The 288,358-nt window shown below is 42.2% G+C and overlaps 1 protein-coding gene across 2 annotated transcripts; it reads left to right on the top strand.

Annotated features, from left to right (window-relative positions):
- Positions 1-47,821: 47,821 nt before the first annotated feature.
- Positions 47,822-221,207, top strand: OLFM3 (olfactomedin 3). Of its 2 annotated transcripts, none has more exons than XM_083156923.1 (6): positions 47,822-48,420; positions 181,715-181,861; positions 187,844-187,999; positions 189,064-189,283; positions 196,489-196,595; positions 207,469-221,207. In XM_083156923.1, the coding sequence occupies exons 1-6, from the start codon at positions 48,361-48,363 to the stop codon at positions 208,144-208,146; spliced, it is 1,368 nt and encodes a 455-aa protein (XP_083013049.1). In that variant the 5' UTR covers positions 47,822-48,360; the 3' UTR covers positions 208,147-221,207. The 2 variants fall into 2 exon arrangements, with proteins under 2 accessions (XP_083013049.1, XP_083013048.1); XM_083156922.1 differs by lacking the exon at positions 47,822-48,420 and adding an exon at positions 146,061-146,223.
- Positions 221,208-288,358: the final 67,151 nt, after the last annotated feature.

The following is a 288,358-nucleotide window of genomic DNA, read 5'->3' on the forward strand; positions in this document are numbered from 1 at the left end:
GAATGCAGGCATGGCATCACATTACGTCAGCACCCGCTCCATTCTCTCCCATTTCCTGCAGCCCTCCAGCTGTGACACTAAACATTGCAACATGCCTCACCATAATTTTAGCATTCCTTAATAGCAAAACTTTGGCAAGGCATGCTGGGATGTGTAGTTTCACAACAGCTGGAGGGCCGCAGGTTGGACATGCCTGGTCTAGACTGACTTTTATTTGCGAACGGGGAAAAAATAATTTGCATGGATATATGGGCATTCATGCGGCAGCCAGGGGGTCGGGTGTTCGCTCGCCAGCCAGGCAGCGTTGAACCACTTGCAAAGCAACTAAAGAATGCTGCTTAGTGAATGAGTATGATTCAGGCTCATAGTAACAAAAGGGAAAAGGATGCACACCCTAACTTAGCAGTAAGCCACTCACAACAGCGGGACCCCCACTGCACAATACCACCAGTAACTTTTGGTACTGCAAATCATTAAGATGGCCCATAGGCTTCAGGATTATAAGATTATTGGATTGCAAAGGGATTTGCCTATACCTTGGTAAGGACTTCCCTTTTGGTGGCAGTGCACGGACTTCAAAAGATGAAGATGATGATACATACCGACTATATTCATGATTTTTACCCCATGCCCTTGTCCTGATAGAATAAATATAACCGATCTACAGTATCAAGACATCATGTTGTCAGTATCTGATGCTCTTTGAACACATTAGATAGTAAAGCTTAATTAACATAAAAAGACAGATAGGCATCCATAAGTGCAGCACTCTAATGCCCAACATTTTTGCTACTGCTACAGTAGGTCTGTGTTAGAAATATTTATTTTGGATACCGAGCAAAGATTTGGAGGCTATTTATAAATCAAAAGTTAAGATCATTACTGACTGTAGCTTTTAATTTCTCCTCAAACCATATTTCATGACAGATGTAAATATTGAGCAAAGAGTAGACATTAATGATTCTATCCTACTTTGTTACCACCTTTTTTTCTACCCATGTACAGTAAGTTTTTAGCTAAATTCAAACAGTATACTGTAGACCAGTTTAGCTACACTCATGTCTAGTTTCTTATACTATTACGTAACATTGGTTCTTACTTTCTGAGGGTCACTTCCATACTTCAAAAACATAGCTGCAAGCCTCATACCTCAAATGTACTCATTTTTATTAGGGGTGTGTGAGTTCGGATTGGGGGAATCCAGACACCCACAATCTGAACTTGCGCATCATGCTCGTTCAGAAATTCTCCAGACCTCGCATGATACCGCAGTCGGATCTCACAAGATCCGGACCCTTTAAAGGGGCAGGCGGTTGGATGCCATCTTCACTCCAGTCTAGGAGAGTGAAGAGGCAGCAGGTCCTGGCCGCCTGCTTGACTGCCTGCTCACCCGCCCGCCGTCCAGTGACAGTGCTGTCTTGTACAGTGTCTCCAGTAGTGCTGTCTTGTTCAGTCCAATGATAGTGCTGTCTGCTGTACTAGTCCAGTCCAGTGAAAGTGTTGTATAGTCCAGTCTAGTGCCAGTGATACTGCTGTATAGTCCAGTCGAGCAGTGGCGTAGCTACGTTTTGGGCGCCCCCCCCCGCCACTTCCTTATAGGGCTGAAGCTGCTGCCACTATTTATGACATAGAACATGAAATGTCAGCAACGTCGACTGCCAATGCCCAATGTCATCATAGAGGGCATGGAAAATCCAAAATGGCAAAGTTCAGTAACTTGAAAAAAATGTAAATCGTTTGAGGAGAAACGTAAGCTTGCCAATATGCCATTTATGACACGGAATGGCAAGGAACTTCGGGCTCGGTGGCTCGCTGCGCTCGCCACACTTTATATTCTCAACTCCATGCCGACGTGGATAGTAGGGGTATGAAAAGGTCGGAGGACGCACACCGCCGCCTCTCGCGGGCTCGCTACGCTCGCCACGATTCGGGTTGGCGTCAATCGTGGGGTGGCATTGAGGGTGTAAAATTGGGGGTCTGCGGAATATTTTACATTGAATCCAATGAATATTCACATTGGATTCAATGTAAAAATCGGGTCGATCGCGTCGGTCGCATCGCATGCGATTTGGTCGTATCGCATGTGACCGACGCGATTTTTCCGACACGACCACCTCCATGCAAATCGGTGTGGCCGTGCTAGGAAACAAGTACCCTTTTTTTATACTTTACATTAACGGAGTTAAAAAGACGGTACTTGTTTCCTAGCACGGCCACAACGATTTAGATCGTTGTGGTCGGAAGATAAAAAATCGGATCGGTCGCATCGCATGCGATTTGGTCGCATGCGATGCGACCGATCCGATCGGCCGATTTTTCACCCGATTTTTTTATTTTTTCACCAGATTTTTTTTAATTGCCCCCCCAAATGTTACTAAGTGTGCTAGACCCCACGATAGACGTGAACCCGAAGCGTGGCGAGCGCAGCGAGCCCGCGAGGGGCGGCGGTACGTGTCCTCCGACCTTTTCATTCCCCTACTATCCACTAGGGCGTGGAGTGAGAATATAATAGTGTGGCGAGCGCAGCGAGCCACCGAGCCCGAAGCGTGGCGAGCGCAGCGAGCCCCGCGAGGGGACGCGTATAACTTCACAGGTATACGCGTCCCCTCGCGGGGCTCGCTGCGCTCGCCACGCTTCGGGCTCGGTGGCTCGCTGCGCTCGCCACACTATTCTATTCTCACTCCACGCCCTAGTGGATAGTAGGGGAATGAAAAGGTCGGAGGACGCGTACCGCCGCCCCTCGCGGGCTCGCTGCGCTCGCCACGCTTCGGGTTCACGTCTATCGTGGGGTCATGGCGGGCACATAAAAAATGTGAAATGGGTCATATTGACCCATTTCACCTTTTTTATCAATTTTCCCTATGTGAGATGGACTTCATCAAGTCCATCTCATCTTGTGCCATTATAATGGCACAAGACCGACACGATCCTCCCGATTTCAATGTTAAAAGATTTTTTAACATTGAAGTCTATGGAAAAATCGGGTCAATCGGTCGGTCGCATCGCGGCCGATTTTAATTGGTCGCGACCGACCGATTGACCCGATTTCTGTCAATCAAAGGCAAAAAAATGTAAAAAATCGGCCACATCGTGAGGATCGTGTCCCTTAATTAAGAGCCACGATCACTCACGATTGTGGCCGTTCTAGGAAACAAGTACCAAAAAAATATATATTTTTTTTAAATACCCAACCAAGGAGGTTATTCTGATCGGAGCGGCCAAACGTGCGTACGTTCGCCATTAACGTACGCTAGCCGTACGCGGCCGTTAGGGTTAGGTCCACCCACAAATCAGCCGCTTACGTACGGGCAGAAATACCGTAGAAGGGGAGTGGCGTACAAATGAGCGTACGGCACCGTACGTGGACGGGCCAGTCCTTGCACTCCGACAACAGGCGTACAACTGAGCGTACGCCGCCGTTTATGGACGTCTTTCGTCCGTCTTCCCACCGACTTCTTGCGGAGATCTGAGCGTACGCCAGCTTGCACGGACGGGTCCCTATTGTTTTCAATGGAAAACACAGGTTATGTCACCGCTTGTGAGAGTGAGCGTACGTCCGTGTACGCTGCCATACCCTTCACATATATGGACCTGCAAATCTTGCCTCTCAACTACTAATCTGACAATTGATTAATTAATCTATTTGTTATTCAATTATTGTTTTCTATTAACTCAATTGTCTACCTTAATAAAGACCTAATAAAACTACATTTGAACCCTCATTACATGTATATTTGTTATGTTCTAATGTGGCATTTTAATCACTATCTATGTGTCCCCATATTGCTGTTACTTTTACATCAAGTTATGTTGGTGTTTCTGTATATGTACTAAATTATGTCCATAATTACTTTGTCCACAATGTGTAACATGTATACCTACCCTGATGTTATGTGTGATGTTTTAATCTAACAACATTAAACATGCATGCATTTTCACTATGTGTTATTTTACTCAAAAACACACACATTCACACATCAATCATTACCCCTCACCTCAAATGACAAGTATAACGTACAGTACACATCTGTATGTACCTACCCTTACAAGCCCTCTAACATATTTATTAGTAAAAACACAGGCAATTTCGAACTGTACATAAACGTTTATTTTGGGCAAAAATAATAAGGGGGGGGGGGGGATAAAACAAAATTAAATCCGGGCCTCCAACAGTCCAAATAGTATCTGGAGGTACAGGAGGGTAAGTAGTATCTCCCTCATTAGGGCTGCCACCTCCTCCTGCTGCTGTTCAATGTCTGTAGTGAAGGGATAAAAAAAAAAAAAAATTAATATATAACATACACAAAAGTTTGTTGTATTTGTACATAATAAAAAGTTCAGAGTTATGTGTGAAGGCCACATACATTTGTAAACTACATTGAAGATGGGTCTGCTGTAAACACAGTACTAAAAAATAATATGTTAACACACACATACTGTACATAGTAAATAACATTAATTCAATTACTCCTTCATCAATGAATGTATGCTGTATCCCAATTGGTACTTTGGTTTTGGGGGACTGTCCTCTAACCTCACAATTAGCCTGTGCTATTTAAGGGTTATGACATTGTTGTGGCTTAAGCACTCCTTACTATTTTAAATTTAGGACATTGCTGTACAAATTATAGGCCTACAGCTATGTTTGTAAAGCATGCATCCGCATGGCCTCACACACTATTACCAAAACAATCTCTACATTTAAGTTGCACCAGTGGCAGATTAAGCCTTTGGGGGGCCCGGGGTACTTTAGAGCGGGGGGCCCCCTTGCACTTGTCATTACTGGCCGCACACTGCATGGGCGAATATTATACTGTCAAAACACAGAGTAAAGGCAGAATAAACTTGGTCAATGGTTACCTGCAGGGGATATATATATATATATATATATATATATATATATATATATATATACACACACACACACAACATGAAAAGCCTGTGTTTGTCCCACTGCCCCTTACTCTGGAGGAGACCTCACAGTCCTAGTGCTGCCTCTGATTAAAAACCCTCCTATGACTAAGCTGCTGCTGCTGTTCTCCATGGACCTGAGAAGCATGTAATGAGCTCCACCAATCAGAGCTCAGCACAAACTTCTCAGCCTCTGTCCTCTGGTGCAAAGTGTCATGGGACTTAGTCAACTCCCAGAAATGCACTGCACACTTGTGCAATCAGTGTGCCTTGGCTCCCGATGCTCAGCACCATAAATCATTGTCACATTGGCAGATAGGTGAAGCTGCAGCACTACCCCACCCATGCACAAAACATTTAGCTAAAAAAAAAAAAACATAACTTAAACATTTTATTTTTAAAAAATACATGACAACCACAGGGGGCCCCTAGCTAGAGGGGGGCCCAGGGGCACTGACCCCTTGCGCCTCCATTATAATCCGGCCCTGTGTTGCACATCATGGAGCCACATAACTACCACACCACTAATGTCGGATATCTCATTGGATGTACTGTTATGTCAATTATTCAAGGGGTGAGGCATGGCCACACTCAAAAAAACCACCAAGGGGAGCCTTGTTCCTGGAGAAGGACAGGACACACCTCATGGTCGCCCTGCAGTGATATGTTGCAACTAATGTTGATGTTGGATACACATATGTGGTTGTTGTGATTGTTTATGTGTAGAAATGTGTAGGTCAACATTAGACACATTATTTACTTACGGCTACTTGAGCCATCCTGGTCGCCGCTGGTTGGCTGTGCAGTGGTTGGGGGGGTCAGGAGCAAGGGGGATGGTCCTGGAGTTTGGACCGAGGTATTGGGTGTGAGTGGGGAGTGGAGAGGTTTGGGGGTGGGTGGTGGAGAGGTGTAGGGGGGTTGGAAATGGGGTGGGGAGGGGGGGGGTGGGGGTTGTGGAGGTGGTGGGGGTTGTGGAGGTGGTGGGGGTTGTGGAGGGGGAAGGGGATGGGGAAATTGTGTGGGTCCAAGCTGCACCCAGTGTCTCCAGTGTTGGGGAGGGGGAGGGGGTGGGGGTTGGGGAGGGGGTGGGGGTTGGGGAGGGGGTGGGGCTTGGGGAGGGGGTGGGGGTTGTGGAGGGGAAAGGGGATGGGGAAATTGTGTGGGTCCCAGTTGCACCCAGTGTCTCCTCTTCTTCCTCCTCCTCTTTCTTCTCCTCCTCCTCTTCCTCCTCCTCCTCTTCCTCCTCCTCTTCCTCCTCCGTCTCTTCCGGCTGCTCCTGGGCTGCCTGGTCCCGGCGTGCCTGCTCCCGGGCTTCTCTGGCGGCTCTTGCCCGTGCTGAAATGTTCATGTTGATGGCATAGAAATCGAAGATTGGGTTTCATAAAAAAGGGGGAAAGAAAAATTCACATTAGTCATGCTCATAACCTTCAAAATTATCATTGCTGTGATATTTCAGACATTTATCATGCAAACTATTTGATATCCTACACCCAAAAACTGATCAACTACTTAAACCCCCCCCTATACACCCCCTATACACCCATATACACCCATATACCCCCCATATACACCCATATACACCCCCATATACACCCATATACACCCCCATATACACCCATATACCCCCCATATACACCCATATACCCCCCATATACACCCATATACACCCCCATATACACCCATATACACCCCCATATACACCCATATACCCCCCATATACACCCATATACCCCCCATATACACCCATATACACCCCCATATACACCCATATACCCCCCATATACACCCATATACACCCCCATATACACCCATATACCCCCCATATACACCCATATACCCCCCATATACACCCATATACACCCCCATATACACCCATATACCCCCCATATACACCCCCATATACACCCCCATATACACCCCCATACTCAGCAACATATTTATAAAAAGTACACAAAACATTGCTAAAAAACGCTGACATACTAGTAATCAAAACTTACATCGGGCAATATGGCAGTGAAGGGTGCTCAGCAAAACTGGCTGCCGCCGGCGCAGGTCTGACCAGCGCCGCTCAACCTGCCCCAGGCTTCTGCGGATGCCGGTCGTCGAGAAGATCAGGCGGCGGGCAGCAGTATACGCCCGCCGCTTGTCCGCATTACTAACATATGGGCCCCTGGGCCCCAGGTGACGGTCCATGACGTCGACCAGGGCCAACAGCTCAGGGGTGGAAAATGGCCTAGCTCTGTTAGAAGTCATATTGGCAATGGCGCAGTTATTAATTGCAGGTACATATATCACTTTTGGTGCTTGCTGATTGGTCGAAAAAATTGTTTGTTTGGTATTAACTTTATTAATCTCTCTTACATTAACAAACTGGATGCGAATAGAAACTTACGCGGACCGTTCCGATATACACACACCACAACCAACAGCATGCATTCAATGAAGAGAGTACTGTATTTACAGTGTGCGGAAAATAATACACGCAACCCTCTACTTATAACTACGCTGCTTAAAGGGGGCTCAATACACTGATTTCCATGAAGAGAGAAGTACTGTATATACAGTAGGCGGAAAATAATACACGCAACCCTCTACTTATAACTACGCTGCTTAAAGGGGGCTCAATACACCGATTTCCATGAAGAGAGAAGTACTGTATATACAGTAGGCGGAAAATAATACACGCAACCCTCTACTTATAACTACGCTGCCTAAAGGGCCACAATGCAACATGTTGCTATATGACAATTTCATACACATTACATATGTAAGGAAAGCATTATAACGTGATGTTTTGAAATGTGACTCACAAAGCATACACGAACTCCAACAGATACCAGCTGACAACACTCGTCATTGGAATGACAGGTGCCCACATTTCACGATGTAGCACAATGCTCCACAACCTGTGTATGTGCATATACAGGTGTTTGATCAGGTGCGTTGAGACCTGCGTAATTTAAGCGGGAATTATCGGCTGGAAATATCGGTGTAAATTTGCATCTACATTGCGTGGAAAAATATACGCCCCCTTGTTCATGGCGGGAAATTAACATATAAATATTCAGTCAGATGCAGCCCACAATTGCTGCAAACATGTCTGACTCAGACGATTCCGCAGCTGAGGACGCTCTGCAGAGAGCTACAGCACAATCCCTGCTTGATGCACTGAACAAGAGGGAACAGGAGCGGAGAAGGAGGGCCCAAGAGAGGAGTAGCCTGCAAGACCAAGCAGGCCCCTCAGTAACAGGCCCTGTTGAACCTCCACCAGCTCCACAAGGGCCAAGCAACCAGCCAGAACAAGAGGTTGCATCTCTCCAAACAGGTGTGACCCAGCAGGTGCATGGTGAGAGAACTGGGGCCACCAGAAAACGAGCTGCAACATCGAGGGTGAGGACTGAGCAGGATACCACCACCAAAAAGAGAAACCCTGCATTTGTAGAGGCCGAAATGCGAATTCTAGTGCCCAGGGCACGCGAATGGATTGAATTGGCAACCAGGAAGCCTAGTGCCAGTGCAAGGAGAAACCTTTGGGAGAAGATCACAGAGGAAGTGAACCAGGTGGCACCAGTGGTCAGAAAATGGGACGCGGTGAAGAAAAGGTTAGTGTGTTTGTCAGGGCTATTTTTCAGCAGTCTCCAGCAGGAACTGAGGCCCTTATTCTAGTTCACTCTTTCTGGCCAAATATTTCTTAGATGGACAAAACCATGTGCACTGCAGGTGAGGCAGGTGTTACTTGTGCAGAGATAATCAGATTTGGGTGGGGTTTTACACCTGCCTCACCTGCAGTGCACATGGTTTTGTCCATCAAATAAATATTTGGGCAGAAACAGTGAACTAGAATAAGGGCCTCAGTTCCTGCTGGAGACTGCTGAAAAATTGCCCTGGTCTTTGTCCCCCTGATGTCATATGTGTGTACATATGTTACATGTATGTTTTGAGACTAATAGAAAGGTGTGTTTGTAGATAGTGCTACACTTCAATGTCACATGTGAACACAACCATGTCTAATAACCCACATTGATATATGAAACATGCACCATTGGTGTGATGTGAGGTTATGGGCACAGTTCTGCTCATGTGAAGTATGTGATGGGACAAGAGAAAGTGTGTTTTTGAAAGAGTTGTTGTAACATGTTCCATATGATGCTACTGAAACAACAATGACCAAACTGTGCACATGTAGCTGCTGAGAAACTACACATCCCAGTATGCCATTCCATAGTTAAATTACTCCATAATAACCACATTGTCAAGCTATGGTGGAATGTGTAGTTTCACACCAGGTGGAGGTGCATAATTTGGCCATGGATGATGTCATTTCTGCATAGTGATGTATGTATGTGCAGTTAGTGGCCTAATGAATGAGATGAGACACTGAAATGCCTCCTAATTAAGACATGAATGTGTGTGTGGGACACATATGGCCAAAAAACATTAGATCACCCACACTAGGAAATGTCACGTAGCTAGGGGTACCACATAGTCCCTTTAATTCCGGACACATATTAATTACACAGGTTCTGTGGCTGGCTGACTTCAAGACTCCACTTCACCTAATTTTAAACTGCCACAGAACCTGTGTAATTAACATGTGTCCGGAATTTAAGGGACTAGGTGGTAACCCTACACGTAGCACAGTGGTGCACATATCTCATGGTGATATTTGTATTTTTAAACTTGTAGGTGGACTGACTTCAAAACGGCAATGAAGAGGAAGATGACTGACCGGTACAACCACAGCATGTCCACCGGGAGAGGTCCTATGCCTGACCATTTGGAGTATACCCCCCTGGAGCAGGACTCCTTGGACGTGATTGATGTGGGGGAGGTCAGGGGGATCTCCAATATGGACAGTGAGCTCCCGGCGGAGGTCTTTGCTGCTGCTTTTGATGGTAAGTCACAGTAATGCATTGTATTTAGAAAGATATTTTTTATTGCGTATGTGATGGTGACATTGTTTTCAATTCTTATCCTAGAAGAAGCAGAAACCCTGGATGTACCGGCAGCATCTTCCTCTGCAGAGCCACAGGTGGAGCAAGTGGTCCAGCCTCCACCAAGAAGACACCCCCAGCCCCAGCCACAGGAGACATGGCAAGAGAGCATGATGGTGACGCTGGAGAGGATCGAGCAGCAAGGGGTGGATGCTGCGATCCGTCAGCAGCAGGTGGCGGAATTTCTGGCGGAGTGGAAGGCCACAAACAGGCTGCAGTGTGAGGCCTTGACCCGCATTAACGACACTCTGGCGGCTGGCATAGTAAGCATTGGCCAACACCTCAGCCGCCAGAATGAACTTCTTGCGGAACAGCTGTCCACCGCCAGGTCCCTAAGGGACAATCCCCCATCTGCTGCCCCACCCCAAGCTGCTCCCCAACCTTCCACCTCTGCTGACCCTCCTGTGTCGACTAGGGGAAGATGCCGCAAGGCAGCTGACCCAAAGGCCCCTGTCCCCAAGGCCCCATCTAAAAGGGGGAAAAAAGGGCCCAAATAATGAGACCTGGTTCACTTCCTCTGTGGTTGGACCCCAAATGTTTAAATTGCACTGGACATCCGCTTCCTGAGTTGGCCATCTATCCATTTGCGTGCCATGGGCATGAAAGTTCGTATTTTGACCTCTACAAATGCAGGATCAATTTGTGGTGGTGTGTATCTTGCTTAGTATTCACCCTGGTTGTTGCAGTACGTATTCTGGTGTCCCCATTTCTTTCACCATTGCATTTGCAGGGTAACACATGTTTGGAGATATGCAACCTCTTGTTCTGGCTGTTTTATTATTTGTGTGTCTATTTTATTTGTTTATTTGATTTCTCACATTAAAGTGTGAAATAAGCTGTGATGCTGAACAGCAAATAAATTTATTTTACAAATTAAATCAAAATTGTGGTATGTGTAATTTCTTGTGTGAAACAAATACTAGATTTATGTGTACTTACTGACCAGGGTATTTTTGAACATTTGTTGAAGTGTGGTCGAAGTTTCCCATGTGTAACCCTCTCCATGGCCATTCCCATGTTCCTATCCAACTTTTCCCTGCTAATTAGTTTGTGTCAGCACATGTGCAGAGCAACTTAATAGGTGAGAAAGCAGTTGAGGTAGCTCCTACAGTAGTAGGTAAAAGCAGGTCCAGAACAATGCTTTCCTCATGGAGTGGGTGAGGCAGACAAACAAGGGTGAAAAGGTACATTTGTGTAGGAATGCATATGGGTCCTCCCTAAAAAAAGATGTGTGAATGGGCCAAACATGATAAAATAGCTTGTGAACAAACATGCATAACTTTTTAAATATATATGATCTTACAGTGTCATAAGCAGATGTAGGAATCCTTTGTTAGAGAGATGAGTGCAATAATGTGATTGGTGGCATCTTACATCCAGAGTGTAGTCAAATCCAAATCATAGCAGATGAGATAGTGGTACAGGTCATTATTTTGGGTACTATACAAAGATTGTGTGCAAAATAGTGGACATGGGCTTAAAACATTGCTGAAACATCCTTTGTAGGTGTTAGATGTGGTTTATGTTATTGTATCCTAAATACAAAACCTATTAGTATTAGTATTAGAGTGAACACGTTGACACATGTCGACTTGTGTAGATTGAGTGTGCTACTGTGTAAAGTCTATGAAAGCACGTAGTGAATGTGTCTAACTGTTTAGCAAATACCTACCTTAGCGTATATAAGCAGGTCTTAAAAAGATTCTTACCTTAAATTAAACAAACCTTTAAATGTGGAGAAGTATAGAAAATAAGCTTCCAATGTGTTTGAGTGCTGTGTGTGGCTTGCAGGTAGTGAAATAATGGTTTGGACTTAATAGACTGCAGCATTGGTTATTACATTCAGGTGTATGTGTTTGAGTAGTAATCAGCGTTAATTAGCAAACTCAGGCGCACGCCGGCATGCGGTATCTGTAGGGGTGGTCTGAGCTGGCGGTTGGCGGGCGCTTGTCTGGTGTCCGAAATGAACGGTGCTTTAGTAGATCGTGCGGTAGTAGCACCGCTCATTTTTGGTGCACACCCCCTTGTACGCCCATATTTACGCCCATTTTCCCTCATTATTTCGGCCGCTCCCCTCAACACGCCCCTATGCCGCCCACACTACCGTACACTCGCGTACAGGTTTTTTCGCACGTTGAGACCCCGTCCGAAAGCGTTGGTCAGTGGTCGCGCCTGCGCATTAGCGAATCTGCACATGCGCAGATCAAGAAAAATCCCGGAACGTACGCGTACGGCCCGGCCGCACCAACCAGAATAAGGCCCTATGTGTACTGTATAATAATAATATATATGTGCTCTGGGAGTTTGCCTGGACAATCTTCTAAAGTTGTGACTTTCCAGTCAAAAGTAGGCACTCTGAACACATTTGCATGGCTACATAGTTCACAGTATAATGATGGGTATTAAGTAATGCCATTTATTATAGTGTCTGATTTTGTACAGCTTTTATATTAGGGAGAACAAATGTCTGTTTCATGAAAAAACATGAAAAAATATGATATGCCATAGCCAAAGAGTTTTTAGTAAGACAGGGTTCTGTTTAATCTTCATTATGACTCCTTAGAGCAGGGTATGATTTTCTGATCATAATCCAAAGCTTAACTGAAAGGTCTTACTGAAACAACAGACAGATCCAGGTATATTTGTAATCCAGGTTCCCTAAAGACAACCGGTACATAAATCTCTTATTCAGGAGGATTGACTTCTTTGCAATTCCATTTGGTTTAAATGACATTAGTCAGAAAGCTATTATCCTAAATAGGAAAGGCATACATTCATATTGTCTCTAGGGAGTGGAGCTTAACAAATGACCACTAGCATAACCTTTATTCCAATATAGCTGTCTGCAAATACTAAAGTGTACCCTAATCCAGTAACTCATGTGCAGGTACAGTATACTGTAATGTAATGTAATATGTATTATTCTCTTGCTCCCTGACTGTTTGACATGTGAGACACGCAGTGGACTTGACATGTTTAATAAGAAAATAATAGGTTTAATAAGAAAAAAGACATTTACCAAATATTAGTTAGATTTTAATTATATTAAATTGGATTAATCCTATGCTTTCAGTTGTCCCAGGCTGAAGAGAACTGAATTGAAATTAATCAAGTAGCTACATCACATTGCCTTGAAAGAAATGTGGACTTGGGAATGTGTCGGTGATTCATGTTGACCCCATTCTGATGGTGAGGGGTGTCGGCATGCGCATGAAAACACTGGGCGTTTCCCTTAGAAAGCAGGCGTGGCATTCCCGGCTCGGGGCGGGCGATTGGCGTTACATGACATCAGCATCCGAGCCATCAGTTTTCACTCAAGTCAGTTTTCATAGTTGAACACCATGGAAAGATTCCTCTCCCCTTCGGCCGCATCTGAGGGGATGTTTTTGCCTACATGTTGCCGAGGGAATTTAGAGGTTGGCGGGTGGTGTTAAGCTGCTCGCTAAGCAGCAAACAACCATTGCTTAAAGAGCGTTACTAAATCAGGCCCTATATATGGTAAAGAAGGATAGCCTCACCTAGTTGAAGGATTGACTAAAGTTATAAGGTGTGAGTTGGTATTTGAATTCACTTGGGAGGATTATGTCCAAAGAATTGGTGTAACTTGATGATGTGCACGTCAAAAACTGGATTTTTATCACATCTTTCCACAGAGTGTGTTTTCTCCCTATATACGGTACGTATGGAATAAATGCTTTTTGGTGTACATACTTATTTCTATACTGTACTTGAAAACTCCTTGCTTTTGGAAAAGTGGATTGGTGGTATTCAGATGTACTGTACATTCAGTACAGAAATAGTGTCCAATCATGCCCCTAAGGCAGGCATGTCTAAAGTCTGGCCCGGTGGCCATTTGCAGCCCGTGCTGTCATTTCAAGCGGCCCACAGCCTCCAGCCAGAAGCAGGTGGAGCATCAGATGGCTGATACACTGGGCCTTATTCTAGTTCACTCTTAGAGGCAAATTCCTTCTGAAATGGACAAAACCATGTGCACTGCAGGTGGGGCAGATATAACATGTGCACAGAGTGTTAGATTTGGGTGGGGTTTTTCTTCAAATATATATTCTATATTGCAGTGTAAAAATGAAGTAGTCAGTATTTTCACTGCACAGAAAAAAAATAACTCACCCAAATCTAATTCTATCTGCACCTGTTACATCTGCCCCCCTGCAGTGCACATGGTTTTGTCCATCTGAGAAGGAATTTGCCTCTAAGAGTGAACTAGAATAAGGCCCACAGTACTAAAGGTGGGGTCCCAGCGTGCGTGCCTTTACCTTGCTGTCTGCAGCAGTGAGGAGGTACCGGCCACCACATTGAGATGTGTCTTTCAGGTGAGTATGCATCCAACCCCTGCAGCAGCAATTGTATATCACCCTCCTCCGCAATCACAGTGATAGCAGTGTGTGGGGAGGGGGTGCAGCAAGAAGGAAGCTTGCTCCCATAACATGCAGAGTGGAGGAGGGCGGCAGCGGGAAACCAAGCATCTCCTGTCCTTGCAGTTCCTGCTTTGCTTCTCCATCCTCTGGCTCACACAAGGGGCTGGGAAACATACAGAGAAGGGAGGGGGCAGGCAGGGGGGACATACAGTGAAGGAGGAGCAGGCTGGGGGACATACAGTGAATGGAGGCAGTGATGGACATTCAGAGAAGGGGGCAGGGTGTGGGACATAGAGTGAATGGGGGCAGAGTAGGGGACATAGTGAATGGGAGTCATACAGTCACTAGAGGGCGGTACTGAGCAGCAGCAGGAAAGCTACAGTCACAGGCAACTATTTGGTGAGTGATCCCCCCCCCCCCCCCCCCCGCTGTAGCAATATATATATATATATATATTAGGGCGGAGTGAAAAAACTGAAATTGAGAAATTCAAAATCGGCTAGTGTGGAAAAGTTGTGACTTGACTTGAATAAGAAACGTGCAAAAGCATTTTGATCTGAGTCAACATCTTCTGTTCTGGCATGAGGCCAGAAGTTTCACTTTTTTGGTGAAAATGACGAAAACTATGAAGATGCTCCACTCTAGTTATAATTATGTCAGGATGTCTTAGAGTGGTTCATTAATATACTTTAGCATAGTAAAAGAGAGTACGAGCTTGTCCTAGTGCAAAGTGACTGACTTTGGTGGGAGAAAAAATCCTTAATAATTGACCCATTTTCATGGCCACAATTGTGAATATTGTGTGTTTTCTCCTGAACGTGTTTATAATAGAAGAAGCAAAAATACTCTAAATGTAATTCAGTGACACTGTGTGAAATATAACACTGCATAATAGCCCTTAATCAGACCTGATCCCAGTACAAATTTGTTCTCAAAATGGGCAAAACAAATGCTGCATTGCAGGTGGGGCAGATGTAACGTGCTGAGAGAGTTACATTTGGGTGGGGTGTGTTGAAACTGAAATCTAAATTACAGTGTAAAAATAATGCAGCCGGTATTTACCTTGCACAGAAACAAAATAACTCACACAAATCTAAAGGTGGCCATACATCTACAGATCGATTGTCAGATTGGATCGGTTGGAACAAACAGCTGGTAATATCTGAATGACAGTTTTTCAGCATTTCAAAGCAAATGGTCAACTGTCATTTGCTCTCATCTTTTACCAGGATTTTGTTCCAACCAGACAGATCGGACAATAAATCTGTAGATGTATGGCCACCTTAAATCTCTCTGCACATGTTACATCTGCCCCACCTGCAGTACAGCATTATTTTGCCCATTTTGAGAACAAATTTGAACTGCGATCAGGTCTGATTAACCCCTTCCTGACAGAGCCAGTTTTTGCGTTCCTGACAGAGCCCTTTTTTTCAAATCTGACATGTCTCACTTAAGTGGGGATAACTTTTTTTTGCTTTTACTTATCCCAGTGATTTTGAGATTGTTTTTTCGTGACACATTGTACTTCAAATTAGTGGTAAATTTGGGTCGATACAGTCTGTGTTTTTTTGTGAAAAATACCAAAATATCGTGAAAAAATGGAAAATTTAGCGATTTGCAAAATGTAAAATTTTCTGCTTGTGAGACAAATAATCTTACCACTCAAAATAGTGAATAACTAACATAGACCATATGTCTACTTTATGTTGACATCATTATTTCAACTTCTTTTTAATTTTTTGGGACACTAGGAGGCTTACAATATGAATAGCAAATTCTCAAATTTTCAAGAAAATTTCAAACACTGATTTTTTTAGGGACCAGTTTAGTTCTGATGTGACTTTGAGGGACTTGTATGTGAGACACCCCCATAAATGATACCATTTCAAAAACTGCACCCCTCACAGTATTCAAAACAGCATTTTGGAAGTTTGTTAACCCTTTAGGTGTTTCACAGGAATTAAAACAAAGTGTAGGTGAAATTTCAAAATTTCTTTTTTTTTGCAGATTTGCAATTTTAATACATTTTTCTAAGGAACACAGTACATTTTACTAGAGAAATGTGACTGAAAATTGATTCCCCCAATTCTTTTGTTTTCATAAATATCCTACATGTGGCCCTAGTGTGCACGGTGACCAAACCACAGGCTTCATAATAGAAGGAGCACCTACTTGATTTTGGAGCCTCCTTTTTATGAGATTATTTTTTAGGCACCATGTAGGTTTCTAGGCACCATAAGATGCTAAAAGTTAGGAACCCCCCCACAAGTGACCCCATTTTGCAAACTACACCCCTCAGGGAATTCATCTAGGGGTATAGTGTACATTTCAAACCCCCAGGGGTTTCACCAATTGTGGTACAACTGGGCAGTGAAAATGAAAAATTATTTTTTTTACACAAAAATACAGTTCTGGCTCCAAATTTGTCATTTAAAGAAGGTATGAAGGAGACAAAGCACCCCAAAATCTGTGCCCCAATTTCTCCCGAGTACGGCAATGCCTCACATGTGACCAAAAAATACCAGTTGGGTGCATGGCAGGACTCAGAAGGGAAGGAGTGATTTTTGGATTTTGCAGCTCAGATTCTGGTGGAATTTTGGTGGGTGCTATGTCGCATTAGCAAGACCCCCCAAGCACCAATACAGTGGAACCCCCCCACAAGTGACCCCATTTTGCAAAGTACACCCCTCAGGGAATTCATCTAGGGGTATAGTGTACATTTCAAACCCCCAGGGGTTTCACCAATTTTGATACAAGTGGGCAGTGAAAATGAAAAATTACATTTTTTTACACAAAAATGCAGTTCTGGCTCAAAATTTTTCATTTTCAGAAGGTATGAAGGAGAAAAAGCACCCCAAAATCTGTGCCCCAATTTCTCCCGAGTACGGCAATGCCTCACATGTGACCAAAAAATACCAGTTGGGTGCATGGCAGGACTCAGAAGGGAAGGAGTGATTTTTGGATTTTGCAGCACAGATTCTGGTGGAATGAATGGTGGGTGCTATGTTGCACCAATACAGTGGAACCCCCCCACAAGTCACCCCATTTTGCAAAGTACACCCCTCAGGGAATTCATCTAGGGGTATAGTGTACATTTCAAACCCCCAGGGGTTTCACCAATTTTGATACAAGTGGGCAGTGAAAATGAAAAATTACATTTTTTTACACAAAAATGCAGTTCTGGCTCAAAATTTTTCATTTTCAGAAGGTATGAAGGAGAAAAAGCACCCCAAAATATGTGCCCCAATTTCTCCCGAGTACGGAAATGCCTCACATGTGACCAAAAAATACCAGTTGGGTGCATGGCAGGACTCAGAACGGAAGGAGTGATTTTTGGATTTTGCGGCTCAGATTCTGGTGGAATTTTGGTGGGTGCTATGTCGCATTAGCAAGACCCCCCAAGCACCAATACAGTGGAACCCCCCCACAAGTCACCCCATTTTGAAAACTACACCCCTCAGGGAATTCATCTAGGGGTATAGTGTACATTTCAAACCCCCAGGGGTTTCACCAATTTTGATACAAGTGGGCAGTGAAAATTAAAAATTACATTTTTTACACAAAAATGCAGTTCTGGCTCGAAATTTTTCATTTTCAGAAGGTATGTAGGAGAAAAAGCACCCCAAAATCTGTGCCCCAATTTCTCCCGAGTACGGCAATGCCTCACATGTGACCAAAAAATACCAGTTGGGTGCATGGCAGGACTCAGAACGGAAGGAGTGATTTTTGGATTTTGCAGCTCAGATTCTGGTGGAATTTTGGTGGGTGCTATGTCGCATTAGCAAGACCCCCCAAGCACCAATACAGTGGAACCCCCCCACAAGTCACCCCATTTTGAAAACTACACCCCTCAGGGAATTCATCTAGGGGTATAGTGTACATTTCAAACCCCCAGGGGTTTCACCAATTTTGATACAAGTGGGCAGTGAAAATGAAAAATTACATTTTTTTACACAAAAATGCAGTTCTGGCTCAAAATTTTTCATTTTCAGAAGGTATGAAGGAGAAAAAGCACCCCAAAATCTGTGCCCCAATTTCTCCCGAGTACGGAAATGCCTCACATGTGACCAAAAAATACCAGTTGGGTGCATGGCAGGACTCAGAACGGAAGGAGTGATTTTTGGATTTTGCAGCACAGATTTTGGTGGAATGAATGGTGGGTGCTATGTTGCACCAATACAGTGGAACCCCCCCACAAGTCACCCCATTTTGCAAAGTACACCCCTCAGGGAATTCATCTAGGGGTATAGTGTACATTTCAAACCCCCAGGGGTTTCACCAATTTTGATACAAGTGGGCAGTGAAAATGAAAAATTACATTTTTTTACACAAAAATGCAGTTCTGGCTCAAAATTTTTCATTTTCAGAAGGTATGAAGGAGACAAGGCACCCCAAAATCTGTGCCCCAATTTCTCCCGAGTACGGCAATGCCTCACATGTGACCAAAAAATACCATTTGGGTGCATGGCAGGACTCAGAAGGGAAGGAGTGATTTTTGGATTTTGCAGCTCAGATTCTGGTGGAATTTTGGTGGGTGCTATGTCGCATTAGCAAGACCCCCCAAGCACCAATACAGTGGAACCCCCCCACAAGTGACCCCATTTTGCAAACTACACCCCTCAGGGAATTCATCTAGGGGTATAGTGTACATTTCAAACCCCCAGGGGTTTCACCAATTTTGATACAAGTGGGCAGTGAACATGAAAAAATACATTTTTTACACAAAAATGCAGTTCTGGCTCAAAATTTTTCATTTTCAGAAGGTATGAAGGAGAAAAAGCACCCCAAAATCTGTGCCCCAATTTCTCCCGAGTACGGCAATGCCTCACATGTGACCAAAAAATACCATTTGGGCGCATGGCAGGACTCAGAAGGGAAGGAGTGATTTTTGGATTTTGCAGCTCAGATTCTGGTGGAATTTTGGTGGGTGCTATGTCGCATTAGCAAGACCCCCCAAGCACCAATACAGTGGAACCCCCCCACAAGTGACCCCATTTTGCAAACTACACCCCTCAGGGAATTCATCTAGGGGTATAGTGTACATTTAAAACCCCCAGGGGTTTCACCAATTTTGATACAAGTGGGCAGTGAAAATGAAAAATTACATTTTTTACACAAAAATGCAGTTCTGGCTCAAAATTTTTCATTTTCAGAAGGTATGAAGGAGAAAAAGCACCCCAAAATCTGTGCCCCAATTTCTCCCGAGTACGGCAATGCCTCACATGTGACCAAAAAATACCAGTTGGGTGCATGGCAGGACTCAGAAGGGAAGGAGTGATTTTTGGATTTTGCAGCACAGATTCTGGTGGAATGAATGGTGGGTGCTATGTTGCACCAATACAGTGGAACCCCCCCACAAGTCACCCCATTTTGCAAACTACACCCCTCAGGGAATTCATCTTGGGGTATAGTGTACATTTCAAACCCCCAGGGGTTTCACCAATTTTGATACAAGTGGGCAGTGAAAATGAAAAATTACATTTTTTTACACAAAAATGCAGTTCTGGCTCAAAATTTTTCATTTTCAGAAGGAATGAAGGAGACAAAGCACCCCAAAATCTGTGCCCCAATTTCTCCCGAGTACGGCAATGCCTCATGTGTGACCAAAAAGTGGCAGGACTCAGAAGGGAAGGAGTGATATTTGGATTTTGCAGCAGAAATTCTGGTGGAATGATGGTGGGTGCTATGTCGCATTAGCAAGACCCCCAAAGCACCAATACAGTGGAACCCCCCCACAAGTGACCACATTTTGCAAACTACACCCCTCAGGGAATTCATCTAGGGGTATAGTGTACATTTCAAACCCCCAGGGGTTTCACCAATTTTGATAAAACTGGGCAGTGAACATGAAAAATTACATTTTTTTACACAAAAATGCAGTTCTGGCTCAAAATTTTTCATTTTCACAAGGAATGAAGGAGACAAAGCACCCCAAAATCTGTGCCCCAATTTCTCCCGAGTACGGCAATGCCTCACATGTGACCAAAAAATACCAGTTGGGTGCATGGCAGGACTCAGAAGGGAAGGAGTGATTTTTGGATTTTGCGGCTCAGATTCTGGTGGAATGAATGGTGGGTGCTATGTGGCATTAGCAAGACCCCCGAAGCACGGTGAAATTATGAACCTAATATTCCATAGATGTGTGGTATATTTTAAAACACTCCTTTATACATAGGCCGGGTTTGTCGGGGCAAGTGTCACACTGGAAAATAGTTTGCTTTCTTATTCCCTTTTTATAGCAAACTTTGCACCTTTTTTGTGTCCTGCCCTTTTTTCCAGTGGAGGGGATTTCATCAGGAAAATGCTGCCCTGGTACAATACGGGGGCCAGTACTAGAAGTACTGGGGCCCTCTGCCTGCTGGTTCCCAAATATTAGGCCCTTTATGACTTCCTCTTGAAAGTGCATAAATGTCCCCCTCTGGCCGGTAGAACGGAATAGCACGTAAGCGTTATACAGTGCCATCTGGATGATATACACGGCCACCTTCTTGTACCATATTTTTGTTTTCCGCAGGGCACTGTACGGCTTCAGTACCTGATCTGAAAGATCCACTCCGCCCATGTACCTATTGTAATCCAGGATACAATTAGGTTTTGAGGTGTGGGTACTGGTACCTCGTACAGGGACGGAGGTGGTACTGTCTCCGTGAATTGTTGTCAGTATAAGGACATCCCTCTTGTCCTTATATTTGACCAACAACATATTTTCGTTGCATATTCCCCTGCTTTCACCCCTTCTCATTACTTGGGCAATGTGCGTTTTTGGGAGGCCTCTTTGGTTCTTGCGCACAGTACCGCAAGCTGCTGTACCTCTTGAACCAAGGGCCTTAAACAGGGGGATGCTAGTGTAAAAGTTATCCACATAGAGGTGATAACCTTTATCCAGGAAGGGGTGCACTAAATCCCAGACAATTTTCCCACTAACACCTACGAGGGAGGGGGGGCATTCTGGCGGTTGAATTCTTGAATCCTTCCCTTCATAAACCCTAAACCTGTGGGTGTACCCTGAGGTGCTTTCACACAGTTTATACATTTTTATGCCATACCTTGCCCTCTTACTGGGAAGGTACTGGCGGAATTTAACCCTTCCTTTAAAATGTATAAGGGACTCGTCGATACAAATAAATTTTTCAGGGATGTACACCTCTTCAAATTTGGCACTGAAATGATCAATGACCGGCCTGACTTTGAATAGCCGGTCAAAGGTGGGATCATCTCTGGGTGGGCACTGTGCATTATCGGTGTAATGTATAAATTTAAGAATTGTCTCAAATCGAGTCCGGGGCATGGCCATACGGTAAAATGGAGTACTGTACAGAACATCTGTACTCCAATATTGCCTAATTTCTGGCTTTTTTACTATGCCCATATGAAACACCAGACCCCAAAACGTCATCATCTCTACTGCATCTACAGGGGTCCACCTAGCAAATGATGACGTGGGGTTTTGAGCAATAAACTGCTGGGCATATAAATTAGTTTGGTCCACCATTAAATTTATAAAATCATCAGAGAAAAATAATTTGAAAAAGTCAATTTCTCTGAGACCTGTGGAATCAAATTGGATTCCTGGCATGGCCAAAAACTCAGGAACCTGGGGCTCAAAATTGTCTGGTGGTGGGGTCCATACTAGATCAATTATTGGGGGGGGAATCTCAGCTGATCTACGGGGGCGTCTTTGAGGGGGTCCCTCATCACCAGAGGAGGAAGAGGAGCTTAAGACGAATCCTTCAAATTCCCCGCTTGCATCACTGCCTGTGTCAGAGTCAGAGGCAAGCATGGCATATGCCTCCTCCACTGAATACATTCTCCTGGATGACTGGGAGGACATTTGGGAGGACATTTGGGAGGACATTTGGGAGGACATTTGGGATGCCATTTTTATTTTTGTGTTACTGGTAGTGAAATGTTTCAACACGTGTATAGTGTAGGGGGGGGTACAAACTTTATTTCAACCCGGGGGATATGTAGTGTGTATGTAGTGCAGAAAAAAAAAAATACTTTATACCAATAAAAAAAAAAAAAAAATGAAGGGGTTAAAAATAAAAAATTGAAGGGGTTAAAAAAAAAAAGGTCCTGCGCCAAAAATTGAGCACAGATGTTGGTCAGTAACGTCTGTCACTGAACAGCGCTCAAAGGCAACAGGAATCTGATCAAAAAAAAAAAAAAAATAGATCAACCCTGTGCCGAAAAAGCTGATCAGTGATGTACGTCACTGATCGGCGCACAGTGGCCACAGGACACCCACAAAATCAGTGTGTGTAAAAAAAAAATTAAAAAAAGACCCCACAGCACTCACAAAAAAAAAAAAAGGTGATCAGTGATGCGACACTGATTACCAGTGAGGGACAGCAGGTGCACAACCTTTGGTGCAACTGACAGTGCAACTGGCAGCAACTGACAGGTATATATATAAAAAAAAAACCTCTGCGCCCCCAAAAAGTTGCTGATCAGCACAGATATACTGATCAGCACAAAAGGGGGGGTAGCAGACACAAAATATACACTCTCTATCACTCTCTGTCACTATCTCTCTCTATCTCTCTATCTCTCACTATCTCTCACTATCTATCACTCTAGGACACTGCAGCAGCAGCACTGACAGTTATATGTATAAAAAAAAACCTGCACCCCCAAAAAGGGGGGGTAGCAGACACAAAATATACACTCTCTATCACTCTCTGTCACTATCTCTCTCTATCTCTCTATCTCTCACTATCTCTCACTATCTATCACTCTAGGACACTGCAGCAGCAGCACTGACAGTTATATATATATAAAATAAAACCCCTGCACCCCCAAAAAGGGGGGGTAGCAGACACAAATCTCTCTATCTCTCTACCTCTCACTATCTATCACTATCTATCACTGTATGACACTGCAGCAGCAGCACTGACAGTTATTTATATATAGAAAACCCCTGCACCCCCAAAAAGGGGGGGTAGCAGACACAAAATATAGCTCTCTCTGTCACTATCTCTCTCTATCTCTCTCTATCTCTCTCTATCTCTATCTCTCTATCTCTCTATCACACTGCAGCAGCAGCAGGAAGTCTCAGGAAGTCAGATCCAGGAAGCGTCCAGCACGCTACAAGCAGTGATAAGGTGATCAGGTAAGGTATTTGCAAGGATCAGGTAAGTATTAGCAAGGATCAGGTCGGTATTCACGGCAGGCAGGCACGGTGACCGTTCTGCACGCTATTCCAGACCGGAATGGCGTCTGCAGCGCAGTCACCGTCAGTTTAAATGTCGCGCCTTGGCTGTGATTGGTCCGTGGGTCCCACGGACCAATCACAGCCTTGGGGGCAGGTGGGGTGAGGGTGGGGTGAGGTGTCATCGTCACCGATGACCCCCTCATGCCCCCTGACGCCCGGCGGTGATTGACACCTGTGTTACCGAGCGTCCGATTCGCTGGTAACACAGGAAAACGCTGTGAATGGCTGTTCACACTGAACAGCCAATCACAGCGATCGCCGACGGGGGGGCGGCATCGCAGCCCCCCCTGGGCATGCAGGGACATGTCTGCTGTCAGGGACAGCAGACATCGTCCCTCTGTCACTGCGTCTCGAGACGCAGTGACAGTTTAAACTCATGACGTACATTTATGCCATGTGTCGGGAAGTACCTCCCGGCCATGACGTAAATGTACGTCAAATGTCGGGAAGGGGTTAAGGGCCATTATGCAGTGTTATATTTTACACAGTGTCACTGAAATACATGAAATTGGATTTATGCTGCTCTCTTTGCAGTGCATATACAAAGATAGACAATCCTGTGTACACAAATACTGTAAGAAATAAGTGTTGCAGTCTGTTATTGAAGAACATTAACTGTTACAATAAGTATAACAAGTAACAGTGTAAACTGTCTAATGTATCATTTTACATATCACTTCTGTTTATTGACAGAAGAACAGTGTTGCATCCCCTATACTGGGAACATGATTGGGCTGCATTACAGCATATAATTATGCCAAAGATAAGCCAATATATTAACTGTTAAATACGTTGAAGTGTATTATGATGTAATAAATTGTAAGCTTGCAGCAGGGCCCTCTAACCCCCAAGTCTGTCTGACATTACCCAGTTTGTTTTATCACTGTCTACTATTGTAAAGCGCAAAGGAATCTGCTGCGCTATATAAGAAACTGTAACGGAATCTGCTGCGCTATATAAGAAACTGTAAATAAATAAATAAACAAATACATCTAATGTTTAGGGGGAAAAAAACAAGAACATTGATTTAAAAAATAACATTCTATGAGTGGTGTCCAGCAGTACATATATGCCAATCACTGTGTTCATTTCTAGGTAGCAGGGCCGTCTTAACAGCAGTGTGGGCACCTGGGCAAAGCAATGCACTGGGGCCCTTACCCATTCTTCCCTCCTAGGACAGGGGGGTGCTATCAGCAGCAGCTTTGATGTCCCACGGGAGGCAGGGGGTGCTCTATCTTCCATTCAACATGTAGGACCTGGAGCAGTAACTTCTGCTAATTACTCCTTTACTGCACAGGTGGTGGGAGGGTGAACACTAACGTGTGGAAGGGGGCACTGAGCTGTATGAAGGGTCCCTTGTAAATGACTTCCAGGGAGGTAGGGGGTGTTTATACACAGGGGACGGTTGGATCATGGAGTGGGCTTAATATTCGTAATTTTCCGGTGGAAGGGCAGCTTGTTTGACTGCAGATATCGCCATTATCTGGAAATAGATTTCTTAGCCTAGTATAAAAACCTAAAGTCCCAACTTTCAGGAGGTGCTGGGAACTTGGGTATCAGAGATCAGGAGCCAGAGCAATCCATTGAAAAAAATATAAAACTACACCAGACGTTTGGAGCTGGAGCAGGGACCAGCTGCTTGAAGGCTGATATCTCTGGTTCTGGGCATGATAGAGACAAGCTGCTAGTGTCAGAGAGAACCTGAGAAATATGACTGGAAATTGTAATTAACAGGTCGGATGTGGACTGCTGCTTTGAAGTTGGATATCTGCAGTTCCCCAGGGCCGATTTTCAAAATGCCGGTATCCCTGGAAAAAGGGGATCCCCTGGGCAAGTGCCCATTAAGCCCATACAAAAAGACGGCCCTGCTAGGCAGGATTGATCAGCAATACTTATTACAGCATAATGCACTTTAATGTATTTAACTGTTAATATATTGTCTTATTTTTTGGCATAATTATATGCTGTAATGCAGCTGCAGGTGGGGCAGATGTAACATGTGCAGAGGGAGTTAATGTGGCCATACATCTACAGATTTATTGTCCGATCTGTCTGTTTGGAAAAAAATACTGGTAATGGATGAGAGCACTTTGCTTTGAAATGCTGGAAAACTGCCAAAAACTGTCATTCAGATATTACCAGGTATTTGTTCCAACCAGCCAGATCTGACAATCAATCTGTAGATGTATGGCCACCTTTAGATTTGTGTGAGTTATTTTGTTTCTGTGCAGGGTAAATATTGGCTGCATTATTTTTACACTGCAATTTAGATTTCAGTTTCAACACACCCCACCCAAATTTAACTCTCTCAGCACGTTACATCTGCCCCACCTGCAATGCAGCATTTGTTTTGCCCATTTTGAGAACAAATTTGTACTGGGATCAGCTCTGATTAAGGGCAGTGTTATATTTCACACAGTGTCACTGAATTACATTTAGAGTATTTGTGCTTCTTCTATTATGAACACGTTCAGGAGAAAACACACAATATTCAGAATTGTGACCATGAAAATGGGTCAATTATTAGGTATTTTTTCTCCCACCAAAGTCAGTCACTTTGCACTAGGACAAGCTCGTACTGTTTATTACTAAGCTAAAGTATATTAATGAACCACTCTAAGACATCCTGACATAATTATAACTAGATCGGAGCATCTTCATAGGTTTCATTATTTTCACCTAAAAAGTGAAACTTTAGGCCTCTTGCCAGAACAGAAGATGTTGATTCAGATCAAAATGCTTTTGCGCGTTTCTTATTCAGGTCAAGTCACAACTTTCCCACACTAGCCGATTTTGAATTTCTCAATTTCAGTTTTTTCATTCCGCCCTAATATATATATATATATATATATTAGTAAGCTCGCTTGAAGCAAATGCTTCAAAAGCTAGTATGCTACCTTGTGATTGTATCTGTGTTTGTGTATATGGGGGTTATTTTAGTTCACTCTTTCTGACAAATTCCTTCTTAGACGGACAAAACAATGTGCACTGCAAAATGTAATGATGTAAAATGTGCAGAGAGAATTAGATTTGGGTGAGTTATTACTGACTGCTTTATTTTTACACTGCAATATAGATCTCCCTTTGAAGTAAAACCCCATCCAAATCTAACTCTCTTTGCACAAGTAACATCTGCCCCCCCTGCAGTGCACATGGTTTTGTCCATCTAAGAAGGAATTTGTCAGAAAGAGTGAACCAAAATAACCCCCATGTGAAATGAGAGAAAGAGATGTAGTTTTATTCGCTGCCAACAGATGACAGTGTTACAAAGACACACAAATGGACACTAGACATATATATATATATATATATAGATGATATGCTAGAGCTAAAGTTTCTTAGATCATAGCTAATCAAACGTCAGCCACAGAAATGTAGGTATACAGACACAAAAGTCCCATTTGTATATTCACTATAGTCACTATTTCTAAATATACTCTTATACGGTAAGTAAACTGAATTGATTTGTTTATCCAATATATAAAACATTTCCTACATGAAATGCTCATTGAACTTATTTTTCCTGAACCCAGCCATTTTCTCTCTCTACAGTGATACTGGCGTGAATGGAAGCTAGCAAAGGTTTTTGTCAGCACTGCTTATCTGTTTTTTAATCTTTAGTTGTTCCTTTTTTTTGTTTTTAGGCTTTGCTAACTTTTCTTTATTGGTTAAATATTAATAAAACTCCATTGCTAAACTAAAAGACAAATCAGGAACATTGTTTTGTACTTTGTACATACCTGTCCATCATCACTGTACCATTATCATGATGATTTTAAAAGACATTCAATTTACTGGCTCTAAAAGGATAACATTTTCGGCCAGTAATCTGCAATCTCACCTGCTGAGGTATTTCTTTCAGTGAAAGAAGTTGAGGAATCTGGACGAGTTTTGGGACAAATGTACATTTCCAAAAATAACAAAGTATGCACAAACTCTGTGTTAATTGACAAATCTGTGCAGTGTTCAGATTAACAGAGGATGAGGATGTTGATATACCAGTGAGATCGCTCAAACTTTCAAAAGTAATAGGTACAGAAATGAGTTTTTTTTTCAATTACCAAAAAGCGCTCATAACATGAAAATCAGTCCATAAACTTCATGTGCCTTAAAGACAGAGTTCTATTTATTTTCATTCTTTTATCTTCCACGTACAGTAGTTGTGAAGAGTCCATAAAAAAAGAAATACACAATGGTGTAGTATGTCTTCATAAAGATTGTATTATTGTAACTGATGAATTCTTTAAAGAGATGGTAAGCTCCTTTATACAATGTGGCATACCATACTCACACAATAGTGGAGTTAATTCTACACATAAAGGTATCTTTAAGGTGTCATTTTGTGGCTTTAATAACTTCAGACACGTACCATACTCACACAGCTACATAATAGTCTCCTCACATAAAGGTTTCTTTTTCACAAGGATACCCGTGTTAGACAATATACACCCAATGGTGATCGCAATTTTCAAAAAGATGGACGTACCCAACTTACATCTCCGCAAACTGTGAAACTCCTATAACAATTTATTGGTGGGTATTCTGTGCCTTGTTTCACCCTACCTACAGTATGTTTTTATATAAAAAAATGTTTATACATACTCTATTTAATGTGTTGAATTATCATTCAGTGAAACTCAGGACTGTTTCACTACCACTTGATTTCTAAAAACGAATTGTGTTTATTTTGTTTCATGCCAACATGCAGTATTTTATCAACCACCTTTGTATGGGATAAATATAGGTTGTAATACTGATCATCCTGTTTCATTTGCCGGTTAATTACACAATTGTTGGCACCATTATACAGTCAAGCTTTAAAATAAAAAGATTATTAAACAAAAAAAAATATTTAACTATTATTGTAAATTACAATAAAACATAAGGACAACACTAAACTTTAGCTGTCATGTCAGTGAAAAAAGAGAAATGAAAATAAATTGAGAAGCAAATGTTCGGTTAAAAAAACAGTGTTGAGACTTTATAAATGTATTAATAAACAATGTTTTAATGACTGCACTATTACTGACACATGTGCAAGTAACAGGTTTGCAATGATTCCATAAGTAGTATTCTTGCCAGGTGGCAGCTCCATTCAAACCAGAGCCGCAAAGCTCATCAACTTCTGACATATTAGAATACTGTAACATACCACAAAGCACATCTACGCAATCATGCTGGTAACAGCAATCAGAGCTTTGAAGCAAAACCTGATTACAACGATTCCCAAATACAATGGGACAAAAAAGTATTTGGACAGCCAAGTGATGGTGCAAGTTGACCCACTTAAAAAGATGAAAGTGGTCTGTAATTTCCATCATAGGTACACTTCAACTGTGAGAGACAGAATGTGGAGGGGAAAAAAAGAGGAAATCACGTATGATTTTTAAACAATTTATTTGTATATTCTTGCGGAAAATAAATATTTGGACAATCAAAAAGTAAAACTCAATCCTTTTAATATAACCTTGGTAGGCAATTACAGAGGTCAAATGTTTCCTGTAGTTTTTGACCAGGTTGGGACACACTGTAGCAGTTATTTTGGCCCACTCTTCCATGCAGATCTTCTCTAGATCTGTCATGTTTTGGGGCTGTCGCAGGGCAACACAGACTTTCAACCATTGTTCCCTCTAATTTTACGAAGGCTGTGTGCGGCAAAAGATTTTGCCTGTGCAACTTTCGAAGGAAATTAAAATTTTTGTGCGTCACTTATATATAACTGGAAAATGACGTTCAGCATTTGTGTTAACTTTACTGCAAAATGATATTAAACATTTAAACATTCAAAACACAGCACACAATGTAGTTAATGGGTGAAACACACATTAATTGAGTCCACAACTGAAAAAAAGGACCACTGCTGCTTTGTGCGCTCTGTTGTAATGTCTGTGCGCATGCTCGTCGAGTTGTGTGCGCGCGCACGCGCGCACAGCTTAGAGGGAACACTGCTTTCAACTCCATCCACAGATTTTCGATTGGGTTGAGGTTTAGAGACTAGCTAGGCCACTCCAGGACCTTGAAATGCTCACTCCATAGTTGCCCAGGCGGTGTGTTTGGGGTCATTGTCATGCTGGAAGACCCAGCCATGTTCCATCTTCAATGCTCTTACTAAGGGAAGGAGGTTTTTGGCCCAAATCTCAATATGCATGGCCCCATTTATCCTCTCCTTAATATGGGTCAGTTGTCCTGTCCCCTTTGCAGAAAAGCAGCCCCATGCTTCACATTGCTTCATAGTGGGTATGGTGTTTTTGCGATGCCACTCATCATTCTACTCTCTCCAAACACGGCTAGTGGCGTGTACACCAAAATGTCCTATTTTGCTCTCATCTGGCCACATCTCATCTTCTCCCAATTCTCCTCTGGATCATCAAACTTTAGACGGGCCTGCACATGTGCTGGCTTAAGCAGGGGGACCTTTAGGCCGCTGCAGGATTTGAATCTATGACAATGTAGTCTGTTACTAATGGTACGAAAGATACAGATAGGGTGCACTGTGCTCAAGTTTTTGTCAGTTGTGTTTAGGCGCTGCTTTGTCTTAAGGGTATCCCAAACCCTTTTTGTTCATATATAATGTTTGGAGAATGGACAAAAGCGCTGCCTGTATTCAAATGAAAATGTATTTTGTGTGTGTGCTGGTAAAATGATGAAACTGAGGGTAAGTATCACTTTAAATTTCACTTTACTAATTTGGACAAAAAATGAAAATAAAAAGTAAAAGGTCCCTAGTTCTGGGCTGATTCCTCACCATTCTTAATATCATTGATACCCTACAAGGTGAGATCTTGCATGGAGCCCCAGGTCAAGGGAGATTGTCAGTGATCTTGTACTTCTTCCAGTTTATCTCTGTCATGCGCCGCTGTGGTTTAGCATGTCGGGTACAGTACTCACCCGTCCGTGCCTGCCGACGGCTGGCGTGTGTCCGCTGGGGTCCTGGTCGCGTAGGCAGTGGTGGTCTTGTGCAGCTGTGAGCAGCAAGCATGTATTGTAACAGAGGTGTGGCAGTCTGGTTGTCAGGAGGCTGGCACTGGAGTTCGGTGCCGCCATCTTGCTTGAGGGCAAAAGCAGTGTTGGCCAGGTCAGGGCTTCTCCTCCCATTCTGTCCAGTTGGCCTATGGCAGTCCTTTCCATGGTATAAAGGGGAGCTGCCTATGTCCATCTGTGACAGTACAACTTGTTTCCATAGCATGCAAGCAAGGGGAAGTTCCTGCCCATCCTGGTGCCTATGCACTGCACTCTCCAGCTGGTTGTCCCTGCTGGCCTCTGATTCCATTGCTGCAGTCTCAGGTGAGCCACACACATCAATCATCTTCCTACCTGGAGATCCCTTGGCTCATCTTCAGATGCTGCTGTCCAATATCCAATCATCCAATCCTCAATCATCCAATCATCCAATCCTCAATCTTCCAATCTCCAATCGTCTCGTTTTAACCCATCCTCTGCTGGTCCTGCCTCGCTTCCTGAGAACCGCACGACACCATCAGAACTCGCATCGTTACAATCTCTTCTCACCAAACTGCTTGCATATTGTCAAGTAGCTCATCCCAGCCTTGTGTAGCTCTACAATTGTGTCCCTGGTATCCTTAGACAGCTATCTGGTCTTAGTCATGGTGGAGAGGTTGCAGTCTGACTGAGGGTGTGGACAGGTGTCTTTTATACAGGTAACCAGTTCAAACAGGTGTCATAGATACAGGTAATGAGTGGAGGATAGAAGAGCTTCTTTAAAAAAGTATGAGGTCTGTGAGAACCAGAAATCTTGCTGGTTGGTAGGTGTCCAAATATTTATTTTCAGCAAGAATATACAAATAAATTGTTTAAAAATCATACAATGTGATTTCCAGGTTTATTTCCCATATTCTGTCTGTCACCATTGAAGTGTACCTATGATGGACATTACAGACCTCTCTCATATTTTTAAGTGGGTCAACTTGCACAATTGTTGGCTGTCTAAATACTTTTTTGCCCCCACTGTATATATTCATCAGTGTCAGACAGTTTTGCAGGAGCATACAGTAGTTTGCATAACACTGTTGGCCATGTTTAGAGACTATTAATCATTATCATAACAAGGGTAGAGCGGTACACCGTGCATATGCTCCACGGGTGGAGAACCAGCCAGCAGCACTCACAGGGCCGTACTATTGTCTTTTAAAGCAGCCCCACTGCCACTAGCTGTAGCCCTGCCCGCCTAAATGCTCCAACCACACTTGGCTCCCCTGTCCACAGCATCTTTTGGGAGAGACATAATAACTTCACTCCAAGCCCCAGCCCACATTGTCCTGCACTGCGAGAAGCCATGGCATTAGGGGGATATGGTTGTATTGTCACTGTTGGGTCGACAGGCAACAAGATCGACAGTGTTCTAGGTCGACATGGATGAAGGTCTACAGGTGTCTAGGTCGAAATGGGACAAAGTCAACATGGTTTTAGGTCGACAAATACATTAGGTCGACATGGGTTAGGTCGACAGGTCGCAAGGTCGACATGGGTTTTTCCACTGTTTTTTGAGCCGACATGTGCCGCCAAGAGGTATTTCATGCCCCACCATCCACTAGGATGTGGTGGGAGAATAAAATAGTGTGCTGAGCACAGCGAGACACCGTGCCCGAAGCATCACGAGCTTCGAGATACAGGTAGCAACAATCCCACCACTCAGCTTTGGGAGACAAGAATGGTACTGTACGCCCCTAATAGGGTGTAAGTGTCTCCCCTTCTCCAGTTTATTAGAAATAATTTCATCCTTGCCCCAGTGGAGCTTACAATCTATATTCCCTACCACATGTACACACAGACAATCTAGGGTTAATTTTTTTTTTAGGATCCAAATAACCTACCAGTATATTTTTGGATTGTGGGAGAAAACTGGAGTACCTGGAGGAAACCCATGCAAGTATGGGGAGAATATACAAACTCCACACAGTTAAAGCCTTGGTGGGAATCGAACCCATGACCTCAGCACTGTGAGGCAGTAATGCTAACCATTACACCATCCGTATATAGAGAATTCCATTTTTAATACACACAAATAATCCACAAGTAAAAGCATACAATCAGTAAAAAAAGTGGGTGGGTCACAATGAAAAAGGGTGGGGTTTACTGGAAATGTTGGAGAGAAAAAACCCCAGTAGGGTTTGAAATGCGTCAGTCCTACTTTCACTATACAGAAGGTGGGACCACCCCAGGACTTCTAACATCCATATGTTCATTCATGCCTTTCTGAGAGCCCTGTTTGTCATTTCGCCAACATTTTTGTAAAACACCCATTATTCATTGTGACTCACCCACTTTTTATACTTTTATTTGTGGATTACTTGTGTTTATTAAAAACATTATTACCCTATATACATGATATTCTCCCTATTTTGGGGGCAGTCACATCGAAATACCTGGTTAAATAGCCAACCTGTCACAGATCCTCCCCTTATTACTACTATAGGCCTATGAACATTTTTATTCCAAGCTCATGTGACTGTCAATCCAGATTTGCATCAATCTAAACCTGTCCTACATAGTAGTATACTAATAATACATTACAAATATGGCAGTAAGGAGTGTTAGTGGTACAATATCCGTAGTCTGCCATATATGATTAGTAATACTGTACATAATCTTATCGCTTGTGTTAGATCCTCATTTGATACAAGCTACAGAAAACAGTAGCTGCAATTAAAAGTAACCATTTTTGGCAACAATTGTTGCAACAAGAATTACAGCTGTACATTTCCAGCATTACAATAGTAGAGAGAAGGAACTACCCTTACTATGCATTTATTATCCTGTAATACACAGCAGAAGCGGAGAAACATAAGGAAATAATTAATGCACAGGCACAGAAGACAGTGAGTAGTTTTTCAATATTATTACATTTTTCTTACTTTTCACACTTTCTATGTTTTAATATTTAATGGAATATTATCTTATAAGCAGAACAAATAAGAACTCCATATTTTCCTTGTGTGTTAGACTTACTGTACTGAGTCCTTGTGATACCGCCCCGCCGCGCTCGTGAATACACTCCCACTTTGCACCATTTCCCCTCGCAACCATGCAAAGATTATGTGTTACATGCTGTGGGCATGTGCACACAGCAGGAAAAATCATTCGAGGGTCACCGGCCCCCGAATGATTTTCCCTGCATTCTCAAATATGTCAGTGGAGACTGTGAAGTCTGCTGCCCGCCCCGGCAAACTCCCCCCCCCCCCCGCGCTTTTACATGGGAACGCCCAGCATTTGCATGATGTGTGCATGGGGACATGTGAGTGAGCCAGAATTGTCCTCATGTATACTTTGTACCAAAGTAGCATAGTAGAACAAATGTTGATTCATGTCACTTCTAAGGTGGTTCAAATCTCCAGTGTTTATATGGATAAAAATCACTGCTGCTCTCAGTAAAAATGATGCCTTCAAATATCCACAAGATCCGGACCATAGGTAGGCATGTGGTGCAGCTGGCCAGGCCCCAGGGTGTTGGTCCCTGCCCCTTGTGTGATGCCACATGGGGCAGAGCAGACACCCAGTCAGCAGTAAGACCTGTAGCAGGAGCACTGAGCAGGATATTACATACTAGTAAGCATGCTTGAAGGAAATGCTTCGAAAGCTAGTCTGCTACCTTGTGATTGCCTCTGTGTTTGTGCATGTGTGAGAAAGAGATGTAGTTTCACTCGCTGCCAACAGATGCTATTGTTTCAGAGACACACAAACAGCCACTAGACATATACAGAATATATATATATACGTCTTCAAAAGACACCGACATATGGCAGCGATAATCCAGCTTTCTTGAAAATCTGGAACTCAATTCTGGATGACTGTTCGGCGAAACTAATGACGGCCTTGGTTAATGAGAGAAAAGCGGAATTGACTACATTGGAAACAGAAATGAGTAAAATTGAAGGTCTTTTGGCGAAATTCGACTCAAGTGAAGAATTTAAAAGAGACATAGCAGATTTGCAGTCTAAATTGGATACATTGGAGAAAGAAATCATCCAGCGGAAGCAAAAGAAATTTATTAGAGACAAGAGGGACTACATTAATGGCCATATACATATTTGGCCAAACGAAAATCGTAACCCTGATATTGCTTCTAGAAGATTTCGTTCTACAAACAATAATCCAAATTGGGAAAAATCGAGACGTGGCCCCTTTCGTGATCGGGATGAAATACTGTATAGACCTTTTAACCACCAGTATACCAACAATTACGGTTATAGACAAACGGAGAAACCTTATGATAGACCCAGAAGGTATGACCACAGAGAACAGAGGGATGACTATCATCAAAGAAGAAGATTCAGGGATAGGATACCATCCTATCAAGAAAATTATCCACAACATCGGAATGATAGATACAGATCACCTTCCCCATACCGTAATCAAACACATTTTTTAGATGTGGAACAGGATTCAGGTCCTCCTCACCGTAAGGGAAGAACTTCATACCCGTCTCGATTCCCCAAATGGCCTCAAGCGCAGATTAAACGGAGATCTAGAGGGTGCAGAGGGGGTAAGCGGTTCTCCAAAGAAGAAAAAAGGCCCATTGTTACCACCTCTTCAGGGACCGCAATCATCAACAACTCAGCGAAAGAACTATCTGCTGAAGAGAGCACGTTACTAGATAAAGGCCTTAAATTTGCGCCAGATAGCCATGTTAATAACTTCAATTTGTTTATAGACCTGAATAAGTATATCAGGAATCTCACAGTCCAACGCCATTTTTTAAAAAACCAGACCAGTGAAATTAAGGCCATCAAGGAGAAGCCCTTGGTAGCCCCAGTTTCCCATTTCTACCCGGTAGAGTCAAGAGGTAGTCACCTGAACATTTTTTATGAAACGGTTCGTGAAGAATTTAGGACTATCAAACCTAAGCAACGTCAGGTTAGAAATTTAAACCCGCAGGAGTGTAGGGCTCTAAAAACACTGAAGAAAGATGAAAGTACGATCATAAAGTGTGCGGATAAAGGTGGGGCCGTCGTGCTTCAGGATAAAGCGTATTACCTTACAGAGGCAAATAAAATCTTGAGCGATGAGTCCACCTATATGAAAATTTCCGAAGACCCAACGTTGGTGTTTCAGGGTGAGTTGGAGCTATTATTGCTCTCTGGCCTAAGGGATGGTGTTTTATGCAAGGAGGAATATGATTACAGTATGTTATGTTTTACATCCTTGCTGGCGGGTCGCCAGAACGTACGCGCTGGCGACCCGCCAGCAGCCTCGCCAGCGAGGAGACTGAGACGCACGTGCGTCTCACGCGCACGCGCGTCTCAGTCTCCGTCGCTAGCGCGACGGAAACCCTGTCCGTCTCCGCCTCAGGGAGACGGACAGGGTTAGGGGGGGTTAGGGGGGGTGCGGGCAGGCGGCGGGGACCCCGGGTTACCGCCGGCAAGCCGGCGGGGACCCCGGGGAACAGATGGAAGCGCCGTCGGAAGGGGACGCGCGCGCCGCTCGTGCGCGCGCGTCCCCTTCTCACCATCGCCATGGCGCTGGCGGGGGATGGCGGATGGCGACGCCAGCGCCATCCCCTGCAAAGATGGGACCTGACCCATCTGTACATCAATGTGAAGTTTCCAGTCCTCCCCATTTTTTATCACATCCCAAAGGTCCATAAGGACAAGGACCAACCACCAGGGCGCCCCATAATTGCGGGGGTAAATTCATTAACCGCTAATCTTTCCCATTTCCTCGACCTGAAGTTGCAACCATATGTAATAAAAAATGTCTCCCATTTGAAGGACAGTTCCTCGGTGTTGCAGTTACTCAAAGGAAAAATCTGGTCTATGGATTACTGCTGGCTAACCATAGACGTGCAAGGCCTCTATTCCTCAATTCCTCATAACAAGGGGGTGGAGTCGGTTGAGAAAATCCTCCGGAGTGATCCAGAGAAGTCTGATTCAGAAATTGCTTTTCTCGTCAATAGCATGAAATTTATCCTGTCCCATAACCTGTTTGAATTTAATGATGAATTCTACATTCAACAACAAGGCACGGCTATGGGGACAAAGTTCGCCCCAGCATATGCGAACCTTCATATGCGGGCTTGGGAGAAGCAGTTCGTCTATGGGTCTCGGTTTGAAACCAATATAATTCTATATAGGAGATACATAGACGATCTGCTCTTGATCTGGCATGGTGACGAGTCCAGCATTGCTGACTTCATGTCACATATCCATAACAACGACCTCAACCTTAAATTTACGTTCAAGTCCAACCCCACTAAGATTGAATTCTTGGATTTGGAATTGGAGGGAACACCGGGTAATGAAATAACCACCCGTACGCATTTTAAGTCTGTGGATGCCAAAAGCTTTATCCCAGCGACGAGCTGCCATTTTCCAGCATGGAAGAACAGTGTTCCATACGCGCAGTTTTTGAGAATAAGACGTAATTGTAGTGTTGATAGTGAGCTCCAGGCCCAATCACAGCTCCTATTCGATCGTTTTGTAGAAAGGGGCTATAAGGTAGAGTTTATAGAAGAAGCCAGATTGAAAGCCTTTTCACATGGAAGAGACGAGTTACTCTCTAAATCCGAGAAGACACCAAATGAATTTAAGAGCAGACCATTCGTAACCAAATCGTAAAGATGCTAGAGAAGCACTGGTCTATCCTTTTACGTGATCCTATTCTCGGTCAACATCTACCTCCCAGGCCAAACCTAGTCTTCCGCCGGGCCAGGAATCTAAAATCGATTCTGGCACCGAGCAGAATGAAATCTCAATCTCTACCCACCCCAAAAGGAGTTCATTTTTTAACCAAAAAACCTGGAACCCTACCATGCAACAAGTGCATTTGTTGCCCCTTTTTGGAAAAAGCTCCCTTTCATCACGTGATGGAGAATGGCAGGGAGTATAGAATTAAAGATGCAGTGACCTGCAATTCAGATCATGTGATCTACAAGATTACCTGTAGTTGTAACTTAATCTATGTCGGGAAGACTATTAGACAGATTAAACTGAGGATACAAGAACATATGCGTAACATCAGGAACAAGGTCAAGGTACACAGCCTCCCTAGGCACTATTTGGAGAAACACAATTCCTCAGTCACCAAAGAGAATTTTAAATTCACTATTTTGGAGCGTGTACCAGCGAATCCTAGAGGAGGGAATAGGGGCCAAGAATTAATTAAGAAGGAAAGCTTCTGGATCTACTCCTTAAATTCCCTTACACCGAACGGATTAAATGAAGGCGTGGACATAGTGGCATTCCTGTAGCTCTTTCCCCTCCTCATTCTATTCAGTTTTCATTCTCATCTTTTTGTATTTATTATTTCAAGATATATTGATCACTATTGTATTGAATTGTTAGATTAATATTTTTTTTTTCATTTTTTTGATCCTAGACATTATCTCGATGGAAATGGGTAAGTGATGTACCAGCAGGAGCATTTATCTATAAATTTTTTAAGCCCATATCCGGGATTTTTGTGAAATCACTGTCTGTGTCCGGATTAAAATAGATTTTTTCCATCTGTTTTGACCTCCACGAGGTTTACCATAGGTATATTACTGTATTAAGATGCACTTCCACATTATTGGGGTAAATTAGATTAAGTATATTTAATACACCACATTGGATGGTATTTGGAAGGGTCAATAATAAATAATAATAAATAAAAGAAAAAATAAATATATAAAAATAGTTAAAATTAATTCATTAATTACACTTATGTATGGGGTTATACTAAACTGTAAAATATTCTAATTAATAATTTTACATACACTCTTTAATGGATCCTAGTTAAAATGTAGGTTCCACTTCAAATTAACACATGTGGTGCACATTGACACTTAATATATAAATTACTGAGCCTTAAGATTTATTCCCATTATGTAACACTAAGTATTTGTAAATAAAAAGGTCGGTCCCAGTTTTGGGAGCCAATGATCATATATATTAGCACTCCTTAATTCAAAATAACATTAGGTTGAGAACGCACTAATTTAGGACCCATAGGGGTAATAAATTAAGATAAGGATATTGAAAACACACTTAGTGGTAGCTGTGGGTGGTGTGTCACATAGATGTCACCATTAGTTGATATTTGGTAATGGTAAGGTAATGATTGACAGTCCGTATATCAGCTTGCGTTCCATACATAAAAAATGGCGTCCATTTGGAACGCATGAAAAACCCCGCAGAGCGGAAGTGTGATGCGCTTCGTACGTATCATCAAAACAAAAAGGGCATCACTCTAAATACCATCATCAATTGATATTAATGGTGGGATAGTTAACTATCCCTTGGTCCCAGTATATTTTATGACGATAGGGGAAGCGAGTCAGGAGGCACCTGCTTGCGCCTCATCAGGAAAAAATGGCGTCCATTTGGAACGCAGGAGACTCCGCCGAGCGGAAGTATGACGCGTCTTGTGCGTTCCAAAGAATCCTAAATGGCGGCGATTTGGAACGCACAGCGTGTATGCCGTTTGACTTCTTTAAGTCAGCGGCAGCTTATCTCTGTGCACCATAAACCTCCCTCAATATTAGCGGAGGTATTGTGCGTTGCCCTATATAATGGGAGTAATATATATTTATGGCAAAGCTCCATTAAGCCATAGGGCAATAATCATGTATTAAGATTGAAACAGGAAGTGACGTTTTAGTACTAGACCTATATATAGCCTTCCCTAGGTATAGGCTGTCATTCTGCTTTTGGATACACTAGAGGTTACTTCCTGGTCACACAGCCTTATGTAAGTACTTTTAGGGGGTTTTTTTTGTTTTTTTTTGGGCTAATAATGCTCCTGCTTGTAATCATTGTCCTATATAGTTTTACTTGCTATGTACATTGACTGACTAGGTCTTTATGTTTATATTTAAAGCTGACCTGGATGTTGACATCTGCCACTGAGCGGGTGTACTCAGTGCTATTGGGACATAATACTGTTTGTTTGTATGGGCCAGTTTTAACAAGAGCGCTGTTAACTGGTGAAACGTAAGTCCCGTTGTACCTCTTTTCAGTAGCCCACTTATAATGGGTGTTGGTGACGGTGCAATATACTAAAAGGGGAATAAAATCCTAACCCCCGGGCATTGTTAATTTCTCCATCTAGATATATTCCTGCAAAAAAACATTCTCTGTACCCTTTTCATTTTTGAGATACTACATAAAGGTACCTTTTTGTCAATTTATTTTCTTGTTTGGTCAGTATATACATATGCTATTAATTGTTGTAAAAGTATGTCATATGTATGTAAAAATGGTTCACAATGTATTAGTTCTTTAAAAAGAACTTGTTTAAGAACTTTGTTTTCTCCAAAGAATGAAGGATTTAAGACATTGTTTTCTCTAAATTTAGTTTAGTTTTTCTAATAATGTTGAGCTGGTAACTCGCTATAATGTAGTTTTTAATTAAGAATATTCATATTCATTTGCGCATCTTTTATCTCAATGTTTTTTAAAATGATTATTGGATTTTGTCTCTCTCCATTGTCCTCCCCAACCTCTTCTTACTTTTTGTCATTTTTAAAAATGCGATACATATTTTTCTTGACATATTTTTACTATTTACAGTGCAACTGTATCTGTGTCAACTAAGTCATCGAATGCCCCTGATGAAGTCACATAGCTGACGAAACGCGTTGGGCCTGCTGTTGTATTGGAAAATTGTACATTGTGTCAATGGTTAAAATGACTACATGTATTGTGTATGCTATACAAGCCGAAGTATAGGCTTTTTATTGAATAAATTTTATAACTGAGAAAAAAAGTTGTGTACCTTCACCTCTAAGCGCACTCTGTTCCCTTTTTTTGTATATATATATATATATATATATATATGAATGATCCTATGGTATGCTGCAAATATATTCCTAATTTTGCTTATCTAGAACACAGCACAGTGCATCTTACATCTTCAGCATCTATTAAGGAATGTCTCTCGTACTGTAGATCCAGTTCCAGCAATCATTACACACAATATGTGCTCACAATGAAAGCTCAGTATCTGCTCATTCTGCTTGTACAGAAATACCTGCACAGTTGTATAGAAAAGTATATGTAAATAGGTGCCCATGCTACATTTGTAATTATGTGATATCATTATGTCATTTTTCAGTGGATGGTTCATATATTATATGATATGTGATTACCCAGTATTCACCTGTGTTCATTCAGAATGATTGACTGATATAATAAATAATAGAAATGCACTTTATATAATTAACTTTATTACTAGCGGACATATTTAACATAACTAAAAAATTCTTCATTTTCATAACTTAATTAAATATAAACACATTCAGTATGTGTGTACACAACAATATTCTTCATTTACGGATTTAGAAAATGTACAGAAAGATAGAATTTGGTAAAACCTTCTAATTTGGAAAGTACATTGAGGCCCTTATTCAGATGGGCTTGGAAAGCTGTGAACATTGCAGCTTACAGAGTGCCTGAGACGCTGCTCCACCGCATTCCTGCCCCCCCCCCCCCCCCCCCCCTGCTGAATACCCTTAGTACCATGCAAGGGGATGTGCACGAGAACACATCCCCTCGAATACCTCTGAATATGATCACGAATAAATCATTTGATGTCACCGACCATCGAATGATTTCTATTTCCTTCACAAATAGAAGTCAGTGAAAACTGACTTTTATTTGTAAGCGCTACGACAAAGACAGGGTGATATAAAAAGCTAAATAATAAAATAAATCTTACTCTATATGTTGCTGTCTATACATCTCTATTATGCAGTGGCGGATCCACCAAGGGGCGACTAAGGGCAGTCGACCCAGGGCCCCCAAGCATCAGGGGCCCCACATTCTAGGTGGGTGGGTGGCAGGCAGCAGGGTCCGAGCAACACGTCCCTGGGGTCCAGGCAGCGTGGGGCAGGCAGGTGGTCCTTGCAGTGACTGGACAGTCAGTGATGTGGTTCCGGCAGCGGATGGGAACTAGTCACTACCCTGCCACTGCCCATCCGCCACAGCGTGGGAAGCATTGCAGCAGTGCTGAGGGATAGATGCCGTGTTCTCCCACTCACCTGCCAGACCCGCATCTCCCCGCTGCCCTGTTCTCTTGTCACAATGTCTGCGGGGGGACCTACCTATGGTAAAATTGCCCCATTGCGTAACTGTCCTTGCATTGTTGCTGCGCCAATGGCTACAAGTGACTCCCATAGGTGATTGGTGAAATCGCTTCCCTATGTATCTGCATCTAATTTGCAACTTTGGCTCATAGAAATGCATTGATCGGTGGCTACATCTGTAGCTTTAATCAAGCATATTACAGAAAGCTACTTGTCTAATGACCCACTCACACTTGGTGCAAAATATACTAAGAATCATTTTTGCGTGAATTAGCATACTCTGGCACATTAAGCCTTTCTTTCAAAATCAGAGGCAAGAACAGGAGTGAAATAAAATTGGAATTGCAAAATACAGGCAAATCTTCCAAGTCAATACTCCATCAAACCAAATGACAAGTACTGTACTTTTAATAGAATGGAATACAACATGGAAATTTACTAAGAATATTGTTTAAGAACATCGAGCAAACTCAGGATAAATACACTACTTAAATATACATTCCTCTGAGTAGAATGTTCAGGCAAAGCCTGTATGGATCAGTGTGATCTGCGCAGTGCTTCTGTGTGTAAAACTAAAGAAATATTAAACGATCAGAAAGAAGAAAATGTGTGGGGCTCTTCTACAAGCATAACTTGCCCTGGGCTCTTTGACCTGGCCCTGGTTCAAAAAATAGAGGGAACAAAATGTGTAGGGGTCCCACACATAGGCATGCGCAAATGGGCCCCTATTGTTCTCAAAATGGGCAAAACCAGGTGCACTGCAGGTGGAGCAGATGTAACATGTATAGAGAGAGTTAGATTTGTGTGTTATTTTGTTTCTGTGCATGGTAAATACTGGCTGAATTATTTTTTACACAGCAATTTAGATTTCAGTTTTAACACTCCCCAACCAAATTTAACTCTCTCTCTCTGCATGCTACATCTGCCCCACCTACAGTGCACATGGTTTTGCCCATTTTGAGAACAAGTTTGTACTGCAATCAGATCTAAATAAGGGCCATTGGCCCTTATCCAGATCTGATCGCAGTACAAATTTGTTCTCAAAATGGGCAAAACCATGTGCACTGCAGGTGGGGCAGATGTAACTGTATTCCAATAAAAGAAGCACCCAATCAATTATGTGTATTTTGCATTGTTAATTGTACTTGACCATTGTCATATCACTACACACCTGTGTCATCTATCCAGAGACATATTACAATATATTGTAGCGAGTGCCAATAGATGATGGTAGACACTCCTGATAAGGGGTGCTAGGCACACCCTTTTGACGGTGCACCCCCTTATGTGCTGCGCAAGCTTATGGTCCCACATATTTAATAAACCAGCATTGGTTTCAATGTACTGATACACCCCACTCCCCATACCTGTAAGAAGCACCAGTAACTTTGTTCCCCATCTGTGGTGGTGCAGGAAGGCTGTTACAGCAGTCTCCTATGTCTGTGTGAGGGAAAGTGTTCACACTGATCGTGTCCTACTATAGTTTTGTGTCTTGTTAGGGGGCACAGTAATACAACCCCGATATGCCCATAATAGCCTCCTATGATTAGGTCCTGCCCCAAAAAAATTGCCTGGGCCCGTCATGGCTTTTCACACCCATGGCTTCAGCAGAAAAAATCTGGCGAAACTCAAATTTCTGAATTAGTCTTCATAGAATTACTAATATCCATATACAAGGTCCTTGGAAACATATAATCATAGAATTTGACGGCAGATAAGAACCACTTGGCCCATCTAGTCTGCCCCTTTTTTAAACATGTTATATTTATATAACATATATTTATATGCCCCTCAAACCATATTCGATCCTTATTTTTTTGTAAGGAAATCAATATGCCTATCCCAAGCATGTTTAAATTGTACAACTGTATTTGCCTCTACCACCTCTGATGGGAGGCTATTCCACTTATCTAATACTCTAGTAATTCTTCCTGAAATTTCCCCTGCATCTTCCTCCCTCTAGTTTCAGTGCATGTCCTCATGTTCTGTTGATCCTCTTCCTGTGAAGAATGTCTCCCACCTGAACCTTGATATATTTGAAAGTTTCTATCATGTCCCCCTTTCCCTTCTCTGCTCTAAATTATACATATTAAGATATTTTAGTCTTTCCTAGTATGTTTTGTGATGTAGGCCATGCGCCATTTTAGTTGCCCTTCTTTGTACAGTCTCTAATGTATTTATATCCTTCTGGAGATATGGCCTCCAGAACTGAACACAGTACTCTAGATGAGGCTGTACCAATGACCTATACAGTGGCATTATTACTTCTTTCTTTCTACTGCTGATACCTCTCCCTATGCAACCAAGCATCTGACTTGCCTTCTTCATTGCTTTGTTACATTGCCTACCTGCCTTTAAGTCCCCTGAAATAGTGACACCTAGATCCCTCTCTAGCTCAGTAGTTTCCATTATAGTGCCATTTATACTATATTTAGTCTTTGGATTTTTGAAACCCAAGTGCATGATTTTGCATTTTTCGGCATTAAACTGTAGTTGCCATGCTCTTGACCATTCCTCTAATCTACCAAGATCATCAATCATTTGTTTTACCCCTCCTGGTGTGTCTACCCTGTTGCATACCTTTGTGTCATCTGCAAATTCCATTTGCAATATCACCAATAAAGATATTAAAAAGCACTGGTCCAAGTACAGATCCCTGGGGTACTCCACTTGTAACCTTTCCCTCCTTTCACTGTACTCTGTTTACTACAACGCTCTGTTTTCTGTCCTGCAACCAAGATCTTATCCATTTAACTATCTTAGACTCCAATCCCAAGCTTTCAAGTTTATTTAACAGTCGTCGATGTGGAACAGTGTCAAAAGCCTCACTCAAGTCTAGATAAGCTACATCAACAGCCCCAACTTTAGTCACCCAGTCAAAAAAGTCAATAAGATTTGTTTGACATGATCTTCCCCCGGTAAACCAATGCTGTTTCGGATCCTGTAGATTGCTGGTTTTGAGATATTCTACAAATCTTTGTTTTAAGAGTGTTTCCATCAATTTCCCTACTACTGATGTAAGGCTCACTGGTCGATAGTTGCTTACCTCTTCCTTGCTTCCACTTTTGTGCAGTGGGACTACACTCACTGTTTTCCAGTCCTCTGGGATTACTCCAGTAGCTAGTGACTGGTTAAATAATTCTGTTAGTGGTTTTACCAGCTCCCCTTATGCTCTTTTAGTACCCTTGGATGTATCCCATCTGGCCCCATTGATTTATCCACTTTCAGTTTTGAGAGTTTTGTGAGGACTTTCTCCTCTGTAAATGTACTTGTTTCTCCCTTAGTTTTCTGACTATACTTGCGACTTAACTGTGGCCCCTTCCCCTCTCTTTCAGCAGTGAATACTGAGCAGAAATAATTATTAATATGATCTGCTATTACATTGTCCACCTCAAGAAGACTTCCACTCTCTGTCTTTAGTCTTATTATTCCACTTTTTGTTTTTGTCCTTTCACTTATATACCTAAAACAGTTTTCCCCCTTTACCTACTGACTGGGCCATTTCCTCCTCAGCCTGTGCTTTTGCACATCTGATTACCTTTTAACCTCCTTCTGTCTAACAAGATACACCTCTTTGTCCTCATTATTCTGCGTCTGCTTAAATTTCTTAAAGGCCAACTGTTTTGATTTCACAATACTTGCTACTTCTTTCGCAAACCACACTGGCTTCCTTTTCCTAATTCTTTTGACACAAAGTTCTGTTGCTTTTAGTTTTGCACTTTTTAATTTTTACCACTTCTCCTGCACTCCTTCCAAGTTCCACCACTCTGCCAAAGAATCCCTTACAGAGTTTCCCATCTCTACAAAATCAGCCTTTGTTTTTGTGAAAGGACATAAACATATTACTTAACATATTTTTATTTATTATAAAAATACAGTATATTAGTAATATTATCCGGTTTTCTCTGATGCTACAGTATGGACAATATTGTTTTTTAAACTGTATACTGGTGATCATATCATTGTATTGTGTCACATAAGTGTTTTGGGATACATGTGGGGTATTTAATGTTGATTCCCACTGTTGGGCCGTTTCCAACAGTTGAAATATCAGACATTTACAACATCAATTTGACAGTTGAAATTCAATCTTCCGACTTTTGGAAATGTTCCAACAGTCAGAAAAGCTGGGGATTGTCGAAAATGGATGCAGATTGTCGAAAACAGTTGTGGATTTGACAATCTAGAGGATATTTTCAGCAATGCAGATTCGACTTTTTTAAAAAGTGGAATCTGTATGCCACCAATGTGGTCAGAAATGACAGCATTGAATAGATAAGTGACAATATTTCCAACTGTCGGAAATATCGACACATTCAATTTTCCATAGAAGTTTTTTTTGGGGGGGAAAAAAGTATTCAAAAACACCAAATTAGTGCAGTTTGTCTTCTTTATATTGTAGTTACAGTATTCTGCACATTTGTCAGGGCTTTCTATCAAAAAGCAGTAGACAACTGATCTTCAAACCCTTCAAAATGGAGGAAGGGAGTTCATAATTGTGAATCTGCTATTTTTTTTTCTAAGCATAACATACTGTACCTATTTCACATACTAATGAGAATTTTCCCAGCTTTTTCTCATAGATATCTGTGAAATAAAAATGCAAATACATATTAACATTTACATGCATGCATGTTTTACATACTTTTAATTGTTTGCATTATTATTATTAATATTATTATTATTATTATTATCATCAAGCATAAAACCACATTATACTGTATGCAACATAAACTCATGATGGCCCTGACCAACTGAAGTACCAATCTAAAAGACACAGGTGACATTTCATATGTAGAATAAGGAATTAACAGTTGTGGCTGATGGACACTCATTTACCAGAAGTTGAGATGACAACCACTGCTGCAAGGAAAGCTGGGGACACAATCAAAGGAAACACAAAGATGGCAAAAGTTGAACTTCAGCAGTGGAACTCAGATGGTTTTCCAGTAAATCTTCAATACAGCCGTGTTTATTTTTGTGAGACAATAATTATGGGGAAAGTAGGGCTCAGAGTTGATCTAAGCTACAGTATAGCCATCTCAATCTGCTTTCTGCATTGGAAATATGGTCTTAGAAATAATCAAATTGCCAAGAAGTATAATATTTCTAGCATTCACAAAAATGTTGGGGGTTTGTGCTTTAACATTACTCATTTTAAAAAGTGACTACTTCTGATTGACTAACACTTGTCCTGTTCAGAGTTTTCTTTTGGGGTCTAATGTTTTTTTTTTTTTTTTTTATATAAAGGTGTACAATACTGTAGATACAAAAAAAAATAAAGGTGCTGTAGGTTTTTTTTTTTTTATTTTATTATTCCTCTAGTGTTCACTTATCATTTTAGAATGAAAGTGCTGCTAACCACACAGTGATTGTGAAAATGACCATCATAAATCACATTGCTTGGAAGGTACACAACAGCTGAGGAGCCACAGACCACCAATTAAGTGATAAATCATTTTGAATCATTCACTGTATTGTTAACAGTTAATCATTAATTAGATGGTTCCTTAGCAAAAATCAGAAAGATTACCTAGACATTCAAATTAGGCTGATTAAAATAACTCTTTTAAAAATGATAATGGTTTTGTGGTTAATGTAACCTGTCACCTGGTTACCCTAAAAATTAATTGGATGATAGTGGTCTCAGTATAGAACCAATGATAACAATTGCTTTCTAGAGAACCTAATTGAGCAGGGTTATAGCTTTGAAGGCCAGAATTGTCTTCATATTGCATCAAATATTAGACCACCCATGTATTTTAACAGCTACTAAGATATTTAAGTGCATGTGTGTGTGAGACGTTGGGGTGAGGTTGTATGCGTCTGTTATAATTAGCTTCTTAAATTACCATCTTCCTGTGCTTTGGACAGAAATATCTCAGGTGTTTTCAACTAAATGAATGAAACATCTGTGCATCTCCTTTCTGACATTTACAGCAGCAGTTGGAAATAAGGTAACAGGTTGTACTGTATGTCTGTTAAATTATTCCCTCTCCTCGGGGTGTCTCCTCTTAGCCAGGTCTTTCATTGTGTGATGATTCTCTGTCCCACCTCCCTTTGACTGCACAGGCACCAAAAGAAACTGAGTAATCACCCACCCATTTTATTTTAACCCATTTCTGCTCGTCAGATTAGGGATGTGCTTTTGACAAATGCGATTTAACCCTTTCAGTACTACAACAAAATAAAATGACCAACCGATGGTTTGCTGCCCCCTCTGGCAATAGAAATGTTATTTGTACACCAGTGACACCCAAGAGACATCTTCCCTCCCCAAAGTGAGGTGAGGTCTGCTAAGTGCCTTAGAGCACTATAGAGGCGTGAGATCTCCCTGCACAAGGCACAGAGCCATAGCGAATGCCTCTCTGCAGGCTGTCCCTGGCTTCCATAGAGCATTATTGCATGGAAAGGAGTGAGGCGCTGGAAATCGTGTAGTGGAGTTTTGCTCAGGGTGTGATAGAACTAGGGGCTCAAGGACAAGTAGCCCAGAGAGTGTAAAATCAATGGATCATTCTGTCACAGCTATTTCTTAAGAAAACATGATTATTTTTATTGCACCTACTTTTCTTCATCCTAAAAATACACCCCAAAAATCAATGTAAGCAGCAGAGACCCCCAGAGCTGGTGTGATGTCACATCCGTTGCCCAGGTCTAAGCACCTCTCCTAGAAGCTCTCCTCCTCCTTTTCTCCATCCCCTTACCCGATTCTCGCCTTCTTCTGGGCTCCAAACTTTGGCTGCAGGATCAGCACCAGGACAGCGCAAGATCAGCACCAGGGACAGCGCAGGATGTACAGCAGGGATCAGTGCTGATGTGCTGGCCAGACAGGGGAGCAGCAGCATCATGCAGACTCCTCACAGGCTTCTCATCGTCACCATCCTGGCTCTGCTGGAGCCTTGCAAGGTACAGTAAACTCCCTGCTAGCTGAGTGCTCATCCTTTTTGGCAGGTTCCCTTATGTGTCATTGTGCATGCTATGTGTTTAATGTCATGCTTCATCCATTCTCCGTTCTGGGAAGACGTCCATGTTATACAGAACGGTGCATGTGCTGGTGTGACAGTCACAGGGCTCAGTCTGAATCTCTGGCTTCAGTTTGGGGCAGAGGTGCCTCTGTGCTTCTGTTTGCATAGTATGCACTGGGGAGAAGAATGGTCTGTGATCAGTCATTGTGTATCTGTGTAAGTGGTCAGTGCTGACTGCAGAGAAAGCCGGGGAGGGACTCGTCCAAGGAGCTATAAGAACTTTATTTATGATGCTTTTCATTGTAGGGAAGCCAGACTGTACAACCAGAATAACTTCCCACAGAAAGCAATAGATAGCAGAGGAAAACTGCTCCTGACAGCAGCATTACCATTCTCTAATCTGTTTACAGCTCCAGGCTGGAGACTGGCCAGATCTAGCTGACATTTCACACCAAAGCAGAATGCCAACTAATCCTTGCTCTCAGCTTGTTCAGACTTTAGACAAACCCTATATTAGTGTTTTTGGAGCTATAGCAGACAGGCTATTTGTTTGGAAGAGGCAGAGAACAGACCTCTGGGGGGATGCTGAAAGGTACAAATATGCGCAGTTCTTCCTTGTGATGTGCAAGTATAATTAGACCTTAATGAAGTATAATAGGCTTGGCATTTGAAGTCAAGGATTCTCTCCTTAATGTCTAAGTAAACGCACAGTGGTCATGGGAATGTAATCAGCAATAGGTGGCAGTTTATTTTACTGAAATTACTTTGAAAGCAAAGTGATGCAGCATTTGGGTAAACAGCTAGTTCCTGCCCTTAGTGCATGCGAAACCCAATTAGACTCTAGCGCATCATTTTTTACACGAATACATGAATTCCCTGTCCTTGCAGAGATAGTACTTAGTGCATTATGTTCTAGACAGCTTGGTATATGTATATGGGTGTTTAATGTTACTGTGAGTCTATGTTTCCAAGCTAACTCATGCAGTACCTGGAAATGTCTGTGCATTTAGATATTATATGTACATTTTGAGATATATATATATATATATATATATATATATATATATATTCATATTATGCTAACAAATACACACAGCTAGACTGGCAAACATGCTACTTAGCTGGTGATGACCACAACAACAGGGTTTCATTATATCTTGTCTGCCTCTTGTTATTTTTAAATTAATATTACATTTCGGGTTATTATGATTTTCATATGCAGCATAGTAACCACCTTTGTGATGTCTGTCAAACCTTATACAATGCTTGTTATGATGAGTACTTGTGTTACTGCCCCACTGGTTGCATGGTAATCATATATGTCTGCCCATAGAGCTTATTAGTTAATAGGAATCATTTGCCATCGGAGTGCCCCTGTCATTCTTATGTTTCCAAAATCATTTGGCAGGCAGAGATATTTAAGATAATGGTACCACCAGTAATTTACTTAGGATTTAAACCAATAAAATACATTTTACCTGTGTTTGTTTTGTTTTGTATATTTTTTTACATAATCTTCTATGTTACGGGGCTAATACATTTACATTCTAATTCACTGCTGAGTAGAGAACTTACCTGGGTTCCACATTTGTATTGCACAAACAAAGAAAATGAAATAACTGACTAAAGTTCAGTAATCTATAATATACAGTATACAGGTAATAAGGGTGAGTAGATGATTGGCCAGTCCGATGATTGGCCAGTCCCATGATATAACCTGTTCATTACCTTAGTTCATGCTGTTAACTTCTAAGGAAAGGCCATTTGCATTGCCATCCTGCACATAAAGGATAACTGGTGACAACCCACATCGCAGGGCCATTGGTGGAGAATGAATAACTTGATGAGCTGTGTGCATTGTGTAGGCTTCATCAGAGCTTACAGGTAGCCCAATTAATAAATACAAACTCCATATTTTAATAAACTTGTTTTCAGAAAAGTCAGATAAGACAACACAACATCCTTGAAACGTATTTTGTTACACAAGATAAAAATGCCTAGTGACTCCTCCAGCTATGAGTCTTATTATGAGTCTTATTACAACAATACTATGTTAATAGCAATATTTACAACATGCTTTTAGTTCACCTTTAATTCACCTTGACATTTGTACAATGCCTACATTTATTTCAAATATCCATTGTAAAGCTTGTTCTCCATCATTCACACTCTTTAACTCTTTTTAGTTTTTAGTTTTTCTTCTTTTGGTCCAGATATACTTCTAAAACTCAGAAATAAAAACATGGTCATACAATATTTGCTATATAGGGCAACAAGTCTGAATTTGTAAACCAGAACTGTTTAGGAATATAGCATACAATTCATTTTATATCAACTTATAATGCAGTTGGTGCTTTCTCCCCAAAAGCTGTTTGCAGTTGATCAAAACTCTTTTGATGTAGCAGACCACTCTTGTCGCAGAAGATCAGGGTTCTACCATGGCTTCTGTTGAGCACTATAACCGTTTTGTAAAGGAAGTGAACATGCTGACTTCTTTGCTGTGCAGCGTTGCTTAAAATGCAATAAATATGGGAGGTCAGCAGTCAGGATGCCGGCAGTCAGAAAACACACAGCAGCATCCCAATGCTGAGAATCCTACTGAATATACTGTACTTACATTCTCCTTGTCCCCTCTAATGCTCCCTACCAAAAGCCTACCCACCGCAGCCTAGCCCTAGCCCCCCCCCCCCCCCCCCACACACACACACTTGGGCCCTTATTCTAGTTGATTCGGACAGATGCGTATTCAGGACAGGAACCAAGTGTTCTTAGCCCCGCCTACCATACGGATCGCTCACTTCGTCTGAATGCGGTAAGATGCCGAGCTTACGAACCGCAAGTGGATGTTTCATGTGAACACCTCGAGCGGTCAGGCAGCACCGAGTGCTCCAGACCACATTACCATACGTACGCCCAGTGTTTTCATGGGAACACCCATGAAATGCAGAGTGTACGCATATGGTAATGAGCCCAAACAGCCCTTTCACGCACCTCTCTACCGCCTGCTCGGATGGTATGCAATGCCATTGGCAGGGACATCTGCGGCTTGCTTGGTGCAGAATCTGGCACAGGCCTTTACTGATGTGTAGGCCGCAAGTCCATGCGTGGAATTTAGTCGCATGGGTGCCACCATATTGGTTTCTGACACATGAGTCTCTGGAACCAATCCCCATCAACCACTTCTGACATCATTCTACAACAGCCAATCAGCTACATGCTCTGCCTATATACACACGTGGAAGTCAGTCCAGTCAGTACAATGATGTTCTTTTAGTAGCAGCTCCCAATGCTCTCTTAGTGCATCTGCTATCCCAGCATCTCCATCAGTGTACCTGTGTTACCTGATCATCTTCAGTACTTGCTATTCAGTGTACCTGCTATTGGTTCCTGTATTGCCTCATTCTCACTACTGCTGTCAAGTCACCATTCTGAAAGACAAACATCGATATCTACACTAAATTCAGATATTTGCTGTTGCCATTATCATCATCGGTGAACCTCTCCAGAGACGACCATAGTGACACCCCAGTGCATACTTACCTTCAGTGACTTTTTCTAGCAAGTCCTTATTATTGTTTAGTCCCATTCTGAGTCTATCCGACCTTACCTGTTACCTTTTTGGCTCATCCTCCTCTTCAGAGACTTCATCGTTCCCCTGTGTGGGATTCCTCCATAGACTCTAATTATCCCATATGCAGTAAGATTATTAAAGAACCCAGTTTCCGTTATACTCCAGCTCCGGACCAGAGTCACAGTTCAGACATGACACCTTCCTCTGTAGCCTAACTATAACCTCCCTCTGTAGCCTTAAATTAATCCCCCTTCTTAGTGCCTAGCCATAACCTTCTCTCATGACAGCCCACCTCTAAAGGTGGCCATTCACTAGTGCAATATGGCCACTTTTTATGCAATTCCTACACATTGCTGCGACAGATCACATGAAAAGTGACACATTGCATGTCATTTCCCTGTGATTGCACATTCCTGTGCGCATCGCAACACAGTCACAGATCCTACAGGCTGCCATGATCAGGCTGCTAGGATCGCATAAGATACAGTACATTGTATGCAAAAGGGCCATATACAATGTATCATATGCGATCCTGCTGCCCGGAAGCTGCCAGGTGAGTTGGCGGGATATTGCAGGCGAGGTACCGCATGCGATACCGCGCTCTAGTGGATGAGGGCCTTAAGCCTCCCTACTGCAGTTTAACTGTAACCCACCCTCTAGTGCCCAAACCTACCTCTCCACAGCCTAACCCTCCAACTCCCCTGCAGCATAACCCTAACCCTCCCAGCATACTTATGATTGGGATGCTGGCAGTCAGTATTCCAGCATCTGTGACTTGAGATTTCATAAGAACTTTAGTCAGAGAGTACAAGAGAGTCAGATTGTGCCAACTGTTCCTATCCACTGCACATCTGGAAACATATTACACAACTCTTGTGTTTGAAGAAATACGTGATACTAGACACACTGCGCATGTGCATAATTTGTGGTAATTTCTCAGCTGCTTTTTTATGACATATGCTATCCATTGATCTGGGAGCAGATTAGCGCTACTCACAGGCAAGTGGAGAGCAGTAATAGTCTACAGATAAAATCTTATACAGTAACAGAGCAAGTGCATATGCTAATGATCATCTTGTACAACCAACTGTAAACAATCTCATCTATGTGTGTGTGTGTGTGTGTGTGTGTGTGTGTATAAAGGTGTGTGTATGTGTGTGTATAAAAGTCTAACTCCTTACCTCTATGAGGTGAAGTACCTCCTGTGGCCGCTAGTGAAAACTATTTTGCTGGATATGAAGAGAGGGAGCTGTGAAGACAGAGATTGGAGGTAGGAGCAGATAGGGACTGGGGTGGGGTGGAGCATTTGAGAAGCCATCATTTTGATGAGCTTTAACTAGTAGGTAGATAGATACATACATACATACATACATACATACATACATACCTACATACATACTATATGTGTGTGTATGTATGTATGTACTTTGATAAAGGCATTAAAGTTGCTGAAACGTCAGATCACATGCAGTTGTCGGTCTGCAGTTTATTCAACATTGTCAAACTCGTTCGAGTGCCGCCCCCATTATATCTCTTGATACTTGCTGGCTTCTATGTCTCGTATTGGAGGGCACCGCGGTAGATGAGGATTGCTGTCGGAGTGCCGGACCCCAGATCTTTGATTTACATATATATATATATATATATATATATATATATATATATATATATATATATATATATATATATATATATATATATATACAGTTGGAGCCCCTCTCGATGACTATCGTATTGTTCTCAGCAGCAATACAATACATAGAACAATACAGTAGGGGATTAGCAGAGTAATCCTATTACTTAATCCTATTAAAGGGCTAAATGAGGAGGGCTTCCTCTGTATACACATACACACACACACACAAACAGTACATATTGGTTAACGTTGCCCAATATATGGTGTAATAGTAGCATTTTGTGCTATACAACCACTAAGGGATGGAATAGGGCTGTCCGACACCCCTGGTATTGTATTGTGCAAAAAAGTGGGTGTGGACACAGCTCATGGGGGAGTGCCGCAAGTCATATGGGCCTGCCTCATGATACACTTCATGGGTCTGTATGCTGAGCAGGGAGGTACAGCTGCCTGGCCTGCCCATGTCTGTGTAATCCTGGCAGCCGAGCAGAGTGCTTGGCCTGCCATGGTCTCTGTGACCAGACCAGCCCATCAGGAATATGGGCATTCTGGCCCTGGCGCCACTTCTACAGCATAATACTATACATTTCCATTCAATCATACTTTCCTTACTGCCAGGAAGTGGTGGTTCTGAAGTGGTGGTGCAACTCATTTCGCATGTCACTGGCCTCCTCCCCTACACCGGAGCCCAGGCCACTTCCAGGGTCTTCAGCACCCCTTGAAAACTACAACATTTGTGCCCTATCTCCCATACTTTATAAAGGGACAGCGGTCTCACAACAGTCCACCCAATTCAAATTACACTATCCAGTAGCACATTCATATTCACATTACACCACTTGTAAATTACAGTGCAAAGTAGTGCCCCTTATTCACGTTATGACACACAGTAGTGTCCCTTATACATGTATGCCACACAGTAGTATTACTTGTACACATTATGTCCACAGCAGTAGTACCCCTTTACACAATATGTCCACAGTAAGTACCCTTTATACACATACCTGTCTCTCTTCCTGCAGCAGCTTCCTATCCTCTCTTCTTCACTTCAGCAGCGGCATGACATCACATATGCCGTACCAGAAAAGGAAGCTATTGGGACAGGCTTTTTCTGTTGGAATCACTGTTCAGGGCTGTGGTGGGGGTGGAACTGCACCATTGCAGGTAGTGGAACTCAATTCCACCATGTCACCCCTCACTTTAACCTCTGCTTATTGTCATTTCTTTATTTACTGGATATCTCTGTAGAAGTACTACAGTATATTGTGTTTTAGCTGCATATGTGAATGTTATCAATGTATGTAAGATATACAGTATGGCAGGACCCCTCTGGTACCAAAATGTGCAGGACAATGTATTTCAATAGTTTGTCACGTAAAACCTATCAACATTTCCCAGATATGTAGAAGTTGCAGCTAATTTTGCCATCAGCTACAGTAAACGTTTTATTCAGAAATCAGCACAGAGAACTCCCTGGGTGGAAAGAAACTGAATCTAGTATCTAAATGATTATAAATTGTGTTTCTTCTGCTGCTACAGAACCCCCATCTGCAGATGAAAAGCTCCTAATTAGGTTTAATGAAGCCTGTACACAAGATATGTATATATTGAAAGCGGCTGCAGGTGAGAATATACTGTATGCTGCTATGCTAGTGAGCTGTGCGATAAACCTAGAAAAGGGTATGGCCTAAATACATAATATAAATATGTTGTTATTATAATAATAATTCTGTTCAAACTATTGTAATGGAAATACATTGCTGAATATTGAGTTTGGTTTTCTTTGTTCACGGGGCTGTGGAGCAGGCAGCTATTAGAGGTGTGGGAATGTGAATTTTTCGGCATGTCTCTACCTGCATGAGCAGGTCTGTGTTTTTCTCATCAGCAGCAAGCCTCAGATTCTATTTGATCTTGAGATTTCACTCATATAGTTTACAGTCCAAACAATTTGAATCCACTTACTCCATTATCCTGTATTATGTCTGCTGTGAATTTACAGCACTTTCTGTAAATAAGGTCTAATGTGACATTTTACCACATACCCTTCAGCATTTACTAGCAACTCCCTTACATTACAAGGAAGTGCTTGTTTTGGCTCAGGAAAATGCAAGACCGCTCGACTTTGCATTCAGCTTGGCAAAGTCATGGAGCAGATTCCCAGTTCTGCTAGTACAGAATTTAAAATGAATATGTATTAAACAGGGTTATATTGATTCAATTTCCAAAGGCTGATGGCTGGTTGGGTAATCTGCAGTAAGTCAGTTAGAAGATCTAAGCCACAGGTTGATTTGCTTTTTCTGATGTTGGAATAACCAAAAATAGCCACCAAATTGTCTATATTTATATATATACTGTAGATATGTATGTATGTATATATATATATATATATATATATATATATATATATATATAGATAGATAGATAGATAGATAGATAGATAGCTTTTGTTGTTTGCATATTTTTAATTAAATATAACAACTTTGTAGAAGGCAGGAAGGCAAATAGTGCCCACTGTCAGGCACTGTTTGATCTAAGTGGTGTGCTCCAATAAAAAGTTGCTTCTGCAAGTAAAACCAGTGAGTGCCCCCATCAATTTACTTCTGCAAATTTGGAAGTAGCTGGACATTCTGGACACAGTCAGCATAAATGTATGTCTCTAGTCTCTAGAAATCAAGTGGAGTAATTAGTTCTCCCAGTCTCCATCATAGTCACAGTCCCTCATTTCCAGGGTGGCTGCTCGTCTCCAATGGGTTTTTGTTCAAGGAAACCTTGAAATGTAATCTCTAAAAATTGGTGAGACCTCTTTGTGTAGTATGCACGTTATGCCAATAGTTAAACCCTTCACCGGGCGCTTTACAATTGTAGACATTAATAGAACAAACTGGGTAACAACAGACAAACGTGGAGGTAAGAGGGCCCTGCTGCAAGCTTACAACACACACACACACGCAGACAAATACACATATATATATATATATATATATATATATATATATATATATATATATATATATATATATATATAGTGAGAGATAGAGAGTAAATGAAAGGCAGGCACTCTGGGGACTTGAAAAAAAAAGTGCTATATTCACAGCAAAAACGACCAACGTTTCGGGGGTGGTCCCCCTTTGTAAAGGTGCATCACCTATGATGCACCTTGGTCATTTTTGCTGTGAATATAGCACTTTTTTTTCAAGTCCCCAGAGTGCCTGCCTTTCATTTACTCTCTACAACATTCCCCTTGGAGGGGCACCAGGGCAGCTGGATCAAGCGGTGAGTGCCGGGCCGCACCTACCCCTATATATATATAAAAATGCATTAAAGAGCCAGCAGCATAAAAGTGAAAAACGTTTATTTAGGCATATAAAGTGCAATCGGATCATTAAAAAAGAGGGAGCGTCTACTTAACATAATGGTGGAATAGGCATCACAGACATCCTCAGAATGCAATCCCTCTGACAACCAGTCATGCCGCTCAAAATATATATATACACCAAACAGGAGCAGGCAGCACTCCTATGCCACACAATACTAGAGGGTGCCCTCCTTAGGTGCTCACTCTGAAGACCAACATAATTGTCGCTTAGAGGTGAAAATCTCCACAAGGACACACTTAGGTAAGTAAACATTTTGAGGTTTAATATACAGTACCCTCTAAGGTAAGTAAGTGCCACCTCTAGACTACAAATATATTATAATTGGCAACTGCCTAGTGAGGAAGATGGCAATCCACCATTACAAATGGGGTAAAAAAAATACATTCCAGACCCATACTTGCCTACTTTCGAAAACTAGTTTCAGGGAGATTATAGTTGGTAATACAATTTTGCACAGCGTCCTATCAAAGAGGCATGTCATGCTCCACCCAAAGGGCGTGACTAGTTCCATATATGGAGATATTGTGAAAGAGATTGTGAATGTGGCACCTAGAAGCGTGAGTGTGTACTGCTACATCTAAGAGGAATCTAGTAAAATGACTTATATCCAAAGGTAGATGAGCCCCAAAGCAGTAAGTAAGAGCTACTATACTTTGTAATGTGCTGGGAAATGCGGGGGTGCGGCCTTCAATGGGGTGACACCATGTCCGCACCCCCAAAGCCCCAAAGCAGTAAGTAAGAGCTACTATACTTTGTAATGTGCTGGGAAATGCGGGGGTGCGGCCTTCAATGGGGTGACACCATGTCCGCACCCCCTGCGGTCATGTCTAAATTGGAAAAAGTTACCCAGACCGCATACCAAGATTGCATCTGCCAGCGGCTGCTCGTGCGCGGCTCCCGCAGCTCCACCCTGGACCTTTGTGGAACGTGTGAGACAGATCACAGCTCCAGTACTCCGCCAATCTCTAATACGTCTGCAGGCCAGGCAGCAGTGTGTGCGGGGACTCGTGTAGGAATAACATGTGCAGCTTGTCATCAGTAAGTGCAGGTCCCAGCATCTTCTGGCACCACCAGCCACAGGCTGCATGAGAGGGATCCCGGGAACCAGTGGACCGCGCTGGAGGTATCTGCAGTCAGAGTGACAGGTTAGAAGCCAGTAGCCACTACACCCCCGCACAGCCTGACTCTATCAACTCCCCCCCCACACACACACACCTACTACAGCATTTACTCAAACCAAACCAACCAGCCTGTGGTGTCCTGTGATTATACAGGGGGAGCAGCCTGTGGGGAACCGTTACTTATACAGGGGGAACAGCCTGGGGCGTACTGTTATTATTATACAGGGGGAGCAACCTGTTGTGTGCTGTTATTATACAGGGGATCAGCCTGTGGGGTCCAGTTATTATTATAATACAGGGGGAGCAGCCTGTGGGGTCCAGATTGTGTCATATTCTGTAATGGGCTTTACGGTGTGTTCCATAACGTGTAATGCCTCTTTTTTCTGACGCCATGCCTCCTTTCCATGAGACCACACCCCCTTTTCGCCACGCGGCTTCGCCGCGCAAGGGTCCCGCATACTACGGGTGTGCCTGTGTGCTCAAAATGCCAGGGCCGATTTCTGGTCCCAGTCTGGCCCTGCCAGCAGATGAGCGGCTTTCAGGACAGCTTAGCATAGAACTGTGCTATGCAAAGCAGTCCTCCCCCCTCCATCGGCGCCTTTCCCCCCAGCGATGTAAGTGATCATCGCTGTCCATACATCGCTGGGCATAGTCGCCCAGTGTGTATGGACCTTAACAGTGTAATGTGGGTAAGGTGAAATGAGGGAGATTGGTAGACTAATGAAGGGGAGAGGGAGATTGCTGCCATTTCAGGGAATGCAGGAGGGTAGGCAACTATATCCAGACCCAATATATGTTGACTTGATTCATTTCCTGGCTCAATTAACCCCAATTTAGTAGTTAGAAACATGTTAACATTATCTGCCACTAGTGCATTTTTCTTTGGTGAACAATTCTACAGGTTTATGTAAATACTGTACAGTAACCACTTTTGCTAATGGTGGAACCACCTTTTGTAGTATTAAGGTATAAAGGGAGCAGTATCTTTTAAATTTCCAACCTTATATTAATTCCATACAACTTCATTGCTGCCTGGTTTCTTTATTGTTTCTTTGTGGTGTCAGTTTATGTTTATAATGCTTATGCGTCGCTGTAACTGAAACAAGACTAGCCCCATTTTGTATTCATAAGAAAAACACGAGTGTAAAAAAAAAAAAGATCTCATTATAATATAGCTTCTGAGATACCCATCTTATGGATATTTATGCATCAGCTTTTGGAGTTTTAAGTGTCTTCACTTCATATAACTGCTCATTCCACCTGCGTTCAGAGCTCTGCCTGTCAGTATCACAGTAATATTAGTCTCACGCCTCCTGATTACGCGTCTTCTTTGCATTTGGTAGCAGTAATAAATCCAAAATATGATCACAATAAAATCCCCATTTTTTCTTGTTAGTACACAGGTCTGGAATATTGATTCAGGTTTTTTTTTCCCTGCGATGCAGACTCTAATAATTACAATATACTTCAAAGTTCTGTATTGCTGTCTGACTTTTTATTCATATAATTTTTCAGCAAATCAGTAGGCTGATAAGAATAGCTGGAGATTTATGTCTCTGGCAGCAGTGGCAATGAACAGAATATTTTAGAAACAGTGCATGCCAAGTGTTTATGTAAAACTGTCTGGTAAAGCGCAGGTTAACTCTTCCACTTATATTACAACCTGTTTCACTACAGCTAAGGGGGTGATTGTATTTCTAGATGACGGTTGCCTGATTAGCCATTTGATATTGCTAGCATACAGTATGCAGAGATCATGCTTCCTGCATTACACTTATACTAGTAGTTCAGATGTCTGCAGTGTTGAATGCTGTTTTCTGTTCCAGAGCAGCTATGGGTAACTCATATTTCATACAGGGGTACTAAGATCACTGACCTCACAATCCTTTCTAGAAAAATCTTTTTTTTGTCATGAAAAAATGAATGCCTGTTTTATAGATTTGTTATTTTTAAATTCTGTTTTAATTGAATACATGAATTAAAGCGATCTATTTATCTGATGTGTTTATCTGGGTGTGGATCGTATTGTCGACCCAACTTAGGTCGACAGTCATTAGGTCAACACCGTTGGGTCGACAGGCAGCAAGGTCGGCAGGGTTCTAGGTCGACATGGGTGAAGGTCGACAGGTGTCTAGGTTGACATGGGACAAGGTCGACATGGGTTTAGGTCGACAAATGTGTTAGGTCGACATGGGTTAGGTAGACAGGTCGCGAGGTTGACATGGGTTTTTTCACTGTTTTATCGGGTCATTCGGATAAAAAAAAGTGAGAAAATCCGTCGACCTCGTGACCTGTTGACCTAACCCATGTCGACCTAATGCATTTGTCGACCTAAAACCATGTCAACCTAAAACCTTGTCGACCTAGACACCTGTCGACATTCATCCATGTCCATCTAGAACCCTGTCGACCTTGTTGCCTGTCGACCCAACGGTGTCAACTGAATGACTGTTGACCTAAGTCAGGTCGACAATACGACCGTATCCCATTTATCTAATTGATTGATAGATAACTACTATTTACTTAAATTAAAACATATAAATAGCAAATATGGTTAATTTATATTTATTGTAAAGGCCATCAACATAATTATGAAAATTCCATGCAACAGCCATACAGTTGATACAGCCATACAGTGTAGTGTGCATATAATAAATTATACTTACACAAATGTTCCCAATGCTGCATATGCATCACAGTTCTTATATCTATATACTGTAGACTTTTTGGTTTCCTACAGTATGTCCCTGACAAATCCGCAGTTCCTCTGTATGAGTAAGCATTCAACAGTACACTGGCAGGTGGCAGTAGTCAGCTATGCAACATTCTGTTCTGACCAGCAGCTGACTTACTAAAAGGTATAAAGTGTAAATGCTGTGACTTTTATACAACAGTGTAGTGATAACAATGTAATTATCAAGCACATACATAGATGTGCACTTATTGCAAGTGCCGTGATTATAACAGTTTATGGGCCTGGTTCAAGCCCAATTGCTCAGCTGCGAATTCACAGCCCGAGTGATTATCGAATGATTGTGTATGTGCGCAATGCGTATGTGCGATCCATCCATGCAATCACAGCCAGCAATACACTAGCCATCACCGGCCGTTCGCAAGTTGAGTGACAGGTGCACAGTGTTAGGGGGGGCGGCATGCTGGCATTTCCTGGGAGTGCCCTGGAAAACACAGGTGTTGCCCAGCAGCAACCTTCTTCTCCTCATCGCAGCGCAGAGTAAGTCTGGCCTTACTTGTTGGCTGCAACAGGGGAAAACCATTTGATGATGAGTGATTGCGAATGTTTTTCCCCCTGTGTACTGCTGTGAATGTATTTGCAGTGATGCACAGGGGCGGATTGTTATCGCAGCCATACTAGTGATTGTTATTCAATGAAGAGATCACCTTAATAGTCAATAATCAATACACAATACAGAGATAGTACTAGTGGTCAGTGTAAAACACATGTAGCATTTTAGCTGACAGGCGATACAGAAACTGTGCTTGTGGCTAATATACAGTACAGAGTGCACTCTAATTATTGCTATACATACTGTGCTAGTCACCATGATACAATATATACATTAATCTGGAGGCTACTGTCTAAGAGTGACAAGATGGAGGTGGGTGTTCACAGTACCTGGGTTCTAGCCACTCCAGGGGCCTGGAAGTGAAGGCAAGGCGTAATATAACACCCCAAAGTGCTCTAACCACATCCACTCACACCGTACACAATATGGCATACTCAAAAATGCTGTCAAGTTTCCCCAGCTGTCATGTCAGCTTTAAGGGGTGTACACATTGAGCAATTCTTTTAAGCGATTTTAACTAAATAGTCAAAATTGCTTAGAAGGTTAGTAAAGATCTCGGTCAAGGTTAGATTTATCTCCCTATAATATCGCTTAGTAAAAAAGAGTTGCCAGGCAAGAATATTTTGACTAGATCGCCGGCTGTCTAGTCAAAATTGCTGATATTCACTGCTGAGGGAGATATTCACTAGGCGATCTGCAATGAATCCCAAAGCAAATGTGTGTGTAAGGATAGACAACGTGCGCAAATTAGCAGCCAGGAAAATCCGTAGAACTCAGAAATAAGGTTCTCCTTTAAAACCTTCACCAAAATCACCAAAGTACAAGATAGAGTTAACAGACTTATCCAGCGCTTAGTAGCGTGATTTTTCTGCTGAAATTCCTTCAGCCAATATTCCACATGTAGGGATAAAACACAGAAACCTCTTATGGTGTAGTACCACATGCAACACAATTTATTACATAAGAGACAGTTTCCTCAACAAGGAATAGTAAAAACATGGATAGTAACAAAAATGTATCCAAAACAAACATTCATCCAAAATCTTCCGTTTGTCAGCATATAAGGGGGTTAATTACCAGATCACTAGGAACTGTAGACGTACAGTTCAAAAGGGCATGATGTATTGATTCCCTGGGGTCAGGATACCGGCTCTCCTTCTCCCTCTGTAGCGCCGTCTGGTTCACAAAGTGTTCTGGATATTTCCTGCTGTATTGCTGTACAAAGCTGGGTATGCGGTGCGGGCTGTCACCACCGACGCGTTTCCTCCCCGCCTGGGGACTTTATCAAGGTGTACATATCGCCCGCAGCACCTGACTTTTAAAAGGCTTGTCAGCCAATCCTATTGAAGATCCGGCAGCGCGTTAGGATTCCTATACAGTTGTCAACTACATGTCCCACAATCCTCTCCGCTACTGCCGGCTTCCTGTAGCTGGCATTGTAATTCAGAGTCCAGCGTCCAGGGTTACCATGGCGCCGCAGACGTCTGTATACAATCTAGACGCTGCGCGCTGCTAATTCCTATCAAACATCCATGGCTTTTCATCCCGCATCTGGATCATAAAATATACGATAAAAAAGATAAAAACGTTGTGTCAGTTCTTTGCCAGATAAAACAATATAAAACGATGAAAAACAGTATGGCAATTATACTATTATCATAGAAAGTGCTTTTTATGAAGAGAAGTCCTGAGAGAGATAAAGTGCAGGAGTGCCAAAAATATAATCATGCACATATATCATTAAAATCTTTCAAATTCATTTTACAGCATAACAGTGAATAAAAGGGGGTTTATTTAGCAGCTTGGTGATGTTAATTGTATTTTAAAAAATTATTTAAAATTATTTAAAATTCTAAAGGAACCATTTAATTTCGAAATCTGAGTTGAGGCCCCCAGGTATAAGGGTCCCCAACTCATAAATAGTTTTCATTTCGGCCCTTGCCAATGCTGATTTTAGGTCCCTTTGTCTGATATTTTTCTTTATATGTTTGATTCCACAAAAAGATTTGATACCAGTAGTACAGCTATTGTGATGGACCCTGAAATGTTCAGAAAGGGCGTGAGTTTTTACACCCTTTTTGATATTCCGAAGGTGTTCGCCCAGTCTGATTTTGAATGGTCTGGATGTTCTTCCGATGTACCATAAACTACATGTACATTCAATAGCATATACAATACTGCTGCTATTACAAGTAATAAAATCGTGAATTTTAAATTGAGTGGTATTAATTTTAACTTCACTTATTTTATTAATGCTGCCTTTCACATGTCTGCAGGCTATGCATAGCCCACAGCGAAAAAAACCTTTTGATTTAACTGTTGTCATCTGTTTTTTAGTTACAGGAAGGGCACTTTTAACTAATGTGTTTTTGATGGTGGGCGCTCTGCGGTAAATACATTTTGGGATCTCTGGTAGTAGACTGCCAATAACTGGGTCTTTTCTCAGGATCCCCCAATGTTTTTTAAGACTTTGTTCAAGATTCCTATATTGACTACTAAATGTAGTAACAAAGGCCCATTTGAATGCCTCTGAGTCATCCTTTCGGTTTTGTTGATGTTTTTCCTTTGGTTTTAAAAGGACTTCTCTATTAAGCTCTGCAACTCTATTATTAGTGGAGGCTAAAATATCTTTTTTATAACCTGAGGCTTTAAATTTTTGTTCCATCTCCTTTGACTGGGAATTGTATATTGTAAATTTCTTCTCAGCCTTCTAAATTGGCCTTCAGGGATGGACTTGAGCCAGTTAGGATGATGGCAACTGTTGGCATTGATGTATGCGCCAGAATCCGTTGGTTTACTAAAATTTTTTTTTTTTTTTTTTGTTAATTCTAGTATAGTTAAAATCGCCCATAGACAAAATTGCTTAGTCAAAATCGCTGTTGTATCTAGTCAAATCGCTTAGTCAAAATCGCTGTTGTATCTAGTCAAATCGCTTAGTCAAAATCGCTGTTGTATCTAGTCAAATCGCTTAGTCAAAATCGCTTAGTTAAAGTCGCTCATTAGCAAAAATCGCTCCATGTGTACACGCCTTTAGCTTCTATATACTATCTTTGGTGATTTTATGATGCAAACTTACCAGATATCTGCTGGATTTATACCGCAATTTCCACAGTTCTCTAAGCAGAGACAAAGGAAGAATGTGCTAAGAAGGTTTTTATTATAAAAGGCTATAACTAGGGGTGTCCAATCACTGCCACTCCACAGAGTCCATGCATTTGGTTAGCAGGGAGCTTAGAATGGCACCCTGCAGCCAGGATCTCTGCTGCAGTGTCAATTGGAGCATCAAGGAATGCAGCCTGCAGTCTTTGCAGCCCACTAAGGTGTCCTAAGAACACTCTGGGCAATGTTGCTCATACTAGCGGTGACGGATCCTCCGCTTCATGACATCAATGGTGCCCGCAGCCCTGCCTTCTATGTGCTGTGATTGGTCAGCGGGCTCGGTCATAGGCATGGTTGACACAGTGCACCATGCAGTTCAATTATGGCACTTTCTCTTATTCTCCCTCGATATACAGTATATACACAGTCCACAATTCAGAAACCTGGCAGGTCCTTCCCCACACACACAAACACCTACAATGCTCAGGAATCAGGCAGCAATTAGTGGCGTTTTCAAATTTAAAAAAGTGTATCCGGCCAAACAAAGGCATAGTATAAAACTGATGTTTCAACGTCACACAGTCCGTTTTTCTTTTCAAGGTGCTATGCAGTGAATAAGAACAATGATACTGTCTTACCTTATAAAAAGGTTCACAGTAATGTGTGACCCCATTAGAACTGGTTAGGTAATGAACAATACGATACTTAACGAAAATTGGTAAACAAGTTATAAGTTATGCTTTTGTTGCTACTGCCAATTGGCCACAATGCTTGACTGGCTCTAGGGATGACTGAACTAGCCATAGTATACTCAGTGATGAGTGGGATACGATTGATGTTTTGTCCCAGAGATGGTTTAGCCCCAGGATCTGTAATACTTTTGCTGTAACCTCTCTGTAGAAATGTGTTGATCCAATGCCACCTCTAGATTTTGTGTGTCACTAGCTATTCTTGCCACTCTGAGCATAACACAAACACATTTACCTTTTTATTGTTGCAGAGCAGGAGAACAGGTTGCTGATGACAGTAGTGATGGGCACTTTGCATCATTAGGCCCTTCCCTTGGTGGTGTAAAGCCCCACCCTTTGCTATGTATATAATGCTGTGGTTTATTTTTCAGGGTTCCAGGATTTGAGAATGGAGGGGGGTGGGGACTATGGACAAGAGGGTGGACAGACCATTACTGGTTGATTCATTTTACTACTTCCCTCCCTTTTTAGAGGCCTAGCCACTGGCATATTTGTGGTAGGGGGCCCTCACCACAAACCCCCCAAAAAAAATATTTACATCACAGAAGCAACGCTGCAGAAATCACTGGGAAAATGGTATTGCTGTAGTTTTCCTGGTGTTTCGCACATGCACAGTTGGAAAGTCACTGCGAAAATATCAGTCACACCATTTTCATCAGAGATCTGTGCATGTACACTTGCTGTGTGACAGCGCTAGGGTCTCAGTCTAGGGACTGAGTAATCAGCACTGCTGACTAAGGAAGAGCAGGTCAAGGAGAAGACTTTGGCCTCCTCCTCCCTTAAGTCACCCCTGGGCCTTGCAGCCTATTACTGCAGTTTCCAGGCCCTGACTCCTGCCTACTGGACTCTTAAGGGGCCCATACACTGAGGCGATTTGGTCCGATTTTGCCCGATTGCGACCAATCGGCCCGTTAAATCAGACCGAATCGCCTCTCCCTGACATGCCGTCGGGTCCGAAGCGCGGTCCCATGTGCATCGGACCCGACCGGGTGGTCAGACCTGCTGCCCGTCCAATCACCTGTCCTGGGACCTCCCTCCTGGAGGCGAGGGAGGCAGACCGCAGGGAGGCATGCAATCCAATGGATCACATGCATCCCTGCCACCGGGAAGGTCCTGGCAGCTTGCCAGGGTATAGGGTGTCCAAACACTGCTGCGAGACGTCGCAGCAGTGTATGGGCACCTTTACAGTATGTTCATGTTGCCAGGGAACTGCAGGTCCTGTTAGCACAGAAGAGAACATGAGCTCAGCAACAGGTAAATGGATCTAGAAAAGGGAGTGAGGATATGTTTATAGCTGTGGGAGGATAACAAGTATAAGTGGGTAAGTTTTAAATGTTTTTTTATTATGAGGGAGAAGGGGTTAATGCTTTAGTGAGTTCATGAAGATGAAGGAGGTCATGCATTTATTGCAGTTAATTAAGGTGAAGGTTTTTGTTTTTACTGGACTGAGTAAGGTAATGATGAAGGTGGTAATATTTATTAACGGAATTGATTATGGTGAGGGAATTATTGATTGGCATACAGGAGTTAATGATTTAAGGTTGAATAGGGTTTTTATGTGATGTAGACAAAGCTAATTATTTTTGAGGAGGGTTAATGAGTGCTGTGTACTGTATGCTGATCACTGAGTTCTGGCTGTCAGTTTACTGTGTGTGTGTGAGGGGTGTTAATATAATGGCATGGGTTTTTATTGATTGATTCAAATAATGTTTTTAGATGCTATAATTGAATTTTGAAACACTTGGACCTGGTGCGCCATTATTTGAGTACAGATATAGAAACGTTTACATAAAGAAGCCTGGGAGCGATACTCAATCCTGGATTCATCTGTCCGACTGTCCCAACAGACGGAATCCCTGGCTGTCAAGTGTTCCGGCTGTCAAGTGTTCACAAATGGGTGTGTCATTGTAAACAGCTGCGAATTGTCGAAAAACGTCCATGAATTCAACAAATTGCAGCTGTTTCTGGCAAAAAAGATCCAACTTGATTTAAAGTCAGATCTGTTTTGTCTGAATCTGCCTTCAATGCTGTTGGAAACGTCAGCTTTAAATAGGCAGCAACCTCTATTTGCCCTGGTGAAAAGAGCGGCCAAGATTGAATACCTACCTTAACTTTTCTATGAAAAAAATCAACAGTATTTGTGGTTTTTTTAAGTACCTAGACCCCCCCACACACACACACACACACACACACAATCAAAGCCCCTTCTCTTTGCATCGCATTTGCCATGCTTCCCGGGTTGTCGGAAACATCTCCCCTGAAAATCCTGAATAGTGTAGTATATTGATAGAATCAATGCCTATTATGGTTCACTGGAACTGACCTGGTTTCTGTCTGTGCGGGTGATTGTTCTTGACAATGGCCACAAATTTGTACTACAAAGTGCAAAGTAACATTTCTGTAGAACTTTACAGTATGCTGGATGCCAACGTCCATATATATTAGTTTCTTGCATATGTTACATAGCAAAGCACAATAAAAACATTTGAATCTTTAATGTGCAGGGTAGAATACATAAAGGTTTAAAAAAATTGAGGAAAAAGAATATCAAAAGGCAGATTGGATGCAAGAATTGAGAAAGATTAAACTGTGGTAGGTTCTAGCCCTGACCACCATTTAGATGAAGGGACATGAAGGGCAGTGAATGGATTTGTGATAGTATTTGAAGTAAAAGGTAGAGGCTAACATTGAGATTTGACTAGAAGATTTGCAGAAACAGAATGAAAGGAATATTGACGCTCATTGCGATAGTCAAAACTGTAACATGCTGAGAGAGTAAATTGACATTAACGTTGCTTCATGTGGAACATATTTTACAGTTGCTTTGCAGGTAGAAGCAACAAAACCTAGCTAACGATGGAAAATAATGAAGGCTTCAGCTGCCTTGCTCCGCACCGCAGGGTTTTGCATCCCCTCACCTTTAATAAGTGTTCTGAAATGTCTATGAAGAAAATATTCCAACAAGTTCAACTGAAGCTTTTATGTATTGTTTAATCAGCCAGACAATGAATAGGGAGAAGTCAAACTTAATTTCCCATGTGCACTACGGAGTCTCTGTATGCAGAAATGGCTGCAAGACCAGCAGTTTCTACTGTAATCTAAGCTTCCTAGATCAGAGGCGTAACTATGGGAGGCAATGGAGTAATCTGCCGCCGGGCTCCTGCTTCCAAGGGGGCACCTCTCCTCCGCTGCATGTTTGAATAAGTTCATTGAAAACTGTTGATATAGCTTCTGTGGCTGACTTCCCCTCCTAACACAATTTTGTATTAGAACCGATGACCTGTCTTACTGGAGACAGACACCTTACTGATGGAGTTATTTGGGGGGGCACCAATATTTATCTGGCCTCCGGGAAACTAGGACAAACTTACGCCACTGTTCTAGACACTAGCATAGATTTTACAATTGAACATACACCCAGTAAAATAGTTAATTTTGTGCCTTTGCACTGTGCATGCTCAGAAAATGGGTACACGCAAGTAAAGGAGATGCACTTTTACCTAAGAGTTGGAACAAAAGGCATGATTCAGACCTGATCGCTAGGCTGTGTATAATCTCTGCCTAGCGACCAGGTAAACACTGCCCTACCAAATGCACTCCCCCCCCCCCCCCCCCCACGCACCAAGACATGATGTGAGCGGATGTGGGCACTTACACATTTACTTGAATGCGGCAGCACAGAGGAAATATCATTCAATGGTCGCTTACCGTCAAATGATTTTTCCTCTCTTTGCAGGGGTGCGCCTAGTGTTTCTATAGGTGTGCCAACCGTTTTTCACCCATGATACACCAGGTGTCCACCCTGGAAAGCCCCCAACCTGTCACTCAGGCAGTGAGCGCCCTGGCGATTGAAAATATCACCAAAAGCACTCGCTGCAGGGGTCTGCGCAAGCACATGTGTAGTGGACCCACACCATCAACAGGGGGCAGTATTTGTTGCTTTACAAACAGGTCTGAATTGGCCACAAAGTTCAGCGGGGACGTGATAAGACAAATTAATGCTATGCAGACCTACATGTAAGTGCAAATATGCCTCTTTGGAAGCATATCTTTTGCACCTTGTTAAGGGCAAGTGCATGTGCACACTGATGATGATGATGATGAGGATGATGAAGAAGATGAGAAGCCAACAGACACAGATGATGTATCTTAGGATATTCTGCATATGGGCCAACATATGCATATATTTCATGCATTCTTGATTTGAGCAATCTACGTCCAACTCTGCACCAGGTCCTATTACTCTTATTATTACATCTTTATTCCAGTGGCATATTTCCCACCGGCTCAGGTAAGGCTGCATCAGAGAAGTTGCTGTTCCTTTGATCCTTTAATATTGCAGTACCAGCAAAAAAGTTGGTGTGGTCGAGGAAGGGGGCATCGTGTTTGTGGCGGGGGCCTTGGGGTTGCCTTTTTCTGTATCATCTCTGCATCAATGTTTCATCCAGAAGAGGCATGTAGCTGGAGATACAGAGGGGAACTAAAGAGACATAACAGGCTTAGAGGGGTCTTCAATCTCTGGTCACGACTGTCGATCCGGCAGGACAGCCGTGACCCTGGCCCATTTTTGTTTTGTTTGACTGCAGATCGCCAGGCTGCGATTCAATGTCCCTCCTGCCGATCGGTGAAAAGAGGGGGGGGGGTGCCCGCATAACCGGCCATGAATTCTCGAGATTTGGCCGCGATCGTGACAATTCACGGTCGAAATCTACAAAATGGGGCACTGCTTATAAAGTCAGGACCGTTCTGTCGATCTGCCTCTTCAATGCTGTTGGGAAAGACAGCATTGAATAGGCGGTTGCCGCTAATTCCCCTGTCGCAAATAGTGGCTGGGATTGTATACCCCCCTTAAGCAGATGAGAAAGAAGGTGATGGAGAGACAAAAGGGTTAACCTGCGTGGACTGTGGTGTGAACCCATTCACACTAAAAGGACCAGACAGTTGGATCACTGGTGCTTGGAGATGATGGCATCTCCAAGCACAGGCAGATCAGGCAGACTGAGCAAGGGTTCATCCGCATCAATAAACACGTGGCTGCGGCTAAGTACATATGGGAAAAGTAGTAAAAAAAAACAAAACCTTCCCATCGTGATCCCATATGCAGCATACAGTATCTGTACTGGGCACATCTGTATTCTATCAATCTATAAAGAACAGAATGGGTTCCATTAAATACATCTAAGTATTTCTATGACATTCATTGCTTTCTTTTGTAGCAAATTAGTTAGATCTTTGATTAACACTAATGGGTCTTTGAAATCTTGCAAATATTCTTATTACCTGAACAAGAAGTCCCATGGGCATGAGTTACTATTCATTGCTGTCTTTCTCTCCATCGATTTTTGTTACTAAACATTTGTGCCAGCTGTCACATGAGTGACAACAAACATGTGTGTGAGAGCATTGCGGGGGAGGTAAACCGTTTAATTGTTGTGGGATTGTGGGAAGGCGTGCGGTGCAGGGTTTGGCTGCGCTGTTACCATCACTCATTTTCACCCCATGTGGATTATAAACAGCTGCTGGCTATTCCCACCTGTACATTGCTAATACTGCCTCCTTTTAATTAGCAAATAATTTACCATAGGCTGTAATGACAGAGGCTCTGAGAACACGGACATCACAAGCTTCTTCCCTGCAGAGATCTAGTCGTTGACAAACTGCAACTAGCAGCAGAGACATATTTTGGATACTCATCTATCAAACCTCTAAAGTTTGACACAGATTGTTAAATGGAGGAAGAATGGCATGAGACTGACAGTTTAATCAATCACTTTATAATTTCCAACACATCTTGCTTCCTATACTGGAACTCACCTCTGTAACCCTTTGTCTTACTATGATCCTGATTGTAAAAAAATTAAGTTGGTTTAGATATACCACTACATTCACCAACTATGGAATGCCAACTGCAAGCCTTTTGGCCAGTATAAAACATGAAAGTGGATCTGTCCCTATGAACTACAGTTTTCCTATAATAAATGTTAGTGTGCAGATACTGTAATTCCACATCCAATTTGGGTGGAATATCCTACAGTAAATACAATTTACTTATGATAAAGTGGTCAGGCTTTCCATTGGGTCCTCAGTATGCAAATACATAGGGCAATAACAAACCTAACAAGCCAGATGCACCAAACTTCAAAAAATGATAAAGTGGAGAGTGATAAACAACCATGCAAACTGACCCTAAATGTCATTTTTCAAACCCAGCCTGTAACATGTCAGGAGCTGATCATGCCCCCAGTGTGCTACTTTGGCCTGTACAACAGGAGGAGCATGGTCACACCCCTGGTCATGCCCTCAGTACCCATGCCTTACCAATATCTTTGTGGAATGGACATGGCCAGTGCAATAAGGGTAGGAGGGGAATGAAGGCAAATTGGGACCACAGACTACTAGAAGGAACAGGATTTCACAATAGCACAGAATAGTGATACAGAACAGAAACAATAGCACAGAAAAATTGTTGCTGAGCTGGGAACTGTGCAATAGAGTAGCCCATCTTTGTTCAGCACCATTTGCCAATGCCTCTTATTAACAAGCAACTGAGTCAGGGAAACAAGCTGCATCTGTAAGTAAAATTATATTTAATATTAAGGTTTATGTAAAAACAATTTGCCCCCTTCAGCAATTAGTGATCACTGTGCACCAGGTGTGTGATACAAATTTAACCTGTGTAAAGTGATTAGTATGTAACATCTATGTGATATCAGTGTAACCTATAGTGTATATAGTGAAAAGTGTGTATAAGGCGTCTGATAGCAGAGTAACCGGTATCCACAGATGTGTCCTGCGACACCTTTGCTGTGTGTAGCAACTTGCTGCTTTGGGATTGCAGTGTAATTGCACCATGACATGTATCGCAACTGGTTCCCATATGTTTTCTATGGGCAGCGGGCACATGCAACCTCTCTCTCACATCTGTGTATAGCGACCATGTTCTCACAGCGTAAGCCCTGCTATACTGCAATCAGAACCTTACTATGGTTGAGACACAAAGCTGCAGAAGTCACAGCATTTCATGTCATTTAAGCACCGCCCACAAAAACGGCTGCCCCCCCCCAGCCTACCCCCCCCCCTCCCCCCCCCCCCACACACACACACACACACACACATATGCAAGTGGCTGTTTAGCAAAAATATCCATTGTGACCCTTGCGTGCAGGGACAAAATTATTTGATGGTCGCAGATCATCAAATGATTTTGCAAGGGCTCGCAGATCTAAGACACCTCTATGGTGTCTTAAATCTGCAGGCTCCATGTACGGGAAGCAGGTGTCAGCTGCCATCCCCCGACACCTGCGTCACCGGCGCTTTTACATGGGAATGCCCAGCAATTTCATGGGGACACCCATAAAACCCTGCATGTTCCCATGGGCGTAGACCCACACCACCCGCCCACACTGCTAGGTGCGAATGGGACAGCAAACAAGCTATTCGCCATGCCTGCTCCCACCAAGTGGCTGCACATGTGCATACATGCGAATACGCAGTCGCAAGCCAACGTACAACTTATGTACAACGTATGTGTACAGTATGTGAGTCAGGTGTGCTATGTGTATAGTGATTAGTCTACACTAGGTGTGTGATATCAGTTATGTGCATGTGCAGGGCCCTCATCAACCTGCACTGTCAGCATGGTGCTCACACAGGGGGAAGGCAGGACAGGCACGTGACGGGGATGGGGCATGGGAATGCCCAGCATTCCATGGGTGTTCCCATGCAAATGGCGGCATGACGCGAGGTGCCAGGGACAGGTGACTGATGTTACATGTCATCAGGCGCCCACCCTGTCAGTCTCCAATGAAATATTTGCTAATCCTGGTAAGCGACCATCAAATGATTGACCTGGTTGCTAATCCTGGTCAGCGACCATCAAATGATTTCTCCAGCAGCGTGACATGCAAGGAGGTGTGTCTTCATGACACATTCCCTCGCATGGTTGAGAGGGAATATGGTGGCAGTGGGGGAGGGGTGGGTGGGCGCGGGAACTCCGCGTGGCGGGCAATCTGGGACTCGGAAAGCTGCGTGCTTCACAGCTTACTGAGTCAACCAGAATGAGGGCCAAAATGTGCTTTGTAAATGAACCTGAATAAGGCCCTTGGTTTGTAATCAAACAATGGAGACTTTCATCTTTAATTCAAGAACAAAAATATTGTGTGAAATGTTTAGGAATTGCAACCAGTGGTGCCTGCTATCCACAGTCAGGGGCATAGAGAGGGTTGCTCAAGTGTAGCACTAGCCCCAGGAACCGAGGAGAAGAGAGGGCACATCACATCACACCACCAGCCTCCTCTCATCCCTCCTCTGCTGCGCCTGACTGAGGAAAGGAGCCAGGACAAGTGGGCAGGGGTAGGAGTAGAGTGTGGAGGGTGCTCAGAGTCTCTGTCATACAAAGACCTGCACCGCTTCAAAGATGGCCACTGCCTTGTTGGGGACAGACGTTATCGGTCCCCCTGCACCTTTAGAGTCTGTTAGGGGAGCACAGAGCATCCAGCGCTACCTGGAAGTGCGGCTGCTTGGAGCACTGGCGTGCTGTGCACCTGCAGCCCCAATTGCAACAAGCATGTAACCTTCCAGGAATGAGCATGTACTCTTCCCCAGCAATGAGCATGTAATCCCCCTGGCAATGAGCATGTAACCTCTATGGTACTCAGCATGTAACCTCCCTGTCACTGAGCATGTATCTCCCCCTGACCACAAGCATGTAATCCCCATGGCAACAAGCATGTAACCCCTGGCAATGAGCATGACACACCTGACAAAGAGAATGTAACCCCTGGCAACAAGCAGTTAACCCTCTGGCAATGAGCAAGAAACCCCTGGTTATGAGCATGTAACTCGTGGTAGGGAGCATGTAGGTAAGCAGCATTTTGGGGGGCATTATGTGTAAGCGGCACTAGTAGGGTCATTATTTGTGAAAGCAGCACTAGTGGAGGCAATATCGTGTCAGCAATAAGCCTTATTTGTGTGTGTGTGTGTGTGTGTGTGTGGTATAATCTGTAATAGACAGAACAGTGTGTGGTATAATGTTTAATGGGTATTATGTTTTGTGTGGCATAATGTGTAAGATACATTACTATAAAATGACTGGGTGGGGGTGTCAAAACATACTCTTGCTTTGGGAACCATGGAGCTTCAAAAAGTGTTAAAGGGGAGAGTGATAAACCACCAGCCAATCAGCTGCTACCTATTATTTTTCAAACGCAGCCTGTAGCATGACAGGTAGGAGCTGATTGGCTAGTTGTTTATCACTCTCCATTTTATCACTTTCTGAAGCTTAGTACATCGGGCCCCATGTCACCTAGCTATACATCTGCCTACAGTATGCTGTATAGTAGGGTTGCCACTGCCATGCTTCCTGGTCCGCTGGAGTAGTAGAGACACTGCTACTGCAGCTGCTGGCCATATCCCGGCACCTGCATAATGAGGCTGAGACTAGCGCATGTGCACAAGCAGTGGTTTGACTGTGCATGTGCAAACGTCGGTTTCTATGGACTGCATCAGATACAGCCTATAGAAACCGATTTGGATTGACGTTGAGACAGGGAGTTTCTTCCTATAGAACACTACCTCTCTGCTAATCACAGTCTGACCTTTCTGTTCCGGAGAAAGGAAACACCTCCCTATGGGACTGCCTGTAGAATGGGAAGGTAAGCAACAATCTGGCAGCCCATAGATAAAATCTGCCACTGATTGTAACTATTTTCATACACAGTCCCCTGCTTTCAGGGACTCAATGTAATTGGACATACTGTACTAACATCATCATAAATAAAATATTCATTTTTAATACTTTGTTGAGAATCATTTGCATGCAATGATTGCCTTATGTCTAGAAACCATGGGCATTACCAAATGCTGGACTTCCTCCTTTTTCTGCCATACCAATCCTTTACTGTAGCTGTCTCCAGTTGTTGTATGTGGGGGGTTTTGTCTATCATTTTGTCTTAAGGTAGTGAACTGCGTGTGTGTTTGATCATTATGAGATCAGGTTATTATCTTGGTCATTGCACAATATTCCACTTCTTCCACTCATTCCACTTCTTTGCAGTATATTTTAGAGCATTGTCCATCTGTACTGTTAAGCGCTGTCCAATCAACTTTGCTGAATTCAATTAACTCCAAGCAGACAATATATGCCTATACACTTCAGACAAATAATTTGTCTGTTTCTGTCTTCTGTCACATCATCAATAAACACTAGCAAATAGTGCTAATTGAAGCCATGCAGGAAGATGCCATCACACTGCCTAAACAGTGTTTTATAGATGATGTGGTTTACTTTGGATCATGAGCCAGTCCAAGCCTATATACTATTTTCTTCCCATCATTATGGTACAGGTTGAGCTTATTTTCAACTCTCCAAAGAATTCTGTTCCAGAACTGGACTGGCTTTTTGAATGTTTTTTGACATATTCTGATCTGGTTTTTCTATTTTTGAGACTTATAAATGGTTTGCACTCTGTGTTTAACCCTCTGTATTTGCTATTTTATTTCTTAGAGTAGACTTTAATATGGTAGAGGTGCCAGGGATCAGAAGACTGACAGCTTCATCTAATAGTAAAAATCCCAACAGGGGCTGACTAACCCTAACCCTCCCAATTTAATGCTTAACCTTACCCCTCCCCACTCAACCTAATCCTAACACCCCCCTGTTAGTGCCTGTTCCTAACCCACCCAGTTAGTGCCTAGCTCTAACTCTTTAGTCCACAGCCTAACCCTTCCCCTTAGTACCTAAACATAAAACCCTCTGCTCTCGTGGCATACTTACAGCATCGGCATCTCCAGAAACCTCGCCGGTAGGGATTATGGTGTCAATGTTGTGGAATCTTGATCACCAGCATCATGGTGACTGCATTCCCCACAAGTGTGAACTTTATTTAGCTGGATGCTGTTAAGTGTTTTTTTTTTCTTTACAATGGAAATGATTTAGCAATCATCCACTACTGTTGCCTCATGTGGATGTCCAAGCCATTTTGTGTTGCCAAGAATACCAATGCATTCTTAGTTTTTCTTGGGTGTGATATAGCTCACAGACAATATATAGGTGTGTAATATTTTTGAGACTCAGTATGCATGAGATATATAAAGTGTGGTTAAGGGGCATCAAACCATGGGTTTTCTCTTGCCCCTGCCCCATAAGGCAAGCACCTTATTTATTACCAGTTATTTATATAGTGCACACATATTCCGCAACGCATTACGGAGAATATATGAACATTCACATCAGTCTCTGCCCAGTGAAGCTTACAGTCTATATTCTATACCACATGCACATGGAAACCCACCCAAGCATGGGGAGAATATACAAATTCTGCACAGTTAGGGCCATGGTGGGAATCTAACCCATGACCTCAGTCCTGTGAGACATTAATGCTAACCATTACATCGTCCATGCTGCCTCTTACATCCCTATTGTAAAAAATGGGGATGGGGGGAGCTATTCTCCTTCTAGAGCAGGACATCAAAAAGTGTATTTACGGCTCAGCCAGTGGGTGATAAAGTGTCTTAATCATGTCCAAAACATGATTCAACACGGTAGAAATGGGAGTGTGCGATAGTACCGTGTGCACTGTTTGTTATGAAGAGCAGTTGGTTACTTTTTCTGATTAATCTGAAGTAAAATGTACTTATACATTATTACATTGCAACCTTTATTTTGTATATGAATTAAGTGCTACAATAACATCTATTTGTACTTCTCCCACTCTTTCCATTTTCCCTGAATTAATATGCTTCTATTGATAATATCAGTAAGACGGTTCTATAGTTCTAGAAATAAGACAGCCCCTCAATCTCCCTGAATTCAAGTAACCAAATTGTGTTTTTTTGCTTCATACACTATACAGTATACAGTACCACAGGAAAATAATTTCAGCAGAGGAATGCCACAAACTAAGTAATAAGTCCTTTCTCACTCAGCCACCCCAACCGGTGACTTAGTATTCAGCCTGTACATTTATCTGATTCAATTACATTCTGTTACAAAAGTTAATTACGTTTTCAGATATCATTTTGTAATTAAGTGCTGTGGGACTCTTCATACAAGCTGGTAACATCACATTAACCCTATGGGGTGAAAGTCACCACAGGTGCTAATTTATTGTATAGATAATGTCTGACTTTTTCCCTTTGCTATAAAACCTAGAAATCTATAGTGAGTTTTTTATATTATCCAACTCTTGTCACTGTCCACATTATCCTCATTTATTTAGAGCGAAACATTGCAAGAATTGTCAGTATTATCTTCTTAAATTGTTCAACAGTATCTCAACACACATATGTTCATAAATAAGTAAATAAAGTAAATAAGGCACTTACCAAAATATTCCATATGAAATGCCAGGGTCGGACTGGTCCACAAGGGCACAGAGGAAACCTCCCTGACTGCCAAACACCCCCCCTTCTAGGAGTCAGGTTCCAGACTATAACAACTAAGTAACCAAGGTTACAGAATTGAGCGCTTAAGGAAACCACATAAACATAAAAAGCAGCGCTAAAACAAATTATAGTAAAAATAACCAATTTGTAATATAAATTCATAGTCATAAAATACACAAATGAATAAAAAGTCAATGTTTAAAATGGCACAGAAAAATAAAAAAGCCTGAGGTGCTAGATGGCCACATCAATATGTAGTTGGCCTAGGGGCATATGTTGTAGCCATAACTTGCCAATTTGAATGGAGGTACAAGGGGTATCTCCGGAGGTAGTTTGTAATTACCAAGCTGGTCGCCACAAGTGGAGTGGATAATTATCCTTGAATGGAATGCAGTCCAATGTACTCTTGTGTAAATTCAGCAATCAGCTTACTTGGTATATTGCAGAGAAAGTCCACCTTAAGTAACAAAAGCGTCCTCCTTGGGTAGAATGGATCCTAGGCTTGTCCCCAAAAAAAGCAATCCTCAGGCCAATGGTAAACACCTATCTCTCTCTCTCTCTCTCTCTCTCTGTGTATGTATATATATATATATATATATATATATATATATATATATATATATATATCATTCCAATGTGTCCGGCACTCCTGCCCAGAAGTGTGTTGCAATTTTACCCGGTGCCTTCTCCAGTAAATCAAGTAGTTAGGCAGTCATGAGCGGCACTCCAAGGTAGCATAGATCCAATAATAATATTTTGGTGTATTGTTGAATCTATGCTACCTTGGAGTGCCACCCATGTCTGCCTAACATATATATATATATATATATATATATATATATATATATATATATATATATATATATATATATATATATATATATATACATAAATACACCATGGGTTGATGGATGGTCAAGGATCAAATTGTTCATTGTCAACGTGATAGGCAAAACCAGTGCACCAGGTGCTAATCACAAAATATATGCACAAGCAGAGACACAACCCTGTCCTCACCCCATAACTGACCCTAAGAATGACAGGTGAGCACAATTTCTTTAATTGAATCTCTTCTGCTGGATTCCTCATGAGAAACTTTGGGCCTAGTGAGTGCAGTGAAAACAATGCTTACACTATAGGGTGCTCTCATTGAAGAAAGTTTGGGCACCACTGCTCTATGCCATCTGCAACTTATTCTTGCCCTTATTTATCGATTTATTTCTATTTAAAGTATTCAATAACAAAAATTTACTTGAAAAAGAAGCAAGGGTCATGACACATGGGCATCGTAGAATGATGCTATTTATTTCTAGCCGTTTTTAAGGTGCAAGGAAAGGAATGGGGATCCCTGATGCTGCACATCGGGGTAAATTGACTAAGATGGGAGTACTATTGAAGATGAGATGTTGCCCATAGCAACCAATCATATTCTATTATTTTCTAGAAGCTGCTAATAAATATGAAGTACAATCTAATTTGTTGCTATGGGCAACATCCCATCTTTAACCCCTTCCCGACATTTGACGTATATATACGTCATGGCCGGGATGTACTTCCCGACACATGACGTTTATATACGTCATGACTTTAAACTGTCACCGCGTCTAGGGACGCGGTGACAGAGGGACGATGTCTGCTGTCCCTGACAGCAGACATGTCCCAGCATGCCCAGGGGGGGCGGCGATGCCTCCCCCCGTCGGCGATTGCTGCGATTGGCTGTTCAATGTGAACAACCAATCGCAGCGTTTTCCTGTGTTACCGGCGAATCAGACGCGAATCAGACGCTCGGTAACACAGGGATCAATCACCGCCGGGTGTGAGGGGGTCACCGGTGATGACCACACCTCACCCCACCTGCCCCCAAGGCTGTGATTGGTCCGTCGGACCGACGGACTAATCACAGCCATGGCGCGTGATTTAAACTAACGGTGACTGCGCTGCAGACGCCATTCCGGTCTGGAATTGCGTGCAGAGCGGTCACCGGCCACTCTGTCGTGCTATACATACCTGAACCTTGCCTGATACTTACCTGATCACCGCTGATCACCGCTGGTAGCGTGCTGCCAGCAGCTGGATGCTTCCTGGATCTTGTGACTTCCTGTGTCCTGCTGCTGCAGTGTCATAGAGTCACAGATCGTGAGAGATAGTGACAGATAGTGACAGCAGTGACAGAGAGTGATAGAGAGTGATAGAGAGTGATAGAGAGTGCTATATTTTGTGTCTGCTGCACCCCTTTTGTGCTGATCAGTATATCTGTGCTGATCAGCAACTTTTTTTTTTTTTTTTTTTTTATATATATATACCTGTCAGTTGCACCAAAGGTTGTGCTGCCTGTGCAACTGACTGCTGCCCCCCCCCCCCCCCCCTGCTGCCCCCCCTTTTGTGCTGATCAGTATAAATTAACTGATCAGCAACTTTTTGGGGGTGCAGGTTTTTTTTTTTTTATATATACCCTGGGGTCTTGCTAATGCCACATAGCACCCACCATTCATTCCACCAGAATCTGAGCTGCAAAATCCAAAAATCACTCCTTTCCTTCTGAGTCCTGCCATGCACCCAACTGGTATTTTTTGGTCACATATGAGGCATTGCCATACTCGGGAGAAATTGGGGCACAGATTTTGGGGTGCTTTTTCTCCTTCATACCTTATGAAAATGAAACATTTTGAGCCAGAACTGCATTTTTGTGTAAAAAATTTAATTTTTCATTTGCACAGCCCAGTTGTATCAAAATTGGTGAAACCCCTGGGGGTTTGAAATGTACACTATACCCCTAGTTGAATTCCCTGAGGGGTGTAGTTTGCAAAATGGGGTCACTTGTGGGGGGGTTCCACTGTATTGGTGCTTCGGGGGTCTTGCTAATGCGACATAGCACCCACCAACATTCCACCAGAATCTGTGCTGCAAAATCCAAATATCACTCCTTCCCTTCTGAGTCCTGCCATTTTTTGGTCACACATGAGGCATTGCCGTACTCGGGAGAAATTGGGGCACAGATTTTGGGGTGCTTTGTCTCCTTCATTCCTTGTGAAAATGAAAAATTTTGAGCCAGAACTGCATTTTTGTGTAAAAAAATTAATTTTTCATTTTCACTGCCCAGTTGTACCACAATTGGTGAAACCCCTGGGGGTTTGAAATGTACACTATACCCCTAGTTGAATTCCCTGAAGGGTGTAGTTTGCAAAATGGGGTCACTTGTGGGGAGGTTCCACTGTATTGGTGCTTCGGGGGTCTTGCTAATGTGACATACTGTAGCACCCACCAACATTCCACCAGAATCTGTGCTGCAAAATCCAAATATCACTCCTTCCCTTCTGAGTCCTGCCATTTTTTGGTCACACATGAGGCATTGCCGTACTCGGGAGAAATTGGGGCACAGATTTTGGGGTGCTTTGTCTCCTTCATTCCTTGTGAAAATGACAAATTTGGAGCCAGAACTGCATTTTTGTGTAAAAAATGTAATTTTTCATTTGCACAGCCCAGTTGTATCAAAATTGTTGAAACCCCTGGGGGTTTCAAATGTACACTATACCCCTAGATGAATTCCCTGAGGGGTGTAGTTTGCAAAATGGGGTCACTTGTGGGGGGGTTCCTAACTTTTAGCATCTTATAATGCCTAGAAACCTACATGGTGCCTAAAAAATAATCTCATAAAAAGGAGGCTCCAAAATCAAGTAGGGGCTCCTTCTATTATGAAGCCTGTGGTTTGGTCAACGTGCACACTAGGGCCACATATAGGATATTTATGAAAACAAAAGAATTGGGGGAATCAATTTTTAGTCACATTTCTCTAGTAAAATCTACTGTGTTCCTTAGAAAAATGTATTAAAATTGCAAATCTGCAAAAAAAATGAAATTTTGAAATTTCACCTACACTTTGTTTTAATTCCTGTGAAACACCTAAAGGGTTAACAAACTTCCAAAATGCTGTTTTGAATACTGTGAGGGGTGCAGTTTTTGAAATGGCATCATTTATGGGGGTGTCTCACATACAAGTCCCTCAAAGTCACATCAGAACTGAACTGGTCCCTAAAAAAATCAGTGTTTGAAATTTTCTTGAAAATTTGAGAATTTGCTATTCATATTTTAAGCCTCCTAGTGTCCAAAAAAATTAAAAGGATGTTGAAATAATGATGGAAACATAAAGTAGACATATGGTCTATGTTAGTTATTAACTATTTTGAGTGGTATGATTATTTGTCTCACAAGCAGAAAATTTAACATTTTGAAAATTGCTAAATTTTCCATTTTTTTACGACATTTTGGTATTTTTCACAAAAAAACACAGACTGTATCGACCCAAATTTACCACTAACTTGAAGTACAATGTGTCACGAGAAAACAATCTCAAAATCACTGTGATAAGTAAAAGCAAAAAAAAGTTATCCCCACTTAAGTGATACATGTCAGATTTGAAAAAAAGGGCTCTGTCAGGAAGGCAAAAACATGCTGCGTCAGGAAGGGGTTAATAGAACTCCCATCTTAGTAAATTTACCCAATTATGTCATTTTCAACATCAGATTTATAGACAGCTTAAAAAATATAAAATAAATAACAAAAAGCTATAGAGAATGCAGTCACAATGTTGATTGGCAGGTGTAAGGAAGAAATGAGGGTTGTGATGTGCAATGCATTGTAATCAGAATTTTCAATATCTGGGAATTTACATCAAATCTATAAATATGAAACACAAGTTTTTTTGAGCAACAAAATATTAGTCCATTGTGTACAAATGTTTCTTGTATGATTCATCTGATTACTTCATTTGTCTAGCGAAACTTAAACTTACAAACCATCTACAGAATGGAATCCATTAAAAGGAAAACAAAATAAAAACATGTAAATAAATGAGCTGAATGGATCTGAATAAGTGCACAGGGCAGAGGTGATTCGTTCACAGTAATTATTTATTGCACTCGAAGTCATGTTCAAGGCTGGCTAACAACTTACACTTTATATTGTGTAGTTATTAGAAAAAAAATAAAAGAAACACGTGTCCTCATACAGTGACTTTGAAAGTTTTGTTGATCAGCAAAGTTATCCAAATAATTTGAAATGATATATTAAATTAAGTTTCATTTGTTGAAAACTTCATTATTTTAAAATATAGAATTAAAATGAGATGTGGTATATACAAGTCCTATTCCTTTACAATAACTCCACATCCAAGAAATACCTTCTCATTAATAGAGTACAGACACCGGCAAAACACAGATGCCAGCATCCCGACGAGCGAGCAGAAGACCGGCCTCAGAATGCAGACTTTGAGGATGTTGATGCCAGAATGATGACTGCTGACATTCTGTTGGTATGGGGGACTGGTTAGTGTTAGGCCAGTGGGGGGAGAGTTTAGGCCCCCAGATACTTGTACAACTTCTTGGAGAGAGAAGTCACATAACATTTTCCCTTGAACCGCCCGGTTGAAGGCATATATTGCATGCAGTCCTTTGACATGTGATATATCACATATGATACCATTCACCACTGTTGGACGCTGTCCGATCCGATATATTGTTCGTGCAGCAGATCCGATCTCCATCTCTGATACGATTTGCATGTGTTTGGATTTTAAATACATGCGATTTGGCTACTTTTCAACCGATATCTCTGCCTGATCTGTCGGAAGCAGGGAAAAAGTGGCCACTACTGTAAGGCCAGCTTTAGGTTTAGACAAAAGGAGCCGAGTTAGGGGTTAAATATTAGGCTACTGGACAGACAGGGACGGTTAGGTTTAGGCAGTTGCAAGGGAGGATTAGGGGTATGCATTAGCGGGGTAGGTTGGGCTGCAGGGCAGGAGGGCTAGAGTTAGGAAGGAGGCAGGGGGAACTTAAGAATAGTTACGGGACCTCGGTTGAGATTCCCTCTATTGGGGTGCCAGTGTTACATTGGACGTGATGGTGGAAGTCTGCATGCACCTCAATGATTGATTTATGCTAAAGTGAGTATCCAACCGTCTATGCCAGTATCTTTAAACATATAGCTGCAATGCCCACTGTGTCTCCACAAGCAACAGGACTCATTAGTATTGATACTTGCACTTACCACATGCTGGGGGCCAAAGGTCCATCTGTACTAGGCTTCCAAATGTCCCAAACAAGCATAAAAGTCAATATACATGAAACTTCAATACACTGCCATGAGACTGCCATCCACACTGTAGCTGCCTATCTGCCACCCAGAAACCCTAATTTCAAGTACAGAGAGTTCCAGCCATGTAGAAAGCCAACTGTCCACTCTCTGGGATCAGTAGGTATACTCTGTTTAGGCAGGTCGACACGCATTGCGTTGGCCACTGAAGATCATCAGGGCTTAGGTAGAAACATGAAATAGATTGACGTGGCTAAGGTCGGAACATAAGGTTGGAACATTAGGTCGACAATGGGAAGGTCAGCAGTCAAAAGGTCAATGTGAGAATTTCATGTTTTTTTTAACCAACATGTCCCGACATTCTGTTTTTCATACCCTACCATCCACTACGGCATGGTGGGAGGATTAAATAGTGTGCCTAGCAAAGTGAGGCACCAATGCCCGAAGCATGGCGAGCACAGGGAGCCATGCGAGGGGACGCTGTACATGGCGACTATGTCGACATTCGGGACAAAAAAAAAACGTGAAAAAATCCCATCAGCCTTTTGACTGTCCCCCTCTTACGTTTCCACCAACACGGTGCTTTTACATGGTGCAGGGTTTAGTAATTGCTTTCTTCAGCACATGTGCAGTCTGCTGATAATTGCGGTGTGCATTTTCAGTATTGCTTCGCATTAAAAGAAGGCGTCCTAGCATAGAGTTCTCTCTTCATCTGTACGCTAGTCAGCCGTGATCTGAAAGCCACAGCAATGTTCATTTGGTGTCTGTACAAAAAAATAAAAAAAATTGGCAGCTCTTACAGTAATTCATGTAAATATGCAGGCAAAGAATGTTCTCTGCAGAAGAGCCGATATTCATAAGCGTCGCTGAAATCTTCTGGGAGAATAAAATGAAAATAAACCATACTACTAAATAATGAATAGTTTTCCTTTAGCTACAGTAAAAACAATTTCAAATATTTAGAAATATTTACATTATATATATATATATATATATATATATATATATATATTCAGCATTTCCAAATATTTCAATGATAACTTTTAATATTGTATTAACTTTCATTTTAGTGCATCCTATAAGTGCAGCAAGATGTTCGAGCAGCTATGGCAAAGATTTTTTTCTTTTGCCTTCTGTTCTCACCATTCTCTGCATTAAGAACCTTATTCTGGTCTGTTCGCATTGGCCCTTTCTGTGCATGTGCGGATGCTGGGTGCATGCACCCATGGCGAACAAAATGTTTGCAGGGCCCACGCACCCAACCTTATGGCCCGGGGGGGGGGAGGCCGGCAGGGGTACTCGCTCATGGGAACACCCAGCATTTCATAGGTGTTCCCTTGAGAAAGTTGGGCGTTCCCATGGTAATTACCTGTTGATGTGGGCGCTGGGGGCGTGCAGCTGACATCCACCGAGAACCTACACACATATAAAAGTGACCTGAGAATCACTTTATATATGCGTGTGCGCACCACATCTTTCGATAGCTGGTGACCATCAAAAGATGTGGGAGGTTCCCACTCATATGCGGATGGATGTATATGTAAATCATCCATTCGCATGCCATGCAAACATACGCACCTTGCGAATGGTGGGCCGGCGTACCACCATTCGCATTGCGGGTTCTGGTTGACTCGCAAGGATGAGAATTTGCATCCAAATGAATCAACCAGAATGAACGCCTAAATGTAAGCAGTCTATCGAGGGGGTGTGGCCAGCCACCACATTAGTTTGGCTAAGCATTAGAGAGTGCGTGGGCTGGGTCCCTTAATACATTCATATAGTAAATACTACTAGTGCATTTATGATAATGTTCCATATTAATAGTGCTTTCAGTGGAAAGTCACTGCTACTGTACAGTCTCTGCAAGTGGCAGATATTACTAAAGGAGGAGGTGTCTGAAGTTCTTTAGTACTTAGGTTAAATCTGCCACTAAATCAGTTTATTTACCTCATTTATTCTGCGTTTGAATTTGTTATTTAGTTGAATTCTACTTTCTATAAAGTTTAGTATTTACCTTCTTCGAACCAACTTCCACATTTTCTTCCAAATACATCCAGAGAATAATCTATCAACAGCAGTATAAAATTGAAAATTAATTGCCTCTTTAAAGCATTTCCAGATTTGTTTCAAGCTTGGCTGACAGTATGTTAATGGCACTTTTTAATTCACCTGGCACTTTGTACCTATTAGGCTAAGTAATGCATTGTTCTTTTTCTAGTAATGTGTAATTTTATTATTCTTGTCATTAGACATAAAAGAAGTAAAAATAAATAAATAACAATATGAATAAATTAGTAATAAAGTAAGGCATGTTCCAAGTAATTTGCAGACAATCCAGTTGCGGTTTCAGATAGAAAAATAAACAGGAAGCCTGTTTCCTGTTTCCATTTATATTGATAATATGCTCTGCACTACACTGCTTTGGTGGAAAAGTGTTGAAAAGATGCGGAACATTGCATAATCTGAATTTATTTAGCTCCATCTCTATACAAAATAGTCTGAGGGACTCAACATTGCAGGATTGAATGCAAGTCTACCATAAATGATCACTCACTTCATGCAGAGAACTAAAAGGCTGATTTATGACCATCCGCATCTGACCTTACCCCAATGTGATAATTGATTTCATTGCATGGATGTATCAATTATTGCATGCAGGGTTAAAGCTTGTGAGAAAGCTCTGTAACTACAAATACACTACACAGCTTTATCTGGGTATTTTTCAACAAAAATACCACAAGTACGTGCTGAGCATGCGCCACCACTGCCATTACTGCCGCTATCACAACTGCCATCCCCCGCATCACAACTACCCCCTACCATTGCTTGCTGCAAGCCACCGATGCTGCTCATACTCTTCTGCTGTGTTAACTCTGGTGCTGTAAAGGGAGCTGGTGCTTCGCAGGATTACTTTACTGCACTGGGGGTCAAGCAGAAGAGAGAGGGATCTGTTAACCAGCAGCCTTCACCAGATAGACAATCACCTGGGAGTAAACCTGGCCATCCTTTATATGATTTGGGCCATTTTCACCCAATTCTGTGGAGTCAGTTGAGAAATCGGGTGAAAAGTGCCTAATCATATGTGCCAAACCTCCAATTCCGATTTGTTGCACCGGCCCACACATATCAGAAAGGATCCAGAGATCATAAGTGCTGCTTATAAGATTTGTCGGATCCAGAAGCACTTGCTGGGGGTCACATATGATACATTGTATGCTAAATTATATAATGCTATGATATAAAGTATGTGGTCTCGACCGGTAGTTGCCGGATTAGTGTATGGGGGGCGTTTAGAGAGTATTTTTTTTCCTGACATAGCAGATCACACTGACCAGGTCCCTGCACAGCTTTTTGTGCATATGGCCAGTAAAAGCTGTGGGAGGCAGGATTCGCAGTAATACATGTAGACAATACTAAAATAATATGAAAAGGGTGTGATAACACCATTTTTTACATTATTTTAATAAAAAATTGTCGTGATCCCGACAGTCGTTTACCCAACGTCGGGATCCCAACAGTCAAAACCCAGACACCCGGGGGCCTGACGGCCACCAGCTGCTCTCCCTCGTGGGGGTCCACGACCCCCATAGAGGGAGAATAAAATAGGTGGAGAGCGTAGCGAGCCACCGTGCCCGCAGTGTGGCAAGCGCAGCAAGCCCGCAAGGGGCTTTGTTGCGTTCACCATGCTGTCTGGGTCTGGCCAGTCGGGATCCCGACGTCGGGATAATGACTGTCAGGATCCCGACTGTTGGAACCCTATACCACACCCGTTTTGTTTGTATGAGTTTGTATGAGTTGCTAACCACAGGGGTGTTTGGGCAGCTTTTAAAACTTGGAAATGTACAAAATAACACAGAGTGATTGTTCAAATCTTTCGGAGGAAGCCACTGAGAACACGCGCAAGAGGCGAAATGCGTTAAAGGACCATTCTGCCAGAACTTCTGCACATCTTTTTGAATTTAATATCACCTGAGCCACTGAACTTTGCCTCTGTTGGAGGACAGTCTCTGGATAAAGCTTCACTCGCATTAGATTAGCCCCAGCAGCTGGGGCATGGACACAACAACGGAGCCTTAACTGCTCAGCAAACATGAGATATCAAAAGTTTTTTGCCTACTCTTGCCAGACATTGGCACTAACATGGAAATTGTTCCCTATGTATATAAAGAAAACATCACTAATCACATCACAATCCATAACATCATGATAAGTGACTAACACATTGCTACAGTGTATGGTTTCTGCAAACCCAACAGAATTGTACTAATAGGAGTCGTTTTACATTGCATATTAAAATTATTATTTATTCAGTATTTTAATAATTATTACTGGCCAGAGTACTAACCTTATAAGTTTATTAAAATTGTAATATTTACCTACTCAATTGTGCAGAATTTGGTACTTGTGGAGTATTACGGCTCCCACGACCTTGATCGTATGCTGATCGTATGATAAATGCGATCGCACCCGATTTTGCACTGAAATGCATCAAAATGCATTGAAATGTGTAGTAAACATGTGAAATGCCTCCAAATGCCATTTTTCATAGTGTACCACCCCCACTATCAACGTCAACCCGAAGCGTGGCGAGTGCAGCGACCTTTTCATACCCCCACTATCCACGTCGGAGTGGAGTTGAGAATAGAAAGTGTGGCGAGCGCAGCGAGCCCGAAGCGTGGCGAGCGCAGTGAGCCCCATGAGGGGACGCGGATACATACAAAGCTATACGCGTCCCCTCGTTGGCTTCACAGGTATCCGCGTCCCCTCGCGGGGCTCGCTGCGCTCGCCACACTTCGGGTTGGCGTTGATATTGGGGGTGGTACACAGTGAAAAATGACAGTTGGGGGCCAATTAACATGTTTCATACTATTTTTAATGCATTTGGATGCATTTAAGATCAAAAACGTATGCCATCGTATCGCATCGTATGCCATCGTATGGCATCCGATGCGGTCGCATACGATTTTTTACCAAAAATGCTGAAAAATCGGTAAAAATCACATCGCATCGTATACCATCGTATGCCATCGTATGCCACTACATATGGCATACGATGCCATACGATGGGAGCCGTGATACTCCACAAGTACCCAGAATTTTTCTTTTTTGTTCAAAAAAGTAAAAAACATAGGTGTATATGTACCCAACACACCATTGGCCAAACTCCAATGTAATTTCCATAGACAGCACTGAAATGCTTGAATTGTTTCTACAAGCACACCCATCAAATGTTAAAACTCTGACATGCACTTTTTTAATATCTGTCCTGTTCTGCAGCACGTTGAGAGAATCCTGCACAGAGCCATGAGATCCATGAGGGTATTTTTCTGTTTAAATGTATTTACTTATTATTATTTAAAAGAAAGGAAACCACTAGGCGCCTTATGTACACTCAAGAAATGTTAATAACAATTTAATAATTCACAATGAATCACAATAAAAACAATTAATTGCATGCATGCAAATTTAACCTAAAATAGGGGATACATATATCAGTTATTTCTTTTCTGCTATGATTTCATAGTTACCGATCCTAATCCCAGGAATGCAACAAATAACGAGTAGGTTGGTTTTGCAAAAGACACAGCAACTTGCTGTCAATCCCTAATATAGGGAAGATGTCCCATCAATGAGCAATATGATGGTATAGCGTCACGCTGGGATGGTTTATATTCCACTTTTGAACCCCTGGTGGGGTAACTGAAGTGCTCAGCTAATTTGTAGCGTCCCGAATCTAGGGGAATAATGACAGTCACAGAAGCGGTACTTACTGCTACCCGCAGTTGATTTTGGTCCGTAGCTGTGCAGCAGTGTTCAGCGGGGCGCCTCCTGTGTGTTGTGCGGGGTCCAATGACACCTCGCGGTGCCCGCTCAGTGCACGCCAGATTGCTGTGTTGTAGGAGGGAAGCAGACTGTAGATTACGCTGGTTACAGCGGCTGCGTCCTCTCCGGTATCCGGGATAGTGGCCGTGCTGTGTAGCCGCTCTGCCAAAGTGGCCAAGGTTGGGAATGGGACGTTAGCAATTGCTAGATGTTGATACGTCTCTCCAGTCCTCAGTCCTCAGTATCCTTATTATTATTATTTATTTACAGTTTGGGTACTCACTTATCTGGGTCTTTATAGTCAACCCCCCCCCATTAAAGGAGCAATCTGTACTAAGTGCTTAATTGCAAGGTAAATGGAGGTCAATGAGAAACATTTTATTTGTATATGCGCTATTCACAGGCCCAACATTGAGTTATGATTTCTACTGTACCTCTTATTTATACCAAACAACTGTATTTTGAGTCTCTACTCCAGGGGTGAACAATTTGAAAGTGCTTTAGGTAAGTATGACCAGCACATAAGCATTCTTTGATTCTTGTGTTTTATATTTATTGTGTTGTTTTGACTGCCTAATCAGTAAATCTATTCAATGTATTTATTAATTAAATGGTAGAAATATTCAGAGCAGATGGATAATTCCATTTACAGTATCCGCACAAGCAGTCCTGACTGCACATAAGCAATGCAAACATTCTAGTCATCTACCATTTCCATTAACATCTGGAAAACAGATAATCTCAGCTCAGTTCGACAGATACATCTCACATCTGTGATTCTCACACTGATAAACAGAAAGAACTAAATGGGTCTCTTCGAGATCCTTAAGAAAAGCTTTGAATGCGATAAGAGGCTCAGCATCAAAAGGATATTGCAGTCTTTCAAAAAAATGAAAATGTGTATCAAATGTTATTGAAAAGCAAATATATTATTTTGCAGTGAGTAAAAAAATACACTTATGACTTATGCAAATAACATTTACAATGCAATCATTCTAGCATTCATTCTTTCATTTACATTCATAAAATTCATGAATTCTGCATATACCTAACAGCAGTGCTTCTGAAATCCATTCCTCAATATAAACAAGCAGTGCATGTTTTCCAGGTCTCCCCACAGAATCACAAGTGAAACAACTGGAACCACCTGTGGAACATTTAAATAGTATCAGATTGAAGATTGAAAGCTCCTCAGAGCAGGGCCCTCTTCCCTCCTGTCATCTAAGCCCTCTTCTCTTCACATTTCACTCACAGCTCTCCCATACTCCAACACTCAGTGTCCATCTTTGATCACCAGCCCCTAGTAGTACATATCTAGTCCTCACTACTTACTTCTAAGCTGTAATGTGTATTGAACTGTGGCATTCATTTTACCTGTAATCTATTTCTGTTATTTATTTGCTGTAAGTTTTGTCTCCCTGTACTGTTCCTTTGTATGGTGCTGCGAAACACTTGTGGCACCTTATAAATAAATTAATAATAATAATAATAATAATAATAATAATAATCAGTCAGTAAACGTTTCGGCTCACATCCGAGCCTTTTTCAAGACTTGTAGACAGCATAATACATGAAAATTTAAGTGCCAACACACCTCATGACATCCAATATGAAGTGCGCGCCATCATGTATTATGCTGTCTACAAGTCCGGAAAAAGGCTCGGATGTGAGCCGAAACGTTGACCTAATGTGGCAGCGGGATTAAGAAATAAAATGCAATTTTAAAAATTATCTTCAGTCTGGAGAGTGGCCTCTTTATGTACCCACGTTTATATATATATATATATATATATATATATATATATATATATATATATATATATATATATAAACAACAGAAAGGTCCAGCACAGCCACACATCCAATTAGTTGCTCCGTGGGTGCCCGCAGCATGCAATCACATCATATAGATGCCAAATAAGAAGCAGCACTCCAACGTTTTTGTTAGTGGTTTCTTAATTCAAACAAGCAAATTATCGCAACGTTTCAACACAACGTGTCAGCCTGATGACGACACGTTGTGTTGAAACGTTGCGATAATTTGCTTGTTTGAATTAAGAAACCACTAACAAAAACGTTGGAGTGCTGCTTCCTATTTGGCTTATATATATATATATATATATATATATATATATATATATATATATATATATATATATATATGGGTTGTGGGGGACGGCGGCACTCGAGTGGAAAACCACAGGAGACACTTCTTTTCACTAACGTTTCGGAGCAGTGCTGCCCCTTTATCAAAGTGCAAAGCACTGGTTTGCACTTATAAAGGGGCAGCACTGCTCCGAAACGTTAGTGAGAAGAAGTGTCTCCTGTGGTTTTTCATGTGAGTGCCGCCATCCCCCACAACCCCTACATTAGTGACAGAACACTCTGTCACTCACCGGAGGGCACCGCTTCATTGTTGCAGCTTTACACCATCCATCTCTAAGTTTGGAGTGCCGCCCCTACACCATTATATATATATACTCCAAACTCCAAACGTGGCTCCGGCACTGCTGGATCCCCCTTGGGGAATAAGTCGCACTGGTGCCTTCCTGAAGGAGCCGGACTCTCATAACATAACCCACAAAGAAGAGGCGGCACTCAGCATCTGGTGAAAAAATCTCATGAAGTGTATTTCAACACATATCAGATCTACGTTTCAGAGATAGCCTCACCGTCATCAGGTCATCCTGATGACGGGGAGGCTATCCCCGAAACGTAGATCTGATATGTGTTGAAATACACTTCACAAGATTTTTTCACCAGATGCTGAGTGCCCCCTCTTCTTTGTGGGTTATATATATATATATATATATATATATATATATATATATATATATAGGATAGTGGTGCGGATTGGCACTCCAACGTTCATAGGTATGCACCTGGGTGCCCTCCGGATCAGTGTAGTAGAGAAAAACGTCAGGCAAGCGGCGGCACTCCAAGGATTTTTAATCATGCAAAAAGAATCTCCAACGTTTCGGGGACTAGCCCCTTTGTCAAGGTGATATCACCTTGACAAAGGGGCTAGTCCCCGAAACGTTGGAGATTCTTTTTGCACGATTAAAAATCCTTGGAGTGCCGCCGCTTGCCTGCCGTTTTTCTATATATATATATATATATATATATATATATATATATATATATATACTTATCATCGGCACTCACCTTTCCTAGTTTTGGGGTGCCCTATGGCTTGTGACCACATTGTTTAAACACACTAAATTAACTGATAATAAATAGTGGAGATTTGGTTAATGAATTGATCAATGCATTTAAGCCTGCAGCCCCCTTCACGGGACCCCACTTTTCTGCAGGTCCTAACACTATCGCTGAAAATGGCTACAATACACATAGCTATCACATCAATGTTTGATTCCAGGCATGCTATCTGGTCTGAAGCTCACAGCACACTTTGCTTTTATAGGTGAGCAGCTACCAACACACCTGTCACTAATCATCTAGGGAAATGGTTAACATAAGCTATGGAATCTTAGTTAAAAACAGGGTGCATGAGAGAATGTGACCACAATAAGACTAATTAAAATAATTAATCTAACAAAATATACACTTATCATCGGCACTCACCTTTCCTAGTTTTGGGGTGCACTATGGCTTGTGACCACATTGTTTAAACAGACATTGTAGGGGCTCTGCACACACTAAATTAACTGATAATAAATAGTGGAGATTTGGTTCATGAATTGATCAATGCATTTAAGCCTGCAGCCCCCTTCACGGGACCCCACTTTTCTGCAGGTCCTAACACTATCGCTGAAAATGGCTACAATACACATAGCTATCACATCAATGTTTGATTCCAGGCATGCTATCTGGTCTGAAGCTCACAGCACACTTTGCTTTTATAGGTGAGCAGCTACCAACACACCTGTCACTAATCATCTAGGGAAATGGTTAACATAAGCTATGGAATCTTAGTTAAAAACAGGGTGCATGATAGAATGTGACCACAATAAGACTAATTAAAATAATTAATCTAACAATATATACACTTATCATCGGCACTCACCTTTCCTAGTTTTGGGGTGCCCTATGGCTTGTGACCACATTGTTTAAACAGACATTGCAGGGCACCCCAAAACTAGGAAAGGTGAGTGCCGATGATAAGTGTATATATTGTTAGATTAATTATTTTAATTAGTCTTATTGTGGTCGCATTCTCTCACTACATACACCCAACACAAGGCATACATGACATACACACAAACACACACAGCATACATACATACATACATACATACATACATACTTACATAAATACCCAATACACACACTACATACATAAATACATACATACACTACATACATACATATTATATATATATATATATATATATATATATACATACAACACATACACTGCATGCATGCATACATACACACACACACTGCATGTATACATACATCACACACTAAATAAATAAATACATAAATACACAACACACACTGCATACATACATACATACATACATACAAATATACATATATACACAACACATACACTGCTTGCATGCATACATACATACATACATACACACACACTGCATGTATACATACATCACACACTAAATAAATAAATACATACATTACATACACAACACACACTGCATACATACATACATACATACATACATACATACATACAAAACACATTACATAAATACATACACCCAAACTATGCAAACATGCCATGCACACAAACACAGCATACATACTGTACATACATACATACATACATACATACATAAATACCCAATACACACACTACATACATATATACATATCCACATAACACACTCACTGCATACATTCATTAGGCATGTGCAACGGATACTTATCTGGTTTTGTGTTTTGGTTTTGGATCTGGATTGGTTTTGCCACTTTCGGGTTTTGGTTTTGGATCTGTATTTTGGGGGGGGGGGGAATCATAAAAACTGGAAAAAATTACAGAAGTTCATGTTTTTATTTGTTCCCACAGTATTATTTACCTCAATAACATTAATTTCCACTCATTTCCAGTCTATCCTGAACAACTCACAGCTCACAATTTTTAGGCCAAAAAGTTGCACTGAGGTAGCTGGATGACTAAGCTAAGCGACACAATTGGGCACTATAAACAAATGGCCCATCTAGGAGTAGCACTGAATGGCAGGCAGAATGGCAGTTTCAAAATCTAGGCCCGAAAGAGCACATAATGCAAAGAAATTAGGTCCTAGATGTTTTGTCCTTGGGACCTCCCTCTTATGCAGGACATGCACACTTTAAGACTAAAAAGTAATGCTCATAGCCTAGCTGACAAAGACATCTTGGAGTATGATATGGGTACTGTAGGTGTGAGATAATGTCACTGCGTCTTTATAGGAGCTGGCAAAGACGAGGAGGAGGAGCTGAGGAAGAAACATTGCTCATAGAAGGCTGAGCTGATGATGCGAGTTCCATAGAGCCACATGACTAAAAGCGGCTCCATGGTCCATAGATGAATCAATTTGCATTAGTGCATATACCGAATCCAGCGCATGCATAGTCTTCAGTATCTTTCTTTGGCACATAAGAAGTCTGGTGAAATCCACAAACCCTTCAGTGTATAAACTGGACCCAGTCTCTATGTAAGAACATTCTGTATTACTACAAATCACCAGAGCTCAGTCATAGATAAACTGTAATAAACAAACTAATAACCCAGTACTTTAAGATTCTATTAATACAAAGGTGTGCTAGCCATTGTTTTAGACATTGCTCTAGTTGTATAAATTGTAATAACAGGATTATAAATTGCAGTGGCGGATTAAGCACGGGGCGACATGGGCGGTCGCCCTGGGGCCTCCACACATTTGGGGGCCCCCACACCAGCACTGCTGCCAGTGTAGGGCTCCTGTCGCCCCGTGCTTGTGTAGCGCAGTTCAGGCGGGCAAGGGGTCCTTGCAGCTGTCCGGGCAGTCAGTGCCGGCCGGGGTCCCTGCCGCGAATGGGAAGTCAGCGGCGGGGGACCATGCGGTGGATGGAAACTAGTAGCCAATACCTCTACTAGTTCCCATCTGCTGCAGGTACCTGGAAGCTGACTTCCCATTCGCGACAGGGACCCCAGCCCGGCACTGACTGCCCAGACAGCTGCAAGGACCCCCTGCCAGCCTGACCAGGTACCAGCCGCGCTGTGTCAGCTGCGGTTGGCACTGTGTCATCTGCGGGGGGGGGGGCGCTGTGTCATCTTGGGGGGGGGTGTATGTGGGGGCCCCCACAATTTTGTTGTCCAGGGCCCCCACAGACCTTAATCCGGCACTGATAAATTGTATTTAATATATTGTTGCTGCACATGAGAAAAGTGTGGGTTAATTTGTTAGTTCTTTCTAATAATTCAATTATATTGACAAGCTCAGTGGATTGCTGAACAGGTGGCTCGATGCTCAATTTATGGAGCCTTTCATGCACACACAATAGCGGATGGTCAGCCAGCGCATCTGACAAAGAGCCCTACAGGACTGGAGATGTGAGATGGAGCTGGCCCAGCTCCAGACCAACATGGATCTTGCCAGGGTTTTGAATCTGTTAAGAAATTAGGAAGCCATGCGTAAAGTGCAGAGATACCATAGTGACCATATGGGATGCACAAAAATGGTCTATAATACAGAATCGCACATTTAAGGATTGATTGAGAGCAGCACATATTGGTGTAATGCCACAGCAGCCATCTTATTTATGCAAAAGAGAGGATCCGCCGTGTCTGCAATTGGTCTGTGTGTCTGCATATGTAAGCCTGTCCCGCCCACTGTTGTACTATATGTCTCCCCATGCAGGCATCCATCTTCCATCCATAGGCTGCAATCATGCTTGGAAGACAGTTTACATGCTGACAACACACCCACAAGATGGAATTATACAGTAACTGTATCAAAAGTAGCAAAAACCTCGATAATGGAAATTCTGTAGATGTGATTTTCCTAGATTTCGCTAAAGCATTTGATACTGTCCCACACAAGAGATTTATTAATAAAATGGAGAACCTAGGATTGGGTGAAAATATCTGCAGATGGGTAGGGAATTGGCTATGTAATAGAGAACAAAGAGTGGTTGTGAATGGTGCCGTATCAGATATGATACAGGTACTAAGTGGAGTGCCCCAGGGTTCGGTTTTGGGGCCCATTTTGTTTAACATTTTTATTAATGATATTGGGATAGGGTTACTCAGCAATGTATCCATCTTTGCGGACGATACAGAACTTAGCAAAGTCATCAAATCATCAGAAGATGTCACCATGCTTCAAAATGATCTTGCAATTCTAGATGAGTGGTCAAAAAAATGGAAGATGAGGTTCAATGTAGATAAATGTAAGGTTATGCACCTTGGGAGACACAACCAGTGTGCAAGTTACAACCTTAACGGAGAGGAACTGGGTAATTCCATACTTGAAAAGGATCTAGGAGTCCAAATAGACAGCAAACTAGGATGTAGTGCCCATTGTAATGTAGCTACAAAAAAGCCCAACAAAATTCTGGCATGTATTAAGAGGGGAATGGAAACTAGGGACTCAAGGGTAATTATGCCACTATATAAAGCATTGGTGAGACCTCACCTAGAGTACAGAGTACAGTTCTGGGCCCCACACTATAAAAAGGACATCATAGAATTAGAAAAAGTCCAAAGGCGAGCAACTAAGCTTATTAGGGGAATGGAGAATTTAAGCTACGGGGAGAGATTAAGCAATTTGGGACTATTTACATTAGAAAAGAGACGTTTAAGGGGGGACATGCTCAACATGTACAAGTATATCAAGGGCCAATATAAGGAACTGTCACACACCCTCTTTTCTACTAGAAAGGAATCTAGGACACGAGGGCATGAGTATAGATTAGAAGAAAAAAGATTTCATTCAGCTAGTAGAAAGAATTTCTTTAGGGTCAGAACAGTCAAACTCTGGAACTCTCTTCCCAGAGAGGTGGTAACGGCTGGCTCATTAAATGCGTTCAAGGCAAAGTTGGACAAACATTTACTGGAGAAAAACATCCATGGGTACAAATAAGAAATATAATCTGTCTGTAAAATACCAGAACCTACCAAATCAGCAATGGATATCTATACCAGGTTGAACTGGATGGACGCAAGTCTTTTTTCAGCCTTACCTACTATGTAACTATGTAACTATGTAACTTGCATTTGCATGGCCACTGCCCAATTACAAGAAATGCCAAATTCCTGGAAAGTGTGGTGTATTGATGGATAGATCAATACACTATATATGAAAATGTATAGCTATGTATGCCTGATCTTTATCCAGTGCTTTTATTGAGAGAAAGAAAAAAGGATTGTCATATGGTGGTGCACCATTTATAGAAAATTGAGTCATAAAATATACCTTTTATTAATTTTTTTTTAAAACAAAATTAATAAAAGGTATATTTTATTACTCAATTTTCTATAAATGGTGCACCACCATATGACAATCCTTTTTTCTTTCTCTCAATAAAAGCATTGCATTATAATTGTCGGTGGTAGCACACCCCTAGATTTACCACAATCTGTGTTTATCCCTACAAGAGGGGGCCAATTCCTAATAAACTTCACATCCATCTCCCTTCCTGTGCAACTGATCAAAAAAGCCTTGACGTACCTGATCTTTATCCAGCACAGTCAACAATTTTTTTTCTTTTGGCGCATGCGCAGTGTGATGAAATGCATTTCCATGTCCACCTGATTCAGAATCAGGACCTGTGTGGCATAAAGTCAGTTTTCCATGGGAAATGTTGCATCCAGATATATTTTAATGTAGAAAATAGCAAACCGTTTTTTAGTATCTATTTCTGAACTATCCATAGGCGCTGGAACAGTGAGGGCGGTTCACCCTCTACCCGAAAAAAAAAAATTTGAGAGGCGCTAGTCAAAGTACTGCTTCTGTATTAACTAGAGATGGCAGCATCAGACAGTTCCACCTCCACCCACCCTCCAGCCCTTCTCCACCTGCCTCCAGAGCCCTATTACATCATGGATTTATTTCCAACCCCTACAGCATGTGAGTAGTTACTGTACGTGGTTGCCACCCTGGGAACAGCCATGTGACCTTCTCATCTCCAATGTCATATGTTCCCCCATCTTCCCCCTCAGCTCCCCTTTGTCCTCCCAACCCTCAAGTCTCTTCCTATTTGAATGGATCCTGTTTAATTGTTTTCTACATAAAGTCACTCTCTCTCTCACATGTTACAGTTATGTTTTGGGGGCTTATTTATCGTACATGTTTTGTGGGACATTACCTTAAAAATTGGGATACCCTTAAAATGCAACTATTCCTGGAACGTATTGCCGGGGTTCCACAGCAGACATCAAAGATGTCTGCAGCACTTTTTTTCTATTTCCAACTTGTTTATGTTTTAATCCAGTATAACCATATTAAAAACTATAGTGTTGATTTATCATCCAGTAAAAAGAGCGGCGAAGCAGACCGGGAGAGAAATTTTCCATATGAACCCAACACCTTTGAAGTTTATCAAGTACATTCTATAAAATGATAGCTTGAAGCTGATAAATAGATGTCACTAGGTTGACCCCATTTAATGGACATGCATTGGGTCGACCACTGAAGGTCTACAGGTCTTATCTTGACACCTGAAATAAGTCGACAAGGTTGGAAGGATGACACAAGCATTAGGTCAACAATGGAAAAGGTGCATACATATCGACCTAAACTTGGTAGACACAATGACCCATACCTAGATAGATAGATAGATAGATAGATAGATAGATAGTTTAGAACCAATCTATCTATGCTCAGGCCTCAGGCCTCACTAAGTGAAGCCTCCCCCCGATATTTGTATACGCCAACTTCAAAATTCCCATTCTGACCACTATTGACTTGTAGTCAATGGAATATCTTCAGTGCAATGTCACTGAATTTAATACAGTGCTAGTGTTTCACCAACGTATTGTAATTTTTTCCCCCCAATAAATATAACAAAAGCCACAAGTACAGTAGATATGATATATATGGATGCAGAACCACAAGTCTATCATGGAACGATGTAAATTAATTTGCTAGAACACATTATAAATAGAGATGTGCATGGACCCCCATTTTTTATTTTGGTGAAACCAACCTTAAAAATGTTGGCTATGTTTTAAGTTTTAGCAAAACCCCATCAGGCAGTTTGGTTCAGTTTTTGTTTTATATTTCTTTTAATATAGATAAAACAGGTGAAGTCATGTATCTGTTTTTGTTTCTATAGAATTATTATCAATTTACACCATCTAGCCATGCAACCTCCTGTGTGAAATAGCGCCAGTAATTAGAGATTGCGTCAGTGACCCTTTGAGAGCCAATGGAGTTTGGCAAAATAGGTGTGCAATTTGCCAAACAACCCTTTTTATTAACCCCTTGAGTGACAACTTTGCTGTGAGAGATCCTCAAATATCCGTTAAAAATGCCTGCACCGCTCACAGTGACTGTATAGTCTGTGCTATTTTTAGTGGATAATTTGAAGATCGCTCACAGAAACGTTGGAACTAAAAGGGTTAAAAAAAGGTGTGTGTGTGTGTGTGCGTGTGTGTGTGTGTTGTTCAGGCACTGTAAAAAATAATTTTCAGTAGGTACCACCATTACTTACATTATTAATAATGCTGTGAATTGCAGTGTGCGCTGGACTATGCAAGTCTCCGAGGGTGCCCGCAGTGAAGACCTGCACATTCGCATAAGTAATTATGTGCATGCGCAGACAGTAAACATCAGTCGCCATTCTGAATTTGCAACATAGCAACCAGACCAGAATCACCCCCACAGGGACAGATAACCCTGTGTACATACCAGTTTTCATATTTCTAAATGCAACTGTATGTCTCTGTTCTCAACAGTGTTCTTATACAATGATATACTTATTACATGTGTAGGCAATGTTAAAAAATAACACTCGTAGGTGCCATTGTTACTTATTAATTTTGCTGTGAATCGCAGTGTTAAAGAAAAAACCTAGGGCCTGATTCAGACTTGTTTGCAGTTTTAGGCATGTGCATGCTTGCTACAACTTGTGCGCATGAACAGATCACCAAAAATTGCTATTGAATGAAGCTGAAATGACAATTTTTGGATATTGCATTAAATGCAGTTTTAAAGGAATAATGACTATACTGCAGGTTTATATTAAAGGTAAGAACAAACTTATGGGTTTCTAACATTTTGGGAGCTTAAAATCACTGAGGGAGGTTTATATTCTGAATTGATTTGAAGATTTTAATATTTGTACATCCCTTGAATGCACTTAGAAAGGTTAAAAATAAGTAAAATGTAATGATGAATTCAAAGACAGTCTAAACATGTATTTAAAAATAACTGTTTATTTTGAGACATTTTGATATATTAACTGCAGCAGTGATGTTAGTAAAAAATTATAGTACTATAGGACATATTAATGTACATATTTTTGCCATCTTAATTACCATCTGCATTTGCCGCATTTCACAGCTACAATATGACTGTCTTTACCCTTTGAGTGCCAATTGAAATTTCCAACAGATCCGGCCTTAGGCATAGGCAAACTAGGCAATTGCCTAGGGCATTTGGAATGCCTAGGGGCATCAGCAGCTTCTGCTGATTAAAATGATATGCAGCATGCCTATATTCTGTGAGTGAGTGAGGCTGTATCTGCATATGAAATAGTGTATTCATGGAAATCACTGTAACATAGCATTCCGTATTCAGGTACAGCCACAGTCGCACACAGAATATAGGCATGCCCCATATCATTTTAATCATCGGAACCTCTTTGTGTGTGCTGGTCATAACAATGCAAATAAGACATATTTTCAGCAAAAAAGGCACCCAACGTTAGAAGAACTGGCCAGGAGCTGCATGGCCTATTGAGGCAAGATGTATGAGGAAACATCTATATCCAAGCCGAGGCAGAGGTCACAGTGTTAGCGGCTGTGCAAGTGCTGTCTGTGGGTGGGTTGGTTGTGCAATAGTGTTCGGCATATGTGTAAGGGGCATTATGTGTCTCATGTATAAATGCATTTATAATGTGCGCCATATGTGTAACAGGCATTATGTGTGTCATGTGTATAAGGGCATTAATAATGTGCAACATATGTGTAATGGGCATTATGTGTGTCATGTGTATACGGGCATTAATAATGTGCAACATATGTTTAAGGGGCATTATGTGTGTCATTATGTGTATGAAGGGCATTAATAAAGGTTGACATAATGTGTAAGGGGCATTATGGTTATAAGGACATTAATAATGTGTGTCATATGTAAGGGGCATTACTGTGTGGTATTATCAGGGGTGCCGAGAGAAAGGGGTAGGGGGTACAAATTACCCAGGCCAAAGTCTGATGGAAGGGCCCAGTAGGGGCCACGGGCCCCCTCCCCTTAAGTGTCAGCAGCAGCTGCAGCTCTTCTCCTCTGCCCAGCACACACTGCTTTGTGCTGGGTTGCAGTGTGGCCATGGAGGTGCTTAAAATACAATATTTTCTCAGGATTTTTTTCTAAGGGTATAATGTGAATAATGTGAGGAGTAATGTATATTAGGTAAAGTGGTACTACTGTGTGATGTAATGTGAATAAGGGACACCATCGCATGATATAATGTGAATAAAGTGGCACTACTGTGAGGCATATTTTGAATTGGGGGTACTATTGGGTGGACATGCCCCTTCCCAGCAAGAACCTGTTTGGGCCCCTGTTTGGGCTGCGCACCAAATGTGTGCACTGTTTCTATTTAAAATATTGCGGGTAGGAGCACCAAAATGATGACTGCTATGATGAGGGTTGATGGTGCTGGGAAAGGGGAGCAGGGTCAGAGGCGGAACTAGTGGCGGTGCTAGGGGCACCAGTCAAAATCTTGCCTAGGGCGTCATTTAGGCTAGGGCCGGCTCTGTTTGGCAAAATACTGTAGGAGTAAAAATTGGCAAGCAAACATTTTTATTCATCATAATGACCTATAATGTTTACCTTATATAGAAAATATAATCTTTTTTTAACACAACATTTGTTATTTGAATCTATATAACAAATATGAGTGACGCTGACATTTTTAGTGGAAATATAGCACATCTCTCACAGAGATGTTGGTACGCAAAGGGTTAACATAATGATCGTTGAATTCATACTAGGACAGTATGAACTGGGAACTGTCCCATCTGTGACTTTTCTTTTTAATACCCCATTAATACCTCATCAGTGCTTGCTGATAAAGACCGTGAAGGAAGGCTCTGAAAATAGGCAAAGATCCCTTGTCCGCCCCCAAAAATGTGGAAATGTCCATATGAAGAGGGGGTATCATAAGATTGACATGGTCAACAGGTCAGCATGGTCACAGTGTCAACAAGAGTTTTTCAATTATTTAAATTTATTAATACTTTACAATCCACGTGGACTATGATTGAGAACACAATGGTAATCTGTGCCAGAATAACAAGGTACCTAGAGGGTATTTAATCCAGGATACTGACTTTCCGAACGTCCAGACATTCGGAATCCTGTCCATTTTTCATCTGATCCGACAGTACATCGACAGTCCGTATTCAATGTACTGACTGTTGAGCGTCGAAAGTCCTCAAATTGTTGGAAACAGTTGCGGATTGTCGGAAAAACGTCCGTGATATCGACAATCTGCATCAGTTTCCACAAAACAGATACAACTTTAAAAAACGGCAGCATTGAATAGGTGAGTGCCGATATATCCCCTATTGGGAGATTTCGGCACAGATTGAATATCCCCTAGTCTGAAGCTAGTGAGTATACGTGGTACGTTGGAGATCCATGTGCGACAAAATATAAACTGACACTTCAAAAACTAAAACACATGCCGACCTTTCCTTGTGCCAACCATTTCCATGTCGACGTTCCACATCTATCAACCTTTTTACCCTGTTTGCCTTGTGCCTATCAACCTAGTATCATCAGAGCAAATGGACCATTGGGACAAAATGGTGGCTTTTTGGGGGGGATTGGATCTTCTGATTGGATGAGAGGAATGCATTGGTGCATTAATAGTTAGGGGTAAATTTACTAAGATGGGTGTTCTAATGAAGATGGGATGTTGCCCATAGCAACCAATTAGATTCTACTTATGATTTTTTTAGTACTGTACCTTCTAGAAGGTAATATATGGAATCTGATTGGTTCCTATGGGCAACATCCCATCTTCAATAGAACTCCCATCTTAGTAACTTTACCCTGCCTGGCTAGCAAAATTTGCGAGAGTAATGTAGCTCTTGCTTCTCTGCCCACTTCCCCTTGAGTCAGGGCTTCCCTGTAAATGAACCACATACCCGTATGATCAAAAGAGACCCCAGCTGTATTGAGAGTGTAATCCTAGGTCCTAACCTTGCATTGTTAGTCACTGTCACTTCCAGGACCCCTATCAGCCACAACAATTGCAGTTGTGGCATTTCTTTTTCTAGTCCATTTACGACATGCTTATTACTAGAGCATTGGATGCGGGCAACAGTGCTTGATACCCCATCAAAGGTCCTCTATATTATCTGTGCTGCACCATTTAGCTGACAGTTACTACCCTTGTGCCAGTAATCACAAGTTATTCTTTAGATCAGAGTTCTCAAACTCATTCCTCAGGACCCCACACAGTTCACGTTTTCCAGGTCACCCAGCTGTTGCACAGGTGCACTCATTACTCACTGACACATTTTATAAGAGCCACAAGTGGAGCTAATTATTGGAGTATTGGCAATGTATTCCTTATCTACTACGAAGAGTAGATCATGCCCTGACAGCTGCTCCAATGAGAATTCGCTAGCACTGGTTATTATTAAAGCAGCTGTCCATGCTAAAAAAAGAAGTGCTCTACTGCATGGACTCCAGTATTCCTGTTCTCCAGTGAGGCTTAATGCCCTACAGTGGATTGCTGAAGCTGTTGCAGGGCATGCTGGGACCTGTAGTTCCACAACAGCTGGAGGGCCATGAGTTTGACACAGCTTGTCAATTATGCTGGCTGTGACATTCTCTGTGTCAGATTGTCAGCACATGATGAAAGTGGTAGAAAGCAATGGAACGAATGAACGTACGTGTTCTCTGCACAGCTAGCACAGATGTAAAAAAGAAAATCACTTCTGTTTACGTTCTGTAATCACTCCCCTTTGTTTTGGTATGCCCTTAACCCAGCCAATTATGATAATTATGTTTATATATATCGTGTCAAAAGCCCAAATCCCACGCCCCCATACACTAGCCGATTTTGGTCAGATTTAGGCCAGATCAGTCGGATCTGGCCTAAATCGGACCAAAATCAGCTAGTTTTGATGTCCCCTCAGATCCGATGCGCGGTCCCGTGCGTATCGGATCTGCGTCGGGTGGTCGGACCTGCTGCACGTCCGACCACCCGACTTGGGACCTAGTGGGGCGGTGCGGCGGTGGAGGGAGCAGGGGGGGCTGGGGACGCTGCGGGGGACACAGGCCGCATAGAGCCGGGCAGGGGGAGCCGGGAGCTGTCAGCACTGAATAAAAAAAAAAAAGCCCATACAATGAATGGGCGGCCTGTGATTGGCTGAGCGCTCTCTCAGCCAGTCAGCAATTGGCTGAGAGAGCGCTCAGCCAATCACAGACTGCCCATTCATTGTATAGGCTTTTTTTTCTAGCACTGACAGCTCCCGGCTCCCTCTGCCCGGCTCTATGCCTGTGTCCCCCGCAGCGTCTGTGTCCCCCGCAGCGTCTGTGTCCCCGCAGCGTCCCCAGCCCCCCTGCTCCCACCAGTAGCCCCCCCCCCCCCCCCCTGCTCCCCGGGTTTTGTACATGTGATAAATCGAGACGATTTATCACATGTAAAAAATGGCACATCAAGTGCCAATCTAATCAAGCTCCCCCGAGAAGCAGCCGGGGAAGCTCAGGGGGCGACTTGTCCTAAGGACAAGTCGCCCTAGTGTATGGGGGCCTTAGAGAGGTAAAGACTAGGCTTGCAAGGGATAATAAAGTTCCTGTACAGTAGTTCCTGCACCTCATGAACGCGCTGCAGCACAAATTTTACGCATGCGCAAATGAGGTTTTCAAAAGTGACATCTGGTGGTTAATCTGTGGTATTGCACGCCACGGCGAATCGCCAAGCTTGTAAAAGATATTGCGAATGCTGGTGGAAAAATCGCCATAGGCTGCAAAGATGAGACCTGATACATCTGTATGTCAAGATGACCACTGAGATCGCTCCTTAGCATGTTCTGGGGCAAATGTATATTTTCAGTGTAGTGTGACATGGTGGGAGACAAGAATCTCCTGCTTAGATCCTATGAGAGACTTCGGTAATACCGGCTATAAAGCTGTTCCAGCATCCCAGCTTCTGTTTGCAACATAAATTCACTGGCTGGTGAAGCTCCTCTATACTCAAGCTCCACACCATCACCACGGTACATGTAACAGTGAGTACAGCTGCACCTGCTATCTGTTAATAATAAACCAGCACTACTGACTAAGAAACTGGAGTGTGCCTATATAACTCTGCAATATCAACACCTGAACACATATAATTCCCAACAGTGTAGAAACTGTATGAATACATTGATAAACAGCCCTGAAAACAATCCATTCTGATACTTACAAATAGTAGAAACAGGGAAGAAAAAAGTATTGTATAGATCCACTGTGAATGTGTCACAAAAGCGTGACAACATTGGAAAAGGTAAAATTAAAATAAAATAATTCCAGATCATGAATCCTCAAAACCATGTTCATATCCACACAAAGATATTAGAACACTTCCCAATTAAGGGGTCATTGGAAGATATGGTAGGAACTAGAATCTACTAAATTACTTAGGAGTATATACAGTACAGTATATGGTTTAAGGGTTTTCTTTTATAAAATATGTAAAGCTTTTAGCTAGACAATACTAGAACATTTTATAATGGGAAATCAGAGTTTGATCCATAACAGACGTCTGTGTGCCATTAGAAAATGGCATTATACTATGAATAGGTTATGAACTTTATACATAGGCTGTGCACTATACTAACATTTGTATGTACAGCATGTAGGCCAAAGCAAGGTCCTTGATTCCTGGAGGGCACAGACTCATGCTGGTTTATCGATTGAATCAGAATCTTCATTTTGGGACCTAAAGCCGCTAATCCCTGTCCTCATGGGGAGATTAGGATCTCTCTATTCCTCACTTCTCAGTGGGTGACAGATATCCATTTGCAGATTGAGTTTATTGGAGTCACTTGTTTGAAGTTTAATTCTTGTTTTTCTCAAGGACAAATTGAATGATATTTTCAGGGTTTGGCTACTTATTCTCACAGTGTTCCTAATGTTGTCAAAGAATTGTATAAGTAAGTGGGTGGCTGATGATACTTCTGAATATGGTCTATACAGCATACAGTACTATACTGCTTATTCTCTTCTTATATGAAATAATACATTGGTTTTACATGCTTTGTCATTTTGTTTTGTAATTAAATCGTACATCAATGTCCCTTTCAGACTGCACAAATTAAATGGTATATTGCCGTTTCTTTACCGTTTCAAAACAGTAATATGTGCGGTCTGAAAGGTCCAGAGTGAATTTACCGTTTTAAAATAACCGTTATTTATAAACGTAAAAAAGCAGGGTCCTACACGTTTCAGACCCGTTTTTTTTTTTTGCGGTCTGAACGGGTCTGAAATGGTACCCACTCAGCAGTGAGCAATATTGGTCCCCAGTGCCTGCATATTTAATGAGCCGGCCACTAATTACATATGCGCATATGTAATTAGCTGCTAATTACATATGTGCATATGTAATTCACCGCTCATTACATATGCGCATATGTAATGAGTGGTCGGCTCATTAAATATGCACTGCGCTGGCTCAGAGGGACCAGTGCAGAGGAGACCTGGCTCAGAGGGGACTTCATGCCTTACGATCCCGGCTGTCGGCTCCTGCTTATAAAAAAAAGTGACTTACGGAAAATGGCTGCCCCATAGGAAAGACTGTTTGAAAAAACTGTCTTTGGTATGGGGGCAGCCATTTTCCGAAAGTCACTTTTTTTTATAAGCAGCAGGAGTCTGCACAGCCGGGATCCGCAAGGCATGAGGTACCGGCTGCACGGGGGGCTTCTTAAACACATTGGGTGGGGTGTTAACTGTAACACGCTGCCACACAGCGTGTTACGGGGGGGGGGGGGGGTGGTTTCTGAAGACCGCACAGGCTTTGATCCTGTATTTGGAAAGTTTCCAAAAACGGGTCTGCCAGTGTCAAAAAACGGCACTTAAACGGTAATATCCCGTTTAAGAGATGCGGTATGAAGGGGGTTTTACCTGGCAGTCCCGTTTTTAGAAACGTTTCAAAATACCTGGTCACAGCCAGTTTTGCGGTCTGAAAGCAGCATAAGCTTATTTATATTTTTAGCTATTTCCAGTGCATTATTCAGATACCATCTTCCATACTTTAAAGGAACATGACTTGGATTAACAAATGTCACTATCAGCATTTTGCAAGACAGAGACCCAGAGTACAAATGGTCACAAGGGGGGGGGGGGGGGGGGGGGATTTATCATGCTATGATTATAACAAATTATCTCCACACATCACTGGTGGTCTGAGTTTATTGCTGGTGTTGCTACACAGTATGGGCCATTTTCAATCCTACCGGGAAAACTGAACAGTGTATATTTACCCGCACACCTGAGCTTGGGGGACAGTAGACAAACTACAGTACTGTACTTAGGACCTTATTCTGATTGACTGGCAATTTGCAGCCTTGCAAGTCCATCAAGCGCTGACCGCAGTGCCGGCCTCCCCCTTGCACGCACAACCCCCCCGTGCGGCTAGGAATGGATGATTTACATAATAGACGGGGAGATATGACCATCGAATGATTTCTCCAGTGCTCGCAGTTCAGAGACACCTACAGTATATAGTGACTCTAAACTGTGGGCGCCCTGTGCAAGGGCAGGGCGGGCAGCTGACATCCAGTGATTTTAGCTGCCCTTCCCACCCGCATAACCGTCACAGCCTCATTAGCCTGAGAACGCCCAGCATTCTCATGGGAGCGCCCATGAACCGCTGGGTGTTCCCATATGCTAATGGGGCTGCCCTTCTCCTCCTCCCGCTCGCCGTGAAGGAAGCGTTCACCCGGTGACCTGAATTTTCGCCGTGGGTGCATGCACCCTGTGTCTGCACATGCACAGAAATGCGCATGCGGATCTGAACAAGGCCCTTAGCCTAATTGATGATATAACTGGTGAGGTATTTTCTTGCTACATTACAGGTGTACCTGGACCAGTTCCTAGTTACAGGGTCCATGTCTGAATGCCATTCTCAGTATCAGGCTCTAGTGGATATCAACCTTTCATTTGACACAGGACAGGCATTGCTATGAGAAACCAGTTTAATAAATCTGAAAAGTCATATTTGCCTTCCTATCATTTATAGAAAACAACTGTAGGAATTTTTACTGTATGGACAGAAATAAAATAGTAAAACATAGACCCATTTTCAGGCATTTGTATCCCAATGGTGCCAAGCTTGTGACCACTATAAACAGAATACCTCATAAATCTGGCTCTACAGAAATGGAGAAACTGTGGGACAAGTAAGTGCTAGACGCTATACTATTAGAGATTTGGGGGAAAATGTATCAAATTTTTTAAAGAAATAAAATGGTGAATTTCCCATAACAACATTCAGTTTCTGTCATTTCAATGACTGTTATATGATGCCCCTTTCACATAGAGCTTTTGACACAGATTTTTATTATGGTTCAGTGTGAGAAATAACCCCAGCATTTCAACGTGGGTGGTTAGCAGGGTTGAACATTGGATTGACGTGGGTCCTGTTCAAACCACAAGGAGAGCCAGCTCATCGATGCTTGGAGATGATGTCATCTCAAAGAATCGGCAGAATAATTCCACTGTACCTGTGTGCATCATGAACTACGCTGACCTGGGAATAACCAGGGTTAGCACTTCAAGGTGAAGGAGGTCACCTTTGTCAGATCCAGGAAAGGGGTAAAAATGAGTTACAAGCTGATTGGTTGCTTTGGGACACTTCTCTGCTTTATCTCTCTCCTAGGCTTGATACCATTTCCCCTTATTTTATTATTGCAGCAAGCACAGATTGTTGGGCGTGGATAGTGGGATCCGATATGTAATGCCGGCGGTCGGAATCCTGGCGGTCGGAATCCCGACACTGGAATCCCGACCGCCGAAATCCCGACATGGGGGGGACGTGGAGTGCCCCCCCTTGCGGGCTATTTTATTCTCCCTCTATGGGTGTCGTGGACACCCACGGAGGGAGAAAGTTTTCGGGATTTCGGCGGTCGGGATTCCAGTGTCGGGATTCCGACCGCCGGGATCCCAACCGCCGGCAAATTGACTGCATCCCGGATAGTGTGCCCGCTGATGCACACATGCATTGGATTGGGCGCCCCACAAAATAGATCATAACCATTTGTGAAAAGTCACAAATGTGGCACTCATACCTGGGTAAGATGAGAAGAAGAAACTCTTTTAAATGAAAAGTAGTGTTACCCATGGCACCCAATTAGAGTTCAGCTATTATTTCATCGTTTCTACATTGCAAGCAATGAAATGATATAATCTGATAGGTTACCATGGGCAACAACAGCACATTTCATTTTATGATGCTTTATTAAATCAACTTCCAGATGTTAAGAATCAAACAGATGCAAAAAACTACAGGCCAAGAGATAGTATAAGTAGCAGGGTCATCCGGCAGCACAGAGGACAACAGCACACAGCAGTGGTTTAAGGCTCCTGTCATATGCATGCAACTTGCTTTACTTTATCTGCATTGAAGTCGCTTTCATATATTTGAAGTTGCCGAAACTGGGACTGGCCTGGGGATACCTGAGCACATGGGGAGACCTTGGTATGCAGCAGCCTTTGTCCTACAGTGCTTAATGTGATATTATAAGTTATTCTTCCCAGCAGCATAATGTACAATGAAATGTCAGCAAGAATAATATATATATATATATATATATATATATATATATATATACACTAAACATCGGCACTCACCTTTCCTAGTTTTGGGGTGCCCTATGGCTTGTGACCACATTGTTTAAACAGACATTGTAGGGGCTCTGCACACACTAAATTAACTGATAATAAATAGTGGAGATTTGGTTCATGAATTGATCAATGCATTTAAGCCTGCAGCCCCTACAATGTCTGTTTAAACAATGTGGTCACAAGCCATAGGGCACCCCAAAACTAGGAAAGGTGAGTGCCGATGTTTAGTGTATATATTGTTTATTAGATTAATTTTTTAAATTAGTCTTATTGTGGTCACATTCTCTCATGCACCATGTTTTAACTAAGATTCCATAGCTTATGTTAACCATTTACCTAGATGATTAGTGACAGGTGTGTTGGTAACTGCTCACATATAAAAGCATAGTGTGCTGTGAGCCTTATGCTGTGTACACACGGGGGCGATATGGGCTATAATCGCTGGGAATATGGTCGCAGGCGACCATATTGCCAGTGATGGAAGTGTGCCCCAGCGATAAATCGCCGGGTGCGCGCTCCCGTTTTCTGCCCCATTGTAATCGCTGGTCGCAGGAGCTTGCTCCTGCGACCAGCTAATTACCTCTGCTGCTCCCCCAGCAGAGGTTCCTTTTCATCAGCGACCATCTCTGGTCGCTGATGAAAAGGAGACACTGAGCAATATATTGCTCAGCCATATATTGTAAGCAATATACGGCTGAGCAATATATCTCCCCCCGTGTGTATGCAGTTTTAGACCAGATAGCATGCATGGAATCAAACATTGATGTGATAGCTATGTGTATTGTAGCCATTTTCAGCGATAGTGTCAGGACCTGCAGAAAAGTGGGGTCCCGTGAAGGGGGCTGCAGGCTTAAATGCATTGATCAATTCATGAACCAAATCTCGACTATTTATTATCAGTTAATTTAGTGTGTGCAGAGCCCCTACAATGTCTATATATATATATATACTGTATATGACAATAGTCAGTTTCTTACTATTATAATTTTAGCTCTGCTGTTTTGTCCGGCGGTGAAGAGGTAAAGTCTGCATAGTGTATTTGACACATGGTGCAGTCAGTTTGTCATTGTGTTGTGGTGGGACTTATTCCTATTCATTGCCTGCCACATCTCCAGCCAGGGGTGCCAGGGCATTGTCAATTGATGCCCAGGGCCACCTGAGATTGTGAAAGAACATAATGCAGTGATAATGGATTATTCCACACTCAGGAATGATGAACGTCATGCTGGAGAAAGCTGTTTAGAAGGAGGTGAATTCCTGGCAGCTAGGAAATGATTCAGCTGTATGACCTGAAGGTCCTTTTCGTGGGTCCTTCATCAAGCAGTCCACTTATAATGTCATTACTGATGCACCGATGAATACCTGTTACAGTGCAATTCAGTGTTTTATTACAGCTGATTGAGTTACTCTAGGCCAGATCTGTAGTTCTCAGGGCCAGGTGTGAAAGTTAAAGGTTTTTCTCAGAATGTGTCTTTTAAATACCCTTAGCAGTACAGTGTGTGATTTATTTATTGGGTTTATACAAAGACTTTAGTCAGATGAAATTAATGCAAAATGTCCAGTTATGTCTCGAAAACTGTGAAAAATAAATACGAGACCTGTAGTATTTATGGGCCAGATTCTCTAAGCTTCAAAAGTGATAAAATGGAGAGTGATAAACAGCCAGCCAATCAGCTCCTGTCTGACATTTTTCAAGCACAGTCTGTAATATGGCAGTTAGGAGCTGATTGGCTGGCTGTTTATCACTCTCCATTTTATCACTTTTGAAGCTTAGAGAATTTGGCCCACTATCTTTCCATATAAGATGTTTACTGGAATGCATCTTATTGAGAAAAAAAATGTCCACAAAATTTACTTTCTATGTGTAATACCTCTTTCACACGGCACCTCGGACCAGGGTAATTGCCAGGTTGGTGATGTGTTGACCCGGGTTGAGGTGCAGTGTGAAAACACCAAAACTTATAACCCAGCAATATAATCTTAATTATAAGAAGGCATAAACCCTCTGTATATTGGAAGTCTCTCTCTATAAGGGCTATCCATCCCAATCGCATCGTGATGATCCCCATTAATTACAAATGGAGCCTTAACTTGCCCTGTAGCCACAGCACCATTTAATGTGAAAGCACCACACTTGGGTCGGTGCCGGGTCGGACCCGGGATCAAGATCCAGAATCCGACCCGGCATTGCAATGTGAAAGGGGTGTAACTCATTTCCATGTGAAAGGCACAAATATTGCGCACTGTGACAGGTACAGAAGAGTCAGTTATACCGCTTTCACATAGCAACTCCCACGTCCAAGCTGGAATTTTAAACTCAGGTCCAATCTAGGTCAGATCATTCCACACTGCATTTTTGACCCAGGTTATTCCTGGGTTGGCCCCTTTCACACTAAACCCGAGTCACCCATGTAAACAACACTATGGGATAAATTTACTAAGATGGGAGTTCTATTGCACATAGCAACCAATCAGATTCTATCAATTATCTTGTAGAAGGTGCTACAAAAATAAGTAGAATCGCAATGGTTGCTACAGGCAACATTTCATCTTCAAAATAATTACCATCTTAGTAAATTCACCTCTATGGATGTCACTTAAAAAGGAGAAGGACGGAGAGGGACTGCACACATTTCACATTTTTTTTTGTTTCATTTTACTGCATCTGCAGTCACCACCCAGAGATAGCAATAGCATAGGAGTACAGTGGGCAATACTGGTAACACTACTGCCCTTCATGAATACACAGTAGAAAAGATTCCTCATATTTGACAAGTTGTCACAGGAGACCATCTGCAATGGTCCTCACAGGTGATACCAGGCATTGGGGCCGATTTATACCCAATCGCTGCTGCGCAAATCAGCAGCGGCCAAAGAATAGGTAGATGCTGCCCCGATACAGTAAAATCCTGTGTTGGGAATTAATGCTGTGTGATTAGATGTGTACGTCTAGTGAAGACTGCTAAGTGAATATGTCAAAATCCTTTTATTATACGCTCACCATCGGATGATTTTTCCACTGGTCACCACTTAACACAGGTTCAGAGTAGCCAGGGCAGCTGCAAAGAAATAAGCCTGTTCGAGGCTGACAAATCCTCTCCTAAAATGCTTGGGCATGCCTGCATTATCCTAAACATGCCTACAGTTGTTTCTGTCATGCCTGCTTTTCTTGGCACTCACAAAAGAATGTTGTTACCACCTTCAGATGCCGGCTTTTACCTCCAGATGCCGGCTTTCTCTCAATCAACTTGCAAACGGCTAGTGATGATGGACATGTAGCCTGATTGCTTCACTAGTAGGCATTGCACATATGCTTTGTGGCCCAGATGCATGGGCAATGTATCTATAAACGGTTGCTGTGTGAATTCGCAAAGCAGCGATCAGGTTTGAAATGGGCCCATTGGCTGTTGCATCCTCCGAGGAGTGGCAAATAGGACTTATTCTCAGATTTAGGAAGATTCTCCCTTTGCTAAACATCAACCATAATCATGATTTGAATCATAATTTATTCTTTCTGCATTTTGAATATATATTAGTTTGATGTTTTACATACATCTCCATATACCTTTGTCTTTTTTTAAATACAGCCTCAGTTTCCTCTATCAATGGAACCATTTTTGAACTCATAATTATACTAATTCACTACCAGGAGAGAGATAAATGGTAAGATGCAATACAGAATGGCAGAACCTTTTATTTTGAGCCTGATTCTTACCCTACGGTTATCTGATTCTTACTATTGCAGCATATGTCATCTGATTTAAAAGATACTTTATCTGATACAGCCGCAGGCAGTTAAGTGTATTCTTGATTAGAGCACAACTGCAAATACCTTTGCCAATAGCCTGAACTGTTTTTTTTTTCTTTAAATCTGCAGCCCTACAGATCATATGGAATTGTTAAATTGTTCCTCTATGTGTCATTTTTTGTGTATCTGCAGGAAGTAAGTGACATGCTATTAGCAAACTCACAAATCTTAGCTCTTCAGACTGCCCCACCGAGAATATCTCCACTGTACACTTCATTTGTGTGGCATACTATCCATGACATAAGGCACCACTCTGTAAATTCACAGCCCCTGGAGTACTCCCCATGCTCTCATATGGGCTTGAAGAAATTCTTCACATAAATTAATCCTGTTTCTTCATTCTATTTAACAGTGTTCTAATCTCAGTTAGCTGTTGCCAGAAAGAGGTGTTATATTTGAAAAATAACTAGTTTAGTGTTAAAAGATAAATCAGTTATAACATAAATATCAAAAAATCAGTGTTCAAGTAATGTTGAAGTAGGGCCGTAACTGGGGGGGGGGGGGGGGAGGGCAAAGAGGTCAGGCGCCCTGGGCACTGGATAGGGGGGGCGTGCCTTAGGAACCTTGCAGTGGAGGTCCCACTGTTCTCCTCAAGAACCCGAAGCTAGCATCGATCACCTCATTGCGCCCTTGCTCTGTGCTTTCCGGACTCGCTGCAAAGTGTAGGCAGAAAGATCACAAGCAGAGCGCTTGGTGCCCGACACTAGCAGGGGCTTGCAGAAGGTGCCCCTTCCTATCCACCTGCCCTGGCTGCAGCAACATGGAACCGGCGGGAGAGCTGCAATGCACATCACAGCACACAGCTCCCATGCCTGATAGCAGTCAGAGCAGGGTTCATATGTCACAGCTCATGCTGTCAGCACTCAGCACCAGTCATTTTCCCTCTCCACCCGTTTGTGGGAAATACATGGCGACAATGGGGAATGGCCTATGCTTGCGACCCTCCCATGAGGCCATGCCCCCATTTTCACCACTGTGGGGGCATGGCTAGCGGCTCTGCGAGCTGCTGACCATGCCATGAGACCCTCTGGCTACAGGACTAGATGCTGTGCGAATGCTGGTGACAGTGGGGGACTCCCAACTACCCTCCCCCACCGCAGTACACTGCCCCGGGTGGGAAGTGGGAATGTCCCAAAAAAGCGGGACAGTCCTGCGAAAAGCAGGACAGTTGGGAGGTAAGCATAAAGACTAAACCTTCCACCCCCACTTCCACAATCCCCTACCAACACCATTTGATTTACATATTCCCCCCACACACACACATCACTCGTTCATTTTGATATGTTACAGTACCTTCCTTAATGTTCCCTTACCTACCTCCAACATCACCTTCCTTTAGTATTCCTTTCCATATCCACCCGATCCTTCACCCATCAGTATCCTCCTATCAGACATACTCAGCCAAACTCATTTTTTCCCACTTCTCCCACATGCATGCTACTTTTGAACCACAAAATTAATACATCAGTACCATATCCATCTTTCTTTCACCATATACATTCCTTCTCCCATCACTTCCACCGTTTCATCCCACCTTCCATTCCCTTCACCACCTTAACAATAACACTACACTCTTTCTTTCATCACTCTTTCCAGCAAGATGCTTATTCCCCCTGTCATTATTTTTACAATATCATAACTTTCTATGACAGCAAATAATCCCAACATTGATGAGGAGAAGTCTAATCTACCACCCCCTAAGGGGGCATCAGATGGTACCACAATTGACTATAGCTGACAGCATCTAACTCCCCTCTTCCATATCCATCATTAGCTTCACCTCATCTAGAATTAATTCTACCCCTTCTCTATAGGGAATGATTTTTCCGCTTGATAAAATATGACAAAAGACGGGATGTACCAAGCAGCGGCGGTACATCCCACTGCTCATCGTGCCGATGCTCATCACATATGTACTAACATATGTGATGAGCAATGCAAAGGGCAGCTCTCCCAATAAGAGCTGCCATTTGAGATCCCTGCCACTGCCTACACTGCGCATACACAGAGAAGCTGGTGGTCACAGGGCATGCTGGGAGGGATCAATAATGAATCCCTTTCACAGCAGTACTGACCTTTTCATAACCCCACTATCCAAGTCGGCATGGAGTTGATTTTATATAGTGTGGCGAGCGCAGTGAGCCACTGAGCCCAAAGCATGGCGAGCGCAGCGTGCCCCGCGAGGGGACGCGTATTACTTTACATGTATTCCGCGTCCCCTTGCAGGGCTCGCTGCGCTCGCCACGCTTCGGGCTCAGTGGCTCGCTGCACTCGCCACACTATATGAAATCAACTTCACGCCGACGTGGATAGTGGGGGTATGAAAAGGTCGTAGGACGCGTACCGCCGCCCCTCGCGGCCTCGTTGCGCTCGCCACGCTTTGGGTTCATGTTCATAGTGGGGATGGCGTGGGGGTGCATTTAACATTGTAAGCCCCCATTAGGGTTCTTATACAATTTAAAATTGCATCGCATCGCATTGTATGGCATTGTATGCCATATACAATGCTATACAATTTTAACATTGTATGACATCTGGGGACATCTCGTCACAGCGCATCGCATACCATCGCATGCCTTATGGTCTGCGATGTGATGGGCGCCATGATAGTACACAAGTACCGAGATTTCGCATAATTGAAAATTCCCACACCCTTTGAAGACAGGAAATACCAAGAGCTCTTTTATAAATGCTTACTTTAAAGGGACACTTACACAAGAAATGATCCATGGTCTTCTCCTTCCCTTGACACTCCTCATGTGGACAATCATGATTATTGGCACTTCTAGATTTAAGATTCCCTCTAACATAAAGTCTTCCTTGAAAAGAGAACCAGGCAATGGTGTAACTTTATAAATATGGTAGTTCTATTGAATATGGGGTGGTGCCCATAATACCAATCAGATACTATCTATTATCTTCTAGAAGCTGCAAGTAAAGTAAGAAGTAGAATCTGATTGGTTGCTATGAGCAACATCTTCAATAGAATGCCCATCTTCACCTTATCTGTAGTAAATTTGCCCTTATGTTCCTGAACTTCAGTTAGATCCTCTGCGAATTTGATAGTTTCAACCCTTGTGAACAGACATCACCTGGGTAGTCTTTCAGGGCCAAAGGAACATGTAAGTAGAACTGTCATAATCTCTTCCCCAGCTCCTTTATTAAGAGATCTCAGTACTTGTTAGGTATATGTTAGTTGGGCGCCTACTATAGTTAGTACACTCATATCCCCACTATCCATATCGGCATGGAGTTGATTTTATATAGTGTGGCGAGCGCCACCAAGCCCCGCTAGGGTTCAGCGTTTACAATGGCAAATGGTTAGTGGTGAAGGGGGAGGGCTAACACACCTATGGAGTTGCAAAAGAAAAAAGAGGGTATGGATCCGCACAGACTAATACATGGTTTTTATATATTCATGTAAAAAACATCGAAATGACCAATATACTGGACTGCTCATATGAAATTGAGGTAGTCTTGGATTGGTGGTGCGCCCAACACATTCAGTATTTGTAACTGAGTAGAGGGGGGTGTTTGCAAGAAGCAAACCAAAAGACAAATGTGCCTTTTTGGGCGCACTCTTTATTGTATGAATTTGATATGATTACTGCATTAAAACGTAACTTTTAATAGGCTTCTTACACTAAAATATTGAGAGCATTCGTCAATTTATGATCAGTCGTTTAATACATGTTCAGTTGACTGTCAATCAAAAAATCACATATAACATGAAGATACAACATGGACAAACAAACATTTAGGAGACATAATGTACTAATGGCTTGTCTTATTGTACACCATAGTATTACTCTGATATTTTTAATTGTCTTGGTATGATACCAATTAATCCATACACCTATGGAGTCCCTGACAGGATTCTACAAATCATATGCCAAGGCTGGTCTTTTGACCATTGGCATCCCCACAGCCAAGATGATAAGGACTTGGGTAAATCATTTATTATTTCTATACTTTGGGGTGTATTCAATGCTGCTGGCAAGCTGTGACAGCGAGCAGTGCTGCCTGCTCGCTGTCAAAGCTCTCAGGGTCAGTATTCAACTGACCCCCCTGCATACGCTGTTTCCCCCTCGCTCTATTTTTTGGGGAAATGGCATATGAGGCCGCTGAAACAGCGAGACTCGCGACTAAATGCAGCAGGCTCCCTGCATTAGCTGTGAGCCTCTCTGTTTGGAGGAATCCTCGCTGTCAGAGGACAGAGAGGATTCCCCGCTGCGTTGAATAGGGTGAGCGGCTGGCGCGGGGGTTAAACAGCAAGGATCGCTTGTTTTCTGCGATCCCCGCCATTTTACCCGCTTGCCAGTCGCAATGAGTTGCCTTTGTGTCAAGTTTGTTTTTATTATTGTACTAGGACCATTCATTAAGCTACATATAAGCTTCACTAATTAAATTAATACATCATTCAAGTTCCAATTGTATTTATGGGGGAATTCCAGTATTGCTAAATTCCACATACCCTGGTACTGTATGTGACTTAAATGGATTAGGGGGAGTGTGATGAATGTTTTACCAAGTTTTTCTTTGGCATGCTGGGAGCTATGCTTTCAGCTGAACAATACAGTATTTTGATGTGGGAAGAGCCTTATTATTATGTAAGTGTTCAGCATTCATGCACAGGGATCTCTATTGAATGGTTTAGCATAGTAATTATCAGCAATGTGCAATATTACATTATTTTTTTCTTTTAAGGCATAAGAAAATTAGATTGACATAATCTAGTAGACTGAATTACTTTTAAACAAGATTTAACACTCTTTAACATGTTGGTGGTAGAATTGCAAATTGGTTTGAAAAAATGAAATTCACACTCAGCCACTTCATTATCATACAGATCTATGGAGAGATAGATGGAGACAGCACATTCAGTATCAGCAATGTTATCTAAACTGATAAAAGAATAACAAGAAAACTACATGTTATGTGTTGTATAAGACAAATAATTTCAGGGCTACCACTAGTAATTTTGGGGCCCGGGACTGACCTTCTCCTAGAAGAGGACAGGAGTTTTAAAGAAATAGTTTTGACATTTCCTAGATGAGGGCTGAATATGTTAGTTTTCACTACCTATTCTACGTTTAACAAGAAGAAAGGCTTGTGCTTGTATATTGCTGCTGCTACAGTGACAACAATGCAAGGTATCAGGAAAAAAATAAGTAACAATTGTCACTGCTGGACCAAGAGTTGGCTGCAGAGTCAAGGCTCTTTTCCCAAAGGCCATTGGTACAGGGGATGCATGAGAACAACCCTGATGACTTCAGAGATTTCTTGAATATGGATGATGCATCCTTTCATGAGCTTATCTGGCTGGTCAACCTGCTCATAGAAAAGGAGGACACCGATATTAGGAGACCCATTTTTGCTGAGCAGACATGCATGGCTACATTATGTTGTCTAGCTACAGGATGGGCACTGGCAGATTTGTGGTACATCTCAGCTAAGGGTGCTGGGGTGGGGGTTAAACATAAAGGCTGATATATAAAGGGGGATGCTAAAGATCTAGCGCTACCTCTGATGCAGGTCACTGTTGCACCAATGTGGTGCTACACTGGCTATAACAATAACTAATATACAAAAAATAGGTGCCGCTAGAGGATTTCGTGGAGATGTTGAAGCAGGTGGACCTTCACATATGAGCCAAGGTCCTCTCTGGTGGTGCCGTGCCCCCAGTTACCACTGGAGGAGCAGAGGTTGGGCAAAGCAATGCAATAATGATGGGGTCCTCTTCTAAGGTGAAATTAGGTAGATGTAGTCACCTGAGGTTGTCCCAATTGTTGGGGGTCCTGTGGTCAGCCACAATATGTCCTGCTGGAGGTTCACCAACATGAAAGGGGGAAACAGGCTGGAGTAATGACAGCTGAAAGTAGATAGTCAATCAAAAGGCTGTAAACACCTGAAGCGTTTCGCTACTGGCTGTAGCTTTTTCTGAAAAATCTTCACCATTCTGCATTAGTAAGTTCCCAGTTTAGAAAGTAGTTTCGGATCATACATTATTAAGTTCTAAATTTTTATTCAAACCTGCTGGATATAAGGTACCCAATGCAAAAATCCAGTATGCTTCCTGTCAGCACAATAACTTGTATCTATCACCTCCCCTCTCTGTAATTCTAATGGTTTCTACTTGCTGTATTTATTAGCATAAATTTTTCCTATAAGTCACTCTTTCACATGAGAGGTTATGACTGAACTCCTTTCAAAATGTTTCTTCTGTGCTCTAAGAATCTACCATTAAGTGTTCTAGTAGTTCTAGTAGTTCTCCCACATACTGAGCTCCAGTCACAGGTGATCAAATACAGTAGATCACATAGGAAGTGAAACATGTTATGAATCCAGAGATTCTAAAGATCAAACCCATGGAGGATGAAGAAAGAATATATTATTATTATGATGTGTGTGTGCCCTAGGCATGCAAAGCAAAATCCTTGATAAGTGCTGGCTTTTCAAAAGTAATTGGATAGCCCTTTGAAGATCCATTAACCATGGTAATTTACAATGGCTAATTAGATGTCCCCATAAAGGGATCATCTGGAGGAATCAGAATGATTCTTCGAAATGATCCCTTTATGGGGAAATCTTATTAGCCATTGTAAATTACCATGGTTAATGGATCCCCAAGGGGCTATCCAATTATCTGTGGTAAATTTTGATTTGATAAGTGCATCCTGCACTTATCAAATCAAAATCTACCACGGATAATCATCATTATCATCATCATCATCATATACATATGTATTTATTAAATATGTGCATATACAATATAAAAAAGACCTGTTTGCACACACATTTTGTGTACCTGCCAGTGACTTGCTCTTTCTCCATTTAAGTAGGGCATCTACCTTTCATGTTGGATTTACAGAAAGCTGGCCATACATCTACAGATTGATTGTCAGATCTGGCTGGTTGGAACAAAAACCAGGCACTTTATCACTTCTCTTCCTTATCATTGTTTCATACATCTACTCTTCAGATACTGTTCTACCAGGTTTTTGTTCCAACCAGCCAGATCTGACAATCAATCTGTAGTTGGATGGCCAGCTTTCTGTAAATCCAACATGAAAGGTAGATGCCCTACTTACATGGAGAAAGAACAAGTCACTGGCAGGTACACAAAATGTGTGTGCAAACAGGTCTTTTTTATATTGTATATGCACATAATTAATAAATACATATGTATATGATGATGATGATGATAATGATGATTATCCATGGTAGATTTTGATTTGATAAGTGCAGGATGCACTTATCAAATCAAAATTTACCACAGATAATTGGATAGCTATGACAGTTTTTGGCAGTTTTCCAGCATTTAAAAGCAAATGGTCAACTGTCATGTGATCTCATCCATTACCAGGTTTTTGTTCCAACCACCCAGATAGGACAATAAATCTGTAGCTGTATGGCAAGCTTACAGGGGAGTTAAAAACACAACATCATGTTCCATATTACATTATGGGTTAGATTTATTAAGCTTGGTGAAGTGATAAAGTGTCTAGTTTTTATCACCGGCCAATCAGCTCCTATCTGTAATTCTTTCAAACCAAGCCTGTAACTTCACAGGTAGGAGCTGATTGGCCAGTGATAAAAAAACAGACACTTTATCACTTCACCGAGCTTAATAAATGTTCCCCATGTATCAAGTATTGTCTAAAATTTTAATGTATGTATGTACATGGGCAGACTAAATGGGACAAGTGGTTCTTGTATGCCATCACATTCTATGTTTATATGTTGCTGTGTATAGTCACAAGATATATGTGTGGGTCTGATTTCTACAATGATTACCTTAACAATGAGAATAGTTAAGATTCCAGATGATAGAATTTTCAGAAAATATTTAAAACTATGCTGTGCTGGTAGCTAAACGGGCTGTCTGTTGATCAGTATTTACTGTCAGCACAAGCTGTAATGCTCTCATGAGCCCAGTTGGTGGAGCAATGACACACACAGTCAACATGTTAATGGAATAAATCTAGAAGTAGTGTCTCCTCTTTGTCAGGCTTACCAGCAGCCTTGTATGATAGCATTAATTATATAGCTACATATGTGTAAAAGAGATAACTTTTGGTTGTTTTTAAAATACATTTGAAATTAGATCACATGAGATTACTGGATAAGATGTGAAGCTTGGTGAAATGTAGTTTGACTCAATGGGTTATTGGGGTTCTTCTGCAAAATATAATGTACAAGTATCAGTTAGGAATTGATGTTTAACCCCTGCTGATTATATTTTTTGTAAGTGGGAATAAGGGAATAATCTGTGTATTTGTATTAAGCACAAAAGGTGGCTGCATGGGCTAAGTGTTTTTTTAAACCCTTAGGTATGTCATATAGGTTCAATAATTGTGGGTTTTTGTTACTCTAGCAATCATTAGCTGAGGAAAGTGGTCATGAATGCAGTTATGACTTTTATAATTTCTGGTTTTATTTTGAAGACGTTTCCTGCATATCTCCCTACTGTGTCTTTTTAGTTGTTTGATTTTGGTGGAACAACTAACGGTTGCCAAGTGGCCACCTTTCTGCAGCTTGGGGTGCTATCCTCTTATATACATTGGGTAGTGTGTGTGTGTGTGGTTATTGAGTAACTGGCTACCCTTTCATCTACCATCATAAGTTTTATAAATAAAGATTATTGTATTTCGATGCCACTTCTAAGCTTTAGGGCAATATTCAATCCTGGCAGCTATTTCCGCAGGAGAAAATAGCGACCTTTGCCTTTTCAATGCTGCCCATACCGACAGCAGTAAAGGCAGATTCTGACAAAACAGATCCAACAAGTCAGATGTCAGAAATGGCTATGAATTGTCAAATTCGTGGCCATTTTTCAAAAATCCGCAGACGTTTTCGGCAAATTGGGGACTTTCCGACACTTGACAGTTGGTACATTGAATACTGACGTTTGAGTTCCTGTCAGAAGGAACAAATTACAGCCTGAATTCCAACTGTCTGGATGTCCCAACAGTCAGAATACGGGATTGAATACTCACCTCCCTAAGGGGGATATTCAATCTCCTGCAGCCATCTCCGATGGGGGAGATGGCTGCGGGGCCCTATTCAATACTGTCTTCCTCGACAGCATTGAACAGGGGATCTCGACAGAACAAGTCTTACTTCACAAGCAGTCCGGCTCGTTCTGTCGAGAACAGCCAGGAATTGACGAGCTCCCGGCCTGAGCTCACTGATTCCCAGCTGCTTCTCCCGGTCACACCCCCCCTCTCATCCCACGGCAGCCAGGACATCGAATCCCGCCTGCAAATTCTCGGTCGAGCAGACCGAGAATGGGACAGTGTCACGGCTGTCGGGCCGTCCCGACAGCCGTGACCCAACATTGAATACCCCCTTTGACTTTTTAAGACAAGTTGATTCATTGTTTTTTTCAGGATGTTACTTAAGTTTACATCTAATATTTGTCAATAGGATGTTTATGATATATTATATAGTTTATAATCCCTAAGGAAGGTGACTGTAAATTAAAGTTGAGGACACTGTGACTAAGAACTTTTCCAGCATTAATTTTTTTTTGTTTAGATTTTTTGGGCACTAGCATAATTTCTTTAACGGACCCAAGTGCTTCAGGGCCTATAATAAACATAGTGATTTGTACATTGTAAACAAGGTTCCTTGAAAATAGGAAAAAACTAGACTAACATCTGAAAAATTATTTTCCAAATCTTCATGATTACGGCAAATAAAAAGTGTAGAAAAAAAGTCCTTTATAGTGTTTATAGAATCATCACAGCTCAATTTATTTTATTGAATTTACCCTAGTGGAAAATTTGTCAGGTCCTTGGCATGATTTTTCCCTTTTAAATCACAAATGAAAGTATAGCATGAAAAGATAATTTGTGTCAATTGTAATTTTCAAGTCCATCAGTATAAAAAGTGAGAGGGCTTTCTCTTATTATTCACCCTGAGCGGGATACATACAATGCTGTGCAATTTATTCCTCTTGCTCCAGGCCCTCTAGCAATAGTCAGAGCCAATAAGACTCTTAGATTTATAACTTTCTGTGTTTCTTTTGCTAAATCAATAAGCTGGCTGTGTAACTTGCTGAGAATCTCATATCTTCCTCCTGCAGCGGGGGCTTCGTGGAAGGTAATTTCACAGCTATCACCTGCCGGGCAAAGCCGGCGGTTCTGCTTATACCTGTAAAGTTGATTAGTGCCCTAAATAGCAAACTAACTAGTTTAACGGCGTGCTATGAGTACGAACACCTCAGGGAACTGCAGAAAGTTTTACCAACTTGTGAGGTTGCTGGAAACCGCAGACACAAAATAGATATTTGTTATATAAGTTAGAAGGCAGAGATATAAAATGTATTTATTTATAGACGGTGGCCTTTTACGTATTACGTCCTATGGACAGTTTTGTACTTTATGCTAAAAAATTCTGGTTATTCCAAAATAAAACCACTTGGGTACAAGGAGAGACTGTGGTAGAGTCCATCTGCCCTAGTGAAAATGGTATACTGTTATTAAGTCAACACATAATGTCGACATGCATTGGGTCGACCACTGGTGGTCGACATGGGTTAGGTCAACACATGAACTAGGTTAACATGGCTAAGCTCGCCATGGTCAGAAGGTCGACTCAAGCATTAGGTTGACAATGGCTAGGTCGGCAGTCAAAAGGTGGACATGGGGTTTTCACTTTTCATTGAGCCGTCAGGTGGTATTTCATGCCCTACCATCCAGTAGGGCTTGGAGGGTGACTGCAGCGAGCCATTTGAGAGAATACGGTACACGGTGTCCATGTCGACCATGTCGACTTTCAGGACAAAAAAAGTGAAAACCCCTTGTCAACCTTTTGCCTGTCGACCTAGCCATTGTCTGTCTAATGCTTGTGTTGATCTTCCAACTATGTCGACCTTAGCCTTGTCGATCTATTTCATGTGTCGACCTAATGCATCTAATATTGGTCAACCCAATAAGCCATACCCATGAAAATGAAGTATGCAAATACAGTAGGGCTGATGCAAACCGTGCACCAGGTTAGGTGTATATACTGTAGTCACATTGTTGACATCCAGAAGAATGCCAACATCAACATACTGTAATGCTAACATGGACATAATGTCAACCATGTGAATGTCAACAGGTACAATGTTAACAATTCATCTAAGATTAGGGTTAGGATGTGGTTAGTGTAATAGTAGGAATAGGGCTACATAATGCTATGTCAACCTTCTGTCACTATTATATGAATATCAATATTTGGGATTTCATTGTCTACATTTTGAAAATCGACATTCATACCAGTGGCAACACTAGCTGGGTGCAGGGTTGCGACCTGCACCTAGGAGTAACCCTCAAAAGGGGTAACACCAAAGTACCAGCTCTTCTGCAGTGAGAGGAGCAAGGTGCTGCAGCATTATACCCTCCTGCAGCACTTGACTCTGATCACAGATAATGAGCTGCAGACAGCCCTGACTCCTGGGGCATTCAGTATCTCTGTGGATACTAGACACCCCCTGGAGTGTCAAAAATGGTGACCTGTGAGGCCAATCCCCCTTTGTATTAGTTCATAGCTGCCTACCCCCCTGCATTCTGCAGGAGACTCCCTGAAATAGCAGCAATCTCCCTATCTCCCTCATTAGTCTAGCAATCTCCCTCATGTCACCTAGCCCACATTACACTGTTACATTTTTGGGGGAAAAAGGAATGAGAGACAGATACATTTACATTATATCACCTGCACCATTTCCCAGCACTTTACCAAGTATAGTATCTCTTACTAACTGCTCTGGGCTTCTCTCACCGCCTGCCGCAACCCGCCGCAGATGCCGACCCCCCTCCCCCTGGCTTACCTTCCTCCAGGTCCTCCTGGATATGGAAGGTAAACTCCTCTGGCTTGCTTAGGCTTCCCAGCTTGAGGGGAGGACGAAGCACCCAGGGATGTGATGGAGACCCCTGCACACTACATTACAGGTATCGCGGGGGTATCCGTCACCACACTGTGATGCTAGGCACATATGTTAATACATATGCGCTAGCATCTCTGCGGTCAGGCGGCGGGGGGGCGGCAATGTTTTTTAATACATCCCGCCCCATGTCAGAATGCTGGTGTTAGCATACAAAATGTCAGCATTTTTATCACACCCATGTGGTTCAAATGAAAGTAGAAATGTAATAAAAACCTAAAATAAAACAACATCAGATATGAGTGAAATAGAAAGGAGAGTATAGAGGGAAAATCATGTGGAAAGGCCGGCAGTAAGTCATGGTAAGCTCTTGATAGCAACAAGGCTGAACTCCCTATAACCCAATAAAGGAGATCAGAAGCCAGATATGGGTGTAGCTGGGGATGGATGGTGGACATATAAATTAATGAACATGGGAGGCTTTATAATCCTTCCCCTAAAATTGGAAAATTTAACAGCTGTGACCTTGACTGTCGACCTTGCCCATGTCGAGAATGTGCCTAGTTACTGTCTACCATTAGTGGTGCCTAGTGACTGCCAACCTACACATTGTCTATCCACTGACTGCATAACAAATAACAAACCCTAAGGTATTAGAAGGAAATCTGTCATTGTTATTTAGGGAAGGGCTAGTGCTACCATCTGACCATTATCCTTGTTATAGGTTAGAGGTCACCTACAACATGTAATGAGTACCATCATGTCTCTTGCCTAATGTTCTAATGTCCCCACAACATTCTGACTCAGAGTGCCGTACACACTATGAAGCTTTCAGTGACTGTTCCTAAGGACTCCATTTAACATTGTGACTAGTTTCTGGCTGTAGAGTATATTCTGTAAATAATCACTACATCTTACAGCAATACTTTCTGTTCTTCACCTGGTATATAATGTCACTTACCTGTCCAGAGAGGTCCAGTTGTGCCTCACTCTTTTGCATCATTTTCTGTCTGTGTTATTGACAGCTTGTTACTAATGACAACAAGTGCCTAGAACCTCCCCCACAAGCAGTCAGCTGGTTTCCTTGCTCTGCCAGCAAAATAATTGCACGAGTTACAGTTGGTACAAAACACAGCTGCCAGGCTGTTAACCAACCAGCATCATTCTAGTCACATAGCTCCCATTTTCTACTCCGTTCATTGGCTGCCAATAAAAAGGCAAGTAATTTTCAAGATTTACTTTCTGTGGTGTAGATGTATGAAGCAGTGATAACGGGAGGTGAAGTGATAAAGTACATGGTGCCTGGTACTTTATCACCATCCAATCAGCTCCTGACTGTTAAGATACAGGCTGGGTTTAAAAAGGGACTATCAGGTTCTGATTGGCCGGTGATAAACTCTATCACTTCTCCTCTCTTATCAAGACTCAAGACTTTACTGTTTACTCAAGCATTTTCGTGATTTCTTTAAGTATAGTTTATAAAAAGCTTTTCTGTACTTCATTGTTCCTGCACTGTATTACATTCATTCCATCTGTTAAGCACCTTGAGTCCATTTGGAGAAAAAGCACTCTATTAATACAATTATTATTGTTGTTATTATTATTATTATTATTTCTCCAAGAGGGCCAAAATTAATGGTAGGCAAGGATCATGGTCTCATGTCCCTGTAACTAGAAAGACAATGGCTAATAAGTGTTGCTGTGCTGTGCTACAATGTCACTGCCAAACATCACTCTCATAGATTGAAGGGAGTACAACATGATGTACGTAGTACTGTATAGCTCTAAGGTGCTCGCTCCCTTTAGAATACTCCCACCCAAATAAAAAAAATGAATACAGATACATTTTAAAAAAATGCATAAAAATATATCCTGAACACCCCAAGGAGCAGTTCCCTCACTCCTTCCTTTATGCTGATAAAAGAAGCAGTGGTGGTGCTAAGTCCGAAGGGGCTATGACATGAGGTATGTGGAAACTTTTACTTCTGCTGATCTGTGGCAGGGGGCTATTTGATTCTTGATAAATCAGCCAGACTTTAGCAAAAGCGCCAAGGCCCAAAATCCAGGACCAACTTAGTAGCAAAGAGCTGATTGAAACGTAAGGCTGTAGTTCTCTCCCTGTCCTATTATTTAAGTATCTATTGGGTTATAGAAACAATTCCAGGGTATAATTTCTGATCAAAGAATTCTCTATATTCTCTATATTAATTTAGTTATTTTATTTATTTTTACCAGAGTAGAATTTATGTTCATCCAAAGGTTATTCTTAAAACGCTGTATCATTTCATTGACAGTTTTGAGCATTACTGTTGACATAGATTTCACACAGCTATAAAGGACAGGGTTATTTAGATCTTGAGTGTAATCTCATTGTTGGCATGACTTGGCTACCCTAAATAATACCATTTAATCACAACCCAAAGCTCATTCAGTGTCTCTTGGCTCACTCTAGTCTTGCTCGTAAATTAACACAACGGGTGGAGGGGCTAAGGCTAAGATAAAATCACAGATATATTTCATGGCCTAAATAATTCTGGGTAAAGGTGGACCCAGGAGCTGAGAAGCTGATATAATAACTATGGGCCAAAGTATCACTGGACTTTAACGGTAGTGTTACTGAACTTATGCAGTAGTACCAATGGATTTTTACGTCAGTGCCACTGGACTGGACTTATGCAGCAATATTACTGGACTGGACTTGTGTAGCAGTATCACTGGATTTTAATGGCAATATTACTGTATTACTGGACTTATGTAGCAGTATCACTGGATTTTAATGGCAGTATTACTGGAGATATGCAGCAGTACCAATGTACTTTAATGGCAGTGCTACTGGACTGGACTTTTGCACCAGTATCACTGGAGTGGACTTATGTAGAAGTATCACTGGACTTTAACGGCAGTACTACTGGACTTATGCAACAGTACCAATGGACTTTAACATCATTGCTACTAGACTGGACTTAATGCAGCAATATTACTGAACTGGACTATACGCACAGTATCACTGGACTGGACTATACATCACTTTCACCGGACTGGACTATACATCACTTTCACTGGACTGGACTATACACACAGTATCCCTGGACTACACAGTACTTCCACTGGACTTGACAATACACACAGTATCACTGGACTGGACTATACAGCACTTTCACTGGACTGGACTAGTTCAGCAGACAGAACTATCTCTGGACTGGACAAGACAGCACTACTGGAGTCACTAGACAAGTCAGCAATAACACTGAACTGGACGGCGGGCCGGCGAGCAGGCATGCAGTTAGGCAAGTGGCCAGGATGTGCTGCATCTTCACTCACCTAGACTGGAATAAGGATGGGGCCGTCCGCCCCTTTAAAGGGTCCGGATCTCACAAGATCTCACAAGATCTCATGGTAGGATCTCGCGAGGTCCAGAGACCCACGCTCCAAGTCTAGGCGGGAATTCTGAAATGGAGCATGAGAGGGAGGTGTCGGAATTCCCCAATCCGAACTCGCACATACCTAATAACATAGGAGTACACGAGCCACCTCAGATAAAGAAAAGGTGTGATGTTTTTTAACATAACTACATATATATATATATATATATATATTTCTATCTATCTATCTATCTATCTGATATATATATATACATATATTTATATATATATATATATATATATATATATATGTAGAGACTTTGTTGCGGCCCGGCACTCCAACTTTACATATCCAGCCACCTCGGTGCCATCTGGATCCCAAATGATAGTTGATAAACTACAAGCAGTGGCACTCGGTAGGATTTTTTTCAAAAAGCTGTATTAAATAGTGACCAAACCAAAGTTTCGGGGACTTGCCCCTTTGTCAAGGTGTAGGTAAAACAGTGCATAAACAATACAAACAAACTTATATAGGTGAATATCTTAATCATACCATGTCACGTTTGTCCCGAGACGCCGGGAGCCCGTTACCGGAAGTGTTCCGACCGGAAATGACGTATCGGTCTTGTGTGCAATTTTCTGCTATCGCAGCTTAACTGGAACGCAAGCTGCTGGGTGTTGTTATGGCAACCCTTGATACAATCCACTCTCCAGGCGGCCCCGGGACCTCCGCTACACGGAAATACAATATGCAATACATATATTATGTGCTAACATTACAACATAACATTACAACATAAAACTCAAGTGACCATCAATGTGTATTTGCTAAAGGGCTTGTGTTTCAATGTAAGGTCACGGCGCATTCTGCTGTGACTACTGCCAGTGATGAGTGAACGTGTGTGATGTTGCCGTGTTAACATCTAAGTGTACGAAAGTGCATGAAAGGGTATCAGAAAAAACTTTGAGAAAGGCGCCGAGGAGCCGAAATGGCCCTTCAGGGTTGTCTATGACCCCACGGTTTGAAAATGCTGCTATAAGATCTGTGGAATATACCCTGTTGATCAGTTGCTGCCCGTGGATAAGTATCATGGCCTTTTGTCTTACTGTCTCACAATAAATGTGCTAATATTTACATTTGCTGGAGGTGCCGGTCTAATCATTTGCTGAAGGGCTTATGATATAGGACTATACAATTTTGTTTGACCTGGCACTCACTTTCATATAATATTGGTGTGCGTTTCCCATAAAGCAATATATATATATATATATATATATATATATATATATATATATAGATATATATCCACGGTATGCCGGCACTCGGCAAAAAATAAATCAATAACAGGTGCACATCCCAAAATATAGCATAGTGAATCCAGAGATAGGTAGGCACTCAAAATAAAAGGCTCACAGTTCTTAGCAGAAAAACATGTATATTAAGCGCCTAGCACTTTCGGGGTTACTCCCGCCCTCAGGGCACATACACAGGATGTTCCCTGAAGACCGGGGTAACCCCGAAAGCGCCAAACGCTTAATACACATGTTTTTCTGCTAAGAACTGTGAGCCTTTTATTTTGAGTGCCTCTCTACTTCCGGATTCTCTCTCTCTCATTATATTATATATATGTATGTGTGTATGTGTACATGTGTGTGTTTATATATATATATATATATATATATATATGCAGAAAAAAGGGGTATACCCGGCGAAATGTCCTCAGTGTAGGTATAAGTCAACAATATTTCAACGATGTGTGCGGCTTTCATCAGAGATCCTCACCAAGGATCAGATAGAGATTTGCAAAAGAAGATAGAAAAAGGCGCACCTATTTTCACCAGGCACCAGGCTTGATCCCTGCTGCACTGATGTTCTGGTCCACCTATCTCTATGCGTACTACATCCGACTCCTTGGTGCGGCGGTGATATATATCTATGGCATCATGTCGCACAGGCTGTGGTCTTTATTAAGAAAAGTGAACATTACAATTTTATTAATAACATAATATTACTTATCCTTTATAAGAAGCAAAAGCTAAACACAGGAACACTAAAAAAAAAAAAAAAAAAAACAATAATTTTGAAGTGTAACTTTTAGTACACGTACATAAAAACCTGGGATTTGCAGCATGGGTATAATCCAAAGACAACCAGCTTGTTAGATTTTTATAGAACTATCATAAAAATACTGATATATATCCCTAGGAATTATGACCGTGTCTGGATATAGCTTCCACTTCCTTACTCAGCTATTTCGTCTGGTTGTCAGAAATGTTACCGACATCTGATTTAAGTCTATGCTACAGTTCTACCATTTTGTCATACACAGTGATCTCCAGTTTTTTCTAGAACAATAGCATACACAGTGCTATGACCATTTGGTAAAGTACTGTAACAAAACTAAATGCATACAGAGGCGTAGCCTAGAGCCATGGCACCCAGATGAAACTCATGTCACAGCACACCTATATATATATACCTACAAGCGTCCACCTGTTGCAGCTTGAACTCTGATGAGCACACTTACACATATCAACCAGGAGCTGTCAATTGTTTGTCCTGATTTAAAACTAGCATAAGGACAGGACTACTTTCACACACTGTAGGAACGACAGAAAGTGCTACTTTCTATAGTGTTTAATCTTCTTTGGAACCCACTTTCTGGGGAGTATCTCTGGCCTAATAGGGACATAACAACCCGAATTGGGAATGGTACATATTGGGTGCCAGCAGTGAGATGGAATAACAAGGGAGACACAATATCGATCTTGATATCAGGGTTCCACCTGATAGATGGTAGAGCCATTATTGAACTGACTAACCATCAAGTCCTAAAATAAACCAAGAGAGCCTACTCAACAGTACCAGTTGAACCCTTCTTAAGCTTATTAAAGATTTGTTTAAATGTATAAACATGTATACCCCTGATGAAGTCTCACAACGAGACGAAACACGTTGGGTAAATGTTTCATCTATGATCTAAAGAAATCTACATCAATGACAAGAAATTAACACGATAAATCCTTTTTAAATATTAGGTTTTAATAAATGTTTTATGTAAAAAACTGATTTTTGTGTATGGATTTATAAAGTAAGTAAAGACAGGAATTACCTTTGACCACTTTAGGGTGCACTATAACACTATTGTGGGTATATATATATATATATATATATATATATATATATATATATAGCATTGAATCGGGGCACTCAGGAATTCATACAATAATGCAGAATACAGCCAGTAGTAGGTTGACGTTTAAGCCTTTATTAAGGCTTTTTCAAAAACAGCTTACATAAAAAATGCATGTACACTCACCTCTATATGAAGTGCAGGATCATGCTGATGTGCGGGGACAGCGGGGAACTTCCAGGCGTCCACATTTGGCACCAGTCAGTGAGGTCACTGATTGTTGGATGGTTGCCACGGCAACACAATGTCATGTGCTCTGTTAGTGGAATAATAAAATTATATTGAAAAACATATTCTCAATAAAATGAGAACAAAACAAGATAGTGCATATTCACTCATGCGCATGCACAAACTCCAAACATCAGGGGTGGGGCTGAATTCAGACCCTAACAAATGGTTCTAAATTGGCCCTATTGTTCCCAAAAGGGAAAAAAAGTTGACCCATCAGGTAAAAAAAAAAAAAATAGTCCCCTCTGGGAAAAAAATACACACATTGTCCCCCACGGGAAAAAACACAACCACTATCTCCCAAGAGGAATACAAATATCACAAATTTGGCCCCCACTTGGAAAAAACACACATATTGGCCTACGCAAAAAAATGAAACACCTATATTTAGTGGCTGCTACCACAGGAAAAAATAACACATTGATTCCCCCCACAGCGAAAAAAAATAAATAAAACTGATACCTATATTGCTATTGCAGTGTAAAAATAAAGCAGCCAGTATTTACTCTGCACAGAAACAAAATAACACCCAAAGCTAACTCTCTGCACATGTTACATCTGCCCTGACTTGCAGTGCACATGGTTTTGTTTATAAGAGAATTGCTTTTGCGAGTAAACCAAAATCAGGCCCTAAATCTGTTGGGAGTAAATAGGGTGTATACAAATCACAATTATCATTATTAGTATACACTCTTGTACTAGCTCCATCCTAGGTGTAAAGCAGCCCATACACGCTGCATTGTGGGTGTGCTTTCCGTGCTGTACTAGCACGGATCACATTGCATTGCATTGCCTGTGCATGCATTGTGCATGCAATGCGATGCAATGTGATGAAACCTAAGTACAAAAAGTATGTGCAAGCACATACTTTTTGTACTGTGCGACGAGGTGCGCGGGAGCGCGCACCTCAAAGCACACATTGGCTCAGCATGCTTAGCAGCATGTATGGGCAGCTATACACGCTGCTTTGTAGGCGTGCTGTACTAGCACGGATCGTTGTGCATGCAATGCGATGCAATGTGATGAAACCTAAGTACTAAAAGTATGTGCAAGTACATACTTTTTGTACTGTGCGATGAGGTGCCGCGGGAGCACACATCGGGTCAGCACTCATAGCAGCGTGTATGGGCTGCTTAAGAGATGAGTACACTCCCGCAGTATAGGATTGTTACATTTGCTGCTGGCATTGTTGTTATCCAGTTGCCATACCAACCGTCCTCAATTTCATGGAAAGACAGATCCAGCCAAGTTTTCATGACTCTCAGGATACGTATATGCACAATTGTGTAAATTTGCATTGGTGCATGTGCTATACAGAAGAACTCACCGTTTGACACCATGAGCAGAGATCCTTCTGATCTCAGAACATGCCCCTCTTGTGCACAAGAAAGATTGCCCACATTCTTATATCAAATAGATTTACATGTATCATAAATATTGTATTTGTAACTTATATAAGTATTATGGTACTTGTGTATTTTGGCGGCGCCCCCGATGTCCGTCGTACGATGAACGTATCGCATCGCATGCCATGTACCCGATGGCATGCAATGCGATGCAACGCGATTTTGACCCCCTATACGATTAAAAATCGTATAAGCACCCTAATGGGTGCATACAATGTTAAATGCACCCCCACGCCACCCCCCCACTATAAACGTGAACCCGAAGCGTGGCGAGCGCAGCGAGCCCGCGAGGGGCGGCGGTACGCGTCCCACGACCTTTTCATACCCCCACTATCCACGTCGGCGTGGAGTTGAGAATAGAATAGTGTGGCGAGCGCAGCAAGCCACCGAGCCCGAAGCGTGGCGAGCGCAGCGAGCCCTGCGAGGGGACGCGGATACCTTCACAGGTAAACGCGTCCCTTCGCGGGCTTCACAGGTATCCACGTCCCCTCGCGGGGCTCGCTGCGCTTGCCACGCTTCGGGCTCGGTGGCTCGCTGCGCTCACCACACTATTCTATTCTCAACTCCACACCGACGTGGATAGTGGGGGTATGAAAAGGTCGTAGGACGCGTACCGCCGCACCTCGCGGGCTCGCTGCGCTCGCCACGCTTCGGGTTCACGTTTATAGTGGGGGGGGTGTCGTGGGGCTGCATTTAACATTGTAAGCACCCATTAGTGTGCTTAACATTGTATAAGCACCCATTAGGGTGCTTATACAATGTTTAATCGCATCGCATCGCATCGTATGGCATTGTATGCCATGTACAATGGCATACAATTTCAAAATTGTATGCCATCGTGCACTATCGTACGATATCGCGTCGCATCGCATACCATCGTATGCGTTATGGTATGCGATGGGCGCCGCCAAAATACACAAGTACCAGTATTATATTAAAAGACAGTTAGGTTTAGCTGTCTCTTACATCTTTTGTGGACTTCTACTAACACAGCATTTTTGCATTTTCTGTTATTCACCCAATTTGTCTACTATACAATGATTCTCATTTTCACTTAGTATATTTGACATAAATTGACAATTTCTAAAAAAAAAAGCAAAAGATCCTGTTATTATTCTGACAGTTAAAAAGAAACACAGCACTTAGGAGAGGACCCAGAATGGTCTTAAAATGTATGTTCTAGAACTACTAGATTTTACATCATATTCTATTAAAAAATAACTTGTGATCCAATAAAGTAGTTTTGAAACATTACATTAAAAGGAATTTATTTTACCGTGCTATAGGGAATCAGACATATAAATAATTGTTCTATTTATTACAGGTTAATTTATTATTTTTGATATTTCTAGAAACTGATTCAATAATTATGCTCAGAGGGGAACCACCTTCTTACGTATGTACACTCTTTGATCAGTTGGTAGTGTGGTGCACAGCGGAATTACAGACAGCTGGGGGAGGCAGCCTGCAGGTCTGGCAAAGTAAGTGAGAAATATGGGAGCCTCTTGAAAATAATTCAGTATTTTACAGATGGGAAATTAAGGTAGATCAGGATTCGCAGCAGAATGCAGACTTGTACACCTGAAAATGCACCAACTAGAAATCAGTGGGTCACTTGCTTTGCACTCTGTGTAAACTTTATATGGAACACACATAAGTAGTTTCTACATATCTAGCAATATAATAAATACATAACAATAAGGAGCAGTGGGCAGCTATATTAAGCTTGAAGAAGTGATAAAGTAGGAGGCGGTAACGCAGCAGCCAATGAGCTACTGATTATCACACTGGGTTGAGTTTAAAAATTGACCGTTAAGAGCAGACTGGATGCTGCATTATTTCCATCCACTTTATAGCTTCACCAGGCTTAACTCTTTGAGTGCCAACATTGCTGTGAGAGATCCACAAAATATCCGATAAAAATGCCAGCGTCGCTCACAGCTACTGGTAATAGATGCCTTCTGCTGCATTACTATACAGGAGTTACTGTATTGCTGCTGCTTCCAAAGAAGAAGTGTTTGAGTGCCTCCTTGCAGTTGCATGTCTATTGAAATAGTATGAGGACATCAGCCTGCTTATATTTCTTTTTGTTTCAAGTGGCAGCAATCATGGACGTGTGTATATATATAATATAGATATATATATACTTACCATGTCTCCTGGCGTCCACGGCGGGCTTCAGGATCCTCTTCAGGGGCATCTCTTGTCCCAGGGGTGCATTGAGCGAGTGCGCCAGTGACATCATTAATGCACCTGCAAACTTGTGCAATGCACCCCTGGGACAGCTGGAGAGGATCCTAAAGGCTACCATGGACGCCGGGGGACAATGTGGACACCGGGACACCATCAGGGGACCAGGTAAGTATGTTAAAAAAAATATTCCAAAACCAGAAAAATCCCTTATCCAAAATGCTCGTAGTCCCGAGCATTTCGCATAAGGGATACTCAACCTGTACATATACTAATAAGCCCGTTTGTAGCAAATGCTTTGATAGCTGGTAAGGCAGCTAATTGTACATAAACAAACAGAAATTGTGTGGTGCAAAGTTATCAGTGGCTGGCAGGGAGTGGTTGGTCCCCAAAAGACACTTTATAAGTGTCCGGCTTCCTCAGGACACTCAGGAAGCCGGAGGTTATAAAGTATCCGTGGAAACGCGTTGAGCTTTTTAATACATTGCCATACTGGGACTCTATCATCTGCCATTGAACTATACTACATTTATCTTCATTGGACACCTGAAAAACTAGAGCGCCATCGGAGACACTGGTAAAGTGGTCTGACAGACATTTGGGATACCTAGCCCGATCCCTAAGGACCCATGCCAGAGGACAAGTGGCTGCCATCAGGATATTCCTATATACAGAGATATCGAGTAAGATCTAATCATCTTTTCTCATCCAACAAAGGAAATTGCATCGTTTTCTTCAGAACTCCTAAAAAACAAATGGAGATCATATCAATGGTGGTACGCAAAAACTCTCACCCAGTTTTTTATTAATGAGTGACTCATTTCAAGAATACTTTTATTGATTATACCACCCTTGAGATCACTGATGTGATCAATCGATAGTTTTTAAAAAAAAAATTATATATTGTGTCTGCATTGTCTTAGTTATATTATATTGCTTTTTCCATTTTATATTATTAGAGTTAAAAAAAAAATATTTTTATCTATGAGAACCGTCTAAAATGTACTATTTACAGCCAGCGCTGGCACACCATATCTAGCTAATTGTAAAGGATTGCCTCTGTGAGAGAGAGAAAGAGATGTAGTTTCACTTGCTGCCAACAGATAGCTGTGTTTCAGGGACACACAGACAATAGAAATAGATAGATAGATAGATAGATAGATAGATAGATAGATAGATAGATAGATAGATAGATAGATAGATTTCTTAAGGGGCACAGACAATAATGGTTGGGCAAACCAATGTGCCTGCTGGATACGCCCCCTCTGAAAACAGGCCACACCCTAAACATGGGCCCATTCCACTGTGTCCCTCAGTGGGCCTTTCATGCCCCAGACTGGCACTGAGCAACTCCAACCACCTCTAAATCAGCCCTTATGTACAGTATTTATAACTCTGTCTAGCATCTTATATAAAATGTCAACCTAATAATAAGTATTTATTTATAAAAACAGTAGATTGGTAGGGGAATCCACTAAGAAATGATGATAATTATTTTTGTTAGCAAAAGGAATACCGCTTTAACAACTGTATTTAAATCTTTCTAAGTTTAGGTGTCTGGCAAATGGTGATAATGTTGCTTCCCACCTTTTATGCTTATTTGAGAAAATGTTCACAAGGATTTGACAAATTATCTGAAGGTCCATGAAAAGCAAACTAATGCCAGGATGCCAGTGCCTACTGGGCATACGTGGGGAGCTAGAAGTGATGGATGTTTGAAAATTATACACTTGTCAAATTGCCTTGATGAATTAATAGCAGATCTAGAAGAGGAATGTGTCTGGCATAGATACATGGCAAATATTCTATAATGCCATAGCACATATTGACTAGTTGTATTGGAAAAAAGGGGGAAACTGTTTAAATAGTATTTGTTCTGTTATGGATTTTTCCACATTTTTATAAATATAAATTATTATAAAAATACAAACAAAAATGTTTTTATTATAGGAATGAGTAATAATCACAAACTATAATTTACAAAAATAGAAATAAGAATGAAAAGCCAAAACAACTGAGACATTCTGGTTCCAAATGAAACAACCTTAATGGTCTTGGAGATAAGAGTTTTGTAGAAAGAGAAATAGGCATGTTTTGTAATTAAAACCATATTCCCAGACCCTGAGTATTGAAGTGTTGGGAGATGGTCGGTCCTATGGGTTGTGCTTTTATGGACTGTGTGCTTTATGGGCCTAATTCGGACCTGATCACTAGACAATATTCTTGTCAAGATGGGCAAGACCATGTGTATTGCAGGTGGGGCAGATGTAAAATGTGCACAGAGAGTTAGATTTCGGTGAGTTATTTTGTTTCTGTGTTGTGTAAATTAGGGATGTGCACCAGACACTTTTGGGTTTTGGGTTTTGGGTTCTGATTACCTTCAGGTTTTGGGTTCTACTGTGTTTTGCCAAAACACCCCCTCAACGTTTTGGTTTTTGGGTTCTGATTTTTTTTTTAAAGCATAAAAAACTAAAATCACAGAATTTATGCGTGTTTTTTTCTCCTACGCTATTATTAACCTCAAGAGCATTGATCTCCACTCATTTCCAGTCTATTCTGAACACCTCACACCTCACAATATTGTTTTTAGGCCAAAAGGTTGCACAGAAGTAGTTGGATAACTATGATAAGCGACACAAGTGGGCGGCACAAACACAAGACTGATACGGCACACTTAGCATCACCCCTGGACTGATATGGCACACTTAGCATCACCCCTGGACTGATATGGCACACTTAGCATCACCTCTGGACTAATACAGCACACTTGGCAGCACCCCATGAGTTATACGGCAGACTTGGCTCACCCCAGGAATTATTTGGCAGACTTTGGCTCACCCCATGACTGATATGGCACACTTAGCATCACCCCTGGACTGATACGGCACACTTAGCATCACCCCTGGACTAATACAGCACACTTGGCAGCACCCCATGAATTATACGGCAGACTTGGCTCACCCCCGGAATTATTTGGAAGACTTGGCTCACCCCTGGACTGATATGGCACACTTAGCATCACCCCTGGACTGATACGGCACACTTAGCATCAACCCTGGACTAATACAGCACACTTGGCAGCTCCCCATGAATTATACGGCAGACTTGGCTTACCCCAGGAATTATATGGCACAGATGGTGGCACCCCTGACCTGATACAGCACACATGACAGCACACATGGTATTATACGGCACAGATGGCGGAACCCCTGGACTGACACAGCACACATGGAATTATATGGCACACATAGTGACACTCTTGCAGTAAAAAGAGTTATTATTTTAATAAAAAATGGCAGCACCCCTGGATTGATACAGCAGACTTAGCAGCACCCCATAAATTATACAGCACACTTGGCTAACCCCTGGACTGATACTGCACACTTAGCATCTTCCCTGGACTGTGACGGCACACTTAGCAGCACCCCATGAATTATACAGCAGACTTTGCAGCAACCCATGAATTATATGAAACACTTGGCTCACCCCAGGAATTATGCGTCACACATGTGGGCATCCCTGACCAGATACAGCACACAAGGAATTATACGGTACAGATGGCGGCACCCCTGGACTGATACGGCACACATGGCAGCAGGCATAGAATTATACGGCAGACAAATTCCTGCAGTAAAAATAAAAATTTGTATTGTTTTAATTATAAAAAAGAGCAGCACACCTGGAATTATACGGCAGACTTAGCAACACCCCATGAATTATACAGCACTCTTGGCTCACCCCTGAACTACAGCGCATTTAACAGCCCTTGCAGTAAAAAAAAAACACCTTATTTTTATTTTCATTAAAAAAAGGCTAGCTCCCCTGGTCTGATACGGGACACATGGGGGCACGCCTGAAATTATACGGCACACATGCGGGCACCCCAGGCCTGATACAGGACACATGGGGGCACCCATGGAATTATATGGCACACATGCGGGCACCCCTGGACTGATACGGAACACATGGGGGCACCCATAGAATTATACGGCACACATGCGGGCACCCCTGGACTGATACAGGATACATGGGGGCACCCATGGAATTATATTGGCACACATGCGGGCACCCCTGGACTTATACGGGACACATGGGGGCACCCACAGAATTATACGGCACACATGCGGGCACCCCTGGACTGATACAGCACACATGTGGGCACCCCTGGACAAATACAGCACACAAAAGGGCACCCCTGGATGGATACAGTACACAGTTGTAGTAAATGGAGTGCATTCTTTGGAGGGACATGTTACCAGTGGAGTACCCCAGGGATCTGTACTTGGACCAGTGCTCTTTAATATCTTTGTTAGTGACATTGCAACTGGTATTGAAGGAAAAATATGCCTTTTTGTAGATGACACAAAGATATGCAACAGAGTAGACACACCAGGATGGGTAAATCAAATTACTGATGATCTAGGCAAACTTGAGAATTGATCAAGAGCATGGCAACTACAGTTTAATGCTAAAAAATGCTAAATTATGCACTTGGGACTCAAAAATCCAAAGGTTTAATATAGTATCAAGGGTACTATAATGGAAACTACTGAGGAGGAAAGAGATCTAGGAGTCACTATTTCAAGTGACTTAAAGGCAGGAAAGCAATGTAACAAAGCAATGAGGAAGGCTAGTCAGATGCTTGGTTGCATAGGGAGAGGACTCTGTAGCAGAAAAAAAGATGTAATAATGCCACTTTATAGGTCATTGGTACGGCCTCATCTGGAATACTGTGTCCAGTTCTGGAGACCATATCTTCAGAAGGATATAAATACATTGGAGAGTGTACAAAGAAGGGCAAATAAAATGGTGCATGGCCTACTGACTTACCTGGAAAGACTAGAAGATCTTAACATGTATAGTTTGGAGCAGAGAAGGGAAAGGGGGGACATGATAGAAATCTTCAACTACAGTATATCAAGGGTTTTAACATAGTACAGGAGGGAAATTTTCTTCAAAGGAAAAGAAGTAATAGAACACGAGGACATGCACTGAAACTGGAGGGAGGTAGGTTCAGGGGAAATGTTAGAAAGAATTACTTCCCAGAAAGGGTAGTGGATAAGTGGAATAGCCTCCCATCAGAGGTGGTAGAGGCTAAGACAGTAGAACAATTTAAACATGCTTGGGATAGGCATATGAATATCCTTACAAAGAAATAAGGATTAAAAATAGTTGAGATTACCTGAAGAATAAATAAGGGGCAGACTAGATGGGCCAAATGGTTCTTATCTGCCATCAAATTCTATTTTTCTATGTTTCACATGCGATCACCCCTGGACTGATACAGCACACATGTGGGCACCCCTAGATGGATACAGTACACATGCGGGCACCCCTGGACTGATACAGCACAAATGTTGGCACCCCTGGACAAATACAGCACACATGTGGGCACCCCTGGATGGATACAGTACACATGTTGGCACCCCTGGACTGATGCAGCACACATGCGGGCACCCTGGGCACTAGCAGCAGTAATAAATAAGTTGCTTTGATTTTTTTTTTAATGAAAATAATGCAGCCCCCTCTGTAGCACTACCAGCCCCCTATATGCATTAATCACCCCCCCCCCCCCCAAGCAGGTTTCCCCCTCACACCACTCAGCAGACAGCACGGACACATCCGTGCTGTCTGAAATCACCAGCCTGATTGAAAATGGCTCAGACTGCTGGGAACTTTATATCCCCAGGTCTCGCGAGAATCCGACACGGGATGATGACGTTTTAGCCTCGATTTGGACTCGGAAAGATGGCGGGATCCGGCGAACTCCTCGGATCTGGCCTCGGATCAGTTACGTTCGTGGGGGTTCCGTTCTCTAGGATCCAATCTCATTGGATCCAACCGCTCATCTCTAGTGTAAATACTGTCTGCTTTGTTTTTCAATGCAATTTAGATTTCAGTTTCAACTCACCCCACTAAAATCTAACTCTCTGCACAAGTTACATCTGCACCACCTGCAGTGCACATGGTTTTGCCCATTTCAGAACAAATTTGCCCTGCAATCAAGTCTGAATTAGGCCTGTCAATAACAGGCATTCAGGCAGATCTTTTGCAGGTCACTAATTAAACTTGTACACAAATATGAGATCTCATCATCCTCTGCTTTTTGTTAATTTTTCACCTGCTACTTGTTGTCTATATGGAGCCTTCATAACATGTGAGGACTAGGATTACCCAATGTCCCTTACAGGTTACCTTCCTTGTGCCTTTCTGGCTGAGTGTTCATACACAAGATCTTGCAAACAAGCAAGCAGATCATGCAGTGTGTTCTCTTACTCATGCTATGTATACTGTTTTCCAATTTATTGACTTGAGTCAAGTAAATCTTTAACTTGACAAGGTTCTAAAAAATACACTATCAAGCAATTGAACAATATCAACAAATCATACAAAGGATGTATTTAGATATTATAGACCAGCAAAATTAAAATGATTGCCTCTTTTTTTTGTGGCATCTTTTTTTTGATATTTGAATGTGTCCAATACGTAGCCTCTTATTAATGTCTGTAAGATACTGCAATAAAAAAAAAAATATATATATATTTTCTGTCTTACTTCTCTGGGTTACTTCTACATTAGGTAAACAGTATCAAGGAAATGATCTTAAGATGTATTTTCCTAGCTTTTCTGAGCATACAGATACTGAGTATACGCATTGTCCAATTTTAAGTACAAAATATTTGCAAGTTAAGAAACAAGCTCTTTTTTATCTTTTGTTAACCAAGAATAGACTTTAGTAGTGCTCCTCTATTTTTATTACAACAGACTCAATTTACAGTAAATTGGATCTAAAACAGTTATGCCTTAGTCTTGTAAGAAATACCTCCTTCAGATATTCTAAGCATAGCCTTGGGCCTAATGACCTGAAGCTAATTCCTTGAAATGCAGCGACAATATTCTGTATTATTTTAAAAAAATGTATTTCAATAGCGACTCGCCGGTCTATTTTTTGAAGCGGGTTTGCAGTTAGCTTTAAGGTGGTTTTCTAAACCACCACTTCATAGATCTAGGATTTCTATTTTATATTTTTTATGGTTGAAAACGTCAATGGTGCTTTGATATTCATTTCTGTTATCTCTATATAGTTTTGCTGTGGATTTGACCTTAATGATTGCACAATCACAACAAAATTGCCAGGCATTACAATACTGTATGTTGCCTAGTAAATTTAGCCACATGTGGAAGTTTAGTCTGAGGTATATACAAGGGATGATATTTGATAGAATAGCTTAAGAGCCAATAATGGTCTTATGGGTGCTTCTGGAATCTGATAAGGTTGCCCAAAATGGCTAGATTTCAGGGAACACTAGAAAGTTTGGAGGCTACAATACAGTCTTTATATGCAATGGAAGACATTCCACAGAGTGGGTGCAGCACTCTCAATTCATGTAACCATGAACGGGAGGAGGTAGTGAGTGCTGAGACGCAGATCTTGTTCAGAATTGATGCATAATATTTTGAGACATGTAAAAAGATGTACATTGGTGGAGTTATGTTGATATATGTAATCAGAAGTATTTTGTATTGAATTCTTTAAAATACAGACAACCAGTGTTAGACAATCTACTGTATGTAGGGCCTTCAGAACAGAGCACCATTACAATATATGCAAGGAACAACAGTCCAGCCACTGCATTAAATAGATTGTTGGCGTGAAAGTTTGTTTAGGTGTAGGCGAGAAAGGAGATTAAGGCAATAGTCAATGTGGACATAAGTGCATACTGTACGTTTACGTTATAGCATTAAACTGTACGACTTGTCTAAATAATATTGCAAAATTAATAAGGATATATACTGTTGCCTTTCTGATCCTGCTCTTCTCTATGCCCCCATGCCAGTGCATTGTGTCCTTTCCCATAACGTGCAGACATTCCTTCTTCTTCTGGTACCAGTCAGTGTCTAGGTGTAGATGTCATTTTTAGCTCTGAGTGCTTCTCCACTCCCGGAATTAATGTCCCAATATTATTAACTATCACTTTAATGTATTGGTCTATGAACCTTATTGCTTTGCTCAAAGCTCCCCACTGATGTCCATAACAATCAAACATCCATCCTCACCAGTCCATGTAAAAGACAAAGTCAAATACCCCATGATGACTCATGTACTTGCTAAGAACTTAATGAATACTTTGGCATCTCCATTTTAAGCGTGCAGGTCTAGCAACAGTTTTGTGCAGATTCCTATTCTTTGAATTCTGTACACGATTGCTTATTTTCGCTTATGATTGCTCACAATGGGGCAGATCAGATGTATTAAGCTTGGTGAAGAGGTAAAGTGAAGATAAAGTGGAAGGTGATAACACACCAGCCAATCAACTCCTAACTGTCATTTTTCAAAATAGCTAATTGGCTGGTTGGTTATCACCTTCTACTTTATCTCCACTTTATCGCTTCACCAGGCTTAATACAGCTGATCTGCCCCATTGTGAGCGATCACAAGGGAAAATAAGCAATCGTGGTTGGACCTGCACACTTAAAATCTCTTCACCCGGCTTAATAAATCTGCCTCAATATATCTTGAGATATCTCTTATGCCACAGATCACATAAAATATATCTACAGAATACACATTATACTCACGATTTATCTTAAAATTCCTTCTAATAAATAATAAAATAAATAATTGGCTGGACTGAAAAGATACATCCCATGTTAGTAAAACACTCACGATGTGCACTGTTTCGACCACAATTATGATAAATCCTTATTGCACCAGTGACTGTATCTGTAGATATGACTTTTGTCACATGATGTATCAGCCTGATGCGTCAAAATCGGGTAATGAAGGCCCAGATTGCACTTTTAAGGGCACCTTGTAGTAAGCCTTAGAGAGTGATAAAGTAGACACAAATAAATGATCAGCTATGTTGCTCCTAAGTGCCATTTTTCAAACCCAGCCTCTAACATGCCAATTAGGAGCTAATTGGCAGACACTATCAGTCTCCAAAGCTTGGTACATAGAGTTCATGATCACTTACTATTGGTCACACACTTTCATAATCCAGTAAATTGACAAAAATAGACTACAATACATGAAGAAAAAGTCTACCAACAATGTATAGATGATAAAAAGTATGATTATTCTATCCTCTACAATTTCATGGCATACTCCCTGTTCAATATCATTAAACGTAAAACAGTACTAATACACAATTATGTAGAAGTAATAATCATTTGGACATTTGGATCACAAAAGAGGACTATGTGACTTATAGTGGTGATATATAATATATGTTTAACAATTTTCCAAGAGGTGCTGTTGGCTTTAAAAGGAAGTAATTTATATTGTTTACTGACAGTGTGAGAGAGCGTTGCTTACAAGGAGAGTGAAAAATCACAAGCAGACTCTCCTGTTGGATGCTGTTTGTTCCTCTCTGCTCCTCCCTCTGCTTTCCATCTCTGGTGCTGATCAGTCACTATGAAAACTCATTAGCTTTACCAGGATGGACTCTCCGCTCCTCACACTGGGTGCTCTCCTCAGCACTATGGCAATGATCTCTAACTGGATGTCCCAGACCCTCCCCTCCCTGGCTGGGCTAAACACAACGCGTATTCCCACAAGCAACTCTCTGGTAAGTGCACGCACAGCATGACTGTCCCATCACACCCCTTGTAATATCTTTGGTTATATAATTATTAACCATTTCACTGCTTGACAATTTGCTAATCCTTCTGGCAGAAGAGCCAACAGAAATATAATGACCAACATTAATAGTATTATTTCAGATGCTAAATACTTTACAGCAGATAACACTAGATGTGCTATAAAATGTTTATTTGCATTATGAGTTAAAAACAGTTCAGCAATATCACAGACTAAGTTAATAGTGTACGCTTGGTGATAAGAACACAATTTTTGGGGATAAAGTGTTTAGCATATACAAATATTCACAGGGAGATTTAATGTCTGGGATCGCCCACCCCTCTCAGCGGTAATCTTTCTTAATTTACTTTGTGCAGATGATCACAGTCATTTCTGGTCTATTGTACATTGTGCTGATCACAAAAGACAATTTATTAAACTCCTTGCATAGTTTTTCTGGTGCTAGGCAGGGATGGGGTTAATTCACGCATACGATTGCCAAATTAAAGATGGAGCAACGACTCCAATTTCTCAATGTGAGATTTTAAAGTAGCTTCATTAAGTATTTAACGATGGATGTTTCAGCGGCGGATATGTTTCAGCTGTTGGGAGAGCAGTTAGAATATTTTCAAATCTCTGTAGAATAGGCAGAGGAATGTACAGTATATTGCTATTTCTCGCAAGCTGGCTTACTCCCGGAACATATCACACAGGTAACCCTTACTGATGCATGTTGGGGCACCGCAAACTAATTATAAATCTATTATTACCACTATCAAACGTAATTTGTCAGCATTTAATGTCTTTAATAATTAATACAGCTGGACTGAATTCGACACTAAAATCTGAAGTTTAGAAGTTGAATAGACATTTACTTTTACTTTAGAGAAGTCAGTCAGAGCCCACTTGTATCCTGTTTGACGAAGGTTAATTAAGTTTTGTACTTTGTATTGGTTTTACAAAAAAAATCAAGATGATAGTTCTATTGAAGATGGGATGTTGCAGATAGCAACCAATCAGATTCTACTTCTTATTTATTTAGCCACTTCTAGAAATAAATTGATATAATCTGATATCCCTTCTTCAATAGAACACCCATCTTAGTAAATGTACCCAAATGTATCTAACTACTAACTACTCACTTTCAACTGTTTTGCGCAGTATCAAAGGGCAGCAATTCTAACCAGATAAAAACCTGGAGCCATATTACTGTAAACCGCAAAGTAAATTCTTAACTGTAGCCCTTCACTGGACATTACTATAACTTTCAGGTCATGTGTTGGATACTGTAATGGCCTCTACTGTATACAGTTTATATATTCTTCCTGTACTTGAGTGGGTTTGCTCTGGGCACTCTAGTCTTCTCCCACACTCCAAACATAAACTTGTAAGTTAATGAGGTTTTGACAAAAAGTAACCATAGTGTGTAATGTGAAGACTAGGTGGGCCTAATAGTTCTTATATGCCATCAAATTCTAGATTTCTGTATATTGTCTACATACATAAGTATAATTGAATAATGTGTGTGTGTGTGTGTGTGTGTGTGTGTGAGAGAGAGAGAGAGGATAATTCATGATAACTCTCAAACTCTTTAACTAATCATCTTCAAACATTGCACACTTAATTATCTTATCTTAAGGGACAATCTAAGTTTGAAGATGGGTTTAATCGGACAAGCTCTTTAGGGTGCTGTCATAAGGGTCCGTGCTATTTCTGTTGTTTTCACGCTTGACTTTCTGAATACAACACAAAAAACAGACTCCCTTAAATTGACCCTTAAAGGCCTATGAGCGTCTGTTAAATTAAAAACATTTTCACTTTACAAAAACTTTTGACAAACTGAAATTAATAAGCGACTCATCGACAGAGTGAATCAAACACTGTAGATATCGTTGTGAAATTCATTATCTTCATTGTTTGCTTATTCATTTAGAGTGTTTGGGATCTTCTATATCTCTAACTTTTGGTGAAAGGTTCAGTTTTTGCTGTCACTAGAGCTGTACTCCACAGGTGGCGCTACAAGGGAGTTTAAAATTCTTTGCATTTTATCTTCTATACCTGCTGCAGCAACTCCTGCCCTACTGTGGTTGGGAAGGGAAGGTGGATAGTTGGAGACTTGCTCTGGCTGCTGCAGCAACTCCTGCACTACTGTGGTTGGGAAGGGAAGGTGGATAGTTGGAGACTTGCTCTAGCTGCTGCAGCAACTCCTGCCCTACTGTGGTTGGGAAGGGAAATTAGATAGTTTGAGACTTGCTCTGGCTTCTGCAGCAGCTTCTGCCCAGTTGTGGTTAGGAAGGGAAGGTGGATAGTTAGAGATTTGCTCTGGCTGCTGCAGCAGCTTCTGTCCAGCTTTGGTTGGGTAGGTAAGGTGGATAGTTAGAGACCTGCTCTGGCTGCTGCAGGAGCTTCTGCCCTGCTGTGGTTGGGAAGGGAACGTGTATATTTGGAGACCCTCTCTGGCTGCTGCAGCAGCTTTTGTCCTGCTGTGATGTGCTGTGGAAAGTGTAGGTGGAACAAAAATTGCATAAGCATAAACTTTCGCCCGTCCATCAGATGAGCCTTGAGACTAATCATATTATACTAACTACCATCAGTGACCACTAGATGCCACCCGACGGGCCAAATTACTCCCTAACAGAAAGTGAAAGCAAAATGATCTGTTTCAAACTTGCTGGATATGGAGAGAGTTGTGAAGACAGAGATTGGAGGTTGGAACAGATAGGGACTAAGCCTTTATTTTGACTGGCTTTTACCTAGTTTTTCTATTACATTGATGAACTAAAAAGTTAGCCTAAAAAACGGACTTTCCTGTTCTATTGTGCACATTTTTGGGCATTTTTTAGACATGTTTCGCCAAAGAAATTTCACTTTTTTAAAAAGATGAAACTGCATCGATGAAACATGACAAAAAAATAGGGCACACGTTCAAAACAAGTTCAATCGCAAATTCACTTGTCTTCCAACTGTCAAAAAAGTGTTACTTTAATTAAATAGGTAGAATGTAAATTTGTCTAAAAAAAGTGCAGATTTTTTAACTGTCGAAAAATCCGGCACATAATGGAATACCTCCCAAAGCCTGGACAGAATTTTCTGGAGAACCCGATTCACAACAACCAATATATCTTTGATGGGTACTAACAGTATATGTTAGTTGGGCGCCCAGTAAGCTATTTGCTTAGGTTTATGCATCCCCTCACAGGGCTCGCTGCGCTCGCCACATTATATAAAGTCAACTCCGTGCCAACATGGATAGTGGGGGTATGAGCGTACTTACTATAGTGGGTGCCCAACTAACATATAAGTACCCTTTGATGATTGATGATATAGAGAAATTCTAAAATCAGGTCTACTTTGAAGGCATTGTCTAATTTTGGACAATCCATTCTCAAAGAATTATCCCTTTGAAATGGTTGAAGGCTGGGATCTCAACAAGAATATTATTTTTCAAATATATTTTTTAATGTGTACAGCCAGGGGTTAAAGTGAGGTGCCTCCACTTTGGCCGTGCACAGTAATTCTAACAGAAAAGAATTATAGATTGCATGGAGGTGGCAAAAACCTTAGCACTGGCCCTGGCTATGCCTAAAGGGGGTAGCAGAGGGGGTAATTAGGTGGCAGAGGGAAATTCGGTTCTACAACCTCTCAATGACCACTTGAAGCCCTGTGTACTGCCCTTTTAAGACATTAGTGGGGAGCAGAGTGTATACTCAGCATAAATAGTAGTTTGCAATAAATAAAATTTGTTTAAATTATAGAGCCTATCCACATTTTGATATGAGGTCTTCGTAAGACACAAAGAACCACAGACAGCACCTCTATTGGAGTTTCTCCAATCTAGTACTAGGATATCGAAAAGATACAGAGGGCCGAGACAGAATAAATATCACTTTTTTAAATTAATGTGACCAATCCTAAAGCAGTATGGTAAACTGTTTCTGCAGAACTGAAATGTTTAGAAATGTAAACCTCACTTTTGTAGTACGGGCCCTGTTGCATGTCATCGCCAACTCCGTCCGTACGCGGTAAGAAGCTGTCCGAACGGACCGCACGTGTATTTCTCATGAATACACCTCCTCCATCTCAGGGAACCTCCCCCATCATTCGATGGTCGCAGAACATAGAATGCAGGGCCAAGTGGTCCGCCAGCTCCCGCAACCTCAGACCACACGGGCATTTCTCCGTGCAAAAGCAGGGATCTGGGCGGGCAGCTGACATCCGGCAATGTCATATGTCCGCCCCCTACACGTGCGTCACGGCCGCATTACCATACGTACGCCCAGCTTTTGCATGGGAACGCCCATGAAACGCGGGGTGTAAACATATGGTAATGAGCCCAAACAGCCCTTCACACCCCTCTCCACCCCCTGTTCGTAGTGTACACATTTCATGCGGAATGTGGCCGTGCGTCCGGCTCGCACATGCACAGAGACGCCTCTGCACATGCGCAGACACAAAACATCGGCGGCACGAACGCACGCGGATATTACCGCACCAACCAGAATAAGGGCCATGGTTATCTGTACAGTACCTGCTTTGCTTTTACAGTTCCAAATTATTTTTTGTGGTAAAGAGATAAATGTACATAGATGTGTTTAGCAAAGGATATGCTCTAGAAGGTTTTATAGAAATGCTCTTTTAACATCAGTCTCCAGGGTAAAAGGTCTCTTGAGAAGGTTCTTGGAAGTTGCTGGAGTCAGATATAGATATTTCCATGAAATTCTAATTGATGCAACTGCTTCAGATACAAACAACATTCGAATCACTTTAAAAGAAACAACTCACATGAGACGCTCTTTTCAGTTTTGTCAGAAACCCTATAAAGAGCTCTGTATCTCCCATTGATGTAATGTAGGGGATGCATGTCTGAACTCAGAATACTTTCTGATTCACTGTAGGATCTCTCTGATTTTATTACTGGTGGCCGGAGACTGGAGCTGTCAAAGTAATGGATTCTTCCAGACGGATTAGTTAGCTGAGACAATGCACACCCTGAGTGTGCATTAAGCCACTCGCTGGAGCTGCACGCTGTAGGGAAATGGTTTACAATAAATTATGTAAAATGGGATGAGTTATAAAGGCTAGTAAGTTCAACTGCAAATATTAATTGAATATCTCCACTATACATTTAGTGTTTATCTGCATGTTGAAAAAAACTTTTGTTATCAATGTATATTTTATTATAAAAGCTAATAAGAGCTAATTAATTAATGGCATTACTTATGATCAGTCATCAAAGCTATAAAACATATAAAAGTTCATGATTCAGTTTTAAGGATACAAATAAACGTAACCAATGCTGATTTGCATGTTTACACTGCACAATGATTTTGTAGATTAATTTATTTCATTGCATCTTATTTTCAATAAATACAATTGACATTTAATAAACTGTAAACAGCATTCTGACATACCTGGTGGTGTTTTGTGGTCATCTCCTGGAAGTTCATTGACATAGAAATAAGAGATCCTGGCAGTATACTGCCTAGGATGCATAACACTAGTCTCCGGCATGCAGTGGTGTAACAATAGCCCTGCAGGCGCTGAGTAAGTGTGGCTCCTGTTAATGAAAAATAGCCCACACAAACTGTCTGCCCCCTTACAGCAGGGGTGCCAGACGCGGTCCGGACAGATGGGATCCCGACAGTAATTTACCCCACGTCGGGATCGCAACTGTCAAAACTCCGACAGACGAGTGTCCAACGGCCACCCGCTATTCTCCCTCGTGGGGCTCCATGATCCCCCATAGAGGGAGAATAGAATAGGTGGCGATCGTAGCCACCTCGCGGGGCTCACTGCGCTCGCCACGCTTCGGGCTCAGTGAATACATGTCAAGTAATCTGTGTCCCCTCGTGGGGTTTGCTGCACTCGCCACGCTTCGGGCTCGCTGCACTCGCCACGCTATATATAATCAACTCCATGCCGTAGTGGATGGTATGAACAGGTACTAAATCGCATCGCATTGCATCGCATGCAAATTGCATAAAATCGCATAAAATCGCATGCAATATTGGGTGGCGCCGTGAAACTACACAAATACCGAATTGTGATATGCTCAATTCTTTTTATCTAGTAAAGATCTGGGGACTGTTGGTGGTTACTCCCATTCTCTGGAAGGCTGACAGGAATCAGGACCTTCACACATTTCCTCTCTTTTAATTACTCCAAGGGTGTGGACACTCATTTTAATGTATATGCAGATAACGTTGTGTTCATTTTTGTTATTACCTTTGCATGTGTTGAAATGTGATTCATATGAGGATAAAAGTCATCAAGAAAAGTGCATCTTTAAATATAAATACTTCTTAATTTTAAAGATACTGCATTTGGCAATGAAGAAGTGTGGCAGGGCAGGAAGTAGGTGGGCCACTGCTAAGGTAGGGATTATACCCTGATGGGAGCAAGGGGATTCAGTTTGCCCATGCACAAAAATATTGGCATATCAGATTGAGGAAAATGATATCAATATGCTCTTACCATAAGAAAAGTCTATTGGCAAATAGGTATTCCAGCACAAGTCAGTTCCAGTTAGATAAAATGAATACCAATCTTATATTTGAATAGGAATTGTATTATAGATTATAGATGTATCCTGCGGTGCAACCAGAAAATCCTAAATAAAATGACATAGTGCGTCCTGTATGTAATGGAACTGATTTGTAAATAAAGGCATAGTAGTTAGGGAAGGCTTGTCCAAACTATGGCCCTCCAGCTGTTGTGAAACTACAAGTCCTACAACTGTGCCTTGCCACAGTTTTGCTGTTAGGGAAAGCTAAAACTATGGCAAGGCATGATGGGACTTGCAGATTCACAACAGCTGGAGGGCCACAGTTAGGACATGCCTGACTTAGGGCTTTATTCAGATTGCTTTGCTCATATGTGAATTCGGGCAGCGTAACAGTGTTGTGCGCATACACATGCACAGATCTATTTCTGCGCATATCTGAGCATGTGCACTCGGTGAGAAGTCCGGTCGCCGGGGGCTCACTCCTGGCCTTCAGAGCAGGGGGTGTAGAGGGGCGTTGTGGCCAGCGTGATTACCATATGCGTATGCCATGCATGTGTGTTACAGTGAAAATGCAGGACATGTGTATGGAAAAGTGGTCGTGATGTGCATGCGTCCGAGCGAAGCAATCAGAATAAGGCCCTTACTTTACGTTTCCTAAAATTATTATATTGATGTCCACAACAAAGCTGCCTATGACAGAATTATTTTTTTCTTGTTTGATGCATGGTTGTGTTATTCCTAAACACTGTACGCTTTAAGATCATGGATTTCTCAAGTCAAAATGCAAAACAATGTACATTGGGGAATGGGGATATTGTATACTATCCTGAAATAGAGCAAATGCGCTCACTTTATTTATAAACCATCCCAACTTTGGGCAATCATTATAAAAAATTCAGATGGGATTTCCAGACAGTGATGATGTAGGTTTAATAATACTTACTGAAATCTAAAAATGGGGCTGAAGGGATTGCAGCACCTGGCCCGTGTATACATCAGGTAGGCCACACTCTGCGTGTTTATTAGGGTAGAGCAGTTTTAGGTGTCATTGTGCACTGCAGACATATAAGCACCTTGATCACACTCGCACTTCTGTGCTGCAGTCTGTGACGGTCAGGAAACCTGCTTTGGAGATTGCAAATTGAAAAAAACAGAGAGTATTAGTATAACAGCTAAACTTCATGGCTTCTAGGCAGCCTATTTTACTTTCTGAGGAGTCTTTGTGTTTTATAGATTTTTTTAACAACTGAGGTCCTTGATAATTAAGAGCTTCAGGCCCATGTGGCCCTTAATCTGGCCCTAGGTGAAATGATTAATTAGAAGGATCAAAGGATTTTCCTAAGGTAAAATTGTATTGGTTTATTTAAAACAAATAAATATATATATATATATATATATATATATATATATATATATATATATATATATATAGATATAGATATAGCTGCAAGTCTCACAAAACAAGCTGACTTTTTAATAGAAAAGGCTGCCGCTCTAGTCCAGAGAGCTACCACAATAAATTGTTTCTAAAGAGCCTACCAGGATTTCAGCACTTTATTTTATCTGACTTTTGACGGTAAGAACATTACTTCTGCTCATTTGCTCGTTTGTTATTTGGTATTACCTATGTAAATATAGGGCGGTATTTAATCTGGGTTTCGGACTGTCGGAACATCCTGAAAGTCGGAATCCTGGGCCGTTTTTTGCTTTGCTCGACAGATACTCGACAAGCGGAATTTAATGTTCCACTTATCAAGTGGTGGCGTTTCGCCGTAAACGGACTTGGATTGTCGAGAAAAGTCTGTGAATTCAACAATCAACAGCGGTTTCCGACAAAACAGATATGACTTGTTTTAAAGTCGGATCTGTTTTGTCGAAATCTGCCTTCAATGCTGTTTAAAATGTCAGAATTGTATAGGTGGAGTACGCTATTTCCCCTGTAGAAAATAAAGTACTCCACCTATAGCGACACTGAATACCCCCATAGTTTTTTTTTCGTGGGATGTCCCTGACAATTGTTCATTTATTCTTTTGCAAGAATACATTTCCACACTGTTATTGCATAGACACTTTCCTTGTTTCTGTTACATTCTTTCTAGCCATTTTACCAGATAGACCCCCTTCTTATTAGTAACAGGCATCATATAAGTAGTCCCCAACTTACAAGTAACAGTCCTGTAGGTAAGTCACATAAAATTTGACTAAACATGCCAAATCGCTTGTCCCCATCACAAATATGAGCTGTGACAAGTCAATAAAATAGGGTCAGGCGTTGTGTCTCTACTTATTCATGGGGCACTAAGGCACTCAGTGGAACAGAAAACAAAAACAGGAAGCACAAGAGGCATATAGCTTGTGTTGTGTTCAATATTATGCCCACACAAAATTGAGACAATAAAAGTAAAGGGACTCTTCAAGTGCATTAGCTGAACAGTGTAATAATAAATAAAAGTAAAGAACAAATTAAGAAGAGTGTACATGCTGGGAAAAGGAAGGGTGGTGTATTTTTATATAGCAGAGCCTCACAGGAGGACTTGATGACTTTATAAGGGGATATGAATAAATCATACCATGTACACAGTATATACATCTGCAATAATGTCAAGTCTATAGACAGGTCCATCAGTTGAGGATTCCTACTTCCCACAAAATCTTTAGAAAAGGGATGAAAAAAAAAAAAGGGAACACTTAGAAATGAGAGCGGGCAACCTGTGAAGTTATGTAGTGATGGAACTAATGGAAATATTGAGCCAGATTCTGTCACATTGTCCCAGCTAACAGCCAATGGAAGTTTATTTTCCACTTTAAACAGGTCTGAATTGTAAAAACTTAAATGACATGGGCAGTTCTATAGGGATGTGTGTCACGATTGTGTCCCCAACCCTCATGCATTACAATTAAACCATACTCCCAGGAGTGTCATAGGTTTTATATAATTGATATGATATGCACTTTGTTTGATGATGGTCTATTATAACATTTACATCTGATAATGTAATCTCATTTACATCTAAAAAGATGGCATAATTGGTTACTCTGGTTCACTCGCAAAGGAAAATTCACTTTCATATGGACAAAACCATGTGCACTGCAGGTGGGGCAGATGTAACATGTGCAGAAAGAGAGTTAGATCTGGGTGAGGTTTGTACTTCAAATTGATATCTATATTGCAGTGTAAAAATAAAGCAGACAGCATTTGCCCTGCACAGAAACAAAATAACTCACCGAAATCTAACTCTCTCTGCACATGTTACATCTGAAAAGAAAACCAAGATTTGCAGCGCTGGTGGAATAAAAAACTGATATGCTAGTTGGATTGACTTCACAATTTTATGATAAAATTATATATTTTAAAAAGAGTAACACAATTTAATAGGCCAAAAGGCCACACATATAATACATAAACTGATTAAAATGCATTGGTGCAGAAAGCAGAACTCGGATATGGCTTAGTACACTGTCCGTTCCTATAATGCCTGGAAATTTTGTGATGGGACCGCCTATGTAAACAGAGTGGGTTATAGTTACCATCCACCTTGCTCGATTAAGGGGAAGAATGGATCCTGATGGAATGCGAATTTCCCTTTAGAATGGAGAGTCCTTTATGCAAGTAGTGGGGCTTGCCACTTGGTGCTGGTAGAACAGGTAAAAGATTGTATCCGGTCCTAGGTGGACACCAACCCTAGAAGCAGAAGCAGACTACTGGCTCCAGCAAAACATTTGCCATTTCCATCTGCCCGAACCAGCCTGAAAGGACCGGATACAATCTTTTACCTGTTCTACCAGCACCAAGTGGCAAGCCCCACTCCTTGCATAAAGGACTCTCCATTCTAAAGGGATTTTGGACGCTAAAAGGGAAATTCGCATTCCATCAGGATCCATTCTTCCCCTTAATCGAGCAAGGTGGACGGTAACTATAACCCACTCTGTTTACAGAGTCGGTCCCATCACAAAATTTCCAGGCATTATAGGAACGGACAGTGTACTAAGCCATATCCGAGTTCTGCTTTCTGCACCAATGCATTTTAATCAGTTTATGTATTATATGTGTGGCCATGTGGCCTATTAAATTGTGTTACTCTTTTTAAAATATATAATTTTATCATAAAATTGTGAAGTCAATCCAACTAGCATATCAGTTTTTTATTCCACCAGCGCTGCAAATCTTGGTTTTCTTTTCTGTGTATATATCTTCAGGTTTGACATACCTGATATCACTGCAGCTGCTATAGAGCAAAGCAGGTCACACCTTGCGCCCCGAGGGACCTCCTCCCTTGTTCATTCAGCAAGTAGAGGGACCCCATTTTTTCTTACATGTTACATCTGCCCCACCTGCAGTGCATATGATTTTGTCCATCAGAGAGTGAATTTGCCTTTGCGAGTGAACTAGAATAACCCCCTATGTCATGGCTGATGAAATGGTTGGCTGTAAACCAGTGGTTCACAAACTCGATCCTCAGGACCCCACACAGTTCACGTTTTCCAGGTCACCCGACAGGTGCATTCTTTACTGACTGACACATTTTAAAAGATCCACAGGTGGAGCTAATAATTTCACTTGATTCTGTGAGGAGACCTGCAAAACATGCACCCTGTGGGGTCCTGAGGACCAACTCTGAGAAACTGTGCTATAAACCAACATACAGTTACATGAAAGGTTAGCATGTCCATTCCATGATTTAAACTAAAATATCTGTATACAGTATAATGGTCAACCCTTTGGCCTTCCAAACACACATAAAGAATAAATAAATCTGCAACACATGAATGGTCATTTTGATAAATAAATGTTACAATAATAGTGCTTAATAAAAATCCTTAATCTGCGTTACTGCTGTTCATGCAATTGAAAACCTTTAAGTACAGTTAGATCAATTTAACTACATTACATTACAGTGAACATCTAAAAAAAGATTAACTTCACATAGTTAAATATGAATGTCCTTTGCATGTAAGCATTCCTAATGGAATGCTTAATGTCAAACAAATAATTTACCCATCTGTAAGTCGATACAGTTGAGTGATTGATGGATAAGGTCCAATAAAACACAAAGATCATTTTGGAACACCATTATCCAAATGTATTGATTAATCAAGCAAAATCCTTGTAATAGCACCCTTTTATTGGTACAGGGCCAATAATGGTTGTACAGTAAACATTAAAAAACTGTTACACGTCCATGGTATGGTGTACAGTACATTTCTTTGTGGTGTATCATAAGCTAAAAACGAGCAGTACTAGTGGTTGCGGGATGCAGTGTAAATCCCGGCGGTCGGGATCCCGGCGTTCAACATCCAGACGCCGGAATCCCGATCGCCGAAATCCAGACACTTTCTCCCTGGGGGTGTCCACGACACCCCTGGAGGGAGAATAAATTAGTGTGCCGAGCGTAGCGAGGCACCGGGCCCGCTGCGTGGCGATCCACGTAACCCCCTTGTCGGGATTTCGACGGTCGGGATTCCGCCGTCGGGATTTTGAACGCCGGGATCCCGACCGCCGAGATTTAATACTGAATCCGTGGTTGCATGTACTAGTCCAAGGCAATTTGTCCTCTTAATCAATAACATTATGTAAGAGCAAGTGATTTGTCAATCTATTCTGTTATAAGTCAGATTGTGCTATCCTTTTAAACGAGGGCCAGGTAAGACTGATTATAGCAGCTGCACATAAAGAAGTAGTACTGTACATGTAATGCTGACCAACTTTCCTCCAACCATCCAACTACAGTAATTGCTTGGATGGAATAAAAATATTTTACTGAATGGGAGCAAAGGACAATCAGAAATGTGCTCACAAACCCAGGAAAATGGACAAAACCATTCAGTCAAATTGTTTAAATCAAACAGGTTCAACAACAGTACCGTGTCTGAGCTACCGTTTTTGTCCTTTTCCAGATTATGGGAGCAAATTTCTGAAGTAAATGTTACATTTTCTCTCATCCAGTACCATATTTTTATTCCATCCAAGCAACTAGTTTATCCCATCCAAGCAATCCTAAGGACAAACTGGATGGCTCTGCTGTGCATAGTTGGCATGACTTGTGAAAGGCTGAGTACCTATAGTATCCTAAAACTTCCATGTGGTGGCTTTTTATCAGTGCTGTAACTAGTCACTTTGGTACTGTGTACCAGAAGGGGAATTGGTGTCGTTGTCCCCCTCATACTTAATATATGGACACATGCTTTTTAGGATGAAATGTAATGTTGCAGGCATCCTTCATGACAAATACAGGTAGCATAGGTAAGTGATGGAGTCAGAAGTTGTAGCCTTGAAATTAAAATGAGCATACTGTAATTCTCTTATTGCCTGCATATGACACCACAGATTAATAACTTTACTATATAGTCCTATCTTTACTATATAAACATTATACCTTAACTGCTTAGTGGAAGCCAGGGAGCAGCATTCTTTATATGTAATAATATTTAAGCAGGAATTAGGAATCTCTGTAGATATCCTTTATGTTGTTATAAATAAAAGTCCAATGTGAATATGGAAATTATTTTTATATGTAAGTTATAAATACTAAATGTTTGAATAGATTGGAATTGTGATTTGCATACCGTGAACGGTACTTATGTATTATCTGGGCTCCCATGTTAAATGCACCCCATTTTTTCATACCCCTACTATCCAACTATGCATGGAGTTGATATTATATAGTGTGGCGAGCGCAGCGAGCCACCGTGCCCGAAGCGTGGCGAGGGGACGTGGTCTCATAAGAAAAACGGGAGCCCAGATATTACATAAGTACCCAGTGAACAAATATAATGTACATGATGACTTGACTAGGTGACTGTCTCATCCAGGTTTGTCTGCATGGTCTTACAATGTGCTAGATCCCTGAATAGCCAGTTCAGGTCATACGGTATTTGGTTTAACCCAAAACGTTTTCTAGCTCCAGAAAAATAGAACAGATTATTTTACCATAAGGATAGCATCTAAAAACTATGGATGCCACTCATGCTGATCTAGGCTCTCTTGGTTAAGAAAAGAAGGGGTGAGCTGGAGGTCTACTGTACCTGTTGTCATAATACAGAACTGTATATTATGGTAAACCTTTTAGTAGATATTTCACATGCTCCCAGCATTACCGTGTGTCTATCTTTGCTGTTATTTTGGCCATAGAGACGGAATATCCATGAGCTGAAGTACACTTATGCACATTTTGTGGTCTACAATTTGAAATATCCCTTGGTCTTGAGCTGGGCAATTAAGTCTTTTTTGTGTGAATTACATGCATGAAAATTATGTCTAGTCATCGTGACTTCTGGTGATCAAGGTCTGCAATTTGTACTAAGTTGTGGCTAACAGTTAACCACACTCTGAGGGGAAGATGTATGAAGCAGTGATATGGGAGGAGAAGTCAGACAGAGAAGAAGTGGCCCAGGGCAACCAATCAGCTGCTCTGTATAATTTTATGTTATGCTAATGATAGATGTTACTTCATTGCTGATTGGTTGCCATAGGCCATTTCTCCTTTGTCTCACTTCTCCTCCCTTATCACTGCTTCATACATCTACCCCTCATAGTTCTACATATTATGATTTCTTAATTTGAATGACCTTCAAATGACCAAATTACTATTATCTGGTCACCTGCATTTGTGTCAGAACTGCATGGAAATGTAATCTTTAGTTCTATGGCCACAAGTTTAGATCTGTTTGTACATGATATCTACAAACGAAGATAACGGAGGGCATTTTATTGTATTCAGAACAAAAAGGTAGAATAATTTATAGAGGTATACTGCTTACACATACAAACTAAAGCAGAAATACTGTAGCTCATAACTTTTGCAATGACCCAATAGGGAAACATAAGGTATGTTATAAAAAGTTCATAGGTGCTCCTCTTCAGACTTTCCATAAGAAATCACATGAAATACAAGTTTTCTAGTTAGATTTACTGTTAGAAAAGCTACAGAGCAATGATCCTACAAATATTATCCACATAGATGTTCCATCAATACAATAAAGAACCAACTTCAAGATATTGAATTGATCATTCCTTGTAAAAGCTTCCAAAAGTGAAGTTCTATTTATCTTGTAATTATTTCACAGCTTAAAATTGTTTACTTCAAGACAATGGAAGCCATTAATGTCTAAAAGAAAGTCAGTCATAAATAAATAAAAAGGAAAGCTGCTAACCTGCCCCAGCTATCAGAGCACCAGTGCTCCATCTCTTGTGTCAAGACAATTTACTGGAGAACTGACCTCCTGTTGTTGAGATAATACAATGAGGTTTTAAAAGCACAACATTTCCATTTCCTCCCATTGCATCAGGGTATATGAGTGAGAGATTGAGTGAGTAGCAAATAAAGTATCCTTACGTTTTCATATGTTGATGATAATGTGCCAGAATTTCTGTACATAATAGCGAATGTGCTAAAACAATAAATATTTCAGTTGCTTAACAGTGGTTGGATGGAGTAGAGATTGAGTGGAGCAGGGTCTCATACAGCTGGATGGTGAGTGTATGTACGGTACTGTAGCTTGCAGGTAGCCGGGCAAAATGTAACAGAGACATGATGACAAGATGGCTCTATGCATGCCAAGGACTTACTGCGGGTACGAAGCCATCTTGGTAGAGGAAATGACACCCACCTGAAGGAACAATATAGTCTGCATAATTGTAAATGATTCTCTCAACCCTCAATAACCCTTATAATGAAGGCCTCCCCAAAGCTTTGCACTAGGAGCCTCAAGTATCTTGTACCTCTGCAACACATCTTCGGTTATGTCAGAATGGTGAGAACACATTAATATAATGTATAAAAGGTTTTACTCTTTTAATATATAAAGTATTATATATATTTTTTCTCAATCCAGTTTATCTAGTTTTAAACTTTTATTAAGTTCAGCAGAACTGAAACTTTTCACACGTTCAGATGCAGGCACACATCAGCAGAGACTAGCTTGACAAAGCAATGAATAAACCATTACCATTTCAGAACAGTGAGCGGTGATAAAATATCAGACGTATGCGCACAACTGAGGATTATGGGGGTATTCAATCATTGCCAATATTTCTGAAAGCCAGAAATATCATCACTTTTTTTTGACGATATGTTGCCGGAAATTTTCCAGTGGTCGGACAGGCCATGGATCAACAAAAGCGGCTGAAAATTAGACAATTTAGCATCTTTTTTGCATTGGTGAAAACGTCAGCTAAATTGTCAATTTTTAACCAAGCCAGTGGGTGTATCTTCTAGACCTTGTATTCTTCTGCTAGTGATAGGTTAAAAGCAGTGATAGCAAAAGTATTTAAGAATACACAGCATAGCTTATTTATCACAGCCTGCTGAGAGCTTACAACAGACCCTTAAATAGGACTTGATAAATGGGTTAGAAAACAGGCAGATGTTGCATAATAAAAGATTGATAAATCACAGCACCAAACTGTTGAGTGGCACAGCAAAATGCCTAGAGATATATTTAAACTCAGCTGCCACTTTATTAGGTAAGAGCTTCTTCTTCAGGAAAGGACCTAGTTTTGTCCTCAGATCGGCTAGACTTCCAAAGTGTTGAAAACGTTACTTAAACATTTTACTCCGTGTTGACAGGACAGATCCACACTGTTGCTTTAGCTGCAAATGTGTTTTCTGTTTGACAGCATTCAAAAGGTTCTCTAGTGGATTGATATCTGGTGACTGTCAAGGCCACTAAATTGCACTCATTGCTATATTTGTGGAGCCAATTTCATAGCACACTATTCTGTTGAACGTAGCCAATTGAAGAATGTATATTTTAGCCAAAATGTACCCTTGGTGAGCCAATGAAACCTCAGTCTTAGCTGATAGTAGTGGAACCCAGTGAATTATGTTTTGTAGCCCATCCCTTCAAGGTTTGACATCCGTGGATTCATAGATATTCTTCTGCATACCACTGTTGTAACATATAGTTATATGAGTTACTATTTCCTTATTATGAGCTTGAGACAGTCTTGTCGTTCTCTAATCTCATTTTGGTACTCAATACTTTTTATTTTGTGGACCATTATCTGTAAATTATAGACAATGGGGGTTATTTTGGTTGATTCGCAAGGCTGCGAATTTGCAGCCTTCCAAATCCACCAAACCCGCCCGGCGAATTAACGCCAGACCCCCCCTCCCCCCTCGCAGTGTGGGTTCGCCCGCACAGGCTGTAAATGGATGTTTAGCATAAAACGGGCAGCTGGCAACTGGTGTTGTCATCTGGCTGCCCCCCGCTCCTGCGTCACGGCCTCATTACCATGAGAACACCCAGTGTTCTCATGGGAATGCCCATGGAACGCTGGGCATTCTAATATGTAATGAGGCACCCCGGCGCCCCCCACCCTTCTCCGCCCCCCACACGCCGACATGGGCACGTACACCCGGCGAACCAAAAGCTTGCCGTAGGTGCATGCACCATACGTCTGCACATACGCAGAGACCTGATGCAGCATCGGTAATGCGTGCGAATGCACGCAGGATCGAACAAACTTGAATAACCCCCAATATTTCTATGAACATTCTAACAGATCATCAGTTCTAAAATACTCAAGCCTCGCCATCTGGCACCAACAATCATTCTATGGTTAAATATACATATTGTAGATTACATTTTTTCCCAACTCCAGTGTTTTAGCTGAGAAACAACAGTACCTCTTGACTATTGAGCCTGATTCAGATGTGGTTGAAGGCATTATAACTGCTGCTTTCTTGGAAGCAGATATACTTCTATAATAATGCACAAGGAGGCGGCTGGTATAAGTAGGTGCCTCCTGCTACATTAGTGATAAGTGATCACCTGCAACACCACCAGCCTACTAAGAGTCTTACAAGCTGACCATCGAAGTTCCTACCACAATGTCAGGAAATCTCCAAGAGAGAGTCTGATTTTATCACACCTCCAATTGGAGGTGATATACCTTTGCTTAGGAAAACAGAGACTGTTGACACTCCCTACCCACAAAAATCAGTAGACTGGCAATTGCTAAAGAAGCGCAGACCAATACTGCACACCTGCAAAGAACCAAACATAATACTTTTTGTTATCTACTACCAGAGGTGAAGCATCGAGAAATGGCACTCAGAGAAAGCAAATGTCGCGGCACCCCCTCTCCCCCCCAATAGCCAACACAGGAGGGTAAACATTGTTCCCCACAGGAATTTATTTAACAAATGTTAGCAACGCTGGCATTTTTTGTGGGTATTTTGAACATCACTCACAGAGCGGTTCACATTCAAATGGTTAAGTCTTCCCTTCATTTTTTGGGATTTAGAGAAATGGTAGAACATACAGAAAACATCACTTCTAGTCCTGAGTTCTGTTTCCGTTTTTGTTTTTTCTGCATAGATGCTGTAACTACTATATACCACATCTGGTCATAAGTAACCATATATTTGTGGCTTAGTAAACCTCTTATGCTTTGGAGCTTAACGCAATGGTGGTTGACTCTGACTCATGTCAGCTCTAGGGCTGAGACCAGACTAGTAGCTATAAGGAAATTACACATGTAGATCTTTAATTTATTTACTGATCAATATAGTGGCATGTCTTAATAAATTATGAAATCTGCCTTTGACTGGTGGTGCTCCTTAAGGCTTTGTAATGATACATTGTGGGTTTACAATTGCATATACACTGACACCCTGAGATTGGCCTTATAGATTTCATGGCTGCCTAAAAATACATTATATGAGTTTCTGAATCAACCCCATTATGTCCAATGTATCTAAAAATTGATTGTTAAGACTGGTATTCAAAATTAATAAAGAATACTGCAAATACTGTACAGCTATATCACATAGTCAGATTAGAGGTAATAACAAGGACATACTGTACAGTAACTAAGAAAAATGAATGGAGGTTTGTAGCGCTCCACAACTAAATTCAGCTCAATATGAAAAAAAACAGACAACATTGCTGAATAATTGCTTTCAAAAGCATTTTGGCAAGACCCAGCTGGTTAACGTTGTATCTTTTACCCCTGAGTGGGCTACTCTGGATATCTTTCCTAAGGGGCAGAGACTTACTCCGGGCTGTAGGAAATTATTACTTGCAATAAGTGCTATGGCAAAAAAGACACTTTTACCAGAATGCATACATCCAACTCCCATGAACATTCAATTATATATAAGGAGTAACATACTTTATGTTACGATTGGACTGGGTGGAGATAATGTTTGATAAAGAGAAGAAGGCTTCCTCCTTTTTTGACAGGAAGTCTTATTGCAACTTTGACAACATCAACACAATCCCAGATTCATAATAATTTGACCCAATGGTATTAAACCCGCAGTTTTAGCACGACACCCCTTTTATTTAACGTTTTGTCTTTAATTACATTTCATTCATGCTAATATTTTAAAGCATTGTGTAATGTAATGGATCGCCATTGAAATGTGCTGGATTATATCATATTGTGTCTCGTTGATTATCCCTTGTAACATTTGATATGCTTAATTCATGTCTATGCCTTACACATTTATAGTCAGTGTTTCTGCTTCAGTTAAATTAATTATACATTTAAAAAAGCATTTTGGCACAAGTGCCTGAACTATCTATACATTTATTTAGTCTAATATCTTATCAACCCATTGCATGCTTTTAAAAGTCAAATTTTGGCAAGACTGAGGGCTCCTAGATGGTCCTAAATCTTAGTAAAAATCCTTGTCAGCGATAAAACTAAGATTTGGGACTATGGTTCCATTCAGTTAAGCAAAAGGAAAGCTTGTAGTTCTTTTTAAAAAGAGAACATGAGATTGCTCTTTTCAAGGCTTCATAAATTAGACCCTTTATCAGGAGAATCCTCTAGATTTTCATTTAAGAATATAAACAATCACCAATATTACTGTATAGATGTATTTTGTAAAATAAAAGTTACATTAGGTTTACTGTTCCTACACATTCACACTTGAACACTATAAAAGCTATAGTTTTGAACCCATATGTTCTGCTAATAAAATGCTAATAGGTATCCAGTCGAATGGTCAACATTGTCTAGGTCTACGGTCAATAGGTCACCCACTATTGGTTGACAGGTAATTGGTTGACACATGAAAAGGTTGACATGGACAAAAATGTCAACACGCGACTATAATAGACATGCACAAAAGGTCAACATGCGGAGATAATTTCAGAGTCATATTAGGAGACTAGTAAACCCCGCTCGAAGCAAAAGCTTTGAAAGCTAGCCTGCTACCTTCTGTGTTTGTGCATGTGTGAGAAAGAAATGTAGTTATGCTCTCTGCCAGCAGATGGCATTGATACAGAGACTCACAGACACTATATATATATATATAGATGATCGTTTGCGAGGGGGCCCTCAATATTTTGACTGCATAGGATTCTTCGTACGGTTTAATCCAGCTCTGATTTCTGGTGAGAATTAGAAAAATGTTTGTCATATTGTATTTGGCTTTCATAATTAATAATATGCTGAGCCATATCTGGTTCCTCCAGGATCAAGATTTTCCTGTTTCTGCTCTGTTTACCTATCTTTGTACATGATAAGTTAAATGCTATCAGACAATAATACTCTCATAACCTTTAGCATTTTCCTTTGTCTGAACACTGATTGATTCGGAGCAAGAAGAATATATACAATTATTACCAAGACTATAAAACTGTCAAACAGTTATTCATTGACTGATGGCACGAATGTGAGTAGCAAGCAGTCATGTGACCCAGATGTTACACCTTCTTTTTTCCTTAATTGGCATATGCCAGTCGGTAATAAAAAACATCATATACTAGGTATTTTGGCCAATGGGCGAGCACACTTGTTATTGCTAACCAAGATGGGTGTTTCACAATGCCTGAGGGACATGGACTCGATATAGTTTAGGATCTATTGTAAATGCAGATGACAAAATCTGTTCCATCTTATTTCACAAAAAATATATAGCTAAAACCTTGATATTTTAATTGTTCACAAGAAAACAAAATTGGGACTGGCACTTAGTAGTAGTAGTAGTACGTTTATTTATAAGGCGCCACAAAGTGTCCGCAGCGCCGTACATAGCAAAAAAAAAAAAAACAAATTACAAGGTAACGTACAGGGTGTGTAGAAAGATACAGTATAAATAGGGGTATAGCTGGTAGAACTAAAATCAGCATCAGTTCAGAAGTAGGTGTCAAAATAGTCAAGGAGACCGAAGATGAAGTAGAGGAAGGGAAGAACAGGACAGAAGCACAGGTGAGGTAATGAGGTAGGGTGAGTACGTGAGGAAGGAGGGCCCTGCTCATAAGAGTTAACATACTAAAAATAGGTGGGTGGACGAACAAAATACAATAGGATAAGTAGGAACGGAGGGGAACGGAGGCAGGATAGGAGGATCAAAAGAGGTTAGGAGGAGGGATAGGCTAGTCGAAAAAAGTGGGTTTTGAGGGAGCGCTTGAAGGAGGTAAGGGAATCAGATAGCCTGATGGGTGGCGGGAGGTTGTTCCAGTGCAGGGGGGCAGCGCGAGAGAAATCTTGGACACGGGAGTGGGAGGAGGTGATTAGGTGAGAGGTCAGTCGGCGGTCAGCGATGGAGCGAAGAGGACGGGAGGGAGTGTGGATAGAGATCAGTGAAGAGAGGTAGGGAGCTGTGGAGGAGGAGAGAGCCTTGTAGGTGGTGGTGAGGAGTTTAAAGAGAACTCGGAAAGGAATGGGGAGCCAGTGAAGAGATAAACAGAGGGGGGAGGCGGAGGTAGAGCGGCGGGAGAGGAAGATGAGCCTAGCAGCAGCGTTAAGAATGGATTGGAGAGGTGCGAGGCGGGTAGCAGATAACCATAACTATTACATTTATTAGTCAGCATTATCATTGGAAAATTAGTCAGCATTATCAATAACCACTATGTTAATTATCAAGATCAATTTAATTAGTTATTAAATATACAATTGTTACCCGAAAAATACATATGAAGTGTTAAATCAATTCTCAGTTTTGAACTCTTTAAACATGATTTTTATCAACTATTCAAATGTAATTATAAAAGTTCCCTGAAGCTGATATTTTCTTGGATGTTATTACTTTTTGTCTTGCATAAAAGCAAGAACTTGTAAGAAAAAAAAAATGTGGCACCAGAGTGAAAGATTTGTTACGACATAAGTGACAACTTCTACAATTTGCTTCTGGCTACTGGCCTTGAAAGGAATGTTCAGGATGTAAAGAATTCTAGGAGGGATTGTAGAAATGCAGGAAACTTCACACCAGAAATACTGTATATTGAACCCATTCTGTTCCAAGTGGATCTGTGCTGAGTGCAAATACACAAGGGTCTGAGAGATTCAATCCCAAAAGAACAGTAAATCAAAAAAATATTTGAAATAAAATACCAGAGACATGTTTTTATTTATTGGGCTTAGGGGGTTACGCAATGTGCAGCCTCTATTTCCGACGTGGGAAATAGCGGCGGCTCCCTATTCAATTAAAGACAGCATTGATGCGGGATCACGGCAGAACGGGCCCGACTTCAGAAGCTGTCGGGCCTGTTCTGCCGATAAAGGCCGTGGATTATCGTGATCCTGGCCGCAGATCGACAATCCACGGTCGTTTTCATGGCTACGCCCCCTATGCGCCCATCGGCAGGCGGGACATTGAATCCCGCCTGTCGTTATGCGGTTGATTTGACTGCAAACAGGCCAGGATTACGGCTGTCGGCGGGGATCAACAGCCGTGATCCCAGATTGCATACCCCCCTATATGAGAATTGCTTTAAAATATATATTTTATCAATTTAAATTGGAGCTGCTCAGCCTGAAGGCAATGAGAGGGAGTTCCCTGCTGAGAAAAAAAATAGAAATCTTTATTGTGTGAAAGCTGGGTTTGCCCATAGTTAGTTGTAACTGCGGGTCATCTGATTGCCAAGCCGCAATCGTATCACTTCAGATTATTATCTCTGGACTGTCAGGGGTTCATTACTAAGATGGAAGTTCTATTGTAGATGGGAGGTTGCCCATAGCAACCATTCAGATTCCAATTCTTCTTAATTTAGCACCTTGTGCTATTAGTGCAATAAATTAATTTTGAAACACATAGGGATATTATATAGCAAGGGATGGCTTAACTTGTTTTTTTTTTTCTTCAGACCATTATCAGGCTCATAATGAATGGTGTAACTCTGGAGATAAAAACAGAAAAACAAAAAAATACCATTGTGCATATTTCTTTAAAATAGTATCTGACAATATATAGAATTTGGTACCACACTGACCATTATACAGTATATTATATCACTATGGGGACACATCTCATAAAGAGATAGAAAATACACACATACGTACAGTATGTGTAATTATTTTAATAGGTCAGTAGGTAGCAAACGTACAAACAAGTTTATATGTCCATTTAGTAGAGTCAAAGTTCCTACAGGTTTCGTCTCTAGTTCAGAGTTCTTCATCCATCCCCATCTAGGGTAGCTCCCTTATCCTGTACAAGGTGGCTTTCATTCAGTCCAGGGTGACTCTTGCCCCAGTTAGGGTACATTTTTATTCCATCCTAGGTGGCTCTAGAAAAGTGACAATAGTTGTATGGTCCTTTCTTCTATGAAAGATGATTACAAAATAATTTAGAATTAAATAAACATAGATTGTTGCTCTTATATAAATGGCTATCATTATTTGTTTATGTATGTGCAATGTGGACATTGTCTATAAGTACAATTCTACTAAACCAGGGGTGGGCAATAGGCTGCCCTCCAGCTGTTGATGAACTATACATCCCACCAAAATGAAGGCAAGGCATGCAGGGATGTGTAGTTCATCAACAGCTGGATGGCCACTTATTGCTCACCCCTGTACTAAACTGAAACACTATTGCATTATATTTGCCTTACTATTGTACACTAGCACCTAAGAAAAAGGAGAACCAATGCTAGTTCTCATATGAGCCTTTGGCTTGTGTGCCTGACTATGAATAGTTAGGTTCCCCACGTACATAAGACAATGTAGTATGTATGTATTTCCTCCTCCTTAAATCAGGACCACCAATCGTTATTACTGCTGCTCAGAAAACTGCTTACATACAGTACACGATAATACTGTTTATTTTCTATATTTCTCTTTGTAACAATTGAATTATAGAACAGTAAGAGATGCATGTATAATAAAGTTAATGTTGTAATATAAATATGATCATTATATTGTAAATGCCTTTCCCTTGCTGACCTGTATGTCTTACATGCATATGCAAGCATCAGTCTACAACAGACTATGGGCCAGATGCACTAGCTTCAAAAGTGATAAAATGGAAAGTGATAAAAAGCCAGCCAATCAGCTCTTACCTGTCATGTCACATGTGAAAAATGTGAGGCAGGGGCTGATTGTTTGGTTATTTATCACTGTATAATTATAGGGGCATATACAACACAGGGAGACAGGGAACCATGCTCTGATATGGAAGAAGCTGATTTGTTGCTATGAAAAACTATTAGTTATGCTCGTAATAATATCCTTTTTATCCTGGACACCTATGATTTACATGGATTCTGTGGCTATTTAAATTTAAACCTGCATTTCATCTGTTTTTAGTAATTCAAGGGACCTATTTACATCATGGGTGTCTGGTAAATGGGTTTTATTATGGCAAGACATCTATAAATCCACTTTAATATTTCCACTGTTTTAAGTATCATCCCCTAGAACACAGGGGTGGACAGGTACTGTAATTACTAAAGGAAAAGGGAGAGAAGTTAATGCACTGTAAACTGTACATGTTCTAAATCTGTCACAGAAGGGGAACTCATCAACCTACTGTATCTCTAAACTTGTGTCTGCATATGGTAGAACATACATTAGCCTGAACGGTCTTCTCCTGGTTCACCTCATACCTCTCCGATCACTCCTCCTCCGTCTCCACTCCAAGCTCCTCCTCTCCTACTACCCCGCAGCCATTTGGTGTTCCCCAAGGGTCAGTCCTTGGCCCTTTCCTCTTCTCCCTCTACACCACCTCTCTGGGCACCCTCATTAGCTCCTATGGCTTCCATTATCACCTTTATGCTGATGATACCCTAATCTATCTCTCCTCCCCTGACCTATCACCATCATGCCTGTTCAAGGTCTCCAAATGCCTCAGGGCCATCTCAGCCTGGATGACCCAACGCTTCCTGAAACTAAACATGGCTAAAACTGAACTTCTAATCTTCCATCCCCCGAACATCCCCTCTTCTCCCACTATCTCCATCAGCATTGGTGAAACCGAGATCACCTCGACCGACCAAGCGCGCTGCCTCAGTGTCATCATTGACTCCTCCCTCTCTTTCACCCCCCACATTCGTGCTCTCTCACAGTCTTGCCGCTTTCACCTCTGCAACATCTCGCGACCAAAATTCTCATTCACTCTCTTGTCATCTCCCGCCTTGACTACTGCAACATCCTTCTCTCTGGGCTACCTCTTGCCCGCCTCGCCCCTCTCCAATCCATTCTTAACGCTGCTGGTAGGCTCATCTTCCTCTCCCGCCGCTCTACCTCCGCCTCCCCCCTCTGTCTATCTCTTCACTGGCACCCCATTCCTTTCCGAGTTCTCTTTAAACTCCTCACCACCACCTACAAGGCTCTCTCCTCCTCCACCACTCCTTCTCTTCACTGATTTCTATCCACACTCCCTCCCGTCCTCTTCACTCCGCTGCCGACCAACGACTGACCTCTCATCTAATCACCGCCTCCCACTCCCTTGTCCAAGACTTCTCTCGCGCTGCCCCCCTGCACTGGAACAACCTCCCGCCACCCATCAGGCTTTCTGATTCCCTTACCTCCTTCAAGCGCTCCCTCAAAACCCACTTCTTCTGAGTAGTCTATCCCTCCTCCTCCTAACCTCTTTTGCTCCTCCTATCCTGCCTACCCTACCCCTCCATCCATTCCCTTCCGTTCCTACTTATCCTATTTTATTTTTCTTCGTCTACCTACCTCCTTTTAGTCTGTTTACTCTTATGATTAGGGCCCTCCTTCCTCATGTACTCACCCTACCTCTTTACCTCACCAGTGCTCCTGCCCTGTTCTTCCCTTCCTCTACTTCATCTTCAGTCTCCTCGACAATTTTTACACCTACTTCGGAACTGTTGCTGATTTTAGTTCTACCAGCTATACCCTATTTATGCTGTATTTTATCAGCACACCCTGTACGTTACCTTGTAATTTGTTTTTGTTTGCTATGTACGGCACTGCGGACACTTTGTGGCGCCTTATAAATAAACGTACTACTACTACTACTACTACTACTGAAGGGTTTATACATTTCACAGTTTGTTTGACTAGGGTCATCACCTGTGTTTTCATATGTACCATTTATTGAAGTCAGTGTGGACAGAAACCCCTATAGTCAATAAGATCTAGTGTTTAGTCCATGGAATTCGCAGCACTACGTATTTCAGGAGATGAGTGAGTTGATTTGTGTATTTCAATGATCTGCCCCCTGATTCTGCGTGATATGGGTGGAGAAGGGATTTAGAAGAGAAGTGGCCAATGGCAACCAATCACCTGCTCTGTATAATTTTATATTATGCAAATTATAGATGTTACTTTTCCTCTGGCTCACTTCTTCTCCCTTAAGAAACCAGTAGGATATAACCAAGCGCAGGGCACTAGTAATGGTCCCAGCTTCCGTTTATGAGGGGTACTCAGCCCTCAAAAAAGACAAAAACATATACACAAAGGTAAACGGCGCTAATGGACCACACTAATTAGTATCCAAAAAAGTATAAATTTATTTAAAATACACAATGAAACATTTCTAATACAATTTGCAATACCACCGGCCGGTAGAGCGATCAAATGTGCACAACAATTAATTTCTGGCCATAAAAATATTTAAAAAGAAAAACTTTTATCACTAAGCTGCAATAGGTGTGACTGAAATTCAATGGTTCTTTAAGAATAAATCTATAAGTACCCAATTGGGCTATTGCTTGATGTGGATCTGAGGCTTGATATCTTTTCATCCACTTTAGGGTTAATCAGTCCCAGAATCTCACTAAGGCACACTGATGTTAATATAGATAGCAAGAGTGTTAGTCAGTCACACAGACAGGCTTGGTTATGGAGCTGCCTTCACAGATGCTCCCATATTGTAAAGACTGCGAGTGCTCATTCATTCAGGCATAGCAGCATATGTAGATTGAGTAAAATAATACTTAGGCTTCCAATCGAGTGCAGGCAGTAGATAGCAATTTATAATCCACTTTTGGGTGAGAGTTCGCTGGCCTGGAGCGGGTCCCCAGCTGCTGGTCTTCCCGATAGTGCAGCCCTTTTTAGGACTCCCTGCTCCGGCAAAGATCTCCCCGGCTCACGTGGTTTTGCTTGTTTGCGGAAGTATGCAGTGACGTATGATGACGCGTTTCCCCGCCTTTCTCCTGGTCAGCGGCTTCATCAGATTATCAGACTTCTCCCTTAACACTGCTTCATAAAGTTGTTGATGTAAGCTAGGAAACAATGCAATGTGGATTTTGGAATATGTAGATTGAGGCTTTTAAAAGCACAGAGTAGTGTGGTGTTGCTACTGTCAAGAAGATGATGATGTCAAATGCACCTCTGTACAAAACAATTGACAAATTGATACTGATGCAATTAAATCATTATTTCCAACTTCAGAAGTCATTGTTTGTAATTTTGTACAATTAATATTTTGTGTGTATTATAAGGCTAAATATATTCTAATAAAAATGAACAATAAACTCAGCTTTTAATTAAATCATGTCTTAATTCCAGAATACTATCATTTGCAAGTGTTTCTCCATCAGTATGAGAAGCAAAGAGCTATGGGACAGAGTAAGATGGAACTGGTAACTGTATGTTTCCTAGTGCTTTACGGTTAGTGAAGATGTGGTGTAGCCGCTGCTCCCTTTGAAGCATGAGGAGCCAGTGAGTAGCCTAAGGGAGGCTTCTGTACTGACATATGCAGAAAACCACAAGAAAAAGACGATTCCCAGATGAATCCTCTTGTAACATATGCTAAAATGAATTACAAGTTCATAGCATTTATTAACAGAATAATTAGAGCTAGGAAGAAAAAATATCAATGCAAGGTTTATTTGCATAATTTATTTACATTGTGCCTATGTATTACACGTTGTTATATTTCTATTTACTATTTGAACTGTCAACTTTAGTCTGCATGTTTTATAGCAAATCTTTGAATTAGCATTAGTTTGTTAATATGACAGAATTGTCAGTAAATTATTTTCTACTATAATGATCGCCTATAGCACAGTACTCAGATGCCCCCAGGTCTTCCGAAAGACAAAGTGGCTATCGGAGGCTGGGCAGGAGAACTGTACACAGTGAGATGTACTCAGGCCCTAAGGTATGGAAATGCAACAATGCACAGGATGTTATAATATGCATTAAGAATGGTCAGTGCAACAATGCACAAGATGTTATAATCAATAATACAAGAGAAGGTTATTAGAATAAATGCAACAATGCATACAGTGTTATAAGCAACAATTAAACATAATGGAATGGAATCTCTACACCGAGGTCTGGATAATGGCAGGCTGAGTCAATCTGGACAAACAGCAAGGTCACCAGCACACGAACACTCCACAGTTGACAGGTTCAAACAAGAGCAGGAACTGTCACCAGTGGTTTAGGGAGTGCACAGCCAGAGAATAAAAGGGCCATTTAGCCAATCAGCAAACTAATTTCCAATTGAGTGCAGCTGCCAAGCTGCACCTAACTGATACCTCCTGGACAAGGGGAAATGCTGCCTGCTCCTGGCATCCACGTTGGCTGCCCCCAGCACCCAACCTCAGCTTGTTGCTAGTCACCAGGCGGGGACCAGGAGACATTGCGCACAGTGTCTGCCTGTTGCAAGGCGCTGGACGGTGATCAGGAAACATCGCACCCGGTGTCTTCCTGTTGCCAGGCGCCAGGTGGGGAGCAGGAGGCAAGGCGTCCCGGCTCCTAGGTAATGTCCGGAACGTGCCCCAGACAATAACTCACACATGACTGGCTTTACTAAAATCCTAATTCTGAACCCTGTGGGTTAGTCCAAGTTGTCAGTTGTAGTGGTCAATGCTTTGCTCTGTGTGGGCTATTCTGGTTGGTTTGCAAAATCAAATTCCTTCTTTAATGGACAAAACCATTTGCAGAGAGAGAGAGAGTTACATTTGGGTGAGTTATTTTGTTTCTGTACAGAGTAAATACTGGCTGCTTTATTATTACACTGCAATTTAGATTTCAGTTTGAACACACCTCACCTAAATGTAACTCTCTCTGCACATGTTACATCAGCCCTACCTGCAGTGCACATGGTTATGTCCATTAAAGAAGGAATTTTCTGTTTTAAACCAACCAGAATAACTCCCTGTAATACAAGAAAAGCATTTAGCTTGTGACCACCATCTGTCTGATCTTCTCTGTAGTCTAGTCTGCTTGTCTCTATGCTCGGAACAGCTCTACAGAACTACACCCTCATTAGCCATCATTCAATCAGGCAGTAAGTGGTCTGAACAATCCTGAGTTGTCTCTTGAGTAAGCCTGGGATCATCATTAGAAACTGTTATTAATAATATCATCAGCTCAAAGGTTCTGAAATCCCCAATCATATGATTATTATTATAGCATAGTACTAAATTCTCACTGCAATAGTGTCAGGCCACACTTGCTGCCTACGAATTTGATATCCACGTGATGCACAATGCACTCCAAGTGCACACTATAGGCAAAATGTAATATGGAGCGATTTTTTTAGGCAGCTAAAAAAAATTGCGCCATATGGCACATGTCAAATGTGCGATTTTGTTACCAAAAGTGGCACATGTAATAGGGTGATATTTTTTAGACAGTCAGAATTCGCATGTGATTTCTGGTGATTTTTGATCACAGAAATGTGCACATTTTTACAAATGGTAATGTGCGGTTTTTGGTCACAATTTTTTTTTTAAATTACGTGGCGTCCCCCCTCATGAGCCAAACCAGTTCCGGGCTCTTGGACCGGTTTTGGTTCCAAAAATACAGGGGACAGAAAAACTGGGGGTCCCCTGTATTTTGGAACCAGCACCATGCTCCAACAACCACCGATTTCATGCCACAGCCGGAGGACATTCATATGGGTCTCCTAGTTCACCTGTAAAAAGAATGTGTAAATAACGATACACACACTCAGTAAGTATAACTTTAATAGACATCCCTTTTACACTGTACACACTCTCACATACTTACAGCGCTGTCCAGTCTCTCCCCGCTGTTCCCTCGGCAGTGACAGCCGCACTGACAGGCGAGTGAGCAGGCTATACTACACTATAGTGGGGATGGAGACCCTGTGATCTCTGTCTCCACTATACATGCAAATTCAGCCTTTTTTTTTTTTACCAAGAATCACAAAAGTCAGAAAATCGCACACTATTACATTTCGCTCTGTAGGTGTATCAGGGGTGCACAGTGTGACATTACAGTGCATAACACTGTACTATCTCTCTGAAGTAGGAGAGAGGAAGGGATGTTGGGGAACCTCAAAAGGCGTGAATGACTTGCTACATACTGTAGTTATATAGCAGTTTAGGGTGGAAAAAGACTTACGTCCATCAAGTTCAACTTTTGCTACCAGTTATATACCTGAATGTTTTTATCCAATACTTGTCTAACCTTAATTTAAATGAATTTATTGTATCTGCCGACACCACCTCATCTGGAAGAGAGTTCCATAATTTTACTGCTCTGACCATAAAAAAGCCCTTCCTTCTAAGTGTACTAAACCTTCTCTCCTCTATTCTAAGTGTGTGTCCTAGTATCTGATTTTGGAGTAAATAGACTGCCTGACAGATCGTTGTATTGGCCCTCAATATATTTGTACATGTTGTACAATTCTGTTAGGTCTTTATTATAATGTGGTGCCCAGAATTGTACTCCACATTCTAGATGAGGTGTAACAAATGCCATGTACAGTGGTATGATTACATTGATGTCCCTAGCCTCCATGCCCCTTTTTATACACACTAGTATCTTGTTGGCCTTATTGGCAGCTACATGACACTGAGCACTGCACGCCAGTTTGTTGTCAATTTGGACTCCTACTGTAGGTCCTTTTCCAAATCAGATTTACCCAATTCTACACCATTTAAGTTATATGTAGCAGATTGGTTATGTCTCCCAAGATGCTTAACCTTACATTTGTCCACACTGAACCTAAATTGCCATTTTTTCACCCAGTTATCTAGTTTATTTAAATCCTTCTGTAATGTGGAGACCTCCTTATCTGTATTAATCACCCAACTCAGTTGTGTGTTATCTGCAAAGATGGATAGGTTTCTGAGTATTGCCTCCTCTATATAATTGATGAATAAGTTCAATAGAAGAGGCCCAAGAACCTATCCCTGTGGTATCCCATTTAGTACTGGAATATAACCGTAAAAATCTCCATTTACCACCACTCTCTGGTCCTTATTCTAGTTGACCCGGTCAGATGCGTATTTTCGGATGGCCACCGAGTGTTCTTAGCCCTGTCTACCGTACGGATCGCTCATACCGGCCAAATGCGGTAAAATGCAGAGCGAACGGACCACAAGTGGATGTTTCATGCAAACACCTCCCTTATCTGTGGAAACCTCCCCCATCCTCCGATGGTCGACGACCATCGAATGATGGCCTGAGTGGTCAGGCAGCACCGAGTGCTCCAGACCACTCTGACATTTTTCCATATGAAAGCAGGGATATGGGTGGGCAGCGGACATCTGGCTATGTCAGTTGTCCGCCTCCCATACGTGCGTCACGGCCGCATTACCATACGTATGCCCAGCGGTTTCATGGGAACGCACATGAAACACGGGGCGTACGCATATGGTAATGAGCCAAAACATCCCTTCACGCTCCTCACCACCCCCTATTCGGATGGTCCGATCGATCATTTTCTGAACGGAATTCACACCGTGTTGGGACATGCAAGGCGTTCACACATGCGCAGAAATTCCTCTGCACATGCGCAAACACCAAACATCGGCTGTCCGAACACACGCATCGGTCCGACTCAATCAGAATAAGGGCCTCTGTTCTTTGTCCTGCAGCCAGTTTCTCACCCAGGTACAGATTATTAACTCCAATTTAGTAATTAATTTATTTTGTGGTATGGTATAAAATGCCTTTGCAAAATCCAGGTAGAATACAGTATGTCTACTGCATTCCCAATATATAGGTTCTCGTAAAAGCTTGTAGGGTTAGTTTGTTGGTTACTACTGATTATGCTATGCTTCTCTATGAAATCCTGGATCTTATCTCTTATAATTCCCTCAAGATTGAAGTTATGCTTACTGGTCTGAAGTTTGAAGGGTCATCTTTTTTTCCCATATTGTTACTACTTCTGCCATTCTCCAGTCCCTTGGCACCATACCAGACAATCTTATATGAGAAGATCCCTGTCACTCTCAGTTCCACCTCTCTGGTCTCATTGGTTACCAATGTTGGACTCAGGCAGGAAAGGCCCACCTGGGGAATGTAGTGGTATTGGCTAATGTTTAGGGGTGTGGCCAGTCACCACATTGGGTTGTCTAACCATTAGAGCAGAATTTTTCAACCACTGTGTCACGGTACACAGTAATGTGTCTTGAGCGGTTCACAATTATGTTTCCCCGGCCTCTTGTCCATTGTGTCTCCAGCCTCCTGTCTTTCCAACCTTTGATCCCATGTAACTTGGGCATAATAGAATAGAATAGAATCAACTTTATTGGCCATGTGTGCTTGCGCACACTAGGAATTTTTTGTGCCCACCTACCATTCCAGCCTACAGCACCAGTCACTCCAGCCTCATATCCCATGTCTCTCTAGGCTTCTGCCCCATCATTCCAGCCTCCTGTCTTTCAGCCTAGTGAACTCACTTTACTTTGAAATATATAAATATAACGTTTCCAATTGAAAAAAAAATGTAAATAAATATCAATAGTAGTATAACATTTTTAAATACATAATCATATTAAATAATACAAAATGTAATTACATATATACATCAAGATTAATCTAAGAAGTTTTTACCGCTTTTACACAAAAAAAAAAAAACCTGGGTCAGACCCAGTATTTGAAATATTGTATGATTCTAATTCATATAAGATGCAGTATTCACACCTTGAAGGCCCGCGCTTGAAGATGACATTATGTCTAGGCACTGGGAAGTCTTTCATTCGGGACCCCCACGGCGCTTACATCACTCTGGGGGCAATGAATGCCGCACTCATGCCCACGGCACCCATTTACCTTTTGCCTGGCACCGCTGCTGTCTGCGAAGCTGGGTAGACAGCAGTGGATGCTTTGTGCATCCTGTCCCCTATCCTTCAGACTAACCGCAGGACACAGTGGTTGGGAGATATTGGCTCTCCCATTGCTGTAAACAGCTCTCCGGTCGAATTACCCGGTTCACCCATTTCAAATGTCCCTGAACACCGGGTCAAGCTAGCAATAACCCGGGAAATTTTGTGTGAAAGGGGTATTAGTATTGTAGCTATTGTACTTAAATGCAATAGGAAATCAATTAGGTAGCTTTGCACTGTGTTGTAAAACTTCAGATTTAATAGCAGCAAAATTCAAATGTAATATCATTATCATATTTTATTTATAAAGCACAAACATATTCTACAGCACCGCATAATTATCATTATCACACATATATCTGCATTGAGGGCAATTCCAAAATAAAAACAACAGCAGGAAACTCATTTTTGTGCCCTACTGTAACAGCAACGCCAAGGTTTCTTTTGGACCATTTACAGTCTTGTCCTATTAATTTGGGTACACCAGGAGCCTGAACTACAGGAAAATAAGTATATGATTACTGGGCAGAAATATAAGGTCAGTGCCTTAGCAATGTAAAGACTTAATGAATGCCATTAAGGGATTTTTAGATGGAAATATACATTTAGCAAATTATCTGCAGCAGATCACACAAGCAGCAGATCACACTAGCAGCAGCTCACACAAGCAGCAGATCACACAAGGATGCTGCACACCTACAGTACTACTGCTTTTGCAAAGATACAGCTGCTGTACAAACTGTGTTCATCTCTGAATCAGGCCAATAGTTCCATCTATATATTTAAAGGCTGGGTCTGGTTCCCACTATGATTAAAGGAGCCCACAATTGTGGTTTACATGTCAACAATGAAAACCAGTTCAAGCTGTGTTGCTTGGGGCTGATTTTCATTCCCATATGCAGACCCCACACTATGTCATTTCTATATACATACTGGGGGTTATTCTGGTCCATTCACACGGGCTAGAACATTTGCACGGGGACCAATGTTGGGTGTATGCGCATGTGCAGGGTAATTTCCGCGCATGTGCTGGGTGTGTGTGGCCAAGGCGAACTCGAACCCGGGGGGGGGGGGGGGTTGTTGGCGGCAGATAGTCGCACCCATGGGAATGCCCAGCGTTTCATGGGCGTTTTCATGTAAAAGCTGGATGTTCCCATGGTAATTGGGCCGTGACGTCAGTGCCGGGGGCGGGCAGCTGACACCACTGGATGTCAGCTGCCTGCCCACTACCTGCTGATGGAGCACGCAAATCTAAGTGATCTGAGAGTCACTTAGATTTGCCGCCCACGTTCCACATCATTCGTGGACGGCGACCATTGAATTATGTGGGTGTTCACCCACAGGCTGCAAATGGATGTTTATGTTAATCATCCATTCACAGGCCCTGCGTGTGAACACACTCTGTGAAGGGGGGGGGGTGGCCTGGCTTTTGCTGGGCAGGGTTTGGTGGACTTACAATGCTGTGAATTCGCAGCCTTGCAAATCAACCAGATTAACCTCCACTGTATATACAAAAGTTTGTATGTGTAGGAGAACATGTTACCATGCATGGGAGTGCATGTTGGTGTTCATGAGAGTGAGCATTGGTAGGTATCGGTCTGCATGTTGGTGCATTGGGGAATGTGTATAGTGGTGCATGTCCAGCTCTGTTGCTGGACTTCCCTCCACATTTATCAGATCGGGCACCTCAGATTGGAGCTGGTAGCAGCGGGAGCTAACGAGCTGGTCTCTGAGTAGTAAGTGATTGCAGCAGGGATCATAAAAATGGCTACGGTACAATGGCTGCTGCACATGACCAACATCAGCAGCTCATCCTCCTATTGGCCTTTATGGAGACAGTGACACTGTCTCCCTGCAGCTACAGTGTCCAACCTCTCACTCCCACCCCACAAAACACAGTCATGGATTGAGGGAGCTGCAGGAGCAGACACACTGTCAGAAAGATCCCTATTTCATATATGGGGGCACCAATGCTCTTCTTGGCATAGGGCACGATAATGAGGATTTCTGTGGGTAAGGGGAGATGGATGTTGATGGCTGCTCCTGTGGTCTGTGTGCTGTGTAATGGGTGCTTTGAGTAGGAGTAGGGTCAGAGGCAGAACGAGCAAAAACTTTGCATCAATTTGGTTATGGTCAACTCAGAAAACCATTGTCATATATCTGAATTAGGCCAAATCACCATTTGCCTCCTTACCTACTGTACTCACTTCCACTGCCAAGCATAACCATATTTCTCTTAGTCTATATAGAGAACAATGCCATTCTTCTTTATTGACATAAGTCTTTTCTCGCTGACCTTACAACAGAAGCCTTCCAAGGCTATACACATCTCTTGATTCCTAGCTTCTATTACTAATTGGAACAGAAATTCCAAATGGAAATGTACTATCAATAAAAGCTTCATGTAGCGTCATCCCATTTTCTGCTTATGACTATTTTATTGCTATCTGTGTATAACATATTGAAAATAACAACAGTGGACCTATTATTTCACTATTACTATTGTAGACTTTTTAACAACTCCACTATACTATCCGTTCACTCTTCAATTTGTGTTGGCTCTAAATGACAATTTATACTTGTAGTATGCTCTAATCACCCACTGATTCCCATTAACCTCTTGTACTGTATACACAGAGGGCCTAATTCTGTGATTTTGGAAATGCATAAGGAGAAGCGATATCGCAGTTCTGGATCATTTACATACAGTTGTAAAACCTGCATAACTATGTTTAAGCATGTACTGTAGTAAGACATATTTTTCTAATTGTGTAACTTTCTCCTGTTACAGACACAAATAAGCCCTCGGGAAGGTTGGCAGGTTTACAGCTCTGCTCAAGACCCTGATGGCCGATGTATCTGCACCGTGGTGGCTCCGGAGCAGAACCTGTGCTCCCGAGATGCCAAAAGCAAACAGCTTCGCCAACTTTTAGAAAAGGTCAGTGAGTCCCATTATTTGCTTCTCCATTGTTTTGCCATTGAAAACAATTATAGTCCAATGCATAACATTAAATGCAAAATATTCTCAAGTGACATGTAATAAGTCTAATGAGTCTAAGGAGTAGTGCCAAAGTAGATACACACAAACTGTCTTAGGTATCTTTAAATTTCCCTTTTCCTTTATATATTTAGTGGTACTGACTGCGCTGATTTATTATGCAGCTTAGTGGTACTGACTGCGCTGATTTATTATGAAGCTAAGTGGTACTGACTGCACTGATTTATTATGCAGCTTAGTGGTACTGACTGCGCTGATTTATTATGCAGCTTAGTGGTACTGACTGCGCTGATTTTTTATGTAACTTAATGGTACTGACTGCGCTGATTTGTTATGCAGCGTAGTGGTACTGACTGCGATGATTTATTATGCAACTTAATGGTACTGACTGCGCTGATTTATTATGCAGCTTAGTGGTACTGACTGTGTTGATTTCTTATGCAGCTTAATGGTACTGACTGTGCTGATTTATTATGCAACTTAATGGTACTGACTGCGCTGATTTATTATGAAGCTTAGTGGTACTGACTGCGCTGATTTATTATACAGCTTAGTGGTACTGACCGCGCTGATTTTTTATGAAGCTTGGTCTGCATATTTTGATTACACCTTTATACACAGAAAACAGGCATTTTGTGATGTGGCAATCAAAGGCGTAACTTCTGTAGTATATTTGGCACCCAGTGCCAGATAAAAATTCTCTCTCCAACCCCTCCCCCTCAAAAAAAATAGAAATATGTTATAGATACATAAATTGTGCAAAGAATATTATTAAACACCCATTAGCACTATCTCCAATTTCATAAATCAACCATACAATCAAGATGGAACAGGGTACATAACCTAATACATGGGTATCTGGTACTTCACTGGCCCAAAAAGGGAGGCTTTTACAGATCTGAAAGAAAGAGTCCCCAAACAACCAAAAGTAGAGGTTTGGAGATAAACAGAAAACAATTGGTGCAATACTTCTTAAAGAAATGGAAAAATGTATTTAATGAGATGCACTCACAAACACGTGGTGAATATAGAGCGTATTACAACTCCTCAAGGCAATGACAGCTGGGCTATTCAGGTGGCTTCAGATAATCCGTAGATAATAAATAACCCTGAAATTACAATGATCTCTAAGGCACCCACACATCAACGTTTTTATTAGGATGTGTTGTAGATCAAAAGATAGAAAAACACGCTACTTTTGTTTTATTTAGTAGATGCACCAGTACACTGTTAATTTTTTTATATTTATTTATATGTCAGACTCAGTACAGTAGATGCACCAGCAGAGAATATGTTTACTAGTTATATAAAGGTGAATTGCTTAGTGAAAGATGTAGCGGTCTTACGACTTTCCCTCTGGGATGCGGACTGACTCCCAGCAGCAGTGACAGAAGTAGGCTGTAAAAAAAAATACACCAGCAGGGAGGTATTATACAGCAGATGCACAAGCAGACTGGTATACAAGTGGTTAATAAGTTTAACAACATATACACATGTCTGATTGAAGTGGCCAGGTAGAGGTACTACTGACTGGGCTGGCAGCCACTGGCAGTGCAGAGCACACAGCACCAGAGAGCAGAGCAGACAGTGGCACTAGTAGGCAATGGCAGTCATCCCAGAAGCAAAAAAACACAGCTCCAGTCCCTAACCTACCTAACCTAAAAAAAAAGCTTTGCACAGTACTAAGCACACTCCTATTCCTAACCCTCCTAACTCACGAGTGACAAATGGCGCTGGACGCTCGCTATTTATATAGCGGTCTGGATCTTGCGAGAATCTGGCACCGGCAATGACGTTTTCCCACGCGCCCGGATTCGAGTGAAGTCGGAAGCACTGAGCGCCGCTCGGATCCGGTCTCGAATTGCTACCGTTGGTGCGGGCTCGGATCTGGGGAATCTGAGCTTGCACATCTCTAATTTTAATATGTCTTAAGGCTCCTGTCATAAAAGAAATAAGGAAATAAGCTAGTGTGTGTGCATGAATCTTTTCATTTCATCTTACAGGAAGTTTTTATATATTTTATTTTTCTAAATCTACTCCAGGGAAAGCATTGCTGTATTTTTAGATCTACAGTACTACAGTGACAATCAAGTGGTATGAACTTTAGTTTTCAGTGCTTAAAAGTAATGCTGGAAGGGCTGAACAAAAATCCATCAACCAATTAAACCATCAGTTTGCAAAAGCTCTCATATTGCATGTATGCAGACATCTCTGCCACATGGTAGTGACCACTGTCTGTGCTCAATGCAGACAGATTCTTCATACTCAGCTGATAAACAATTAGTGTAATGGAGCTACAGAGGGACTGGCAGAGCAGTGAAAGACAGTGGCAATTATTTTAACAAACAGAACATAAAAAATGTTTACACCCTAATACCCAACATGCTCTTGAAACAATATTCCTAGTATCGCGTGTGCCAATGATCTCTTGACGCACCAGCATGTTATGCTCTCAGGGGGTGATTCATGTTGGCTCGTTAAGCAGTGATAATCGCTGCTGACGAGTGCTGAAATGCCGCCACGCCAAACGCCTGCCCCCCCCTCCCACCCCCGAATCCCCTCAGTACAATGCGAGGGGATGTGTTCGCCAACACATCCCCTCGCATGCATCCGCTATCAAGCTTTATAATTCTTTGGTTGCCGACCATTGAATGATTTCTCCTGCCTTCGGAAATAAAAGTCAGTCTCAACTGATTTTGCTTCCTTCGGTGTCCGCCAAAGGCGGGGCAGGTACTGACATCCTGTGACGTCAACTACCTGCCCCCGGGAGGCATCAGCGATCCCATGGGAATGTCCAGCGTTTTCATGCAGACGCCCATAAAACGCTGGGCATTCCCATGGTCCAGCCCCTCTCCGTCTCCTTCCCTCCCTCCCCACACTGAATTGTCCACCCTGCTCAAACCCCCTACCTTTGGAATGGGATCAAAATCATCCCCTTCCGATCGTTGCATTAGGTCCTAAGTTTCTATAGGCCAGCTCAATCATACGTCTGAACTCATTGGATGTAGGTATCATTTGGTATGACTATACTTGGGAAAGCGAGCAGATTGCATCTATAGGCATGTTACTGGCCCTGCAGAATATAGAAGTAGTTATTTTTTATACACAAAATACATTAAATAATATTAATCATTCTAGTATTATTAGCAGTTATCCAAACTACACCATCATACTCAAGGTTTTAAGGATATCCATGCCTAAATTAATACTTGAACAATAATAAATTAGAAATATTCCAAAGAAAAACATGAGATCCTCTAGGGACAAAGTGGATAAATAACTTCCCTGCAGCTCAGGTGTTTCCATCAGTCCTGGCTCAGCTGTGGCAAAGGCAGTGTGATGAAAATGGAATTTGTCTGATCTCGTAAATTAGAGAATAGGTTAGGAAAATATCACATTATTTACAGCAGATGAATGAGAAAAGATAAAAAGATAATATCAAGTGCTAATAATATTCACCGTAACAAATATTCTCTCTGGAGAGTATAAATGTGGGGGAACCAGTTTGAATCCAGCAAACTACCATTCATGGATCAGGAGTAGAAAACAAAACTTGCACACAAATTAATCCGGATTAAAAAGGAAATTGATTTTTTTCATGCAAACTATTTTAGGATGCAGCTAGATTATCTGTTCTTTGCGGAATGCCATATAGCTTATTATTATTTTTTTAATTATTATTATATATACAGTATATGGTAAGCTGCATGAGGCAGTATAAAAATAAACCAATATCAAATAGGTATTTTGCCCTACTTAGTTGCATGGATTTGCTCATTTTGTTTTATTTTTTTATTCATCACCTTTCTGGCTTTCCTTGCTCCCAGTTCATTATTAATTGGACGATGGGTGGCATGTTAATTGATTTCCTGATTGACCAGCAGTGGGTGGATATCTCCATCTTCTTCCATCTGCTGATATGCATAGGGATGTACTGAATGCCTCTTGGTGTTCCCATTAGAGGTGCAGGCAATCGGTGCTCTGGAGTTATGTGGCTACTCATTTAGCAAAAAACATGATGGCATATTTAGGAGAGTTATTCCCCCACTCTTGAGTTTTTGTTAGTTAAGGACTCTGATGAACCTATAAGCATGTGCTATCTTATCAATGTCATAGGCATTTAAAGTCATAACTAGGGTTGATGATGCCCCTTGAAATTACAGTATGTGGTCAGATTGTATATCATCATATACAGTACTGAAAATATTTACCCTTTTGAACCACTGAAAGATGGAGAGAGAAGATGTAGATCTCCTAAGACATGGGGTGACCACTCTGGCTGCATTCATAAGCTACGGTATCTGATCAGTGACTTTTGAAATTGGGAGATGGGCATAGCCATTAAATTTAAGATACAAAATTTAGATATGAAGGAGGCAAGGTTCCCATAATTCTGAAAGTATCCTCACCATGAGCCAGACATTTTCCAGCCATGGGCTGTTCCAACAGATATAAAGGTGTGAACCTGGTGCAAGGTAACAGTGCTAATAAAGATCTGAAAGATTTGGGATCACCTGCTTGAGAATGGTGGGGCACCTGTACCATCTGTAAGAATTGTGAGAGAACAGGAAGTGGCTCGGGTATAATGAAATATATGGGTCCGCTGTTCATCAGTAAGCTCTATACCAAAATCTGTATGCAAGAAGCAAGTAAGATGAATCATCCGAGCAGAGCTGATATATTGTAGAGATCAAATGTTTGAGAGGAACTAGGCTCAAAAGGAAAGGAAGGATGATGAAATGAACAATAATGGGATACTTGGTGAATAAGAAGTGTCAATTGAAGAATTACCAGAACAACTGTTAGGAAAGGTTGAGAGAGCATTGGGGGTCCCTCTATGAATGGACACCATTAGAATCTACCACTCAGTTGAGATGGGACAGACCTTCAGGAGACCAATATGTGGGCTGAGAGAGGAAATCTACATTGTACACTATGGGGTAGAGTGGAGATGTGCCATGGGCAAATTGAGAGATGCCTACATTTTATTCAACATTGCAGCAATATACTTTTATACTTTTTTTTGCCTATAAACAGTAATTTAATATTAGTATCATAATAATAGTATTAGTATATGGTAATCACTTTTGAATAAATCAAGGAGTCTAACTTCCAAATATATATAAATATCTGCATTACATATAAATGTATGCTATTCTTCGAGACTCAGCTTTCCTTGCTGTTTGCAGGCTGCCAGTTGGCTGGTTGGAATAAAAATCTTGTGATGTACAGTATGTAAGTACATGATAATGGACCTTTTGCTGGAAAAATAGACAAAAATGGGCGTCCAAACCATTTCAAACCATTTTCCTCTGTTTGAGAAAAAAATGATGTGTTGCCAGATTTGCATTTCAACCAGCCAAATAGTTGGATGGTTGGAAAGATCATCTTTAGGGCTGAGGCCAGCAAAAGGACATATTTATTAATTATCGTGACTTGGTGCAAATCATAACTATTTATTGGGGCAGTACAGATTGTGTAATGGTTAGCATTACTGCCTCAGTGCTGAGGTCATGGGTTCAATACCCACCATGGCCCTAACTGTGCAGAGTTTGTATATTCTCCCCGTACTTGCATAGGTTTCCTCCGGGTACTCCGGTTTCCTCCCACATTCCAAAAATATACTGGTAGGTTATTTGGCTCCTAACAAAAATTTTAATTAACCCTAGAATGAATGTGTGTGCATGTACATGTGGTAGGGTATATAGAGTGTAAGCTCCACTGGGGCAGGGACTGATGTGAATGTTCAACTATTCTCTGTAAAGCGCTGCGGAATATGGGTGCGCTATATAAGAAACTGTTAATAAATAATAAATAATAAATGTATTATGTATTATGTCATTGTCACAGATTTCTTGTTTTTGCTCGTCAATGTATTCTATTAAATTTTACGAAACATCATGGATGTTGTGTTTTATTCAGGTGCAGAACATGTCCCAATCAATAGAGGTGTTGAATTTACGGACACAGAGAGATTTTCAGTATGTGCAGAAGATGGAGACCCAAATGAAAGGTCTGAGGTCCAAATTTAAGCAGATTGAGGAAGATCGCAAAACGCTCCTGACACGTCACTTTCAGGTAAGAGCACTGAAATTAATACATTCTGTTATTGGGCACAGCAGTGCTAACAGTCTTCTCTGCTAACAATATTCCAGGCAAAATAGTTTCTTTTCAGAAAGGTTAACAATAGCAATTGCGGCTGTGGGTGTCTCATTTGCAGCAATGAATTCATAGTCAATTAACTCACAAATAAATGAAACACATTAATACATAAAGCAGGAGCAACAACATCATTTGTGGTAGTTCCAACTTAATTAATTGTAACTGGCTTAAATGATCCTCTTCAGTGGTGATCAGTCATAAAAATCTATGAACGATATACTTTAGTTGTTTTGATAACAACATACCAAGGCCCTTATTTTGGTTCACTCGCAAAGGCAAATTCGTTCTCAACAGGACAAAACCATGTGCATTGCAGGTGGGGCAGATGTAACATGTGCAGAGAGAATTCGACTTGGGTTATTTTGTTTCTGTGCAGAGTAAATATTGACTGCTTTAATTTAACACCGCAATATACTGTAGATCTTACTTTGAAGTAAAACCGAAACCAAATCTAATTCTCTCTGCACATGTTACATCGGCCCCACCTGCAGTGCACACAGTTTTGTCCATTTGAGAAGGAATTTGCCTTTGCGGGTGTACCAGAATAAGGGCCCAAATGTAATAGAATAAAATCAAAATAATATTTGCTAATTTTTTAATTTTTTTCAGCAATTGCAGGTTATTTACTGTAATTTATGACATGCTGAAGCCTACACTTCTGTGTACTGATGCTTAGTAATGCTAGTGTAATGTAATTGATACAACATGTTCACTGAATAGACTAGTATTGTAAATTAATAATCATCAGACCATATTTTCCAACTGGTCTGACATGTAGAATCTGTGGTCAATTGCATTAAGCCATCATGAAAAATAACACATGGAATTTCAGAAGCAGTATAGTCCTAGCCCTGCTCCCTTTATAATCCAGATATGCCCATAGATCACAATATTGTTACATTGGATAAACAGGTTAAGCTGTGTTCAATACCATATGCCAGATCTCTTTCAGTTCATTGTAAATGATGTCTTTCATATAGGATCTCAAAGAAAAGATGGATGAGCTGCAGCCACTAATCCCTGTTTTGGAGCAGTATAAAACAGATGCTCGGCTCATAACACAGTTCAAGGAAGAGATCAGAAATCTGACTGGAATTCTCACCAGCATTCAACAAGAGATTGGAGCATTTGACTATGAAGAGCTGCACCAGAGGGTCCTCGGATTGGAGACTCGCCTCAGAGAATGCATGAAAAAACTGAGTAAGACAAGACTTCTATTACGTGTTTTATTTCTATATCTAAAAACTCTAACCACAAAAGAAATTCTTTGAGGCCTAGGTTGGGATGACTTCTTTTTATTTAATGAAAAAAAAACAGCAAATATACATTCTGATATAAACGATTCAATTGGGACCCAAAAAACATATAGCAAAAAAAGCCGAAGCAGATGAATTTAGGAATATTCCCAAAATGCAACATCATTATACAGATATAAAGCATCACAAAAATATATAGCATTTCAATGTGCTGCATAAGCAATACACATATACAAAAGCAATAGAAAATAATGGAAACGGTAAAGTGAAGAAAAAAAGTAAAAAAAAAAAAGAGAAACAAAAGAAAAAGAAAGAACAACTGGTTGTGCTATCTAAGAAGTCGTAACAGCTGGGGAAAAGGCGTGTTAGCATAGAAAGCTTAATCCAAGCTCTCTTTAAAAGGTTAACTATGCAGACCAGGTAGTGTTAAAAACAGAAGATGGAAATTTTGATGAGGACTTGAGGTCCTCCATTAGCATATATTGGTCTATTCTATGGAACCACTGAGAGATAGGAGGACAAGTTGAGGACCTCCAAAAATATTTTACTAAAAATAAATTATTCTTCAGCCAATCTACTGAATTACCAGGCAGATTATATTGACATTCAGGATGCCGACATATATTAAATGTCGACATGTCAAATCACTAACATACTGTCAACATTGCTGGATCAGCACCGTGAATATCAACAGTCTTATGCCTACAATAGGATGTCCCATTGAAACTTATTCTCAGGCTAACCCTACCTGCTGTCTAATCCGAACCCTAATGTAGGCAAAATGCTAATCCTAACTGCAGCCCATCCTTAACCATAAATTATGTCTAACCCTAACATCAGGGTGAAATTTAATAGGATGAGAGATTCAGAAAGTGAGAGATTTGGTAAGAAATCTCCATTTTTGTTAAAGCGGCAACCATTTACACTGCAAAACCAGTTTGATTTTACAGTGTAAATGATTGCCGCTTTAAAAAAATAACTGGACATTTCTTTCCAAATGTCTCACTTTCTGAATCTCTCATCCTATTAAATTTCACCCTCTGAATAAGGACTGACAACGTCAACATTCTGTACATGTTCGCATCATGAATGGAACATACTGACATTATGCTGTAGACATTCTGGATGTCAACAAACTAACAGAATACCGTGCATTATAGGCATCATACTGAAAACAGACTTTGGTACAATCTCTCCTCCTTTGTCTTGAAACCTCAATCTCTTGATACCATTTTGCTGTTAACATAAAGAACAAGTGTAAAGTGACACATGGCTGAGCAGTTAATGTATTGTCTCCTTTGAACAGTTTAGTTAGGGTTGTCCTTCTATGAAATTGCATTGCAAATTTTTACGCCCTTGTTGAAGTCCCAGAGGAAGCAGGAGCCCTGTGTAATGATGCAGACATGCCTGGTTACATTTCCACCACTGCAGGAGCTTAAGTGTTTAATAGTTATTGGAGGACGCTTGGTACATGTATTTTATAACTATCTATTTATTTTTATTATAAATGTAGAAAACAATTTTATGGAAATTAGGAAGAGCGGGGAAGTATTTATTTTCTCATTTTATCTTTCTGTTATGCAAATTTAATTTTGATTATGTCCAGAATAATTTCTAAATGAAAAGCTGTCATCTACCCATTACAAAGGGGTGTAGCTCTGCCTAAACTCTATAAGTGTTCAGGGAGCATCGCAGGAAGCCTCCCGGGCAAATGATGAAACCAGTCATCAAGAAAATTAGGTATATACAAGGTGAGGCAAAATAGCTCCCAGATTTTAAAGGTTAACAAAAAAGACATGATAAATGCTATTCAAAATTTTATTACATAATCTCTGGCGTCATCGCTGCAATTTCTTGACAACGTTTACTTCATTCCTGAGCGGAAAACATTTCTCACCAGGTTCATCAAAGGACCCTATACAGCCAACTGCCATCTGGACGCTGAAAGTCTACAAGCATCGACCCAAAATTATTAATGAACTAAAAACTGCTATGCTATTCATACACTGTAAATATCCTGCAATATAAAAGCATTCCGCATGCCCAATACCCTGTAAACAATAACACTTTTCAGCCCAATCCATTCAAGGATTTCTATTTTGCTGGGGCGCAGCTGTTCTTGAATCAGCTGGCCTCTTCAACCACGCTGTGCGCCGCACTTCCGGTTTGGTGAACCGCATGATGACTCATATCCTTGCTTCCGGTGATGTGTGGAACGCAAGAGACTTCCTGAAACAGGCGCAATGCTTTCTAGATGGCTGAAAGTCCTTTTAGCCATAGCCTGCTATGCGTGGCTTGACTTCCGGTATTGTATGGAAAGCAGGGAACTTCATGGGAACGGAATAGGCACATCCTGAACACCAAAGTCTGGAGACCCGGTTCTTTTGTAATTGATAGATTTGGTTCCACTTTATTCTCTCACAAATGTCATTGGGCCAATAGGAAACGTACAACACAAAAATAAAATAATTAGTGAAATATCACAAAATATGAAGATTACAATTTAAGACATACATATAGACATATGAAAATGTTTAAGAATATTTAAAAACCAATATAAGCATTATAAACCATTCATATATGAATGTTGCTCAATAGGAATTTATCATAATCAGACTGGTTACCAGATAAAAAAGACTATTTTTATAAGAAGCATTTGAGTTCGAACCCAACATTTAGTCTGCCTGGTTCGATGGTCTTACGGGTATATATGGTCCTCATCTCCTCTTGGGACAATTTTTTATCTCTATCATTGACCCTCCAATTATCAGGTACGAGTTTAATACCACAAAAGTTTACCATATGTTTGATATCACCACTATGCACTTTTTTGAAATGTAGAGATACATTGTGGGATTCTACACCTTTGCCTTTTTACCAATATACACCTTTTTGCATGAGCATTTTAACAGGTAAACACAAAATTTTGTATTGCATGTGATAAAATCTACAATATCATGCATCTCATTTGTATGTGGTGCTCGATATTGCTGAATAACCTTCATAGTTCCTTTGCATGCTCGGCACATGCTGCAGGTTCTGCACCAAAAAAAACCTTGATTTTATATAATTAAGTGGGCTAGGAGTGTTAATTGCACTCCTAACTAATCTGTTTTTGAGGTTCTGAGCTTTGCGGTAAATGAAAGTAGGTCTTTCTTTCACATGTTTACTCAAAATGGGGTCATTTCTCAGTATCCCCCAATGCTTCTTAACAATCTGCTCAATCTGTTTAGATTGACTGGTGAATTTAGTGACAAAGCAAACCCCAAGATCATTAAATTTTTTGGGGAGAGGCTCTACTGTTGTGGCTCCTCTTTGTGTTATAGCTTGTGAGCCCATCATCTTTGCTTTCTCTACCATTCCTAAATTATACCCCTTTTGTATAAATTGCTGGCTTAGTTTACTGGCATGTACCTAGTAAGTATCCAAGTCTGTACAGTTTCGGCTGATCCTGTTAAATTGACGATCCGGGATGCTCTTTAGCCAGTTGGCATGGTGATTACTACTGAAGTCAATGTATGAGTTGCTATCAGTGGGTTTCTCATCATTTCTAGTTTTTAGACAACCCATATCCACATAAATGAGGAGATCCAGAAAATGTACTTCCCTTTGACTAATTTGAAAGGACAGTTGAATGCTAAGTTGGTTATTATTGAGTTCTAACAGAACTTTTCAAGGGATAAGGCATCACCCTTCCACACAAATAAAATGTTGTTGATGTATCGATGATAGGTAACCGGGCTGGCGCCCAGGTGGGGTTGGCTCCAGATGTTAACTTCCTCCCACAATGCCATAAAAAGATTGGCATAACTGGGCGCCAGCCTGGTCCCCATCGCCATACCCTTAAGTTGAAGGAAAAATTGTCCATCAAACCAAAAATAATTGTTCCTTAAAATTAAGGAAATCCCCTCCAGGATGAAGCCCTTAAGGTCCGGAGGTGTATTCTCTTTGTCAAGGAAACCCCACAGCCTGAAGGCCCAATTCATGATTGATTATTGTATATAATGAGGTGACATCGGAGGTCACCAGTGTACACTCCGATTCCCACCTCACCTCCTTAAGCATCTGTATTGTACTGATGGTGTCCTTAAGGTAAGACCGGGTTTTAAGTACCATTGGCTGCAACAGGGAGTCGATGTAATGCGACAAATTTGACAATAGAGAATTTTTGCCGGCGACTATGGGTCGGCCTGGAGGTTTAGTGGCCGATTTATGAATTTTAGGGAGTACATACACTACCGATATAGACAGATTAACAATGTGTATGTACTCACTGACCATATTTGTAATGGTCCCTTTAGATGTATATAGAGCTAGAAACACCTCAAGTTTCTCTTGAATTTTATCAGTGGGATCTCCCCTTAGCTTTTTATATGTATTTTCATCCATGAGCTGCCTCACAATTTCTGCATTATAATCATCAGCCAACAAGATCACAATACTGCCCCCCTTGTCAGCTGGCTTTATTATAATTCCCTTATTCTCCTGTAAGGATTTGATGGCCTGATGTTGTCCTTTTGATAAATTGACATTTTTTTATACAGTAGGTTTAAGTTGAACCTTATCTAGATCCTCTTGGACCAATTTCTCAAACGATTCGACAAAACACCCTTTTTTATGTGTCGGGTAGAATGTCGACTGTTTTTTTGAATACAGAAAACTGACTTTGGACTTCATTATGGACAGTGTCATTTCCCTCCTCGAAGTATCTTTTAAGGGTTAGTTTGCGTATAAATTTCTGGAGGTCCAGAAACACCTCAAATTTATCTATTTTATTGGACGGGGCAAATTTTAAACCTTTCTCAAGGACACCTACCTCGTCCTCAGTTAAACTATAATTGCTAAGATTGACAATTTTAGTTTTATGAATATCTGCACTTAATGTTTGACCTACTTCTATATGGATTTCTCCATTGGTCTCCCCACAGATATCACTGTTGATTATTATATTTTTCTTTTTAAATTTTTTTTTGCCCTGTTTACCAAGTTTTCCTCTAGGCCTGTACTTTCTGAGGGTTTTTATCTGTGGACATTGCGACTGATCCGCCTGTCCAAAAAATGACGATTTTTAGATTCTGGTTCGTCCTCCCTTCTTGACCTATGGCGACCTGGGGTAAATTGATTAGTACGATCTGAATTTATATGAGTCGGTGTTTCTTTAGAGGGACATTTATCCACCGGATTCTCAATCCTCTCCCTCCAATTATCTCTTGAATTTTCCCTCCACGCTTTATAATTGTTATGTCTCCTATGCCTATTCCGAATTATGTCATTATTTTCTTTCTTTTTTTTTTCTTTCGTTATTGTAATCCATCTTTAAAAAGCTCAAGGCATGGTCAACGTTTCGGTTCTGACACTGACCCATTTTCAAGACACTGCAACAACGTCTTTATCTCAGAAGCAACCTAAAAACAGACTACCCTAAGCCAAGTTAAATAGCATAGGGTACCGCCTTTCTAATTAATACCAGCCAATCATACATATTAGTTATCGCATCAAAGCAGAGTACATACCGATAATGACTATCTTATTAAAGCCGGGCATGGTCCGTGTAACCACGCGCCTCCCGGCGTGCGTTTCACCCAACTGGAAGGGATTCACCATCCCCTTCCGCCCTCTGACGCTACACTTTATCAGAAGAGACCACTGGTCTACTTCCGCCGCAGGCTCTGCGTTCAACTAGCTGCTGGGCGGCTTAGAACTTCCACCTTGTGATCCACATAGAAAATTAGCTCCTTTAGCAGTCAATTAGCTCCTTTATCATACAGATATATTTAGATCTGAAAAGGTAAAGAACCACTCTCTTTGGCCTTTATTCTAGTTCACTCTAAGAGGTAAATTCCTTCTTAGATGGACAAAACCATGTGCACTGCAGGTGGGGCAGATGGACCATGCACTATTTTCAATTGTTCACACCTTAAAAAAGGGGCTTAGCACCTCGAAGCGACGGGCTATCTGATGTGACACCTGTTTGTATTTTAAATACACATTTTTTTGCAAAATTCGAGAGTGTCACCTCCTGTATTCTAAGGTTATATATATATATATATATATATATATATATATATATATATATATATATATATATATATATACTGTATATATATATATATATATATATATATATATATATATATCCTTAAGTATTCTCAATAACCTATTAAACAATTGTAATCACAATTGCAACATGAAAACTAGGGAACACTTCTGCTCACTAGCATGGTAGGCAATTATTTAGGGAGCTTTATCTATGATTGGTTCAATTATAATTTTTATCTGTTTTTTGAAAATCTGCTACTTAAAATGTGAGCACTTTTTTGCACCCACGATTAAGTTTTCAGATCACATACTATATTTTGTAATATCAATAACTGATTTTTTCATCAAGATGATGTATAACTTGGTTACGGTTGGGATCATTTGGTCTACAGCATGATGGTCGCCAGTCATTAGGTCGACGCCATTAAGTCGGCATGGGGAAAGGTCAACATGGTTCAAAGTCGAAAGGTAATTAGTTCGAAAGGTCGTTAGTTCGACAGGTCATTAGTTCGACAATGTCTACATCGACAGTCAAAAGGTCGACATGGGGTTTGTCACTGTTTTTTTACCTTAATGTCAACACAGTCGACATGGACACAGTTTCAAGTGCATCGTATCTCCTCGCATCGCTTGCTGCGCTCGCTATGTGTACATGGTGCCTTGCTGCGTTCGGCACACTATTTTATTCTCCCACCACGCCCTAGTGGATGGTAGGTGCATGAAATACCGCCTGTCGTCACATGTCGGCTCAAAAAACAGTGAAAAACCCCATGTCGACCTTTTGACTGTACACCTAGACATTGTCGAACGAATGGCCTGTCGAACTAATGACCTTTCGATCTAGAACCACGTCGACCTTTTCCTATGTTGACCTAGACCCATGCCGACCTAGACCCATGTTGACATAATGGTGTCGACCTAATGCCTGTCGATCATCTTGCTGTAGACTAAGTGACCGTATGCCCTTGGTAAAACTAATAACAAATGTTTTAATTAGAATATTAATATGTGAAACATATACTATTAGGAGTAGTTTCATTATATTGATCTGTTTTATTTCTACAATCTCATTCATGTACTTTTATATGTATCATATTACTTTTCTTATAGCTTGTGGAAAACTAATGAAGATTACAGGACCAGTCACAGTGAAGGCATCTGGACCAAGGTTTGGAGCTTGGATGACTGATCCTGTAGCCTCTGAAAAAAACAATCGGGTATGTACTGATAATCTGTAATTTACCAAGTAGTTTTAACTTTTAAGAATTGTTAATTTTCCGAGATATACATCTATACTATTATACGTGGCGCTGATGAATGGATTATTGATGTATAGATAAATAATCAGATTCTTCTACTGATGCTGATAACACTTATTATTGTTGGGTTTAGCTGTGTAAAGCAGGTCAACCGACTAAATTAATGAGCACATGGCAAAAAAAGTCCTCTCTGAGCGCTCAAACCTTTCATAACGTATTTAAAGAAATGGAGCATCAAGTGAATTTCATTATTTATTTATTTATTAATAGTTTCTTATATAGTGCAGCAAGTTCTATTACGCTTTACAATTGAAAACAGTGATAAAACAAAAAGGGTAGTTACAGACAATCAAATAGGAAGGTCCAGCCCGAAAACATACAATCTGTACTGTAGGATAGCTCAATTGGGTGCCATATGCCGACTGACGGTTTGCTAAACATTGAATTCCCCCCTCTCAGTATCCCTTATACAGTATCACTCTCTATGTCCCCTGTACCCGTGTCCCTTATATCTCTCTCAGTGGGGCAGATGTATTAAGCCTGGTACGGTGATAACATGGAAGGTTATAATGCACCAGCTAATCAGCTGTGTTTGAAAAATGACATTTGGGAGCTGATTGGCTGGTGCTTTATCACCTTCCACTTTATCTCCACTTTATCACTATACCAGGGTTAATACATCTGCCCCCTATTCCTTATACCACTCTCTATGCCCCTGTACCCATGTCCCTTATATCTCTCTCTGTGTCCCTTATATCGTTCTGTCCCCTATGCCTCTCTCAGTATAGTCTTATATTCCCTATCACAAAGGACAGTTCTTTGTAATGATAGAACTTCTGAATTTATGACCTGGAGTCCTATATGCCTTTTGTCAAGTGATGGGCGCCCTGGAGGTGCTTGAATTTATCCTGTTGGATCCCTCTGAGAAGGGGTCTCCTTCTAAGAGGGATCATAACATTGTAGACAGTATCCTATCCACTGAATCTATTGCATTCTGGGGCTTGATGTATATGCGGTAACCGGCCAAAACTGCATTTTTGGTGGTTTGGTTTCCTGCATCTAGCAAAATTTGTGTAAAGGGTCACTATGCTAAGGAGTGAAATATATGTATATATAGATATGTGTATATATATATATATATATATATATATATATATATATATACACACACACAGTGGTCGATGTGGACATTTTTAAATGGAGTATGGAAGAAAGAAGTCTGTAGGTATGTGCATGCCATGTTCTGAACGTGAGGGAGTGGCCACTCAAAAGGAGCCATGTCCTTGAGTGTAGTGTGCCACATCATATACCCCTTATACACTTTATGCAACATATTAGATGATCCCCTTATACTTGCCCCTTATACACGGAATGAGTCAAAATTCACATTATGCCACAGGAAATAAGCCAAAATTCACATGGAATATGCTAAAATTCACAATATGCCACACGGAATAAGCCAAAATTCCCACAAAATGAACACACATTCATATTCTGTCACATTAAATGAGCCAAAATGAATATATAGCCAAATAAATTGAGCCAAAATTCACATAATGCCATACGGATCGAGCCAAAATTTACATTATGCTGCACGAATTGAGCCAAAATACCTATTACGTCGCACAGATTGAGACAAAATTTACATTATGCCTCACTGATTTAGCCAAAATTCACATTATGCTACATGGAATTAGCCAAACATCACAAACAGTGATGGCAGGAATGCAGGCGCAGTAAAGATGGGGATTTAGGGACAGTGACGGCAAGGATGTATAAACAGAGATGGCAGGGATGCAGTGACAGAGATGATGGGTTTGCAGGTGCAGTAACGGTGGGGATGCAGGGACAGTGATGGCAGGGATGTATAGACAGGTGGCAGGGATGCAGGGGCAGAGATGACAGGTATACAGGGGCAGTGGGATGAAGGGACAGTGATGGTGTTGACAGTGATAGCATGGAAGCAGGAACAATTTCTGTACTGTATATCAGATAAAACGATTTGAATGAAGATTCCTGCAACCAATTGCTGCGGTTTTTATGGGGAGTTGCTCACACTCCTCAAAGAATCATAGCAAAGAAAAACTGCGCAAAAGGTTGAGGTAAAAAATGAAACAATAAAATTTATTTATAAATAAGAATAGATATATTTAAGAACTTAGAACCAACGTCACAATAGGCCTGTTTCATCTGCTATAAGAACATGTATATATAACAATCTATATTAGCATATAGGCAATAATACACCTGAAGTTTCCCCCAGCTGGGCAGATCTGTTAGTGCTCCTATGCAATATTAATAAGCAGTGTTATTTGCTGTAGATTGTTCATTTAAGCAGAGGTTAGTAGGTTATTGCTTCCAATATGGAACGATTATTAAAATCCTTTATGTCTGGCCAGACATTGTATGGAAAGGTACCTGTAGTGTTGACACGTACAATAGGTTTACACTTCTCCCTGCAACTGGTGCTGAATCACCTAATATCATGCAGCTTTATCCGGAGTCTTTGGGCAGTATTCAATGAGAATTTTGACGATGTGCAGCGAATCCTGTTTCGGATTCGTTGCACATTTGCCACTGCCCGCCGCGTTCCGGAGCCTCGCCGGCTCCAGTATTCAACGAGTCAGGGGCTCACTGCCCCTGACCGGCGAATTTTAACTCCTGTGGCGATGCTGCAGGGAGCCTGAGGACGGCGGCAGGCAGGGAGATGGAAGTCTCCCTGCCTGCACCAGAACATTTGTGGGGGGGAGGTGGGCTCCCCGGGAGCCAGGCAACACAGGCTGCCCCCCGGGATAGCCAACAGGGGACCGGGTATTCACTACACCCGATCGTGCACATGTAATGATCGGGTGCAGTGAATATATGAATATCTAATGAGCAGCTCGGCTCCCGGCCCCCTGCTGGCTGCTGTGTAAATATATATAGAGTAAGTATATATATATATAGAGTAAGGAACTGGCGTCACTCCAAGGGATTTTTCAAATAGACTTTATGTAGAAAAAGGTCGACATCAGCATGTCAATGCTGTCGACGTTTCAATGGCACTTAGCCATTTTCTTCAGGACATGACATGCAGACAATAGCAAAGGCATAAAGCAGAATACATGGTTTAAATAGATCGCTTACCTGACGGGGTCTGCCCGGCGGCCGGGTGCACGCCGTCCCTCCCTTCACAGGGTGTTCCGGTATGCTGACGTCAACTTCCGGCTCCCGTTGTCCGGGCAACCCGCCAAGCTAACGTCCCCAGCCGCCGGACATTCTCCCGCAGGTCCCAGCAGAACTATGCGAAAAATAAATGAACCATTAATAATACAAGATAACTGCGTGCTACTACTGTATAGTAGGCACAAATACACATTATAATAGCGTGCACAAAAAAGCATAACACTTAATGAACGGCAACTTGACTTATGACATGATCAATATAAGACACTCCAGTTGAACCGCTCATTCAGTCCCAACGGTTTGCTGGTCTGTAACCGGTAAATCCACCTTGACTCCAATTTAAGGAGGGCTCCATCCCGGTCAACCCCTCGACGCATAGGCGGGACATGGTCAATCAATATAAATTTTAAATCTCCAATCGAATGGCCAGCATCCAAAAAATGCCTTGCCACTGGTTGTTCAGCAGTTTTGGATTTGATGGCATTAGAAATCGCAGACCGGTGCAAGGCCATCCGGTCCCGAATGGTGCGGATGGTCTTGCCAACATAATGCAACCGGCAGGGACAATACAGGAGGTAAATAACGTGTGTCATTAAGCAACTGAGGACTTGCTTTATAGGGATGCTGGTATGACTAATAGGGTGATTAAATGACTTACACACCACCATATTTTTACAAGTGGTGCATGCAAGACACCTATAACAGCCTGGGGGCTTCACCAAAAAATTAGGAGGGGGCAAAGGAATGTCAAAACCCGTTACATCCATGTGGACCACTCTGTCTTTGATGTTGCGGCCTCGAGTATAACACGCCATAGGTCTTCTTTTTTGTAATCCTGGCAATGATGTGTCCGTCTTGATGATGGGCCACAGGGCTGTTGTTGCCCTTTGGACTACTGGACTAGACATTGTGTACTGCTGTTTCCAAGGTAACACATCTTGTTGACAGCGAACTTTGGGTTTCAGCAGTTCTTCCCGTGGAATAGCCAGGACCTGTCTTTGGAGATTGCGCAGATGTTTGAGATTGTAGCCTCTGTTGACAAATTTATCGACAATAATGTTGGTGCTGTCCTTGGCTAATTCAGGTGTACTAGAAATTCTAGCAACACGCATTAATTGTGATTTCGGGAGGCCTTTTTTCAGAGGCTTGGGGTGATGACTGGACCCTAACAACAGAGTATTACGGTCAGTGGGTTTTGAATAAACTGAAGTTGACAACTGTCCATCATGCAATGAAACCCTCCTTAAATTGGCGCCAACAATTAGAATATAAATGTCCAAATAACAGATCAACATCCAATGAAGCACATCGGAGATATTTTCCAACACTTATTTATTTGTCTTCACAGGATTATCAGAGTAAAATCGCATGTAAAGGAAACTACCATGCAAGGAAACTATCTACATGCGATTTTACTCTGATAATCCTGTGAAGACAAATAAATAAGTGTTGGAAGATATCTCCTATGTGCTTCATTGGATGTGGATCTGTTATTTGGACATTTATATTCTAATTGTTGGCGCCATACCACTATTGGGTAAAAAAAATATATATATATATAATATATATATATATATACATTTCGTAATATAATCTATTAGTTCTTATCATCTTAAATTTAACTCAGGTATACTAATACCAATAGTGACATATTTTACAGTTTTACATATATCAAAAAATGAATACCTAAAACAGCTTCCTTTCTTTGTACTGATTAGTTGGAGTATGTATCCTGGAGTATAATACTTTCAATTTACATATTAAATACTAGCTGACCCGCCCGGCGTTGCCCGGGAAAACCTTGGGGTTTTTTTATTTCCAAAATTGCTGAAAAATGTAATCTTACAGTATGCTGTGCCAAAGACCTAAGATTGTAATTTGTTCTAGTTTTCACCATAATGTTAAAATGTGTTTGCATTGATACTCAATGATGGCAATGAATTCAGGTGTGGTGGTGTTGTTTGAAACACAACGATCCTGAGTTGATAACTTGTATGTGTTGATGAATTCTACATCCACTCCTGAGATTTAGCACCTATGACATAGCCTCCAACATCTGAGGGTCAGAAATCGGTACAAAATCAGAAAGGGATGTGGCCACACCTCCATTTCTATACTTTCAATGGTACAGTTTCTAGGATGTGTAAATACAGGTGCTGAGTGCGTGGAGACCGGGGTGGGCGTTACTTACCGCGCCATAATTAATAAAAAATTCAACGCTCCCTGCCACTCCCGCTCCCCTCACCAATCCAGCCTGCAGCAGTCTCTGAGGTCTGGAGATCTGTAAAGCACATGCACCGGTCATCTCTACCAGTGGGACAGCCCCTGAGTGTGGGAGCATGTCCGCAGGCCTGGCCACATGACGTCATAACGCGACGCAGGCTACCTGTACAACACTGCAATGCACCACTGGGAATGGGTGCAATGGGCCAAATTCTTCCCTACACCCGCCGGGCCAATCCACCGATCCAGCCATCGCAATCATCAATGCGTGCATTGATAAGGTTTGGAGTGTAAGAAGTTGAAGAATAAGACTGAGATAAAGATTTTCCATGTTAAAGTGTACAATTTACTCAATAAATCATGAAAAGATATAAGTGTACATAGAAGTACAATCAAGAAATGAAAGTAGGATTAAAAAATAAGTTCTGATTCAAACTCATAATTGTTTGGATGGGGGTGGGTTGTGAAACAAATCTATAGGTGGAGGGGGTTATGGATATTGTGGGCATAATTGGTGTTTGGTACACCTACAGGGGCTACTCATTTGATGGGATTTTCACTACAGTGTCATGGTCAAAGTGTCACCATAAGGGGATTCCCAATTCGGGTCCAGGTGGTCTTTTAGGAACCCTTTACAATCCCGTAGGTCTCTTCTCCTTGAGCCTACGGTCTCCCTTAATAATAGTCAATCACTGAGGGAGACCATAGGCTTTAGGAGAAGAGACCAACGGGATTGTAAAGGGGTCCCTAAAAGACCACCTGAACCCCAATTGGATTTCCCCCTACGGTGACACAGTAGTGAAAATTTATCATCAACTGGGGACCCCCTGTAGGTGTACCAAACACCAATTATGCCCACAATATCCATACCCCCCTCCACTTATAGATTTGTTTGGCAACCCACCCCATCCAAACAATTATCAGTTTGAATTAGAATTTATTTTTTAAACCTACTTTTATTTCTTGGTTGTACTTCTATGTACATATATGTTTTTCACGATTTATTGAGTAAATTGTACACTTTAACGTGGCAAATCTTCATCTCAGTATTATTCTTCAAATTCTTACACTCATAACATTCAAACGAATACATGCAGCGCTCATGCCCATCGACCAAACATTATCTATGAATCAAAAGAGTCTGGGACACCCTCAAGGCAGAGCAGTGCCTAACATACAACTGACAGGGTGAGTGCAGTGTACCCACTTTGTATTGATCAAGGGGTGCAATGGCCAGGACAAAGATTTCTCAGTGCAACTTGCTGGGGAGCGCAGTGACAGGCTGGAGGACTGGAGAGACGGATATGCGGAAAAAAGAAAAAACGGTACATTAGGTACAGTTTTTATTTGCTGGTACAGACTGTTAAATAAACGTCAATTTTTTATGTGTTCTGTGTGTTGTACTGTTTTTGTGTGTGTGATGTAGTGTATGTGGTTGTGTGTGTTGCATGTATCTGTCCAATGCGTAAGTGTGTGAGGTGTGCTATGTATATACAGTATGTGTATGTTGTGTCTTTGTGTATATGTGCAATGTTTAAGTCTGTGTTTTGTGTATGTTGTACTGTTTTTTGGGTGTGTATGGTGAATGTGGGTGTGTGTTGTGTTGTTAGAGGTATGTTATGTGTGTGTGTGTGTGTGCTGTGTGTATCTGCCCTATGTGTAAGTGCGTAAGGTGTGCTACGTATAAATGTGTGTGTGTAGTGTGCCGTGTGTATCTGTGCAATGTTTAAGTGTGTGTGATCTGTGTATTGTACTGTTTTGGCTGTTTTTTGTAGTGAATGTGGGTGTGTGTTGTGTTGTTAGAGGTATGTTATGTGTGTGTGTGCTGTGTTTATCTGCCCTATGTGTAAGTGCGTAAGGTGTGCTACGTATAAATGTGTGTGTGTGTAGTGTGCCGTGTGTATCTGTGCAATGTTTAAGTGTGTATGATCTGTGTATTGTACTGTTTTTGGCTGTGTGTTGTAGTGAATGTGGGTGTGTGTTGTACTGTGAGTGGTGTGTTATGTGTGTGTGTGTTGTGTGTATCTGCCGAATGTGTAAGTTTGTGAGGTGCGCTACGTATACATGTGTGGGTAGTGTAGTGTGCTGTGCCTATCCTGGCAATGTTTGTGTGTGTTTCTGTATCTGCACAATGTTTAAGTGTGTGTGTTTGTTGTACTGTTTTTGGGTGTGTGTTGTAGTGTATATGGGTTTGTGATGTACTGCATGTGGTGTGTTATGTGTGTGTTTTGTTGTGTGTATCTGTCCAATGTGTAAGTGTGTGAACCTCGCTACGTATATATGTGTGTGTTGTGTACTATGTGTGCGTATGTGGTGTACTGTGTGTGTGTGCACCTGTACAATGTGTACATTTGTGTGTTATGTGTGGTCTATGTATATCCTCATTTATTCCTAATTGTTTAAAGTCTCCACCATAGTGTTAGAATGTGTCATTCATACTCAATGACAGCAATGAAATCAGGTGTTGAGTTGTTCCTTCGCAACGGTTTCCCAGATCGTCGATCCTTTTCCCAGATCATCAATTAAGGCAAATTAAAACTTGGTGTTTTTTAAATTTCTAAGTGAAATTTCCCAAAAACGGCTTCGAGGTGCACACCACCGGGTACAGAGGTATCTTGTTGCATAATTTGGTGGCTCTGAGTGCCACGGTGTGTCCGCAATGCAACGGACACGCACACACACACACACACGCACACACGCACGCACACAGACTCTTCAACTTATTATATAGATTCAATCTACAATATTTCATAAAAATCTGAAAACAGATTTTTTACGAATTTATATTGTTTATACTTTTCTACTTATTTTACTTATAGAGTTAATATATAGTAAAAAATAATAATAAAAAAAATAATAATAATAATAAAAAATTATAAAGAATTATAGAAAATTATACTACTCTAAAAGACATGCACATAATCTTTAACATTATACATATACAGATATATTCTATATTTTTTAAACACTATAGCAGGCTATTTACTGTGCAAGCCTACCAGGGGTCCAGCTGGGGGTCTAACGATGGCATCAGGTGGGGATCCAGTAGTGGCACCCAGTGGGGGTCCAGCGGTGGTGCCCAGCGGGCCTCCAGTGGTGAGAATGAGAGCCGGACACATTAATCGTGGGCATCTGGCGGGTCTCTGGTGGCTGCAGGAAGGGGACCATCGGCTGCACCCCACATGAACGCCAATGCAGAGCAGCATCCTGTAGGTGCAGCAGGATGATGGCGGAGATAGAGATGATGGGGACACAGGAATGACAACAGGGCAATGACTTTGGGGATGCAGGGACGTCAAGCACTATAGCAGTTTTTTTACTGTGCAAGCCAACCAGGGGTCTATCGGAGGGTCCAGCAGTGGCATCTGGTGGGTCTCAAACAGTGGGGATGAGACCCAGACACACTCAGACATTTTGGTGCTCTGTGGCACAAAATAAATTGGTCCCCCACTCACACACACTAAAAATAGGCACAGTGCGCTCCGAAATTGTGCAGCAAAAATATAGGGCGTGGATTTTTGGAAAAGGGGCGTGGTCACATAATACACCTCACAATAGTGTCTGTTATTGACATTACAACACTCAGTAGTGCTACTTATACACATTGCACCAGCTACAGCTCCTTAGGCACACTGCACCAAGTAGAGCCCCTTGAACACACTGCATCAGGTAGAGCCCTTTGGACACACTTTGCAAAGGATTACGCACACCATAATGCACTTTACACATTATGCCGCACACTGTAATACCAATTGCACATTATGCCACACACCGTAATGCCTATTACATATTATGCCACACATTGTAATACCTATAACTTATTATTATTATTATTATTATTATTATTATTACCACTATTATTATTATTACAATCATCATTTATTTATATGGCGCCACAAAGGTTCCGCAGCACCTAACAATACAAACATGAGCAAAAAAACAATTAAATAATGAATCACAATACAGGCAATTTAGGACAAGTAAATCGTAAATAAAGACAGTTCCATTATACCACACAACATTATGCCTATTACACATTATATGCATTCATTATACGCATATTATACATGCACACACATTAATTGTACAGCTACTTATATGCCACTTAATTACATGCCAGGAGTAACATGGTCCTTGTCAGGTGGTTACATACTCAATTCAAAAGGGTAACATGGTACTTGCCAGGGGTTTCATGCTCCTTGCAATAGGGGGATTACATGCTCGTTGCCAGGGGTTACATGCTTTTTTTGCCAGAGGAATAATTGCTAGTTGTCATGGGTTACATACTCTTTAATACAGGGGTTACATGCTCGTTGCCATGGGGGATTACATGCTCATTGCCAGGGGGAGATACCCGGTGGCTTACATCCTTTTTGCCAAGGGGGTTTACATGCTCCTTGACCAGGGGTTACATGCTCATTGCCCAGGGGGTTAGATACTTATTGCCCGGGGGTTACATATTCCTCAGCCAGGGCTTCAGGCACACGCTTTTCGCCAGGACTACTGGAATCCACACTTCTGGGTAAGATTGGGTGCTTTGCGCTCCCTTGCCAGGTGCACCTCTCAAGTCTTTCTCCAACAAGGTGGAAGGATCTTTGGGAGGGAAGCAGGGTCTCTGTCTTTCTGAGCCATGAGGCACTGCACACACACCCCAGCCCCCCCCCCCCGCACACACACACATGGCCTGCCCGCATATCGCAGCTCCTGTTCTCTTTTTATGTAATTATTGGGTATCCAGCAGGGAAAAGCCGGTAGAGGAAAATGCCTCTCTGGCTTAGCACTCCCCTGCCATACTTATGCTCCCTCTGCATATGGTCATTAAGATGTACATTTACAGTACTAAAGCTTCTTAAAAATTAATAGAGGCGATGTTGCCCATAGCAACCAATCATATTCTGCCTCTTATTCCTATATTGCATCTATGGAGGACAAAAATATTTGGCCCCCAAATTGCTTGGATTTCGGGATTAGACTGTGCATGTGCAGTCTAATGCCGGGCAGCACCCAAGCACCCGCTCAGATGCTGCCTGGCTTCTCCTGTCCCCAGCTGTGCGGCTCTGCGCAACGTGATGTGGTCAGAGATCACGCTGCACAGGTCACACAGCCGCACCACCGGCCCAGCTCCCGGCCACACCGCCCGCCCAGCATTTTCCTAATTGCATTTTAGGAAAGGATAGCCCGAACCTGATCACCTCTTTTCAGAAGCTTTAATAAATGTACTCCTAAGAGTGCAGCCTGCTTTTATTTCCCACTATGCAATTGCAGTACCCTATTACACCACTGTAAAGCTATACATGTTCATGATGGTCATAACTGGATTTTGGCAAAACATTCGTATACCAACAAAACCACTGCATTAACCAATCCACTTTCATGATCTTGGTTAAGTCTATACTATAATTATACCCTTGATTGCCTAAGCATTGCATAATTTGTATTGCAGGTCTGGTACATGGAAGGATTCACAACTAGCAAGATTGTGCGAGAATACAAGTCACTGGCCGATTTTGTCACTGGAGCGGAATCCAGGACTTACACCTTACCAGTCAAATGGGCCGGTACCAGCCACCTGGTTTACAACGGGTCACTTTTCTTTAACAAGTACCAGAGCAACATCATCATCAAGTACAGCTTTGGTACAGGGAAGATTCTGGCCCAGCGTAGTTTGGACAACGCTGGTTTCAACAATGTCTATCCTTACACGTGGGGTGGCTACTCTGACATTGATCTGATGGCTGATGAGTTTGGACTATGGGCTGTTTATGCTACCAACCAGAATGCAGGCAATATTGTTGTCAGCCAGCTACGACAGGACACATTAGAAGTGGTTAAAAGCTGGAGTACTGGATACCCCAAGAGGAGCGCTGGAGAGTCCTTTATGATTTGTGGCACATTGTATGTCACTAACAACCACCTTACTGGGGCCAAGGTCTATTACTCATATTCAACCAAGTCCTCTTCATATGAGTACATGGACATCCCATTTCATAATCAGTACTTTCACATATCCATGCTGGATTACAATGCCCGGGATCGTGCCCTTTACGCCTGGAACAATGGACACCAGGTGCTCTTCAATGTCACGCTTTTTCACATCATTAAAACGGACGGTGATATTTGAAGTTCAACATCCTGCCTTTCACCCAGGGTCCCTCGCTCGTCTTTTAAAATACCTTCATTTACTGTATTTTCTTAGCACTTTTTACTTCTTTTTTTGCCCATTTCATTTCTGTTTCTTTTTTATTTTATACAATTTCTGATATTTAATTTTGTCTTATGTTGAATGTGTTTCTACAGAAGTGAGGAAAAAAATGGTTACACTTTAATATGAACATTGTTAAAGTATAAACATCCTGGTGACCATTTTGTGCAGTAGTGCCATTTTGAAGCCATTTTACTTCAGAATTCTGTGGTGTATTATAAAAATAGCTTACAGATATTTCATATTGAGTCAAAGAAACATTGGATATTAAAGCAGAGCTGCTTTTTCTCATATTTATGAGAAACAAATAAAAAAGTGAATGATATTCATCCCAATCATAAACAATAATAAAGTTCACATAGTCCTGAAGCCCTGAAACTTAGTGTATCAAGGGTGTGAATGTCAATGTTCCAAGGCATTATATTTTCCTCTGTTAATACTTTTCTATTTAAAGCCCTTTACATATGGCAATTGGAAAAAAAATCTTTAAAAATAAAGGTCAGAATGATGTACTTGCCCCAGCATTTAAAAATGCATTCAAGTCAACCCTGACTAATGTTTTGCTCCATTTAAGAGTTATGCTGGAGTTTCCTCCATTACAATGTGGGACCCTTTGCATGCACCTGAGAAGGGGGCATGGCCACACTAAATGGGCATTAGCCTCATAACAGTGGGAGATTGGGGGGAAGAGGATTTTCCTTGTTTTCAGTCATTAAATATCTCCCCCTTATGTATCCAGCCATCAAACTCCCCCCTTGTTGCCTTCTACAGTCCAAACCCCAACCTATCTCTTCAACAAGCTCTCATAATTTGCTTACCTTTGCTGTCTTCCCTTTGTTTCTTTCCCCTGGCATGCTCTTCATTGACTGTAGGTCACAACAGCATCATTCTAACGGAAGCAGCAAGAGCTCAGCTACACAGGATATCTGTTACTGCTGCTCTGCTGTCTGTTAATGTAATACAAGATAACAGGCAAAGTTACAGCAGTGCCAAAAAGCTTGTAAATCCATGGGAGCAATGGGTTTTTAGACTTACAGATGCCTCTAGGTTTTCCCAGATGCCCTTAAGCTTTTGTCCAATACTGCCTGTGCCTAGGGCTGTCTGTGCCTGTATCTCCCTACCGAATGAGATTACAGTGTGGACAACTCTTGAGGTGTCGGAAACAGTTACTTAAAATAGCAGAATAACAATTTAATTGCTGATGTGATGCATATGTCTCTAGCTAGACAGCACATACTGTATACACTCTTTCCTGCAAATTTGCCTTCAGATGACATCTTTGTGTAGCCATCAGTTGTGGGTGTGGACAGCGAAACACGAAGCTACTGCCATTCAGCATGTTGTGCTGAAATCATTGAGTACAGCTGTGGTGTATGTAGTACACAAATATGTTATGTGACGCTCTCTGAAAACAACAGAGCACATGTACTTATTGAGTGCTCCTGTGGAGCTCTGTTTTATTTTCCTAAGTGAATGCCGCAGACAGCAATGCAATTGACGTTAAGCAAAACACATGAGTTTCACTTAGTGCAAGTACAGGCCTATTGTTATATTGCTTTTAGACTATCAGTTAAACAGCATTTAACAGTATTTATTTATTTATAGTTTCTTATATATAGTGCAGCAAATTCTGTTGCGCTTTACAATTGGAAACAAGAGTGATTAAACAAACTGGTTAGAAATAAACCGACATAGAGGTAGGAGGGCCCTGCTCGCAAGCTTACAATTTTCTTAACAAGAAAATCTACTAAATGCCTAATGTCTATTCTATTTGGACCCATACAGCTTCGAAAGATGATCATAATTGGCTCCAAAAATCAGGGATTTTTAACTTGCAGAATTTCACCGATTCCCTAACAAAAACTATATAAATATATAAAACATAAAAATATGTGCAAATGTCCTCCTTAATTTCAAGTTAAATGTTTACTACTTGTAGATGTGAGAGTTCACATCAATATAAGAAGCCTATTTAAATGAATGTGTTATTTTTAAGCAAGGACTGTTATAATGGCAATGGGGTAAACTAAGCCTAAACATCTGAACTTTGGACAAACAAGAGTTGGGTTAATGTGCATTTCTGACATACATGAGCTGTATCATGATTACAAATGATATAGTATTGACTAAACTGCTAATATAATGTAGCAAGCCAAGGTGACAGCACAGAAGCAGGTTTCATTTCCGCAGATGCTGATCGGGTAACTATAAGATGTAAAATACTGCCGTCATTGCTGTCCAATCCAGGAATTAATTGCACTCGCTGCTACTAAGTTAAGCAGAACTGTAAAAGAGTTATTAAGCTGGGACCACCCCCTACTCCTCTATCATATCACTGAATAACTCGCTGGCAGGTCTAATTATCCATAATTATTAAACCCTGGAGCGGCCTCTACTAATAAGTCATAACGATGGACAATTATTTGGTCTATTAATCACACTGACTCTATTAATGCATTAAGACTATGAGCAAGTAACCAGTGTGTGGTATTAATTTGCTGACTGCAAAAGATATTGCATATGAAAAAAGGCATCAGGATTTTAAAGTCAATGTGATCTCTGGACATGGTTTAGTAAATCACACTGCTTTTATTTAATTATTTATTTACTCATTCACTTTGTTGCCAAGAGAAGTGGCGTTTTCTAGGATATTTATACTTCTATTTCTAATTGTCAATTTCATCTGTGTTTGTGCTTCAGTATGCGTCAGTATAATACTTATGTCTACCATTGCGGAACATTTCATTTTTTAGAAGTCTCTTCACGGTCATGTCTCTGTCACTCTCCATCTATCAACACTACAGTACTGTATGTTGTATATATTTTGCCAGTAGTTACATGCCAATCTTTAGAGAACTCCTTACAGTTCAGGGCATTAGCATATTTGTATTGTATAATATACGCCAACTACACTACTTGTAAATGCTGCCCTCCAAGGGGTAAATTTACTAAGTTTTTTTTTGAAAATTGGGATGTTGCCAATAGCAACCAATCATATTTCTTATTTATTTAGCACCTTCTAGAAGATAATAGATAGAATCCGGTTAGTTGCTATGGGCAACATCCTATCTTTAATAGAACTCCCAGTTTAGTCAATTTACCCCAGAGAATTCTGTGGTGTCATTTCTATGCGGTGTAGGGAGTACACAATGTTAAACAGTATTAACCCTTGCTTATGGTGCACAATTAAATTGTGTCCATGTTCAATACAAAAAGAGGGGTACTGGATTAAACCTGAAAACTTTATAATGATAGCAAAAAGATATATATGCAAAGCCTTGGCCTGTGATGAGTTCCTAAAGAGTCATTCCTTTAACATGAAACTGATACTGTAGTTGGAATGTCAATGGTTAAACTATTTGCCTTATCCTGTTGTATTAAAAACGACCATGCCATCACTTTGAAAGAATGTCCAGTAGTTCTCCCGGGCATTGATGAATCATGAATTTCTAATGGTTTATTGTGCAAACAAGAGAAGGCATCATGTTTTCTGATTTACCAGTATCATTGGTCGTGGTTACATTACACATATACTTCGAGGCTGGATTGAAAAGTAATGCATCTATGGCTATACTAAGTTTTTTTTATTTGTGAACAAATTTGAACACTTTTATTTGTACATTATAATTCTGTTTATCCTGTATGTAATGCACTATTCACTTTTCAACATAGTCCCCATCCCTTTCCACGCAATGACGGGGCTGTACGGTGTATGGTGTGGCAGGACCTCCTTGATCTACATGGGCTGTAAACCTCTTCAATGTTGAAAGAGCACCTTAAGGGTCAACACTTTAATTGTGTAAACTAGGTAAAAGCTGCCATTCGGTCCTGGTTTCGACATCAACCCACAGCTTTGTTCTCCAATGGGTTTGCCGGACTCGTCGAGTGTTGGCGCGTATGAGTGGAAAGGGATGGGGACCACGTTGAAAAGTGAATAGTGCATTACATAGAGGATAAACTGAGTTATCATGTACACACAAAAGTGTTCAAAGGTGTTCACAAATAAAAAATGTATAGCCATGGAGGCATTACTTTTCAATCCAGCCTTGTATGTAAATAGCATTGTGCTACCTGCTTACCTTATATGTAACTAAATTCACAGTTGAGACATTAGTTGGGAAGGAACATGTCATTTATTTTGAGCGCAGTCAGTTTTTCACTATTGTTCCAGATGTTTTGACAATGTTTATTTTTGGACTATCCCAGTGCTTCTCAAACTCGGTCCCCAGGACCCCACTCAGTTCAGGTTTTCCAGGTCACCCAACAGGGGCACTTATTACTGACTGACACATTTGGAGCTAATTATTTCTCTTGATTCTGTGAGGAATCCTGCAAAACGTTCTCTGTGTGGGGTCCTGAAGACCAACTTTGAGAACCTGTTGACTATCCAATTAGATTGCCCGTTAAAAAACAAACACATTTTCTCCTAAAAAAACACAGTGAAACCGCAGCCCCATTTAAGCTGGAAACCTGTCTTCTTTTGAGATTTAGCTTCGCTTGTCTAAGGCAAGGGAAGCACAATCCCAGATAAGCCATTAATTGCATATATCCCACAGCAAGCCAATTACTCTTGATCAGCGAGTAATTGTATACCGTTATAATATGCATTGCATTACTGGTAAAACTGCTGATCCAATTCAAGGAACCAATCGAGAATATAAACAGAGTCTATTGTTTTACTAGGTTTCTATTTTCTTGATCATACATAGTGATTTGTAATAAGTAATGTAACAAGATCTCTCCTGTTTGAAATGTTCTCTATTTTATGCTCATTTTCTACCTGGCCAGAGCAGGTAGATCACTGCTTTCCTCATGGCCATTAGACTGTGCTTCATATCAGTCATACTGTTCCAACATCAGTTCTAAGATGGCTGTACTGGTGGACACATTGTCAAACACTGAGGTACATAGTGTCAATTTCTACATCTTAAAGGCACATCGCCAACTTGTTGAGTTGTACAGTAAAGTATATCATGTGACAGAAACAGGTATGCGTCCACAAGGGTGTGCTTCTTAATGATTTGCTCATCAAGGGAGATACTGTTGAATGCTCATCACTATTGTGACACATTGAGCAAATTGCAGAGGACAATTTGTCAAAAAAAAAATCTGTTTGATGCAAACCGTGTCACATTGCTGCACGATAAGGCCAAGCGACACTCAGAAAACAGGATGCGATTTTCTATGGTGCTACTACTGGGAGTTACTAGCCTTGGTGTAATTGTGGGACAAATACTTACACAATTATTGGGAGTATTGTACGTAAAAAAAAGAATCTATAACAAGGCCATATTATTGATTACATGCATATGCTCATTTAATCTCCATGATGGGTCTTGTTTCCTTATCTATTGAAACACCTTGGTACATAAGATTTATATAGAGACTATTCAGCGTGCATGTGTGTGTGTTAGCAATAGCAAACAGTGTGGCAGATGTATTCAGCCTGGAGATAAAGTGAAAGGTGAAAATGCACCACTCAATCAACTCCTTACTTCCCCCCACCCCCCACGCAAATCTTCAAATTTGTATGTGAGGGGATGTGCATGCTTGCACATACCCTCGCATGTGCCGTTATGTAGGAGAAATCATTCAAATGTCCCTGACCTTCTAATTATTTCTGCAGCCTCTGGTCTGAAAAGTAAGTCAATACTTACTTTACAGATGGCCGCTGATCACAGAATTGGGGGCGGGTGCTGAGGTCATGTGGCATCACCCACCCACCCCACATAGACATTTTTTGTGAGTGCCAATAAAACGCTGAGCATTCCCCTATCCCAGTTCCGTGCCCACACCCTTTCCGCTCTCAACAAAACGAACACCACGGCAAATGTGTGATACGCGCTGAAGGCGTTCACAAAGGGGGTCTGCACATGCGCATATTTCCCCTAACATCGGTAACAGGGCCCAAGTCAGCCCCATCCGAGTCAACCAGAATCAGGCCCTTAATTGTTTGTCTAGAAATTCAGTTTACTATTATAGTCTCCTTGTCTATATATATATATATATATATATATTTTATTGTTTATGAAATTATAGGTACTTGTTTCCTAGCACAGTGCCCACTAAGCAAATAGCTTAGTGGGCAATTCTGCATAGGAAAATCGCATCGCGTAGCGTGTATAGTGCTGTGCGATGCGTGCAATGCGATGTCCATGTTAAGTGCACAGGAAAATGAAATATCGCATAGGATCACATGGCACCATGCGATGCGATGCGATACAATATTTAATTGTACAAGCACCCGGCATTAGATTTGATGGGTGCTTAATATGACAGGTGATGCAATGAGATGAGATGTGATTTGTGCATAGTATTACAAATGATGGGTGCTTACAATTGTAAGCACCTCTGGCATTGTTTTGCGTCACCCCCGGTATCCACACTACCCCGAAGCGTGGCGAGCGCAGCGGAACGCGTCCTCCATCCTTTTCATACCCCATTATCCACGTCGGCGTGGAGTTGATTTTATATAGTGTGCTGAGAGCAGCGAGCCACCGAGCCCGAAGTGTGGCGAACGGACGCGGAATACATGTAAAGTAATCCTCGGCCCCTCGCGGAGCTCGTGGAGCTCTCCACGCTTCGGGCTCAATGGCTCTCAATAATAATAAATGAGAAAATGTTTAATCGTCCTTTGGTAGGAGCTTCAGGGCCTCAATTATACAGAGGAAAGGGTCCTCAGCCCCCAAAGTTTTGCACCACTCCGTGAGGTTTGACTGTAGCTCGTGATGTGCAGTGCCTCTTTGGCGCTTATTTTGCCACTTACACACACCCCAAAGTCGTTCCACATTTTGGGTGTGGACCCCTGTTGCCGGATCAATAAAATGGAACCGGTGGTTTACCGTAAAGTGCTGATATCCAGCCAGTTCAAGTTGGGCGGTCGAATACGCCCTCCAACAGTCTGTATAGATTGTCGTGCCTGGCTCTACATTCTCCTGGATGCAGTCCATCAAGGTAGTGGCATTCCGCCTGGGCACCATTTGCAGAAAGCACTGGCCTGTCTCTCGGCATATCCCTCCTGAAGATCCACTGCTTTGGAAGAATGCGGCCAGCGTTGTTCTTCTGCTTCACGAAGAGGGTCTCATCCACGATTCACGATTAGGCCTGGTCCTCCAATCCGCCGCTGGGGCTGCGCCATTATATCCAGAGCATATGCGTCACGCATCCACCGGTTATAGAGGACAGTGTTTTTTTTTAGAGATGTCCAGCTGCTGGCTGCAGTACTCAATAGAGGTGAGCTCCTGTGCCCACGAATAAATAAACTGCAGCATCACAAACGACAAGCGGCAGCCTGGAAACCAGTGTGCCGCTCTCAGGCTCACCTTCAGCCGACACACTCGGACATGGCAGCGCCACATTGACTCCTTCAAAGAAAGTTGCATGGCGTGCCCATTTTCACAATTCATCGCCACAGGAAGAAGACCGTGGGCTTGGAAAAATGCCACAGCCTCCTCCTCGGTCTGCAGCAGCGAAAACATAGTAATCGATCCAGCCATCTCGATAAGAACAGCGATAAATCAGTCATAACACTCTAAAAATCACCAGCTCTCAGTTATGCTTCCTCTCTCTACACAAAATCACCTCAGAATGATTTCTGTCAGGATCTGTCAGGGAGCGGGATTGACAGGGAGCGGGAACGTGAAAATCGCATCGCATAAAGAAATGTTATAAACACAGTAAGGTCAGTAATGACATACTGTAGAGCAGGCTTGTCCAACCTGCGGCCCTCCAGATGTGCTAAAACTACACATCCCAGCATGCCTTGCCACAATTTGGCTATTAGGGAATGCTAGAATGATGGCAATGCATGCTGGGATGTGTAGTTTTAGCACATCTGGAGGGCCGCAGGTTGGACATGCCTGCTGTAGAGTAAACTCCAAAGTTTATCCAAACAACTTATCCACAGTGCTGACAGAACAACTCAGGCTAGATAAGTAGTTCAGTCCTCAAATGAGTGCAATTGTGCACCTGCTGGGTGACCTGGGAAACATGAACTGTTGGGGGTCCTGAGGACCAAGGTTGAGAACCACTGGTCTAAAAAAAAAATATATATATATTTTTTTAAAGAACACATCCCGCTTTCACATCTCAAAGCCGGGTTGGACCCGGGATCTTATCCTGGGTCTGACCGGATTCTGATCCTTTTACGTTAAACTCTTTTTATTTTCTGGGTTGGTCAACCTGGGTTATTAGGGTTTGTGCTTTCACACCGCACCATGACCCAGGTCGAACCAGCAATAACTTGGGTGATTTGTGCAATTTGAAAAGGGTATAAAAGGACAATTTTTTAGAAAAAAAATAATTTTAATATAATTAGTTAATATCAGTGATTTACAGGCCAATTTCTTAATCACTGATTATATTACAAGCAAATAGAAAAAAAATTTCAAAAAGTATATTAAAAAAATAACAAAATAGCTTATATCACCGATTTTTTAAACAGTAGGTGAATCTATTAATACTCAATTTAATAGATCAATCTTGGAAATCACCAAAAAAAAATCTATTATGCATGTACAAGTACTGAAATGGTCCAATTCATTTAATGTTGCTTCCACAGGTGTCCGATTAACCCTATTTAAATAAATGGGTGCATTGAAATGTCAAAAGCTCCACGTGACAGTGCTGGTGACATTTAGAAACCATCCTGTAGTTATGAATTCCAAAATGTCCTGCATTTTTTTGCATTTTCATGTCCCCAGAGCTACCCAGGAGTCTGTTAATTATGCTAATTATTAAAAGCATACTACTATTTCATAAATGTTATTGCTGAGGGAGCTTTCAATATCCAGTATAATCACACAGTTTTAACTAATGAATTAATCATTCAATTATAGACTTCTGCTTCTGTTTCAGTGTAATAAAATGCAAGTTATCATCAGAGATCCTGAAGAAGAAAAAGAAAAACAAGATAATTTGGAATTAGCTGTCACCTCCACCTTGGAGTCCAAATTTGTGACTATCCAATTATAGTTTTGGTTAGTAATAGAAATCTTTATATATTACCACGTTCTCACTGCGTGAGAACAACCCGGCTTTTACCCGGCATTTAAATGCCAACTACTGCAGCGCCGGAATACTGTTCAAACTGCTAGGTAAATTAACGGGTCAAGCAGTTTGCCTTTCAACAGGGGTTTGTCGTGGCAGTGGCAGTGTGACCGTGGTATTAGGGAGTTTTTATATTATGGTTGGCCTTTGATAACTTAAGATTAAAAGCTGGTCAATGGCCTGTGACCGAAGGTAACTAGCAGGGGGAAGCTCCATAGGAGGGGCTGTGGTGCAGTTCAAAATTCAAAGAGGGGAGGCACAATAACTGCCATCAACTGCCATTACAAACTGACTCCCTGCCAGTTTGTGCTGCTCCCTTATTTAAATTTTGACCTGTGCTGGTAATTTGGCTTACTGGCTGACCATCTGTATCACCTGCCCAGCTCTAACTTTGTGCACACTTCTGACCTGACATACTAAGTCAGTAGCCATGCGCACTCTCTCTTATTTATTAATCTAGCTAATTGCATTTGCTCCACCTCTATGTGCAAAGGCGGCATTTAGTCAGTGAAACCCAGGGCATTTAACATTCCGCTCTCTGAAAAAGGGGTGTGACTTCTCAGGAAGGGGCATGGCCTCACAGGAAGCTTGCATTTACTACAATCTGATGCATGGCCATATGGGGAAGAGGCATGAGGACGCCCCTATTATATCACCCCAGGGGCGTGCCCAGCATTCTAGAATTTCTGCACTGTCCAAGGAGTCTCTGGCTGCGCTGCCACAATTCATAGGTCTGCGTGGAGGGGGTGGGGGTAAATAATGTCAAGTTCCATCATTTGGTCCTACCCACTCAATAAGGCACTGCAATTACTTGTATGAACTTCTCAGCATGCCAGCTTCACTAGGAAGCAGGTGGGATATGGGAGATTTGCCCACTCTTCTGTGTGTGTGGGGGGGGACTGCCTAGAACACTGAGCATCTCCCAGCACTTTTGAAAGATTAGACAAGTATGCTTAAGATGATAAAATAAGTTAATTCAGCTGCTTCTATCCAAACTACTTTCTGAGTCTGGGTAGTATGCTCGGAAAACTAAATAACATGGACATTGGATGCAAATCTGAATCAGGGTCTAGATCATTTGGAAGTGAGCTTAATCATAATGCCTGTGTCACTTTTAAAGTAAACTGTCTGCCCACATGCAGTGGAGATTTTGTGTGTCCAAATATTTTGTTATCCTATTAAAGAACATCAAAGGGACTTAGAAAGTGTGAGCAGGTCCATGTGATGTCATAGTGTTATGCTGTAGTTGTGCAATACTTCTCTGGGGATGTTATGGATAGCCAGGATATATTTATGGGGCCCCTTGAGACCTGCTGGACCCTAGGCAGGCACTTAGGTTGCCTTTCGGAAAATCCACCTCTGCACAGAGCTGCTTGGTGGTAAGGGCAACACATTGGCCATAACATTACAAATAGCAACAAAGCATATGTAGGTAATCGTGATAACAGCTGTCCATGTACTGACTGCAGAGCCCAGCAATAACTGCTGCAGAGGTGGACTAATCATTGAAATGAATAAGAATTGAGTTGAACAACAAGTGTAACATGCTGAATACTTAAGGGACAAAAGCTTGCTACAGTATATACTGTACAGTATCAAGTATTGTAAAAAAAATTTAAACAATCTGCTTTTCATATGCATTTAAATTAAAAATGTAATTAGCATTTTTAAAATAATATAAAATCATTATGTGTTTATACCAAACAATGTTCACAGCTCATCAGAGCTAATACATTATTTTGTAATACAGTTTACATATGTAAACACAGTTACCGATACCCTAGTTTCTATTACCATAAGTTACATTCAGCATTGTGCAGTTCCACCACTTGTTACTGTACATTGTCCTTGTATCCATTTCATAGTGTTACCTCCACAGAAGTGCGCATTTCCACCAATGGTTACATTGCCCTTGCATCCATTGTTCTGTTACCTCCAAATAAGTTTGTAGTTCTACCACCAGTCCATTTGTCTTTGAATCCATTGCTGTGTTCTGTGTTACCTCCACATCAGTGCGCAGTTCCACCACTGGTTATTGTCCTTGCATCCATTGTTCTGTGTTACCTCCACATAAGTGTGTAGTTCCACCACCAGTGTCATTGTCTTTTAATCCATTGCTGTGTTCTGTGTTACCTCCACATCAGTGCTCATTTCTGCCACCGGTTACATTGTCCTTCCATCCATTGTTCTGTGTTCTGTTATCTCCACACCAGTGCACAGTTCCACCACCTATTATATTGTCTTTGCATCCATTTCTCTGCGTTACCTCCACAGCAGTGTGCATTTTCACCACTGGTTACATGGTCCTTGCCTCCATTGCTCTGTGTTCTGTGTGACCTCCACACCAGTGCGCAGTTCCACCACCTATTACATTGTCCTTGCATCCATTCTCTGCATTATCTCCACAGCAGTGTGCATTCCACTGGTTACATCATCCTTGCATCCATTTAATTGTGTTAGTTCCACTGCAGTGTGCAGTTCCACCACTGGTTACATTCTCCTTGCCTTCGTTGTTCTGTGTGACCTCCACAGCAGTGTGCAGTTCCACCACCGGTTACGTTATCACTAGTATTCATACTGCTGATTATTTTATCTACACCAGGAGAAAGCTGGAAGAATTTTGTAATATTAAAAATTTAAATATATGTGTTACATTTTGCCTTAACTCTCATCCTGGGCCTGGTGCTTCTGTATTGTAGCACATTTTTAACTCTTGCAAGCATATTTCAGACCTGTATATGTTGTTCTTGTAACCAACATTGTGCAATTGTATCTCTTCACTTTCTGTGTAAATCAGCAGTGCTATTTTTTATAAAGCCAATATACTGACAGTTTTCTGTGTAATTGTGTACACTTTGACTATACAAATTATCATGTTTTGAATCTCCATAAGTCTTGTCGTATCTAATATTATTATTATTGTTATTGCACACATGCACACACATTTTTTTTTTATCTCAGTAGGATTCCTATGAGTTTTCATTCATGCAGAATGTGAGGCAACCTGAGTAAGCCTGAGCTTGCTTGGACTGGCAGCCAGATTGAGGCTTTTTGGAGGGGCCTGATGGGGGTCTGGGTCCTGCAGCCCCCTTCCCATTGCAGAGAGACGCACTTTGGGTAGGGAGAGAGAGAACTAACTGCTGCTTCAGCATCCTCTCTTCCCAGATCAGCCATCACATGCTGCTGTGCACTGGACTGGGGAGAGACACAACTGCATCAGCATTTTGTTCTCTCTCTCCTTGCGTTGGGATCGATCACACCCACACACCCTGCTGCCCATCGGATTGGACACTGGCTCTCCCCTTTTGCATGTAAGATATAAATGTTAATATTCTCTGGAGGCCATACCCCTTGGCCAAAAGTCCTCTTTTGGGGGCCAGGAGTTGACTGTCCAAACACACACAGAGCCTGGCCTTGGCATTCCAACAGAGCTGAAGTCCCATTTTTTGCAGAATGGTCCTTATCACTGCCCCCTCACCCGGCCCCCTTAATGGTGCAAAATGTCAACCATGATATGACTAAGCAATCATGCAGGACTCGTTCTGAAAATGTACAGAACAGGTACTTTACATGTGGAGACTCAGAGATGTATGTAAACCTGAATCAGAGTCTCAGTTGCTAAGTAATAATTTATATCAGTCCCAGCACAAAGTGGCGCATCAATGGCACTGCAGCCCAAGTGGTGGCTGGGTGGAGTCAGTTACACTCAGACAGCAGGATGACACTAGGCCACGCCCCAACACGTTTCATCATCAACGGACTTCGTCAGAGGGCTGGGCTGTCTGAGTTTAACCTCTCCAACTCTCTGTGAAATCCACAGAACTATGCTGAAATATATTGTGGTTGTGGTAACCGCTAGTCAGGGTACATGACCCAGTACTTTTATCTGTTCTTAAAAAGTTTTTATGTGAATAAAACATACTTTAAATATTGCACTATGGAGCGCTCCTCTGCTTTTCTTCCCTTGGAATATATATGTTGCACTTGGCAATGAGCATTTGACCTACTGGTAACAAACAAAAAACATCCCATCTTAGTAAATTTCCCACAAAGTATCTAGTTACACCACTGCCTGCACCACTGCTGCTTACATTCTATGGGGTAAATTTAATAGTTAGATTTTTACCTCACCCGTGTTTGCCTGAGATTAAACATGAGTTAAAAAGTTGTTGTTGTTGTTTTTTAAACAAACACGATAACTGTGTTCTCATGTTTTCTGATCGTGTATGCAGGGACAGATTGGAGCACCCCTACCCCCTATCTGTACCCACTACCTGCTTGCCTACTTCCACCTTATTGACATGAAAGATCAAATTAATGGTGAAAGATAAACAGAAAACAGTAAGAATAAGTATAAACTAAAAAAGTATATATATTTTTAATTATATAGTATCCCTAATCCATGTTAATATATACTGTGGTATATTTACAAAGTTTATGATTCACAAAAAATCAGCCTAGTAGTAAGGTTCTCGCAGAAGGGGGTAAAAGTTGTATTCAGAGAAAGTGCAGACAGATGACTGTATATACAGTGAAAAAAGAGATATTGTATACAGATGCAATATATAGACTAATGTGAGATATATATACACTGACGCTAAGCATATACAGAATCTGTATATACACTGATGAAAGGCATATACACATGCTGTATACATACCTCCCAACTTTGGTGATATGTAGAGCGGGACTCTATACCCCCTGTCCTGCCTTGAATAGATGCGCATGCGCACAGTGTCTATTACGTGCAAAGCAGCGGTAGCAGGGGAGACTCCCAAATTCCCCCCAACACCACCTCGGGACACTGCCGTCCCCAGGCGGGACGCGGGGTGGTCCCAAAAAAGGTCTGATCCCGCAAAATCTGGGACAGTTAAGAGGTATGTGTATATATAGTGCTATGAGGCATAAAGATACTGTATATGTTCTGCTATGAGATGATGGATGACAGAGTTGCGGTACTGCACTATGTTGGAATAATAGAATGAATGGGGACAATGTATGGTGTCCCCATGTTTTATAAGAACCAGCACTGGGCCCTTGGACTGGTAATGGCTTTAAAAACAAAGGGAACAAATATGGGGTTCCCCTGTATTTTTTAAGCAGCATTGACTCCACTAACCAGGGATATAATACCTCAGTCAGGGAACACTTAAATTGGTTCCTGGGCCCTAACATTAATCCCCTAACTAATCAGCCATGGCCTGGGTTTCCTGGGAAGGTAGGACCACCGAAAAGGGGTACCCTCTTTAGGCACCCAAGGTCAGGGCTGTGGATGCCAAATTGTTAGTCCATTTGTTAGGTTTACAGGCCGAGATGTAATTAAAGAAATTCAGACATTTTTCAAAGTCTGCAAAAGTAATAGTGCACGAGTCACTTACAGAAGGTTTCAGTTCCAAACAATAATGGCCAGTAAAAATTTAGATCCAGATGTTTTGCATTACTGCCAATGTAAGGGGAGCCACGTTTGTAACTCAGACACAAAACAGGTCGATAAAGTCAGACATCTTTAGAGCAGGTTTGTTGGGTTTTGCTATAATCAGCAATGTTTAAATTAAGTTACAAGAATAAAATTAGAGAACATTTGTAATATATAAACATTTTAACCTTAAACTTGAAAAATGCAAAATATATCCTTTAATTTGTCAAAATAGCTCATGTACTGTACATATATTTTTTTTGTTTTTTAACCATTAAATGTTATGAACATTGGGGTGCTAAGTAGGTGAACAAGCAGCTTTTGTTGATTAAAATTATATTTACCATACCTATATACTGAATGTAATTGTGTTTTATCTGCATACAGTATAAAATGTGAAAAAACAAACAAAAACTGTGAAATAGTGTAACATTTTTTGTTATCCACAAACAGTCACATAACATGTTATTATCTGCTTTTCTCTAATTGCAACTGTATCTGCATAACAAATAGTGTTACACTGGCTAGGAAACACTGTATCAGAACATTGTTTATGCAGATAAAAATCACAATTATATTATATAGGCATGCTAAATACTGTATAATTTTAATCAGCAAAAGCTGCTTGTGCATCTAGTAAGCATCTCAATGTGCATAAGGTGCATATATCGGGAGTTATATGCATGTTATGAAAATCTCTTTGTGTGAGATTTCCTAACTGCTCCCTTTACTTCCTAACATACAACTGTCATACTATATACATTGATTTCCAGGTGGTCCAAATAAATTGGACACTTCCTGGTCTAAAAATCACCAGAAGTCACATTCAATTTGCATATTGAGCATAAAAGTCGCACCCCATTAAATTGGCCTAGTTCTAGGGATATTAAGGTCCACTGGTAAATATAATCCCCCTGTAAAATGTATATTTAAAAGAAACACAGAACATGTACACCATAAATGTATAACTTTAACAAGCACATATTTCTAGTGTAGATCATGCCCTAAGTAGAAATCCCAAGAAGAAAATAAAATAAAAAAATGCAAGACCAGAACCAAATCGGACTTGAGGAATTGTGGGCCAAATGTAATAGGGTATGAGAATCAGAGAGTGAGAGATTTTGGTAGAGCGTTCACATTATTAAAAGTGGAAATCAATTACATGGCAAAATCACTGGTTTTGGAGTGCAAATGATTTCTGCTTTAAAAAAAATGGGCAAACTCTCCCAAAATCTCTCACTTTCTGTTTCTCACAGCCTATTATATCTGGCCCTGTATGTGTTAAATGCACCTCCTCTACGCAACTGAGCAGCACCCGAGTTACTCAGCAACTAGCCAATCAGCAAGCTCTTCTGTAGATGTAGCCTGCTGATTGGCTGTGGACGGCTGTGCTGTTAATCAAACTTACCACCGTAAACTTGGGAATAGCACCATTGAAGTCTATGGTAGGAAAAACTGAGGTTTCCATTATAGGATACAATGTAAAGTTTACCTCAATTAACATTTTGATTTCAGTGTTGTATATGAAAATGACATCTGGGTTTTCCCGGTGATATAATTATTATTATTATTATAACTTTTTATTTATAAGGTGCCACATGTGACTTCCAGTGCATACATATGGCACGCATTAAAACAATACAGAATACACAAAACTAAACATTATAGTAACTGAAAAATTTAAACAGAGCACAGGTAATAATTAGCACCATAAATCTCAGGACATAATACAGGTGAAGTAAAGAGAAGCAAAGCCGTTGCCCGCGTACTAGTTAGGGTTAGTGTTGGTAGAGATGAACATTTAGGAGTAAGAAGAGCTGCAGTCATAGATGGTAGGAGAGAGCTGTAATTGAAGTACGAAAAAAGAGGGACAGAAGTGAGCCCTGCACTAGAGGGATAGGGAGATAGGTGACATGTCCACTTGTGTTTTGTGCTTCTGTTTGAACAAACACTTCTGTGTCTGTACTTTAGTGAATTTCCATGATTGAAAAAAAAGCTCATACACTCCCATGTTTGCCAAATCATGCAAACATGGTACTCAGTAAATTTAGCCCATAATGTCTTTACTATACACTAGTATCTAATTGTGCCAGAAGTCAAGAAACTACTAGTAACAAACTGTACTTTCGAGGAGGAAATCAGAACACCCAGAAGATATCCACTTTTACTGGCATTACTGCATGTGAACGCTTCAGTGCTTCTCTCGTAAAAGACCCCTAGGAGTATATGTTATAAAAGGTTTAACCTAGGTTAAATATCGGGCATTTGGTGAGACTGGTTCCTGAACAGCAGCTGCTATAAAAAGGGGAATAGTCAGTTCCCACAGGCAAATATACAAGAATACAAAGGATTGAGCAGCATTTATAATAAAATAAAAGTTATTTAACAAGTGAGTGTGTATTAGGTAATTAATAATAAAAAAAAAACTTAAAACCACACATTTCTGTGTAATACATTTTCCACAGCCTGGAAATGGTATAACACCTACACTGGATAATAACTGGTAGTATCCCATGAGAATGGATGTTTCCATGGTATATTAGCCTACAGGTAGACCGCTGGAGGAAGGAATCCGGAATTTGTATCCCAATCGATCCAAGATGGCAGATCTTCACTATGGATATGGTGTCTGTGACCAAGTGGATTGGGCTCATGTTCCAGTAGTGAATAAAGGGGTGTAAAATGTTGAGATTGGTGTTGGTAGATGAAAGTCCAGTGAGTAGGCATGTACGGAAGTCCAGATAAGTGGTGTCACTGCTCTTAACATTTGGATCCCTTAGTTCACTACTGGAACATGAGCCCAAAGCTAAAAAGTGACAATTATCTCAGAGGAAATTTGTCTTACATGGTGTAGCATTTTCACTATGTAGTACTAACTCATAGCAGACTGCATCGAAAAGACAAATGAAGGCTCAATATACTCCCACAAGCTAATGTGTTGTAATTATCTTACTGGAATATGGACCCAACTGGCATTAATGAAATAAGCAATGTACTACCAGCTTCCCATCAATATAGGTTAGGGTAGCATTCTCCAAACTTGGTCCTCAAAACCACCAGGGTGCATTGGCACTATGGGCCTTATTCTAGTTCACTCTTTCTGACAAAATCCTTCTTAGATGGACAAAACCATGTGCACTGCAGGGGGGGCAGATGTAAAATGTGCAGAGAGAATTAGATTTGGGTGGGGTTTTACTTCAAAGTGATATCTGTATTGCAGTGTAAAATTAAAGCAGTCAGTATTTACACTGCACAGAAACAAAATAACTCACCCAAATCTAATTCTCTCTGCACATGTTACATCTGTCCCACCTGCAGTGCACATGGTTTTGTCCATCTAAGAAGGATTTTGTCAGAAAGAGTGAACTAGAATAAGGCCCTATGTTACAGTGCTGGCTACAAGCACCTATGTTGTTCTCTAACACCATTGATAATATAAAAAATTTCTATAAGACCAAAATCAGAATTGATGTTGATACCATACCAGGTACAGTAGTATATTGATGCAGCAGCATATGCGGACATGTCATTCAGTTACATAACATACAACCATACCATTCATTGTAAGCCTTAAGAGCTTGCTCTCTCTCTCTCTCTCTAATTAGTAGAACATTTAGAGTAGAAATATATAAAGCAGACAGAGCAAAACAGAAAGAAGTGCAAACAACTCTTGTCTCTCCTGGCTCCTGAGGTAGGGCTGCTATGCAATTCAAAAAAGGGAATCCATACCAACTGCCACCAGCCATGACTCACTGTCAGGGCCGGATTAAGGTTTGTGGGGGCCCTGGAAAACACGGTTTGTGGGGCACACCTCCCTCCACTCCACACCCTCCCCTCCACTCCACACACCCCTCCCCCCCGGGCAGTTGGTTGGTCAGAGGCACAGTCCACACACACACACAGACTCCGATGGTACCTTGCGGGGATAGGTGCTGTGCTGGGTCCCTACGGCGGATGTGAGGTCAGCAGTGGGGTCCCTGCAGCGAATGGGAACTACTAGTTCCCATCCGCCTTAGGGACCCCGCTGCGGACTTCACATCCACCTCACGGACCCCCTGCAGCGGATGGGAACTACTAGTTCCCATCCACCGCAGGGACCTCACATACACCGCAGGGAGACGGCGCCAGCCCCGCAGCCTGGCACCCACCCTCTGCCTGGCACCCACCTCCACCAATGCAGCAGTGGGATGGCGGGTGTGGGGGCCCTAGAATGTGTGAGGGGTCGGGGGAGGCCGCTCCGTGGGTAATCCACCACTGCTCACTGGAGGTTATTGTGGCACTGGACCGACAGAGAAGTGAGTATGATTAATAGGTGCAGGGCGTGCAGATATTGGGCCCTTATGGCCTGAGGAGCCCATGTGCACTGCACACATTGCACAAATTCTATATATACCAGTGCATACCCTTTAATATGAGCCCTTCAGCCAGGTACAGTACATTGCTCCTATTTAATTTAGAAATGCAGTCATCTGTGTTGCACTAATTAATTGTCATGCACAATATGCTCTGCAAACTGTGTTTATACAACAGAAACAAACTGTGATGAACATGCTGTTGGTGATGAAAGCATGTATATATGCGAGCAGCCAGATGGACAACTTCTTCATATTCCTATCCTTAGAAGGTACGCAGTAAAAATGGTCGCACCTAACGAGCAGCAGCAGCAAGCTATAGTAAAATGCTGAACTATTTCATTTATTTGCTTTACATTGCAAGTTAACACACAGCATAGTCTTTTTAGCCATTTGTATGCTTATTTATATCACTCTTGCCTGGTGATGCCACAGTGAACACAATATAGTGATAAAAATACTTTTTTACACATTTATGTAGATGTTTTTATTTTATACACTATCCTTATTTGCCTGGCATCATCTGAAGCAAGTCATCTAAAGCAAGCAATGAGTTAGAACTGGAATGAAGTTTTAAAACCATCTCTCATCTCCTCTGTACAGGTACATGAATGCCATTTTCCAAAACCTGATGCTTTTCATTTAAAAGAACAGTCTGCAATGGGAATGTGTTTTGTTACTGGGAGCCTACAACATCCCCCACCTTTAATCAGATAAGCTGAGCAATGTGTGCAAACACCAACCCCTCCCCCTGTACCAGCTGACCCAAACTTTCCTTTAAAATGGGACATTGGAGAAGCCTGGCCAAGGCTTGCCTGGCATCATCTGAAGCAAGTCATCTAAAGCAAGCAATGAGTTAGAACTGGAATGAAGTTTTTAAAACCATCTCTCATCTCCTCTGTACAGGTACATGAATGCCATTTTCCAAAACCTGATGCTTTTCATTTAAAAGAACAGTCTGCAATGGGAATGTGTTTTGTTACTGGGAGCCTACAACATCCCCCACCTTTAATCAGATAAGCTGAGCAATGTGTGCAAACACAACCCCCCCCCCCCCCCCCCTGTACCAGCTGACCCAAACTTTCCTTTAAAATGGGACATTGGAGAAGCCTGGCCAAGGCTTGCCTGACATCATCTGAAGCAAGTAATCTAAAGCAAGCAATGAGTTAGAACTGGAATGAAGTTTTTAAAACCACCTCTCATCTCCTCTGTACAGGTACATGAATGCCATTTTCCAAAACCTGATGCTTTTCATTTAAAAGAACAGTCTGCAATGGGAATGTGTTTTGTTACTGGGAGCCTACAACATCCCCCACCTTTAATCAGATAAGCTGAGCAATGTGTGCAAACACCAACCCCTCCCCCTGTACCAGCTGACCCAAACTTTCCTTTAAAATGGGACATTGGAGAAGCCTGGCCAAGGCTTGCCTGGCATCATCTGAAGCAAGTCATCTATAGCAAGCAATGAGTTAGAACTGGAGTTTGGACTGGATTTGGACATAAACCGAAACACTGCCATGTTTTATATTTGCTTTTCCCAAGATAACATCTATCTCAGCCTCTGAGGAAAGCTATGTATTACTCTTTGTTTTACTGTTTCTTTACCATGATCATCATCATATACCTCTGCCCCCACTGTATGCAAAGCCTGTATGCTGTACATTCGCTGGTTGCACACCCCGCCAGCAACAAGCTGGCAGGGTGTGCCAGCTTTGGAAGAAAAGTGCTACATAAATACAAATATTATTACTGCTGCCTCTGAGCAGCATGATCAAGATGGCGCCACTGATGGCTGCCTAGGAGCTGTGCAGCTCAGCCAAATATGTTCCCTGTGTGATAACTGTACTGTCTCTGCTTGTATGTAATGCCTTCCCCCCCCTTAATCCCTGCTTTATGCTGCACTGTAAATCCACAAAAAAATCCTAGTGTGCGCAAGCATACATGGCCAATAAAGTTGATTCTATTCTATTCTTATTTATAAATCTAGCTCTACTGAGCAGTTTTAGTGCTAAATAGCCACAGATGTTGCCACTAATTGATGCCTCCTGAGGATTTAATACTTATGTGTTTAAATATCGGTCCAGGTGGGAAACTTACACACCTGCTGATGGAACCACCATTTGCAATATAGTGGAGAAACACCTTAAGGACATCAACCCACCACTGGCATATTATCCAAACCACTTATGTGCTCCTGAGATATGTTTGAGGTCAGCAACTTCCTTCCATGTTTTCTCTGTGTAAACGTACCTTTGTCTGCAGCCTGTCTATCAGCAGCGGTGTCAAAGGACATTCACTACTCTCGGCTGCTGGACACAGCTGGAAGTAAGCATAACTAAGCATCACTGCACCCCTTGGTATGCTGCTGTATGACTTCAGCTAAACCATCAAAAGCTAAGCGGCTATGTTGGCTGGCTTACCTGTTATCAATGGAGAAATCACGACTCTGCTGCAGTGAGAGATTGTACTGCCACCATTTTTTTCACTGCTGTACAGTATGTGATCGATGTCTGTCCAGAGAATTTATCCATTAATTCCAATGGAGGTAGAGGTAGAGCATAGTGCTGACCATACGCAAAGGATCAGTAACAGACACTTGCTCTCATTAAATTTCTGCTTACAAGGGCATAGTACACTTTCCACTTCTTCTTATACATTAATCGAAATCCTGCATTGGAATTCTATCTGGATGCATTGTCTTGTAGCATATGTTTAAATTTATAATTATGTTTTTTTATGTATGTACTTTTATGTTAAAAATAAAAAGCAATACAATACAATGATGAAGCTCTCTCTGCTGTTGTTGCTATTATAGGCTAGCATTCAGCCAAACATTATAGTGAAAGAATTAGAGCAAAACTGGCAACTCATTGGCCTCAAACCTTTCTAACCAGCCATACTTTCATTTTGTCAATGGCACGCACCCAAATAGCTAGACGGTCTCCAATGTGGTCATTAAAATTACATTTGCTGGCAGCAGTATGCTGTGTAACCACTTAAATAGCTTTCAAGGCCAAGTTTAATAACCCCTAGATTTCCAAAAGTTAAAGCCGGAATTGCTTAATTTATCTGGATTTAAGTTTTAAAAAGTTAGTACAAATACATGGCTAAATCCACTTTTAGGTGCCCCAGAACCAGGTTAAGCAGGGAAGCTTGGTGGAGTGCATCTCTGGGTGTTGGTTAGAGGGGGAGTCTGTCTCTGAATGTTGGTGAGTATGGAGTGTTGGTGGGGGTACGTATATATGTGTGCTCTAGAAGTTATATATATATATATATATATATACATATACAAGACTGTAGTATATTGGCAATAGTAATAAATGTCCATAATGGTTGGCAATGTGAATAATGTAATTTTCCCAATATCCAGAGTATGAGGCTGAAGTCTTATCCAGTGTTTTTTTTTTTATTAAAATGTCTTAAATATGAACTGGCACAAGCCAACAGGTTCAGATTCCTTTTCCCATATGGGCAGACAAAGTTCATTGGGGGTAATATGTGTAAAAAAATTAAGAAAGGACTTTCAAATTGACCTCATAAAGTAGGACCTGTTCTCTCAGAGTCTGAAGCAGTGACTCCTGCTTCAGACTCTGAGAGAACAGGTCCTACTTCTGCTTCGTACTCTGGATATTGGGAAAACTACATTATTCACATTGCCAACCTTTATGGACATTTATTACTAGCGCCAATACTCTACTGTCTTGCATGTTATTTCCTTTTCCCCTCCTTCAAGGGATGTAAGTGTATGGGCTGCTGTAGAAATTACACAAAATACATTTATAAATGCAAATTGGAATATGGTTGTATGTGTAATATATACATATATATATATATATATGGTCCACGTGTAGTCCGCACTTACATTCAATTGAGATCACAATGCAGGGGTGCACCCCTATGATCACACAAGCCTGTGTGCCACATATATGCAAGGGGTCCAGATCAGTACATAATCCAAACTGTGGGCACTCTCCAATCTGGTTTCAGAAAAATTTTTAATACATCACCATCACGATGGTGATGTATTAAAAACTTTTCTAAAACCAGATTGGTGAGTGCCCACAGTTTGGATTATGTATTGATCTGGACCCCTGGAATATATATATATATATATATATATATATATATATATATATATATATATATATATCCATCTAAGCTTTATTCCTTGTTGTAAGTTATATTTAGTTTGCTCAGGGTAAGCTGGAAACTAGAGGTTGGCAAATTGCAGAGACATATCATGCAAATTGACAGTCACAGAGGAATAAGCTGTTTTGCACAGATGTGAAGTTACAGCATATAAATTCAGGTATCAAGTACTGTATTTTTCCATTTGCATTTTGTGGAATGGATGCCACAGTGGAAATAAAATAAATATACTTTGTATCGTGCATCAGGTAGAACTGGGAAGACTGAATGAGCATACAGTTTTCATTCAGTCGATCAATTAGCTATGTACCTCTGACTGTCAAATCAGTGTGTGTGTACATGCCACATGTCTGTGAATAAATTCTTTCACAGACATGCCAGGTCAGCACTGCAGTACAGCTGATGCTGATATATTACTATATCTGTGATATAGCCTCGTGATTTGCCACAACCCATGATGGGTTAATGTCAGAGTCGTGTTATTTAAGCCCTGCCCTTTTCAGATAGACTCGTGAATCGGGTCATTTTGACACAAGGGGACAGGTCTTAGTACTGTCATCGTCTTATTTTGGGGGGTGAAACTCCTAAATTCGCCCCTATGCTGGTTATATCAGTACACAAACCTTACCAATCAACCGGTCTGACCAACAAGTGTGTTCCAAATTCTAATGCCAAATTTCATTAGCACCATAGTTTGGAAAATATTGTTATTGTAGTAGCATTCCGGAGATCTATTGGTATATTTACTAAAGTGCCGGATTTTTGAACTAGAGATGTTGCCCATAACAGCCAATCAGACTACTTGTATTATTTATCTTATACTCATAGAAGACAATAGCTAGAATCTGTATGAGCAACATCTCCACTTGCTATTGGCACTGTATGGCCCTCATTATGAGAGCCATACAGTAAATAGAAATGTTATTGCCTGTGCAGTTGTAACAAAATTCAGTTTAAATATATTTCCTCATTATGTTCCCACTTCTGTCCAACCCTTGTTACAGACCTGTTCATTATCCATAATAAACACTGCAGAAAAGAATCATGCATATTTGCATAGATTTGCCCTTAGGTGAGCATATATTACTGTGATAGGTTTGATCTTAAAAAGAAATGTGCCTTCATATTGGATGACTTATGCAAATTGCAGAGTAGAACAGTTATCCTATTAGCAGACATTTATAGGCTATGCATTGCAGACCAATGATAATAAATGGCACTGCCGCAGTATATAGTTATTTTAACTTACTATTTACAGCCTCAAGAGCAATCATTGATAGCTATGAGAAATGGATTCACAGACATTTTCTCAAATGGCCCATGAATGCTGCATGTTCTATTTCCAGTCATCTGATGGAAAATAAGACTGTGGGTATGCAAGATTAGCTTCTCAGGAAAATGAATAATCCCTAGTTTCCCTGTGTTCTGCAAGTGATCACTGTGCTGTGGAATGAAATGTAAAGCATGGGACCATGGAGTATTGCTCTTTGAAACGGCTTCTTGTGCTTTTTTCTATAATTCAAAGCTTTACACTATTAGACAAACAACATTTTATGAAATACTAATATATGTTTTGAAGCAAACATCTTATTTTATTCATGAATTATACATACAGTAGACAATATGAAAAAATAGCAAGTTCCTGCTAATCAAAATGTACAGTGTAAGGGATATATTTATGGACAATTCCATAAAAGCCCAGAAAACAATGCATTGTATATAAAGGGGGAGAAGGGGTTTGGGGATTTAGTTCTGCACAAGGATATTAATCGAATATTTAGTTATTGTCCCCGATTTCCTGTTGCTATGCTGTAATTGCAGTGGATACAACTACGGGGGTGCTGCCAAAGACAATGGGTATGGTACAAGAAAGAGACAGAAAAGGATTGTCTTTTTGGCTGGCGCACTGAAGAGAGAGTATGAATTTATATTTAAAAATTAACTTTTAATAATGTTGATAAAAAGAGGGCCATTAAAGTGAAATATAAGCTACGTACATGACTGACAGAAACATTGAACAATTATTTAAAATTGCACGTGCTGTGTGTGTGTCTTGTGTTTATCAATCGTGGCATAATATTCCTCCCTTTTAATTGGCACTACAACAAGTGGTAAGATGTGTCGTATCTTTTGCAATGTATATTGCAATGGGGTACTTTTATAAGGGAAATTGGATGGGTGGTCTGACCATGTGTGTGCAGCCAGATACCTCTATTGGGTTCCAATTGATCTTAGATCGTGTATCCTCAGGCCGTATCTATTCAATTATATGTTGCCTATTGGGTCTATTCACCAGGGAGATTGGATGGGTGATCTGACCAAGTGTATGTGGTTAGATACCTCTATTATGTTCCAATTAGTCCTGGGTCATGTGTCCTCATAATATATCGCTGTAATGCATCATTATTAGAGAGATTGAGATGATGTGTATGCGGTATACTGTTCTACTGTGAATACACCTGGACAGGCGTGCGTACCGTGCCTTCCGGTGTTGTGAACAACCGAAATTTGGTAATATGCACAGGTAGAATTGCGTGCTGTACAGAGATTACTGTGGGGAGGATTGCATGGGTGGTCCGACAGTGTTTATAGTTGGATCCCTCTATTCAATTCCCAATCCACAGGTAACACAATGCGTATTTTTCGCAGTAATTGGCAATTTATGTTGCTGGTATACACTTACTGTCTGTTGGTGCAAAATAGAGCATGCAGTCGCTGCATGCTCTATTTTGCACCAACAGACAGTAAGTGTATACCAGCAACATAAATTGCCAATTACTGCGAAAAATACGCATTGTGTTACCTGTGGATTGGGAATTGAATAGAGGGATCCAACTATAAACACTGTCGGACCACCCATGCAATCCTCCCCACAGTAATCTCTGTACAGCACGCAATTCTACCTGTGCATATTACCAAATTTCGGTTGTTCACAACACCGGAAGGCACGGTACGCACGCCTGTCCAGGTGTATTCACAGTAGAACAGTATACCGCATACACATCATCTCAATCTCTCTAATAATGATGCATTACAGCGATATATTATGAGGACACATGACCCAGGACTAATTGGAACATAATAGAGGTATCTAACCACATACACTTGGTCAGATCACCCATCCAATCTCCCTGGTGAATAGACCCAATAGGCAACATATAATTGAATAGATACGGCCTGAGGATACACGATCTAAGATCAATTGGAACCCAATAGAGGTATCTGGCTGCACACACATGGTCAGACCACCCATCCAATTTCCCTTATAAAAGTACCCCATTGCAATATACATTGCAAAAGATACGACACATCTTACCACTTGTTGTAGTGCCAATTAAAAGGGAGGAATCTTATGCCACGATTGATAAACACAAGACACACACACAGCACGTGCAATTTTAAATAATTGTTCAATGTTTCTGTCAGTCATGTACGTAGCTTATATTTCACTTTAATGGCCCTCTTTTTATCAACATTATTAAAAGTTAATTTTTAAATATAAATTCATACTCTCTCTTCAGTGCGCCAGCCAAAAAGACAATCCTTTTCTGTCTCTTTCTTGAACAATGCATTGTATAAAGATCTGGAATCCTTTCCTTAAGCAACGTAATAGTTGTACTCAGCGAATGCCCATCTGAGCTACTCTGGGAAAATGCACAATCTAAAAAAGAGCTTTAGTTGAAAGGGGGCCAACTCCAAACAGCTTTGATTTTCAGAGTTTGCTAATTGGAGAAATATTGCATTCTTATACCTCCTTTGCACCAAAATCCCAGATCAGACCCGGTATTTGGAAATCCAGTTTAAACTGCAGTGCCGACCATTAATATTCCAAGGCCAGCACCACTTACACTGACAAGCCGGGACCGCTGATCACCGCTCTGGGGTATGCCCAGCACCAAGGTAAGCCCCCAGCCTTGGTGCTTAGGGATGGTGAGTCCCGGCTGGAATTGAGTACCTTAACTGCTAATATTTCCCCTGTCAGAAATATTGGCAGGGATTGAATTTCCCCCTTATTGGTCATCATTTACAAATTGAAGATTTCTGCTGGGGCACCCCTTGCTAAAAGTCTAAAATAGCCCCTAAATACTGTACTTAAATCATAAAATAGAGTTCCTTTAACATATCTGATATATCCAATTTACTAGTACAGTGTATGTATGTATGCCTATATTGTCTACAGGATGGTTTTGCTAAACAGTACTCAACCAGCCTTTATCATACTGGATTGATTACAGTCAACTAGTTATTGTGTGTTTAGAAATATTTGTCTTACTTAGGTTTGCCATTTATTAGTTATCCGTTAGTGGAGGGGTTTTTTTCTCTCAAGAGTCGCAGCCCACCTTTAAGGTCTGAATCAAACCCTATGGGCAACGTCGCAAGACCATAATAACATATGAGCAGTGTGACAAATGTGAAAACATCAATCATTGGCTTTGAGTCAACCTCTGAATCAGACCCATTCTCAGTACAGATATAAACCAACTATATATATATAGTATATATATATATATATATATATATATATATATAGATGTGGACGACCCGGCACTTCCAGTACCCGTTTGCAATGACCTGGGTGCCTTTGCAGAAATAGATACACGTGAAGTGGATGTAGACCCCTAGGGGTTAGAACATCACACGGCACTCCAGGAATTTTCGTAAAGACAGTGGGTTTTAATGCAGCAACAGTTTCGAGGCTTAGAGCCCCTTCGTCAGGCTTACAGCAGGAATAAAATACAAGTGAAAAGGTGCTTACCTAAATAGTGTATGAAAGGTCCCTTTGGCGCCATGGATCGTGTGCGGCATCAGACGTCGGAGCGGGAGTGGCCTGCGGCCGTGCTGACGCACGGAGACTCACTTCCTTTTTCCGGCTGTGTCTGGTTGGCTACAGAGGCTCAGCGTCCGTTGCCATGCAAACAGGCGTGAGCTTGGGCCGTTGCCAGGGTTACCGGTGCCGCTGATCACCCGGCTGGGGACTGGAAAACAACAATAGTGATATTCAGTGCTGTGCGAATATACGTGAAAGTACTCATACACCATAAAATTAAAATGCAGTACAGCAGCAGGTTAATGATACACATTAAACGGGGAATAACTGCGGCAAAGCTGTAACTGGGGTCAGTAATCATATAAACACAGATAGGTCGACCTACTGTGTCGACAATATATTTATAAAGCGTCCCAATAGTAAATATAGAGAATATTAAAGGGATAATGATTCAGACTCTCAATTTAGATTAGGGAGTTCCACATTATCCGCTCATTCAAGCCCTTGGGGGCTACAGTGTCCAATTTAAAGATCCATCGTGCTTCGAGCCTCAATAGCGCCTTTTGTCTGTCTCCTCCCCTAGGCATAGGGGGGACATGATCGATAATGTAGTACTTAAGAGAGGACAGAGGATGTTGTAAACGCTTAAAATGAACAGCCACTGGTTGTTCCATGGGTCGATTTTCCAGCGCAGCCTTAATTGCAGATCTATGCTGCGCCATTCTTTCCTTAAATTCCCGTGTTGACATGCCGACATAGTAGAGGCCACATGGGCATACTATGACGTATACTATGAATCTTGTACTACATGTAAGTACATATCTGATGGGGTATGTTTCATCAGTATGGGGATTTTTAAAGGAAGAACAGGGTATCAGATGTTGACATGTTGTGCATTTGATGCATCTATAGCACCCATTGGCTTTAGTGGTGCGTGATGTATTTCTGCTGGTGTCGAAACCCGTAATGTCTGTATGGACCAAGAGGTCCCGTAAGTTCCTTCCTCGTCTGTAGCACATCATTGGGCGAATTTTAGAGAAGCACGGGAGATTTTTATCGGTCGCCAAGATTGGCCAAAGAGCCTTGCTGGCTGTCGGAATCAATCTACTGTTCGTATCGTATGTAATTATCCATGGGAACACCTCCTTGTTCTTGTTGCTGGATCCACTAGGATTAAGTAGATCATCTCTCTTGAGACGTAACACTTTACTTTTTGCTGATCTCAGCTCCCTTAAGTTGTACCCACGTTGGTGGAACTTGTGAATAATGCCATCTAGTTCTATCGGTAATTGAGTGGGATTACTGCAAATACGGGCTGCTCGTAGCATCTGGGAATACGCTAACCCACGCTTTAAGGGCAGTGGGTGATGGCTACTGGCTAGTAACAGCGTATTTCGATCTGTGTTTTTATAGAAGATGTTTGTATGTAAAGAGCCATCTTTCAGTGTGACTGAGACATCCAGGAATTCGATATGCTCCTTATGCCAGTTGTACGTAAGCTTGATGGGTCCTGGCATGGAGATGATGTCCTGCATCAGGCTGGTGAACTCCTCTGGGGGTCCCCTCCATAGCATAAAGAGGTCATCAATAAATCTACATAGTAAGATGATGTTAGCCTTTTTGATGCTCTCACTGAAGAAATGGCGTTCTTGCTGGACCATGAAGGTGTTGGCATATGACGGTGCCACCGCCGACCCCATGGCACAGCCATCTAGTTGCAGGTATATTTGGCCATCGAACCTAAAAAAGTTGCATGTTAATACAAGTTCCAGCAATTGGAGGTATAGGGTTTTATCGAAGGTAAACACATCTCCCAGTGATTCCAGGAATTGTTGCATAGCAAGAAGTCCCTGGTTGTGGGGGATGGAAGTGTATAATGATGTTACGTCTATTGTACACATGATTATGTCATGAGGCAATTTAGATAATCTGCGCAGCCGATTCAAGAAATCGGTCGTGTCTCTAAGGTGTGTTTCCTGTTGGATTACAAAAGGTTGGATTAGACTGTCCAATAATTGTGAAATTGGTTGAAACAGGCTTCCTATGGCTGAAATTATTGGACGACCGGGTGGTGACGTGGCATTTTTATGTATTTTGGGTACACTGTAGAGTATGGGAAGAATGGGATAATTGGTGGTTAATGACTCCATGAGTTTTTTGCTGATTTTGTTGTCTGTAACTGCTTGTTGCAGTAATATCATTAACTCCTTTTTGTATTTATCCGTGGGATCTGTGTACAATTTTTTGTACACTTTAGTATCAGATAGTTGTCTGATCAATTCTGCTTTATATGTACTGAGATCCTGTATGACTATAGCCCCGCCTTTGTCAGCGGGGCGTATAGTTATACTTTTATCCGCTTGGAGATTTTTAAGCGCATTTTTTTCTTTATTGGATAGATTAGGATGAAACGGTGTAGTTGCAGCTTTGAACCGATCCATTGAGGAATTCATGAGGCGGGTGTATGTTTTAATAGATGCACTCTGAGAAACAGGGTCGAAGGTGGATCGGCTGTGAGTCTGAATAAATCTGGCAGTGGGAGTGGTCTCATTAGATTGACTGGAAAATTGGAAATATTCCTTAAGACGGAGCTTGCGACCTAATTGGTGCATATCCAGTTGCCAGTTGAAGTCGTCATGTCTGTTAGAGGGTATAAATGAGAGTCCCTTATCAAGGACCCTCTCTTCCTCGATGGATAATGGTCTAGTTGATAGATTAAAGACTGCCTTCACAGGCCGCCAGTGAAGGCAGTCTTTAATCTATCAACTAGACCATTATCCATGGTGGTATCTTTGAGATAAGTATTTTGAATGGTCACAAAAGGTTGGATTAGTACATCCAGAAATTGGGATATAGGCTAAAACAGAGAATTGCGCGCCGATATGATGGGGCGGCAGGGGGGATTAACAGGGTCCTTGTGAATTTTGGGTATTGTATACATTACTGGTGATACTGGAAATTCTGTGGTGAGTGTTTTATAGACTTTGTCACTAAACAGTGATTCTTGGTGGGCTTTTTTGAGCACCGTGTCAAGTTCATTTTTAAAGATAGAGGTAGGATCACTCGGGAGTTTTCGGTAGGTTGACGTGTCTGCCAGCAGCATATCAATATTGGCAATGTATGTTGAAGTGTCTTGTATAACAATTGCCCCGCCTTTGTCCGCGGGGCGAATAGTTATGTTAGTTGATTGAGACAAATTTTTCAGAGCTTTAACTTCGTTGTGATTCATGTTGGAATAGTTCTTGGGGGAATTTTTGTCAAATCTTGTAACCGCTTCATCCACTATTCTAGTGAAGGTTTTCATGGAAGCGTTGTGGGATTGGGGGTCAAAAGTTGAGTGTGCATGTTTCTTCAGAAAGGCATCGTGGATATCTGTGCTGGTGTTGGTACGACTTTGGAAAAATTCTTTGACACGTAGGGATCTTCCGAACTTGTGTAAATCAACATTCCATTTAAATTGGTCATGCTTGTTAGATGGCACAAACGAGAGGCCTCGATTGAGGACTTTTTGTTCATCGAGGGTTAGGGTGTGGGAAGACAGGTTGAATATTAGGGGTTCTTCCTGCCCGTGCTTCTGGGCGGTTTTGCGGAGGCGCTCCGACTGCCCGCCGCGCCTCGTCCGCCTGTCGTAATTGCTCCGGTACGTGTCCGGGTCTGTCGGCCTAAAGGGACCGCAGTGTTGACGTTATCATCAGAGTCTTCCAATGCAAAATCACTATCGCTTGTGTATTTGCTTTGATCCCTCGTTTGTCTCTCTCTCCAATTTTGTCGGGTCTGAAATCTACAGGGGTTCAAAGCTGATTGAGGACAGAAATGGAAAAAAACATAAAATAAAGAACTTCATTAATTGCAACTGTAAATCGGTCATATATGCACTCACATGTCCATGCGGACAAATATATATTGGTAAAACGAAACGGGTCCTAAAAATAAGAATACTAGAACATACCAGGAACATTAAGAATAAAATCACAAATCACAGTGTACCGCTGCATTTCCTGCAATACCATGGAGGGGATGCGAGCGGTCTTAAGTTTAAAGGTATTGAGTTGGTCCTGCCGGATAAGAGAGGCGGTGATCTTGACAGACAACTATTACGAAGGGAAACTCATTGGATATTGACCTTGGACACAATTATCCCCAATGGGTTAAACGAAAATTGTGAGATAACCCCCTTCATTGATAACACGTGAGAAGCTGTCAGAATAAGAAAATATTTAGAATACCTGTTTGGAGTAAATCACCTGATCCTGTAAGATTGCGGAACTATAAGAAACCGCTTTCAAGTTCTTTCCTTTTTTTGTGACCGACCTAAATGTGTTTATAACATTCATTCCTGCTCAGCATAGGTGTAGTTTTTATCTGTTTGGCATACATATATATTATCTTATGATGTAAATATATCTGTCCTGTTTTTTGGTACTTTTTGGTATAAAATCGAGGTTAAGATTATAAAATCGCCTGGTGTGTATGACATTAAAAAAATTGTAAAGTCTCGCTGACCCAGGACAGGGTAAAATCACTGGCAAAATGGCTTGAAATAATAGTAAGATACTGATACCCCGATTTAACTGGGAAGAGTCTAGTAAAAAGTAGGCGAGATTGATAAGAACATTCGCTCCCAGTCCACGAGAGATTGATTAAGATCAAGTATATAGAAACCCTGTATATAGGGTAATTCGCTCTTTACTCCTGTTAGGTATATTTATTCTAAAAAACCTCTCCCGCTTCTAATCATTTGTGTGTAAATTGTGGTTGTATTTTTTGTTACATGTTTTTAGAATAACGTTTTTATAGGCTAAATTACAAACAAGCCGCAGTCACCAGAAAGTGATTAAGCCGTGTCCTGAGTGAGCGGGGTTAACGTAACAGCTGTTGCTAATTGTGAAGGTAGAAAAGGACCGAGATAGCGTCAGGTAGGACAGCCCACTGACGAAGCCACAGGCGAAACGCGTCTGGGTGTGTCTTACCTGACGCAAACAAACACACCAAGTCTCAGTCCTGCTGCAGAGAAGGAGAGGGGAACCGCTGACCTGTATCGTGGAGCGCTGAGCACGCAAGCGTGACAGAGCGGACCCTGCCAGGAGGCAGCTTCGGGGACAGACGGTGACCGGGTGACCGGGTTTATTATCTAAAAACCATGTGGTATTTTTAGCCCACAGAGTTGAAACTAATGGTACGAGCACTGTATCAACAGCTCTATTTTTATTTGCTTTGAAATAAATTCATTTTTATCAAAATAATATTGCACTATATAGCGCTTCCTTCCATCCCTTTTCTAGATACAATTTGGTTCTGTTTGGATCCCAGGACCCCATCCCGGTTGGAAGCAGCGGTCAATTAAATTATTGATCTAGTGCCTGTTTTATGAAATAAGTGGGACAATCTTGTCTGGAGAACTGATTGACTTAAGTACCGGTACTTTTTAAAAGGAAACCCAGGCTGACAAGCTAGCGCTCCCCCAAAGTCTTCTTGCAAAGTATATATATATATATATATATATATATATATATATATATATATAAATAAATCTATTTATCTATCGATAGATAGATAGATAGATAGATAGATAGATAGATTTATTTTTATCCTGTGTATGGTTTCGACCAAAGTTTTTGAATCACGGCACCCCGAAGCACCAGAATTTTTATCGTGGCACCCCTAGACTAAAGGCTTATCATTAAGAAAGTCAGAAACAAGTATTAAGTTAAATAAATTGTGTTTTTAACTCATCCTTAGGATCAGTAAATGGTAATGGACAGGATTTACTACTGTCTGTCCCCAATTTGACTATTATATTGGACATGAATAGCTTGAATTGGTCCTGGACCACCAACTCAAGGCACCCCTGCAAGTCCCCCAAGGCACACCAGGGTGCCACGGCACACTGGTTTAGACATTGTGCATTCATATAAGAGGTTAACTATTCAAATTAGTGCAAGAGACATACTAGCAAATCCCTACAGTGTTTAAAACTTGATGATACCAACAACCCCACTAAGACACATTTTGTGAAGTTTATGTTTGTGTGCAACTTGCAAATCAGTCATGCTGGTACTGTTATTCATTATTGCGTTGCATACATGGAAGTGGAAGACATGTTTTCAGGACTACCATCAAGGATCCAAAATTCAAACCTGTGTAATAATGATGTGTCAACTTTGTACATGATCAGTCAGAATCAGTCTAACATCTGTGCCACTAAGAGACCACCTTGCTCCTTCTATTATTGGCTGTAATTGCTGTAAGTTACAAATACTGACAACAGATAAGTGTGACTATTATTATGTCTAACAGCTGCAGGAAAGTGTTCCGAAGCTCTTTAAAAATAAAATATATAGAATTGAATTCGACCTGTAGTTGCATGTAAGTGATAGAACTATAATATCGCCTGGATATCACAGCCATTATCCCATAAGCCAGAGGCATTTAAAGGTCTATTATTATAATGTCTGAAAAAGGGATACTTTGTTGGTTAAATTTTCAGATTTATGCAAACAACAGATTATATCAGCTTGCTCATTGGTTTATAAAAAGGACATTATAGAATTTCAAAGTGAAATGATGGCAACACAACAGCAATAATAAACAGTATTAGAAATAAGTGCTGAAAGGAAAGGTTAGAGAGATAATTAAAGTGGAATTAACTCATGGTTTATCAAGCTTGCACGAATCAGCCTCAAAGAGTTAATAATGGATATGAATACATTTATAGTGGGTCATACAAAAGGCATCAGTCTAGTTAATATAATGGAATAATTTGCCATCAGTTGATTATTAGCGATGTGAAGTAGGTATGCCCCCTATTGCTAACCTGCGTGGGTAGAATCAGCCAACTGGCTCTGCAGAACAATTGTAAGCATGCTAGTACATTCTACTAGCAGGGCAGACTGCAGATGATTGTCAGGCTTCTGTAATGTCATTCAATCTTCCTTTATTCCCTATCCATTTAGAATATCTACAATATAGTAATGCATCATGCCAATCACTTTCATTTGACTGATGAAAAAACACGACTTTGTCAATCATCATTTTCACTTGTTAGTGTCAACTGAATGCTCATTCCTATCCTAAATCAAACATCTGTGACCATTGCCTACAATGTCGGTCTCGGTATTGTTCATCCAAGACTCTTTTAAAGGATCACTCCAGACTAAAATTTAATATTCAGCTTTGGGTGTAATAATTTTAAAAACACTATATTACTGTATATCACTAAGCAGTCTAAGAGCCGCAAAACAGTTACGTCAATGATGTGTTGCCTAAAGCAGTAACCAAATATAACAAACAAAGAATATATGATACATCTAGTATATGCTGTTAATTTATAATGTAATGTTGTCGTGTAGGAGGGAAAAGACAAATAATGATATTAGTAGTGGGGGTAATTACCGTCAATCCCATGTATGCATGAATAGGACTGGGAGAATATGGCTAATTTACAAAAATGCTGCATTTCTCGGGATTCATATTTTCAATGTCGATGTCATTCATATTTGGCTGCTGAGTTTGCCAGCAGCCAAATACGGACGAGGCTGAAGCATCTGACTATGTGTGCAATGTTTCTATGTGTAAAAATTAGAAAATAAATTATTTTTTTGAAAACAATGTGGATTATCCCCGACGGGCGTAACCAGCCCCGGGCTCTTTGAGACAGTCCTGGTTGCAAAAATGCAGGGGGGATTAAATAAATTCCCACTGTATTTCTATAACCAGCATTGGGCTCTTGGCCTGGTCCTGGTTCCCAAAGTACGAGGGACAAAAGGAGTATAGGTCCCCCGTGTGAAATCTCCCACGGGTGCGTATCTCCTTCTCTTCTCTTACAGGTTCTGAGGTAAGTATTCAGGACTCCGTGTTTCTTTCTTTTTGAGTATTAAACAATTTATTATTTACGGAAAAGAATATCATACACTGCATAAGTACACAGTCAACAATTACATCACCAATCACAACAAGAGTTACAGGTTTTATTAAACCGGAACAACAGGTGTCGCTTCTTCAAGATTTTCCCTTGCTCGGGTGCTCCTTCTTCCTACAAAAGCATATACAAATAACCCTACCTTTTTAGCTAAAATAAATAAACAGGTAAATACATGTTATCAATCAGTGGTTACACATTAATACCAGAGGGAACTTGGATATTAACCTTGGTACTATTATTGCGCAATAATGTGGATAAATATTGATAACTAACGTTACGTTATATCTTATTCAATTTTAGATACTACAGAAGTGGTGCATAAGACTCTCCCTCAGAACATGACAACTCAGTAGACTAACAGGTAATAATAACAATAGACACAAAATACCTTTCCGTATATCAACGCGATACTGACCTAGTTCCCCAACAAGTCACGACCCTTCCCAAAAGTCCCAAAGTCCTAACTGTCCCGTAATAGTTTAGTGAAGTTCACTGGGTGTAGGGGATCCTAATGGGAATCTTTACTACAGGGAACGTCATAATGTTTTCCTGGCCGACACAAGGTTAAGATTGCGCCTATATCTGTATCTGCTACTTTAGTCCTGTCGGCACTGACTCACTGTCTGGCTGAAGCGGAGTTAGAAATCCTGGGCTTCCCCTGGCACGGTGCCGGGTTTAACCCTGAAGTAGCTGGCTTACTAACTGATCCTTAGGAGTCCTGCCTGCTCTTGTATATTTCTTGCAGCTCTGTCTATTTCACGCTGACCAGTAGAGGGCGTCCCCTGATGCTTTCCCCATCGGGTTTAGCCCTGTGCGCCGACTGCGGGTATTTTTCTTTAAGCGTCCCCTGACTATTTTGCAAGTCGGGTTTAGCTCAATATCACTATACGTCTATGCCAGCGTCAAGCGGGTCTATGGTCTGACTGTCCCTTTTGACAACCTCTGGCCTGTAGATGTCCCTTTTCTACTATTCGATATATTCCACTATACAAGCTTTCTACTACCAGCGGAGGAGTACTTTACTTTCTCCTAAGAACAGTCTATAGGCTGGGAGGGATAACTTCTAGCTTATAAGCTTCTCTCTAGCTACTAGTAAAGCAGTGTATAATCTTTATTTACATGACTTCCATTACAAAGTTCATTTAGATGGTTCACAACTAAGATGATCCTGTAGGCAGGTTCTGGATGCTGATTATACTGGGGAGTAACGCTGTGAGACTGCGCAGCTAGGGGAGAGTCCGTTATGAACTGTCAGCAAGCCTTATGGGGGGCGGAGCAATACCCTGTGTGGAAGGCTGGGCCTTACTAATGGGTGCAGGGAGGCGTTGCAGCTACCTGTGTCCCTTTTGCCTGGTTACACCCCTGGGTGTGGCTCTGGCTATATTGCGGAGCTGATGTCACTCGCCACTGGCTATGAGGGTTGTGCTGCCCATCCACGGGAGTTGGCACACCCTCCTTCACTACCAATGCTGCTGGGGGTGGCTCCCGGGGTGTGTTAACAGAATTAGGGCGGTTCTTGCGCTGTATGGGGGCCGGACTAGCACTCACCACTCCCCGCCTCTATTGCACTTTAGGTCCGACTGACCGCCGCCTCCTCCAGGGAGTCCCCGCCTCTGACAATGACGCGCCTGCCTCAGAGTCTTCAAGATGGCGCCGCCTCAGCCGGGGGATCTCCGCTGCCGAGCTCTGAAGCTGCCGCCGACAAGCTGCACGGAGGTTACGCTGCTGCTCAGTCCATCTCCTATCTGCAGAGGACGCGTCCAAGCCTCCCGGGGTGTACGGTAAGTTTCTTTCTGTCTCCCCAGCACCGCTGTCCAACGCTGTCAGGCTGCGTAGCTCTGCTAGTCAACCCTTCTCCGGTACACTGCGCCACACCGACCAACGGCTCCTTCTCTTATATCCACGGCACCCGCACCCTCTCTTGCCCGTTTCCTCCACGAGCCCCACAACTTTATAAAGCCCTGTTACCAGTCACAAGTCCCCCTCCTTTCCGCGCGGGGCACATGAATTTGCAAACTGCATTCGGCACCAGGAACATGGGGGATATGCAGCAGGGCATCATGAGCCCACATATGAAGTTATCACACCCCGTATTTTGGCAACAGCCATCAGAGTGTCCACCACAGCTGGGGGACACTTATTATACTGTATAAAGTCCCCCGGCTAAAGCATTACTCCTGTGGCTGGTTAGACCAGGGCAGGTCCCTGGGGGAGTGAGCACACCCCAAATAAAGGCTGACCCCGGCGTCCTTGGGTGGTGGATGCCAGGCTGATGGGATTTAATGGGTTCAAATAATGTGTACAAAATAGATATTGGGTTCTGTCCCACTACAGAACCAATACCAAAATAAAACACACACAGGGGGCCAGATTCTCTAAGCTTCAAAAGTGATAAAATAGAGAGTGATAAACAGCCAGCCAATCAGCTCCTGCCTGATACACAGTCTGTGACATGGCAGGTAGGAGCTGATTGGCTGGCTGTTTATAACTCTCCATTTTATCACTTTTGAAGCTTAGAGAATCTGGCCCACTGTCTGGACAGACAAAAAAGTCCCTATGCATCAGCCTAATTATACATCTTACCACGGAAATGTATGCGCACTATCCCTGCTCTATATTGCTACTAACAAAGTTTGCAAGAGATTAACAAATAAAAACAATCAATAATTACATTCATGACAGTACAGGACTTCTTGGAAAGGCTGGATTACTGACATCCACAGTGCAAAAATATATAGACCTCTGCCCAGGGTGACACACCAAAAGTCCTCACTAGAAGGCTAAAAAACATACAGTAGAGATAGAAGGGAGTGTGCACCCACTGGCGAAGATTTGTTTAAACCACAGATTTGGTTTTGTTCTTTCTATTCTATTTTTCTGGTCCTGGGATACCGAGCAATCCCAAACAAAACAGCAGCACCAGACAAGAGAGTTGTTCTTAAAATGTATGGTCCAGTACTAATACTGCTGATAGAAACAGGTGGATATACTGCGCTCACCTAGTCAGTAAGGTTCTTTGGCGCTGCTTAGCCTCAGGGGTGTCTCGTACCCTCTGTTAGTCAAAAGTGAAAAGAAATTGGGGTAAGCTGAAGCGCTGCCTTTGATGTGGTCTGTCGTTATGTGAAAGGGATCAGCCCACCCCAATTTCTTTTCACTTAATACTGCTGATACTGTGTAGTTTGTTGTATTGATATCGCATTTGCGCATTTGCAGGGGATGTAGTGTAAATCCCGGCGGTCGGGATCCCGATGTTCAGAATCCCGACGCTGGAATCCCGATCGTCGAAATCCCGACACTTTCTCCCTCCGTGGGTGTCCACGACACCCCTGGAGGGAGAACAAATTAGTGTGCCGAGTGTAGCGAGGCACCGGGCCCACTGTGTGGCGAGCGCAGCGAGCCCGCAAGGGGGGGGCGATCCACGTCCCCCCCTTGTCGGGATTTTGGCGATCGGGATTCCAGCGTCGGGATTCTGAACGCCGGGATCCCGACCGCCGGGATTTATTACTGAATCCATTTGCAGCGCTAGACTTTTCTGCAAAATTTTTTTTTACAGATAACTTACCTGTGTCTGAGGAGACAGACACAGACTTGCCCTTGTAAGCCAGATCTGGGCTTTCTGTTCCACTTTGTGGAAACATATATTTTAAATTTAGAACATATACTGTATCTTTTCAATGTAGTCACAAGTGAAAGCATGGTTCATTTAAATAAAAAAGTAATAGTTATTTTTATTGATTTCTCTTTCAGCAACCACTTCCTGTAATGGAAATAACGGAATACGGCATGTTGGTCGACAGTCATTAGGTCGACACCATTATGTTGACATGCTGAAATGTCGACACGGGTGTAGGGCGACACAGGACAATGTCGACATGTCATTAGGTCGGCACAAGCCTTAGTTCGACATGGGCAAAGTTGACAGTCAAAAGGTAGACATGGGGTTTTTCACTGTTTTTTGAGCCGACATGTGCCGACAGGCGGTATTTCATTCCATACCATCCACTAGGGTGTGGTGGGAGAATAAAATAGTGAGCGAGGCACCGTGCCTGAAGCATGGTGAGTGCAGCAATCCATGCGTGTCCATGTCGACTGTGTCCACATTCGGGGGGGGGGGGGGGGGAATGTGAAAACCTCCATGTTAACCTTTTGACTGTCGACCTTGCCCATGTCAACCTAATGCTTTTCTCGACCTAATGACCTGTTGAACTTGGCCATCAACAAGTCTCAACCTTTTAGCATGTCGACCTAGTGGTGTCGATCTAGTGACTGTCGACCAACATGCTGTGAACCTAATGATCCACACCCGAAATAACAGAACAAGTATTGTGGAAAGACCTGACAAATCTTACTGCTAGTAGGGGTTAAGGATTGATATACTGTAATAATTCTATTGCCGGTGGTAAAATCTTGATCTAAGTTGTATTCTAGGTGAAAATACCCACTTATAAAACCAATATATAGGAGTTGTGGCCAGTTGCTAATAATAATTAACTAACAATGGGCCAGATCTCCACATCTCTCCAGGAAAATAGGTCCATGATAATGACTGCATAAAGATGGCCAGCTGCCCAGTTAGCAACGTTTTTGGACATAAATCATAAGCCTTAAAATTGTATTTCTGATTAACTCATGGAAACTTTGGGATATTGGGGCTGATAGTATTGGCTAATTATGTACACACCCATTGGCATTGGCCCCACCCACACAGCTGTGGTCACATACACATCCTGGCCCTTGAACATTTTAGACACCAAACCCATGTGACGCTTAATCCAGCCACACCCTTCCTTATTTCATTTTAATAATTTAAAGAGGCAGTAGGAGATATTGAAAGCGAACATGTGGGTGGTGGGTGGTGGGTGGAAGGGGATAATGTAGACAGGGGAAAAATACTGTAAATATTGCTCATAGAAAAAATATGCAGTTACAAACAATACATAGAAATTAGAATGACAATGGATACAAATGAATTATGTGTCTAAAGATATAATACTGTACATAAAACAAAAATGCATAAAACAAAACCCATCAATCAGCCATCGGTTCAGCAAATTTGGAAATTTACATTTTTTTTCTTTAAAAAAGTGTTTTCAAATATAGAAAATTGTGCTATAGTAAAATACACACTACTAACCAAAGTCATTTCAAATATTTAATCTTAATTTCGTGTTCTGAATTGTCCCTTTCTCCTGAGTTCTATTCTTTGTGTTCTTGGTGAGAATTCCAGCCTTCGGTTGCTTAGATGAAGAACAATAAATGTTTTATTGGCATTAACAATTTGCATGTGTTAGTGTGTAGATGAAAAGCAATCGCTTATTCCTTTCTCTCCGCTCCCCTCACTCCATTATTTATTTGTTCCGTCGCACATTCTCTTCTTAACAGTGAAAATGTCAAATATTTTTCAAAGTCAATTACACTCCTTTTATATTTCTGGCTTTGGCCATTTAAAGAAGGAAAATAAAACTGCGGGCTAAATAAGTTCTGATAATGGAATTCAGAATAAAATTATATGGACAAATTATGTCAGTAATGTCAGCATGTACTGCGAATTAAATGGGGTTTTCTTTAAACATAATATCGCTAATAGCATTAGGGCAAGAGGGCAATTAATAAGGTTCCTACAGTGCCAGTCTGGGAATGTTGATCACAGACTCCCGATGAGGTAAGTCTCAGTCTAAGTAACACTGATATGCTTAGTTAATATAGATATAGTGCAATTGCTGTTCCTTAGCTACTTTATAAGATTAATGCATTTGCTCCTTCTTTCTTCCTAAAATGTGTGTCTAATAATCTACTGGTCTATTTCAATGTTATCTAATATGTTATTTGGAAACAGGATAAAAAGTGGAGCACTAAGAATAAGTGTATTGGTTAATTCAATTAATAATAATATTTATTAAATACTGTGCCTTTAAGCACTGGGTATATAAATAAAATACACATATATAAATCAATAGTCACAATTGAGTACAATACAATATAAAAGAAGAAAGAAATGGGTCTGATACTTAATGGTCTGAGGTTTCCCATTAGGAATCCAAAGCGGGACCTCAGAGCATTAAGTATCAGACCCATTTCTTTCTTCTTTTTACTTGTATTTTTATTTCATATTTTATATTGTATTGTACACAATTGTGACTATTGATTGATATATGTGTATTTTATTTATATACCCAGTGCTTAAAGGCACAGTATTTAATAAATATTATTATTAATTGAATTAACCAATACATTTATTCTTAGCGCTCCACTTTTTTATCCTGTTTTCTGTGTACTTCCCATAGGGGAGTGACACCCCCTAGTAGGAGCAGCTTGACGAACCACCCTATTAGGCGCCCGTAATACTCTTAGCCTCAAGGCTACCAGTTTACCTCTAATATGTTATTTACCTTCTGTAATGAACATACTACACCCAGTAGCGCCAAGAGGGGGAAAGGACAAGTACTTTTACCCGGGCATGAGTCTGATGGACGGGCCCACACACCCGTGGCAGAGAGCCGGGCAGCACTGAGCGGAGCTTGGATTGAAAACAACTATGCATGCCCTCACCCAGTGCTCAAAATGGTGGTATGCCATACCATTGTACAGTATACTGCCCTACTTTGTGCACTGGTAAGTACAGTATATTTATGGGGGCACAGAGTGGTGTGTGTGTGGTGGCACAGTGAGAGTGTGTGTGTATCTATCAGAGCACAGTGTTTGTGTGTGTTTGTGTGTGTGTGGTGGCACAGTGAGAGTGTGTGTGTATCTATCAGTGCACAGTGTTTTTGTGTGTGTGTGTGTGTGTGTGTGTGTGTGTGTGTGTGTGTGGCACAGTGAGAGTGTGTGTGTATCTATCAGAGCACAGTGTTTGTGTGTGTGTGTGTATGGTGGCACAGTGAGAGTGTATGTATGGGGGCAAATTGTATATATTTGTACAGTATGAGGCCACAGTGTGTATGTAAAGGAACACAGTATGTGTATGTGTGTATATGTATGGGTACACAGTATGTGTGTGTGTATATATGTATGGGTACACAGTGTGTGAGGGTGTGCATTTGCGCATGTGTATGAGCGATTATGCACATGTGCAAACCCCAGGAGAGAATGGCTTTAGCGAGTGTCACACTCGCCGAGCCGTTCGCTCCGGGAAGGGAGTGCTAAGGACGGGCAGAGGGATAGTCAGCAGGGAAAGTCCCAGCACTGTATGGGCATCCCTATAAAAATGCTGTGCGTTCCCCTGCAAAGGCAGGTGTGGCATCACATGGCGTCAGTGCCCGCCCCAAATTCAGCAGATAGCATCCGGAGTAAAAGTCAGTCTAGAATGACTTTTATTATCCAAAGGGGAGAAAAATCATTGATTTCTCTTCCCGATTGGCCACATGCAAGGGTATGTGTTAGAGAGGGGATTCGTGTGGCCGGGGAGGTGGGGGGCAGGGGTTCAGCTGTTGGCGGTGTTTACCAGTTCGCTAGGCTATGAACATATGCAGCCCAGCGAACCAACCTGAATCAGGCTCGCAGTTTATGTATGTGTATGTATGATAATGTATGACAAAGTACAGAACCAGTGCCTACCTTTGTGAGGTATTGTATGGTAACACAACAAGAAAAAATACAATGGCATTCCCACGGGATAAAGCTAGGTATTACACTGTAACACACTGTGGGCCTTATTCAGATATGAGCTCAGTACAAATTTGTTTGGAAAATGGGCAAAACCATGTGCACTGCAGGCGGGGCAGATGTAACATATATAGGGGGAGAAATGAGGTAAAAACCCGATAATGCATTCTCTACCGGGTGCAGGGAGGAGGAGAGCCCGGCGCAGCAGAAGCAGCGCCGGGTGTGGGAGGGAGGGGGAGCCGCCGTGACCTGCTGGGACCCGGCAAATCTCACCGCAAAGGACAGCTCTTAAAGCAAGAGCTGTCCTTTGCTATAATTATCGCATATGTTAGAACATATGCGATAATTATAATTGCGATGGGCGGACATTTTTAGAGAATCTCCCCCATAGAGAGAGTTAAATTTGGGTGGGGTGTGCTGAAACTGAAATCTAAATTGCAGTTCACAAATCATGCAAAATAACTCACACAAATCTAACTCTCTCTATACATGTTACATCTGCCCCACCTGCAGTGCACATGGTTTTGCCCATTTTCCAAACAAATTTGTACTGAGCTCAGATCTGAATAAGGCCCTGTGTGCCATTGCTGTCTTGTTATTTGGCAATATTGTGTGACAAGTTTAATTGTTTGTTTTTTTGCAACAGACAGAATAGACTTCTCTGTTAGGGTCAGATGTATCAAGCTTCAAAAAGTGATAAAATGGAGAGTGATAAACAACCAGCCAATCGGTTCCTACCTGCCATGTTACAGGCTGGGTTTGAAAAATGACATGTAGGATCTGATTGGCTGGTTGTTTATCACTCTCCATTTTATCACTTTTTGAAGCTTGATATATCTGGCCCTTAATCTAAATTTATTGTTATGTCCAGAAGGAGAGAGATGTTCAGAACAGAATGCATGCTAATTGCAGATTACGTCCATTTCCTTTTTATACTCAAAGGTTTAATACTTACAAAAGTGGCTCAGTAAAAGCAGGAATAGTACATACTGTACAATGCAGAAATACAGCTGATATATACAGTATTGACAAAAGTTCTATTGCATATTCTGTGGGAAAGTGCATAGCATCATCAAGTGTGCAGTGCTCAGCACTAATGTATCCGGAGCAAGAGAAACTAAGTACAGTAGCATTATAAAGATCTGACTGCATTGTGCTTGTGGCTTATGTAATGGAAAATGTAGCTTCAGTCTATTAAAGCTGATATTGATGTAGCCAAAGAACAATAAGTGAAATGCGCAGTTTACGTTCTCTTTCCGTAACTTGCGTACCCTTTATCTCTAGATACGTGCGAACAAAGCGTAGCACAGCATAGCGGACCTTTTCCGTGTATTGTACACGCTGGATCAGTTCCAGTAATAAGAAATCCCTTCGCAGTACTTAGTACTTAAACTGCGATTACCTTTTATGGACAATGACCGTAATATACCTTATCGCTAGATGCGAATAATAGACGAGACAAAGATATAACAAAGTGAGGAGATAGATTCTCCAAATGGTGTATTTAGTCCCTAGCGGACAACAGGGGATTACAGAAAGTAAGAACACAGTGTTACACTTGATACAGTTAAACTAACAATAATAAATATACTTTAAACTAACAAGGGAACAGAAACAGATACATAATATAATCAGCCACCTTGAACAAACAGGAATACAAATGTTACCGTAAAGAGAATATCGCAGCGCAGTCCAGTCGGAGCTCGCTACGTTCAAACTGAACTTAGCCCGGTCAAGATGTAGGGAGAGATGCAGTGCCAAAGAGACCAAGCCAGTTCAGGGATAGCTATTTTATAGGGTCCAAGAAGGGGGGTCAAAGGCCGTTGTAATTGGTCAAGGATTCGAATGTCCAGTCCTCAGTGATTGGGGCAAAGAATTACACTTGATTTGGATTGGTGAAGGGGGAGTGTACTTTGGTGTCCTTTGTGTGTTGGCATCGTCGTCGGGGGTCGTAAACAGCAACAAGAACCGGTTATAACTGGATTCCTTTGTCTCACACAGTTTAGCAGACATAGTCCTTGAAATATGGATTTTGTCCGTAATTATCGGAGCATATGAGTTGCGAAGTTTTCGCAACGTCCGGAGTGCTGCGCATAAGAAACGGAACATAACAATAGTAAACATTATACAGACATAGGGGGAAATTTACCAATATGAAAAACCTAGTTTTTCGTATTGGTATTTCCCCTACGACTGCAAAGCAGATGTCGTATTCATTCGTATTAGCGGAACATATATACGGCCGCTAATACGAATTTTTCTAGCAGTCTGCACGGATCAGTCAGATCCGTGCAGGCTGCAGAGTGTAAAAAATAAATAGAAAAATAAATAAATAGAAAAAAAAAACAGCGTGGGGTCCCCCCCACAGCCGAAACCAGCACCAGGCTGACAGATCCTGGAGCCGGTAATTAAAAATCAGGGAACCCGACAAATAGGGGTTCCCTGATTTTTAACAACCAGCCCCAGGCTCCTGCTCTGGGGCTGGTTCCCAAAATATTGGGGACAAAATAAGTAGGGGTCCCCTGTATTTTAAGAACCAGCCCCAGGCAAAACCAGCCAGCAGGGTAATGCCACAGCCGGGGGGAGACTTTTTATGCAAGTCCCCCCGGCCAAAACATTAACCCTCTGACCAGTCAGCCTGGCCAGGACCCCTGGGGGAGTGGGGACCCCCCCAATAAAGGGTTCTCCCCCCTCCAGGACTTACCTGACCAGGCTGAAGCCTGGTGCTGTCCCCGATGCCCCTGGGCGGTGGGCATCGGGCTGATGGAATGGTGTAAAAAAAAGATTAAACTATTGTTTTTTACTGTGGCACTACAAGTGCCAGCAAGCTGGGACTTGGAGAACCACAAGTCCCAGCCTGCTGGGCATTAAAGGGCCCGCTGGCACTTGTAGTTCCACAGTTAAAAAAAATAGTACACAAAATACACTGACACAAATTTTAAATAAAAGTTTAATACACACATCACACACACACTGATACTTACCTATCTTGATCCCGTCGGTAGGTCGCTGGCTCCAGTGTCGGCGGCTCCGGTGTCGGCGGCTCCGGTGTCTGCGGCTCCGGTGTCGGCGGCTCCGGGGTCGGCGTCCTGGTTTTGCCTGGGGCTGGTTCTTAAAATACGGGGGACCCCTACTCATTTTGTCCCCCTATTTGTCGGGTTCCCTGATTTTTAATTACCGGCTCCAGGCTCTGTCAGCCTGGTGCTGGTTTCGGCTGTGGGGGGGACCCCACGCCGTTTTTTTATTTATTTATTTTATTTTATTTATTTTTACACCGCAGCCTGCACGGATCTGACTGATCCGTGCAGGCTAAAACGAGAATACGACAGGAAAATGGTGTTCTATTTTTCTGCAGTATTTTCGTGGACAAAAGCAGCCGTATTTTCTATACGGCTGCTTAGTAAATCAAGAACCACCATTCTTTTGAATGGTGATTTCTGTCGTATCCTATCGATGGTGTAGACATTCGTATTTGTAAATACAAATACGAATGTTCCATCCCTAGGACTACGAATTGTTGTATTTTGGGGATAGAAAATCCCGAAAATACAAATTCGTAACAAAAGGTGTATTTCTCCCTACGAATACACCTTTTTTCTACGAATCCATTTTGGTAAATTTCCCCCATAGTGTGTATTGCTGATTAAACTATGTGTAGTGCTCTAAACCTTTAATTAACTATATTTTATTTGGTGTAAGTATGGTATTATGAATTTATGTGTATTAGTATGGCTGCGCTTATGATCCACTTTGTTACACAGACTCGGGTATTTATACTTTATTTGCGCAACTCTGCGAACCAAAATGGTGGCCATACTATCCTAAAATGGCATGTGTGCAACTCGACTTTAACAAGTCTTTATTATAGCATTATCCAATCTGCAACGCAGGCTTTATCATCCCACACACTATCATTTTATTTTATATCTTTACAAAAAACATTTCAGCCTGTCTACTATTGTTTAACTTTGTGTTTATTAACAATGGTATCTTCAACCGGTACAATGTTTTCTTTTTTTTTCTTCAAAAGCATTTTTTTTAATTTGCTAATAGCTTCATTAAAATATGTTAAAAGTGTTACATATTCCAGTAAAACAAATAAGACAACAAAACCTAGTACAACACAGAACGGAAAAGAGTAATTGCAGAAAAGCAGATGAATCAGTGGGTCTCTGTAGTAATCTTCTGATCCTCTTTCTCAGGAAAATAAAAAAAGTGTGTTGTATGAGGGAATATGACAAAATGGTTGGGGGGTGGGGGGGTGGTCAGGTTTCCAACACTTAGGTATTAAGTGATGGGAGTAGGAGGACGATCCAAAAGAGGCTTCCATTCAACATTTTATTACTTTTCCTGTTCAACACATCAGTCTCCTTCAACACACAACCCCACTCATACACGGGATGACACTTCTGATAACAGCTGCCCTGTGAGAATAAATAAACTACAGTATATAGCATTGTGGAGCTCATAATAAGTTCCTAGACCAGGACTCGCGGTTTTCTAAGGTATGACAAGAAAAATTGCAGGTCCCAAAACTATTTTTGGCTTTGGATCTGGATGATCTCCTTTCGTGTTTTGGATCTGTATTTTTTTTTGGGGGGGGGGGGGGAATTCATAAAAACAGCTAGAATCACAGAATTAGTTTTTTTATGTGTTTCTACAGTAATATTGAGCTCAATAACATTAATTTCCACATCTCACAATTCACAATATTGTTATTAGGCCAAAAAGGTTGCACTGAGGTAGCTGGATGAATAAGCTGAGCGACTGACACAAGTGGGTGGCACAAACACTGGAACATCTAGGAGTGGCACTGCAGTTGCAGACAGGCTAGCGGTTTTAAAAACTAGGCCCTAAAGAGCACATATTGCAAAGAAAAAATGTGCAAGATGGAATTGTCCTTGGGCCCTCCTATTAACCCTTATGTTGTATAGATAGGACATGCACATTTTCACAAACCAATCATTTCAGTGACAGGGTCTGCCTTTTGACTGTGGCTGAAATGATTGGTTTTGTTGGGCACCCACAAACAAGCTGCCAATGTTCCAAAGAGCACACAATGCATAGAAAAGAGGTGCAAGGTGGAATTGTCCTTCTGAAAAAAAAGATGTTGGTAGTAGAGATTGCAGGCGCAAAGCAGGAGATGAAATAATAGTTGAGGCTTCCCCTTGAGGGAAAAAAATGGATGCTCAATGTAGGCTAAGCTATAAAAAAAAAAGTCCTAGAGATGATACAGGAAGTTGTGGGATAATGTCATGGCGTCATTCTTTGTAGGAGCTGGCAAAGATAAGGAAGAGGATCTGAAAAAAACAGGTTCATATCTGGTAATGGTCCAAAGAGCATTTAATGCAAAGAGAAGAGGTGGCAGATGGAATTGTCCTTGGGCCCTCCCTCCGACTATTATATTGTACAAACGGGACAGGCACACTTTAACAATCCAATAATATCAGTGACAGGGTCTGCCACACGACTGTGGATAAAATTATTGATTTCTTTGGGCCACCACAAAAAAAAGAAGCAATTAATCTATCTCTCCTTGCACAAACTGGCTCTACAGAGGCAAGATGTCCTCCTCATCCTCCGATTCCTCACAGCCTTCAGTGTATGCATCCTCCTCCTCACAGAGTATTAATTCATCCCCGCTGGAATCCACCATCAGAGGTCCCTCTGTAATTTCTGGAGTACAGAATTGCTGTTCTTCCTGCAGGAATATAATATACTTTATATGTTATTATAATATAATAATAAAGCCTTTTAATGAACATCATCTTCTCCGCATTTTGTGGAAGCAACCTCCAACGCCAGTTGCAGACAAGGTTCCCAGCTCACTAAAAACTCTTTTGGAGTACATAATGGAGTGGCGGGGCAATTTTGGTAATATAAAGCCAGTTTGTCCGAGGGCCTCCAAATTGCCTCTTTTTCCTGCCAGTATAGATGCCAGACTGTCTGACATGCCTACGTGGATGGTGTCACTGATATAATCCTCCACCATTCTATTAATGGTGACAGCATCATATGCAGTGACAGTAGACATGTCAGTAATTGTAGGCAGCTCCTTCAGTCTGGATTAGGTGTCCAAACTTGCTCCTGACTACTCTGCATCTATGTCGATGTTATGAAAATTACTTTTTGTCAGGCACCAGTGTTGTGCCTCCACTGGTGCCTGATTTAAACAAACCACATCACCATCATAAGCCTCATCCGGGTGTACCTTTACAGTGACATCCTCCATCTCAATGCAAGCAACTGGACTGGCGGTTCTCCTCCCAGCATTTGCAGAGGGTTTGCAAATGAAAGGGCAGAGGAGCCTCCTCTTCACATACAGGTCAGGCCTAGAAATCACAACCACGAACACACCTGGACTCACCTCTGGGATTTGTGACATCTGTACTTCAACCGGTTTAATAAAAAAAAAAAATCAAAGTGAAAAGGGCTTCCATCTTCATGAGAAAAGACCACCAGTCATGAACATAGGCCAAGGCCTTAGCCTTTCCGGTACTTGTGTAGTTTCACGGCGCCAGCATGGCGCCGTGCTACTTCCGGGCTCTACGCTCGCCACAAACTATGTTAAAAAAAGTAACTTAACTCCATGCCAACATAGATAGTTCATACCCCCACTATCCATGCTGGCATGGAGTTGATTTTAAATAGCGTGGCGAGCGTAGCGAGCCACCGAGCCCGCAGCGTGGGCGAGCGAAGCGAGCCCCGTAAGGGGACTCAGACGCACGGCGCCATACTAGCGCCGTGAAACTACACAAGTACCGCCTTTCCTTGCAAGTTCATGCTGTAAATGTCATATTGCCAATTTTAAGTTTCTTGTTACCTGACTTTGCTTTTATTTTATTAGCGAAGATTTATTTTATTTGATTTTCAGGCCCTCTATGACATTGGGCACCAGCCTTAGCAATGCCATTGATAGATTTGTATCGCCAATTTCATGACTAGTGGCAGCAGCTTCTGCACTAGGAAGTGGTTCCTGATGTTTAAATTGTGTTTCCTCATGAGGCAGCACAAGTCAGCACCGCTAGACTTATACACAGCACCCCTAACAGCACAGGACAGCAGCACCCCTAACAGCAAAGGAAAGCACCACTGGACAGTGCACCACAAAGGCACCACTGGAAACCAGCTCGGTACACCCCTGTACAGCACAGGACAACAGCACCCCTAAAAGCAATGGGAAGCAGCAGCCCAAACAGCACAGGACACCACCCCTGGAATTCTACAGCAGCACCGCTGGACTTATATGGCAGCAACGCTGGACTTATAAGGCACTACTGCAGGACTTATACAGTAGCACAGGACACCACCACTGGACTTATACTGCACCACTGCTTGACTTATACGGTAGCACAGCGCAGGACACAACCACTGGACTTTTACGGCACCACCATCAGACATACATGGCTGCAAAGCACAGGGCAGCACTGCTGCACTTATACAGCAGCACAGAACAGGACACCACCGCTGGATTTATACAGCAACACAGGGCAGCACAGCACAAGACACCATTGCTGGAATTATACAGCAGCACAGGACAGGACACCACCATTGGACTTATACAGTAACACAGCGCAGGACAGCACAGGACATCATTGCTGGACTTACAGTATACAGAAGAAACACTGGACATATACACAACAGTTTGCAGCACCCACACCACCTGCACACTAACACAGTTCCTTCCACTACCCACCCCGAAGATGGAGTGAAGACAGCGCCAATCAGCAGGGAAATATACAGTATACTGTAGGATCCAAAAACCGCGAGAATCAGACAGTGGGATGATGACGTTTTGTCTCAATCTGGGATTTGAGTCTGGCAGAAAAACCCGAGCCGGGCTCATACCTACCCAAAACAAATGATCAAAACATAACTTGATCAGATCATTTCTTACACTGTTTGTCCTAATATCACTCCAAAAATAAGCACTCTATCTTTCTCTTACAGACCCAAGCCATTTGGTCCCTCTTAAGCTTTAATGAAAGAATTGTATTATTTAAACTTGGGAAACTTAATTTCATTGCTCAATGTTCTATATTTAATTTGCACAAACAATGCAATATAGTGCAGTTACGCCTTTTAATTTTTATGTTGTGTGGCACATCTAATTGAATGTTGGGCAGTTTATTTTGCTATTTTTTTTAGAAGTTAAAGAATTGCAGCAACCTTTTAGCACATACTGTAACATAACTTTTTCTCCTAGATAAAAGCAGCTCATCCCTGCTAACGTTAGTGAAGGTCGTATCTCCAGCTGCCACCTTGGAGTTGGTTGAATGCATTCACTTTTTTGTGCAAATGTACTGAAGCCATCTGTATAAGGGTGAGAAAGCCAAGGAAGGGGATTTATAGAATGGATTGACTTATTTTATATTATTATTATTAGAAGTAGTAGTAGTGGTAGTGGTAGTAGTAGTAGTATTTTTCATGGAATCAGCGTTTTTACCATATTTGCTATTTGTTCAACAGTGGCGTAACTAGGGCTCTGCAGCCCTACCTGTGGTGGCGGGGAGCCAGGGTATTAAATTCGTATTAATTTTAATTGTAACCCGCTAATATACTATGGGTGTAAACTGCGTTTATTAGCTTGGCGATCCGCTGCTGTTAGTATGTGTGATTAATAAACCAATAAACCAAGTACGATAATATATATGTTTATGTATGGTGATCCAAATAATAATATTAATAGTTTAACTCAGGGAGCGGCAACTGGCGGACCGCGGTCCATCTCCGGACCGCAAAGGATAGAAAACAGACCGTCTAAACTCCTGAAACTAGCAGTGCAGCGCTGCTAGATTCAGGAGTTTAGACGGTCAGCTTTTCTATCCGCCTGCAGTGGTCCCAGGGATGCATTGCGGCTGGTGCGCGGGTGATGTCACCGCGCACACGCGTGCAGATAGTGAGATCAGTCGGCAGCAGCAGGAGCGGACACCTGGCTTGCAGAGTGCGCTCAAAGAGCCTCTCGCTGTCCTGCTTCTCCACTAAAAGATTGTGCTATCAACTGCCCGACGTACGATTACCGGGCTCATCCCTGTTACAGCACCAACAGCACATACGCGGTGAGTTTACCCGCAGCAGCAGGAGATGATACCCGGTTTGTAGAGACTGTCCAGAGAGCCTCTCGCGGTCCTGCTACTGTGGTCTATTAAAGGACTGTGCTACGTACTGCCCGACGCACGCTACCGGGCCATTCTTCTGGTTACATTTACACCTGAGAGAGACGCTGCATCACTTGGGCCCTTATTCTGATCGGTGCGGATATTCCCGCATTCTTACGGAGCGGTCCGCACGCCACGGTGTTTTGCCGCGTGCGGCCATCGTCCGTAGAAACGCCCACGTGTCCTCCGCATTCGGACGGACTCACTCTTTAAGAACAGGGCGTGTTTACGGACGACATACAAACCATGCGTGTGCGGGAGAAACACTCCGATTCTGCACGGTATTACAGAGTATTACAGAGTATGCTCGGGAATACCGCATCCGAACGGGAGCCAAGCGGTGCTACCGCCCGTAAGCGGAGTATTTACGCCAAACAACCCACTATTATGTATATTCTGCAATACATCACATGACCCACTTATTCAATTACCTATCCTCATCAAAAAATGCTTATTTGGAATTGGAATCAATTAGATGCCAATATATCCTTACAAGCATGCCTAACACATGCATTGCACACATTAACCCTTACAGCAATTCAAGTGCAATGGTTTGTATTAGACCCTGTGTCAAATATTATAAACAATCTACACATATACTGTGTAATGTGCAAAGAAAACCAACAACTTTCAACTTGCATAAATAATTTATTATGATTAACAATGAAATCTCAAAATCAAAAGAAAAAAATTTACAAAAGCAAATCGCGCAGGTCCTGCAGATCCGCGATGAGTAGTCTTAAGTGGTGGCCCATCCGCAGCAGGGCCCCACGAATCCCCTCATCTGCCGGTGTTGTGGCATCTGTGGGCATGTCAAAGGGGCAAAAATTAGTCATGATTTTCATGCATACATTTCACATACTGCTACATACATTGCACAAATGCTAGGTGACATGTGTGTGTATATATATATATGTGTAGAGAGATAGAGACACACATAGATAAATAGATATGACACATACATATATACATACATGCAAACTTATTTGCTACATACTGTGTTTTTTTCACTCTACCCTTTACTCTGCAGAAGACATAACAGTCATAGTGTTTCTTCTCAGTCACAACCCACCCATGACTAACCAATGACAAGCATGTAATGGGCTCCGTCAATAAGAACTTGTCACAATCTCCTCAGTCTAAGTTCAGTGATGGTTCGTGGCATGGGAGTTATGCAAATGTCAGGAATGCACAGTACACATCCTCAAAATCATAATTCAGTCTAAACCAACCTACAATTCTGTGCGGGGCAAAAAAAAATCTGAACTACAGGGGGTGTTTAGGTAGAGGAGCCTCCTGGGACACTGGCAACTTGTGACTCCATTCCAAGGTAGGCTGGGCCATACTCCATTTATAGCATACATCCTATAGTTTATAAATAACATTCACCACAAATATAGATTCCACTATTTGATTGGGTCATAATCAACGCTTGCAGCAGGTGAATTTAATCCACAAATGATCCACTCATCCCTTTACTCCAGGATCCTGTTTAACTACAACGGTGATGTGGCAGTCAAAATGGAGCTCCAACCCATCCCACAAACCTGTGTCATTCAGAGGTGTCCTGGATGAAAGGGATGCCTTGGACACCCCATCTAACCGGTACCTGTATCTGTAGCTACCCACTTTGGGGTCTATATGAATAGTATTGGAACAAAATTTTTAATCACCAGTGCTACATAACAAATACCAGTACAACTACTTCATGAATGATGCATTATGTAAACATACCGATCTGATGGGACTCTGGGGCCTGGCACGCCTCCTCCCCCTCGGATTCGGAATCCTCTGGGGCAACCGTGGCCTCCTCAGCCCCCTCCTCCGCCAGCTCCTCCGCCACCATGACCTCGTCCACCTCCTCCGCCACAACCACCTCCTCCACCACCACCACCTCCTCCACCTCCTCCTCCTCCTCCACCACCACCACCTCCTCCACCTCCTCCTCCGCCACCAACACCTCCTCCTCTGCCACCAACTCCTCTTCCACCTCCTCCACCACCACCGCCTCAGGCACCTCCTCCTCCTCCACCACCTCCTCCACCATCTCCTCCACCTCCTCCACCATCTCCTCCACCATCTCCTCCACTTGCTCCTCCAACATTTCCTCCTCCTCCACTTCCTCCTCCTCCACCCTTGCCGCCACCTCCTCCTCAGGGTCTTGGGCCTCCTCCTCGGCCAGGGCTGCCTCGGCCTCTTCACGTGCCTGTCGGGCTCGGGCTCGTGCTGTGTGGTAGAATAAAAAATCATGGTCAATGTCGGGTCATTGGGGCACATGTATTAATCCATAACAAGACATACATGGAAGGGTGATAATGATGGCAAACGATGCTGGAAAGTAGCTCCTTACTGTTAATGGACTCCAAAATGTGACATTTAAATTATTATGTGATTGTTAGTAATTTGTTCAAACATTACAACCCTGGCATTTATCAATGTGTAACACATATTACATCTGGCACATTGTATGCATCAGAATCCTCAATGCTATGTCATTACATATAAAAGCCACATGACTGCATGTTAACCAGGAAGAAGCACACATAACAGTCTATGGACTTTTAAACCCATGGACACCCACTTATCATGAGACACATTTTATTGTTTATATATGCTATGTTGTAAGTGCGAAATTTCATAGCTAAAATACTCACAATCAGCTATTTCGCCCCTGATTTGCTGTAACAGCTGGGGCTGGCGCCTGCGGAGGTCCGACCACCGCCTCTCGAGCTGCCCGATGGACCTCCGCACCCGAGTGCGGGCGTAAATACGGCGCCCTGCCGCAGCATAGGCCCTCCGCTTATGGCGGTTACTGATAAAGGGCCCCGCACGGCCCAGCCTTGTCTCCATGGCCCTTATTCTAAATCGGACGGTACGGCCCGCGTGCGGCCGTACCGCCGATGTTTTTATTCTGCACATGCGCAGAGGTCAATCTGCGCATGTGCAGCCCCCTTCGCCGCAGACGGATTTCGTCCGCCGCAAAGGGGGCGTATAGGGGCGTGAGGGGCTTCATACCCTCATTTCCCTATGTGTACGCCCCGCGTTTCATGGGCGTTCCCATGCAAACGCGGGGCGTATGCATGGTAATGAGGGTATGACGCAACTCATGGGGGCGGAAAGCTGACGTCGCCGGATGTCAGCTCTCAGCCCCCATGCAAGCTATCACACGGACGATTGTCCGTGTGGTCTCAGCTTGCGGGAGCTGCTGGGGCGTGCGGACCTGCCTTCGATGGTCGACGACCATCGAATGCAGGGGGCAGCTCCCACCATGGTGGAGGCGTACGCCTCCACCATTTTTATGCGGATCGCCAGCCGTCCGTGTACGGACGGCCGTGGCGATCCGTCTCGTGGGCGGGGATTGGTTTGTGCGGCCGGAGCACCGTGTGCGGCTCCGGCCGCACCAACCAGAATAAGGGCCCATGACGGAGACCAGAACCCTCAGCTCCGCAGGTGAAAAGGGGTCTGCCCTTCGTGTCTCCGCCATGTTAACAATGGCATCAATCAACCAATCAGGTGGTGGCATTGGTTTATCACAGTTATTTGTGTTAATAACTTTATTGTTCATCTTTACATGAACAGCGTCTCTGCGCCAACACAAATGGTGACAAATTCGCATGCCTTCAAAACAGTAGTGCTGATGTATGGCAATGAACAAATCTGATATATATATAAAACACAGTGTGTATGCACTTAGCAAATCCAATGACGCCTCGCTCCGCCAAGCAACGCGTGCTATAGCTTAGCAATGCATAGCTGTAGTTAGCATTACTTACTCTATGCATCTATGTGTATGCGTACATTTATGTTTAAAAGACACATACACATACTTGCAGGTATCCTGAGACCAGCATTATACACCAGCCCTGCCTGCCTGCCTGCCTGGGTGCCTGCCTGCCTGCCTGCCTGCTCCTTGAAATGTTTAAACATGTTAATAAATTCAAATATCATATATATAGATATATATATATATATATCTGCAAACAAATCATACATCAACACAGGAAAAAATCCCCAACACATTAGAGAATAAATCAATGTACTCACCAGTCATCAGGGATAGTATCAACTACAATAATGAAGATATAACAAACACATAAGATCCCTTGTACAAGGTATAATAATGAGCACCTATATTGAACTTCCCCCAAAACTAAGCACATATGATAAATATCTACTATTTCTTTGCCATTAGGAGGGCAGGCTGGCTAATTTTCGTTTTGTAACACTGACAACTAACACACTGTACTTATTTGAAGGGGTGATTTTTACTACAATTGGTGTGTTCTGTCAACTAGATAAAATGTACCTGAAGTATCTTTGCGCCACAGAGTCCCGCAGCTGGTATCCCCTCCGGCATTCAGGGGCGCGGGATGGGCGCATGGGCGGATCTTGCGGCTCAGATGGTACCTCCCACTCATCAAAGGGTATCTCACGCCGCACAGCAATGTTGTGGAAAAATATACACAGGCCCACGATCCTCGACACCATTTGAGGCGCATATTGTAAGTCACCACCAGTGCGGTGGAGCACTCTAAATCGACCCTTTAAAAGGCCAATTGAGCGCTCCACCACTTGCCTGGTGGCAACATGCGCCCGATTGAATGCCTCCTGTGGGCCCGGTTCTGGGGAGCTGTACGGCGTAAGTAGCCAGGGCGTACATGGGTAACCGGAGTCACCCAGAACCCACGCATCACGGCCTTCCAGCTCTTGGAGTCTTTGCCATATCCCGGTTTGTCGGATGACATGAGAGTCATGGGCACTTCCGGGAAACTTCGAGTTGAAGGCGAGAATTTCCATGGATGGGCCACATACCACCATCACGTTCAGTGAGTGGAACAATTTGCGGTTCCTATATATCTTCTCACTTCGAGATGGAGGCACAAATGGTACATGGGTGCCATCCACAGCCCCTATCACATTAGGGAAGCCAGCAATTTGATGGAAGGCCTGCTGGCTTCTGCGCAGGGTCTCGGTGGCAAATGTCATGGCCATGAAGTGCCCCTTGCGCCTGAACATGGCCGACGTCACACGCCTCAGGATTCGGCAGAAGGCCGGCTGAGATATTCCAGCAAGTACTGCCACTACTTGTTGGAATGATCCTGAGGCGCAGAAATGCAACACCGCCAGCAGCTGTGTGTGAGGCGGAATTGCTGTCGTGATCCCGTGTAGAGGTTCCAGATCGCTCTCAATTAACGTGAGCAGATCCAGAATTACATGTGGCGGTAACCGGTACCTAGTAAGTACCTCATCATCGGGCATAGCAAACAGAGTCACCCGTGTGCGATAGATTCTAGCACGTCCTGGCCTCCTTGGGCGACGAGTGGGGAGAGCCGCAAGTGCCCTTAGCCTCCTCTCCATGTAGCGCATCATTGCTTCAGCAACCTATAAAGAAATGAACATAAATACTGATGCACCTATGCACATAATGGCCATATCCGACTACAAATAGATTTGTAGGCTTCAATACGTACAATAGATGGCCGCCCCGTGAAATCCCGCAGATCCATTTGACTCTATAATGATGTAACAATAATATGAACTCAATACACACCGTCCTAAACACACAGATAAAGGTGTCAGCATTTTTTGCCGACATCATGTACTATGAGACATTTCATCTATTGCTGGGACATGTTGTCCTGCAATAGATGAACCCACACAGGTTTAAGACCTGTGAGTGAAATAGTGAACATGTGACATGTTGCAATAATGCTACACGCACTTTGCTGGCCCAACAATCTGTAGGCAGTGAGGCAATGGTGCATACATTCATACACTTACATTGTTAATGGATATCATATCTACAAGGAGCATGGAAGAGCTTACCTTAGACCCTGACAAGTCCAGATCTGGAGACAAATGATTCTAGCAGCAAGTCACTATTTATAGGCCTCTCACATGTGTGGTCTATAACAGTAGAGATGAGTATTGCATGACTTGTGGCCTGGATTATCTAAGGGATTGGGCTACTTTTAGCTTGCAATCAAACTCCACAATACCACAGTAGTCATGAATCAAATGTCATGTCATGCTAGCAAATAGCATGTGTATTGTGCAATAGTCACAGGTGTATCAGAAGATTCTATGCAATGTTAGCATTGGTGACCAGTATTTCATGTCGAACTTTCGCCAGGTTTTACACAATGGAATTTCCGCCACCGTATGCGGCGCGAAAAAACAGCGACGTACGCTCACGCACGGAACGCAGCTGCCGCTGATGTCCGCCAAACAGGATACACAAACAGTATATAAAGGTGTATTAGAAGGTGACAATGTTGTTGCTAACATGTCTGGATCACAACCAGAGGTGGACCCAGAGCTGCAGCAACTTTTTGACCATCTGGACTCCAGCACCACCTATGTGCCACTGCACATGCAGGCAGTGGGTAATGAGGAGGCTGCTGGCCCTTCTACAGCAGGGCAACCTGCACCTGACCATTCTACAGCAGGGCAACCTACACCTGGCCCTTCTGCAGCAGGCCAACCTGCAGCTGGCTCATATGCACCATCAGCAGAATTGTTTGGAACACAACCGGGGACTTCACAAGGTAGTACCATGGCCAGCACTTCAAGTGCAGCGACACGTGACAGGGGGCGTGGCCATGGACGTGGCAAGGGGAGAGCCAGGGCAACAGAGGAACCACCAAAAAAAAATAAGGCATATGAAGCACAGGAGCTTGCCATCCTGGTTCCCCGAGCACGTGATTGGATTGAGTGTCCATCGGAGAAGCTGACACACACACGCAGATGGAAGATTTGGGAACAGATAACGGCAGAGATTAATGAAGTAGCGCCACAAGTTCGTGAGACGGACCATGTGAAGAAGAGGCAAGTTGTTTTGTGATACATGTGCCCAGTAATAGCCAAGTAATGATTGAATTGATGCTTAGATGGATTTTGCAAATGGCCCGTGAGGTTGTTACGATACACAGACATTATTGCCATGTTATTTCGTTGAGAGTTAGAGTAGGGTGATTGTGAATGTGTATTGTAACGGTTGATATCATAGTTGCATGTAATATTATCTTTTGGACATTAATCACATGTCGTAATATGTAGCACAGAGCAATGGCTGCAACAGCTAACATCTGGAGTGACATGTATTAATATGTCAACTTACATTGCAGGTGGCAGGACTTCAAAACCAACCTGAAGAGGAAGATGACCAAGCGGTGGGAACACAGCCAGACATCTGGGGCCGGGCCCATGCCATCAGGGCTAGAGCTCACCCCCCTGGAGTTGATGGCCGAGAGCTGTATATCAGTTGAGGAGATCAGGGGGGTGAGCACGATGGATAGCGAGGCCCCAGCTGAAGTGTTTGCGTCTTTTATTGAAGGTAAATATTGGTCATGCCATAAACTTGTGCAAGTAATTATCTTAGAATGTGTCCTAATTGTGTTTATCTTTTTCCACAGACACCCCACCGCTTGGTGACGACTCTGCTCAGGAGGTGGAGGAGTCCGTGCCACCTGGCCCCAGGGGTAGGCCTGTGCAGCAGCAGCCATCGGCCCAAGCCGATTTGGCCGCCTTGGCCAACATGCTTGGGGACATCAACCAGCAGGGAGACTTGGCATCAGAACGGATGCGTAGGACCGAGGAGATCCTGGCGAGCTTGGTCAGCACCCAGCAGGCCATCGCTGCGAGCATGCAGGCCATGGCTGAGTCACATCAGGCCATGGCTGCAAGTGCTCAGGTGCTGGCCGAGCAAGCCACCCGCCAAAATGATCTCCTCCTCCACCATAATGAGCTTATGGTGGAGCTGGTTACCAGCAACAGGGTCCTAATGTCATCCGTTTCTGGTGCATTACCACCGGCAACACTCCCTGCTGGCAGGAGGGGTAGACCAGCCAACCCCTCAACATCATCTGCTCCACCTGCCCCAGCATCTGCCCGTGCCAGAAGAGCTGCTGCACAGGCCAAGGAGCCTACCAAGGCCAAACGTGGTCGCAAATGAACTTGTGGCTGCATTAATCTCCACCGTTATGTGGTCCCAAATCTTCCATTGTGCTGTGTGTGTCAGCTTCTTGTGTCCAATCACGTGCTGAGGGTAACCAGATGAGCCCTTGCTTCATATGTCCTTTTTGGTGCCCCTGTTGCCCTCTTTTGCCTGCCATTACTGTCAGCTGTACTTGAAGTGATGGCCATGGTACTATCTTGTGAAGTCCCCGGTTGTGTTCCAAATGATTCTGCTGATGGTGCATATGAGGCAGCTGCAGGTTGGCCTGCTGCAGAAGGGCCAGGTGTAGGTTGCCCTGCTGTAGAATGGTCAGGTGCAGGTTGCCCTGCTGTAGAAGGGCCAGCAGCCTCCTCATTTCCCACTGGCTGCATGTGCAGTGGCACATAGGAGGTGCTGGAGTCCATCTGTGTGCAATTATATTTGTTTTGTATTATTATTTATTTTGCTACATTCCTGCCATGTTGTTTATTTTTTGGATTTTGTATTTTTTGGTCATTGCATCACAGTGGCATTGACTGTGACATGTATAGAAATAAATTTGTTTACTTTACCAAAAATGTGTGGTTTCATGAGTACATGTCGAATACACATGTGTATTGATAGTATTAATATTCAGTCATGTCCATTGTTAGCAGTTTTAAAGTGTCTGACAAGTACAGCATATGTGGGGGATTAGTAAGGTTTCCTTGAAGCAGCAATGGTTTCAATTAAAGCACTGACAAGCGACCTATTAGTGAGTAATGAGTAAAGGAGTAGATTCTATTGGGTTCAGGTGTTAATGCTTGTAGTCATTAGGCGGTACGTTCGCCTACCGCATGAACGAGTGGTGTCCGCAAAGCAATAGTACACTTGTGGACACCGCACATTTCTGCCCTTTTTGATCGCGTGCATTCGGAGTGGTATCCGAATGTACGCCCCCCAACATAAGTGTACTCCCCCGTGTCCGCCCATGTTTCCGCCCCGTTTTGCCCACTTTGAAACTACGCCCATGTGTCATTCCGCATGACGCCCATAATACGCCCATATTTCCCGACTGATTGCGGGGAACAGTTTTGGACGGGATTTGGCCGAACTGGTACGGAGTCAAGGCGTGGCACATGCGCGTTGCGTTCTCCACGCATGCGCAGACGCCGTAAAGACGCGATCCGAAAGTATGCGGTAAAGTACGCGTCAATCAGAATAAGGGCCTTGTGTAGGTGTGTGGGAACCAGACATAGGAACGCGGTTCAGGAATTACAAGTTGATGAGCTGATATCTGTGCTGCACCCCAGCCATCAAGGGACACTTATCCATACATGTAAGTGAGCTCACTATTGAACTGTATTCCTAAACATGTTTCCCATATACTTGTGTATTTTGTTGTGTATTTTGTAATTGATATATGTTCAATAAAATAATGTGTAATTTTTAACATATTCATTATTTATATATCGAGCACCTAGTGGTAATTTTTCCAGCTTTTCTATCCGCCTTTGTGCCCCCTTAATAAATAAATATATACGAAATATATATATACTAGGTGATTCATCGCGCCCTACGGGCGCTCTTCACACCGTCGTAAGGGGCTGTGCCCCCTTAATTTGTGAACGTTTGTATTTTGAGACATATGGTTAGAATTGTATGAAAGATTCTTGTATTGCAACTTGAGTTATAGGTGAAATGTGTTAAATAGAGAGCATATGATTTGGAAGGGGGTGTGTATTGTATTGTTTTGTTTAATTAAAAAGCGGTTGTTTAGGTGTGTGTGTGTGTGTGTGCAATAGTATAGTAGGGTGTTTTTGGGTCAGCGGCTCCCCACTGGCGGAGGTCACGACACAGGAAAACAGGAGGCTGGGTAGTGATAGCGGTGTGTGGGCATTAGGGGGACTAAAGAGGAGGGTGTGGGACACTGTGCAGCTTCTGCCAGTGGGTGAGGGTCCAGCGTGGCAGCACAGGAGTACAGGACGGTGACCCTGAGTCAGTGTCTCCTCCTACTGGGTGGGAGTTAGGGTGCATGAGAGCAGGACGCTGGGCTATTGTCAGGCCTCGCGCGAGTAGCCCAGCGGTTTCCCTGCAGCACGTCCCGGCTGTTCCCAGGCAGCCGGGACACCCTCACGTCATTGGTCACGGCCGCGTCAGCAGGCCGCGACACCCAGCAGACGCCGCCGTGCGTCCGGGTCCGCCTCCTCAGTCTCTTCCCCTGCAGCCGCAGCGGTTGCCTAGGCGACGAAGGACGCCAGGCAACCAGACGGAAGGGGAAGACTCCGGCTCAGCTGTCCGCCCACCTGATTAGCCGCAGCTGCTCACCTTTGGCCGGCGCTCTATTTAAACCTTATCACCGGGACACTCAGACGCCGGTTATAGTTCATGCCTTGCGTTCTGAGTGTTCCCGGTTCCTGGCTGTCTTGTCCTGCTCCTGCCTGTAATTGCCTTGCCTGCAGCAGTCCCTGGTCTCAGATAAGTTGGATTTTCTACCTTACCATCTACTCTGAGATCTCCGTGCATATATATATATATATATATATATATATATATATATATATTGAGTCATCTTCTTTGTGTATTGTTACACCCGAATCCCAGGGTACTACCCCGTGGGGTCACACTCGTTATTTTGTTATTGTGTCATCGTTGTGTATTGTTACACCTGTACCCCCCTTGGGTTTACTTTTATTCCTTTCTTATTGGGTCAAACTCATGTGTATTGTTACATTCACTGGTATACATATTTCCACAGAAGTATCCTGTTCACGGGGCGTCCCTCAAGTCCGCCCTTAGGGCGGGGCTGTCCTCACCAGGTTGTTTAGTTAGTTTTACCCTTGTTCTCACCTGGCCTCGGCGGTTGAATTGTCCTTACTTAAGACCTGCCTGTAGCGGAGTGGGGCGGACCTAATTCGCCCTTCAGCCGAGACGGGCCCAGGTGAAGACTAGCACTGCATTTGTCCATCGACTCCAGGTAGAGGCAACGGAGTTAGGGTTGGTGAGGACACCCGTGTCCCTTAATTTTGGAGAGGACACCCGTGTGCATAACATTATAACCGGCCACAAAGACCCTTGCCCAGTTTAATTTCTATCATGGATCCTGCGCAGCAGGCCGCCAGTCATGCTCTGGTAGGACAAATGCATTCACTTACACAAAAACTTCAGGAGCTTACACTCCGGGTCAACACACAAGAGGAGCGGGTCCATGGTGTCGTGTCTGCTTCAAAAAACCCTGAGCCTAGACTTAGTCTCCCAGATCGCTTCTCTGGGGATCGCTCACAGTTCTATAACTTTCGAGAGGCCTGTAAATTATATTTTAAGCTCCGGCCGGTCTCATCTGGCTCTGAGTTCCAACGGGTAGGCATAATTATTTCCCTCCTCCAGGGAGATCCACAGACCTGGGCGTTTGGCCTCTCAGCTGGAGATGTAGCTCTTTCCTCCGTTGACTCTTTTTTTTCTGCTATGGGCTTGTTGTATGATGACCCTGATCGATCTGCTTCTGCCGAGGCTAATCTGCGGGCACTACGGCAGGGTCAATGTACTGCAGAGGGCTATTGTACTCAGTTTAGGAGATGGGCAACTGATTCAGGGTGGAATGACCCAGCCCTGCGCAGTCAATTCAGAATTGGGTTATCTGAGGGTCTTAAGGACGCGTTGGTTCATTATCCCTCTCTCACTTCTCTGGATGAGATCATGCAGTTAGCCATCAAGGTAGACCGGCGTTTTCGTGAACGTCAGAGGGAGAGGGAGTCGGGGTGTTTTCCTCTCACCCTTCCGGGGATACTCCGGAGGTCTCAGGTGAAGAGCCCATGCAGATTGGGGCCACTTGCCTTTCCGCCTCCGAAAAGAACCGTAGGAGACTTAAGGGCTTGTGTCTCTACTGCGGAGGTCAGGGACATCGTGCTGTGGCCTGCCCTCTTAAGGCAGGAAAAGACAGGGCCTAGGTGACTTCGGGGGAGTGCACTTAGGCCTAACTTGTTTTTCCCCCCTTGATTCCGTCTTACTTTGTGTTACCCTCTCCTTTGGGAAGCAGGTGTCGGAGGTTATTGCTTTTTTGGATTGTGGAGCGGCCGGCAATTCCTTAGGGTTCGATCCCATTTCCCTTGAGGGGAACATCTCCGTTTGTGGGTTAGATGGTCTCCCACTCTCCAATGGCAGTATTTCCTCACGCACTCCACCCCTTCGATTGTCGATTGGGGCCCTCCACTCCGAAGAGATGTCTTTTTTCATCTTTCATTGTCCTTTTGCTCCTCTTGTCTTGGGCCTACCTTGGTTAAAGAAACATAACCCCAACATAGATTGGGTTTCGGGGGAGATCACTCGGTGGGGGTCCTCATGTGCGGACAACTGTCTTTCTCTTCCTCTCCGAGCCTCACACCCTGTCCTGTCGGCTTTACCTCTTCCCTATCGGGATTATTCTGATGTTTTCTCCAAGAAGGAGGCAGAGACGCTGCCCCCTCATCGTTCCTTTGATTGTGCCATTGATCTTGTCCCCAACTCTAGGCTCCCCAAGGGACGTTTATATGCCCTATCTGTCCCTGAATCCCAGGCTATGGATGAGTATATAAAAGAAAGCCTTGAGAAGGGTTTCATCCGCCCATCTAAGTCTCCTGTGGGGGCGGGGGTTTTTTTGTGGAGAAAAAGGACGGGTCCTTACACCCTTGTATTGACTACCGGGCTCTGAATCAGATCACGATAAAGAATTCCTACCCGTTACCCCTCATTTCGGTCTTGTTCGATCAGATCCGGATAGCGGTCGTATTTTCAAAGATCGATTTGAGGGGAGCATATAACCTCATAAGAATTCGCCACGGGGACGAGTGGAAGACGGCCTTTAATACCCATACTGGCCACTACGAATATCTGGTGATGCCGTTTGGGTTGGCCAACGCCCCCGCAGTCTTCCAAGACCTCATAAACGAAGTGCTCAGGCCTTTTTTAGGGTTATTTGCAGTAGTCTATCTTGACGACATTTTAATTTTTTCCAAAAGTCTTTCTGAACATCGACAACATGTCCGCATGGTTCTCCAAAAGCTACGGGAGAATCACTTATATGCCAAGTTGGAAAAATGTGAGTTCGAAGTGTCCCAGATTTCCTTCCTGGGTTATGTCATCACCTCCAAGGGGTTTTCTATGGATCCGTGTAAAGTACAAGCAATTCTTTCCTGGGCTCGCCCCAACAATCTCAAAGCGGTTCAAAGATTCTTAGGATTTTCTAATTATTACCGCAAGTTTATCCGCTCCTTTTCAGACATTGCCGCCCCCATTGTCGAGTTAACCCGTAAGGGAGCAGACCCCAAAAATTGGTCCAGCCAATCCTTCGAGAAACTGAAGAAGGCTTTCTGTTCGGCCCCCATTCTTCGCCATCCGGATCCCAGAAATCCATTCCTGGTTGAAGTAGACGCTTTCGATGTTGGGGCCGTGGCAGTTCTCTCTCAGGAAGACGTCCATGAACACAAGATTCATCCTTGTGCCTATTTTTCTCGCAAGTTCTCTTCGGCAGAAAGGAATTACGACGTTGGCAATAGAGAACTCCTGGCCATAAAATGGGCATTTGAGGAATGGCGTCATTGGCTTGAGGGAGCAGAGCATCTCATCACTGTAATCACAGATCACAAGAACCTGGCGTACATCGAATCGGCCAAACGATTAAACCCTCGTCAAGCACGCTGGGCTCTGTTTTTTGCCAGGTTCCGATTCGTTATCACCTTTAGACCAGGTCCTAAGAACATCAAAGCTGACGCACTTTCTCATAGCTTTCAGACGACTCAGGGTGCCAGACCAGATTCTGTGCCCATTGTCCCGTCTTCTGTTATTATTGCTGGTATGACCCAGGAATTGGCAGCACGTGTCCTCGCTTCTCAGTCCTCTGCTCACCGGTTGACACCGCAGGATCGGCTTTTTGTTCCCAAGAGTTTACGAGAGTTGGTCCTCAAGGATTTTCATTCTAGTAGACTTGCTGGACATCCAGGTACCACCAAGACCCTTGAACACTTGTCCAGAGCAGTCTGGTGGCCCACCATGAAACAGGACGTTACTCGCTTTGTTTCCTCTTGTCCGATTTGTGCTCGGCACAAGTCCTCTCGATTATCACCGGTGGGGCAACTCCTTCCTTTGTCTATTCCGGAGAGACCATGGTCCCATATTTCTATGGATTTCATTGTCGACCTTCCTCCTTCGGCCCATTTCACCACCATTTGGGTTACGGTCGATCGGTTTAGCAAAATGGCACATTTTGTACCTTTGCGCAAGCTCCCCACTGCCAAAGAGTTAGCTCAATTGTTCATTACTCACATTTTTAGACTTCATGGTCTCCCCAGGGACATAGTTTCGGACAGGGGTTCTCAGTTCGTGGCCAGGTTTTGGAGAAGTTTTTGTTCCAGTCTGGGGATTCAGCTCAGTTTGTCCTCTGGGTATCACCCACAATCCAACGGACAAACCGAAAGGACCAACCAGGCCTTAGAGCAATATTTACGCTGCTTTGTATCTAAGTGTCAGAGAAATTGGGCAGAGCTGGTACCTTTAGCCGAGTTCTCTTATAACAACGCTTATCATGTGTCATCCAAAAGGTCGCCTTTTCTCTGTAATTTTGGGTTTCATCCTAAATGTAATTCCTTCGACATTCCCATGAATACAGCTCAGTCTTCATCCTCTGTAGTCTCTCTTCTCAGAGAGTCTTGGAAGAAGGTTCATCTCGCCCTTAAACAGTCCTCTGCTCGGTCCAAAGTCTTTTTCGATAGGCACAGGAGGCCATGTCTGTTTAGGATTGGGCAAAAGGTTTGGTTGTCAACTCGGAATATCAAGCTTCGTCAGAGGTGTCCGAAACTGGGCCCCAAATTCATCGGACCTTTCCTCATTATTGAACAAATCAACCCGGTAGCATTCAGGTTGCAGTTACCCAGGTCTTTGAGAATTAATAATGTCTTCCATTGCTCCCTTTTCAAGCCTGTCTCTACACTTTTTCACCCAAGGCAGCGCGGTAAACCAGTCCTTGTTAAGGGCCATAAGGAATTTGTGGTAGAACGTATTTTAGATTCCAAAGTCATTTGGGGGCAGCTTAAGTTTCTGGTTCATTGGCAGGGTTTTGGGGATGAAGAGAGGTCTTGGGTTCCTGACAGGTTGTTACACGCTCCCAGGCTTCGGGAGGAATTTTTTAACAGATTTCCTTTGAAACCTGGCAGTAAGGGTTCGGTGACCCCTCCTCAAGGGGGGGGGGAACTGTCAGGCCCCGCGCGAGTAGCCCGGCGTTTTCCCTGCAGCACGTCCTGGCTGTTCCCAGGCAGCCGGGACGCCCTCGCGTCATTGGTCACGGCTGCGTCAGCAGGCCGCGACACCCAGCAGACGCCGCCCTGCGTCCAAGTCTGCCTCCTCAGTCTCTTCCCCCACAGCCGCAGCGGTTGCCTAGGCGACGGAGGATGCCAGGCAACCAGGCGGAAGGGGAAGACTCCGGCTCAGCTGTCCGCCCACCTGATTAGCCGCAGCTGCTCACCATTGGCCGGCGCTCTATTTAAACCTTTTCACCGGGACACTCAGACGCCGGTTATAGTTCATGCCTTGCGTTCTGAGTGTTCCCGGTTCCTGGCTGTCTTGTCCTGCTCCTGCCTGTTGGAGGATTTCCAGCTGCAGCATCCTGCATTCCCATCCGCCTCCTGGCTATTTTTCCTGGCGGTAATCTGCCTTGCCTGCAGCAGTCCCTGGTCTCAGATAAGTTGGATTTTCTACCTTACCATCTACTCTGAGATCTCCGTGCATATATATATATATATTGAGTCATCTTCTTTGTGTATTGTTACACCCGAATCCCAGGGTACTACCCCGTGGGGTCACACTCGTTATTTTGTTATTGTGTCATCGTTGTGTATTGTTACACCTGTACCCCCCTTGGGTTTACTTGTATTCCTTTCTTATTGGGTCAAACTCATGTGTATTGTTACATTCACTGGTATACATATTTCCACAGAAGTATCCTGTTCACGGGGCGTCCCTCAAGTCCGCCCTTAGGACGGGGCTGTCCTCACCAGGTTGTTTAGTTAGTTTTACCCTTGTTCTCACCTGGCCTCGGCGGTTGAATTGTCCTTACTTAAGACCTGCCTGTAGCGGAGTGGGGCGGACCTAATTCGCCCTTCAGCCGAGACAGGCCCAGGTGAAGACTAGCACTGCATTTGTCCATCGACTCCAGGTAGAGGCAACGGAGTTAGGGTTGGTGAGGACACCCGTGTCCCTTAATTTTGGAGAGGACACCCGTGTGCATAACAGCTATGAGGCATGATAGGGGTATGTGGGCTACACAGTTCCCAGTGGTGGAAGTTACGGTTCAGGAGAGCAGGAAAGTGGGTGTGTGGGCATATGGGGGACTAAATAGGAGGGTGGGGGATACTGTGCACCTTCTGCCAGTGGGTGAGGGTCCAGTGTGGCAGCACAGGAGTACAGGACGGTGCCTGTGAGTCAGTGTCTCCTCCTACTGGGTGGGAGTTTGGGTGCATGAGAGCAGGGGGCTGGGTGGTAAAGCATGATAGGGGAATGTGGGCAACACAGGGTGAGCGGCTTCCCACTGGCTGAAGTTACGGGGCAGGAGAACAGGAGGCAGGGCAGTGATAGAGGTGTGTGGGCATGAGGGGTAGTAAAGGTTTTTGGCTGTTGCAGAGTAGGGATGGGCATTGGTGCAGACGCCATTGATGTTGGCATTGATGGCGATTTTGCACCATGCCATCGATAGTAGTAACATATTACTTGGATAACCATCGATTGTTGTAGCTATCGATGGTCATCCAATACATCTGACTGAATAGACCATGGGTCAATCAGAACTCGGTGGCGGGACTTCCGGGTGTGGGGGGCGGAGCTATGCTCCGTGTCCCTGCACCTTAAAAAAAAATTGAAACTTGATTGGTTCTCCTTTGCCATGTAGGGAAACCATCTGGTCCTCCCACATCGATGGCAAAAAGTATTCAACATCAGCCATAAACCATCAATGATTTGAAATCATTGATGGTCGACGGGCATCCCTAGAACTGGAGGAGGGTGGGGGACAGTATGCAGCTCCCGGAAGTGGGTGAGCGTCTCCTCGCACTGGGAGGGAGTAAGGGGGTGTATGAGAGCAGGAGGCTGTATAATAGTGGTATGTGGGCAAGACATTGATAAAAGTTGTGGCGCTGGTGCAGAGGACTGTGGGGACACTTCTGGCAGTGGGGGAACCTGCAGTGCAGCAGCCAAGGCCGGATTTCCCACCTAGGTGCGGCACCTGCTTGTGGCGGTACAGGATCCCACTTTTATCCCACTTTCTCACGGGGGTATGTGAAATGCAGGATCAGGAGTCTGCTGGGGGGGAATTGCTGGAAAGGGGTCAGGGGGGTCTGCAAATTGCAGGAGGGGTGCAGGGATCTGCAATTAGTGGGAGGGGGTGGGCGTCTGCAAATTGTGGGAGGGGGCGCAGGGGGGCCTTAAATCGCTGGAAGGGGGGCCGCGGCCTTGAATTGCGGGAGGGTGGTTGTGGGGGTCAAAGAATTGTGGGAGGGGGGGTCGTGGGGGTCCGTGACTCGCGGAAGGGGTGCGCGGGGTGACGTGAATGAAGGGAGGGGGGGCGCAGGGGTCCGCGAATCGCGGAAGGGGGTGCGGGGGGTCATGAATCGCGGGAGAGGGCGCCGGAGGTGCTATGGGGTTCCGTGGAGGGGGGCGCAGCGAATCACGGGAGGGGGGCAGGTCGAATCGCAGGAGGGGGCGCGGTGGTGCTGTGAATTGCGGGGGTGCCACAAATCGCGGGGGGGTCGTGTGGGGCCGCAAATCGTGTGAGGGGGTCCGTAGGGGTTGCTGTGAATAGCGGGAGGGGGGAGTCCGCGAATCACAGGAGGGGGGCGCCGTGAATCGCGGGAGGGGGGGTTGCGGGGATCCCGCGAATCGCCCGGGGGGGTCGCGGGGGTCCCGCAAATCGCGGGGGTCCCGCATATCGCGGGGGGGAGGTCGCGGGGGGCACGCGAATCGCAGGGGGGGGGCGTGGGGAACCCGCGAATCGCGGGAGGGGGGGTCGCGGGGGTGCCGTGAATCGCGGGAGGGGGGGTCGTGTGGGTCCCGCGAATCGCGGGAGGGGGGGGTCGCGGGGGGCCCGCAAATCACAGGAGGGGGGTTGCGGGGTCCCGCAAATGGGGGGAGGAGGGGTCGCAGGGGTCCCGCAAATCACGGGAGGGGGGTTGCGGGGGTCCCGCGAATGGGGGGAGGGCAGGGGCAAACGCAGGATTTTCATAAGGGGGTTTCCAGAGAGGGGCGGAGCAAAGCACAGAGATGGGCACTTATATATATAGTATATGCTGGGTCAGTTAAAGTATTATAGATAGACCAAATATATATATATATCTATTTAATAAGTTGAAGAGTGTGTGTGCGTGTCCGTCGCATTGCGGACACACCGTGGCACTCAGAGACACCAAATTCAGCAAAAAGATACCTCTGGACCCGGTGGTGTGCACCTCGAAGCCGTCTTTGGGAAATTTCACTTAGAAATTTAAAAAACACCAAGTTTTAATTTTCCTTCATTGATGTTCTGGGGAAAAGATCGACGATCTGGGAAACTGTTGCGAAGGAACAACTCCACACCTGATTTCATTGCTGTCATTGAGTATGAATGACACATTCTAACATTATGGTGAAGGCTTTAAACAATTAGGAAATAATTGAGGATATACATAGACCACACATAACACACACACACGTACACATTGTACACGCACACACACACACAGTACACCACATACACACACATAGCACACAACACACACATTTATACGTAGAGCACCTCACACACCTACACAGATTGGACAGATACACACACACAACACACCACATGCAGTACAATACAAATCCATACACACTACAACACACACCCAAAAACAGTACAACAAACACACAGAACACACACACTTAAACATTGCCAGGATACGCACAGCACACTACACACACATATATACGTAGCACACCTCACAAACTTACACATTCGGCAGATACACACAACACTCACAGTACAACACACACCCACATTCACTACAACACACACCCAAAAACAGTACAATACACAGAACACACCCACTTAAACATTGCACAGATACACACAGCACACTACACACACACACACACAGATTTATACATAGCACACCTTACGCACTTACACATAGGGCAGATACACACAACACACACACATAACATACCTCTAACAGCACAACACACACCCACATTCACCACATACACCCCAAAAAAAGTACAACACACACACAAAACACACACTTAAACATTGCACAGATACACAAAGACACAACACACACACATACTGTATATACGTAGCACACCTCACACACTTACGCATTGGACAGATACATACAATAGAACACACACAACCACATACACTACAACATACACACACAAAAACAGTACAACACACACAAACACACAGAACACATAAAAAATAATTTGCAGTTTATTTAACAGTCTATACCGGCAAACAAAAACTGTACCTAATGTACCGTTTCTACTTTGTTCCCCATATCTGTCTCTCCAGTCCTCCAGCCTGTCACTGCGCTCCCCAGCCAGTTGCACTGAGAAATCTTTGTCCTGGCCATTGCACCCATTGATCAATACAAAGTGGGTACACTGCACTCACCCTGTTAGTCAGTTGGATATCAGGCACTGCTCTGCCTTAAGGGTTTCCCAGACTCTTTTGGTTCATAGATAATGTTTGGTCGATGGGCATGAGCGCTGCATGCATTTGTTTGAATGTTATGAGTGTAAGAAGTTGAAGAATAAGACTGAGATGAAGATTTGTCACGTTATAGTGTACAATTTACTCAATAAATCGTGAAAAAAATATGTGTACATAGAAGTACAATCAAGAAATGAAAGTAGGATTAAAAAATAAATTCTGATTCAAACTGATAATTGTTTGGATGGCGGTGGGTTGCGAAACAAATCTATAGGTGGAGGGGGTATGGATATTGTGGGCATAATTGGTGTTTGGTACACCTACAGGGGGTCCCCAGTTGATGAGAAACTTTCACTACAGTGTCACCGTAGGGGGATTTCAAATTGGGGTTCAGGGGGTCTTTTAGGGACCCTTTTACAATCCCGTTGGTCTCTTCTCCTGGAGCCTACGGTCTCCCTCAGTGATTGACTATCATTAAGGGAGACCGTAAGCTCAAGGAGAAGAGACCTACAGGATTGTAAAGGGTCCCTAAAAGACCACCTGGACCCCAATTGGAAATCCCCCTATGGTGACACTGTGACTGTGACACTGTAGTGAAAATCCCATCAATTGAGGAGCCCCTGTAGGTGTAACAAACACCAATTATGCCCACAATATCCATACCCCTACCTATAGATTTGTTTCACAACCCACCCCATCCAAACAATTATCAGTTTGAATCAGAACTTATTATTTAATCCTACTTTCATTTCTTGATTGTACTTCTATGTACACTTACATTTTTTTTTCACAATTTATTGAGTCAATTGTACACTTTGTAACATGGCAATTCAACTTCTTACACTCCAAACCTTATCAATGCACCCATTGATGATTGTGATGGCTGGTTCAGTGGATTGGCCCGGCGGGTGTAGGGAAGAATTTGGCCCATTGCACCCATTCCCAGTGGTGCATTACAGTAGTGCGGGTAGCGTGCGTCACGCCATGACATCATGTGGCCAGGCCCGCGGACCTGCTCCCACACTCAGGGGCTGCCCCACTGTTTGGTAGAGATGCCCGGTGCATGTGCTTTACTGATCCCCAGACCTCAGAGACTGCTGCAGGCAGGTTCGGTGAGGGGAGTGGCAGTGGCAGGGAGCAGTGAATTTTTAATTAATTATGGCGCGGTAAGTAACGCCCACCCGGTCCCCACGCACTCAGCGCCTGTAATTACACACCCTAGAAACTGTAGCATTGAAAGTATAGAAATGGAGGTGTGGCCACGTCCCTTTCTGATTTTGTACCGATTTCTGACCCTCAGATGTTGGAGGATATGTCATACAGTAGGTGCTAAATCTCAGGAGTGGATGTGGAATTCATCAACACATACAAGTTATCAACTCAGGAGCGTTGTGTTTCAAACAACAACACCACACCTGATTTCATTGCCGTCATTGAGTATCAATGCAAACACATTCTAACATTATGGTGGAATCTATAACAAATTACAATCTTAGGTCTTTGGCACAGCATACTGTAAGATGACATTTTTCAGCAATTTTGGAAATAAAGAAACCCCAAGGTTTTCCTGGGCAACGCCGGGCGGGTCAGCTAGTTATAAATATACGGACTGCAGTAAAAATTGCTTGCCTACCCTTGGTTTAACTATTACTGTATATGATTAAACACAGTTACAATTATTATACATTAATACGGACATTTTAGAAATAACAATTAGAGCATTACATTTACAGACGTAAGGGCCTTATTCTGGTTGGTGCGGTCCTGTCCGTGTTCGGACGGTACGCTGTTTTTTTCTTCTGCGTATGCTTACCGTTCGCTATGCGCATGTGTGACGACAGCACTCCGCTTGCGAACAGACCATTCCGTTCAAAAGCTCCTGTCCGCACGCACATGGTCAAAGTGGGCGTAATGTGGGCGTTTTTAGGGGAGAGGCCATAAAAGTGGGCAAAATTGGGCGTATACCTGGGCGTACACGGGGGGGTGTACTGAAACTGCACGGAGTTGCATCCGCCTCACTCCGAGAGCGCACGCACGCCAAAGAGTACTCCATACCACTCTTAGACTTTCCGCCTGAGTACGCCCGCAATGGGTCTGCTAATTAACGTGAAACACACCTAAATTACATACACCTGACCGCAATATTAACCAACGCTGCAGGCTATTTAGGGAAATAGCTAATTTGAGCTATACACAGCCCTGAAATACATTGGAAGGTTCTCTTTCTACACTTGTCACCATTTCAAGGTAGGATTATTTTTATGTTTTGTTACTCAAATTACGCCGGGACCTGCTGGGACCCGGCGACTCTCACCGCAAAGGACAGCTCTTAACGCAAGAGCTGTCCTTTGCCTTAATTATCACATATGTTACAGCATATGCGATAATTAAATATGCGATGGGCGGTGAAGGGGGGCGGAGATTCTTAGAGAATCTCCCCCTCAGTCATATACATATTAAAACGAGTAAGATGATTGCTATCTGCCCCTTTATTACAGTGAGTGACTTCTGACTGACCTACACAAGTCAGTAAGGATTTACATTTTGAAATTATTATTATCAGAGGCGGATTAAGCACAGGGCGACAGGGGCGGTTGCCCCAGGGCCCCCACACAGAAGGTGCCCCCACACCGACCGGTGTGTCGGGCTCCTGCCACCCTGTGCTCAGGCAGCGTCACAGCGCAGGCGGTCCCTGCCGCGAATGGGAAGTTAGTGGCATACGGGAAATAGCAGCCAATACCACTACTAGTTCCTATCTGCTGCAGGGACCCTGCCGCTGACTTTTCATATGCTGCAGGGACCCCTTAATCTTCCAACATCCATCTATTATCCTTCCATTACACGTTCTATACCAGGGCAGATGTATTAAGTCTTAACAACAGATAAATGCAAGGGTGATAAGGAGAGATAAACATCCAGCCAATCAGCTCCTTACTGACTTTTTTCAAACACAGCCTGTAACATGGCAGTTAGCAGGTAATTGCATACCTCCCAACAGTCCCGATTTTATCGGGACAGTCCTGATTGTCAGGGCCTGTCCCGCTGTCCCACCCGCGGGCGGCAGTGTCCCGCGGTGTGGGGGGGCTGTTGGGAGTCCCCCCTGTCAGCTGCTAAGCAGCAGGGAATAAACGCTGTGCGCATGCGCACAGCGTCTATTCCCGCAGCCAGGGGGCTGGGGGCATGGCTAAAGGCTCACAGAGCCTCTGAGTCATGCCCCCATAGCGGCAAAATGGGGGCGTGGCCTCGCGGGGGAGCCGCGAGTATAGACCACGCCCCCAAATTAGGCCAAAATTTCGGGCGCGTCTTCGGCGCGCAGCAGCAGCTTCCCGCCTACTAGGCTACTAAAGTTGGGAGGTATGTAATTGGCTGGATGTTTATCTCTCCTTATCACCCTTGCATTTATCTCTTGTTAAGGCTTAATACATCTGCCCCAATGTGAGTAATACTGTATGATAATTTCCACTTAGGCAGCTATGTACTAAGCCTTGGGGGGAGATAATGGGGATAGAAATAAGGTACCAGCCAATCAGTTCCTTTAATTTTTCAAACACATAATGTAACATAGCAGTTAGGAAAAACTAATCTAAAACAAATTCCAACAAATGGTTGTACTGATCAACAGAAAAAAAGTCTGGTACTTGTGTAGTTTCACGACGCCAACGCGCGCACAGTGAAACTTTGAAACTTGGCAGTCTGCCAGATTACTGTGCGCGTGCCGCTCTAGCTGTTCTCAGCGCAGCGCGTGGCTGCTTTCCTTATGTAAGCTACGTTATCAGCATAGCGCTGGGCAGCAGCAGTGCACCCAGCGCTGACAGGTCACTGTGGTACTTGTAGTTCCACAGTGAAATAGGCAGTCCTGCGCACCACTGACAACCCGGCAATTTAGACTCTTCCGGCTATTTAGAAGTCTAGATTTAGACATCTAAATCCAGACTCCCTGCAAACCGCTAAGATGGGGGCATCTAAATTTAGACGGTAAAGCGTCTACATTTAGTAAGGTCTAGGGGTACACTATTAAACCTGTTCACAATGACACTAGTCGACATAACAGCTAACGACCTTGTTAATTCCACTATCCACGCCAACCCGAAGCGTGGCGAGCGCAGGGCGCCCGCCGCGGGGCGGCGGTAAGCGTCCTACGACCATTTCATACCCCCACTATCCACGTTGGCGTGGAGTTGACTTTATAAAGTGTGGCGAGCTCAGCGAGCCACCGAGCCCGAAGCGTGGCGAGGGGACGCGGATATCTGTGAAGCCCGCGAGGGGACGCGGATACCTGTGAAGCCCGCAAGGGGCCGCGAATACCTGTGAAGGTATCCGCGTCCGCTCGCCACGCTTCGGGCTCGGTGGCTCGCTGCGCTCGCCACACTTTATAAAATCAACTCCACGCCGACGTGGATAGTGGGGGTATGAAAAGGTCGTAGGACGCGTACCGCCGCCCCTTGCGGGCTCGCTGCGCTCGCCACGCTTCGGGTTGGCGTGGATAGTGGAATTAACAAGGTCGACAGCTGTTACGTCGACTAGTGTCATTGTGAACAGGTTTAATAGTGTACCACTAGACCCTACTAAATTTAGACGCTTTACCGTCTTAATTTAGATGCCCCCATCTTAGCGGTTTGCAGGGAGTCTGGATTTAGACGTCTAAATCTAGACGTCTAAATTGCTGGGGTGTCCAGTTCAGGGAGTCTGGATTTAGACGCTTTAGCGTCTATATTGCCGGGTTGTCAGTGGTGCGCAGGAGTCTGGATTTAGACGCTTTAGCGTCTAAATTGGCGGGTTGTCAGCGGTGCGCAGGACTGCCTATTTCACTGTGGATCTACAAGTACCACAGTGACCTGTCAGCGCTGGGTGCACTGCAGCTGCCCAGCGCTATGCTGATAACGTAGCTTACATAAGGAAAGCAGCCACGCACTGCGCTGAAAACAGCTAGAGCGGCACGCGCACAGTAATCTGGCAGACTGCCAAGTTTCAAAGTTTCACTGTGTGCGCGGTGGCGCCGTGAAACTACACAAGTACCAAAAGTCTACCAAGATACGGCAACCCGAAGTTGGTTATTTTATAGATGGCCATCGATAACCTTGGAAAACGGACAATGTCCTATAACTTTCTTATTTTTAAACGTATAACAATAATTGTTTCTTTAAATCTATGAACTGATTCATTTCAATCAACAAATTTTGTCTAAGAGACCAAAATTGTTGACCAACCGTGACCTGTTATTAGGTCTAAGCAGATATACAATATTAAGTTGTATTTTTTTATTATGTTTTTTATTATCATAACACATTTAACACTTAGTGCATACCCAACATCACTGAGGACAAGCACATTCTGAGAAAGGCCGATAAACCACAATTATCACATGCCATTGATGAGCATTGTAATAATCAAACATCAATTGATGCTGTTCCGTGTACAGAAAGATATATTATTGACAGAGGCTTCTTTATTTGCAAGCTGAAGTGGAACAAGGTCACTGATGACCGTCTTTAAAATAAGCAACTTCTGTTTGTCATATTTTGGTAGACTTTGTTTTCTGGCGATCAGTACACTTGTCCTTTTATTGGAACTTTTTTTAGGTCTGATGTTATATTCAACCAACTATAAAGGTATGGTCACGTGCGAGTTTGCATCATGGAAGCAACAGAAAGGGACACATCTGTAAGAATGAGTTCTGGGTCAACTATGTTGGGGTTGGTTGAAGGTGTAATTTTTTGCCAACATCCAAGTTATTTTTCATTAACTTCAGCATCATTATTGTTATGGAGGCAGCCGCATTATGCAAAGTCTTCCTCAGAATTGATTGATGATCTACTGTAACTCACCGGTATGGGATGCCCATACATAAAATCATGGAACTTGTGATAGGCAAAAAACAATTATAACAGTTATTTTCAATCTGTGCATATGATAATGCAATCTTTGTCAGTGGAGTGGAAAGCAATGGGCCAGTTCTTTTAGAGGCCTTCTGCACTCAGACTGTGTTGTACGGCAAGATCACCAGGAGAAAGAACACAACTAAGTACTAAAGAACTGGAAGGCTTCTGAGCATGTATTTTAATGTTGTTACTGCAGCCTTTATTTATAGGACACAATTATGTATTTTTGTATTTTTGGAGCATATTACAAAATTAAGAGGATACTATAATATATAATACATTTAAAGGGACCAATATTATTTAAAAATGAAACAAAGGGGTCAAGCATATTTAGAATGGTAATCTTGACTGATCCCGATGAGTAACCCTGACTGCATCTCCCGCAGCCTAACCCTAACCATCCATCCTACAGCCTAACCCTGGCCCTAGCCCGCTGCAGCCTAATCCTCACCCTAGTGCCTAACCCCAGCACTTACCATCAGGATTGACATTCTGTTGGGAACCTGACCACATCCCTAATATTCCTATGCTAACTGGGGGTATGTTATTTAATTTGAGCCAAACTGTCATAGAAGTTTAACCTTTCAAATTTGCTGTACTTATTAATTTGCATTTTTTTTTTTAAAAATCACCAGAAATTACAACATTTAATAACATTTCCCATTCTGAAACTAGCGATAACTCTTGTCATTGTAAGGAATGCACTACAGTATTTCACTGCTTCATTCAAGTGTCAGACATCATTTCTTTATGAACTATATAATACAAAAGAAAAATTGTACTAGGCACTCACTGGAGATGAAACATTTATTTTATTTCAGAGCATATAAAAATGTGTTGTAAAAAGGAGAGAAACATAAAAATATATTAATTCATAAAGTGCAGGCTCAATGGAAAAGCCTTTCAAGTTAGTACAAAATTGTGCTTAAAAACATGACATGCTTCATACATTTTCATGGCTAGCTTAAGCCTTCATTAAGATACATACAGGTGCTGCAATATCATTTGGTAGTTTTTTATCAATGGTTTTGATAAAACTATGGGGGAGATTTATCGAAATTTGGAGAGAGATCAAGATTTAACCAATCAGTTTCTAACTTTAATGTATAGGCTGTGTTTGAACATTTAGTTTGCGGCTGATTGGTTGGTACTTTACCTCTCTCCAAATTTTTGCTACACCTCCCAAAATGTACTGTAAAGGATAAGCACTGATCCTAATTGTTCACAATTTGTATGTTTATCACTATATTATTTATGTTGTCCCCTAAAAATATAATAGAAGCTTAGTGCCATTACATTTTCTGACTAATATCGCCGAAATATGTCCCTGCTGCTGTCCGTTTAGCCAAAGCGTTATTTAGATTAGAGATGTGCGCTGACCCCTTTTCCCAAACTGTCCTCACGGTTTTTCGGTTTGGATCTGTTTTTCAAAAATAGATAAAAACTAAAGTTAAAATCACATAACGTGAGCCTTTTTTTGTTTCTACAGTATAATTACCGGTAATCGCAATAACATTAACTTCCAGTCATTTCCAGTCAATTCTGACCAGCTCACAATATTGTTCACTAACATAGGCCAAAGGTTGGCTAGCTAAACTAAGCAACAGAGCAGCGGCACAAACACATTGCAGTTATTTCTTTTTAACCCTTTGAGTGCCATGTAAATTTGTCAAAATAGGTGTGAAAACTGCCATGCAAACATTTTTATTCATTATAATGACCTGTAATATATACCTTACACTGGAATATAATGTTTTTCTACAGAAAATTACTTTACTGCTTTCCTAGCACAGCGCCCACGATCTAGATTGTATGTGTGGGGCTGATATCTCAAGCATCTCATGCATCTTATGTGTTTGTGCGGCATAAGATGCATGAGATGATGCAATCGACGCGATCGACGAGATTGACGAGATTTTTACATTGCAAGCATCTCATGCATCTTATGTGTTTGTGCAGCATAAGATGCATGAGATGATGCAATCGACAAGATTTTTACATTGGAATCAATGTAAAAAGGCCCCCAAACCCCAATTTTAATTGCTAACCCCCCTCATGGGTGAAATGGCCCCCCCATTGTTAACGCCACCCCACTATTGACGCCAACCCGAAGCGTGGCGAGCGCAGCGAGCCCGGGAGGGGCGGCGGTACGCGTCCTCTGACCTTTTCATACCCCCACTATCCACGTCAGCGTGGAGTTGATTTTATATAGTGTGGCGAGCACAGCGAGCCACCGA

This window comes from Crinia signifera, chromosome 8 (genome assembly GCF_055691185.1).
Source record: "Crinia signifera chromosome 8, ASM5569118v1, whole genome shotgun sequence".
Taxonomy (NCBI): domain Eukaryota; kingdom Metazoa; phylum Chordata; class Amphibia; order Anura; family Myobatrachidae; genus Crinia; species Crinia signifera.

What these genes read in the sequence shown, in the direction of transcription:
- OLFM3 (XM_083156922.1), top strand. Translation starts at nt 146,095, where the DNA reads ATGGACTCTCCGCTCCTCACACTGGGTGCTCTCCTCAGCACTATGGCA. An exon ending in TTCCCACAAGCAACTCTCTG is followed by an intron (nt 146,224 to 181,714) that starts GTAAGTGCACGC and finishes CTCCTGTTACAG; the next exon opens with ACACAAATAAGCCCTCGGGA. An exon ending in TTCGCCAACTTTTAGAAAAG is followed by an intron (nt 181,862 to 187,843) that starts GTCAGTGAGTCC and finishes TGTTTTATTCAG; the next exon opens with GTGCAGAACATGTCCCAATC.